General features: G+C 38.8%; 1 protein-coding gene across 4 annotated transcripts; it reads left to right on the forward strand.

Moving 5' to 3' along the window:
* Positions 1-33,359: 33,359 nt before the first annotated feature.
* On the forward strand, positions 33,360-231,366 carry LRRC4C (leucine rich repeat containing 4C). Of its 4 annotated transcripts, none has more exons than XM_070383537.1 (3): positions 33,360-35,269; positions 54,282-54,456; positions 228,097-231,366. In XM_070383537.1, the coding sequence occupies exon 3, from the start codon at positions 228,139-228,141 to the stop codon at positions 230,059-230,061; it is 1,923 nt and encodes a 640-aa protein (XP_070239638.1). In that variant the 5' UTR covers positions 33,360-35,269; positions 54,282-54,456; positions 228,097-228,138; the 3' UTR covers positions 230,062-231,366. The 4 variants fall into 4 exon arrangements, with proteins under 4 accessions (XP_070239638.1, XP_005893985.2, XP_005893987.2 ...); XM_005893923.3 differs by lacking the exon at positions 54,282-54,456 and adding an exon at positions 203,236-203,287; XM_070383536.1 differs by lacking the exons at positions 33,360-35,269; positions 54,282-54,456 and adding exons at positions 157,046-157,114; positions 203,236-203,287.
* The last annotated feature ends 56,992 nt before the right edge of the window (positions 231,367-288,358 follow it).

The raw sequence follows: 288,358 nt of genomic DNA on the forward strand, positions 1-288,358 counted from the left end.
AGCTCCATGAGATACACTGTTGATTTACTCAATAGACAAACCTGAAAATAATTGATTACAGTCAACTTTGTATCATTCACTTACAAGAAACTAATTGTCCAGCAGAGATAGAAGCCAGTAATTGAATACCTGGAATAAATTTTTGAAAAATTCAGGCTTTATCTAAACATGAGGGGTTTGCAACCATAAATTCTTTCTGACCATTCTACCTACATCACAACACATCCTCAGAAGGAAAATTATCACAGGATTTGAAAGATGGGAGAGGACTTGGAGGCAATTCTGCACAAAGCTCTTAATTTCATACATGGAGAGATAAAGACTCAGAGAAGTTTGGATACTTGCCCAAAATTTCCTAGCTAATTATAGTAGGGTTATGAATTGAATCTAGTTCTGATTATTACTCCAATGCCCATATTTACTTATTTTCTTTTATATATCAAACAGAAATCTGTAAATTACAGTGTGTATTTTCTAGACTTTTTTTAATGTCCATTTGGCTATTAGGGTTAAAATAAACAGATAATCATCTCTGTTGCTCTGAGCTCATGACAAAGGATAAGGGAAGAGTAAGAAGTCTCTTGGGACATCCCTGGTGGTCCAGTGGCTAAGACTCTGCACCCCCAAAACACGAGGCCTGGATTTGATCACTGGTCAGGGAACTAGATCCCACATGCTACAACTAAGGGTTTGCATGCCACAGCCAAAGATTTCATATGCAGCAACAGAGATCAAAGAACTTGCATACTACAGCTAAGACCCAGCAAAGGCAAATAAATAAATAAATTTTTTTAAGTAAGAAGTTTCTCAAGATTTATGTACAAAAATTTATTCATAGATAAAAAACTTCTTCAATGAAATACATATGATACATGACATACTTCAATATTACAACACAAGGACCCTTCTCTGGTGGCTTAGGTGGTAAAGCATCTGCCCGCAATGTAGGAGTACTGGGTTCAATCCCAGGGTTGGAAAGATACCCTGGAGAAGGAAATGGCAACCCATTCCAGTACTCTTGCCTGGAAAATCCCATGGACGGAGGAGCCTGGTGCGCTACAGAACATGGGGTTGCAGAGAGTTGGACATGACTGAGCAACTTCACTTTCTTTTTTCTAAGCTAAGGCAAATATCTACATCTGTATCTGCATCTATATGTTGATGTTTATATCAATGTCTATCTATATTAAAAAGATGAATGACGAAATAAATTCTATTGGGGGTGTATGACAAGCTGGCATATCTAACCCTCAGTTTGTTCTGAATTTCACAGTATGATTTAAACATATGATATTTATGTTATCTTCCTCCAGGTATAAAAGAAACATTATCTACAGAAATCCAGAACACTTCTTTAACCTCTTTGGATTTTCTCAGGAAGATCAGGACCTGTGGAGAAATTTTGATAAGGTAAGTTCCAGGTACCACTAACTGCTTTCTTGCAACTTTCATTTTAACTTACAAAGTTGAGGGGGAAAAGTGATGTTCTAGAAGTCAAAAGAGTAAAGAAATGGAGAGCCAGATTCCACTTTCTATAAATGATACAGTTAATATCTGAGAATATTGTTTCAGTTCAGTTCAGTCACTCAGTCGTGTCCAACTCTTTGTGACCCCATGGACTGAAGCATGCCAGGCTTCCCTGTCCATCACCAACTCCCAGAGTTCACTCAAACTCATGGCCATCAAGTCAGTGGTGCCATCCAAACATCTCATCCTCTGTTGTCTTCTTCTCCTCCTTCCTTCAATCTTTGCTAGCATCAGGGTCTTTTCCAAAGAGTCAGTTCTTTGCATCAGGTGGCCAAAGTATTGGAGCTTCAGCTTCAGCATCAGTCCTTCCAATGAACACCCAGGACTGATCTCCTTTAGGATTGACTGGTTGGATTTCCTTGAAGTCCAAGGGACTCTCAAGAGTCTTGTCCAACACCACAGTTCAAAAGCATAAATTCTTCAGTGCTCATCTTTCTTTATGGTCCAGCTCTAACATCCGTACATGATCACTGGAAAAACCATAGCTTTGGCTAGATAGACCTTGGTTGGCAAATTAATGTCTCTGCTTTTTAATATGCTGTCTAGATTGGTCATAGCTTTTCTTCCAAGGAGCAAATGTCTTTTAATTTCATGGCTGCAATCACCATCTGCAGTCATTTTGGAGCCCCAAAAAACAAAGTCTGACACTGTTTCCACTGTTTCCCCATCTATTTGCTGTGAAGTGATGGAACCAGATGCCATGATCTTAGTTTTCTGAATGTTGAGTTTTAAGACAGAATTTTCACTTTCCTCTTTCACTTTCATCAAGAAGCTCTTTAGTTCTTCTTCACTTTCTGCCATATGGCTGCTGTTATCTGCATATCTGAGGTTATTGATATTTCTCCTGGCAATCTTGATTCCAGCTTGTGCTTCAGCCAAGTCATCATTTCATATGATGTACCCTGCATATAAGTTAAATATGCAGGGTGACAATATATAGCCTTGAAGTACTCCTGTCCCAAATTGGAACCAGTCTGTTTTTCCATGTCCAGTTCTAACTGTTGCTTCTTGACTTGCATACAGACTTCTCAGGAGACAAGTAAAATGATCTGGTATTTCCATCTCTTTATGAATTTTCCACAGTTTGTTGTGATACACACAGTCAATGGCTTTGGCGTAGTCAGTAACACAGAAGTAAATGTTTATCTGGAACTCTCTTACTTTTTCGATGATCCAATGGATGTTGGCAATTTGATCTCTGGTTCCTCTGCCTTTTCTAAATCCAGCTTGAACATCTGGAAGTTCATGGTTTACATACTGTTGAAGCCTGGCTTGGAGAATTTTGAGCATTATTTTGCTACCTTGTGAGATGAGTGCCACTGTGTGGTAATTTGAGCATTCTTTGGCATTGCCTTTCTTTGGGATCGAAATGAAACCTGAAATTTGCTGGCATATTGAGTGCAGCACTTTCACAACATCATCTTTTAGGATTTGAAATTACTCAACTGGAATTCCATCACCTCCACTCGCTTTGTTCATAGTGCCATTTCCTAAGGCCCACTTGACTTCACATTCCAGGATGTTTGGCTCTAGGTAAGTGATCACACCATCTTGATTATTTGGGTCATTAAGACCTTTTTTGTACTTCCTGGTGGCTCAGATGGTAAAGCATCTGCCTACAGTGTGGGAGACCCAGGTTCAATCCCTGGGTCAGGAAGATCTCCTGGAGAAGGGAATGGCAACCCACTCTAGTATTCTTGCCTGAAAAATCCCATGGATGGAGGAGCCTGGTAGGCTACAGTCCATGGGGTCACAAAGAGTGGGACACGACTTCACTTTCACTTTCACTTTCTGTGTATTCTTGCCACCTCTTCTTAATATCTTCTACGAGGTCCATACCGTTTCTGTCTTTTATTGTGCCCATCTTTGCATGACATGTTCCCTTGGTACCCCTAATTTTCTTTAAGAGATTTCTAGTCTTTCCCATTCTATTGTTTTCCTCTATTTCTTTGCATTGATGTTTGCACTGATTGCTTTGCACTGAGGATCAATGTTGTTTCATTGTCCAACAAACATTCCTAACCTTTAACCCGACAATTGAATAGATTTACCCATCCATTCCAGGAAGTCTGGGGCAACTGCAGGCTCCCCTGACATGGCAGCCTGCCCTATAAAATTTCCAGTGTGGAGTAGCAGGCATGAGTGCATCTATGTGTAAATATCCCGTCCTAAAGAGGAAAGTGAAAAAATGTGTTAAAGTACAACTGATAAAATCTGGCTCCCCAACTCACCAATCACATAAGCAATTCTAATGACCAAAAAAGGAGAGAGTAAGATGAGTAAAGAGAAGTAAGAATAGCTAAGATAATGGAGTTGTTTTTTTTTTTCACATGGAGAAATAAAGTAGAAATACAGAATAAGTATCCTTCCCTAATATTATTGAAAAATAGCAGACTCCTGCTAAGAAAAGGAAGGGCTCTTTAAAGTTTGCATGAGGATTTTTTTAACCTAGTGGCACACTAAGAGAATCCCTCCTGAGTGATGGAGGTAGCCACAGCATTGCGATGGAGAAGCTTGCTCTAACAATCAAGCCAGATTCTAAACAGAAGTTTTGCCAATTGCCTATTAGACATCAGAAGTACAATGGACACGTGGTCTGTATTGTCATAGAGCAAATATGATAGACTGCCGGCATTTGTGGTTTTAGCTATTTTTAAAAAGCCCATTACATGCATATAATAATTTAAAAAATTTTAGGCATACTCTCTAATCATTCTGTGAAGATGGTATGAGGGAAATAGTTTATCCAGGTAGTAAGTAAGCTTTTAACTACTTTTCAGTGGACTTGTATCAATGGGAAATGTAATTATAATTTAATATATTATCTGTCCATTGCATGTATTTGTTGGTAAAAATAAAACCAAGGAAAGGGAATTTCTTGAAAGTAAAGGGAAAAAATCATAAGCTTGAAGAAAAGTAAAATAATATACTTAGTACAGGGCCATAAACCAAGATAAGTATCTGTGGAAGGTCTTAGCAGCAGTACCCACTTAATATTTTCAACTGGATGGTGCTTCTGGAATGAACAAATCCTGTTCTTTTCATATTGATATTCATTCATCTGAGATTCAAGATCATTCAAGACAATTTTGATTTATTTTCGTCATGCAATTTGGTAAGATTTTAGTGATTTGTCCTCCCCTGGGTTATATAGGAATAGCAAAAGAACCCACATGGACTGGACAATTTTATCTTCAATGATGGAACAGTGGTCTTCTGGATTTGCCACTCCACCCAAAATACATATCATGGAGAATAATTAATCATGATTAATTAACAATAATCAAATATGAGATAGGGCTATCCTCCAGATGAAGGAGTCTATATTTAGTAATATTTATTACACACCACCTTATGGCACAAAGGGTGTATCACCTATTAACATGGATAATTACAAAAATGTATGTGCTATAGTGAAATTTAGAAGGTTGATAATTAGCAAATGTCTCTTGGGTATACCCTTAAAAATATCAAGGGACTACCGGATTGATCAACCTTTTAACCTGACACTCAAAAGTTGTATTTCTGCAAGTTTTATGTAAGCTTAAATGTATGACATCAAGTAGTTCCCCCAGAATTAAAAATCTTATGCTTAAAGAGAGAACAGAACAAGTAAGGACATATAAAAATGAAATTTACTGGGGTACCCAAACCTAAGAATCTTTCACAAACAAAAAAACCTTTAAAGAGGGATAAAGAAGTCCTAGGTCAGTTAGGCTTCCTATTCCAAGAAGAAACAAATGCAAATCTTAATTTAGAATCCTAATTTAACACCTCAAGATTCTTCCAGATTAAGTTCAACCAAAGATGTACTCACTCTTGATATTTAGTAAATGTTAGTTGAAAAAAAGAGATTGAATGAATAATTAATTTTCAATGTATTAGACAATTTTTCAAAATATACATGTTTAACCATCTGTTTTTAAATGAATCAATACCAATTTTCTCCCCTTTCTCCATATCTTCAAAGCCTATATACATTATTCTTTTAGCATAGTATTAGGAAACCAAAATTAAAAAACATAAAACAAAAAGATACAGTTAATTTAAGAGGAAACTACTATCCATCGCTGATAGATTTATCTTAAAGAATTTATCTCAGAAGTTCAAGGCTACCTGATTCCTGGGCACCAATAAATCACAACAAAATAAAATGCAATTATAGTGGTAGCATTCTAATTTTAGTTGTATCTTGAGATTTGTGAAGTTTCTAATCAGATTTTGAGTCAGTTAGTAAAATTACTGGATAATGAGTTCCATAGGAATTTTGAGTATTTAGGGAAATTTTCCAAGAATCTTTTGCAAAAACTTATTAAAATCTTAGGGCAGATTAGAAAATCCAACCATTCCTTTGATTAACTACCACAGCTCTTCCCTATGTATTGTGTATAAACTCTGCCATGCAGACTTTTGTCCCATTTGGAAATGTTATTAAGAATTGGCCTACCTGTACTCATTTCTGATTTCTCCTTGCTAATAGAAGGACTGAGAATTATTGTCTTCTGAAAGGTGGTTATATGAACAGAGCAACAGATTGGAACAAGTAAATTTCCAAAGAGCCTTGTCAGGTTTGCGATTCATATACAAAAAGTAGACATCTACATGGGTTAAGTTACAGTGTCTGTTCCTTGATGATTGGCATTTTTATAGGAACAGATAGAATTACTCTTATTCCTGGAAATATATCTATAAATTACATTCCCATGTCTAAAATGAGATATGTAATTTCAAGTTAAAAAATATTATTGCCCCAATCTAAAGAGAACTAGAAGGATATTTGCTATTGTCACATCCATGGGAATTCTTGGATAAAAAGTACATAGCTTTTTGTTTTGTGTTTTTTTCCAGTTTGGGTTGTCTCTTTGGGCAGTATTGATCGTGACTGAAATAGTTATTGGATCTGACTCACAGAGTTCATGGCTATAGAAAAAGCATGCCCACATTCCCATGACTCAGGCCCTGGTTAACAAATCTTTACACCATAAATCTGATGTAGCCTTATTCAGGGAGATTTCAAGCCCTATGGGATGCCTCCTCCTAGCATCTTTAAATTAAAAATTGAGTTAAAACACCAGTAGTGGCAAGAGTGTAGAGAAATAGTGTTTTATAAAATTGTTGATAGTGTAACTTGATGTCTCTTTCTGGAGACTAACATGGCATGTTGTCAGAAGTCTTTAAAATGTGCCTGCCCCTGACCTGATATTTTCTTTTCTAAGACTTATCTTAAAGAAATCACTGAACAAATGAATATAGATATATGTACATGCATAATCATTGCAGCAATATAAATAGGTGCAATCTATCGGAAACAACCCAAATGTCTGAAAAACAAAGAATTTATTATAATATGGCCTATTGATATAATAAACCACTATTCAGTCAATAGCAATGATGCTGCTGTTTTGAATATATAGACATGAGACATATTCACAATACATTATCAATTTAAAAATCTGATTACGGGAATTTATGCCAGTGTGACATCAATAATTATATGTTATATATATGTTATATACTGTATATGTATAAAAAGAATCTGAGTGATAGGATTATGGCTTATTCTTTTTATATATTGGTTTTTAATAGAAATAAATAGACATGTAAGTATACAATTTGAGAGAATAAAATAAATGGCAGATTAAGGGAAAAGTTCTTCAAAGGGTAAGACAAGACCCTCTACCTCTATGAAAAAACCATACATACATACTACCTCTTTATAATCCATACTGCTTTTACTCCAGAAGGGAGCCTTGAAAGGATGTGACTCTGTGGATTTATCATGTTTTCCTGGAAATGGGCTGAGCTGTGATTGTCCTAGTTTCTAAGTGGTAGCATCTCTTGACTGTTGCTCTATGTCAGATTTGAGGGACTGCAGTCACTAACAATGTGATTAAAAAGCATGAGGGAGGGGAAGTTAAAACTAAACAAAACCAGTTGTCGTTTACAAATAGGACTAAACAAGACTGAGAGATATGCCTCCCAGGGCTAGGGGACTGAAAAGAGGCATTGAGGATGACTGAAAGAGGAAGGCAGCAATACATGTGCTCAGTAACAGGGAAAAGCCAAGGTGATCCTGCTGTGGAACTTACTTGATTCTCAGTGAAAGGAGTGCATGGGTGACAGTGAAGAAGACGACAAATTCACAATCCTTCAAGCTTGTGAAGTACATAGAAAGGGCACCCAACTGAGTCCTGCTTGGGAGATCTTGAGCCCTTGTAGAATCACTATCCAATATTTGGAAGCAACTAAATGCTCTAGTTAATGCCCTTTAAGCCCTCTCTCCTTTCATCCAAATTGTTGACACTGCCCCTTCTAGAATACTGAAATATCGACCAAAAAGGAAAAATGATCTAAAAGTTGACAGTGATGTTTCACTTGAGGAACTTACTGAGGACTATAGCCTAGGAATCAGCCTCTCAGGTAGCTCTGAGGAACTGTTCCAAAGAGGTAGGGGAGGAAGAGCGTTCTACAGGAGATTTTCCTGGAAAAAATAAAATAAAAACTATATTTCATCATCCAGAGATTACTGCTAATCACAAAAATCAGATATCTCAAATAAATGATTTCCATGCTTTTCTATGTATAGGAAGATGCAAGAGTCTGGGCTCATCAAAATTATCCCTTCGATATGCATTTTAACTAAGGCCAATATTCTATTTTTCTCCATTCGAATTTCCCTAAGGGTTCACCATTTGGGGGTGACTGCAGTGGCTGATGGCTTGATGCAGGGCAACATTTGTTGTGTACTAAAAGAGCAGGCAAACTTTTTTGTCCACAAGAACCACTGTCATACTGCCTTAATGGAGTAGTTAGTGATCCTGAGGTAAAGAAGGCATCCTTTGCAGTTAAGGCTAAGGCAGGAGGAACCTTGTAAATCTAAGTTCCCTGGAAATCACTTTCCACTTAGCATTCTTGGATGAAGCTCTTTTGGTGCCATGAAAGATTAGGAATTTCTCTGCTAAGAGGTTTTGAATGGGAACCTCTTATCTTATCATTACTATTATCATAAAATAATGGCTGGTAACAGTAATGGAGGAATGACTTTCTGGAACTAAGCTCCTTCATAGGAATTATCTCAATGAATCCTCAAGCACTCTTTCTACCTTTATTGCAAAGATAAAGACATTGAGAGGGAGAGAAGTTCAGTAAATGTTCAAGGCCATTCAGATAGAAAGGAGGTGAAGGTGGGACTAAAATCTAGGTTGTATGATTCAAATATTCTTAAACTTTGGCAGCTCTCCTGACTCTGTGTAGAACTGAACACATTACAGTGTCTATTTATGGTGACTGTTGTCTGAAGCAACAGTGATAATTAACATTATTACTGTTAATTAATAAATCAGACTGACATCAGATTTAACCAAGCCAGAGGCCCATAGGGCTCAGACTTGGGATGTTTCAAATATTCTTCTTCTTCTTTGAATAACAAAAGAGGGTGTCAACTACAAATTGGCACTTGCCAAAGGCACTTGCTGGGGGCTTCCCAGCAAGTAGTAAAGAATGGTAAAGAATTCAGTGGGAAAGAATCCTCCTGGCAATGCAGGAGATGCAGGAGATTCCTGTTGGATCCCCGGATTGGGAAAATCCCCTAGAGAAGGAAATGACAACTCACTCCAATTTTCTTGCCTGGGAAATCCCATGGACAGAGGAGCCTTATGAGCTACAATCCATGGGGTCACAAACAGTCAGACACGACTGATAGACTGAGCATACACACAACACACACACACACACAAATATTAATAACATTGTATGAAAGATCTCCATAGCTTTAAAACGGAAAGGTGTCCAAAGCATATAGCATTGTGTGGTAGTATCGTACCTGAAGGGGGAAAAGCGCACTCTAATTGCTAAGTGGTAACTATTTGGAAAACAGAGGTGAAATGAAAATTACCTGCGAAGTCTCAGCTGTTCCACAGCACATTTCAGCTAAGAATGCTTAAAAATAAAACACCCGAGAAGACAGGCTATTTGCAGTTAATTTATACATGATCTTATTTTCTCTGTGTGCCAGGTAAGATTTCCCTTCAAGGTTGTCAGTGCCATGTGGAGCACTCACCCACTCAGTCACTCATCCAGTAAATGTTTATTGAACATGTATATCAGGCCAGGGAGCTAGACACCGTGGTGACCGAGGTGAATTCAAGTTCTCCTCTGTGGAGGGAAGCAGGGACAGACCTGAGGAGCTTAATATCTTAATAGTATATGGTAAAGATGAGAGGAACAGATGTACATTAACATAAAGATATATATGCTTGCCCACATATACGCATATGCTTTCTTGCCACGCTGCAGGAGAGAAATATCAATCACACTGAAGATATTAACAGAATGTCTGGGTGGCTTCCGCTTTGATCACGGATTTCATGGATGAATTGAGTTTTGAAAAGTTTGGGGGAAAAGTGACAGAATAAAGTATGGTGGCACAGAATATGGAGACATTTTCGATTTGGGCAGAGAGGATGACACAAAGAATTCGAAGAGTCCTCAGTGTCTTCAAGGAGTGTAATTTGAATTAGGCGATGGCTCAGGTGAACCAGTTAGGGAGGTTCAGATTGCAGCGTTGATGTGTGTGTTTTTCAGAATATTTTTAAGTGGAGTCTAAACAAAAGGCAAAACAAGACACCTTCTCCAGATCCTTTCTTTAGACTCTAAAACCCTTTGTACATGAGATAATATGTAATGATTACACTTAACTCTAGCGGGAAAAAAAAAAAGTAAACTGAAATCCTTTTCAAGGATGAATGTGTGCTAAGTCCGTTCAGTTGTGTCCAACTCTTTGTGACCCTATGGACTGTAACTCACCAGGTTCCTCTGTCCATGGGATTCTCCAGGCAAGAACACTGGAGTGGGTTGCCATTTCTATCTCTGGGGGATCTTCCTGACCCAAGGATCAAATCTATCTCTCTTGTGTCTTCTGCCTTGGCAGATGGATTCTTTATCACTAGCTCCACCTGGGGAACCCTCCTATTCAAGGATTTTGGCTTTAAATCAAACTGAGATGAAGCCCCAGCTTTGCAAATTACTTTTAAAACTTGAAACAGTTACTTATTTCTCTTGTCTTCGGATCCTCTATACAGCAGGGTTTTGCATGTAAGGAACTTAGCATGCTCTTAGACACACAGTACATGTTCATTAAACATAAGCTAGGTTACTATCAATAATACCTCTTTACTGTCTCATTAAAAATAAAGCACACATTAATTGATGCACAGTAATATGCAATTTGGTTTTTTCTTTAAAAATAAGTATATTGAGATGTCACCATATCCTGGAAATTGTGGCAAACAATGTGGTACAAAATAAACATTAGGAGAATAGAGTCCTACCTGCCAGGGCGTCGGCATCTATCAGAACATTTTTAGCTAACTGCAATGATTAGCTGGGTCATGATTTGTCTTCTGATTTCTTCTTTACTAATCTATCAATTCCTAAGAAATTCAGGGCTCTATAGAGCATTTTTTGGTTATCAGAAAACATTTCAAAATGCCTCTAGCACACTGTACTATGGAAGCAGGTATTTACTTTAAAAAATATGTTCTGGTCAACAAAATACTTTTACCTTCATAAGATATGATGCTCACAAGGGGGCTGGCAGGAAGCCCACGGTTGGAGGGGATGAATGGAGGGGCGGGAAGCTGACTGGGGGAAACTGACATTTCAAGGAGTGAAGTGACTTGCCCACGCTAACAGAACTAGGGAGTAAGAAAGCAGGAATTTCTTCTTTAGGTTGCCTCTATATAGAATAAATGAGTCACCTGTTATTCCTTGGACTTCTGGGGGTGCCAGCCCTAAGGAAATGTGTGAGTCTCTGACATGTGTTTGTGAAATGTTCAATGTTCTTTTTCCACCAGTCTTTCTTTTCTCTAGTCAAATATAATTGTTGTTCCTGGGCTTCTGGGCAGTACTAAGATCACACCTCTGCTCCTTCCTTCTCCCTTTCCCTTTGGTCAAAAACACTTTATTCTGCAATAATAATAACTGGAATAAAGGATGCTACATCTACACAATGGAAAAGTATTTAGCCACGAAATGAATGAAGTTCTGCTATATTCTATGACATAGATGAAACTTGAAAACATTATATTGAGTGGAAAAAAACAGACATAAAAGATGACATATGGTATGATTCCATTTATATGAAATGTTGAATATGAATATGATATGGATGTATTTCGATATCAATTTGAATACAAATTAAGCAAATCTATAGAAACAGAAAGCTGATTAGTGGTTGCCAGAGGCAAGGGAGGAAGATGGGAATGACCTGACCACTAATGGGTAAGGAGGTTCTTGAGGAGACAAAATGTTACAAATGAATCGTCTGTTTAAATGAGTGAATTGCATGGTATGTGGCTTATATCTCAATACAACTGTTAAAAAACAATAACAGGAATGGCCCAAATTATTATAACCATGTCATGTTGCATGGGATATTTTATATGTTTCAACTTGGCATATATTAAGTTTGCATATGTATTTAACCCTCAAAATAACCCTCTGAGGCTGGTACCATTTTTATTTCCATTTTTTCTCTCTCTCTCTCTCTCTCTTTATGCTTATTTGCTTTTGGCTGCACCCGACCTGCGTTGCAGCATGCAGATCTTTAGGTGTGACACACAAACTCTTAGTTGTGGGCTGTGGGATCTAGTTCCCCTGACCAGGGGTCAAACCTGGACCCCCTGCATTGGGAGCATGGAATCTTGGCCACTGGACCACCAGGGAAGCCCCTCTGTTTTTTAGTATGAACAAACTAAGAAAAATGAATCATCCAAGGTCACACAGCTAGCAAGTGGCAAAGTCAGGGTTTGAACTTAGGGAGTCTAACTTCAGAATTCTGCTCTTAACTACCTTGCTCTTCACACACTACAGCCAAACTTCCTCTCTTGTTGTATCCTCTGTGATCTGAACGCATGGCAGTGGTTGCTGTGCCCAGATTGCGATTGTGCCCTTCCTTGCATTATTCATTTGATTTCTCCCTTCCCATTTATTTTCTCTCCACAATTTTGAGGTAAAATTGGTAGACAATAAACTGGACATATTTGAAAAAATGCAATGTCATAAGCCTGGGCTTATGTAAACACTGTCAAATGATCACCACAATCATGATAATCAAGATAATAAGCTTATCCATCACCCCTAAATTTTCCTGATGTTCTCTTTTGTCCTCCTTGTATTCTGACTTTCCTCCTCCAACTCACTCCCAAGCCATTCTTGATCTTTTTCTGTCATTACAGATTCACTTTTATTTGCTGGAGTTTTATGTAAAAGGAATCATACAGTATGCAATTTTTAAATCCACATTCTTTTCATAATTATTCTCATGTTTATTCACATCATTTTGTCTCAAAAGTGCAGTGCTTTTTATTGCTGAGTAATATTCCATTATATATTTATACTGCAGTTTGCTTATTCATTCAGGTTTTGATGTGCATTTGGATTATTTCCAGTTTTTAGCTATTGCAACTAAAGATACTATGAACATTGGCTAACAAATCTTTGTATGGACACATACTTTCTTTCTTTTGCATAAATACTTGGTAGAGCGGTTGGATCATATGGTACCAAACTCTCCTACCATTTTACAGTCCTACCAGCAATGATTGATAGTTCTAGACCCCTTTCTTTGTTGCCAACACTTACTGATCTTAGCCATTCTAATAGGTGTGTAGTATCTCATGTTGGTTTTTAACTTGCATTTCCCTAATCACTAATGATGTTGAACATCTTTTAACATGCTTACTTGCCATCTATATGGCTTATGGTTTATTTGCCTTTATTCTTGTTAGAGTTGTCTGTTTCCTTATTCAGTTTTGTGTGTTCTTTATGTATCCTTGTTATATCTTTTGTGAGATTTGTAAATATTTTCTTCCATTCTGTAGCTTATCTTTCCCTTATCTTTAAAAAAAAAAGTGTCTTTTTAAGAGTCGAAGCTTTTAACTCTGGTGAAGTCCTATTTACTAATTTTTTTTTTCTCTTATGGCTCATGCATATTTTATCTAGCACATTTTCACCAAAGCCAACATCGTGTAGTTTTAGGCATGGGTAGATCTAGGTACTCCATAGCTAGTATATGAAATCCATCACTGTTAATCTCATAACTCTGTTCTCATCACTGCTAGCATTTTTCTCAGGCAGTCTCTCCTATGTGGTGGCCAAGAAATCCCCAAACAACTATAGCTTTACATTATTTTGGCAACCTCAATGGATCAAGTTCCTTCCTTATTGTCCTTATAAAACATTTTGTGGTTGGCATGCCTTGAGAGACCTGCCTTCTCACAACCAATTCTTTTGATGGATTGGTCAAGTTATTTGCTGCATGGTCAGTGGCTAAGTCATGTCCGACTCTCTACAACCCTGTGAACTGCAGCCCATCAGGCTACTCTACTGCATAACTGTATGAGGTGGTCAACCCTATCTGAGTGTCTGAGCCTTAAGACCTGGAAAAACAAAAACTGAGAAGCAGTATCAAAAGAATAATTAAAACATGGTAAAATGTCTAAAGTAACAGTGTCTACTACTTTAAATTTTTATGTCATCCAAATAATCTCGTTACATAGATATTGCCCAAATTTTAGAAATTTAGGAATTGAGGCTTAAAGAAATAGAAGAGTGAATCAAGTTCACTGTTATAAATTCTTATGGCTGCTGTACCAAAGAACCACAAACTTAGTGGCTTAAAACAATACAAATATCTTATGTACAGATGTGAGACTCGGACCACAAAGAAGGCTGAGCATCACAGAATTGATGCTTTTGAACTGTGGTGCTGGAGAAAACTCTCGAGAGTCCCTTGGACAGCAAGGAGACCAAAGCAGTCAATCCTAAAGGAAATCAACCCTGGATATTGGAAGGACTGATGCTGAAGCTAAAACACCAATTGTTTGGCCACCTGATGCCATCAATGCCGACTCATTGGAAAAGACCTTGATGCTGGGAAAGATTGAGGGCAGGAGGAGAAAGGGGGGTGACAGAGGACTAGATGGTTGTATGGCATCACGAAGTCAATGGACATAAGTTTGAGCAAACTCTGGGAGACAGTGAAGGACAGGGAAGCCTGGCGTGCTGTATTCCATGGGGTCGAAGGGAGTCAGACACGACTGAGCAATTGAATGACAACAAATGTTTCTAGAGCTCAGAAATCTAAACCCAGGCCCCAGGGAATAAAATCTGGGTGTCAGCAAGGTGTCTTTTCTTTTGGAGGCTCCAGGCAAGAGTGCATTTCCTGACTTTTTTTTTAGCTTCCAGTGGTCTTGACTTATGGCCCCTGTTCTGTCTTCAGAGACAGCAGTATAATGTCTTCACATCCCCTTCTCTGTTATTCTGACCTGCCTTACTCTTACCTAGGCCCTCCTGGATAATCCAATATCATCTCCTTGACTCATCCCCTCAGTGAGGAGCCATTTACCTCATGAGGCAACATATCCACAGGTTCTGGGGATTAGGATGCAGAACTCCTGTGGGGGGAGGGGCAGGTGGGCATCGTTCAACCTAACACAGTCACAGTGCTGTTAAGTGGTCCTGTGGAATGGTAACCTTGAATTCATGTTTCCCACAGTGAAGATCAGTGGGATCTTTATCACAAGTGAATCACATACCAGTGGCTGTGTATAAGTTTGTGTAGGTTTCAAATTCCTACAGAGCAAAGAATTTCACCTACCATTTCATCTACCAAGCTCTGTGCACACGTGTGTGTGTGTGTGTGTGTGTACGTGTGCTTGTCTGTGATGGGCATGGGGAGGGGGTGCTTTGTTTTAAGACAACAGGAAGAGGCAGAAAAACAGCCCCATTTCGCTTTGCACCTTGCATCATTCCACAGAGGCTGTTGACTCCTTGACCCTCCCCCTTGATTAACAAAACAGTAATGTAAATTTGTTTGTACCTCCTTTATTTGATAAATTCTGTTTCTAGCAGAAGAATATGGATTCCATCAGTAGGCAAATCACTTAATAGTTTTCAAATGACAACTATAATTCTTTGTCAGCTGTTCCTACACGTGCAAAGAGAAACAGAGAGCCAAGGCGGCTGCATGAATCATTTAAACAATAAACCTCTATTGGTTTAATTATCCGATTATTTGAACAAGCATCTGGATACAATTTTAAGTTTTTCTCTAACATTTTTTAGTTTGCTTGAACATTTGGAGGCGTTGCCTTGTAATCAATCATTTATTTCTTCTGTGCTCTAAATTCAATTTAACAAACATTTAACGAGCAAATAATATATGCCGGAAATTATGTTCACTTCTACTGTGGATAAAAAAAAAAAAAAAAAAAAACAACAAAGAATCTCATTTTCGTGGAGTTTTCAGTTCCAACAGGAGACTATTACAATTACACCAACGACTATGTAATATGGCAGAATGATTGAGGAACAAAGAGAGTAAAAGTCTTTAGGGAGAAAACTATAATTCAGTTAGGAAAATTTAGGTGAAATTTCTGCAGAAGTATCCTGGATGGGTTAGAGTTTGCAAGGTAAAGACAGCGTTAGGAGAGTATCATCAGTGGAAAGAGCCACAAAGCAAGGAGGCGGAAAAATGGAGGACTCATGTAGGGGGAACAAGTCCTCTGGTTAAGCTGAGAAGTAGGGAACATACAAGGAGTTCCCAAGATCTAAGGGACTGAAAGGAACTGTTTATCTCCAGCATCTAAAGAATATCTAATTTATTCACTCCAATACCCTAGTTTTCAATATGTTTGTACTGAGAAGATCAGGAGACACATTGATTTCTAAAATGGGGGTGGGAGGGATTAGGGGGGCGGAGACAGGAGGGTGATACTGACATCTAGTGGAGAGAGGCCAGGGATGCTGCTAAACATCCGGGAATGCATAGATCATCCCCCCACCAAAGAATCATCTGACCCCAAATGCCAAACTGTGCCACAGATAATAAACCTTACAATAACCTTATGAAGCTGTATTGCTTTTTCCTTATTTGGCCAGATGAGGAAATGGAACCATTTGAGAGTACACATCTTGCATGAGATCATTAAATGAAAAATGGCAGACCAACTTTAGGGTCCCAATCTAGAGAATGAAGAATGTATATATAATCAAGAAGCTGATGAGAGTCTCTGAATGTGGTCATGTCAGTCACTGGAGCTGTAATTACATGACAATGCAGGTCAGATGCTTAGCCCAGGGCCTGACACACAGTAAGCACTCAGTAAACATTCCCTGCTCTTTTCAATGAGCAGTGGGGCTTTCAGAGCAGCATCAGCTGTGAGGGGGCTCCACTGAAGGACAGGGAGGCCAGGTACTGAAAAATAGTCTGGGACCAGGGTAGGGTGTTCGGAGTCTGAATGGAGTGAAAGCAGGTGGTCTGTGCAGGAAGAGACACGTGCCAAAAGATGGTTACCCACAGGGAACTGGAGATCCTGACAAATGAAGGAAAGTGTGGGTGTGTGTCGGGGGGAGTTTTGAAGGTGACTCTGATTTTGAACCTGAGAAACTAATTTTCACCTCACCACCATGAAGGGAACAGCTGCCGTGTTAGGAATGATGATACTTACTTCAAACAGACAAACTGAGACACAGAAAGGTAAAGCAATTAGTTCAAGGTCAACAGCATTTGAAGTTTTCTTTAGAAATATAGGGAGAAGAAAAGCTTGACCTTTTTCAAGATACAATAACTAAGTCTTTATTGGAGAGATAAGGACAAAATGACATTTCCTTTAATATGCTTCCAAAAAAAAATTTTTAACGTTTGTTTTGCTATGTACATATATATAGATGAAAGTAACTTTAACGTCTAGTCAGGCATTCTGGCTGAATGAGATACATAGAGATACCAAGAAAGAGCTCCCCAGAGAGCATGGAGTGAGTTTCTGTATTTTTTTGTTGTTGCTGTCACATGTGCTGCATTATTATGGGAGAACCAATAAAACTGAAACACGTGGCCGGCCAGGTAGCAATATGTGGGAGAGATAAGGGGACCCAGGGTTACTCAAAGCTGGGTAAAATATGTTTATTAACAATAGCAAATATCACTAATACTTAATGAATGCTCATGAGATGCCAGTAACTGTGCTGACTATTCCTTATACATTATTTCATTTTAATCCTCGTAACTCTCTGAAATAGATGTGACTAGTTATCAAAGAGGTCTCTGAGGCTCAAGAGGTTACTGACTTAGCCAAGGTCACACAGCTAGGAAGTAGTGAAGCCAGTATTCAAACCTCAGCTTTCAGACTCAAGTGTCCAAGCTTTGACACACTATTATACATGTATGGCTGGAATTCCCTGGTGGTTCAGAGGGTAAAGAATCTGCCTGCAATGCAAGACAGACCCAGGTTTGATCCCTGGGGTAAGGAGGATACCCTGGAGAAGGGAATGGCAAACTCAGTATTCTTGCCTGGAGAATTCCATGGAAAGAATTCCACGTCACAGAGTCGGACACAACAGAGCAACTAACACACACACACACACAAACACACATATGTGTGCTAGGCATTAGGAACATAAATGCTTCCTTGTTTCATAATTTGACAGAATAAATATATCAGACTGACTGCAGAGTGGTCATTCAGTTAAGCCCAACCTAAGGGAATCAGCGAACTAAAATGGGCTGGAATGGGTGAATTTAACTCAGATGACCATTATATCTACTGCTGTGGGCAGGAATCCCTTAGAAGAATTGGAGTAGCCATCATGGTCAACTATAGAGTCTGGAATGCAGTATTTGGATGCAATCTCAAAAATGACAGAATGATCTCTGTTCATTTCCAAGGCAAACCATTCAATATTACGGTAATCCAAGTCTATGCCCCAACCAGTAATGCTGAAGAAGCTGAAGTTGAATGATTCTATGAAGACCTACAAGACCTTCTAGAACTAACACCCCCAAAACTGTCCTTTTCATTATAGGGAACTGGAATGCAAAAGTAGGAAGTCAAGATATACCTAGAGTAATAGGCAAATATGGCCTTGGAGTACAAAATGAAGCAGGTCAAAGGCTAACAGAGTTTTGCCAAGAGAACACACTGGTCATAGCAAACACCTTCTTCCAACAACACAAGAGACAACCCTACAACAACACCAGATGGTCAATAATGAAATTGGATTGATTATATTGTTTGCAGCCAAAAATGGAGAAGCTCTATACAGTCAGCAGGAATAAGACCAGGAGCTGACTGTGGCTCAGATCGTGAACTCCTTATTGCCAAATTCAGACTTAAATTGAAGAAAGTGGGGAAAACCACTAGACCATTCAGGTATGACCTAAATCAAACCCCTTACAATTGTACAGTGGAAGTGAGAAACAGATCTGATAGACACAGTGCCTGAAGAACTATGGATGGAGGTTCATGACATTGTACAGGAGGCTGTGATCAAGACCATCCCAAAGAAAAAGAAAGGGAAAAGGCAAAATCAGTATCTGAGGAGGCCTTACAAATAGCTGAGAAAAAAAGATGCAAAAGCGAAAGGAGAAAAGGAAAGATACACACATTTGAATGCAGAGTTCCAAAGAATAGCAAGGAGAGATAATAAAGCCTTCCTCAGGGATCAGTGCAAAGAAACAGAGGAAAGCAATAGAATGGGAAAGACTAGAGATCTCTTCAAGAAAATTAGAAATGCCAAGAGAACATTTCTTGCAAAGATGGGCTCAATAAACGACAGATATGGTACAGACTTAACAGAAGTAGATGTTAAGAAGAGATGGCAAGAAAACACAGAAGAACTATACAAAAAAAAGATCTTCATGACACAGATAACCACAGTGGTATGATCACTCACCTAGAGCCAGACATCCTGGAATGCGAAGTCAATTGGGCCTCAGGAAGCATCACTACAAACAAAGCTAGTGGAGGTGATGGAATTCCAGTTGAGTTATTTCAAATCCTAAAAGATGATGCTGTGAAAGTGCTGCACTCAATATGCCAGCAAATTTGGAAAACTCAGTAGTGGCCACAGGGTTGGAAAAGGTTTGTTCTCATTCCGATCCCAAAGAGAGGCATACCAAAGAATGCTCAAACTACTGCACGATTGCACTCATCTCACATGCTAGCAAAGTAATGCTCAAAATTCTCCAAGCCAGGCTTCAACAGTATGTGAACCATGAACTTCCAGATGTTCAAGCTGGATTTAGAAAAGGCAGAGGAACCAGAGATCAAATTGCCACTATCCGTTGGATCATCGAGAAAGTAAGAGAGTTTCAGAAAAGCATCTTCCTCTGCTTTATTGACTATGTCAAAGCCTTTGACTGTGTGGATCACAACAAAGTGTGGAACATTCTGAAAGAGATGGGAATACCAGACCACCTGACCTGCCTCTTGAGAAATCTGTATGTAGGTCAGGAAGCAACAGTTAGAACTGGACATGGAACAACAGACTGGTTCCAAATCAGGAAAGGAGTACATCAAGGCTGTATATTGCCACCCTGTTTATTTAATGTATATGCAGAGTACATCATGCAAAATGCTGGGCTGGATGGAGCACAAGCTGGAATCAAGATTGCCAGGAGAAATATGAATAGTCTCAGATATGCAGATGACATGACCCTTATGGCAGAAAGTAAAGAACTAAAGAGCCTCTTGATGAAAGTGAAAAAGAAGAGTGAAAAATTTGGCTTAAAGCTCAACATTCAGAAAACTAAGATCTTGGCATCCTGTACCTTCACTTCATGGCAAATAAATGGGGAAACAATGGGAACAGTGACAGACTTTAATTTTTTGGGTTCCAAAATCACTGCAGATGGTGACTGCAGCCACGAAATTAAAACATGTTGCCCCTTGGAAGAAAACTTATGACCAACCTAGACAGCATATTAAAAAGCAGAGACATTACTTTACCAACAAAGATCTATCTAGTCAAACCTATGGTTTTTCCAGTAGTCATATATGGATATGAGTTGACCTATAAAGAAAGCTGAGTGGCAAAGAACTGATGCTTTTGAACTGTGGTGTTGGAGAAGACTCTTGAGAGTCCCTTGGACTGCAGGGAAATCCAACCAGTCCATCCTAAAAGAAATCAGTCCTGAATATTCATTGGAAGGACTGATGCTGAAGCTCCAATACTTTGGCCACCTGATGCAAAGAACTGACTCCTTGGAAAAGTCCCTGATGTTGGGAAAGATTGAAGGCAGGAGGAAGAGGGGATGTCAGAGAATGAAATACTTGGATGGCATCACCAACTAGATGGACATGCATTAGAGCAAGCTCTGGGAGTTGGTGATGGACAGGGAAGCCTGGCGTGCTGCAGTCCATGGGGTCACAGAGAATCGGACAAGATTGAGCGACTGAACTGAACTGAAGGAGAGCTGTAAGAAGAATTGTTTAAGAGACAACAGACGTCTTTCTCAATCCCCACCTTTATTCCTTATCAATGTTGTACAATTGGCTTCTGAACCTCACTTTTTACATCTTAGCCCTTCTTGCAAAAATCTAAACTCATCGTCTTCCCTGTGGATTCTCTGAGTAGAGGATACAGCATGAACAAGAAAGGCAGTGCCCTTAGTCCCACGGACAACCCATTCTAGCAGATGAAGACTAACAACTCCACAAATAGAAAAAAAAAAAAAAAAGTCAGATTAAATGTTCTGCCCCAAATTAAAATAAGGGGATGTGACAGCCATTGGGCGGCTACCTCAGATGCCTGGGAGAAATGACATCTCTCGGAGGATCAAAAAGATCAGTACCTGCAAAGAACAGAAAGGAAATGTTCTAGGTGGAGGGAATAGCTAGCGTGTGCATGAGTTCTCAATTGTGTCTGACTCTTTGTGACCCTACGGACTGCAGTCCATCAGCCTCCTCTGTCCATGAGATTTCCCAGGCAAGAATACTGAGCAGGTTGCCATTTCCTACTCCAGGGAATAGCTAGTGTCAAGACTCTATGGTCTACACAGAAAGAAGACCCTTCCAGAAGGAGAAGCTAAGGTGTGAAAAGAGATGAGGAAAGATACGTTTGAAGAAAGGCAGAAGGATTTTTCACTTTATTCCTCATGCAACGAGATCCCCTTTGAGTAGACCTCATCATTTTTTACCAGGGACAGGTGTCCAAAAGTTTAGCTTTCAGGGTCAATAAAAAGTTAAAGATACCAAGAAAAACTTAATTTTACCTTGTCTTTATCAGTTAATATTTCATATGAATAAGAGAGAGTGAGTGAGCCCCAAACTCTCAGCAGTTTCATTTATATCTGAAAGGTGTGTTTTTGACACTTCAATCAATCAGTGGGTACCATTAATCTGCATATTGCGCTCCTAGAAGCTGCTTTTCTTCTTGATCTTTCCTTTTCTTTTTGCTCTCAGGAAATTAATTCATGTCATTTCCATTTGAAATCCTGTGGCATTTGACTGCACAGGCCCTGCGAGGCACCCTTCTATGGCTTGAAGCTGAGTTTAATGGTGTTGCTTGTCAGCAGCACCTCAAGTCAAAAGAGTCTGGACTGCCAGGCCCCTCAGGTCAGTGGTTACATACAGAAGATGGTTTGGCACAGGTCTGTAGGTCTGTATGCGGGAAGAACCAAAATACTCCACTTTGGTGACTGATACTGGCAATTTGGTACTTAACATTTTTCCAATGTCGTTATTTTGCTGTGAAAGGGACATTTGAGTGAGGATTTGTAAGATGTCATCAATTTCACTTTAGAATTTGGCTTTCTCTAAGGGCTGGAATCATTGGGAGCATTTTCTGCAGTTCTTGTCTGAGACAAACCGATTCGTTTTATGAAAGGTTGAATAATGTCGATCACAGCATTCCATGGATCTACATGAAAGCGCTTCTCCAGGCAGACATATTCTGATAAAAGCATACAATTTAAGAGACCAAAGGGCCCATAAAAGTCATCAGTCTAGCAAGTCTCAGTCTTTAACACCTTTCATGTCTTTAAAAGGAATAAATATACAGCGGTTTGACAAAATGTCCCCAACTTTGGATTTTGCCAGCTATTTACATTTTAAAATGTTACTAAATAAAAATAAGAAAGGAGATCATAGTTGAAAAATATAAGAAAAAATTCATCACCAGCTGAAGATTTTTGTTTGCAATTCGACTAATTTACAAGACGAACCCACTCCATTGGCCTTACTCTACTCAGTTTGCTGTGCTGGACTAGTGGAAATTTAATCAGGGATGATGTTTGGAAATTGCTTATATAATCTATACCTGCCTTAAGGACTCAGACACAACTTACAGCATAGGCTTGAACAACTCCAAGGACAGTCTTATAAGGGCTCCTTCCGCATGAAGAAAGCTATATTTTCAGGAAGTGCTTGATTACATGAAACGGGAGCTACGTACAGGCGCAAGGTCTAACGTCACACGTGTACACACACACACTTGCAAATAGTAAGCATGCAGATTGGTAACATTTTGCAGATTTTAACACCTGACTTGTTTTTAATACCCTTCTCCTCTCTCCTGCTCCAAAGCTGGTGCCCTGTTTGGATTCTCACAACCTCCTTTAGTTTCCTAATTGCTCTCCTGTGTCCAAGTTGCTCCTCTTCTGCAATTTATTTGCATAATGTCCTTTGGAATGCCTTTCGAAATTCCCAGACTTACCATGTTTCCCCCTTAAATTAACATCCCTCAGTGATAAATGATACTGATATTTGGAATGAACTTCTTAAAAAAAAAAAAAAATCCTTTATCAGCCTGCTCTACACAAGTTCATTTCTTGGCATTTCATCCCCTTCCCTGCTACACTTTCTCCTAAAGCTCCAGCCCTAAAGTATTTGCAGTTCTCCTAAAGTACAAACAATGAATGTTTGTCAAATTCAAACTCAGGTCTGTGTGATTCTAAACTTACTGCTCTGGGCACTACTCCATGCTCTTTCCTTGGATCAAGCATATCCTTTTTTGTGAATATACATGAATCCTTTCTGAAAATGTAAGCATCTTGGAAAATAGTGGAAAGGTCCTAATCCTTTGTTTGTACATACAGAACTCAATGAATTTGGTGCTTGATAAAATTTTATTAAATAAATAAATGGACTGGATTGAGTTGGGCTAAATTGTTAACTAGTACTTACATGGAAATTTATTTTTATAGTATCTTTCTTACTGGAGAAGAAAAATATATAAGATGGGGCCTTAGGCTTCTATAAAGAATAAAAAGGAAAAGACATCAAAAGGGGGGTGGAACTTGCCAAAGATAAGCTTTTTTCCAATATCATTATTTTATCACTCTCTAATCCTGAGGTAAAAGAAGCAGAAACAGGAATAGAAAAAGAAAATCCGGTTGCCTTTTAAACACAGCCACTAAAATCAATAAGAATGGCAAAAAAAAAAAAAAAGGAGGCATCATTAATAAGAATTAAAGTAAGAAATTAAATTCTAACATAGCATACTATTTTTAAGTATTCTTGAGTCATTTTTCCAGCTTTATTAAGATACAATTGACATATAACACTGTGTAATGTGATGATTTGATACATGTATGTATTGTGAAATAACTACCAAAATAAGAAGACACCTCTATCACTTCATCTGATTCCATTTTACTTGGGTGTGTGTTGTAAGAACATTTAAGTTCTACCCTCATAGAAACTTTCAAGTATATGATACATTGTTTTTTATTGTTTTTAAAAAATTCATTCATCTGTCAGTAGACACCTAGATTGTTTCCACATCTTGGCTATTATAAATAACACTACAGTGAACAGGAAGGTGCAGGTATCTCTTTAAGATCTTGATTTCATTTTTTCCATATATATACACACACACACACACACACCCAGAAATGGAATTGCTAGATCACATGATGATTCTATTTTTAATTTTTTAGGAAACTTTATACTATTTTCCACAGTAACTGCACCCATTTATATCCCTACCAACAATGCACAAGAGTTCTCTTTCCTCCATAACCTTGTCAGCACTTGTTACTCTTGCCCTTTTTGATGATGGCCATTCTAACGGGTGTGATTTGCGTTTCCCTGATGATTAGTGATACTGAACGTCTTTTTGCATCCCTGTTGGCCATCTATACGTCTTCTTCAGAAAAATATCTGTTCAAGTCCTCTGCACTGTGACATAGCTGCTATCCTCATGAAAATATAAACTTCTATTAAAATGCATCAGATCAGATCAGATAGATCAGCGGCTCAGTCGTGTCTGACTCCTTGCGACCCCATGAATCGCAGCACGCCAGGCCTCCCTGTCTATCACCAACTCCCAGAGTTCACTCAGACTCACGTCCATTGACTCAGTGATGCCATCCAGCCATCTCGTCCTCTGTCGTCCCCTTCTCCTCCTGCCCCCAATCCCTCCCAGCATCAGAGTCTTTTCCAATAAGTCAACTCTTCGCATGAGGTGGCCAAAGTACTGGAGTTTCAGCTTTAGCATCATTCCTTCCAAAGAAATCCCAGGGCTGATCTCCTTCAGAATGGACTGGTTGGATCTCCTTGCAGTCCAAGGGACTCTCAAGAGTCTTCTCCAACACCACAGTTCAAAAGCATCAATTCTTCAGTGCTCAGCCTTCTTCACAGTCCAGCTCTCACATCCATACATGACCACAGGAAAAACCATAGCCTTGACTAGACGAAACTTTGTTGGCAAAGTAATGTCTCTGCTTTCTAATATGCTATCTAGGTTGGTCATAACTTTCCTTCCAAGGAGTAAGCGTCTTTTAATTTCATGGCTGCAGTCACCATCTGCAGTGATTTTGGAGCCCCAAAAAATAAAGTCTGAGACTGTTTCTACTGTTTCCCCAACTATTTCTCATGAAGTGATGGGACCGGATGCCATGATCTTCGTTTTCTGAATGTTGAGCTTTAAGCCAACTTTTTCACTCCCACTTTCACTTTCATCAAGAGGCTTTTTAGTTCCTCTTCGCTTTCTGCCATAAGGGTGGTGTCATCTGCATATCTGAGGTTATTGATATTTCTCCCGGCAATCTTGATTCCAGCTTGTGTTTCTTCCAGTCCAGCATTTCTCATGATGTACTCTGCATATAAGTTAAATAAACAGGGTTACAATATACAGCCTTGATATTCTCCTTTTCCTATTTGGAACCAGTCTGTTGTTCCATGTCCAGTTCTAACTGTTGCTTCCTGACCTATTTCTCAAGAGGCAGATCAGGTGGTCTGGTATTCCCATCTCTTTCAGAATTTTCCACAGTTTATTGTGATCTACCCAGTCAAAGGCTTTGGTATAGTCAATAAAGCAGAAAAACATTCTTTTCAGAAAGATTGTCAGCTAGATTTAAGTAGAAGTCAAACACTCAGTCCTTTCACAGTCCTCCAGTGTTCACTCTGTTCAAAGGACCACAAGTCCATGCACATCCCAAAATCTTCACCTGTGACAGGGATATTTATTTTATAGCTCATTTCCTGTGAAACTCACATAATGTTAATGAATGTAAAGATCCTTCCCCATTTTCAAAGTCACTCTGAGCAGTATATCTTCTATATATTATGAAAGAGATATATATCTCTTACATATGCTTATTTATAGTGTTTGGAGAATTATTTCATTCCAGTGATAAAGGTGTTTCCAATTTTTGTGTAAATACAGTACATTATTTTTTTTTAAAGTCTGCAATATTTCCCAGACAGTCATTTACTTCCCTCAAAAATGCTGTGAATTTTAGAAACCTGGACATTTAAAAATGCAGATGGTTGAGCATTCTTTGAATCATGTACTACTAAATCAGCTGGAGGCCTAGAATCACAGATGTACTCATGTATCTTCAATGGGCAGAGAACTGAATTTTGAAGTCTCGGCACTTCATTTCCTGAAAACACAATAGTAGTATGGTGGAGGAAACAAGGCTATCATTTCTTGAATTTGCACTGCATGGCTAATGCAGAAATAAAGTGACATACTTTAGGAGTTGTTTAGTATCGAGTGCTGATTTAGCGAGATCAAATGCAGCTGTCTTCCCAAGTTACACAACTGGATTCCCACCATCTACTAATTCCTGGTGGAGTTTTAAAGACACCTTTACAGGCAATTTTCTTCTCAGTGCAAAGACTCCTAATTTAGACAGTACAAAGATGCCGCCATGCAGCTTCTCTGCACAAATACCAACTTTCTTAGAGACATTTGATAAAGGAGATTGTGTTCTTCAAGAGCTTGGGTCACCGTTTAAAGAGATAATGCCATTTGCAGCAACATGGGTGGAACTAGAATTTACCATACTAAGTGAAGTAATCAGACAGAGAAAGATAAATACCATGTGATATCACCTATATGTGGAATATATATATATATATATACACATATATATATATGTAACTGAAACAAATAAACTTATTTACAAAACAGAAGCAGACTCAGAGACTTAGAAAATAAACATGGTTACCAAAGGGGAAAAGTTGGGGAAATAAATTAGGAGTTTGGGATTAACGTATACACACTATTAAATACAAAATAGATATTAATAGATAATCCACAAGGACCTAAGATATAGCACAGGGAACTCTACTCAATATTCTGTAGCAACAAGTATGGGAAAAGATTCTGAAAAATAATAGATACATGCATGTGTATAACTGAATCATTTGCTGTACCTCTGAAACTAATACAACATTGTAAATCAATTATATCCTAATATAAAATTTTAAGAAAAAGAATTTCTAAAATGTAATTGGGTCGAAGCTGATGTAGAATTGGTTTCCAAATTGTTGTGCATTGTTCCTTTCTGCTTTCTTCTTGCTACGTTAAAAGTCCTAGAATGTGTCATGCTGCCTAGGGTGGTCTGAGAAAGGACACAGTCTCCCTCAGGATGATCCCCCTTCACTCATGCTCTTCCTTCCCAGATGTCCTTTGTGCTTGGTACACTTCTAGAAAAAGCATGTTACAACTACCTTCCAAATCTAAACTCTCTTGATCTCTACATTTCCTCTAGTTGACCACACCTCCTGTAACTAAGCATATCATTTAGCTAAGCTTTAGCCCTACCAATCTTTGGGCCACAAATTATGTTTTCCTTAGAATAAACTTCATTCTCTGTCCTCTGGCTGCGAGTCTGCATCCATCGATTGTAGTCTAACTTTCGTGAAGCTTTGAACGCATTTAGTTTCTTTCTATGTGAAGTCCTCTGTGACTGCCCCCATAATGAGGTGGTTACTGCCACTTCTGCTGTCCCTTTGCACTTCTTTCTGGTAAAATTTTGACCAGATATTATTATACCACCATTGCTTATAATTACCATACTTACTATCTACCTACTTTCCTCCCAAAACCAAGTAAACAGTTATTCATCCAAACTGATCAAAATGTATTTGGATGCCACAGGGCTAGGCAGTGTGCTAAATAATGCAGGTACCAATAAGTCTTCAATTCCAGTACTTCTGCAAATGGATTAGTAGTGTATTTTTCCCACTTATCTGGAAGGTTACTTGTGGTTTTCTCCTTTATTTCTAAAAGCTATTCCTAAGAACTATTTACGACTGAGAATATGGATCCTTTGTTCTCTGCATTGCAAATGGTTTTCCTTGTATTTTGGTATTTTTTTGTTATTATACATATGTTTTCTTTACTGTTTCTTTTAAACTTTCTCACCAGTCTCTTTTTCGGAAACTAACAGGTACTAGAGAGGGGATGGTATGGATAAGAAGAAAGACGAGTGCAAAAGTCAGCTGAGGAACTTGAGAATGGTCTTAGTAACATAATACAATGAGAGAACTGGGCAGATGAATGAGTCATTCCTGAATTAGCATCAACAGATGTGATGAGGAATGTGAAGGCAGTCCAGGAAGGCAGTGATAACTTCCATAGTACCTGGCACATAATGGGAGGTTAATACTCATCTGCTGCAATAAGTAAGTGACTGGCTAAATGCAGGGAATTTTCTTTCCTGCAAAACCCAGTAATCATTAGGGAAATTTGTTATTTGTAAAGAACAGACATTGTGATGATCACTCTGATTCTTGACTCATTTGTCATGTAATTCTACAGAGGCCTCCCGTTGTAGGCGGCGTGATCTGCTCAATTCCTTAATGATGGGTTCCACCAAGTAATTTGCTTTAGCCAGTGGGAATTGGGTAGATTTGATTCATACAGAAACTTGAGAAAGTAAATTCTGTTTGTTCTCTTGAACTTTTGCTTCGGCCAAGAAATTTGCTTGGGTTACGTTGATGAAGGAAGTTGAGTTATCCCGACCACTTTAGCTGAGACTATTCTAGATCAGCTCTCAGTGAACCTAGTCAAGATCAGAAGAACCATTTAACCAATCCCCTGTCTGATCTACTGAATCATGAGAAATAATAAATAATTACTGTTTTCAGCTACCAATTTTGGAATGGTTTATTATGCAGCAATAGCTAAGTGTTAAAGAAGTTATAATTCTATGATTAAATGACTTCATTTGGTGGCATGTTTTCTAAGTTTTTCTATTTAACAATTGCACTAAACATCTCCTATTACTAACACTCTGTGAACTGCAGTAAGAAGAATAGTCAGTAAGAGACAAAAAATGTAGCCCTTTCCTAATGTCAATCTTGCATGCGTGCATGCTCAGTCACTTAGATGTGTACAACTCTTTACAGCAGGATGAACAGAAGAGCTACTGTAACCCACCAGGCTCCTCTGTCCATGGGATTCTCCAGGCAAGAATACTGGAGTGGGTTGATATTTCCTACTCCAGGGGATCTTCCCAACCCAGGGATTGAACCCATGTCTCTTGCATCTTCTGCATTGGCAGGCAGATTGTTTACCACTGAGCCACCTGAGAAGCCATGTCTTAATCTTAGATATTCATCTATTCAACTAGGTGTACAGTATAAGAAACACAAGAAACACAAGATTTCTCATGAAATCAACCATGGTTTAGTGGGAAAATAGATGAGCAAATGATTTGCATCCATTGCAATAAGTAGTAATAGGAACTATTAATGATCTCTGAATCAAAATAACCTTAGTTGGACACCTTTCTTCTGTCACTTCCTAGGTGAACCTTACTTAACCTCAATTCCATTTTCTTTATAAAAGGGGATGGTAATTGTACCTACTTCATAAAGTCGTTGGGAGGATTGCCTGCACTGACATCTGTAACACACTTAGAACTGTGTTTTATACTCATAAGCAACCATTAAGTGGCTGGTTTTTTATTTAAAAAATTTAAAATCATGAAGGCACAGTGAAGTAAGACTATAGAGGGTACAGATTCAGTGGAGGGGTAGTAGAGGAGATACTTGAAAAACCGTAAATTCACAAATCTACTTGGATTTTGGTATCTTCAGTATATTTCAAGGAACAAGGAATAGACGATGATTATGATATCTTCTAATTGTGTACTACAATGTTCTTGGAATATTGTATAACCTAACACATACAGTAAGTTCCCACTAAATGTGGCATTTGATCATTAAAGTAGTTCTCAGAAGAAGCTGGTCTAATGAAGTTAATTCACATGCCATTCATTTTACCTGACGACAGAGACAAGCTTGATACTACTATCCCACAGGACATTCTGGTCCCTTTTAATCGTACTGGAAGTGAAAAGAGAGTATCTATTGCCAGAATGTGTTAACATGAAGGCTCAAATCTCATGTGTTGTGCTTGAGTAGGGTAGCGTACAGTCTGTTAAATCAAATTAATAAATACATTAATAAATGCATTTGTTTTCTCTATTTGGAAAGCAAAGTTAGCAAGTTCATTCTCTTTGCTATTTTGTATTTTCAATTACAACATGCTGTCCTCTGCTGTTTGCTAAAGATGATACCAGGTACAGTCATTGGCACATAGTGAAATAACATAATTTTATTTCCCCAACCAAATGCCTACAAATTAGGAAAGAATTAACCTAGACTTCTCAAAGTTCATAGAACAAACATGCCCAGTTAAGCATGGTGCTCCTCTTCCTTTAATTTCATCACATTTTAATGGCATCTGTCCTGCCCATGCTTTTGATAACTAAACGAACTAACTGGAAGTGTGACAACATGATCAATCCGTTACTCTTTGGGCAATTATTTCCTGTAAAAGAATTTTCATGAAGAATTTTACTTAAACACATATGCTGTCATCAATGACAGTATCTGGCTACTCCTACTTAATAAATATCTGTATTTATGTCATTAGTTAATTTAGTTTGTGTGTGCATTTGTATGACAGTTAGCATGTGGACTACTTATTTCAATTCTCTTTGAGTAAGATCATTCTGAGACAAATGTGTCAATTTCCCCCATGGAGTTACAAATGCATCTCTGGGATTCAGTGCTGATCATAACAGTGTGCACACCTATGACTGTCTTAGATATGCCCCTGAAATCTAGAAACTGTAGCAAAATTGGAAGAACTGGAATTGAGTAGATCTGAGTTCAAGACTTGCCTATGTCTTAAAAACACATATTTACCAAATATGTAGCTTTTTCATCACTTTCCTCATCTTTACAAATCTCTCAAGGGGTTGTTTTGAGTTTTAAATAAGGTGAGTGAAGTATATGAGAAGTCAGCAAAAGAAAACCATGCCATAGGGATGACCCCAAAACACTGTGTTGAGTTTGAATCAAAAAATGAAAGCCAAATGACTAATTCAAGGTCATACGGTGTGAAGGAGCAACTGAAGTAGGAAAAGAAATTGTAGCTGCTGAATGGGAAGGTAAATAGAAAAGGGAAGATCTTCCTTTTGCTTGTTGGTTAAATAACACTGATCCTTCACCACTGCTTTGTTGGATAGATTAATTCATTCTGAAAGGCTTTAAATATATCTGGTAGGTAGCTGATAATCATCTTTGAAAAACAAATCATTGGCCTTTCCCTTGCTGTCAAAATCCCTAAAAGGAAAATTTTCATTTCAAATGGCTTCTAGCTTAGTTCAGAACCAGAAGGTAGATTCCTTTGAAGCTATCTAGAGCAGCTAGTGAAAGCACTTTTTAATGGTTTATTAGTTGGTAAACTGTAATTGGCATATAAGGATAAGAGCTTCAAAAAACAAATTAAACTTACAGTCAACTGCCCACTAGAGTTTTGAATCAGTCAATACAGTTGTCTTTTAAAAATAGAAGCAATGCTGTTACCCCTGAACAAATTCACCTTTTATGCAATTCATAACTATATCAAAGTTATCCAAAAACAGAGAAATTAAGTAAATTACAATCCATGTGTAAAGAAAGGCTTTTTTTTTCTTGCAGGTGCTGACATCAGTAATACATTTTAGAATATGTGCTTAGTACCCAAAGAAATATACAGATGTAGTTCTTTTTTAACTCTAAATGAGGAAATATTGTTTAGTCACTAAGTCGTGTCTGATTATTTTGCGACCCCATGGACTGTAGCTCTCCTGGCTCCTCTGTCCATGGGATTTTACAGACAAGAATACTGGAATGGGTTGTTATTTCCTCCTCCAGAGGATCTTCCGACCTAGGGATGGAACCTGTGTCTCTTACATTGGCAGGTGAAGTCTTAACCACTGAGCCACTTGGGAAGACCTCAAAGGAGGAAATACCCATGTACTATAAAGGGAATAGGAAAAAATGTGTAACATTTGGTGTGAATTTCGATATGCCTTTAATGTTTCCGTAGTAAAATTTTTCTCCCTTTCTGTTGAATGTCCCTACTCATTATGATTTGTAACATAAAGACTCAAATGTTAAGTATATAATGTGCTTTAATAGAATGGTCTGCTGCTGCTGCTGTTAAGTCGCTTCAGTCGTGTCCGACTCTGTGCGACCCCATAGAGGGCAGCCCACCAGGCTCCCCCATCCCTGGGATTCTCCAGGCAAGAACACTGGAGTGGTTTGCCATTTCCTTCTCAGATGGATGGAAGTGAAAAGTGAAAGTGAAGTCGCTCAGTCACGTCGACTCTTAGTGACCCCATGGACTGCAGCCCACCAGGCTCCTCGGTCCATGGGAATAGAGTGGTCTGCTGCTGCGGCTGCTGCTAAGTCAGTGGTCTACTGCCTGTTAAAACTGTTTTCAAGCCAAGTACATATTCTGACTTTTCAAAAGTAAACCAGAACAGAAATCATTGATGATGCAACCTGAAACAAAGAAATAGTTATTTCCCTTCCTCTCCCAATGAATATAATGCTTTATTGTCTGAATTATCATTCATTTTATCTATTTCAAATCTCAAGGTCACATATGTGAATGGCATAAAATATAACTATAGCTTACAGAAAAAGCCTCTGACAATTGTATAGTGGAGAAAGAAATCCACATAAATATGTTATTAATCATATTATTATGTGGGCCCTTCCATCTTTCTAAGATGCAGTGAAGTTGAAATATGCCACCTGCCCCTGCCCCTAAAATAAGTTGATGGAAAAGCCCATAACCAGGAGAGAGGGATGTTGGAATTGAGTTGTCAAACTGTCCTGGATGTCTTGTGCAAACTGAAGAGGCCAATTTACTGCAACACTGCATAGGCTGAAGGCTCCTGTCTCGCCTTTACCGTGTTTCCTCTTGGTGTTTTATCCTGCAGGACCACACGCTCCCTCCCTGGCCGCTTTTCAGCTCCTCCTAGATTCCGACTAGTACATCCTAGGTAACAGTACTGTGTTAATCCTTACCTTGTGAGCAGCCTCCTTACCTAGGGAGGGAAGAAGCTCGTGTTCAGCTTTCAATGAAAGCAATAGCATTGTGTAATTGATATTTCAGGATGCTAATGGTGATTTGATTTTTATGTCTTCCCCTCTGTAGCTCCAACTCCTGGCTTTCAGGATGAAAACAGCCAGGCTTTGAGAGAAAAAAAAAAAAAAAAAAACTTCTCCCACACCACCACCCCTGAGTTTCTCTGCTTATTACTAACCTCCAAGCGCGGGGGTGGCTCTGAAACACGGCTGTTCCGGCTCTGCCCTCCAGGTGGCAGCGGTGCCACACCGCAGAGGCTCCAATCCCCTCGTCCCCGACTTCAAGTGTTAATGCAATTGACCAATCAGTGCTAAGATGATGGGAGGTAATTGGGTAATTGTATTTTACTGATCACAAGCAGAGAAAGGGAAAGGAAAAAGGGAAAGAAAGAGGGGCAGAGGGAAGGGGACCGCAGTCCGAAAGGAGATTTGGGGAGCGGGGACGCAAACCTTCGGGACGTGGCATTGGCTTAGAGAAAGGAGCTGCCGCCCGCCCTGGGAGCGCATTTAATATCGGAGGGAACAGAGGGGAGAGAGGATCGGGCGGGGGAGGCAGAGAGTTCCAGCCGAAGTGGATGGAAGGGGACTGGGGTTTATGCCGCGCTGGGAGCCGCGAGCCGGGGCGATGGCGCTAAGGACCGCGCGGAGCAGCTGCGCTCCTGGTAACGCATCTCTTGGCGGAGGACTAGCCGGCGTCGGGAAGGTCTGCGAGAAGAGGGACCAACTTGTGGCTCCAAAATGTACCCGACGCAGCTGGAAATGAGATCAGAGCTGCAGTTTCATTCGAGAAGGATGAGAGGAGCCAGCGACTAAGGATTTTTTTTTTTTTTTAACCGCCTTCGTTCCATTTTCTATCCTCTTTCCTTATTATTTTTTTCACTTGCCTCACACCCCCGTGGAGCCCCTCGCTTCGCCCTCCTTATTTGAAATAAAAGCCCAATCTGAACTTCTTTCGTCGCGGCGCCCCTGGATTCGCAGCCCGCTGATGGATGAGAAGGGGACCCGGTGGCTGGCAGGGGCCACCGGCGAGGGACAGCGTCACGCGTCTCCCCCGTGATCCCAGCCCTGACCGTGGAGTTCTGCTACACCTGGAGAATCTGGACCGGGTGCCGGGGGTGGGGGCGGGGACAGAGGAAGCGCAAGCCACCCTGAGCTTTTAAAAAAAGAAGAAGAAAACGAAGTAGCTGGGGGAAGGAATGGGTTTCTTCTTGACAGCTGACGGAGCCTTGAAATTTTCCTCCACTACCTCCGCCCCTACCCCCGCCCCCGCCCCCCGCACTCCATTTAACGTGAGATTATGAAATTGCAGAGGCGGTGGAGGGAAGGAGACAGGATATAACAGAGAGTTTGGAGGGAGAGGGGAAGGTGGCTGGCCGGGTGGCTGAAATCAAAAATCCAATTGCGCACTGGGTTGTGATGAGAAATCTAATCAGATCTTTGGAGAAGGGGCCGGCCGGAAGGGTGGCGAGTGGGGGGAGTTGAGCCCCAAATTCTTCTTCGAGGTGGGGGTTGGGGAGAGGAATCGGCGATGTAAAACGAGACTTTTTTTTTTTGGTGGCGGTGGCGGTTGGGTGCGTTGCAAAAATGAAGGATGCGGGACGCAGCTATCTCTTGGAACCGAACGCAGTGGATAAACTGATTGTGCAAGAGAGAAGGAAGAATGAAGCTTTTTCTTGTGAGACCTGGATCTTAACACACATGTGTATATGTGCACACAGGGAGCATTGAAAAATGAAATAAACCAGTGTCAGACCCGCGGGGGTTGATGTATTCTGACATAAATAATTAACCATAAAAACAGCGATCCCCCCTCCCCAAAAGGATGATTGGAAATGGAGAACCGTGGATTCACAAACAAAAGTATGTGCTTTTTTTTTTTTTTCTATAAAGGAGAAAGTAAGCCAAGGAGATATTTTTGGAATGAAAAGTTTGGGGCTTTTTTAGGAAAGTAAAGACTTGATATGGTGGTGTTTTCTTTTTGAATTTCCCACAAGAGGAGAGGGAATTAATAATACATCTGCAAAGAAATTTCGGAGAAGAAAAGTTGACCGCGGCAGAATGAGGCATTGATTGGGGGAGAGAAGCCAGCAGAGGACAGTTGGATTTGTGCCTATGTTGACTAAAATTGACGGATAATTGCAGTTGGATTTTTATTCATCAACCTCGTTTCTCCCCCCACCCCCGCCTTTTTTTTTTCTTTTTGGTGTCAAGATCATGCGTTTTTCCGCTTGTTCTTAACCACCTGGATATCCATCTGGATGTTGCTGTGATCAGTCTGAAATACAGTGAGTGAACCTTTTTTTTCTTATGTATTGGTGAAGAAAATGGCCATTAATTTAGCATCCCTGATTCCTTTATCCCTTCACCCCCTGAGTGTGATTTCTAAAGACCTGGCTGTGGGAGGCCAGAAAATAGGGAGAAGGTGGCCCACACAATTGCTCCATTGGGCTGCTGGGCTGCGATCACTGATAAGCTGGTTTGCTACAATGATGCAGGTTGTCTGCAACCCAGGCAAACGCCTTTGCAAATGTTCATCAGGAAAAAAAAAAAAAAAATTTCCCCAGGAAAGCCGCTGCAGTGTGGGGTGCCTTGTGCTGTGTGATTGACACTCAAGAATGCGTTTAAGTTGCCTGGCAGCTCCAGAGTTAGATTCACAGATGTTTAGCCATTGGAAATCGAAGGGACCCAATTTAAATTTCATTATCCAACCTGACATCGCAGATCAACAGAATGTATTAACACAAAAATATGATAATAAACCCAGCAGATGAAGGATGGCTTCTGTCCGGTGGTCGGTGGGTGGGTGGAGGGAGGGGGGGTAGGATGGGGGAGGAAGTGATGGAGAGCAGCGGCTGGCTGCACATCTCTCTTGCACACACAAGCTGGAAGGTACCTAGATGCTCCCCAGTGCTAGGAATGAGAGGATCACCCCCTTCAACCCCACCCCCTTCTAACCACTTCTGTGAGTAACAGAGAGGCTGTCCATGAAGGTGCCTGGGGACAGTTAGTTGCCTTCAGTTTTGCCAGAAACCTTCCCAACATGATCAGGTAAGGGCTCTTTTTAAGAAAGAGGCAGAAATCTAGTGTCCTGTGGCAACTTAGATAAAGGTCTGAGGGTTGAGCATCACTGCTTCTCCTCTGCCAGGTTTGTCTTGGGGGAAAGAGGCCACTGAAGGAAATTTTTTAAAAAGGTTGAAAATGCTTAGAGAGCCTGAGGGTCTGAAAGATCTCCCTTTTCATCTCTTCCGTCCCCCATCGCTGCCAGGGTCAGAGAGCTGGCTTTTCTTTAGTTTTATTTTATAACAGAACTCTGCCTGTCAGTCTTCTGGTATTTCTCTCCAGGGCCTTCTATTGGAATCATAGACTCACATAACTTTAGAACCAGAAGACTCCTCAGAGATTTCATGCCAATAAAAAAGGAAACTGAGGCCTGGAAAAGCCATAACTCTTTGGTGAATGGCCAGATCATAGGAAAAGGTGACTCCCACAAGAGCTGATGAAAGTCAGTTTAGGATCCAAACTGGACAGGAACCAGTCATACTTGGAAGGAATGACTTCTCTCCCCAAAGCTACCATGTTTATCTAGAAGGGTCAAGGAAGGTACTTATCCTGAGAGCTTGCAGTAAACTCCTGACATTCCAGACCTCAAAGGTAGTCCATCTCTAGTGTTCATATCTTTTCTTAAGTCTTTTTTTTTTTTTTTTTAGTTAATAGAAGAACTCAGATAACCCTCCCCTTAATACTATTTAAAAGACAAAAAAAAATGATCCACGTTGCTGGCATATCCTAAAGGAGATAAAAGGCAGCAGTCTTCTGGGTCCTTTTTGGTGTTGGGCACATTTATTCCAGTGAGTGGTGGTCCCTGGAGAGTCATTAAACAACTGTGGAGTTAGATTTATATTAGAGAATGATAATGGAAACCAGAAACTCCCTGCTAAAAGCCTCTGAGTCTGTTCTTTCACTCACATCATCTATTCTTATCCTTTTCATTACCCCTAACTAAACTAGCCTACAGCTGAGCACTTCTCTAATTTATTTTTCTGGGCACATGTTTCCAATTGGGACACAGCTCAGGCACTACATTTACTGACCCATGAAAATAATCTTACAGGACTGTGTTTGTCCCCCCACCCCCCTGAGATCCCTGTAGGCTTCTGCATATCTTATTCTTTGCAGATATTTTTTGCATGTTTATTTTGTTTTTATGTGACCACTGTTAAGTCATCAGTGGTGGTCATAGATTGACACCAGTTTTGTCAAGTTCCTACTCAGTTGCAACTTAGCACCACTGATAAAAAAGAAAAAAGGACAAGCAAAAAGTGTACTCTGAGGATTTTTGCTGCGTAGCTCAGCTCTGGGATTCACATGGGAAACCCAGCCATGCAATCAGCCAATCAGGAAAGGGGATTTTTCTATCTTCCTTTCTTTCTTTCTTCCTTTCTGTCTGTCATTTTATCTTTCTTTCTTTCCTCCCTCCCTGCCTTCTTTCTTTTTTTCTCTCCTTCTTTATTGACTTCAAAATTTCTTCATTGCTCCTCTGATTCAACGTGCATCCCTCCCCTTCACATTTTCACCCCCTCTCCACATTTACACCCACATGCAAACTTTACTGAGAAAGAGGGGGAAGGGGACGGGGGATAGAGAGAGAAAATATGAATGTGTTTAACATCGTGGGCTGGAATGTGTCCTCCCACCCACCTCCGCTTGAAGCTGTTCTTCAAATCTGGAGATGATGGAACATCTAAGGATGTCATCCTTTTTCAGGCTGGTGAATCACGTCACCAGTACAACATTTCAGGACATGCATTGCCCAGACTGGGGTTTAGTTCCTTTGGTTTGGCAATCAGAGTTGGCTCTGTATTTTAGGCAACTTGCTCGTGGACTGATGAAAGAACTGTGGCCAACTGTAGATCTGGAAACTTAGTTCATGAGCTTCTTTCAGGACTGAAGTTGGTACCCTCTGAGTGACATTTGTGAGCAGGGTAATTGTATACTGGAATTTGTTGAAGACCACAGGCCCCAAAGCTGCCAAGTTTTGCAGGGCTTCAAGTTACCTTCTCAAATGCCTTCCTCCTCTAACAGCTATGAGCTTCAGGCAATACCTTTAATTTCCCTGGCCTTCAGTGTTCTCAACTGTGGGATGGGAATAATATTAACAAATTGGACTTCAACAAATTAGAATGGTCGTGTGAATTTAAAGTAATGGTATGCAAAGCCCCAGCCTAATAGGCTCTCTAAGGAGAGCTGTTTGTTATGGTTGTTCTTGGATTAATTTGGATTAACTTCCCAGGAATGAATACAGGCTGGCCAAGCACTTTACAAGTTCTGATGGCTACACTTAAGAACCAGCAAATGTGCAACTTACCCTACAGTAGTTGCCAGATTCTTCTTTTGAGGTCTTATGAGGAGAGAGTTTTTGTGATATATCATTTTAGATATGAAATATTGCTTCAAGCTGGAAATTGAAAATCAAGATTTTCTTAGAAAAATAAGTCTCAGCCAAAGTAATACTTAAATGAGATTTTAGGGGAAAATATTGCTATTCTTGTGTTCTATGTTCTTTTGGTCTAAAAGTTGCAGAAGATAGTTATATATTAATGGTATAATTTTGGCTACATATTACATTACCTGGATATGGAATGCACAAAGTAAAGGCAGATTTCTTGGCAATCATATGATTAATTTAGATGGTTTAAAATTACATTACTAATATTAAGATACCCAAATCCACAATTTGGATTCACGGTCTTCCTAGTTGTAATGAATCCCCTATGTTAGTTATATATCTTCATTTTGTGAAAGGATAAAGACTCACTAGACTCTATGGGATCAAGATTTCATGTGGACATATGTGTCTTATTGTTTGCACATGCAAATCTTCCAACACCAACTCGCCAGTAGTTTTCTGAGACTGTCAGTCAGGGTCACAGTTTATAATTTCATTCTCTACATCAGCAGCCAAAAGTTCTGTCCATTTCCTCAATATGCTTCTGGAAACCTGTTCTCCCTCTGAGGGAAAAAGAATCCTACTGTTTTAATTATTAGTATTCTTGATGTCTCATCTGCGGATAAAACAGTCAGGCTGAGGAGCTGCCCGTTGGATGTTTGCACTGCTTCTTTTCAATTAGGAAAGCAATTTGAATTCTATGTTAGCTTTGGAAAAGCATCCCCAAGTTAACTATTTTCACTGATCTTAAAAAGAGCTGGAAATCATTTGTGAACGTTCTTACCATTTTGCTAATTTTACTTTTTGGTGTGCTTCTTAAAGGTGACTGAGAAATTGAGTAAACTCAAACTCCAGCATCTTGATTTGAATACTCAGGTTTCCACTGGGTCCCATGTGTTATGTGAGCCATTAACCTCTCTGAGCCTGTTTGCTTGTCTGTAAAAGAGAGGTAAAAACAACAACCTCTTGTGGCTGACTGATATGAAGATGGAATCAGGCTGTCATATGCCATGCACAGCGTGTTCAAAAAATGCACATTTAAATTGAGCATCACTGATTTTACTTTAGGTAGCACAGAGTTTGCAAAAAACAGATAGGATCTTGTTTGAGGGAAGCTGTTCATATAAATTCTTGTTGATATAGATTAAAAAATGAAAAATTTATAGACAAGGTTAGAGTAACACAAATAGATTTAACTGTTTTTGGTAAGGTCCTAGACTTTCAAAACATATTTGGAAATGCTTTAGTGAATGCTGTTTCTTTAAGAAAGATTACAGCATACTTTATGAATTGTGGAAAATGTACTGTCTGTCCTTGTAAACTTTAGATTGACAAGTATTTTATAATATAGGCATACAAAATAATAGCTTATAAACAGTGTGTTAGAAGATGCTTCCAAGGGATCAAGAGTCTATTGCATGTTTCTTCAAAATGATTTCTCTGGAGAAATGTAAATTTGGCAGTTGAAACTTGATTGGGCAGGTCTTGTGGCAGAAACAGTTTGCTTGTAACGCTCTCTGAGGGTAAGGATTTTACCTGTTCTTTGGTGTGTCCTTAGCACCTCAGAAGAGTGCCTGACAACTGGCGTGCCTGCAGAAGATATTCCTTGAATGTCTAATTGAACTTAATTAAGAGAATCACCTCCAAAGAACTCAAATGCAGGTGTATACACATAAGAAGCCTGGTCTTTAGGAATCTGTGGAAGCTTAATGAAAATACCAGTGAGCGTAATGGCTCTGTCTATGTGTCTTGTGATACCTGCACACACACAGAGAGATTTTAAGCGCCCTTTGAGTGGCTTCTTTCTGTTGGAAAAGCTGAGATCTGAAAGCTCTGTGATAGAGTGTACTTTTCTTAATCTTAGTGCTGTCAATAATGGACTGTTAACGGTTGATAAAATCACCTCATCTCTCTTAGGTTGGCCTTATATTCTTTCCTGTTAAGTAATGGTTAAAAACTAAGAATCTCTCAAACACTAAGACTTTAGGATTTTGAATTCATAACTGACTACCAAGAAATTCAAGACTCCTAGGAGTTGAAAACATATAAAATCTCTGATCCCAGCTTGTCAAAACGTGGAGAACAGCATTGTATTCTGTGAGAAAGGCAGAATTTGTGCCACAATGACAGATATGTAGAGTAAAAAGGTAAAGAAAGCATCTGGAGCGTGTGAAGGGGAAATAGAATAAACTTGGAGTAGGCAAACACTGGATCTTAAATAGTTTTCACTCCTTGTTAGCTGGAGGATCCTAAGTAGGAAAGTTAACCTTGCTATGTCTCAGTTTTGTTCAACCATAAAAATGGAGATCATTTTTCTGGCATTTATTTTGGGAGCACTAATTAAGATGTCTAAATGTTTGGCACATGATGAGTACACAGTAAATGCTAGTGCACTTTCTTTCTTCTCGTTGAATTCTTTGCTTATTTTCCACAGAAAAGGGAACATTTAACTGAAAGTCTGTGAGTGTTTCGCTTTACATTTACTGAGTATGTAAATAAGGATCTTTTGCAACTTTGCTCTCAAAGTGGATAATGTTATTTTTGACAATGTTTTCCAATGTCAGATTCATAGTGAAGTTTAAAAATAATGAACAACTTATGTAAGATTAACAAACTTATTTCAACTTAGGCATAAGCCGATGACAGCTTTTTATGCTTGTGGGTGCTTTCAATACTCATGAGGTTATGGGTATAATTTTATAATTATGATAGTAACTACCATTTATTGAGCATTTGATATGTACTAGGCACTATGGTGATAATATAACATATTTTTCTCCAAAGTTCTCACTTAGGGAACTGAAACATAAAGAAGATAAGTAATTGGTCTAAGGTTATCCAACAACTAAGTGATAAAGCTGGAGGTAGGAGCTCCATCTTTCAGGACTTTAGAAACAGGATCAGAATCAGTAAAAGCAAACATGTTGCCCTGGTAACAAATAAGCATGGCAGCTCACTGTCCTCTATCCTGATACTCAAACTGAATATCTTAATTGGGACTCAGATATCTGTAGTTTTCCTGTTTGCTGAAACAAAGGTTGCAATCAGATGTTAGATTATGAATACCTTGCATCTATCTTTTGGTCAGTCTGTTCTTAATATCCAAGTGTGTCCCTACCTGAGAAAGAGATAACTTTTAAGAAAGACTTGGAGAAAAATTGTCCTAACTCACTCAACACAACTACTGATCAGACTTTGTTGCAAAATGCTGTGAGATCATCTGGAAATTCATGATCGTATGGAAAATAAGGTCAATTCTAATAATAAGTTCAGAGTTTTGTTAATGGCATCCTACAAATCTGGTGGACTCCTGTTTGTGGGCAAGCCCACCTCCCCATCACCTGATCTCAGTCCTTGTGATGTTTGAGCTCTGTAGCACTTAGTACCATTGGTGCCACTGGCTTTCTGAAACTCTTCCTGTGGGGTTGATCTGCCATTTTCTATCACCTCCTTTATTCATTTCACTTTATCCTCCTCCTGTCCTCCTGCTGTCTCCTGAAACGTGGAAAGACTCTTCTATGAATCAGTTCTATTCCCAGTCTCTTTGCATCTCTGAGATGTTTGCTGGTCTTGTTTGGAGAGATGATACTCAAATCTTTGGCCTCAACCACCTTGCATAATCTGATAAGTCCTAAATCTCCAGGGCCAGCAAGATCTCACTTTCTTACCTGGTCTTCTGTAGGCCTCACAAACCTAATACACTTAACTGTACTTGATTACTTTATCTCCATACTCTAAGCCATGCAGCCCGCGCCTCCCTGCCCAGCCCCCGCTTGCTAGTGGCGGGTGCAGGCGTCTGCACTGCTTCTCCGCTTGGGGAGTTACCGCTGGGCTCCTAATCTGTGGGTTTTAATTGTTTATTTATTTTTCCTCCCTGTTATGTTGCCCTCTGTGCTTCCAAGGCTCAGCACAGATTCAGCAATGAGGGTGTTTCCTGGTGTTTGTAAACTTTTCTCTTTTTAAGACTTCCTTCCCGGGACTCCCTTTTTTGTCTCTTTTTTTGTCTTTTGTATTTTTTCCTACCTCCTTTCGAAGACAATGGGCTGCTTTTCTGGGTGCCTGATGTTGTCTGCAGGCATTCAGAAGTTATTTTATGGAATTTACTCGGCGTTTAAATGTTCTTTTGATGAATTTGTGGGGGAGAAAGTGGTCTCCCCGTCCTATTCCTCCGCCATCTTGTATACATAAATCTGCTTTATCTCCAGAAGCCTATATATTTTCAGTTTCATATCAATATCTCTTTAACCACTAATCAAATTATTCATCCATTTACTCACTGTCTCAAACTTAGCTTTTCTATCCCTCAGTCCAGTGTTTATTGTTTCTTTCCTAGATACCTTCTTAACTAATCTTTCTGATGCTAACTCTTCTTCAATATGGTCCATCATTCATATTTCCTTCAGAGGGACCTTACTAAGAAATAAAGCTGAGCATTCCTTCCTCTATATTCTGTGAATATAGAATAAGATTCAGATTCTTCTCCTAATGATACACACTCTGACCAGCCTGTTTATTCCTCTCGTCTGTCTGCCATTCCAGAGGTGCATGCATGTATGCCCAGTCATGTCCGACTCTTTATGACCCCATGGACTGTAGCCTGCTAGGCTCCTCTCCATGGAATTATCCAGGCAAGAATATTGGAGTGGGTTGCCATTTCCTACTCCAGGGAATCTTCCTGACCCAGGGATCAAACCTGCACCTTGTGTCTCCTGCATTTGCAGGTGGATTCTTTACCACCATACGACCTGGTCTCCCTGCCATACTGAATGTTTTATTTCTCTGGAGATATCCCAGGCGAGTTTTTGGCTCCAACTTTGTGAAAGCTACTCCGTTTGCCTGGGATCTACTCTTCACAGGTCAAATTTCAGTGTCAGTTACTTCCTCTGGGAAAATCTTTCCCAGCTCTCCTAGACCCTCTTGTCTCTGTTACACCAGCATTTTGTTCATAGAGCTGTGGTAGCTCTGATTACTCTTATATCAATGTCTACTTGGCTGAAACCTGCTAGATTGTGACTTCTTTTAGGAAAAGAACCTCATCTTACCTGCTTATCCTCTCCCACATCTAGTTAATTTAGTGCACAGGAGTATTCAAATGTATTTTGGTAGAGCCATCGAAGGAGTGGACTGATCTAACACATCCTTTGGGTGAAGAGCTTCCTCGAATTCAGTCTATGGTGCAGGCCATTATTTTCCCAATATTTTCCCCACTAAGATCAACTTTTTATTCTTTTTCCTCTAGGGATCCATATTTCAAAACTTAACTTTTCCCAATAAATGCATTGCAACTTGTTCCTCCACTTTCCTAATTACAGACATATGCATGCCCATCACCATTCTTGTAATGTGCTGATTGAATATTGTGACCTTGAGTTGATATAAACTGAGCCAAAAGATGTTTTGCAAAAGACTGTATGCCATTATAGGAATACATGCATGATTTCTAATTGGCTTTTTGAAATATTGATAAGAGTTGTCTTTGAGGCTTCCAGTCTTTAAAATAGTTCTGGAAATATATTTTGGTGCTAATCTTATGCTCTAATTTAGAGCTGCTAATAGGCTTAGTGCAAGTTTGGCAATGCATGCTCCTTAATGGCATTGTTTGCAAAGAATATTGTTCCTAAAAGTGAAGGCCTGACTTGGAGCTGGGCATCACAGGAGCTGCACAGTTGTATGAAGGGGACCTTCTTAGTTAGCAATGACTATTGGAAAGAACCATGACTTTTAATTTTGGGTCATGCCCAAATAAGGGCTTATGCAATGGGAGAATAAAAAAAGATATTCTCCTTACTAAAAGTGTCTGGATTAAAACTTTGGTGAGCTGCAGTCACTTTTTGCAGCTCACATGCAAATACCTGGTTTTATGGAGCCAGATATATATTCACAGGAGATGCTCTGGTTTCATGCTTTAGAAGGAGTCTTCCTCCTTTCTTTCATAAGAAACAGCAGAAGACACTGAAGTTAAGTGAAAATGCTAAATGGTAAGACCCATTTAATTACGGTTTAATTTTGTTCTTCAATCTTTGAATACAAATGTCTTGAATATGTTGAATTGGAACATATGCTTTTCTTTCAGTATATTTTCCATGTTTTTCTTCTAGTTTTAGATGTTTTCTTCCCTGTTTAGGGGCTGCTATTATTATCTCTCATAATACTAATAGTACTCACTTATAATAGCCATAGAAAATGAGAGAGCAAGTGCAGCATTGGCTCCACTAAATAATAGCAAATGCATACTTGCTTCTGCCAAAGTGCAAACCTCTAAGACAACCCTGTTTGCTTGGGAAGGGTCTATGTGTTTTATTCCATCAATTTTCACCAAGTCAGTGGAGGGAATATAAGAGAATCTAGCCAACAAATATATGTATAATTTGTTGATAAGATAGGTATCAGGGATGGTGGTTAAGTTTCATAGATTAAAAAAGAGTACTTATTTTTTTTTCTCTAAGGATGATTGCTACTGCCCTCTAATTATTAAAATCATCTGTAATTGTAGATGTGGTCCTGTCTAGAACAAATTATTTGATTTATTTGCAATGTTTTAATAAATATCCTATGGTCCATATAGTTTTTTTTTTTTTTTTGAGCCTAGGAATCATAGTATTAAGGAACTCATTCTCAAGACAATAGCTTGGTTTTCTTTAACCATTGACTTGATGATGATGTTGGAAAGTTCAGTAACTAAAAGTTTCATTTTTTAAGGTGCATGGCATTTGAAAATGTAACAATTGTGCTTCTCTAGGATAGTTTAAGATTGAATGTGAGCCGATCTCAGAATGTGCTGATTTATACAACCTTAGGGGAAGGAGGGAGAGAAAGGGAGGGAGGGAGGAAAGGAGGGAGGTACACAGAGAGAGAGAGATCGCTCTGTTCTGAGCCTGGCTGTTGTAACCTGAGCGGAGAGAAGTCTGAGTATAGTTAGTGGATCTCTAGAGAGAAGCAGGTCCCTGGACAGGGATCAGAGCCTGGGTGTGGTGAATGAATTCAAATGCATTATGGGGAGTGACTGGGGGACTGTGATTTCTTCTAACTGAAAAGGCAGAAAGTCAGGAGCCATCCTAAAAGAGTTAAGGTCTACACAGTGCTGTTCAGGAAGGCAAGAATGGAACTAGGAAGGCTTTTTCTGTATTGTTTGAACGTTGCCATGGCAATCGTTTCCAGCAGAAGTTACATGTTTTTCAGTTCCCCAAAGCAGCAAACAGGGTTTCCTTCTCCTTCTCATGCTCCCCCTCTCCTTCCCTACCTCCCTGAATGCTTAGCCCTTATCTTTCCATCCTTATTTCCCTTTTGTCTGTCTTTTCTTTCTTTTCTCACCTTCTCAACTCTTTCCTTATTAGCCACAAAAATATTCCAAGTCCAGGAGTCACTTTTAGGCAGAGAGTGAGTCAGACATAGAGCTTCCTCTCTGGCTTTCTGTATTCCCTCTTGTGTTTACCTATTAAAGACCTAATTAGATGGAAGCTGTGACTGGAAGCAGGGTTGGGGCTTTCCCTTGTTGGTAGGACACAAAACATATTATAAGGGTTGGTGTTGTGGTGATATGTTAATCGGATCGCTGCAGGCAAGTGCAGAGCAGCAGTCTCTGACAATTAGAAAGAACAATGACTTTCCTATGACAGAGCCCACTCTCTTAACTGGAGAAGGATTAGCATGCATTGCAGGTCTCAGGAAGGTTCCTATAGACCCTGAGAGAGAGCTCTGCCTTGCAAGTGCCTCCTGCCTCTTTCAAGGAAGGCTGCTGCCTCTCCTTGAGCTGATTTTTACTGCCAAAGAAAGAGACGTGAGGGAACAGTGAGAGATCTGGTTTCGTGGGTGATGGGGGACCCGTTGCAGACCTGGGCCGGAGGATATATTGTGGGGACGTTCAGAAGAAATCTTTGCCTGCTGAATGCACGTGGCCAGTGAATTGTGAAATGGGTCTCATTAGAGCCTTTCATATCCCGGCATGTGCCAAAGTGCTTTGCCGGCACCGCGCCATCACTTCAGGCCCAACCCTGCTGCTGCTGGCTGCAGCCAAGAAGGGACAGAGGCTCTGTCTGTATTAAAGCTTTCAGTCTCATTCTTCTCTGTCTACTGTTCATTGTAAGGTGGCTCCGGGCCTTTCAGTGTGGGCCGGGATGAAGCACAACACGTCTAGGTGTTTGTAGAAAGGACACATGAAGGGTTTTGAGCATCACAGATAGGTTGGAGCAGCCAGTGGGTTCTGACACCCAGAGGTCCCCTCTCTTTTCCCTACAACTGGCATCAAAGTTGTCTCTAGACTTCCCGGCACAAATGCCCAGATACTCACCTGAAAGAGATGATGGGTATTTCAGGGCTAAATGAGTCATTAGCATTGTTGTTGTTGTTTAATTGCTAAGCTGTGTCCGACTCTTAGCGACCCCATGGACTGTAGCCTACCAGTCTCCTCTGTCCATGGAATTTCCCAGGCAAGAATATTGGAGTGGGTTGCCATTTCCTTCTCCAGAGGATCTTCCCATCTTATCAACCCAGAGATGGAACCTGTTTCTCCTGCACAGCAGGCAGATTCTTTACCACTGTGCCACCAGGGAAGCCCTGAGTCATCAGAGACTTTGTATTGTTAAATAAAGAGGAACTTTTTGCTTTGGGGGGAGATTCATATACTAGAAATTTTAGAATCAAATTTTATCTCCCAAAGCATAGCCACATTTGTTCTTGTTCAGTCACTAAGTCATGTCTGACTCTTTGTGATTGGATGGACTACAGCATATCAGGCTCCTCTGTCCTTCACCATCTCCTGGAGTTTGCTCAGATTCATGTCTACTGAGTCGGTGGTGCTATCTAACCATCTCATCCTCTGTTGCCCCCTTGTCCTTTTGCCTTCAATCTTTCCCATCATCAGGGGCTTTTCTAAGGCTCGGCTCTTCTAATCAGGTGGCCAAAGTATCAGAACTTCAGCTTAAGCATCAGTCCTTCCAGTGAATATTCATATTCAATAGCCCCATTGGTAGTAGCTGCCAAATGCTAAATGCTGTATTCCAGGTACTGTGCATGTTTCTTATTTAGACTGGCCAATGATTCTGTAAGATGGAAAGTTTGACAGCATAGACACAGGAGCCAGTTTGACTGGAGACCTGTCCCCGCTTAGATCTGTGGCTTTGGTCAATTTACTCACGGCTTTGAACCTCACATTCTCATGTGCAGCATGAGAATTAATAGAGTACAAAGTTGTGGTGAATTATAATTGAAATAATGCATGTGAAGCTTTTAGCAGAATGCTTGCATGTAGAAAACACTCAAGCTATTATTTGTAAAAATGTAAGAGGTGTTTTCATACAATAATATTATGAAATAATCACTAGGTATGTGCCTCAAGGCAGAACAAAATTAAAAATAGTTAAGGGCAGATTGCTTAATGAAAAAAAGGAAAAATAATATTGGAAGATGAATTTATGAATTTGGAATGGTAAATTCCTGATATATTTGGTATAACTCTACAGTTTGAAAGAAGAATAGATAGGATAATTGAAATAGATTTTTGTTGCATTCATTCTAGATCAAAAGTTTAAATTCAACCATGTTAGAGTTTTCGTGTGAAACTGATGTCTTGTATCAGCTGTGATGTTTCACATTGGAAAAAACTAAAAGATCTAACTAGATTAAGCAAAAACAGAGAATTTACTGACATGCAATTGAAAAGGTCTGCAGTGCATGGAGTTCAGTTATGATTTGATCCAGATGTTAACAATGTCATGGGAATTCTTGCTCTATTTTCTCTGTAATTCTCTTGGCTTAGTATTCTTACATGGACTATTTTCATCCTTAGGCTATTGGGTTTGCACTCCCTCATCCCTCCACCAAAAAAAGAAAAAAAAAAAGATTCACACTCTTATCCCATTATTCCCAGAAAGCATCCTGAGATTAGACTAACTTAGGTCATATGCTCACCTGTGGACCAATCACGGCCTTGAAGGGAATGGAATTGAGGGTCAGATACATCCCTAGATGGAATTTAGAGGCTCTTGAGAGATAAGAGGAATTTGCAGCTGCAGAGATAATCACAAATAACCATAGGTCTAATGGTTCCAAAGGACTTCCCTGGTGGCTCAGATGATAAAGCATCTGCCTACAATGTGGGAGACCTGGGTTCAGTCCCTGGGTCGGGAAGATCTCCTGGAGAAGGAAATGGCAACCTACTCCAGTATTCTTGCTTGGAAAATCCCATGGACGGAGGAACCTGGTAGGCTCCTCCGTCCACGGGGTCGCAAAGAGTCGGACACGACTGAGCGACTTCACTTTGACTTTCACAATGGTTGCAAGCAGGAAGGATGGGTTATTTTGTTTCACATTGTAACTTGCTACAAGGATTAATTTTGTTTCTACTTATCTGTAATGCTATGTTGTATATAGGTATTGAAGTTTTAATAACCAACTAAGAAATTCTGTTCTTCCAGCAATCATATCACTTCATGGGAAATGGATGGGGAAACAGTGGAAACAGTGTCAGACTTTTATCTTTTGGGGCTCCAAAATCACTGCAGATGGTGACTGCAGCCATGAAATTAAAAGACGCTTACTCCTTGGAAGGAAAATTATGACCAACCTAGACAGCATATTCAAAAGCAGAGACATTACTTTACCAACAAAGATCTGTTTAGTCAAGGCTATGGTTTTTCCAGTGATCATGTATGGATGCGAGAGTTGGACTGTGAAGAAAGCTGAGCGCCAAAGAATTGATGTTTTTAAACTGTGGTGTTGGAGAAGACTCTTGAGAGTCCCTTGGACTGCGAGGAGATCCAACCAGTCCATTCTAAAGGAGATCAGCCCTGGGTGTTCTTTGGAAGGAATGATGCTAAAGCTGAAACTCCAGTACTTTGGCCACCTCATGCGAAGAGTTGACTCATTGGAAAAGACTCTGATGCTGGGAGGGATTGGGGGCAGGAAGAGAAGGGGACGACAGAGGATGAGATGGCTGGATGGCATCACTGACTCGATGGACGTGAGTTTGAGTGAACTCCGGGAGATGGTGATAGACTGGGAGGCCTGGTGTGCTGTGATTCATGGGGTCGCAAAGAGTCAGACACGACTGAGCGACTGAAGTGAAACTGAAACTGAAGGAGTTCTATTCTTCCAGCAATCATCTGGCTCTAGTTATCAATTTTTCAGAGCAACAACTTCATCTGCATTCATGCTATTTTTGCATTGCTCCTCTCATCTCTTAGGAACAAGTGCTTGCTTTTGAAAGGGAATTTACAGGCTTTTTTGGAAGTGAGGAAACAAAAGCAAAAACAAAAGAATCCTCTTCTCTTTATTGGTAGAGGTTTTAAATAATTTCAAATACCCAAACTCCTGGTCAATTGCACCAGCCATGGGTGTGCTTCTACCGAGCTTTGGTTTCACTGAATTTGCCACTGCAAAGATCTCAGCAGTCACGCCATCCTTTCCTAAATTCTCCATTCTGCCCACCCAGGGATGGTGACTCAGGTAATATGACACAGTATCCTTTGCTTCTTAATGGGTGAGTTAGAGGAAATAAGTGTCTGGGCTTCGAATACTGATATTTGTGGAGAAGTCCTGTTCAAAGCAGAGGACTGCTCAGAAGTTTCTAGGACTGGGAACAATCTCTTTTGTAGTCTTCACACTCTGAAGGGGACATATTAGTGCATAGTATAGGTACTATATTCATACTTATGCAATGACATGCTTCTGTCATGCAGTGATTTGAGACTCAAACCATGTTCATATGCTTCTCATAGAGAAAATTACTGGTGGAAGAGGCTGTGCCTAGAAAGTTAAAAGAAGATGGGCATTTTTGATTACCTGTTATATGGTAGTAGTAGTTTATTTTACATATTTTATCTCACAGTCTTACAAAATTTCAATAATAATAACAATAGTATCAGGAACCAATAATTTGTTGTTGCTGTTCAGTCACTCAGTTGTGTCCAGTTCCCCATGGACTGAAGTAAGCCAGGCTTTCCTGTCCTTCACCATCTGCTGGTGCTTGCTCAGACTCATGGCCAATCAGTCAGTGATACCATCCAACCATCTCATCCTCTGTCATCCTGTTCTCCTCCTGCCTTCAGTTTTTCTCAGCATCAGGGTCTTTTCTAATGAGTCAACACTTCCTATCAGGTGGCCAAAGTATTGGAGCGTCAGTTTCAGCTTCAGCCCTTCCAAAGGATATACAGGATTGATTTCCTTTAGGATTGACTGGTTTGATCTCCTTGAAGTCCAAGGGACTCTCAAGAGTCTTCTCCAACACCACAGTTCTAAAGCATCCAATGGTTAAAAAGAAACCAATAATAGGGAACATTTATTGAGTAATTACTATGTGTAGGTACTATTCCATATGCTTTAGCTTTGTAACAACATTGAACCCACAGGCAAATAAGTGCATTTTTTAGTATGAAGAATGGAAAGTTTGGAGAGGCTTAATGACTTCCTCAAATCACAGAACTGATAAATAGCAGTTCTCTTTTGAACTTCGGGTCAAACCTGCAGTTTTTGTGCTTTGCTATGCTGCCTCTTACAGGAGATTACTTAACTAAAAACAAAAACAAAAAAATCTTAATTTTTTTTTTTTTTAAGATTCAAGAAACTGAAATGCCAAAGTAAGTCTTTCCTTTAACTTCATTTGCTTTTTATTTGTTCTGCCTTCCCCTCCCCTTCTTTTCTTAGGTAGTCTCCATTTTGACAATCCATTATAGTATTTTTCAGCCTCTAGTTTAACCCAGGGCAGCTGCCCCACCACAACTCTAGATGTAAGAGTAAAGCTTTACCTTCCCCATTTATGTTAAATATAACCGTTCGAGATCATCACACGCAAACCTAAGAGGTGTTTTAGGAGGGCTTCTTCTTTGTCATAGGTTGGGGAAAGTGAAGAAACCTTTCATCTCTCAATGGTCTACTGGCAACTGAACTTTCAATACCTCTGCAGATATTAGTGGTTGGCAGGCCCTCTTCCTCTAGATGCAGTGATACTAATAATCACAAGCTTGGCTGCATGAGGCTGTGCCATGCATTTCTTTACTCAGCTGTAACCATCAGAAGACGTCTTCTTCTATAGATAGAAAAGGAACACTTGGCCCTTTCCTCGGTGGTTCCTAAGACTCCTTACTCTTCCCCACGAGGATGGTACGTGGGAGAGGCAGAAGGGGACATAGCTCTGAGACACTGTTTTTGCTGTCGTTCCCAAGAAGCTACCCAACAAAATTGCTATTCTCAGCTCATCTGGGCATCAGGCCAGATTGGAGGCAATGCCCCAAATCAGTTTTCTTACTCCTTCAGCATACCTCCCTTTCTTTTGCTTATGAGACAAACCCTGCAGGAACAGGGAAAGCAGGCACAACGCTCTGTCATGGCAGGAGCTGGGGACACTAATGCTTGCTCACTTAGTGCCCGTGTACACACATACAGATGCACATACATGATCCCCAGAGCCTCACCTCCATGTCCTGAATTCCTACCTGACTTCTGAAGGACCTTCTAGAGACATGTGTCATTTATTTTTCTCTAGGGCTCAAGATAAAAAGAGAAAGAACTATGTACGTGGTAATAGACTGTGGATTCTGGGCATGGTTTGACAGCTGAGAAATATTCTCCCGATTGCCTCCTATGTATTTGACCCAATATCTTCTGTTCAAAGAATATAAAGTGGTTTTAATATCAATTGTGGCTTCTTATCCCCCACTCTAAGGCCTTTTAAAAAACAAATGAAAGAGGCTTGGGCTAATCACTGTTTCATAATATCTGAACCACTGCTTCCTGTCCCTTGGGGCTGGCAAGACAGAGTAGGTTCTTATTTTACACTCTGTGTAGAATATGCCCCTTTCCTAACCTAACTCAGGCTTTTAGCACTTATCAGGCCCAGATAACTATAATCATGTCCTGATTTAGCCTTCTCAGTCCTGTCTATCTTTATCACCAGTTGCTTATCTTCCAAAGGCACTGCTTCTGTGTCATTCTCCTACTAGTAAAGCCTCTCTTATGAAATAAGTGCTGGACCCCAAAACCTGGCATTTTGCCAGAGGGACTCTATTTCTCAACTCTTTCTCCTCTCAATTTCAGTTTGTATCTTGGCTATGGTATTCAGGTCAGTTCAGTTCAGTTGCTCAGTCATGTCTGACTCTTTGCCACTCCATGGACTGCAGCGTGCTAGGCTTCCCTAACCATCACCAACTCCTGGAGCTTGCTCAAACTCATGTCCATCGAGTCATTGATACCATCCAACCATTTCATCCTCTGTTGTCCCCTTATCCTCCTACCTTCAATCTTTCCCAGCGTCAGGGTCTTTTCCAATGAGTCAGTTCTTCACATTAGGTGGCCAAAATATTCGACCTTCAACTTTAGCATCAGCCCTTCCAATGAAAATTCAGGACTGATTTTCTTTAGGATTGACCGGTTGGGTCTCCTTAAGTCCAAGGGACTCTCAAGAGTCTTCTCCAACACCACAGTCCAAAAGCATAAATTTTTTGGAGCTCAGCTTTCTTTATGATCTAACTCTCAAATCCATATATTGCTACTGGAAAAAACAGTCTTGACTAGCTGGACCTTTGTTGGAAAAGTAATGTCTCTGCTTTGTAATATGCTATCTAGGTTGGTCATAGCTTTCTTCCAAGGAGTAAGAATCTTTTAATTTCATGACTGCAGTCACCATCTGCAGTGATTTTGGAGCCCAAGAAAATAAAGTCTGTCACTGTTTCCATTGTTTCCCCATCTATTTGCTATGAAGTTATGGGACTGGATGCAATGATCTTTGTTTCTTTAATGTTGAGTTTTAAGCCAGGATTTTCACTGTCCTCTTTCATTTTCATCAAGAGGCTCTTTAGTTTCTCTTTGCTTTCTGCCATAAGGGTGGTGTCATCTGCATACCTGAGGTTATTAGTATTTCTCCCGGCAATCTTGATTCTAGCTTGAGTTTCATCCAGACTGGCATTTCACATGATGAACTCTGCATATAAGTTAAATAAGCAGGGTGACAATATACAGCCTTGATGTACTCCTTTCCCAATTTGGAACCAGTCCATTGTTCCATGTCTGGTTCTAACTTGCTTCTTGACCTGCACACAGATTTCTCAGGAGGCAGGTAAGGTGGTCTAATTTTTCCATCTGTTTAAGAATTTTCCACACTTTGTTGTGATCCACACAGTCAAAGGCTTTGGCACAGTCAATGAAGCAGAAGTAGATGTTTTTCTGGAACTCTCTTGCTTTTTCCATGATCCAGCGGATGTTGGCAGTTTGATCTCTGGTCCCTCTGGCCAGGGTGTACTGTTTTCATTCCCCATATCCTGCTCTGTATGGGTAATCATTCTGTGTTCCTACTATCTGTTTTCCCACCTAGACTGAATGCTCTCTGAGGTCAGTCCTTTGGCCGTCACTTTTGTGTCTTCACCTCAAGCCTTACCTATAAGACATGCTCAGTATATACTTTGCCATTGAAAAAAAATTTTTTTTTCTCCTTTATAAGCTTCTAATTGGTGATCTAACAACATTTTAGAGAGCAGTGCTTTGTTTTTAATAGATTTTCATTAATTTTCTTAATAAAGAGCCTCAAAGATTCTACTTGGGGACAGGCAACCTTTTCTATTAGAGGACCCCATCTGACAGTGTCTTTCTTTGACATAAGAGAAATTCTCTTTTGCCGAGCTTTCTGCAGGGTACCCTTAGAGAGCCATTGTTTGAAGAGCAGTAGATCAGAGCTTCAGGTTTTCTGTGGCTGTTTGCTTAGCAGGGATGTGAAGGTACAAAGTCAAAACAATGTGCTTCTGTGGGCAGAGATAGGCGTGTCTTCTGTGGAGGTCTACTAGCTTTCATTTTTCTGTAGTGTTCACACGATGATGGCTTTCCCAGGCTTAATCAAGGTCCACATTTATGATGTCATTTTTTCCCAGCTTCCTGTGCTATGAAAGTTACAAGGAGCATAACAAAGAAGTTTGACCATTTTACATCTCCTGGCCATATTTCCACATTATTCTTATACATGACATTGATTCCTGAGAATCCACCAAATGGGCAGGTGTGATGCTGAAGTTTGCAAGAACAAACGTGAAAGAGAAGCCGAATGCAGTGAGTTTCTCACAAAATTAAGTTGATATGATTTAAAAACTGACTTTTATTCTTTTTAAATTTCTTGTCATTTTATTAGGTTCCAAATGACATTTTCAAAGGTGAATGATTATGGTAATAAATGGTATTAAAAAAATATTCTGCTAATTTCAGTATAGTTGGCAAGATAAGTTACTGTGTCTGTGTGGGTTCATTGGTTTGTGACAAATGACTCTTGTATCTGTCATTAACTTCAGTTAACTTCAATAGTTCAATAGTCTAGAACACTGCCATAAGATATAAACATTAGAGCCCTAGAAAAAACCTGGAGCAGGTGGTTCTGGGTAAAACAGGAAAGTGAGCCTATATCTCTGCAGCTTCCCCAACAGCATCTTGGTAATGGTCATTTCCCACTGCTGAATGCTGTTTTCAAGTAGAACTTTTTCCAGGACTGATGCTGCTACTCCCTGGCCTCAGGACTCCAAGCAAGTTTCCTGTTTGTATCCTTCAGTACCTGTAAAATGAGGAGCTGGATTTAGATGCTCTGTAGTATTCCTTTGAGCACTCTCTTTCTAGAGTCTAAGGCATTTCACAAAACTATTTGCAGGTAACAAGACTGCATTTGCCAGAGAGAATGGAAATGCCTTTCCCTTGTTCCTTTTCTCAGATATTCTGGCCAGCTTATTTCCTTTCTTTACATCTTCTTGCCCTTCTCTGTTGCTTTCTTTTTTTTTTTTTTTAAATCATGCTTGTCAAATTTATTTCTTTCTTCTCCTGTCTCTTTCTTGCCAAGTTCTTCTTCGCATTAGAGTTGCCTATTTTGCGTGTGTGGCAATTCTGCAGGGTAAGCACTTCATTTTAGACTTGCTTCCACTAATTAACTACAAAATTAAGTAGGTGAATTCATTGATTCAGCACTTGGTTTGATGTTTATATTAACTCATTAAAAGGGAAGCCCTGGCTATGGCCAGAGGCTTGACGGGAATCTGTCCCTCCCCCTGAAATTTCCTTTGACTTCCCACACTAGATAGCAATCTCGCTGTTTCTCAGAAGTATTCATGCATCTGGGGAGCAGCCAAATGACCGAAGCAGCATCAGACAGGAATTCCGTTCTTTGTGACTACAGCAACAGTCCTTGCTTCTTCTTCTTCTCTGTAAGCTTCCTGCTGTGCCTTCAGTTCTACTTTTGTTATGGGTACGTGTGTGCTCAGTCCTTCAGTCTTGTCTGACTCTGTGTGACCTCCTGGACTGTAGCTCGCCAGGCTCCTCTGTCCCTGGAATTCTCTAGGCAAGAATTCTGGAATGGTTTGCCATTTTGATATCTGGAGAATTTCATTTTGATGCCTACTGAGATTTCAGGCATGTCTATTCCATGTCAGATGCCCACCCAGCCACTGTCCACCTACCCCCAACCCCAAGAAGAAAGGAGGACTGCAGACCTGGTTGAAACGCTCACTGCGTTGCCATCAAAAAGAGCTCAAGTAAGAAGCTGTTAGGGTTCCATACCCTGCATTAGAACCGTCAACTGGTTTTCAGAAAAAGGAGTCACTTAAAATCTGGTTTTGTTTCTGTTTTCAACAATCAAATCATGTGTCATTCTTTTGTGCTTTAGCCCATAATAACCACAAGTGAATAACAGTTACAGTGGTCATTTGTCACAGAATTGTATTTACCTTTTTGATTTGTGTAGGGATTCACAACTCCTTTCACATCGCAACAAATAAGGATCTAAATGAAAAAAAATATGTTTATGGTAAAATGGAATGGAACGTCGTGGTTTGTAATACAGTAGTTTCCACTGTAAAAGAAGGCTTTCTTGGAGCCCATCCAGACAGTTCAGTTACTTGTCTAAAACAAATGGACTAGAAGAATAATGTATTAAATAAGTGTTCTTTGCTTTCCTATACCTTCTTTATCTCATGTGTCTGTTAGAAGTCCTGAACTGTGCTCTTGCCTTAAAACAGTTAACTTTATTTGTTCCATTTAGTATATTGTGTGCACTGGTTGTTAACATAAATTGACCTTAACTTTCTATTATAGCACAACCTCTGTTGTACACACCTTGACCGTGGTACTTATCACATTGTTTAGTAATTACATGTTTATTATCTATCTTCCCCACATAATTTTGAGTTTTTCCTGTGTAAGAGCCAGACTTCTTCATGTACCTCTTCGGTACATAGCAGATAATCAATGTTGTAAAAAATAAATAGAATAGTGAACACTTGGAGCTTAGAATTTGTTTAGAGCAAGATTTGATCCCTCTGTTGGCAATACAATTTAAATTTGAGTAAAATTCCCATTTGTAACATTCAATATCATGATATTCTGAATTAGTCTATCTAATAGTGCTATTAAATTTGTTCTAGGCCTTTATGTTTTAGGACACTACTTTAGGTCTTTAAACATATCTACACATGGTTTTAAAAACGTGATGAATCAATATAACTCAAAGAACTAACTAGTTTTAACTAAGTTATCCAATAATGTTTATCAAGGAAAAAGAAAAGTTCCCAGTATAATCAGTAAGCTCTACTTTTTATAGTGTAACTATTTTATATTTGTAAGTTTGTTCTGAAAAACACAGAGACAGAGTGAAGAAATCAAAGGTGATAATAGCTTATCTTAGGTCAAATTAAACTGTTAATTGTTAAATCCCTTCCAAAATCCTGTGGTATAAACCAAACGTATGAGTTTTGCCTAATCTTTGCATTCAAATTCAAAAATATTTTCATTTGATAATATCTGAAATGTATATATGTGTGTGTTTATATGTATTAATTTATAAACATAGGCATATATGTACATATGCCCGTGCATATAAATATGTATGTATATGTCCACAGATATGCATACATATTCCTTAGTAGATCATAATTTAGAAGTATGGTCTTAATTTCAGTATTTTACCTACAAGATATAATGTTAATGGCATTATGCTGTCATTAAAATTATGAATAGAATGTGGGAGATAAGATTAATGGAGGGTGATTTTGCATTTGTACAGGAATGACCTCATTTTCATTATAAAAGGGATTATATATAGTTGGAATTTAGTGTAATATAGTTGTGGTTCATTCAATAAATTATACAAGAAAATATTATTTCAAAATCACACTCCTTTGAAAACCTGATACTATTGTTTTAACAGTTTTGAACAAAGATTATAGCCTGACTACAAAGTTAAAAGTAAGACAATTATTTGTATAATTTATATAATATGTTTTATATATATTATATTTGTATAATAATTGGTATAACAATATTATACAAATGTTCACATTGATTTCCATTTGAGAACTTGCTTGCTGCTAAATTTTAGCTCCTAACATGTTTTTACAGTTAAGCTATAATAACTGATTAAAATAAAAGAGTTTCACCAAGTATTGGGTACTTTGGCTAGTTTTGATACAATTACATAATTTTGGACTCCAGGGAAGTGCATGCATTCCACAAAGTAGGATCTGTGACTAAAGGTAGGAGAGCTAGTGTATATAGATTATTGATTTTGAGTGAAGAATTTGAATTTGCATGCGTTTTAAAAGATAAATTCAGGATTCTTCTTTGCCTTTTGAAGCAGTAATGCATTTGGTGTTTTTTGCAGTGGCACAAAAAGGAAAATGAATCATAGGTTTACACTGTATTCATAGAGTCTAGATAATTTAATTAATGTTTTTATAAGACTTGTTTTCCTCCAACATGATTTTTGGTTGGGACTTTAAACTAAATGAAGATGTTTTATTGAAATTATGATTTCTAACAACAACTTTTTTTTTTTTTTTTTTGGATATACTAAGTTGAATGAGTCTGAGGACCATTGTTGTTTCTCCATAGGACGTTAACCTTTCTCTGCACATACACACAATTTTTCAATTATATCAAGGGGTTCACAGAATCTCTTCCATGGATCATGGTTCTTGTTTCATAGATGAAATTCTTATTAATAGGTTTACCTGAATCATCTACCAATCTAGAACTCATAGCAATTTCCTTATGTATTTATCATTGCCTTCAATTTCTGAATCAAACATGAGTGAATCAAGAAAAGTTGAAATTCATTATAGTCCCAGATACTCATTTTATCTTGTTCTTGAGTATGCAGTATTGGATCTATTGTAGCCTGCTCTTTGTGAATGAGTTTTTTTGCGGCTTTTTGTTTGTCTTGATTTTTTTTTTTTCTGTTTGCTTTTGCTTTTTCATTTTTGAGGCTGTTGGAGGAAAATGTTAGCTCCAAGAAAGCCACCAAATAACTCTTTTCTCGTGGAAATCTCAAAATATTTTTCCATTATTGGTTCCATCTCTTCAAAAAGCTTCAACTCGATGAAAAACTTTCAGGTTTCTGGAACTCCTGAGTATATGTCTGTTCTGGCTACAGTCAATTTGGAGACTGCCCATTGCAATGTGCAGACATGGATGAATGTGTCATGCAAGATTTTTAATGATATTTTATAGCACTGAACTTCAGATAGAACCTTTTGGAATAGGACTGAATGCTTGTCTGACTGGAATTATATCAATAACTGAATGAGGTAGGAGATAAAGCAAGTGGCCTGCACTCTGTGATTTGTTTCTAGTTTGTCAAATAATAGGATGTGATAAAATAAAATGCTATCACTGATGCTCTGGGTCTGGGATGTAGTTGAGAATGAAACCACTGATGTCCACCAGACTATCCATATGTACCAGTCTTGAAAGAGTCCCTCACGTGCCCTCACCCACATAGCCAAAGGGAATCTACTTGCAAAGTTGATGAGAGTGAAGAATGAATGCTTCAAACACCTATGAGAAGTTTAAGGTTGAACAGAAATATTATTTTAGTAGTTTAAGGGGGCAAGGAATAGCCCCAACTCGTATTCATTGAGTCCATTTCAGCCAGAGCCAGGACCTGGGCATAGCTGACATAGTTCAGTGCAAAACAGATTATCAAATATCTGTTTTGTAACATGCTAGCCACTACCAATATATGCTAGTTAGGAAATCCTCTCGATTACATAGAGTTTTAAAGTTAGTAATGAAACAAATTTAACTTTCATTACCAGCCTTTGTGTTCCACCATTTCTGGAAAGTTACTTAACCCTTCTGAAGCTCTCTTTCCTGATCTGTAAAATGAAGCTGTTCTGCTGTCTTTCCAACATTTAGTGCTGCTGAAAAGATAGAGAAACAGATGGCAAAGCAGAGGAAACTACAGAATTTATATATTTTTTAAAAAAAGCCTTGGTTTTCCAGTCTACTGGAAAGGAAGGGATCCCTTGGGGACTGGTTTTTGAATGGCAGGGCTAGTTGTTTTTCTTTAGATAGGATATACATCTGGGTTGAATTGGGAGTTAAAATGTTGATGAAAATTATTTTTGGATGCATAAAATGCATCCAACCCTTTAGTGCCTGAAAACCTCTTATGAATTTTGACAGGTTACTCAAATTGAGAGTTTACATCTCCATGGCAGCACCTGGCTTACAGTAGGTGCTCCAGCGTCATTATGCTCAGCCTTTTTCCCAGTAGCCACGTTATTGAAGAAGGAAAAATAGAAAAGAGCATTAGAGCTGGCTTATCCAGATTGTTTGTGTACACTACGGTGATCAAAATCACCAGATACGCATGATAACGCTCAACTTCGTTCTGCCTATAAACAGTCAATGATCTTGTTAGTTGCAGCTGTACACCCAGTGGGAGCGGAAATCTTTGTTTATTGAATTTCCAGGTTCCAATCAACTGTGCAAGGAGCAACTGTGTTAAAATGAAAGTCAATACTCCTCCTCTTCTCCTTTCTTCACCTCTGTCTCATCAGAAGAAGGATTTGGGTTCTTAGATTGGTTGAAAATGTAGAGGTTTTTATATAAAATTGAAGAGAATCTTAAGTCTTAATATTTATCTCTGCTTTTTTTTGTTGTTGTTGTTTTTAAAGAGAACGAGTGAGCATTATGGGCTGAATCTTGTCCTCTAAAATTCGTATTTCAAAGTTCTGACCCTCCAGTGTCCCTGAATGTGACTGTATTTGGAGATAATGCTGTTAAAGAGGTAATTAAGTTAAAGTGAGGTCTTTAGGGCAACTTCTAATCCCAAACAACTGCTGTCCTTATAAAAAGGACAGGTGGACACAGACTTTCATGTACACAGAGCAAAAAAGCTGTGAGAAAACAGTGAGAAGGCAGCAAGTTAGAGATCTCAGAACTTAGAACTGCAGGTAACTTGACCTTGGACTTCTAGCCTCCAGAACTGTGAGAAAACAAATGTCCGTGGTATTTTAAGTCACTGTGGTATTTTGTGATGGCAGCCTGAGCAAATGGATACATAGCGTTTTCCTTAATTGGATTGGTAAGCCATGGCGATCCTACTAGAAAAATTGTTTTATTTATGTATCTATCAAAAGAATGGATTCTCTCATCATCACCTCCAGCAAGCATAGACCATCAGTCTGACTGTCCACCAGAATGGGAGGAAAAGTGTACAAGACTTGCTCTTTTACGAGAATCCTTGCATTAACCTAAGAAACCGCACATGGGGGGTTAGCTTTATATATATGCAGGAGACCTGAGTTCAGTCCCTGGATTGGGAAGATCCCTTGGAGAAGGGAATGGCTACCCACTCCAGTATTCTGGCCTGGAGAATTCCACGGACAGAGGAACCTGGCAGGCTAGAGTCCTTGGGGTCTCAAAGAGACAGACCTGACCGAGTGAATTTCACTTCACTGGGTGATATAACCTCCTTCCATTCAGCAGTTCTTTCAGGAGATACAGATTCTAAGAAGGAATTCCAAATTCTAAAAGAGTATTATTTAGCCAGATATACCAGGATCTGCCCCACAAATAAAGATCATCTCAGAGACTCATTAGAGTTCCTAAAACTTGCTCTGCAGGGATCTTTTCCTCCTGAAGTGGGGCAGGGATAAGAAATGTACCATTTCACACCAGTCAGAATGGCTGCGATCCAAAAGTCTACAAATAATAAATGCTGGAGAGGGTGTGGAGAAAAGGGAACCCTCTTACACTGTTGGTGGGAATGCAAACTAGTACAGCACTATGGAGAACAGTGTGGAGATTCCTTAAAAAACTGGAACTAGAACTGCCTTATGATCCAGCAATCCCACTGCTGGGCATACACACTGAGGAAACCAGAAGGGAAAGAGACACGTGTACCCCAATGTTCATTGCAGCACTGTTTATAATAGCCAGGACATGGAAGCAACCTAGATGTCCATCAGCAGATGAATGGATAAGAAAGCTGTGGTATATATACACAATGGAGTATTACTCAGCCATTAAAAAGAATACATTTGAATCAGTTCTAATGAGGTGGATGAAACTGGAGCCTATTATACAGAGTGAAGTAAGCCAGAAGGACAAACACCAATACAGTATACTAACGCATATATATGGAATTTAGAAAGATGGTAACAATAACCCTGTATACGAGACAGCAAAAGAGACACTGATGCATAGAACAGTCTTATAGACTCTGTGGGAGAGGGAGAGGGTGGGGAGATTTGGGAGAATGGCATTGAAACATGTGAAACGTCATGTATGAAACGAGATGCCAGTCCAGGTTCAATGCATGATGCTGGATGCTTGGGGCTGGTGCACTGGGACGACTCAGAGGGATGGTATGGGGAGGGAGGAGGGAGGAGGGTTCAGGATGGGGAACACATGTATACTAATTAAATAATTTTCTATTAAAGAAAATTAAAAAAAAAAAAAAGAGAAAAAAAATAAAAAAAGAATTTACAATTATGATAAAAAAAAAAAGAGCCTCTTGATGAAAGTGAAAGAGGAGAGTGAAAAAGTTGGCTTTAAATTAATTAAAAAAAAAAAAGAAATGTACATCTTATCACAAAAGAATACACAAAACCAAGGCTATTTATCAACAACCTATTCACTATTCGTATGGATTTACTATTTACTGTGTGGTACTTAGGAAGACAGAGCTCAGATTAAATAAAGGAGAAAGAAAAAGTGAAAGTTTGTTAGTTTGATTTTGTTATTGCTGTACAGCAGTGGTAATAATTGGGGGTGGTATGGTGGGATATTTATGAGCAAGTAAAATAGACTTTGAACTTTGTCACGGTTGGATGCTATCACTATAATCTCCTTTAGAACTTATGTTTCCTGAATATTGCTTTCCTTGTCATAGAAATAATAGCAAATAGGCATAGTAACAGTCACTGTAAAAAAGAATACTGGTAATATACACTATATGCTGTTGTCATTAAAGGGAAAAGAGTAGGCATCTCCTAAACTGTTTGTCACATAGAAAGAAATCAGTAAATGTTAACTACTATTATTCTTTATGGCATTTAACTTTCAACATATTCTTTCAGTGGAACAGTTTTTAAGTTAAACAGACATTTTATGTTGACTGATTGTTAGGCATCATTGTGATTATCCCTTATTATGAGAAATATATCTGTTTATTGCTAGGATGAGATGAGACTGGAAAGTCCTTGAGATAGCAACATCAGCTGTACATTTTAAATAAATTCAAAGTAATCCTATTTGAAGCCTGTAAAGCTAAGTTTCTATCTAAAACACAGAGCCTTTAAGTACTAATATTAGCTTTATCCTTCAGAAGGTGAAAGCTGAAAAGTTTAGAATTCAAACCAGGTTTCAAAGGGGCTGAAATCAACAGGGCTTGGTAAGGTAAGATACTTAAATGACTTTACCTAGAGTCTCTAAATCAGTGGTTTTCAATCCCTACTGTGCATCAGGATTTCCTGAAGAAATTTAAAGTTATCAATATGGGAGCATCACCCGCTGATTCAGACTCTCCAGGGATGAGTAAATTTCCAAAAGCTCGATTAGTGATTCTGAAGTGCATACAGCCTGTGTTGATAATCACGATTCTAAATAGACTCCCCAGATGGGTCCCAAAATGTCCTGTGTGAAATGGTGTACTTTTAACCTTTTTTATTTTCAACTGATCTCTTTGCCAGTGCCACAATTGTAAGTTATATAAATTCTAAATCAGTCGTGAAAATTTATGGCATTTTTCCAAAAGAAGGCTTATTTATGTTTTCATTTTTAAAATACATAATATTTTAATATAATTTAATGTTGATGTATGGCAAAACCAATACAATATTGTAAAGTAATTAACCTCCAATTAAAATAAATTAAAAAAAAAGAAAAGAAAAATAATATAATTTCAGGGTGAATTTTAAAGCTCTGTCATAAAATCATAAAAATATACAATCAGATGCATCTTTTCTTCTATAATATCAGAATCACAAAATGATTTGCTTTGTACTTAATTTAGGAAGCATCATGATTTTTTTTCAACTATTCTTGGGTTGAAGGACTGTGATGGAATGTGAACCCATGACTCTCCTGTATCTTATTTGCAAGTACTTTAGGCTGCAATAGTTAATGGTATTATTTTCTCATTGTAGAAAAACATGGACTAGATAGATGCTATAACAATTCACTCACCAAGTAGAAAGCACTGTTTGTGTCTGAAGGACCTCACCATCTGGTAGGATGGAACCAAGTATAAAAGACTCTCTCCCCAGAAAGGCATTCTTACCCTTTCTTGTACTGTATGGAAAATCAGTGATACAGTAAGGGGCAGGATCCTTTGCTGACCTTCATACCACTCTCTTAAAAGATTGAATTTCTCTTCTTTCAATTGACTTGCTGTCTGTATGCAATTTCATCTCCAGATGGAAGAGGAACAGAGAAAGCAATGATGGTTTGAGTAGGGAGTTTATGAAAGCAGTGATTACAGAAAGTTAAATATGTTCCAGGAGATAGCAGGGAGTCTATTACACTTTCTAGTATACAGACCTACCATTATTATTATTTATTTTTTTATTGAATTTCATTCTATATTCCCCTACCTTCTTTTCAGTTTGCAGTTGTACTCCCATTGGAAGCAAACTTAATAGATGAAAATTCAGACTTGCACATATTAAACTTTAAGGTACAATTATTAGTTTTACATAAAAAGTTCCTCACAAGGTCCCAATAGGCACTTCATTTAAACACAATGGCTTCCTAGAGATCATGTTTGTACTTGACTACATTGAAACAACTTTAATGTATGAAGTACCACTCACTAATATTGTATAATAATTGAGTTATAATAATTCTGAACAAGTTTTGATATATATTTATCAGGGGCCAAGATGATATATGTTGTTGAATTTAGATATGAAGTTGGACATATTTCTTAGGTTAAGAGAATTATCATAATCTATCTGATGATACATAACAAGTTTTGAGAAATAATTAGTTACTCAACTCCCCCCACCCCATGCCACGACGGTATGTTCCCAGGATTGGAATTGTGTAATAGAAGCTGTGCATGCCATTGGAGATCAAAAATGGGAAGGTTTTAGGATAAAGGCAAAATTTAAATTGGCGTTTGACAGAGAGGAAATTAAGAGTGATGCATATGTGTGTGTTGAATAGAGAGGAGGTAATTCATGCCCTGAAATCCAACATTTTTAAATGAATTTTATATCAACCAGTGTAAGGCAATGGGAGAAGATGGATGTTAGTGCCAAAGCAATTTTCCATTCAATTCTGTCTCAATCATATTCCATTGGGGCAAGATTCAAAGCCTTTCTTTTTTTTTTTTTTTTCATCTTTGAATGAGGTTAATAAACTTGCCTTAGAGAGTCGTAAGGATTTCATAAAATACCTAAGCATGACAGTGTAAGTCACTCAGTCATGTCTCTCACAAAGAGAAGTGACCCCATGGATTATACAGTCCATGGAATTCTCCAGGCCAGAATACTGGAGTGGGTAGCCTATCCCTTCTCCAGCAGATTTTCCTGACCCAAAAATCGAACAGGGGTCTTCTGCATTGCAGGCAGATTCTTTACCAACTGAGCTAATAGGGAAGCCCCAAACATATATACCTAAGCATAGGATTTCATAAGTGTCTGTGACTTCCTTTTCTACTCTCAGTACCTTTAGCAATATTGTAGTCACTATAATACACGATAAACTTGATGAAGTATTTAGATGGTGCCTTGGGAACTGTTGGAATAGGACTTGACCATAGCAGTTTATATTTTTAAAATTTATTTTACAAAGTCACACTGGAAAACGTGCTCCACGATTTTACTGAAATACCATATTAGCTATTCTACAAATGTAGAAATGGACTATCTCCATGTGTTCAAAACCTGTCGAATTCTTCCTTCTCATCCTGCAAACAAACAAATTATGTTTAGATTTGCCATTGCCCCTTCAGCAGCTCAAATCATCATGAATTGTTCAGACTCTTAGCAGGAGGATTATAATGGTTTATTTATGTATGCATATAATCCCTCCATCAAATGCAGACCACATACTTGTCTGCCTGAGCTAATTTTTATTGATATATATTTTTGTCTTGCTCCTAACTCTGCTGATCAGATTTTAATTCCTGACAACACATTAGTGCCAAATGGCATGATTAGTGCTGTTAGGAGTTGAGTTTTGCGGAAATATTCAATACCTGCTGTGTCTATCCTCCAGAAAAGAGAACAATCCGATCTTCTTCATTGGTTGTGAATTTAGTTGAAGTGTGGTTTTTAATTTAAGACACTTTGGGGTTGCAAAAGGAGATAACGGAGTATTTAGACTACGGAGGATTTATAAAGAAGGACAAAATTGAAGCCCTTTTAAAATGTCTAAATCTGTGAGGTTCACTTTGAAAAATAAGTTTCCCAACATTATGTATACTCTCAAAGCATATTTAAATTACTTCAACAGCTGCAATAATAAAACGGCACTGGAAAGCACGAACATGAAATACATGAGGTAAAGTAAAAGGGCAAAGTAATGAGATCAATCACGCCAAGAGGATAACGAAAGGCAGACCTACAGAGTCTACTCAGGGAAAAAAGGCATGGAAGCAGATATTTTTAGCACACTGGAAGAGATGTTGATAGAACTTTGCACAAAGTGCTATGGGAAAACGGAAGGAAGCAACATTAATTGTGCTAGAGATGGGAGGGGAATGAAGATAAGAAGAGAAAGCTTTATTTAAATCTCTGTTGCCATCAAAACAGCAGATTTCTCAGTTATTCCCAGCAGAAAAACACTTAGTCTGACCTTTTAAATGTATGGCACGAGACCCTGACCTTCAGCTATTTAATTCAGTGTTGTAAAGTGATCCTGCAACAATGGATTTCTCTGTTTCCCTGAAGGAGCCCATTTGTCATATATGTGGAAATGCCATGTATGTAGAAATGGATGGTCTATGTTTCTTTTCTTTAAAAAAAATATTTTAGATATTTATCTAGCTATTTGGCTGCCCTAGGTCTTAGTTGCAGAATGTAAACTCAGTTTTGGTATATGGGATTTAGTCCTCTTATCAGGGATGGAATCCTAGCCTCCTGCATTGGGAGTAAGGAGTCTTGGCCAGTGGATCACCAAGGAATTCCTTGTCTGTGTATGTTTCAAATTTGTGAATTTCATAGCAGGTGGGTAGACAGGCAACTGGGAGACTGGAAGATGTGGAAAGTGCTCCCCATCTTTTGTGCTGGGGAAAGAGAGCAGGTTGTGAAATAATAAGCACAGCTGATCCTGAAGATGAGATCCCTCTTTTTGGCAGTTCTACCCAGGATAAAGGTTTGGGAGGAGAGGCAGAATGATAATATTGGAATTCTCATCCAAATCAGGTTGCAGACATGGCTCTTCAAGGAGAGCCTGGATGCATTCTTCAGGTTAGAGGGAAAATAATCTTTTATGGCCCACAGAAAGCAAATCCTGTATGTCTAATGGTCAGAAAATTTGACTTGAAGAATATGCAGGTAGCTCTTTTCTGGCGCTTTTATGTCTCACCACTCTACCTATTATGGGATGACTAAGAGGAGTGAGTCCAAAGCACAAGTAGCAGATAATTTCGTTATTCACCAAACTAACTTTAAAACCAATACCTTTTTAAAAAAGCGATTTTGAACTGAGAATCGCATTAAAGCTTGGGGAATGTGGGGAAAAAAACCCTCTCCTACTGTAAGTGATTTTAAAGTGTTGCCAACTGATGTGCTTATAGCAAATAATTTTGCCTTTTCAGTCTGTGCGCTGGAGACAGTGTTCTTTCCCGGAAAGAAAAGAACATGGGTTTTGGATGTACATAGTGTTCTCCATTTTCAAATACTGGCTCTTTCACTTATTGAGATGGTAGCTAACATTTAATGAGAGTTTACTATGTGCCAAGCACAGTTCCAAGTTTTTTTTTTTTTTTATGCAGAAGTGTTTAATAAGCAATAGACCCAGCTGTTAGAGTGCAGAGACCTAGTACAATGGATCTAGATTTCATTTATCTGTCACATTAACAACAAAGAGGTGGATGGCCTAGGTAGGAGTGATGCGCTTGTCCACAACATCCTCCCAGCACCCAGGTTCCTCCTTCATGCTGTTGGGTTGGATCCTCTTCTGTGTAGTGCTGGATGTCTAAAACCAAGCCCCCATATCAGGCTGTAGGACAAGTAGCTTCATTTACAAACCTGATCCTGAAGCAGCATACATCACCTGTACTCACATTTTGTCATCCAGAACTTAGTCACATGAACAGCCTTTGTTGCAAAAGATAAAGAGGACCCTAGAATCTAATTGGGTAGCCTTCTATTCTGCCAATATGGGAAAGATTGAAGACAAAAAAAGAAGAGTGAGGCAGAGGATGAGATGGTCACATGGTATCACTGACTCAGTGAACATGAATTTGAGTAAACTCAAGGAGACATTGAAGGACAGGGAAGCCTGGTGTGCTGCTGTCCATGGGGTCATAAAGAGTTAGATATGACTGAGCAACAAGGGAATGAGTCCGCCGTATTGCATGATTCCTGGGATTGCCATTCCTATAGGTTATAACGTGAATGGTGACGCTGAAGTTGGGCTGCAGAACAGCCCTGTTTGGAAAGTAGTAAAAGGAAGCAGGGGAGAGTGGATGTGGGAAGACAATGAGCATTTTCTGTCATGATGTATTAACCTCTTTAACCCTTAAAATGACCTAGCAGGGTTATTTTCATCTTTACAGGCAACTCAATCACATTTGTTTAAAATTACTGATCCTATAGCCAGAACAGTGTGAAATCCAAGCAATCTAGCACAGAAATTGTGCTCTTAAACACTACTGTAGTTCCTCTCTGCCTTAGAAACTGATCTTGTAGCTATTTTTGTAATTTTGGTGGTGGTGTTTGGTCCTAAGTAGTGTCCAGCTCTCCTATGACCCCAAAGACTGTAGCCCACCAAGCTCCTTTGTCCATGAGGTTCTCCAGACAAGAATACTAGAGTGGGTTTCCATTTCCTTCTCCAAGGGATCTCCCGGACCTAGGAATTGAACCCATGTTACTTGTTTAGCAGGCAGATTATTTTACCACTGAGTTAGGTACAGTTAATATATCAAAATTAGTAAGATCCTACTATATTCAGGGAGTTGTGTAGTATTTTGTAGAGGTTTTGTATGTGCCTTTTTTTTTTTTTCCCATTGGGGATATGAGGTAGCTCAATTCACTGAGTGTATGTTAAAAATTTCAAATTCTGGCCAAAGAGTGTCCTTTCTTCAGCTTCATCAGTGCATGTAACTTTTATTTCTAGTGTTAAGTGGTTATGTTCTCTGTTTTAAAGATACGTGCTTTTATAATTGAACTTGGCTATTTGTGTCATACCCTTCCCATATCTCATAAATTTTGAACTCGTTTTTATTGCCCAGATTTATAACCTTGTCAGTTAGGCAAGATGAAAGTTGTTTCTATTGTCTTCCAGTAAAGACAATATTTGCTACCCCACTGAAGAATCCGTTCTCCTTAGCACTGGAAAATATATCAGCCACACCAAATGGTTCTCCTTTCTGATAAGATATAACTCTAACCTACACATTTTGGGGGAACTTTATGAAGAGAGGAGAAAATTCTTACTTGACTCAATTTTTTTTTTTCCTTTTTACTAGAACATTCACTGTTCCTTTTTTTTCTTTTTTAAAATAATTGTTTCTTCTATATATATTTGGCAATCATTTTGTGTATGCATGCACTTTACATTTTCTGTTTATCTTTTGGAAAGAGGCAGGATTAGTTTTTAAAATAGCCATATATGGAGAGATACTACACTTGATCTTCACCAAAAGGCCAAGAAGCAATATCAGTGATTGCTTGTTAGTGAATTAGTGCTTTATTCCTTTTTAGTTTTTTAAATTGGAGTAAAGTTGATTTACAGTATTGTGTTAGTTTCTGTTGTATAGTAAAGTGACTCAGTTATACAAATGTATGCTTTTTAGATATTCTTTTCCATTATGATTTATCCCTGAATATTGAATCTAGTTCCCTGTGCTATACAATAGGACCTTGTTTATCCATCCTATATATATATAATAGTTTGCATCCAATCTACTAACCCCAGTTAGTGCTTTATACCTGTATGTTATTTTCAGATGAAAATTTGGTTACAGGAATGATGGTCTTTGATGCTTGTCCTGTCATCTCTCAAGAAAGCTCCTTGGACAAGTATTTGCTTTATTTCTGTAGTTCTCTTAATTGCACGGAGAAGAGGACACTTTGGGGGTGGACCACTTTGGTGGTTTTTTAAGGTAAAACAGCCCACTTCCCTAAATTTGTCTTTGCCACTCAACTTGTAAGCTGTGAAGCCCTGGGCAAATCAGTGCTCTTTCTGTGTCTTTTTACTTCATTTGCAAAATGCGGATAACAATAGGCTGAAACTTGGAGAGTTAGTGTGAAGATTAAAGAAGTTAAATGGATGTACGAGTGCCTGGTATATGGTAAGCAGCTGATACAGTTTAGCTGTTTGTCATCATTTTCTTCATTGTTGTCTTTCTGTGGACTTGGTTAATAATCATGCTGTTATCAGTATGTTCATATTTTGATTCTAGATGTATTGGTTAGTTGACACTGAGAAGTTCAAATGCAGCAAGTGAGCTATTCCTCACTGGTTTAAGTATACTCAGATGGCCAAAAGAATTTTAAGCAAAGAACAGTTTGAAGAATCTGAATTTTTTTTTACTCTTACTATTCAGAACAGATTTAGGTTAGAGTCAAAATGTTATTATAGGCTTAATAAAAGACAGGTTTCAACACTTACGGTAGAAGGAAAAGTGTGTTGAGATTGTTATTTGCCATATCTACTCAGTAACTTAACTGGTCATAAAGTATAACTGATCATTTTTTATTGATTTATTATTTTCCTTTTTTTAAATTTTATTTTATTTTTAAACTTTACAATATTGTATTGGTTCTGCCATATATCGAAATGAATCTGCCACAGGCATACACGTGTTCCCCATCCTGAACCCTCCTCACTCCTCCCTCCCCATACCATCCCTCTGGGTCATCCCAGTGCACCAGCCCCAAGCATCCAGTATTGTGCATCGAACCTGCCCCCAAGTGATACAAAAAGAATATAGACATAAGATTGAAATAGTGCTAGACATCATATTCAGACATGATCTAGCCCTGGACCAAAGAGTATAACTCTTACTTGAGTTTTTTAAGATTAAGGAAAACTTTGAAATCCATTAAGCCTAAGTTTATGTTTCATTGGCTCAAATTGTATACCCAGACCAATGACTAACAAAGGAAATGAGGAAACCAGGAAAAAGGCTAAGACATATGAAATAAATTGTATACATATACATTTATATGTAAGTGAAGAAATTATATGTATAACTATATAAGTAAATATATTTAAGTACATGTATAATATGTATATATTTATATATCTATAGACATTGGAGAAGGCAATGGCACCCCACTCCAGTACTCTTGCCTGCAAAATTCCAGGGAGGGGGGAGCCTGGTGGGCTGCCGTCTATGGGGTCACACAGAGTCGGACACGACTGAAGCGACGCAGCAGCAGCAGCAGCAGCAGGCATTGCAATTAGATAGTTCAAATAATTACCATTCTCCAAACACATATTGAAAAAAACTGAGAACCAAAATGAGTTGAAAGAACTGAGAAGTTTAGACAGAAATTGTTTTTGAGGTGGATTTTTCCAAAGCTTCCAACTATTTGTGAAACAAGTTCATGTAAGTATCTAAACATTTTGATTGGGTCCAAGTGCAGACTTGCAGTCCAGAAAGTTGGATGCATCACTGTAAAACATCCTCCTCACTATAATTGTGGTAATGTCAGATTTATGTGCAGACCATGAGCATGATCTAAATAAATCATAATGCTCAGTTTTGCTATTTTTAAGAGACAAGCACATTGCTGTAATATTTAACTATACAGAGTAGCTCACTTCGTAATTCCAGCATTCTTGAAGGGCTAATTCGATTACAGAATCTTATACTCTGTTGATATTTCACCCATGGCCTAGTATAGTGCTTAACAATGTCTGCTGACTTTCAGAAAGTAAAGAAATGTATTTTCACATAGAACATGAAGTTCAGGGAAAGAGTGGTTCTGGTTTATCCCCCTGGATCAACAGCAGCATCAAGGACAAACATCTTTCCATCATTTTGCTCTACTGTTGTGTTCTTGTCACCTTTGTCTTTAGTTAAATGCCTCCTTTGGTCACAAGACATTGTAACAGTTCAGTTCAGTTCAGTTCAGTCACTCAGTCGTGTCCGACTCTTTGCAACCCCATGAATCACAGCACACCAGGCCTCCCTGTCCATCACCAACTCCCAGAGTTCACTCAAACTCATGTCCATCGAGTCGGTGATGCCATCCAGCCATCTCACCCTCTGTCGTCCCCTTCTTTGCTAAACATCATATCCAGACATGATATAGGCCAGGACCAAAGAGTTTAGCTCTTTCTTGAGTCTTTTAAGATTAAGGAAAACTTCCTCTGAAATCTCCATTAAGCCTGTGTTTATGTTTTATTGGCTCGAATTGTATACTCAGACCAATCACTAGCAAAGGAAATGAGGAAACCGTGATGTCTCAGATGAGTCAAGATCCATTCTTTGAATCTTCATGGAGAGTGCATGGAGGAGCTGAATAAAACAGAGGTTTATTTAGCAATGACAAAGAATGGGGATAAGGATATATGATTTTAGGCATCAACAGTGTCTCTCACACTTGGCATGTAGTAGAGTACTCTTGTGTTCTTATTTTTATGAAAAAGAGAAAGGAGGGAAAGCAGAAAGGAAGGAAAGAAGTGAGAAAGAAGAGGGGAAAGAAAGGAAGGAAGAGAAGAAAGAAAGAAGGAAAAAAGGAAGGAAGGGGAGGGAAGGAGGAAGGAAGGAAAGAAGAAAGCACTCATATAATGTGCTTTGTTTAGTCTTACTGCTCAGCCAGTAGAAATCTTCTGGCTTGTTTCTGCCAGTTCCAGGTAGAGCACAATAAATATATCATCAGGCCAAGCATAGAATCACATTGTCAGAAACTGATTAGAATTGGGTGGCCACTGCTTCTTTCTTGGCAAAGGGTCAATTCATTGCAGTAATGTATTAAATAGCCCTTCAGAATTGAAAAGCCAAGAAACAATGTCCTTTGGAACTAACACTGTTAAACAGTATCTAAATTAATGGAAAGTGCCTGCACTAATGAAATAAAACATCAGGGCTTTGGCAGGAGGTGATTGGCAGAAACACCCGATGGCTTGATACATCTGTCTCCTGAAGACATAAATGAATTCCTCCTTCTAAAAGAGAATGAATAACTGTGGCTGAAGCTAAGCAGTGGTTTAAAGAAAATGACTTCCTGCCTTCTGCCAGCGTGCCTAGGAGCACATTTCTCAGCCCGATATCTTTGTGCCTTCTAAATTAGGATCCTGGCGGTAAAGATAAGAAAGATTATCTATCAAGAATACTATACCATTTAGTATTTAGTAAGAGAAGATATGATGAAGAGGTATCTGCCTTCATGATTTGTGAGTTTTGGGAGCTATTATTATGCAGTTAATTGATAATTTTATAAATTTCTTCATTCATTTATTGGTTGATTCATTCATACATTCATGCTATTACTAAGGGGTAGCTGCTTTTTTCCAGATAATGTTCTGCTGGGAACATTAGGGTTTGCAGAGGCCAAGGTCCTAGGTTTGGGTCATGTGTAGGGTAGTGGAGGAAGTGAAGGGAATTATACTATGCACTCTACTAAGATCACCTCAACATAATTCCTTCCTAGCACTCCTTACTATTCTGTAGGACTTTAATCACTACCGCCAGTTCCTGGAACAGAATATCAAGGCTTGGATATTAAGTTCACAATTTAATATGATTCTCATTGGCGGTGGTGATCTTGGCTTTGAACCCAGAATTATGGCATTCCACAATTAGAATTTTTCCATCATGAATCAGATTGTTTTCTCCCCTAATCACAAATTTACCTTGACATCTAGATACCCAGATAGCCTTACTAATAATTCTCTATTATTAATTCATAGAACTAGCTCCCTAGAACTTGTGAGCAGATCCAAGCCAACCCAACAAAACGGAAAGAGTTACACATCTTAATGCTGAAGTCAACTAGTGGTGGTAATAGAATCCTATGTATTCAAGAATATTAAACTTATGCTTAAGGAATGAATAAATGGACTCTAAAGTGAGAGTCTTTGAGCCTTTCTAGAAGTGAAATATTTGAGTGTGGTATATCAATGATGTAATATCAATTTGTCTTCTACTGGACATTTTGGCTTCCCTATAAAGACTTAGCCATCTCTCATATGAGTAAAGTTGACAGACAAATGGCCTTGAGATTTTACCAAAATATTTTGCATGTGTGTGGCAAGTCATTTGTTATAAAGTGCCTTCCAATCCAAGACTGGAATAACACTAGTGACAAGCATGGAACAGAGTCCACTCTTTCTATTGTATGAACGAGGAGACTGAGGTTCAGAGAGACCAAATAGCCTGCACAAAGTCTACAGCTCAGGCAAGAGCAGATGCATTTCATTTTCCTTCCCTTTGCTTAAACACTCTGTGGGTTAGCCATTATTGTGCTAAACAAATTACTTTGCATAATTCTAAAAAAATAGCTCTCTCAGAGATTATAAGTAATGTTCGGGTGGTTTTCGTATATTTAGAGTATCAGGACAGATATATCAGAGAACTGAGTATTTATCACACTTGCTATGTTGACACTTCAGAGTAATAGCTAGAAATTATCATGAAAGTTTCAGGAAATTTCTTGTGTTTTTCAAATATGTCAGGCCTGCTCCCTACACATGGGTTTTGAACATGCTGTTTCTGCTCGAAATGGTCTAGAGCAGGCAGCTTTATGGCATAGCCCAGATTGCCTCAGAGTTGTGCTCAAATGTCAGTCACCTAATCAGGGGGATTTTCTTGACCATTGATATACAATCTTTGGTTATTATTTCACTGATGTACAATCATTGTGCCCCTCTAGTCTTTTGCCTTGATTGGCATGGGAGCACATGCTCAGTCCTGTCCAACTCTTTGGGACCCTATGAACCATAGGCCTCCAGGATCCTCTGTCCGTGGAATTTTCTAGGAATACTGGAAGGGGTTTCCATTTCCTTCTCCAGGAGATCTTCCACACCTAAGGATCGAATCTGATGTCTCCTGCATCTCCTGCATTGGCAGGCATATTCTTTACCACTAGTGCCACATTTTGTCCAAAGTATTTATCATATTAGATATAATAGAGTTTAGTTCTTTCTTCAGTGTGAACTTTAAGAGGCAAGGCGTTTTCTGTGAGTTTTTTTTTGTGGTATTCATCAGGCATCCCCAGGTCCTAGAAGGCATATGGTAGGCCTCCAGTGAATATTGTGGAGTAGGTAATGAAAAGCACATAAGTATAAATGTGTGTGATTTAAGAAATTTTAAGACATGTCTTTTGGACTCTGTGGGAGAGGGAGAGGGTGGGATGATTTGGGAGAATGGCATTGAAACATGTATAATATCATATATGAAACGAGTCACCAGTCCAGGTTCGATGCACAATACTGGATGCTTGGGGCTGGTGCACTGGGACGACCCAGAGGGATGGTACAGGGAGGGAGGAGGGAGGAGGGTTCAGGAAAGGGAACACGTGTATACCTGTGGCAGATTCATGTTGATATATGGCAAAACCAATACAATATTGTAAAGTTAAAAAAGAAAAATAAATTAAAAAAAGAAAAAAAATAGACATGAAATACTTAAAAATACTTACCAAACTGACTGAATACTTAAAAAGTAAGTTCAGTCTCTTAGTTACATCCGAATCTTTGTGACCCCATGGATGACAGCACACCAGGCTTCCCTGTCCATCACCAACTCCCGGAGCTTGCTCAAACTCATGTCCATTAAGTCAGTGATGCCATCCAACCATCTCATCCTCTGTCATCCCCTTCTCCTCCTGCCTTCAATTTTTCTCAGAATCAGAATCCTTTCCATGAGTCAGTTTTTCCTATCAAGTGGCCAAAGTATTGGAGCTTCAGTTTCAGTATCTATACTTTCAATGAATATTCAGGACTAATTTCCTTGAGGATGGACTGGGTGGATCTCCTTGCATCCAAGGGACTCTCAAGAGTCTTCTCCAACACCACAGTTCAAAAGCATCAATTCTTCGGCAAGCTTTCTTTATGGTCCAACTCTCAAATCCATACATGACTTCTGGAAAAACTATACCTTTGACTATATGGACCTTTGTCGGCAAAGTAATGTCTCTGCTTTTTAATATGCAGTCTAAGTTTGTAATAGCTTTTCGTCCAAGGAGCAAACAACTTTTAATTTCATGGCTGCAGTCACCATCTACGGTGATTTTGGAGCCCAAGAAAATAAAGTCTCTCACTGTTTCTACTGTTTCCCCACCTATTTGCCATGAAGTGATGGGGCCAGATGCCATGATGTTCATTTTTTGAATGTTGAGTTTTAAGCCAGCTTCTTCACTCTCCTCTTCCACTTTCATCAAGAGGCTTTTTAGTTTCTCTTCATTTTCTGCCATAAGGGTGATGTCTTCTGTGTATCTGAGGTTATTGATATTTCTCCCAGCAATCTTGATTCCAGCTTGTGCTTCATCCAGCCCCGCATTTTGCATGGTGTACTTTGCATATAGGGCTTCTCTTCTGGCTCAGTTGGTTAAAGAATCTGTGTACAGTGTGGGAGACCTGGGTTCTATCCCTGGGATATAAGTTAAGTAAGCAAGGTGACAATATACAGCCTTGACATACTCCTTTCCCAATTAGGAACCAGTCAGTTGTTCCATGTCTGGTTCTAACTGTTGCTTCTTGACCTGCACACAGATATCTCAGGAATATAAGAAGCAGCTAAGGTGGTCTGGTATTCCTGTCTCTTTAAGAATTTTCCACAGTTTGTTGTTTCCATAGTTACTCTTTTAAACCTTAAAATAAGACAATAAGATATCTTAATATTTTCCCAGGTTACAGTTGGGAAATCGCAGGCAGAAGCTTAAATGACTCATACACCGTCCCTCAGCTGTTTTGTATTAAAACCATGATTTGAACCCAAGGCAATGGGTAGCTACTAGGCTGTCATGCAGCTTCAAGGTTAAGTTAAATGATTCATAAATCAGCTTATTTCCATCAGCTTCCTTACCTAGGACAAACCCTGTCCATTCTGATCCTTTGAAGGGAAGTGGGAACCTGGTAACAAAGGAAGTAATTTTCTTTGGTAATCTAATTTATACATCATGAGTACATTTTGAGATAGTTACCATTATTCTTACTTTATAGATAACTGTGATTTATAGAGATTAATGAATAAGTTTTAGGTCTCTCAGTTACAAAGTATCATATCTGGGATTCAAAACAAGATGTAAGTGATTCTATACCAGCTTTGTGTACCGACCTGCTTCTTTGCTTGATATTTAAACAAAAATACTAAGTAAACAAGCAAACAAACAGAAGATTGTTTTTTTCATTGTGTTCTGGTATACTCTGTTTTCTAATAATAACTTCATAAAACCAAATATATTCCAGAGACTTAAAATTGTTTACAACTCTTTTTAATTTTCAGAATCCAAAAATGATAGCTAGATATTTGAACATAAAGGTATAGATTGAGAATCTATGTGAATGATAACTTTGGAGTGCAGCCTAGAATGCTTCTGCAACCATAATAATGATATTTAGAACTTGTCTGTATTTGTATAAAGGCCAAATAGCATTCTATACACTTGGGGATTAGGTGAAATTTCTTCAGATCCAAAAATCTTTTCTCTCCATGGTCATAGTCATCTCTAAAATTTTACCCAGATATCACTAAAGTGTTTGTGTAAACACTTCATTTAGTAGCAGAGAAGCACTTAAGGTCTGGGAAAATGAGTCTCGAGTCTCTATTTCTCAAAAAGAGAATATTGATGTTTTGTGCAGTGATGTGTCTATATAAAAGTGTTTCAATAAAACATTGTATATGTGGATAAACTTCATATATTTTAATATATGGATTATATAAAGCTTTGATTGTTGACATTCATTTGTCATATATTCTCTACTGCCACAATATAGGAGCTTTCCATATTGTGTATTATGGGTCATAAGAACAAGTAAAATTGATACTAAGTACACATTTAGAAGCTGGGCTACTGTATCTTTGCCATCCTGTGGATTTCAAACGGTCTCTGCATCACACAGAAACCCTGAATGAAAGCAAAATGGAGTAAAAATTTTTAGAAAGAGCCTTTTATTTTTCCTCTCCTCCTGGAAACCTAAGTCAACGCTTAACGTTTTCACCCCTACCAAGATACAGTGAAGACTGTCTGTGATGACTTGGAACCTTAAAGTGTGTGGTAAGATGTATTTGTCTTGAAAGCTATCTGTTCCCTTTGACAGTGTGTGTATGTGTGTTTTTGTGTGTGTGTGTGTGCAATTGCTTGGTTGCTAGATGTGAATAATGTTTTGCGGTTCACACAATGCTACGTAGAGCATTTCATTTTACTCTTCAGTTTCCTTGAAACGGGCTTCCCTTGTGGCTCAGCTGGTAAAGAATCCGCCTGCAATGTGGGAGACCTGGGTTCAATCCCTGGATTGGGAAGATTCTCTGGAGAAGGGAAAGGCTACCCACTCCAGTATTCTGGCCTGGAGAATCCCATGGACTACAGTCCATGGGGTCGCAAAGATTCGGACACGACTGAGCAACTTTCACTTTTCACTCACTTATTTGAAATAGGAGATTAGATAGATAGATACATATAAAGAGATAATAAGTTAAACGTAAGTATAAATGATTCACTGAAGAATATCGCAGGGAGAATATCAGAAAATAACTTGTTTGCATCCTAAGAACTGAAATCTGTTTAAGGCAGGAAGTAAATGTTTTTAAATTAAAGTTCTATAAGTTGCTGGAGCCAGGAATTTCTTTAAATTGAAATCAGAGAAAAGGATACCAGTTGATATGAAACGAGGAGGTGAAAGTTATGTTTGTTTGTTTCTTACCTCAGGTATACAGACCCTTCAATTCCTGAATGAACTCTTCCACACATGCATGTTCCCCTGAAATTCAGTAACTTTTACCTTCCTTGCTGCAGCCTTTGAGGATGGGAGTGGGGGTGTGGGGTGGGGGATGGGGTGGTGGGGGGCCCTGACTGAGGGCAGGCCAGGGGGAGAGGGAGTGAGAAGGTTTGAAAATGCCTCTGGTTATAAGTGTGAATATAAATGTGGCTGATGTTTGGAGGAAGATTGATTGCACAACCGAATGCTATGTACTGAGTTCCTTGCCTTTTGTTATCAGAGAAGAACCGTGTGGTAAATTTTGCTTCACCCACTGAATAGTTAAATGGCATCATGCACTTTTTTTTTTTTTTTTTTGCTTGCCCTGATATTTAATTACTTGCTCTTTCTAGGAGCAAGGATAATCACTGCTCCTAGTATTATAATGAAAAGTATAATGAATGTATTTAAAACCAAAAAGAGACAACCAATAAAATATGGCCACTGAGATGATGATATTCTCCAGTTTGCAGAACTTGACTGTTGGTTCTGAGTGACCTCCTTTGTAACTACTCTGGAGAGGCTGGTCTTGTGTTTGTATTTCTTTCTTATGAAGATTCCTGACCTGCCAGATGCACCATTCCTGCTTGTACTATCCCAATGAAAGTATCTGATTTTGAAACTACGTAAACCTAAAAAGACAAATCTATTAACTAAAACCTCAAGCAGAGAAATAAATGGAGATATGCAGAGCCAGTTCACTTCAGAGGTGAGAAAGTCTTTCATCATCACAACTTGATGTTAAGATCACAGTGGCTCTGTTTTTTCCATTCAGATAAATAGCTAACTAGTCTACAGAAATAAGCAAAGTCAGATGACTTTAAATTGTTCTGCACTAAATTGGGAAGAGATGAATATCTTGTCAGGAAGAAAGGCAATATCATACTGTCTGTGCTGTTTATTTAATCAAGTTGCTCTGATTTGGAAATTTCAAAATAAGCATCACTTTTTTCATGAATGGATCTTTGAGGGGGGAAAAAGCTAGAAATGCACTGCGTATTTTAGTGAACAAAGCATTTTAAATATGATGTATTTAGAGATACCAGATTGCTTTTATTTATTTTTCTGAATGCAGTTTTTCAGGGAAGGTCATTAATGTGTGTGTGTGTGTGTGTATACATATGTAAACAATGTATTAATATATATAATTTCTATATGTAGTACATATATAATTTTTTGATTTCTTAAATATGTAGAGAAAATATTTCTTTTCACTTTGACATCTAATGACTTTCAGTATCACTTTCTTTGAATCCAGAATGTAATTTGCAGTCACGTTGCCTCCTAGGTGGCTCACTGTTAAAGAATTCAACTGCCAATGCAGGAGACATGGGTTCAATCCCTGTGTCAGGAAAATCCCTTGGAGGAGGAAATTAGAACCCATCCAGCGTTTTTCTCTGGGAAACCCCGTGGAAAGAGGAGCCGAGTAGGCTGCAGTCCATGGGATAGCAAAGAGCTGGGCCCGAATAAGCAACTGAGCTCTTGTTTCACTTTTGAAAGAGCATGAACTCGGTGCATTTTCCAATAATGTATGCAGTTATTGGGAAATGAGACTAATTTGTTTCCAACCAATAGATTTAATTAACTATTTGTGATAGGTCTGATACTTCTGGGTATATGAGGCTAAAAACAAAAACAAAAACAAAAAACGGACAGTCACTGTTCATGTGGTCCCCGTGAGCTAAAGCAGTGGTTGTTAGTTGAGGGTGCTTGAATGCTGCTTATCATTCAGAAGACATTTGACAATATCTAGAAACAAATTTGGTTATCACAGTTCAAGGGGAGATGCTACTGGCTTTCAATAGCTAGAGTCCAGGGATGCTTCTAAACATCCCACAATTCCCAGTATAGCCCTATAAAAAATTATTTATATAGCCCCAAAGAAAGTAGTGCTGAGGTTGAAAATCCTTGTCTGTATGGTAGAGGAATATATTATGCACTATGACAAATGCTATGCTAGAGACATGAATGAAGTGCTGGGGGAACTCAGAGATGAACCGGAGGTAGGGAGGTGTTGAAAAAATCCTTGTGAAGCAAGTGACATTGGTGCTTGGCCCAGAACAGTCAAGAATGATTTCCTTGAGGGAGTGTGGAAAGGCAGAAAGTCATTCTGGGTAGAGGGGCAAAGATGGGCAAAACATAGAAAATTAATGATGCCACAAGGCTTTAGCTGTATGCAGTCACCACTGAGACAGACTTTGATTCATGATTATATGCAGACCAGGGTAATGCCATAACTCTATGTGGTAGAGATTTTGTTTGTTTCAAATGTGGCTTTTCAGCTGTATATTCAAAACCTCTTAAGAGAAGAGAAGGCATAAAAATCATCTTCTACTAGCAGGAGGAAGCTTTCTGGGCATCCTGGCTTCAGTTTTATGATAGTGCAATTGGTGTGTTTATAGACTGACTGCTAACTCTTTCTCTCTTCCAAAATGTTCTAGAACTTGAACTCTGGACAAGAGCTTTACACAGCTTAGAGCCCCTTGAGAGTTCACTTGATTCCAATATCTGGAAAATCTAGAGTATTAAGACCTTCAAAAGGCTCCCTGACAGAAAAGAAAAAGACCAGAGAATAATTCAATGTTTGCTTAGTCCAGTTGGTACTGTGCAATGGCCGAGAGTGTGGGCTCTCAGAGGCTCTCCTCAAGAACTTGGCCCTTGTGTGACTTTTGATAAGTAACAGAATCTCTTTCACTCTTACTTTCTTCTTCAAATGCGTATAATGATATCTGTAGCATAAGATTGTGTTGAAGATTAAATACAGTACCATTTATCACCTGACTTGTAGTAGGCACTCAGTATTAATTATTTTCACTCTGCCCATTGTGCTGTGAAAACATGGGGATCTGAAGCAAGATTTTAGCCTTCCTGGTTGGTAGAGGAGACATTGCAAAGGAATGGCTTTATAATAGGAAAATGTGGAGTGTTGTGGGCAGATAATGAGATTAAGAACTGTTCAGTTAACAGAATGAAGGGAATGTGGTACACGTAGTGGTTACGCTGGAGATGTATTTGAACTATTGGTGCTGATGACACTTGTGGTGATGTTAAAAGCTCCATATTTCAGTTGGTATCAAAAAGGAGGAAATTATAGAATTGGAAGGGGGGTAGGGGTGTAAAGTTGAAAGCAAGCAAGATTAGTTTACATTCAAAAAAAATTCAGTCTCTTGAGTGATTAAAAGACAACCATAAAGTCCTCCTGGGGAAATGGTTATCACTTATCTCCTGCTGAGCAGCTAGTATTTTTCCTCTTTGCTCAGATTCCTAATAAGTTATGGCAAGAATGGTAAACAAATTATTTTCTGCTGTTTGTGAGCATAGAAGATATATGTCACATACATACATTTTGTTTCTAATGTTTATATTTTAGTTTAAAATTTCATTAAATAGTGAATTTTATCATTAAAGAATGACCTGTTCTAACCTAAAAAAAGGTAGAAATCAAAATATAATACTTCTACAGATAGCTCCTTATGTAAACAGTGATTTGAGGGTGCAAACTAGGATTATTAAAATATCAGAAGATGGATTTCAGTTTCCTTTAGCTAATATCTTTCCCCCTGGTACAAATATTAGTGGTGAAGGAACCACACGCTTCTGCTCATATTTCTCCTGCTAATAGGAGATGAGATGATTTTCAACACTGTTAAGTTAGAAGAATGAATCTGTCATATATGTCACTTCACAGAAACCTATAAATGAAATGCAATGTTATCATTTTCCACATCCCTTAATCACCATGGAGATTAAGTACTAAATCAAAAGTCTGCAGAGTTAGCCAAAACCAAAGTAATATTGAGTATTCAATGTCTGGAACAAGTATGGAACAATTCTATTCATTTTTTAATTTCATTTTTTCTAACAATTGAAATTGAAATCCAAATTCCACAGTTCAGAATTTCCTAGCTTTAATCTGTGTCATATACGTGAGAACCATAACATATACTGAACATGAAAGTGTTAGTCGCTTAGTCATGTCTGACTCTTTGTGATCCCATGGACTGTAACCTGCCAGACTTCTCTGTCCATTCTCTGTCCATTCTCCAGGCAAGTTTATTGGATTGGGTTGCCATTCTCTTCTCCAGATATCTTCCTGACCCAGGATCGAACCCATGTTTCCTGCATTGCAGGCAGTTCTTCTCCAACTGAGCCACCAGGGAAGCATAACATGTTAACAGTCTCCAAATACTTAGAGTTTATAATAGTATTAGAATGTTCAAAATGGTTAAAATAATAGCTATAAAAATAATACATCAATATTGAATCCTAAACCCAAAGCACAGTGTTAGCAGCAGTATTTTATTTAGTTCTAACAATGACCCTTTAAATAGAATTTTAAAAATTATATTTAAGTATAGTTGTTTTACAGTATTCTGTTATATTCTGCTATATATTTCTTTTTTATATTATTTTCCATTATGGTTTATCACATGATACTGAATATAGTCCCCTATGCTATACAGTAGGATTCTGTGGTTTATCCATCAATGTATATGCATCTAATATAGGAGCACCCAAATACATAAATAAAATACTAATGGAGAGAAAGAGAATTATTATTCACATTCTACAAATGAAGAAAATATTCCTTAGAATAGATTAAGAATGTTATTGAATTCATGCATCCAGAGAAGGTGATGGAATCAATTTAATTGTTCAACAGATCTGCAATTTATAAAATAGAATAAAGTAAGACAGAATGGAATAGGATGGAGTAGGATAGAAATAAAATAGAACAGAATTAAAAACTTAGTTTCAGTTCAGTCACTCAGTCATATCTGACTCTTTGTGACCCCATGAACCGCAGCATGCCAGGCCTCCCTGTCCATCACCAACTCCAGGAGTCCACCCAAATCCATGTCCATTGAGTCAGTGATGCCATCCAACCATCTCATCCTCTGTTGTCTCCTTCTCCTCCTGCCCTCAATCTTTCCCAGCATCAGGGTGTTTTCAAATGAGTCAGTTCTTCGCATCAGGGGGCCAAAGTATTGGAGTTTCAGCTTCAAAATCAGTCCCACCAATGAACACCCAGGAGTGATCTCTTTAGAATGGACTGATTGGATCTCCTTGCAATCCAAGGGACTCTCAAGAGTCTTCTCTAACACCACAGTTTAAAAGCATCAATTCTTCAGCACTCAGCTTTCTTTATAGTCCAACTCTCACATCCATACATGACCACTGGAAAAACCATAGCCTTGACTAAACGGACCTTTGTTGACAAAGTAATGTCTCTGCTTTTGAATATGTATGCTATCTAGGTTGGTCATAACTTTCCTTCCAAGGAGTAAGTGTCTTTTAATTTCATGGCTGCAATCACCATCTGCAGTGATTTTGGAGCCCAGGAAAATAAAGTCTGACACTGTTTCCACTGTTTCCCCATCTATTTGCCATGAAGTGATGGGACCAGATGCCATAATCTTAGTTTTCTGAATGTTGAGCTTTAAGCCAATGTTTTCACTCTCCTCTTTCACTTTCATCAAGAGACTCTTTAGTTCTTCTTCATTTTCTGCCATAAGGGGGGTGTCATCTACATGTCTGAGCTTATTGATATTTCTCTCAGCCAGAGTACATCACTTATTATATGATGTGATTGGTGAGACTTTACTTTCAGTTTTGAGAGTGGTAGAAAGAAAAAGACATAGATAGTGATGAGCGAGAAAGAGAGGGAGAGAGAGAAAGATTTCTTACTGGGAGATATGGTATGAAACTAAAGTTTTTAGAACAACTACTGTAAAGAATACTTTGCTCATATATTTCACCCTATGTATCTATTACACAAAACAAAATAAATACAATTTTCATATTATACATGTTCCTGGTTAGCTCATTTAGTATCTAACGATCTGAAAGAATGACCCTTATACAACATTTCAGCCAACTGTGAATTCCGTAGAGTTACTATATGGAGAAGACTGAGTAGACACCCTGATCCAACATGGCACAGCTAATTAGTGGCATATTTGAGAGTAGAATATGGGTATCCTACTATTTAGGGTTGCTGCTGCTACTACTAAGTTGCTTCAGTCGTGTCCAACTCTTTGCAACCCCATAGATGGAAGCCCACCAGGCTCCGCCATCCCTGGGATTCTCCAGGCAATCCCTGGGGTTTCCTCAATGCATGAAAGTGGCAAGAACACTGGACTGCAGCCACCAGGCTTGCCATTTTTGCCTTCTCCAACTATATAGGGTTAAGTGGTGTGATTTTCTTTGTTTTTGTTTCCTCTCTTCTTTTTTTCTTCCTAGGAGTGAGGGATTAAATGAATAAAGCATCTCAAATAAGTTGTAGGCTGTGAACTACAGTGTGTCTGTAACTCATGTGGGCCTATCCACTGCAATCAAAGTACAATATTGACTATTTATTAAGAGCCTTTTTTGTAAAGCACTATGTATTCACTTGTTCAGTCATATCTGACTCTTTGCAACCTCATGGACTGTAGCCTACTAGGCTCCTCAAAACACTATACTTAGGTATAAGTTATGCTTCTGATATAGATGAGAAAAAAGTTATTTGTAAACAATATGGTGACATAAATAATTTTATTAAAAAATGTAAAGATTTTTTAAGTGAAAAATGCAGACCATTACATTGTTCAGAGGAGGGAGACAGAAATTTGACTTGGTTGAGAATTGGTAAGGGAATTTTGGAAGAGACAAGATTGTGAACACTTCTTAGGTGGTCTCACAATCCACCAAACTGATGGAGATCTAATCAATTCTGAAAAGCTTACTAGGTTAACAGTTGAAAAAAATCAGAATGGACACAACAGAAGTCACAAAGTAACTGAAGAATGAACTGTTCAACTACTAGGTGACTCTTTTTTTGTTGTTGTTTGTTTTTATTTTTTAAATTAATTAATTAATTTTAATTGGAGGCTAATTACTTTATAATATTGTGGTGGTTTTTGCCATACATTGACATGATTCACCCATGGGTATACATGTGTTCCCCATCCTGAACCCCCCTGCTACCTCCCTCCCCATCCCATACCTCTGGGTCATCCCAGTGCACCAGCCCTGAGCACCCTGCCTCATGCATCAAACCTGGACTGGTGATCTATTTCATATATGATAATATACATGTTTCAATGCTATTCTCTCAAATCATCACACCATCGCCTTCTCCCACAGAGTCCAAAAGTCTGTTCTTTACATCTGTGTCTCTTCTGCTGTCTTGCATATAGGGTCATCATTACCATCTTTCTAAATTCCATGCTGCTGCTGCTAAGTCGCTTCAGTCATGTCCGGCTCTGTGTGACCCCATAGATGGCAGCCCACCACGCTCCCCCATCCCTGGGATTCTCCAGGCAAGAACATTGGAGTGGGTTGCCATTTCCTTCTCCAATGCGTGAAAGTGAACAGTGAAAGTGAAGTTGCTCAGTCGTGTCGAGTCTTAGCGACCCCATGGACTGCAGCCCACCAGGCTCCTCCATGCATGGGATTTTCCAGGCAAGAGTACTGGAGTGGGATGCCATTGCCTTCTCCATCTAAATTCCATACATATGCATTAATATACTGTATTGGTATTTTTCTTTCTGACTGACTTCACTCTGTTTAATAGGCTCCAGTTTCATCCACCTCATTAGAACTGATTCAAATGCATTCTTTTTAATAGCTGAGTAATATTCCATTGTGTATATGTACCACAGCTTTCTTATCCATTTGTCTGCCAATGGAAATCTAGGTTGGAGAAGGCAATGGCAACCCACACCAGTACTCTTGCCTGGAAAATCCCATGCATGGAGGAGCCTGGTAGGCTGCAGTCGATGGGGTCATGAAGAGTTGGACACAACTGAAGTGACTTAGCAGCAGCAGCAGCAGCAGGACATCTAGGTTTCTTCCACATCCTGGCTATTGTAAACAGTGCTGCAATGAACATTGGGGTACATGTGTCTCTTTCAGTTCTGGTTTCCTCGGTGTGTATGCCCAGCAGTGGGATTGCTGGTTCTTATGGCAGTTCTATTTCCAGTTTTTTAAGGAATCTCCACACTGTTCTCCATAGTGGCTATACTAGTTTGCATTCCCACCAATAGTGTAAGAGGGTTCCCTTTTCTCCACACCCTTTCCAGCATTTATTGTTTGTAGACTTTTTGATAGCAGCCATTCTGACTGGCATGAGATGGTACCTCATTGTGGTTTTGATTTGCAGTTCTCTGATAATGAGTGATGTTGAGCATCTTTTCATGTGTTTGTTAGCCATCTGTATGTCTTCTTTGGAGAAATGTCTGTTTAGTTCTTTGGCCCATTTTTTGATTTGGTTGTTTATTATTCTGGAATAGAGCTGCAGGAGCTGCTTGTATATTTTTGAGATTAATTATTTGTCAGTTGCTTCATTTGCTATTATTTTCTCCCATTCTGAAGGCTGTCTTTTCACCTTGCTTATAGTGTCCTTCATTGTGCAAAAGCTTTTAAGTTTAATTAGGTCCTATTTGTTTATTTTTGCTTTTATTTCCAATATTCTGGGAGGTGGGTCATAGAGGATCCTGCTGTGATTTATGTCAGAGAGTGTTTTGCCTGTTTTCCTCTAGGAGTTTTATAGTTTCTGGTCTTACATTTATATCTTTAATCCATTTTGAGTTTATTTCTGTGTATGGTGTTAGAAAGTGTTCTAGTTTCATTCTTTTACAAGTGTTTGACCAGTTTTCCCAGCACCACTTGTTAAAGAGATTCTCTTTTCTCCATTGTATATTCTTGCCTCCGTTGTCAAAGATAAGGTGTCCATAGGTGTGTGGATTTATCTCTGGGCTTTCTATTTTGTTCCATTGATCTATATTTCTGTCTTTGTGCCAATACCATACTGTCTTGATGACTGTAGCTTTGTAGTATAGTCTGAAGTCAGGCAGGTTGATTCCTCCAGTTCCATTCTTCTTTCTCAAGGTTGCTTTGGCTATTCGAGGTTTTTTTGTATTTAGATACAAATTTTGAAATTATTTGTTCCAGTTTTCTGAAAAATACCATTGGTAGCTTGATAGGGATTGCATTGATTCTATAAATTGCTTTGGGTAGTATACTCATTTTCACTATACTGATTCTTCCAATCCATGACCATGGTATATTTCTCCATCTATTTGTGTCATCTTTGATTTCTTTCACCAGTGTTTTATAGTTTTCTATATATAGATCTTTTGTTTCCTTAGGTAGATTTATTCCCAAGTATTTTATTCTTTCTATTGCAATAGTGAATGGAATCGTTTCCTTAATTTCTCTCTGTTTTCTCATTGTTAGTGTATAGGAATGCAAGGGATTTCTATGTGTTAATTTTATATCCTGAAACTTTACTATATTAGTTGATTAGCTGTAGTAATTTTCTGGTGGAGTCTTTAAGATTTTCTATGTAGAGGATCATGTCATCTGCAAACACTGAGAGTTTTATTTCTTCTTTTCCAATCTGGATTCCTTTTATTTCTTTTTCTTCTCTTATTGCTGTGGCTAAAACTTCCAAAACTACGTTGAATAGTAGTGGTGAGAGGGGGCACCCTTGTCTTGTTCCTAACTTTAGGGGAAATGCTTTCACTTTTTCAACAACTACCAGGTGACTCTTTAGGGGTCTGTTGATATTATAATTCCATGTTTTGCTAGTTAGTCATGAGCTACTAATTAGAAAAAGTCTGGTATTTTAGTTATTCCAATGAGCATGTGTTAAGAAGTCTAGGTGCAATGGAATACATCAGTGCTTCTAATGTAATATAAATGGTGATAATAAATATTTTAAGGTCAAATTCTACCTCTTCCTTGAAGCCCTCTTTGAGTCTCAAAGTCAATTTACACTGAACTTTTATATTTTAAGAAGTTCTCTAATATGAAACTAGCTTCACTACACTTAACACTTAACTATTCTCCTAACTTTTAAAAATATTATTTTATTAGTACATCTCAGCTAATTAAGCAGATTGTAAACTCTAGTTGCTCTTGAATGTTTCTACTCACATTTCCAGTTTTTTCATATGTGATGAATACTGATTTAAAGGTTGGTTATTGGATAGAGGGTTTTAAAATGTATATAAATGGTTAGAAAAGTATTATATTAACTCCTGCCAAAATTTCTTTCTTTCTTATGATATTAGCTCAAGTGAAAGTGAAACTGTTACTCTCTCAGTTGTGTCTGAATCTTTGGGATCCTACGGACTGTAACCCTTCAGGCTGTTCTGCCCATGGAATTCTCCAGGCAAGAAATATTGATCAGATCAGATCAGATCAGATCAGTCACTCAGTCGTGTCTGACTCTTTGTGACCCCATGAATCGCAGCACACCAGGCCTCCCTGTCCATCACCAGCTCTCGGAGTTCACTCAGACTCACGTCCATCGAGTCAGTGATGCCATCCAGCCATCTCATTCTCAGTCGTCCCCTTCTCCTCAGCCCCCAATCCCTCCCAGCATCAGAGTCTTTTCCAATGAGTCAACTCTTCGCATGAGGTGGCCAAAGTACTGGAGTTTCAGCCTTAGCATCATTCCTTCCAAAGAAATCCCAGGGCTGATCTCCTTCAGAATGGACCGGTTGGATCTCCTTGCAGTCCAAGGGACTTGCAAGAGTCTTCTCCAACACCACAGTTCAAAAGCATCAGTTCTTCAGCGCTCAGCCTTCTTCACAGTCCAACTCTCACATCCATACATGACCACAGGAAAAACCATAGCCTTGACTAGACAAACCTTTGTTGGCAAAGTAATGTCTCTGCTTTCTAATATGCTATCTAGGTTGGTCATAACTTTCCTTCCAAGGAGTAAGCATCTTTTAATTTCATGGCTGCAGTCACCATGTGTAGTGATTTTGGAGCCCACCAAAATAAAGTCTGACACTGTTTCCACTGTTTCCCCATCTATTTCCCATAAAGTGGTGGGACTGGATGCCATGATCTTTGTTTTCTGAATGTTGAGCTTTAAGCCAACTTTTTCACTCTCCACTTTCACTTTCATCAAGAGGCTTTTTAGTTCCTCTTCACTTTCTGCCATAAGGGTGGTGTCATCTGCATATCTGAGGTTATTGATATTTCTCCCAGCAATCTTGATTCCAGTTTGTGTTTCTCCCAGTCCAGCGTTTCTCATTATGTACTCTGCATATAAGTTAAATAAACAGGGTGACCATATACAGCCTTGACGAACTCCTTTTCCTATTTGGAACTAGTCTGTTGTTCCATGTCCAGTTCTAACTGTTGCTTCCTGACCTGCATACCAATTTCTCAAGAGGCAGATCAGGTGGTCTGATATTCCCATCTCTTTCAGAATTTTCCACAGTTTATTGTGATCCACACAGTCCAAGGCTTTGGCATAGTCAATAAAGCAGAAATAGATGTTTTTCTGGAACTCTCCTGCCTTTTCCATGATCCAGTGGATGTTGGCAATTTGATCTCTGATTCCTCTGCCTTTTCTAAAACCATCTTGAACATCAGGAAGTTCATGGTTCACATATTGCTGAAGCCTGGCTTGGAGAATTTTGAGCATTACTTTACTAGCGTGTGAGATGAGTGCAATTGTGCGGTAGTTTGAGCATTCTTTGGCATTGCCTTTCTTTGGGATTAGAATGAAAATTGATCTTTTCCAGTCCTGTGGCCACTGCTGAGTTTTCCAAATTTGCTGGCATATTGAGTGCAGCACTTTCACAGCATCATCTTTTAGGATTTGAAACAGCTCAACTGGAATTCCATCACCTCCACTAGCTTTGTTCATAGTGATGCTTTCTAAGGCCCACTTGACTTCACATTCCAGGATATCTGGCTCTAGGTCAGTGATCACACCATTGTGATTATCTGGGTCGTGAAGATCTTTTTTTGTACAGTTCTTCTGTGTTTTCTTGCCATCTCTTCTTAATATCTTCTGCTTCTGTTAGGTCCATACCATTTCTGTCCTTTATTGAGCTCATCTTTGCATGAAATATTCCTTTGGTATCTCTGATTTTTTTAAAGAGATCCCTAGTCTCTCCCAGTCTGTTGTTTTCCTCTATTTCTTTGCATTGATCGCTGAAGAAGGCTTTCTTATCTCTTCTTGCTATTCTTTGGAACTCTGCATTCAGATGTTTATATCTTTCCTTTTCTCCTTTGCTTTTCGCTTCTCTTCTTTTCACAGCTATTTGTAAGACCTCCCCAGACAGTCATTTTGCTTTTTTGCATTTCTTTTCTATGGGGATGGTCTTGATCCCTGTTCTGCAGGGGATCTTGTCGACCCAGGTATTGAATGTGGGTCTGCAGCATTGCAGGTAGATTCTTTACCATCTGAGCCACCAGGGAAACCCTACATTCTACCAATTACTCTATTTATATACTTGGGATACTCCCAACTAGTATTTAAAATGCTCCAGGCAGATAGCAACTGTTCTTTATACTTAAGCCTCAGCACACTGTACCAAACACAGTGTCTGCACTTAGTAGATACCAAATGACCTGTTGTCAAATGAAAATTGAATGATTTTAAAAAATAGTGTGATAGATATATAGGAAGCCTAGTACAGAATGAGCACAGGGAAGGCTTTCAATAAACATGAGTTGAATGAATGTGTGAGTCCTAACTTTTGCCTTTAAGTAGCTGTGAGACATAGTCAAATCACTCCGCACCCCTTTGGGGATTCATTTTTTCTCATCAGTAATATAAGGTATTTGGATTTATGGTTGGTTTTCTACCTACTTTTCAAACTCTACTCTTCAAACTTTAGTACTTCCACAAGAATGAAGTATTTTCTTAGACAATGATAGGTATCTAAAGTGCCTTAGATTATGTTGCGACTAAAATATTCTTTAAAAGGAAGAGCTCCATGCTAAAATATTGGTGTAAATTGCAGTGTGGAAATTTGCCTTTTTAAATCAGTTTGAACACATGCAATTTAAAAGTCCATCCTGCTGTTATTATAGTAACACAGGAAATGAGGAAGAGGTCCTGCTACTCCAGAAGCCACATTCAAATGAATTTGACATTAATTTCATAGGAATGTTGGAGATAGTAATTAATTGCAAAGGCGTATAATAGTTCCTTTACTACAGAGAGAAATGTATGTTCATCTGTTGTGCATAAGACAAGCTTCAAAGAATAATAATTTTTAAGAGATTGGAATAAAATATTTTATTTCTCTCTTTTCTTTACTCCATATTCTTTATTTATTTAAGATAGCAGCATGATGAACCATGTTGTTGAATTTCTTCTTTGATAAACTCTTGGGTATATGACAAGTTAGATTGGCAGGTTGGAAGATAAAATCTTGCTGCTTTGATTGATCTATTGAAATATAAAGATGGCTATTGGTTGGTGTTTTTTAAGCTCTAAAATAAAAATATACTGAGCCTGAGATGTTTATCTGTGAGTTAGTAATAATCACAATAATAACAGTAGTAAATAATAGTAGTAATATTTATACTAATTGAAAGCTCTATTTAATTTTATTTGCTGCTTACCATGCTAGGCACTGGGCTGGCATTAAATTTTACATGTGCAATTCAATGTATTCCTTATGGCAGTGATGTAGGACATGTTCCATTATTGCAGAAGAGGAAAATGAGCACTTTTCCCAAGGTTAATATTTAGTACATGGTGAGTCAAGATTCGATAAACTTCTAATCTAATAGAAATGCAAATGAAAGGCCATGCATAGAATTCACACAAGGTAGAATGAGTACTTTAACTGAGACACATACAAGGATAAATTTCTAAGATTGTTCATCCATGTATTGATTCATATGTTTATTTGTACAGCTATGCTCTCAATGTTCACAATATTATTCTTATCCAGAATTCCCAAGCTGGCATGTCCTTAGAACCCTTCCAATACTTTCCATTGCTAGAATCCCTTTCTATAGCATCCCTGAGAGCTGTAGAACCCTGATTCTGAGTACTTTTACTGATAAACAGGCTCTCTGATGGCAAGGAATATCTGCTGTTGAGTTCCAACAGTTGGGACTTGAGACAAATTAGATTTCCCTGTAACTTTCACTCTTGGTTTTGCCTAATAAGGCCAATTAAAATTTTATGATCATATTTTTCAACAAGGTAACACTTCTTTGAGGCCACTATTTGACCCTTTCTCATCACCAAGTCTTCTGACAGGGTTAATTAACATCTCAGTGTTTCTGTGAGGTCAGAAAAGGACAATCATGTAAAGTATTTAGGAATGTGACCAACACATAATAAGTGTTCTGTAAATAACAAATGATAGCAATAGTACTAGATACTGACTTGGCCAAAAAGTTCTTTGGGTATTACCATATGATATTATGTATGTTCATTTGGGTTTTTCCATATGTTATACATGTGATGTCTCATAACATCATATTGAAAAGCCCATATGAACTTTTTGGCCAACCTGATGTTTACTGGATTAGCTTTTATTTATGGAATTCTTCTTCTCTTGGTTGACCACATTTTGTCTATAATTGGCTTCCCTGATGGCTCAGATGATAAAGAATTTGCCTGCAATGCAGGAGACACAGGTTTCATCCTTGGGTCAGGAACATCCCCTAGAGATGGAAATGGAAACCCACTGCAGTATTTTTGCCTGGAGCATTCCATAGATAGAGGAGCCTGGCAGACTACAGTCCATGGGTCAAAGAGTTGCACAAAGCTGAGCGACTAACACAGTGTTTAGTTGTAAATACTAGCTTTCCTTAAATGTGTACTGCTAATACAACACAATGCTTCAGGTTCACTGGTGTACCTCATTAAATTGAGCCAAATCAATTGAACTTTGGTTTAGTGATTGACTTCATTGATAGGGTCATTGGCAGTGCCCACTTTTGCATGCACAGTAACTGGGTTCTGGCTCGTTAAGTGATTATATGTAATGTCCTTTAAAAAGCCTAAACCATTGCCTGACTTTCTGATTGCACATTAGAAAACAGCAGTAATAAAAAGAAAAAAAAGAGAAAGATTGAAACTCATTGTAAAAAGTAAATAGAAGAAATTTCAATGATATTCCCTTATATAATAATGAGGGGTGGAAAATAAGCAAAAATAGTTAAAGCCTGACCACTCATCATAACAGGTCCTCCATTCAAAGATTGAATTTGCCCCTTTCACTGGGCATATCAATACTTTGTTTATTAGCATAATAGAATTGTAACAACAAAAAAAGATTTCACTACAGACTAGACAAAGCCAGACAGTTGACTAAAAGATGCTAAAATATGCAGCTCCCTGGAGCCTAAAGTCCCTTTTAAGGTCGATTTTGAATGACTTTTCAGTCAGGGATTCTTCCGGGAGGAAATGCATCTTTGTCTGAGGTTAGTTCAAGAGCAGGTTTCCCAGGACTCCAGAGAACCTTAACAAGAAATCTCTGAGGCAAAGCCCAGACAGAGGGAGTCACCAGATCCTCAGAAGTGGGAAGGGATAGACTTCCCATCACTCTGGACAGCTGCAACACTTTTCAAGCAAAGAATATGCCAACAATCATTCTCTCCTGATCTGTCTGTCTGTGGTGGGCACAGCAAGCTCTGAGGTTCTGAAGGTGCCAGCTAAGAAACAGTATCTACAGGCTGGCACACCAGCAGTGCCCAGTGCCACCTAGGTATCTTTCATCATCCTGTATGTTGCTTTTGGAAGGCAGGGATGTTCTAGGATTTAACTGCTCATTGTGTGGAATAATAGCATTTTCAGGCTATATGGGATCTTATGTCATTGAATCTAATCACCTCATTTTTCAGTCACAAAACTGAGAGTGAGAGAGAGGGGATTACCCAGAGTTACTCAGCTAGTGAGTGACAGACAACAGGGGAACCTGTAGCAATTTGTGTGGCCTCTTTCAGCTTCTCTTTGCAAATCTATAAAATGGAAGTAAGGGATGCTGAAGCTGAAACTCCTATACTTTTGCCACCAGATGCAAAGAGCAGACTCACTGGAAAGGATTCTGATGCTGGGAAATATTGAGGGCAGGAGGAGAAGGGGGCAACAGAGGATGAGATGTTTGGATGGTACCATCAACTCAATGGTCATGAGTTTGAGCAAACTCTGGGAAATACTGAAGGAAAGGGAAATCTGGCTTGCTCTAGTCCATGGGGTCACAAAGAGTCGGACATGACAGCAACTGAACAGCAACAAGGGGTAGATCTACACTACTTCTCTACAGTTCCTTTTTATTTTAATAGTTGACTTATGTAATTTTTAATATTAGATTCTTAACTTCCAATGTGACTTCCACTTTGCAATGATCAAGAAGTTTTTGCAAAAATGAGGCCTTTTGGTGTCTACATGATGGTGTTCAAACATTCTGATGAAGACTGAAATTCTAGTTAATATTTTGCACTGTGTACAGATACATACCTCAGTACAGCATATGGACTTGGATTAAACATTTTGAAAATGTACCCTGCTTTGGAATATGATTGATAATTCATTGCATCCTATCACTCTTTGTGACCCATGGACTGTAGCCTGCCAGGCTTCTGTGTCCATGGAACTTTCCAGGCAGTAATACTAGAGTGGGTTGCCATTTCCTCCTCCATGGGAAATTCCTAAGCCAGGGATTGATCTCACATCTCACGCTGCTTCTGCAATGGCAGACAGATATTTTATCACTCAGTCACCTGGGAAACCCCCCATCAGATTAATATGCATAGCCAAAAGTGAACTAAGTATGTTACGGGAAAATAAATCAATCTGTTCACATGTTTGTTGGGATTCACAAATCAAGGGAATACCATCTAGCCTGGATAAGGTCCCCCACCTTGCCACACAATATAGGCACTTTCCGAATTTTTCCAATTTCATTATTAAGTGTTGACAAAGGATTCTGTTTCCATCAGCTGAGGTTTCTAGCTGAAAGATAGCAGCTAGCGAGAGGTTTATGCAAGCACAATTAGGAATAAACAAGATCCAGAGAGCCAGCACATTAGCAATGTGGTTGAGTTCTTTCTGTCCCATTAGCAGGCCTTGTCTCAGCGGTCACTGAATTCCACCTTAAGAGTATCAGAGGGGAAGGCGCCAAGATGGCGGAGGAGTAGGACGGGGAAAACACTTTCTCCCCCACAAATTCATCAAAAGAGCATTTACATGAGTAAATTCCAAAACAACTTCTGAATGCCGGCAGAGGACATCAGGCACCCAGAAAAGCAACCCAACTCCTCGAAAGGAGGTAGGAAAAAATATTAAAGACAATGTTTGAGTTCCGTCCCCGGAAGGGAGTCTTAAAAAAGAGAAGTTTCCAAACACCAGGAAACCTTCTCACTGCGAATCCAGCTTTGGAAGCACAGAGGACAACATAACAGGGAGAAAAAATAAATAAACAATTAAAACTGCAGATTGCGAGCCCTACGGTAACTCCTCCAGCGGAGAAGCAGTGCAGATGCCTGAATCCGCCATTAGCAAGCGGGGGCTGGGCAGGGAGGCCGTGGCGCTGGCTGCATCACTGAGAGTAAGAATCTGGCCTGAATACCTGAGCACTATCTGAGCGAAATAATTTGGGCTAGCAAACCAGACTGTGGGATATCTACCATGCGAAAAGCCAGCCCTAACCTAAGACACCGCCAGCCCGCGCACAGAACAAAGGACTAAACAGAGATAGCGGCTGCAGACCTTCCCCCTCCAGTGACAGGCAGCCAGAGCGGAAGGGGGGGCAAGCCCCAGAGAGACATTATCTATAAAACTGGCTTCTTTGCTAACTAAAACTTATTGGGGTCTGGACGGTCAACATCTGCCTGAGAAGGTGCGCGGTTTACACCCAGATAACCAAGTGGCGGGAAGTCGCAGCATTGGTGCTCGCCAAACACCTCATCACCTGAGCTGCTCGGACCTGGGAAGAGCACAAAACACAGCCCCAACTGAGTCTGCGCCTCTGAGGACTACCTGAGTGCCTGAACCTGAGCGGCTTGGACCTGGGAGGTGCATGCAACCCAGGGCCAGCCTCGGATTGTTCGGCGGAACAACCTAGAGCCTGAGCAGTGTGGGCAGGGAGGCTACACGCGCCGTGAGCGGGGCAGACCTAGTGTGGCTGAGGCACATGAGGGACGCCAGTGTCATTTGTTTGCAGCATCCCTCCCTCCCCCCATACCGACTGAACAAAGAGAAGAAATACAGCTCCACCCACCCAGAACACCGACACAAGCTTCCCTAACCAGGAAACCTTGACAAGCCACCTCTACATACCCACACACAGCGAGGAAACGCTACAATAAAGAGAACTCCACAAACTGCCAGAATACAGAAAGGACTCCCAAACTCAGCAATTTAAACAAGATGAAGAGACAGAGGAATACCCAGCAGATAAAGGAACAGGATAAATGCCCACCAAACCAAAAACAAAAGAGGAAGAGATAGGGAATCTACCTGATAAAGAATTCCAAATAATGATAGTGAAATTGATCCAAAATCTTGAAATTAAAATGGAATCACAGATAAATAGCCTGGAGACAAGGATTGAGAAGATGCAAGAAAGGTTTAACAAGGACCTAGAAGAAATAAAAAAGAGTCAATATATAATGAATAATGCAATAAATGAAATTAAAAACACTCTGGAGCCAACAAATAGTAGAATAACAGAGGCAGAAGATAGGATTAGTGAATTAGAAGATAGAATGGTAGAAATAAATGAATCAGAGAGGATAAAAGAAAAACGAATTAAAAGAAATGAGGACAATCTCAGAGACCTCCAGGACAATATTAAACGCTACAACATTGAATCATAGGGGGTTCCAGAAGAAGAAGACAGAAAGAAAGACCATGAGAAAATACTTGAGGAGATAATAGTTGAAAACTTCTCTAAAATGGGGAAGGAAATAATCACCCAAGTCCAAGAAACCTAGAGAGTCCCAAACAGGATAAACCCAAGGAGAAACACCCCAAGACACATATTAATCAAATTAACAAAGATCAAACACAAAGAACAAATATTAAAAGCAGCAAGGGAAAAACAACAAATAACACACAAGGGAATTCCCATAAGGATAACAGCTGATCTTTCAATAGAAACTCTTCAAGCCAGGAGGGAATGGCAAGACATACTTAAAATGATGAAAGAAAATAACCTACAGCCCAGATTATTGTACCCAGCAAGGATCTCATTCAAGTATGAAGGAGAAATCAAAAGCTTTTCAGACAAGCAAAAGCTGAGAGAATTCTGCACCACCAAACCAGCTCTCCAACAAATACTAAAGGATATTCTCTAGACAGGAAACACAAAAATGGTGGAACCCAAAACAATAAAGTAAATGGCAACGGGATCATACTTATTAGTAATTACCTTAAATGTAAATGGGTTGAATGCCCAAACAAAAAGACAAAGACTTGAATGGATACAAAAACAAGACCCCTACATATGTTGTCTACAAGAGACCCACCTCAAAACAGGGACACATACAGACTGAAAGTGAAGGGCTGGAAAAAGATTTTCCATGCAAATTGGGACCAAAAGAAAGCAGGAGTCACAATTATCAGATAAATTAGACTTTAAAACAAAGGCTGTGAAAAGAGACAAAGAAGGTCACTACATAATGATCAAAGGATCAATCCAAGAAGAAGATATAACAATTATAAATATATATCCACCCAACATGGGAGCACCACAGTATGTAAGACAAATCCTAACAAGTATGAAAGGAGAAATTAACAATAACACAATAATAGTGGGAGACTTTAATACCCCACTCACACTTATGGATAGATCAACTAAACAGAAAATTAACAAGGAAAAAAAAAAAAAAACATGTATCTATAAAGCTCACTAAAGCAAAGCACAGTAAAATGAGGTATGGCAATAAAAGCGTTAAATTTATCAAAAAAAAATAATAAAGTGCTGAAAAAAAAAAAAAAAAAGAGTATCAGATATGTAATTGGTTGTCTGAACTCTCTACTTTCCCTTGGCATGTTGTATATTTACATTGATTTGAGTCACCCACTTCTTTAAATATAAATATGAAACAGAAATAAATCATGTGCGATATTCCTCTCTTTTTGATATATTCAACACAATTAAATAAACATTTACTAAAGTACTAGGTTACAAAGTAGTGGACCATGCTCTGGGAGGAGCATAAGGATCAGGAAACTTGGTCCTAGGAATCCTCAGTTTTCCTTTAGACCAACTGATTTGGAAGGGAGGCATAATAGCCAAGTATTGGGCTGGACAAAATGTTCATTTGGATTGTTCCATAGCAACTTATGAACCTGAAAAAACTTTTTGGCCAACCCAGTACAAGGCAGGCTGAGCTTAAACATCCTAGATCTGGAAATACCATATTAGAGATCTCAAAGAAATAGAAATCAGCTCTGCTGGGAAGGGAGTTACGAAGGCTTCATGAAGGGAAGAATTTGGAACAAGATCACTTGCACATGGAGGCCAGTGGACAGTTTGAGACTAACTCAATATTACATGGTAGGTCTATAAATTGGAGAGTAAAAACAAAGAAACATAGGTTAGTGTAATTTGATTAGCAGAGTCAAATTATGAGATTAAAATTTCATTCTTTGGAATTCAGGCTAGTACTTAAAATTTGAATGGGATTGTTTGAGGGAGAACACAGCAGTGCTGTGTTTTAGCTGTTGCTTCTCTCAAACTTTGATTTTTTTTTTTTTCTCCATTGGGCCGAGTTTGTTGGAAACTTCAGGAGAAATGATCACTTTTTATATAAATACCTCCCCTTAGCCTAGGGACATGGCATTTCAGAAGGTACATGAGTCAGAGAGGGGAGAGAAAGGATTTCAAACTGCCTTTAAAATGTGTTGCTATATCAAGTCATTTAGCCATTAAGTGATCCTTCTGTACAACTGTAACACTCACATGTGATAAGGAAGTTCATTTCTCTAACTTGTGTGAATTTAAATTCCTTTGTAAATGAATTTTGCCATGATAGTTACTTTAAAGTGTTTGTTGGTCATAAAGAAGAAGCTTTTTGTATCTCTTTGATATGCTGGCACTTAGCCATTTAAAATAGTAATTCTACAACCCTTGTCTGATTGCTAATTGCCCTAGCTGGTATCATTGCCTGGATAGAATGGGATCGGGGTGTTATCTCAGATTACTATAGTCAGTGCCATGTGAGGATCAAGTGCAGACAGAAGTGAGGATAATCAAAGAATAATAGCCATTATTAAATCCAAGAGCAAGTTTGGGGCCACAGGAGGTGAAATACACTGAAAATTCAAAAGTCATCAGGATCATATCAAGAAACAGTTAGTTAGAACAGAGGAATTATAGTGTGAGGTGTTTTGTTCTTACTGGCTATTGATTATGTTGGCTGAGATTGGCTTAAAGCAACAAGGAAGTATTTGAAAATGGTAGCTCAGCTGATAAAGAATCTGCCTGCCATGCAGAAGACCCCAGTTCAACTCCTGGGTCAGGAAGATCCCCTGGAGAAGGGAATGGCAACCCACTCCAGTATTCTTGGGCTTTCCTTGTGGCTCAGATGGTAAAGAATATGCTTGCAGTGCAGGAGACCTGTGTTCAATGCCTGGGTTGAAAAGGAGGAGTTTGTGGCAACACACTCCAGTATTCTTGTCTGAAGAATCCCCATGGACAGAGGAGCCTGGTAGGCTACAGACAATGGGGGTCACAGAGTCAGACACAGTTGAGCGACTGAGCACACACATTGCCCACCCATTGAAAATACTCTCTTCAGAGCACAGTTGAACATGTGAAGCTGGGGCTGTTATATCATCAGCCCACTGTGTCTGTAGGTTCCACATCAGAAGATGTAACCAACTATGGGTCAAAAATATTCAGAAAAAAAAATTCCAGACAGTTTCAAAAAGTAAAACTTGAATTTGTCACTCTAAGAACTGTTTATATAACATTTACATTGTATTTACAATTATTTTCATAGCATTTACACTGTATCAGGTATAATAAATAATCTAGAGATGATTTAAAATATACAGGAGGATGCCTGTAGGTTATATGCAAGTACTTCGCCATTTTATATAAACAACATGAGCATCTGAGGATTTTGTTATCACTGGGGGTCCTATAACCAATCTTCCCATGGATACTGAGGGTCAACTGTATAAACATCAGATCCGTTTGCATTTCACTGAGCAAAGTGATGGACTTCTCCTGTGGTTCAGTGGTAAAGAATCCATCTGTAAGGCAGGAGCCACAGGAGATGAGGGTTTGATCACTGGGTTGGAAAGACCCCCTGCAGAAGTAAATGGCAACCCACTCTTGTATTCTTGCCTGGAAAATCCCATGGACAGAGGAGTCTGGCAGCTACAGTCCATAGGGTCGCAGAATCAGACCCAACTGAAGCGATTTAGCACACATGAGCAAAGTGATATACCACCGGTGTTAAAAAGTGTTCTAAACTTATCTGAATTAAAATCCAAGAGAACAATAGACAAGGGTGACCCTAGGAAACTCTGTTTTATAAAAACTCCATTCTGCTGTGGCTGTTTACAGGTTACTTTGCATCTTTTGTCATTTGTTATGCCATTGCTTTATTCTTCAATTTTTCTTCTCTCCTTCTCACATTCTGATGCTGATGCTATGAAATATCATTGTTTCAGTTCTAGTTACAGGTAAAAACCAAATGTCAAAGGCATAGGTATTTCATACTGAGAGTTGTTTTGAGTACCATGAAGCATCCATCCCCTTTGTTTTTGAGGTTAAACAAGCACACAAACAAGACTTGAAAGGAATTATGGGAGAAGGTGAAAAGAGGGATGTGAAAATAAGGGAAAGGTAATGAGGAAATGAAACTAACATGTAGCAAACACTTTGCTAGCTCCTTTGTATACGTGGTGATGCTCAATCCTTGCCATGACCTTGCATCTTGCATTGGGGACATCACTGGGTAAAAGAGAGTAAGCCAGGTAGAGATCAAAGTCATCCAGATGGCCACCTACAGAGCTGAGCCCAGAACCTGGATCTGTAATTGCTCTCTACCACCAGGCTGAAAACAAGGGACAGTGGTGGCTGTGGGGAAAGTGCCATCCTTCTTTGTTCACAGAGTAGTTTGAACCATGCCAAGATAAGCCATTTAGATAAAAGGCAGAGAAAGGATGAGAACTGAGTCAAGCTGAAGTTCCACTCCCTTCCAACCAGATTATTCTCTTCTTTCATTTTGTTGACCATAAACAAAATGAATGGCAATTATTGAGTGCAAAGATGAATTTATTTAGGAATAGCAGAGAAATTACAATTCAGGACAAGCAAATTATGGAGAGCCATAGGTGAGTTTAAAGAAACAAAGGGGAGGCTAGCTTTTATTAGGTCTGGGAAGAAATGGAGGAGGGTTGTTTGCTGGGGAGAAGGAGCGTTCAGGGTTGTGGTGATTTCTTACTGGCAGCAACATGTACCTCTGCGAGATATCTGCCTTTATAGCTTCCCGACTCCATTTTAAATCAGATTTCCTTCATCTATTTTCAGGCTTTGAACCTAACATATATGGACTGCGTTATGGGAATGATTCTCTTTGTACATGAATATGACCTGTTTGTTCCTTACTCAGCAATTCAGAACAGTGCTAGGTCAGCCCTGAGCTGTTTAACCTATTGATAGGGAGTCTGTATATGCTTAACATGCAGAAATTGATTTTTTAAATAAATCAAGATGACTATGTTTTTTTTTTTTTATATTCCCTATCTAGATGTAGGTATTATTAGTAAAATGTTTTCTTAGTTCTGCCCATTTGCTATTTTCTTTTAGTTTAAAGTGTAATTTACAATGCTGTGTTAGTTTCAACTGTACAGCAAAGTGATTCAGGTATACAGTTATGGTGTATATATATATATATATATATATATATACACATATACGCATATATACTCTTTTTCAGGTTTTCTTCCACTACAGGTTTTTGAAGATATAGTTCTCTTTGCTATACAATATTTATTGTATTTTTACCTATTTTGTTTACCTATTTTGTGTATAATTGTGTGTATATGGTATTCCCAATCTCCTAATTTATCTCTCCTCCAGCTCTCTCCTATCCCCACCATCATCTTTGGTAAACTATAACATTTGTTTTCTATGTCTGTGAGTCTATTTCTGTTGTATAAATAAGTTCATTTGTATCATTGTTTTAGGTTCTACATTTAATTGCTATCATATGATAGTTGTTTTCCTCTGACTTACTTCTAATCATTCTTTAAAGAGATTCATGTTAAGCACTTACTAGGTACTAGAAACTGTGTTGTGAGTTGTATTAAGATGGTCTGAACTCTGCTATGATAATAGATCAACCCTGAAATCCCAGTGGATGAACACAACAAAAGTTTGGTTTGGTTATCATGGGCCTTCAGTTCAGTTCAATTCAGTCACTCAGTCATGTCCAACTCTTTGCGACCCCACGAATCGCAGCATGCCAGGCCTCCCTGTCCATCACCAACTCCCGGAGTTCACCCAGACTCACGTCCATCGAGTCAGTGATGCCATCCAGCCATCTCATCCTCTGTCGTCTCCTTCTCCTCCTGCCCCCAATCCCTCCCAGCATCAGAGTCTTTTCCAATGAGTCAACTCTTTGCATGAGGTGGCCAAAGTACTGGAGTTTCAGCTTCAGCATCATTCCTTCCAAAGAAATCCCAAGGCTGATCTCCTTCAGAATGGACTGGTTGGATCTCCTTGCAGTCCAAGGGACTCTCAAGAGTCTTCTCCAACACCACAGTTCAAAAGCACCGATTCTTCAGCGCTCAGCCTTCTTCACAGTCCAACTCTCACATCCATACATGACCACTGCAAAAACCATAGCCTTGACTAGACGGACCTTTGTTGGCAAAATAATGTCTCTGCTTTTGAATATGCTGTCTAGGTTGGTCATAACTTTCCTTCCAAGGAGTAATCTTCTTTTAATTTCATGGCTGCAGTCACCATCTGCAGTGATTTTGGAGCCCCCTCAAAAATAAAGTCTGACACTGTTTCCACTGTTTCCCCATCTATTTCCCATGAAGTAATTGGACCGGATGCCATGATCTTCGTTTCCAAGGGCCTTCCTGTTACCGTAACCTCTTGACAGGCCAGTCAAGTGCTGTGATAGGTGCCCAGTCTGCTTTTCTACCTTATGACTTCCCCTTCTCAACATGTGGCTGCCAAATTGTTATCACAGGGAAAAAAGAACCAGGTTCCTTGAGAGGATTTTCTCTGCCTCCCCTCCCCAAAGTTACATATATATATATATGTATGTATAAAATCTATACATTAGTGGACTATAGTTGCTTTACTATAGAGTTGCTATACTTTATAGCATTCTATTAGTTTCTACTGTACAGCAAAGTGAATCAGTTATGCATACATCCCCTCTGTTTCGAACTTCTTTCCCATTTTAGGTCACCACAGAGCACTGAGTTCCCTGTGCTATTACAGTAGGTTCTCATTTGTTATCTATTTTATACATAGTGCCATATCTATTTTATACATGATATCAATAAGTGTATCCATTTGTGGAGGTCATCCAGCCCTGCCTAACTGTGAGGACTGTGGCAAAGAGGCAGATCAGAGGTCTGGCCTTCTCATGTCTGAGAAAGAAAAGAATTAATAGATTCTGGTGAGTGCTGTTGATATATCACAAGTTCCGATAGAACACAGATTACATTTTTAAAGTCATCTCCAGTGAGAGCTGTGCAGTTCTATGAGGAAAACAATAATTATAGGGGAATATTTAGGGTCGTATTACAATTTGGCAGAGCCTGTGGCTCAAGCCAGCAGCTGCTGGTTCCCTTTGGAGAATTTCTTTTTCATTTGAAATAACTAACTTGGGATTTTAAAATTCCTTGTGTTCTCTTGTCTTCATGCCGTTCACTTTGTTTTCTTCAATAGAGGTCAAAACGTGTTTAAAAATTAAGCCTGGGTCTTCAAAATTCCTTTATGGAACTAGTGGGCTCATGCCAATTGTTATTTCCTTGCTACTGGAAACCAGGAAGGACAGAATGAAGACATGCACCTTAATGGCTCTTTTGGTGTTGCTGTTGGGTAGTTGCTCTTTATAAATATCCCAACGTTTATGACTCGAATCATCAAATATGGTTACAATTTTCTGGCATTAACCATATTATACAAACAACAAGGTTTAAGGAGAGATCTATACCATGAAGAGAAATAAGATTAGAAAAAATAAAAAATACAAATAAGGCCATGCAAGTATGTTTAGACGTGACAGCATGAATGGTCCATGGTGTTGGGTTGAAGATGACATGTTGCCGGGAAGTCTAGATACTTTCTTTTTGGCTTGGTGATGAGTTTCTCTTAGAACTCTTTTACATAAAAATAACTGAAAGCCAAAATATTCATGTCTTGTTGATGTATAAGGAAAGGGAGAATAAGAATCTGTACTGTTTTATGAAAGTTTTCATTAGGGTGAGAACAACGTTTACTGTTTGTAACTGCTTCATACTGTTAGGTTCCTTGTCTGTAGACTTAAATATTTGGATTTTCATTGTCAAATGTTTCCTTTCTACAATTGCTTTCTGTGCCTTGATTTTGAACTTTCACTGACTTCAAGTGATATCCATATAAGGGATTTTTGTTAGGGTCTCTAAGTAAATATTTTCAATCAATCTGGAGAGGAGCTGTGATGACTTTTGAGATTTTGAAGATAAACTAGAAAAGCAAACTGTGACAATTACACAAATAATAATGATAATAATATAATGATGAACATTAATTGGGCATTCATTTATAATCTAAGTATTAGGCTAAGTGTTTCACAAGTACCTTTTCATTTAGTCTGCATAATTATGAGAGGCAGGGTCCATTATTAGCCCCATTTTAACAGGAAGTTTTGGGTTCCCAGGTGGCTCTAGTGGTAAAAACCATGCCTGCCAATGCAGGACATGAGACGGGTTCAATCACGGGGTTGGAAAGATACCCTGGAGGAGGGCATGGCAACCCACTCCATTATTCTGCCTCACCTCAGGAATAATTGGCAAAGTCTGGAAATACCTTGTTGCCATGACTGAGTGAAAAATGTTAGTCACTTAGTTGTGTCTGACTCTTTGTGACCCCATGGACTATAGCCCACCAGACTCTTCTGTCCATGGAATTCTCCAGGTAAGAATACTAGAGTAGTTTGCCATTTCCTTCTCCAGGAATCCTTCTGACCCCAGGACTGAACCTGAGTCTCCTGCATTGCAGGCAGACTCTTTACCGACTGAGCCACCAGGGAAGACTGAGAGGAGTGGTAAAGATATGCTAACCGTCCTGCAATGCATAGGACAACACAGGTATTATCCAGACCAAAAACTTCATATCACCAAGGTTGATCTTGTACAAAAGAGTCCTCTCTTATTAAATAACTGAACTTATGTGACTAAAACCTCAATCTTTGGAGTCAGTAGATCTGGGGTTCAATTCTGGCTTAAGGCTTGACCTTGAGAGTTCAAGCTTTGTTGGGAAGATCCCCTGGAGGAGGGCGTGGCAACCCACTCCAGTATGCTTGCCTGGAGAATCCCATGGACAGAGGAGTCTGGCTGGCTATGGTCCATTGAGTCGTAAAGAGTTGGACATGCCAGAGTGACTCTGCCCAGCACAGCACATGCCTTAGTTTACTTGCTTATCAATTGGAAATAATAATACTTACCCTACAGATTGTTCTGAAGATGAAATGAGAGAACATATACAAAGTGATTAGCATCATCTCTGGCATTCATTGATGATCAAACATTTTAGCTGAAAAAATGATGAACTTTGGTTAAACAGTCCAAAGAGACTATTGAGATTTTGAGACCCTCAAAGATTGCTGTTGACCAGGTGTTAGAAAGAACTGCCTATAGATCAGGCAGATTTTTGTTTTAAGTCTTATTTGGGTGATTTGAGCAAATGCCTTAGAAAAGTCTGTGCCTCAGTTCCTGCATCTATCAGATGAGGGTATAAGGAGTATGTATCTTCTAGACTTTCTAGAGTTTAGAGGTTTAAATGATAGTATAAAGATAAAGTACTTAGAACAGTGTCTATGACTTAGAAGCAGACAGTTGTTAACACTTATTATTCATTTACTTAATATTGTTAGATAAGGCATAGCATGTATATTCATTTTCTAAGTAACTAAACCTTACCATTTAAAATACAAGCCCACTTTTTTAAAAAACAGAGTGATGAAAATTGTTTTAAAGTTATATTTTGAAGTCCCTTGCTTTAAAAAAAATAAGACTAAATACTCTTTATCATTTCATTGTTCAGTCAGGAGCTTTGTCATCAATCTTTTTTTTTCTTATACTGGATTAGGACATATGAAGCTTTTAAAACTATTGGTGTATGAGGATTTTTCTTACTGTAGGCTGCTGGACTGTTTCATTCTTTTCTCTACTTTTTCTAAATATTGTTTTTTGCTTCCTTTCTATCAAAATAGCCACTATCTTACTCTTATAGTTTCTACCTTTTCTTGACTTTTCTAAGTATTGCATTTGATTAGTTTCTCAATATTTATTGAACACAGTATGTGCTATGCTCTCTAAGATATTTTAGTGACCCAAACTAAGCAATCCTTTCTTGGGGTTTATGATTTAGCAGAGGAAAACATTAAAGAATAATGCCAGTTAAATAATTATTTAATTCAAATATGATCCATGCCGAGACTGAGCAGTATCTGTTGCTATACTTAGGGGCAAACCCTTTTAGCATGAGATATAAGATAAGCCTTCATGGGGAATTGATCATCAGGTGACAGTCTGAAACGTGAGTGGGCATTAGCAAGGCAAAGAGAAAAAGCATTACAAGCAGATGCAATAGCATGTGTAAAGTTCCTGGTTTTGGAAAAGGCATGGCACTAAATGAAGGCATTGTTTTAAAGCTCAGTATGGCTAGAGACTGAAAAAATGTCCAGGTTGTTGGAGTATTGATTAACTGATAAAGATAGTCAAGGTCTCAATCATATATGGTCTTTTAAAGCATGTAAAATTTTGACTTTATTTAATAGGCGATAATGAGCCACTAGATAGTTTAAGCTTATTGTTGATATGATAGATTTTCATCTGAGGAATGGCTAAAAAGCAGGAAAGGATGGAGGCAGAGACACCTGTTAGAATGCTACCACCGTGGTCCAGTCAAGATATGATGAAAGCCATGCAAATTGTATATCTAGTGGAAGTGAACAGTCTGAGAAATAAAACCTAAAATTTCTCTGTGACAGGAAAGAGGATGTTTAGTTTTCAGACTTGGAAAGATTTATTTTGGCCTTTTTGGCTTATTTATCTTCGACTTTGTTCTTGGCTACATTCCAGAGGATTATAATTGATGAACAGTCTATTTCCAAATGAGCAAAAATCCAAAGGTACAGAAATTAAATTTTATTTGTATAATGCTTAAAAAGTATGTTACTGCATTTAATCAGCAAATTTTCCTAACAAGTGATTTTTACACCCCCACCCCCCCTGCCGTTTCTCCAGGACTTTGGTCTAAGTTGATGCACCTTAATTTATTGGTGGAATACAAAATTTCTACCTCAATAAGCCATCATGTACAATATAAAAATTTATTTGTTTTATCTTACAGAGAAAGTTAAAATTTAGTGGCGGTGGTCTTCCATTTTGTTCTTTTTTTTTTTAAATTTTATTTTATTTTTAAACTTTACATAATTGTATTAGTTTTGCCAAATATCAAAATGAATCCGCCACAGGTATACATGTGTTCCCCATCCTGAACCCTCCTCCCTCCTCCCTCCCCATACCATCCCTCTGGGTCATCCCAGTGCACTAGCCCCAAGCATCCAGTATCGTGCATTGAACCTGGACTGGCAACTCGTTTCATACATGATATTCTACATGTTTCAATGTCATTCTCCCAAATCTTCCCACCCTCTCCCTCTCCCACAGAGTCCATAAGACTGTTCTATACATCAGTGTCTCTTTTGCTGTCTCGTACACAGGGTTATTGTTACCATCTTTCTAAATTCCATATATATGCGTTAGTATACTGTATTGATGTTTTTCCTTCTGGCTTACTTCACTCTGTATAATAGGCTCCAGTTTCATCCACCTCATTAGAACTGATTCAAATGTATTCTTTTTAATGGCTGAGTAATACTCCATTGTGTATATGTACCACTGCTTTCTTATCCATTCATCTGCTGATGGACATCTAGGTTGCTTCCATGTCCTGGCTATTATAAACAGTGCTGTGATGAACATTGGGGTACACATGTCTCTTTCCCTTCTGGTTTCCTCAGTGTGTATGCCCAGCAGTGGGATTGCTGGATCATAAGGCAGTTCTATTTCCAGTTTTTTAAGGAGTCTCCACACTGTTCTCCATAGTGGCTGTACTAGTTTGCATTCCCACCAACAGTGTAAGAGGGTTCCCTTTTCTCCACACCCTCTCCAGCATTTATTATTTGTAGACTTTTGGATCGCAGCCATTCTGACTGGTGTGAAATGGTACCTCATAGTGGTTTTGATTTGCATTTCTCTGATAATGAGTGATGTTGAGCATCTTTTCATGTGTTTGTTAGCCATCTGTATGTCTTCTTTGGAGAAATGTCTATTTAGTTCTTTGGCCCATTTTTTGATTGGGTCATTTATTTTTCTGGAGTTAAACTTTAAACAATACAATAGACCAGTTAGACCTAATTGATATCTATAGGACATTTCATCCCAAAACAATGAATTTCACCTTGTTCTCAAGTGCACGTGGAACCTTTTCCAGGATAGATCACATCCTGGGCCATAAAGCTAGCCTTGGTAAATTCAAAAAAATAGAAATCATTCCAAGCATCTTTTCTGACCACAATGCAGTAAGATTAGATCTCAATTACAGGAGAAAAACTATTAAAAATTCCATTTTGTTCTTAGCACTATAGGAAAGATATAAAAATGTTGAGTTACCAGTTCTTGTTTTTAACTATTACCATTCTGCTAAAAAATACAAATGCCCATCAAGAGATGAACGGATAAAGAAGATATGGTACATATATACAATGAAATATTACTCAGCTATAAAAAGGACCAATAACTGGGTCATTTGTAGAGACATGGATGAACCTAGAATCCATCATACAGACTGAAATCAGAAAGCCAAACATAAATATTTTAGATTAACACATATACTTGGAATCTATAAAAATGCATCTATAAAACTTATTCAGTGGTCTGTATATGTATATTTCTAATTTATGTATCTAAAACAAATATAATACTTTCTTTCTCATGGGATGTCTCGGAGAATAAAATGAACTCTTTTAGACAAAGTGCTTGATTTAACACCTAACACATAATATTTAATATATATAACAAATGAAAATAGTGAAAGTGTTAGTCTCTCAGTTTTTTTCTGACTGTTTGCAACCCAATGGACTGTAGCCCTCCTGGCTCCTCTGTCCATGGAATTCTCCAGGCAAGAATATTGGAGTGGGTAGCCATTCCCTTCTCCAGGGGAATCTTCCTTTTTTTTTTTCAGGGGATCTTCCTGACTCAGGAATCTAAGCTGGGTCTCCTGCATTTTAGGTGGATTCTTTACCATCTGAGCTACCAGGGAAGTATGTATAATTTAGATATAAGCTTATTATCACACATTAACTATTTTTACAAATGTATACATTTTGATTGATAATGTGACATGTTTATATGTACACGTGTGTGCTAAGTTGCTTTAGTTGTGTCGACTCTTTGTGATCCTATGTGCTGTGGCCCATCAGTGTCCTCTGTCCATAGGATTCTCCAGGCAAGAATACTGGAGCCCTCCTCCAGGGGATCTTCCCAACCCAGGGATCGAACCTGTGTTTTTTATGTCTCCTGCTTTGACAAGTGGGTTCTTTACCACTATTGACATCTGGGAGGACAGATACAAATATACACACAAGCACATACATACAGTATATTGTGTGTGTTAGTCGCTCAGTCATGTCCATCTCTTTGCGTCCCCATGGACTGTAGCCCACCACGCTCCTCTGTCCTTAGAATTCTACAGGCAAGACTACTGTACTGGGTAGTCTTCTCTTCTCCAGGAGATTTTCCCAACCCAGGAACAAACCTGGATCTTCTGCGTTGCAGGCAGTTTATTTACCATCTGAGCCACCAGGGAAGCCCTACATACAGTAAATTTACTATTGATTATTATGACAACTGGAGAAGGCAATGGCACCCCACTCCAGTACTCTTGCCTGGAAAATCCCATGGATGGAGGAGCCTAATGGGCTGCAGTCCATGGGGTCGCTAGGAGTCAGACAGGACTGAGTGACTTCACTTTCACTTTTCACTTTCATGCACTGGAGAAGGAAATGGCAACCCACTCCAGTGTTCTTGCCTGGAGAATCCCAGGGACGGGGGAGCCTGGTGGGCTGCCATCTATGGGGTCACACAGAGTGGGACACGACTGAAGTGACTTAGCATAGCATTATGACAACAATGGTTGTACAGTGATATTCAAAATTGCATATATCCTTATAGACATCTTTGGTAAAATTAGTTTGCTTTTGCATTTTTGGAGGGGAGGAGAGTGGGTTATTTAGTCTGGCAATCTATTTATAAATTGAAAGTTGAATGTTAGCCCTGAAGTTATGACCTCACATGTGTTGAGAATCTGGCAGTTTCTATATCCTGATCTCTCTCATTTACTCACTTATTCCTTTATTTATTATATAAACAAATATTGATTAGGTTTCTACTCTGTGCCAACAACTACAGCCTATCCTTAAGAATATTACAATCTGCTAGGAGAACAAACCAGAAAGCAAGTAATTGCAATAAAAATGATGTGAACAATGTGCAGTACATTCTTTTAAAGTAAGAATGTATTCATTCTCCTAGATAACATCTGGTTAATTATTATGTACATATTTGTGTACCATTAAACTAAACAGAGAAGGATAGAAATTAAATAGAGGAAACTTAAAGGAACATTGCTTTCTAAGTATCTATTTTTATTCACCCTCTTGTCTTCATCTACCACCTACATACTAAAGACAACCAAATGATTATCAGTAATTGCTATCGCTTTTTCTTACCCCAGAATGGAATCCTATTTTCATCTGACTTTTGGCAATCTGTTGGTAGATGTTCCATAGATCTCTCAAATTCATTCTGCTTAAAACAAATTCATTATGTTCCTTCCTCTCACAAAAATGGATTTTCCTCCTAGATATGTCTAATTCTTGTTAACTGTATGATCACCCATGAAATCACCCCAAGTGAAGTCTCAAAGCCTCAGTCAATGTTCCCTGCCTGTCTACAGGCCACAGCCTATACTTTACCAAAGACTCCTCATCATCTGCCAATATTCTTCCTTTCCCCTTTAGGTAAACACATGCACACAGAACCTTTATGTCCCAAATTAGTAGGATAAGAAAACAATCTCAAGTTGCTAGGCAGCAGTGCTTAAAGAGAAAGCTCAGAAAATTAAGTCAGTGCCTTCGTTATTAAGTGTTATCCCAAAGTTGTCCCTTTCCTTGTGAGTATAAAATGTTTCTCTTTAACACAGAATACTAATTTTAAATTCTATTGATCTATGAACTTCAAAAACATCCTCATACACATTTCCACATTGGTATACTTGCTGAATTTCTCTTCCCTTCCCATCACTGACATTTCATGCTTCTAAAGGTAGTTCTAGCAATGAATCCTAGAGTCCTTTTCAAATGTCCAAATGCTCAAGATATGGATGGGGAATTCATACTTCAGCTCATATTTATGAAGAAGTAGGCTATTCATTGTTATTAGTCATTGAAAATACAATCAATGTTACAATAATGAAAGATATCACAAGTTGGCCCTTATCATATTCCGATTGTTCCTGAAATTTCTTTCTGGTCCATGCTCCTTATTTTATTTTTTTTAAAGATATTTTTGATATGAACCATTTGTAAAGTCTTTATTGAATCTGTTATAATATTGTTTATGGTTTATATTTTGGGTTTTTTTGGCCCTGAGGCATGTGGGATCTAAGTTCCCCAATCAGGGACCAAACTTGTACTTCCAGCCTTGGAAGGCGAAGTCTGAGACACTGGATCACCAGTTAAGTCCCTGATCCATGCTCTTTGAAAAGCCATTTATTAATTCATGAGCATAAGTGTAAAAGCATCTGGAATATATAGTAGGTCCATAGTAAGCAATGAATCCTTTTCTCCCTTGTAGGCTGTATTAAAAAAAAAAAAAAATGTGAGCATTTAGAGTTTTACACCTCCCTGAACTTGGGAAAGTGTTTCTAATTTTCTAGGAAAAATCTTTGGGAAAATAACTATAATTGTTTTCTTTTTTCCTTCATTCATTTTTTTAAATGTATTTTTAAATAGTTATTTATCCTGCCAAATATGAACTATAGGTGAAAATGAAAAGTTTAACTATGTCTTTAAAATGTGTGGTTTTAAATGGAATAGTGCAGTAGATACAGAGGAAAAGACTGCTTTGAAGGGGAGGAATAGTTAAAGAAGACAGTTACACTTTGAAGGGGTAGAAAGAGAGAAGATTCCATTTGCTTTGAATATTTCTTAAGTTAATGGATTGTTATATCCTGACTTCTCTAATGACTATATTTTCCTTCTATTTGTAAAAGAATTGAAACTTTGGTGTGCCTTAATACTTCACATCCTTTTTTCACCTGTGTGTCCTGACCTGCTATGATGGCCCAGCATTGTTACCAAACAGTTGTGTCACTGCTAAATACATATTTATTGGTCTATGCAGACACCCTACAGATCACTTCCCAGTATGCCAAGGGGAAAATGGAACTTACTTCATCCTTGAGCAATGTGTTATCATATTTATAACATGGGAGAAGGAAAAACTGGACCAAAGAAGAGCTTGTAATTCACAAATGCAAACCTCTCAAGTGCAGACAAGAGTCATATATTTGAAAGGATGATTTGTGAGCATCATCACATAAGCAAAGAATCATTGTTAGGAGCTACTTATAATTCATGAAGAAGCACTTAGGAACATACTTCTGCTAATTATTGTGTTGCACATATTCTGATTTCTATAAATCAGACTAATGTAGACTTGTTTGTATACCATAGCTTTCAGTATGGAAGTAAAGGAAGCATTAACTGTTTTTTTTTTTTTCCGTCCCTGAGATGGTCTGAAGTAAGACTCTCATAAAAAGGCTGCAAGTCACAATGCATGTTGTAGATTCCTTGGAATGAAGTCCAAACTATAGTCTATTCTGCTTTGCCAATTTGTCTGGAAGCCACACACACGTGGGCAAATATGGGGATCAAAATTCAATTAGATTTGCCCCATGGAAAAATGAAATGCTTCACACGTGGAGGTTGCCCATTAAATATCATAACCTTTCTGATATTGCTGAGTTGAGATGGGTTAATAGTACTTTATTTTGAAAAGATGGTTGAAGGAGAGAAGAGAAGAATGAGCTGGGAGATATGAGTTAATGGAAAAAGGGAGAGCTTCTGGTTTGCAGCGTGGGAATTCTGGAGTCAAAAAGACTTGGGTTCACATCCTCCTTCCTCTTCTTTTGCCTACCACATCTCTCTGCCTCAATTTTCTCTTTTATAAAATAGCACCTTAATAAATCTATCATACCGGTTGCTCTCTGGATTATTGTTATTGATGTTTAGTTGCTAAGACATGTCTCTTTTGAGACGCCATAGTCTATAGCCCACTAGGTTCTTCTGTCCATGGGATGTCCCAAGCAAGAATACTGGAGTGGGTTGCCATTTCCTTCTCCAGGGATCTTCCCCTCCTAGGGATCAAATCCACAGATTCTTTACCACTGAGCCACCAGGGAAAGCCATGGGGTACCAAATGACTCATCATGCTCTTTACCTTGCAGTAGCAGGTCTACCTTGAGTGGTAGCTTTTTTTTTTTCTCCTTATTGTATGATATCTAAATTTTCTTAGGAATTAAAAATTCATGTTATATTTCAGGTCTCTTGATTTTCAGTAACCATGGTTAGAAATTTTTTATATTTTGTGGCCCTTTTTTCGCTTAGTATTCTTACACTCTATCCTTCTCTTTTTAACACCCATTGTTTCTACAGTTTATGTAACCCTGTGCTCTCAACAAGAAATAATTGACTCAAGAATGCAGGGAAATGATCCTGCATTCAAATGAGAAGTTGCAAACCCTCTGTCAATCTAAGACTTTATACCTTTATATTCCCCTGTCTCCTTCCATAAAAAAAAACAAACCCATGCTTCAGCTCTGTGGCTTTTTTTTTTTTTTTTTAAACTGGAGAATAATTGCTTTACAATACTGTGTTGGTTTCTGCCCTACAACATCTCGAATCACCCAGAATTATGTATATATCCCCTCCCTCTGGAGCATCCCTCTGCTTCCATCCCACCTCTCTAGGTCATCACAGAGCGCCAGGCTAGGCTCCTTGTGTTATATAGCAGCTTCCCACTAGCTAGCTATTTCACACATGATAGTGTATATATGTCAATGCTGCTTTCTCAATTCATGCTACCCTCTCCTTCCCCCGCTGTGTCCTTTTGAACCAGATATGTACATAAATATTTGGGAGGAGAGCACTGTTAGACATAAACTCATTGACCTAATTCTAACTTTACAGAGAAGCAGTATTTTGGGGAAAATAGAATGGAGATATAGGCAGGCTGAAAACTGTGATCATCATAATCATCACCTTGAAAAAGCATCACCTGCTTACGTGGATTAAAAGAGAAAAATATAAGGTGAGTTTTATAGGCTCTGCTAATCCATTAGGAGGAGAGAGAGAGGAGGAGATACCATTGATTTACTGTGTGTTTAAATTATACTCAATTTTAAAACCAACTTCTTCTGCCAGAGATCCCACCATAAAAATTACATAGCTCTCCCTCCCAGAATCCCCATTCAGTTCATTTGCATTGTGTGTCCTCTGTTTAGCCTTTTTTTTTTTTTTTCAGAAAGGACACTTTTTATTTGAGTTGCTTCTCAGTGCATTATGTTCCAATGTTAATTTCATGTTATGGCACCATATGGGCAATAACAGAAAAACAGTTTTTGAGGTCTCACTTTTCAAGAATGGGGGATGTGAGACTCAGTTAATAAATAAGATCCTCCAGAACCTGAGATTGTTGCTGTTGTTTAGCTGCTAGGTCACGTCTGACTCTTTTTGTGACCTCATGGATTGTGGCCCACCAGGCTCCTCTGTCCAAGGGATTTCCCAGGCGAAATACTGGAGTGGGTTGCCATTTCCCTCTCCAGGGGATCTTCCCAACCCAGGGATCGAAGCTCAGTCTCCTACATTGCAGGCTGATTCTTTATTGCCTGGGCCACCAGGGAAGCCCAGAACCTGAGATAAAAGACTGTAAACTCAGAGAACTTAGTTATAAATAAATACCTGATAAGTTAATAGGAATTTAAATAACTATTCAAATGCAATATGTATAGCTTGTGTAGTGTGTGTGTATGTGTGTTAGTTGTTAAGTTGTGTATGACTCTGTGTGACCCCATGAACTATAGCCCATCAAGTCATCTGCCCATGGGACTTCTCAGGCAAGAATACTGGAGTAGGTTGCCATTCCTTTCTCCAGGAGATCTCCCCAACCCGGGAATTGAACCTGGGTCTCCCACATTGCAGGCAGATTCTTCACTGTCTGAGCCACCAGGGAAGCCCTGTTTGTGTATGTGTGTGTGTGTGCCCGTGAAATAAACTATATTCCAGGAGGAAGGGGATTTAGGCTATTATATTATATATTTTAAAACTGGGCTCAGAAATGAATTTTCCCAAGATCATAGAGCTAATTAGGACCAGATACCAAACTGGAAACCAGACTTCTTAGATCCATTGCTCTGTGGAACGTACAAGACTGACTCCCATAAATGTTCTATGTAGACTTTATGGAATCTGACTAAGAACTAAGGAGAAATGGTTTGTGACTGGCTTTAACTATTTTCAAGCATAAGCAGGATTATTACTGTTACATGAATGATCATAAATGACTTTCCATCCCATTGGGCATCGGGGAATATATAAGCTTGGAGCTAACTCTGTACTAGGGAGATGCTACTGGCAACAATCCACATCATTTGCCAGGGCGGCAACCACCTTTCACAATCGAATGAAGTTTAATGCATTGTTGTGGTGGATTTGAGGCATTGCTGAAAACTGCTCATAGGAAATACATAAAGTTTTGCTGTGTATATCAGAACAAAAGAGGGAGTTAATTTATCGGTCTAATGTTGACCTGGCCTAAATTTTTTTGCTGGTAAGATAGGCTAGTCATCTGGGCCATAAAGGAATGAATGCTGAACCGTGAGTCAGGTGACTTGAAATTAAATACCCGAGTCAACATTTCCCTTAATAACCACATGATTTCTGGTAAATCATTGAATTTCTCTGAGCCTCAAGGTACCCTTTTTAAAAAATCAAAGAACAGCTTCTAGATCATGTATTTTGGGGGAAATTCTGTAAGTTAATTCAGGTAAAGTTGAATTGCACGGTGCTTAGTCGCTTCCTTCGTGTCCGACTCTGTGTGGCCTCATGGCTTCTCTGCCCATGAGATTCTTCCACTGGGGTGGGTTGCCGTTTCCTCCTCCAGAGGATCTTCCCTACCCAGTTATCGAACCCAAGTCTCCTGCATCTCCTGCATTACAGGCAGATTCTTTACCCTGAGCCACCACGGAAGTCTTTGTAACCATAAATCTATTTTCTATGTCAGTGAGTTTATTTCTGTTTTGTATGTAAGTTCATTTATGTCATTTGTCATTTTAGATCCCTCATACAAGGAACATCATGATATTTGTGTCCCTTTGTCTGGTTTACTTCACTGCGTAGGATAGTCTTTAGGTCCATCCATGTAGCTGCAAAAGGCATTACTTCACAGTTGTGTTTGTTTTTGAATTTTTATTTATTTTAGGGATATATTTCAAAGCAACTAATATTTTTCTTTTTAGCTTATTTTTCCAATAAAGGTATTAAGCTAAAAAAATAAAATTATTTTAATTGGAGGCTAATTATTTTACAATACCATGGTGGTTTTTGCCATACATTGACATGAGTCAGCCATGGGTGTACATGTGTCCCACCATCGTGAACCCCACCTCCAACCTCCCTCCATGCCCCACCCGCCCCACCCCCTGGGTTGTCCTAGATTATGGCTGAGTAATATTCTATGTATATATATATATGACATCTTCTTTTTGTTTTTAAGTTTTTTAAGTTATGTTGACAACAGAGTAAGTTTAATCACTTAATCCTAAAGTCATCAAGAAACAACATTCATCTCTGTCTTCCTCTCGAACCCTACAGAAGTTTAGACTAATTCATGACAAAAGTTTTAGATATTCAAATAGATTATATCTGTTTTATGTGAGCAATAGACGTAGGCCATTATTTCAGCTTCAACTGGCCAATTCATGTTTTTTTTTTTTACAGGCAAATTATAGGGATTCACTTACACATCAGATTTTGTTGGTATTTTTCTATTTTACAAGTGCTTTATGTTCTGTCAATAATCATGGTCTATACAACAGATTCTTATAGGTTACTGTGGTGATTCCATCTTATTTTAAGAGGATAGGATCAACCACCATCTTTCTGATGTTGCCCGGATGGGTTTCTGCCTGACCAGATGATGGGAGACAAATAAGATAACATCTGGAGGATATTTCAATATTACAAAGCTCTAGAAGTAGGATGAGTAAAAGTATGTGAATGGATATCATGAGTCTCATTGTGTTATTTGTGACTCCCATTCAAAATAATTTATTAATTCAGTGCCTATTTCATGTCACATTGTTCCTAAGAGGTGAAGAGACAAAATGGGTTGAAACATGTTCTCCATATGAAGTAGCTCCATCTTTGTGGGTACAGGACCTGGAGAGAGAACTGTATTTTAGTGTGGTGGATACAATGCAGTACTAATTATTCTGTTAATTTCTTCTAACTACATTTGAGGTGGAATCATGTCTCAAAAATATAGTGCTTAAACTAAAACTTAGGGAAGAAGAGATTGGCTAAGGGAGGAAGACTGAAGGAAGAGTATGCGATCTTTGCTTCTTCTCCATGCCATTTTTGTCAGTCACTCCAGTACTCATGGAGCATAAACTATTATGCTTTCAGGTGGCCCTTCAAATAACTACTAAGAGAGCATAACAAAGAACAAAGCAGACTCTAAGCACTAGAGTTGAGACAAGTTGTAGCAAAGGAAGGACTATTTGTTAATGGGAAATGAGGAAGGTGCCTTGGGATGAAATTATAGTAATTTATTGAATATTTATTCCATGCAGGCTAAGCATTTTCTACACATTAACTTGTTTAATCCCCCAAAAACCTGTAGGTAAAACTTATTTTTTTCAATTTTATAGATGAATTAATAAATAAAGGCTTATAAGAACCAGTAGGTTATTTTCTAATATGCATTAAGAAAATGAATAAAAGTATTGTACAAAAAATCAGGTTTATCTAAGTCAAAGATCATGATCTTTGGGTTATGTTGTCTTGTCTTTAAAAATTGTGGTTATCACATTGCATTTATCATGGACACTACAAGTTTTAAAAAGTGCAAGTTGCAAAAAGCTGAAAAAACAGGCAAATAATGAAAGAATAGGATTTGGCGGACCAAGACATTAAGAGATGAGTGGTTATTAAATAAATCCAAGTTATGGGGAGGGGATTAATACACACATGTTGAAAGATACAAATGCTAAATGAAACTGGAATTATATATAACCCAGATCAACATTGTGCAATAAGGATTTTAATAAATTCTGAGGCTATTGAGTATTTGGCAGCCTTCATAGAATAAAAAGCTATTGGATTTTGAAAGTCATCTCATGGGAAATTTTGGAAGCTGAATCACTTGAGGGATATAAAGCTAAATTGGATAAAATATATCTCTGATCTCCAAAATGTTCCCTCTGTGTTAAAGGCATACACAAACACACACATTCAAAACAACTTTTAAGTTTTACAAACTGCATGTCTCACTGTATTGAAATAATGAATTTAATATAAGTAAGTATAAAACTTAGAACAGAAAGCCTTTCCAAAAATCAATTTCAGGTAGAAACTAAAAAATTGTAGAATAAGTTGGAGAAACTAAAGACGCCTACAGTTGGATGGAAAACATGCAGTCATTTAAAAATAATTAGTTTTGCAAAGGGATACATGAATGGAAGGTCTTGGAAAGGAAGCAAAGAATTAATTTCCCTAAAGGCACTGCAGATAAAACTGTGGTTGGCACATTTCATTCTGCAGATACCCCTCTTATTGGTATCTTGTCTGTTCTCTTGGGTGACATTTTGGAATAGTGTGTGCTCTAATGATTGTCCAATAATGCAAATGAGCAAGGCACCTTTCAGACACATCACTCCGGACACACTGAGCCCAGTCTTGATTAGTCCCTTCTTAAGGAGGTCTAAAAATAAATGACAGAAGTAGTTACCCAGATCTCTATTAATTGGGAATTTGGGGTTCTTTGGATTTCCCAGGTGGCTCTGCCAATACAAGAGATGCAGGGGACACAGGTTGGATCTTGGGGTCAGGAAGCTCCCCTGGAAAAGGAAATGGCAATCCACTCCAGTATTCTTGCTTGGAAAATCCCATGGACCGAGGAGCCTGATGGGCTCCATAGGGTTGTAAAGAGTCAGACATGACTGAACAGTTAAATACTTATGAGGCCTTTTATCTTGTCTAATATCCCTGGATTCTCTTTATTTAACAATGAAAGAGAAGAGTATGAGATTGAAAGGAGCCATTCAACTGGCCTGATATTTTGTTTGTTTACTCTGACTCCCTGGGTCAGCCTGGCACTCACGGTCCGGTGCCCTATGCCTATGTAAATGCAGGTATTCTTTCTCCTACTTTTTAAAAAAAGATTTATTTATCTGTGTATTTCATCTCTTGCATCCTAGCTGGTCCAGGCCTCAGTGGTTTTTCTAATGACATTATATGATGCTGTTTGTGCTGTTTTAACTTGTACCCACTGTATTCAGCGAAAATCTATCATGATTTCCCTGTTGCAAACAAAATAATGGATTCGTCTTCCTGTCACTGAACCAGTCCATATTACTTACCTTTTAAAATACTTTCTAAAATTTCTTTTATCTTCGTTTTTAAATCTTTTACCCTTTTTCTCCATCGTCTTTGCTCCAGTCAGTCTGGTGATCACTCGCTATCCGTGAAACTGGGCTCATTCTTGGCCACTGTCTAGCTTTTGTTCAAAGTGCTTCCTCTGCCTTTACCATCACTTCCCATACTCCTTGTGCTCTTTCTCCTCTATTTGCATTTTCTAACTTGTTGGAACTCTTCTATCATCTCCTAAAAACAGGTCTTGGTCTTCCCTGGTAAATGAGGTCCCACCCTCTTTTCAGCCTGTTTAACACTGCCTGGAGTCTTCCCTGTGGACTCATTTTAACCCACTGTGAGCCCTCACTGTGGTACCTGAAGTTTCTGTCACAGAGTTTTTAACATGGGAGATGATGGATGAATATTTATTGAATGTACATAGATTATGTCTCTGAAATCCTTTGCTTTAGTCATTGCTTAAGTGAAAACTGAATTCAGAAGCAATATAAATGCCTAGGGGTAAAGGAAATGTTTAAATGTGTATAATACATCCATATGTGGGCTATGCTGTCGTCATTAAAATAAGGCTTACAAAGAGATTTTAATACCGTAGGAAAATGATGATTATATATAGTAAATTCTTGATGTCTACAGGGAATTCTTCCTGTTCCCTTCGAAGGTGTCTACATTTTTACTAAGAGGATAATAATAATAGCCAATACTTATGAATTATTCAAAATGTGCGAAGGCATCTTGAGTTGCCCTGCATCTTATTTAATACAGAAAAATACACTGAGGCTCAACGCAGTTAAATAAGTTTTCCAAGACCGAGTACTTCCAATGAAGCAATGATGGTCAAGAGGAGGGAAACAAGTCAGAATGCCTGAGTTAGAGCCATTGCTTCATCACTTGTAAATTATTTGCTTTCACTTTGTGTCTATTTTATTAACAATATAGCAGAGATAATACTGGTTGTGAGGATCGAATGACCACAACACCAGAAGCATAGAAAGCTCTAGTCAGAATCAGCTGTCTGTCTATCCAGATGCTGGTATCATGCCTGGTTAAGTGAATATCCACAGATTCAGTGGAAGGATGGAAGTTGTATCTGAACCCAGATGTGACTGGCTCTCTTCACTGTATTCCACCTCCCGATGACAGCTTCACCATGAATGCAAGTCGTTACATATCCAGCAATGAAGACAGAGCAATAGAGCCACATTGAGGTTCAAATTATAGGCAATCTAATAGACTCATTCATCAGCTTAAATTATTCACATTCCCTGCGTGATTCAAATTTGTATCTTAGAAAATACAAATCATTACCGGTCAGGGCAATTTGAAATAAAGTAACAACAGTTGAACACATGAATGCCAAGGGCTATTATAGTGTTAAGAGAGGAAAGCTGAAAGTCAATTAGAGATACATAGAATTAAGAATGCATTTAAAAAACAGGGATGGGAGGAGACAGCAAACAACAGAGAAACATGCCAAAATATTAACAAATATTATATTCTGGTTGTGAGATTATGTGTGAGTTTTCTTTTAAGTATTTTTATTTAACTGTTTTGTGTGCTTTTTAATATTCTGTGAAGTTCCATTTTGTTTGAAGTGAAGTGTTTGTTGTGAGGTCCTTTCTGACTCTTTGAGACCCTATGGACTGTAGCCCACCAGGCTCCTCTGTACATGGAATTCTCCAGGCAAGAAGACTGGAGTGGGTTTCCATTTCCTCCTGCAGGGGATCTTCCCAACCCAGAAATCAAACTCTGGTCTTGGGCATTGCAGGTAGATTATTTACCATCTGAGCTAAGTTTTGTTTAGAGTAAAGAAAATATGATAAACTCAGTCCTCCAAAATTTAAAAAAAAATTGATACCTACAGATCAAGAGCTGTTTAAGTTTAGATCCAACTTTAAAGATGTTGCTTTGACTAGTATAAGGATTGTCAAATGATCCTGTACAGTACTGGCAGTAATGAATTAGAGTTTCAGGAGTCCTTTTTGTTCTTTGCAAGGTCACCCAAGGAAGAACGTGATCACTCACACTTAGGCTTTCATTAATAAGTAGAAACAGGAATTAAAAAATGAATTTTACAGGGCAAATGCGTACTTAAAATATGAAATGAAATAGACTGACTAATGGTCTCCATCCATCAGTAATCTACATGTACGTTCCATGGTGTGGTATGGATATGATAAACCTATTCAAATGAAATGCTCAATTCCTAAAATTTTTATGATGCTTAACAGTCTTTGGCAGGCTTAGGAGTTGAAAGACTTTTCTGTCATAAATCCAGACACATTTCAGTGATTCTCACTCCAGCAGAAATGACAAGTGATTACAGGAAACCATAGTCTTAAAAGATTTAACATTCAGTGGTGTTTGGACAATTATAAACAGTATATAAAGTGGTCCTGGTGAAATGCAGCCAAGGGATATTTGACATGCTAAAATTCCCTCCAAGGAGGAGTGATGCAATTACTCTATAATTTCTGACTTTTTTAACGGGAATAATGAATGATTGGGCTTCTGGGTGGCACTAGTGATAAAGAATCTGCCTGTCAAAGTAGGAGACACAAGAGACATGGGTTCGATCCCTGGATCAGGAAGATCCCCTGAGGTAAGAAGTGGCAACCTACTCCAGTATTCTTGCCTGAAAAATTCCAGACAGAAGAGCCTGACAGGCTACAGTCTTCAGTTCAGTCGTTCAGTCGTGTCTGACTCTTTGTGACCCCAAGAATCGCAGCACGCCAGGCCTCCCTGTCCATCACCAACTCCCAGAGTTCACTCAGACTCACATCCATTGAGTCAGTGATGCCATCCAGCCATCTCATCCTCTGTCGTCCCCTTCTCCTCCTGCCCCCAATCCCTCCCAGCATCAGAGACTTTTCCAATGAGTCAACTCTTCACATGAGGTGGCCAAAGTACTGGAGTTTCAACTTCAGCATCATTCCCTCCAAAGAAATCCCAGGGCTGATCTCCTTCAGAATGGACTGGTTGGATCTCCTTGCAGTCCAAGGGACTCTCAAGAGTCTTCTCCAATACCACAGTTCAAAAGCATCAATTCTTCGGTGCTCAGCCTTCTTCACAGTCCAACTCTCACATCCATACATGTCCACAGGAAAAACCATAGCCTTGACTACACGGACCTTTGTTGGCAGAGTAATGTCCGCAAAGAGTCAGACATGACTACTGACCACAATGAGTGGTTATGATTTAATCCATTTATTCACTCAACAAATATTAATTGAATATCTGCTCTGGACCAAGTACTATCCTAGGTATTGAGAATAAGGCAATCAACAAAACAGACAATAGGTACTGACTTTTTCAGAGCTTACAATTTAGGATGTTTATGGGTAGGTTGGTAGACAGGAGTATGAAAGTAATCTTTATAAAGTGTGTGTGTGTGTGTGTGTGTGTGTGTGTATATATATACATTTAGAGCAACATTGTCTTATAGAAATTTCTTCATTATCAGATATGCTATAGCTTTGCTGTCCAGTATGATAGTTACTGGCCACAAGTGGCTATTAAACCCTTGAAAGAAGGGCTAAATTATAAATACTATTTCACTTTAGCTCATTCAAATGTAAGCTTAAACACATAGGATACTAGCTACCATATTGGAGAGCAAAGGTCTAGGTAGTTTGAGGATTCAGAGCCTATATGAAGAGGTGGACAGGGTGTAGAGGTGTAATGGAAATTATAAATAGAGTGGTAAGAAAACACATCTTGAAGAGACAGTTGGTGAAAAAAGAGGTGAAAGAATAGGTCATGCAGATATTTAGAAGAAAATTTTCCTGGACATAGCAAGTGGGAACTGCTAAGACCTTCAAGTGGTTGCTATGTGTCTTGAAAGAAGAATGTAGACCACTGTAGGTGCAAGAGAGTGAGTATGTGGGCAGAAAGTGGTGATGTGATAAGGTATCAGGAACTCTACACTACTTTTAATTACGTGTGTGTGAATATGTGGGACTTCCCAGGTGAAGTTAGTGGTAAAGAACCCACCTGCCAATGCAGGAGACATAAAAGATGCAGGTTTGATCCCTGGGTCAGGAAGATCCCCTGGAGGAGGACATGGCAACCCACTCCAGTATTCTTGCTTGGAGAATCCCATGGACAGAGGATCTCAGTGGGCTACAGTCCATAGGGTCGCAAAGAGTTGGACACGACTGAAGTGACTTAGCACGCAAGCATGCATGGATGAATATGTGTAAATTCTTAGTCTGAAGACTTAAGATTGAAAACTCACAAGAGCCTCTTGGTTACTCCAAAGTCCTTTGTGGACCTGTAGGTCAGCTAGAATATTTTACTGGGTCACATTTTTATTTCATAATTGAGTCTAGAACTTTAAATATTCAGCAATTCTCTAAGTAACCCTTGGACATGCATTTCCCCTCCATGCTGAGTAATACTGATGACCACAACCCTCTTTAGGCCTCTCCTTACCCCAGCAAATTTGTTTTCCCCCTTGGGATTGACTGAGTTTATCTTTAAAATTTAAATCTAATGGAAACGTGTTGTGGATGAAAACATGCCAGTTTTTATAGGCAGACAATTCTGTAAAATTAATGAGAGTTATAGGTTGTGGCACAGAAGGAGATCTGAGTGCAAAACATTTTAGAATTTAGAGGTTTTATCACATAAGACTATACAGGATGGTAGAAATTTGTCTTGAATTTCATCTCATTGTAATATCTGTCACATTTTTAACCTTCTTGGCATTTAGCTGCCATATAGCAAACTTTTATCTTAGATTTTGGCTTTATCTATGAGTTTATTTTTAAAAGGATCCTAGTTGCTTTGTAAGGGTAGTTATCCAAAGTTCATCTTAATTAAAAATAGTGTCCATCAGTCAGTCAATCACTCAGTCACATTCAACTCTGAGACGCCATGGACTGTAGCCCACCAGGTTCCTCTGTCCATGGAATTTTCCAAACAAGAATACTAGAGTAGGTTGCCATTTCTTACTCTAGGGGATCTTCTTCACCCAGGGACTGAACCCAGGTCTCTTGCATTTCCTGCATTGGCAGGTGGATTCTTTACCACTGAGCCACCTGGGAAACCCTTTAAAATGTATATTCAGGGTCATATTTTTATTCAATTAATCTTTGGTATTTTAAAATTGCTGCTTTTTAAATTTGTTTTCTTATTTAATCTGTTTGGCTCAATAGTTATGTCAGGAGCGTGTAGTTGTTGCATAAAGAGAGATGAGAAAGAATGAGAAAAGACATTAATATTGTTTGAGTGCCCACTATGTGCCAGGGTCTGAAAATATAGTAATGCTATCTGTTATTTTTGAGTGATACTCAGTAAATTTATCATATGGACAAAATAATGAAGAAAGTCTGTTATTATTTCCTTATAGATATATACTACTCACTATCCATGCATTATATCATTTCATTTGCGTACCAAACTTGCAAAGTATCTAAAATTGCTTGTATTTTGAAAATAAGAAAATTAAGGAGATGTAAAGTATGTCTTAATGCACACTAGTACACAATAGAACCAGTACTCAATCCAGATCATTTTTAACTGTAAAATATATGTTCTTGCCATCATATTCTGTCTCCAGTTATTGATATATGAAAAATATATAAAATAATATCTTTACATTCTAGTTTTGCTATTTACTATCTGTATTCAGTTTTTTTTAAGGGCTTCCCTGGTGGCTCAATGGTAAAGAATGCACCAGAAAATGCAGGAGACAAGGGTTCGACCCCTGGGTTGGGAAGATCTCCTGGAGAAGGAAATGGCAACTCACTCCAGTATTCTTGCCTGGAAAATCTCATGGACAGATGGGCCTGGGGGCCTATAGTCTATGATGTCACAAAAGAGTTGTACATGACTTAGTGACTGAAAAACAATAACAAAAAAAAATTAACTATTTCTTACAAAAGTTATTCTTGCTAGCCCTTCATTTCCTTGGCTATAAAATCGAGATTTTTGTTTTTAGCATTCACTTAAGATTTATTTAGGACCTGGATCTAGACAATTAGTATATAGTACACTGATTATTTTATTAATTATTTTAAAATATTTAACCTCCATTTTAAAAATGAAAAACTTTAAACGTTAATCAAAATGGGGATATAAATATTAAATATGCTCCACAGTTGCTGTATTATACGAAATGTTCCATGTAAGCGTGCAACAAAGTGCTTAGAACAGAGGAATTATTCATAAATTCTAGCTATCATTAATCATTTTATCAATGTTTCTGCATGTGTAAGCAGGAAATGGAAGATGTTATTTGGCATATTAATTCCATGTGGTATAATAAAATAGATTTTCTAAACCTTATGCTCCTTCAGTCTTTCCAACCACACCACTCCTAAATTTTGAACTTCCATAATTTACAGATTATATGCAACCAGATACTGTTATTAATGAGCTAACAGGAAAATTGATTAACCTCCTAATGACTTCCTTCCCCAGAACTGAAAATGATTCTGGATTTCCTCAGATGCTTGTAAAGACTGCTGTCTGCCTGTAATCAGTGTTTTTAAAAAGATTGACTTTGGCATCTTGTTGTCTATCCACATATCCTCTCACTACTAAAGAACCTGAGGTCTTCCCATTACTTGAACGACTTGTAACCAAGGACAACTTAGTGCAGAACATCGACAGGCATGTTGATGATGCAGTTTGTTTTCACTTCCACTTTTTATTTCATAACTGAGGATATTCACAGAAAGATATTATCTTTGTTCTAGTTTCTGGGAATTTGCTGGCTCCTTTTCTCAAAGTTTCATGTTCATTTTGTGTTTCCCTGCTCCTTTGTCTACCATCGTCCACTTATGGGTCTCATTTTAGAAGAGAGGTGGTCTGTTCTAATTCATTGATCCATCTGGTATCATATAAACCTTGCCTTCCTTCTGGAAAAGAAACCCAGTGGGACAGAAAGTAAAATCCTGGAAGGTGCTACTTTGTACCTCCTAGGTAAATGCTGATTCACAGAAAATAGGAAAAATCAGGGAGAGAATAAGGGACATCAGTGTTCTGTTGGTGTCCTGGTCTTTTTGGCTGGCTAACTTTGGAAAGTATTGCGGGTATTTTAGCCCTGAGGACATAAGGGCTTGTGATGGCTATAAGAACACCCATCCATCCTCCACCACAAATAAAATGGCCAGGGTTGTCTTCATTATGTAAGTTTTAGCAGCAAATATAAAAGTCACAGTGGATCTGGGGTTCTAGTCATAGTATAAATCTGTAGTTTTAGCAGTTATACCATTCATTTGAAACTAAATGAAATGCAAGGGAAAGAGAAAGAGATAAAGCCTGTACTTTCATACTTAAGTAAAAACTTTACCCAAAACAATGGATAATGAGAATGGCACCCCAAGATAATATATTAAAGGGACCAGCGACTGAATAGTAACTTTTTAAAACTGAAGTATAAATGATTTATAATTCCATGTGAGTTTCAGGTCTACAGCAAAGTGATTCAGTTATTTTTTTCAGATTTTATTTCAAGTTATTCCAAGATATGAAATATAAATGCCTGAGCTATATAGTAAGTCCCTGTTGCTTGTCTATTTTATGTATTGTAATTTGTGTCTGTTATCTTCTATTCTAAATTTGTCTTTCCCTCCCCGCTCCCCTTTGGGGACCTTGTGTGTTTTCTATGTCTGTGAGGCTGTCTCTCTTTTGTATAAAGATTCAGCTGTATTTTTAGATTCCATGTATAAGTGATACAATTAGCAGCTGTCTTCTCTGACTTCAATAAGTTTAGTGCTCTCTATATCCATCCATGTTGCTGCAAATGGCAATATTTCATTCTTACGGCTGATTAACAATTTTGTGATGGTTTTGGGTACACAGCAAAGTGACTCAGCCATACATAAAAACATCTATTAGTTCTAAAAGAATACGTACTTTTAACAAGAGGACTTCCCCTTCTTATTTTTCTTATTTGGTCCATTTGCTCACAAAAAAAAGATTAATTCCATTACCAGCTTTGAACAAAGAAGGCCATGCTTCTCAACTCATAGACCTTTTCCCTCTTGGTTTTCTTGAATGCTTGAAAACTAAGAACTTCTGTCTTAGTTCTTTGATCTTTGGGCTTGCCAAAAAGTTCCTGTCCTTTGAGGTCTCTCCTTAGTCTTTTTGCCTTCCTAGCAGTTTCTTAATTCTTTCATTTATTTATTTATTTATTCTTGAACCAGTCCTGAGCTTGGTCTTTTCCCAGACTGTCTTAGTGTTTTTTTTTTTACTTTATGGGTAAATTTCCATGGGCCCCACATGCAGTCAAGATCTGGGGTGTGTCTATTATTTATTTCTTGGACACAGCAGGGGTTTCCTGCTTGTTTTAATACATTGGTTTCTGAGTTAATTGAACTAATCAATCTAATGAATTTTCCTAAAATTGTTCAACAACTATGGTAACTCCAAGAGCTATCTGGATAGCAATTAATGGAATCTGTGTCTAATCAGTGACTCCCAGGGCTGAATTTAGTTTGACTGTGTATGGATTTTTGGGGGCTTTTGGGTGGAGTATGTTTTGAAATTTCCTGGCATGAACTGGAAATAATTCCTGCCATCCTGAAATGTATTAGGCATCTGGAAAATACATTTAAAACATGAAAAAATAGTGGATGTGAAAGTGCTCAGTAAGAAAGGTGGCTATATGGGCACCTTTAGAGGATATAGGTCAGGAACACTGAATAGGGACCTGACATTGTTTTAAGTTTGCCACTGATTGGTAACTCGGCAGCTCTCTCAACTTCCCACCTAAGAGGATATAATACTTATATCATGGGGGTAGTGTGGAAATTTTAGTTGTAGATGGATTGTTAAAGCCTTTGTAAAGATTGACTCAATGTGGAGATGCGGGTGGAGGACAGAGAATAGAAACAGCAGAACGAGTATTAATAGCACGAATGGTGGTAGTCCTGGAGGGTGATAGTTCAAGCATTTGTTACCCATTGGCATGTTTATTAGTTCATGTGAATTAGTATTATTATTATTTTGTTTTTGGTTGTGTTAAGTCTTTGAGCAGTGTAGGTTTCTCTGGCTGCAGTGCTCAGACTTAGTTGCCTCAGGGCACGTGGGATCATAATTCCCTGACCAGGGATGAAACCCATGTCCTGTCCCCTTCCCTGAAAGGTGAATTCTTTACCACTGGACGACCAAGCAAGTCCCAAGTTAGTGTTAACTATGCAGATGGTAGCAAGGGTTTTGGGGTAAGGCCATGCAGGCTATGCCAGCACAACTCCAAGAAGCATCAATAACAGCCATCTAATATAAAATATCAGCTCACCAACTCCTCAGCTATTCCTCTGCTTATTTTGCAGACAGTTTTTAATATACTGACTATGCATTGCTTAATTAAAATGGCAAAGAAAAATTTTAGTGTATATGGTGTTGGTGGACTGGGTGGCTTATACAATAGAAATGTATTTTCTCATAGTTGTGGAGGCTGAAGGTTTGCGATCAGGCTACCAGCATGTTGGGTTTTGATGAGAGCGGTCTTCTTGCCTTGCGAACGGCCATCTTCCTGCATGTGTTCTTACCTGGTAGAGGGAGAGAATGTGTATGATTCTTCTTATAAGGACACTGTTCCTATAGGATCAGGACCCCACCCTTATGAATTTGCTGCTGCTGCTGCTTAGTAGCTTCAGTCAGGTCCAACTCTGTATCGACCCTATGGACTGTAGCCTGCTAGGCTCCTCTCTCCATGGGATTCCCTAGGCAAGAACACTGGAGAGGGTTGCCATGCCCTCCTCCAAAGGATCTTCCCGACCCAGGGATCGAACCAGGGTCTCCTAAGTTGCAGGCAGATTCTTTACCACTCAGCTACCAGGGAAGACCCCTTATGACCTTACTTAACCTTAATTATATCTACAAAGGCCTCACATTCAAAAACAGTCACATTGGGAATTAGGGCGTCAACATATCAATTTTTATGGTCATGGACTCAATTCAGTCCATAACATGGAGTTTAGTCCAAGTTTAAATACCCTTTACTCCAACTAATGAACTGTGGGCTTTTCACTATTTTCTAGCTGTTTGAGCCTGAGTGAGGATTTAAATTCTCCTGAGATCCGTTTTTTTCTCCTTTGAGATTATGTCATCTACCACATAAGCTGTAATAAATATTACTGAATGTGTAAAACATGGGACTCTCATGTGGTGCAGTGGTAAAACATCTGCCTGTCAATGCAGGGGACACAGGTTTGACCGCTGGGTCGGAAAGAGCCCCTGGAACAGGAAATGACAACCTGCTCCAGTTTTCTTCCCTGGAAAATTCCATGGAGAGAGGAGCCTGGCAGGCTACAGTTCACAGGGTCACAAAGAGTCTGACACGACTACGGCACACAGCACAAAGCATATAAATCACATATAAAGCACAGTGCAGAAAACTTGGCATATATTAGACGCTTGGTCAGTGCAACAGTTGGTAGAAAAGAAGTAAGAGAGTGAAAGTCACTCAGTTGTGTCTGACTCTTTGTGACCCTATGGGCTATAGTCCACCAGGCTCCGCTGTCCATGGAATTCTCCAGGCTAGAATACTGATGTGGGTAGCTATTCCCTTCTCCAGGGGATCTTCCCAACCCAGGGATTGAACCCATGTCTGATGCATTGCAAGTGATACTTTATCATCTAAGCCACCAGGGAAGCCAAGAATACTAAAGTATGTAGTCCATCCCTTCTCCAGCAGATCCTCCTGACCCAGAAATCGAACTGGGGTCTCCTGTTTTGCAGGCAGATTCTTTACCAGCTGAGCTCAATTACCAGGGAAACTCAATTATTTATTTATTGAATGCTGCAACCGTCACGTGGGGTGAGATCTGCCTTTGCTCACAGCTTTCTGAGTGGGAGTTTTAGATATCAGAACATCATGATTTTAGGAGAGGAAGCAGACCTTGGGGATCAAGGTGTACTAGCTTGATCTAGTTCCAGTTTTTTTTTTTTTTTCTTGCCTATCAGCAAAGAGAGGTCATCATAGTTCAAGAGAATCTGCTTATTGTCATTCAGCTATTAAATAGCAGAGCCAAGATTCCTGACCTCTTGACTCAGTCTGGTGTTCTTTCCACTACACCAGTTCTTCCAACTTTTTGTGCATACATGATCCTCATGGACATATCCCCATAGGCTCTGGCAGTGCCCAGTTTCATCACATTAGCCAGAATGCCATTCCTTTTGCTCTTACTCAGTGAAGAAATTTTTTTAAAAAGTTAACGAGAATAGCAGTGACTGGGCACAATCTTGAATAGCCTCCATTTGTAACACTGTATTTTATAATGCACATCAATTCAGTTCAGTCACTCAGCCGTGTCTGACACTTTGCAACCCCATGAATCACTGCACGCCAGGCCTCCCTGTCCATCACCAACTCCCGGAGTTCACCCAAACTCATGTCCATCGAGTCGGTGATGCCATCCAGCCATCTCATCCTCTGTCGTCCCCTTCTCCTCCTGTCCCCAATCCCTCCAAGCATCAGGGTCTTTTCCAATGAGTCAACTCTTCGCATGAGGTGGCCAAAGTATTGGAGTTTCAGCTTCAGCATCAGTCCTTCCAAAGAACACCCAGGACTGATCTCCTTTAGAATGGACTGGTTGGATGTCCTTGTAGTCCAAGGGACTCGCAAGAGTCTTCTCCAACACCACAGTTCAAAAGCATCAATTCTTCAGCGCTCAGCGTTCTTCATAGTCCAACTCTCACATACATGGAGTCTAAAAGATTGGTACTGGTGCATCTGTTTGTAGAGGAGGAAGAGAGAAGCAGGCATAGAGAACGGACTTGTGGACACAGGTTGGGGGAAGGGGAGGTTGGGATAAATTGAGAAAATAGCTGTGACCTATGTAGACTACCAAGTGTAAATAGGGAGCTAGTGGGAACCTGCGGTATAGCACAGCGAGCTCAGTTCTGTGCTTTGTGGGGACCTTGATGGATGGGATGGCGGGGGGAGGGGTTGAAGAAAGGCTTGAAAGGGAGGGGATATATGGATCCATACAGCCAATCCACTTTACTGTACAGCAGAAACTAACACAACATTGTAAAGCAATTATACTGCTCTAAAACTTCCTATCAAAAATTAAGAAAAAAAGAATGAAGACATTTTTTCCAAACTTTGCTACTCAGATACATATGATAACAAGTTACTTGAGACACTACTCAACATAGGAGTCCAGTGGTATTTTGGGAAATGGGTTGAGAATGGTTGGTCTAAGTTGAGTTTAGCTTTTAAGTGTTGTGGGACATTCAGCTTTTATCAACAGAACAGGGCAGGTGTTGTGGGCATCCTGATTCCAAGATGCAGAGCCTAAACCTCTAGATTTAAATCTCATTCTCTATGGTGCGGGTGTCATCGTCTAGTTTCCTTTAGTTGGTGCTATCGCCAGCTCAGCCACCTCACTAGAATTTCTCAGTGGCTGCTCCCTGAGCTGTGGTCTCTTCACAGCCATCCTGCAGTGGTAGCACAGCATGATGGCTAAGCACACTGAATCTGTGGCTTCCTTGCTTGGAATCCAATCCTGGTTTCAGTGTTTACTAGATGTGGGACCTTGAGCAAGTTATGACATCTCTGCACCTCCACTTGCTCATCAGAAAAACAAGGATAATGATAGTATCTACCTCATAGGGCTGCTATGACATTTATTCATCATTGGCCATTTGTAAAGAGCCTACATGTAATCTACATTTAAAACATTAAAGAGCTTGTTAGAATGTCACACACAGTGGCTATTGTTAGAAGTATTGGCTATTATTATTATTACCTTTTCATTGCAAGCAAATCCTCAATGTAACTCTTTGCACATACTGGAATAGATATGACAAATCATTTTAATTCCCAAATGTTTAGCTTCCTAGTAGATTAAGAGATTTTTTTTGTAATGCTCTTATAATTCTTTTATTTTCCTTATGTTTATCTTGCTTAGGCCATGTAAGAATTGTGTGTTTTCACAAACTACAAGAAGTTTCCAATCTAAGCATGTAATTACCCTGAGCACTTTGTTCCTAAATCCACAATAAGAAGCATTTAGTTTGTTTTTCAGAGCTATTGTGCTTAATTAATATTTATTCAGGACTTAGTGAAGTCATGAAAATTGACAGGTGTCCTTACCTAAACAGGTGGTGAATATATCAACAGTTGCAGTCAGAACAATAATGCAACAACAGTACTTTCTTAGATCACTCAGACTCACTACTGAGTCTGGTAAGCATCTTTTCTACATTTACTGCCCAACCTGGTAAGTGCACCCCTGGCCAATAAACATACTATTAAGGATATTTTAAGATATTTACATAAAATATGAACTTAATTTCATGAACATTGAAAAAAACTAAAAATTGCAGTGACCTCAGCATACAAAGCTTATTCTGTTTCATAGAAAAGTCAGAAAATAATGCAAAGTTGGTATGAGGGCTATACAGAGGCATAAGGGATTCAGGTTTCTTCTCTGGCTCTGCTCCAATATTTTAGCACAAGGCTTTCAGCCTAAGATCAAAGTATAGTCCTTGAGGTTTGCTGAAGCTCCAGCCATTATATCCACATTCTGGGAAGCAGAAAGGAAGATAAGAGGAAGAAAATTTTGAGGTCATCTCTAATCTGAATTTACTCCTTTAAAACATAATTCTTGGTATTCTTATAGGACACTTTGATGTATATATCATTTAGTTCAAATTTAATCATATAACTATACCTAGGTAGAGAACACTCTGGAAAGTGCAATCTTGTGTTTGGAACTCAGTGTAGCCTCCAAACCAGAACTAAAATTTTAAGGAAGAAGAGGAAGATGGCCTTTTGTGTACAGCTAGCACATTTAAAATGAACCTTTTATTTTGTCTCTTGGTAGTTTGTTGATTTTCCTTAGTACTTAAATGTTTAAAATATATTTACTTCCTATAATATGAAGCATTTTTTCATATCCTTTAAAGTCTCTTTACAATTCAATTGTGATTTTTTTTCTATTTGATTTGATTAACGTTTATTAATATAAAGCGTTAGTTTTCAAAAGATACAAGGAAACTTCTCATAAAAGCATCATCAAAGAGGGCAAATTTTCCCTTTATTCTTCTCACTTAATAATCTGCTATGGAACCTCACGTGCCAGGTACTGATTTAGGTGCTGAGAATTTAGGAGAGAGCAATACACAGTGTCAGCCACTAGGGGGCGTGCGTATGAATGGGGGAAATAAACCTGCAATGTAATGTCAAGTCGTGGTGAGTAAAACATAGTAAGGATTTAGAGAGGGTTGGGAGATAAGAGCGCTATTTTTGAGCGGGTGATCACGATAGCCACTCCAGCAGGAAGAACGGAAATACAAACGTCCTCAGGGGAAAGATCATGAAGGGGCTTTCCCTGCCGTGCTCAGGAAGAACAAGGAGGGCTCCAAGGATGGACAGGGAGACTGGTAGGAGATGCATTCAACAGGAAGAGCGATCAGAACCAAGTAGACCAAGAGGGGAGAGAATTCCATCACTTTGGAGAATGCAGATAGCATACTGCAGCAGGCAAAGAAAAATAGAACATGAATGACCATGATTTTGTGTTGATTTTTCCCTTCTTCAGTTCACCAGTTATTTAATGATTGTCTGCCATGTGTGAGATGTTTCGGTTACATCCAGAAGTTAAAGTATGAATAATATGGAATGTTTCCTCTCCTCGAAGTGCTTACTCCCTAGAGACTTCAGGTCAGCTCAGGAAGCTTATAACCTCTGCATTCTCTACCTGTATAGCCAGGAAATTTTATTTTTTCCTATTCTCCTCTGCTTAATAGAATCTTTACGTACAAGATAAGCCTTGTATCTTATAGCTTAAAAGTAAGGTCATTTGTCTCCTTTCTTGAAGATATTCAGAAATCTTAACCCCCATCCTGTTATTGAACCCATCTATTTTTTAAGATTTTTTTTTAATATTGATCATTTTTAAAGTCTTTATTGAATGTGTTACAATAATTGCTTCTGTTTTATGTTTTGGTTTTTTGGTCATGAGGCATGTGGGATCTTAGCTTCCCGACCAGGGATCTAACCTGAACCCCTACCCTGGAAGGCTAAGTCTAACCACTGGACCACCAGAGAAGCCCCTGAACTCACTATATTTTTTCCTAAAGAACTCTATCTTGTGTGTGTTGAATTTTGTGTATATTGTTCCCTCTGACAAGAATGTCCTTCCTCATTTCTCTGACAAAATCTTCTTCTTTAATGGTACTGCCATCTCTTTGAAATGATTTCCCCAGCTCTTTCTCACAGAGACAATTGTTTCTCTCTGTATTCAGCCTAGTACTTATATCAGGCATGATAGAGTATTATCAGGATTATTTGTTTATATTATCTTTTTCCAGTAGAACAAAATTCCTAAGGGACAGAATGCAACGTTTATTTATTGTTGAAACTCTGATACCTAACAAAGTGCTGGGCACATAGTGTTTGGAAATATGTCTTATTATATGAAAGAATCTCCCATTAAAGACAAGACTAATGTTAATGTTCACAGTGTGAAGTAAATAGGAAATTCATACATTGTGTTTTAATTATGTAATTTGTTTCTCTCCAGACATCAATATTTGAAGGGAAGCTTTTAGCCCTTATCACAATTTATTACTCAGTAAAACGTGTGGTTTTACATTCCAGTTAAATCTCCTATGTGATTTACTGTGTATATCCTTTGAAGCATCTCGTGGTCTTATGCCCCTGCATATTTCTTGAATTGAGTTGATCTAGATGTAATCTAAGGCTTCCCAGATGGCACTAGTGGTAAAGAATATGCCTGTCAGTGCAGGAGACTATGAGATGTGGGTTTGATCCCTAGGTCGGGAAGATCCCCAGGAGAGGACATGGCAACCCACTCCAGTAGTCTTACCTGGAGAATCCCATGGACAGGAGAGCCTAATGGACTTCGGTCCATAGGGTTGCAGAGAGTCAGACATGACTGAAGCGACTTAGCACGCACACATGCAGGTGTAATCTATTTCTCAATGGACAGTAGGCACAAATCTGTCATGAAAGAGCCACTTTGAGAGGAGCATAAACCATGGAACAATATTACATTTATAGATATGTAAATTTATTTATGAAACCACAGTTCCTCACTGGATTGTGAACTCCTCAAGGTCAGGGACTATAGCTTATTCATTCTCACATAGACCATGCAAGTTGGGACGCAGGCATGTAATCCCCTATCTGAACCCCTTGGGGCAGTGGTATGGTGGTAACTATTTAAAACCAGTTCTCAGAACACACACACACACACACAGAATTCCTGATTTACAGCATTTGCCTATTTTCCTGTATAAATACTCCAACCTTGGCTAATTTCAAGTTATGAAGTTGGAATCACTGACATGAAGTGGGGAAGAAAAGCATATGATTGACTGAGGCAAAAGCTGACTCCAGCACACCATCACTAGGAATCTAAAGGGTTTAAGAATTCAGATTTCTGAATATGTAAATATGGCATATAGTATGTAACACCTCCAGAGGAATCTGGAAATACTTGTAATAAAAATAGTAATATATCTGCACTAAAACAAATTGGTTTTCACACAAGAGGTAGATATAAATGCCAGACATATACAAAATAGCTTTCAGTTTTCAGGGCATTTTTTTTGCAATTTAGAATTGCATAAAAATTATTAGGACAACTTTCATATTTAAAAAATGGTACTTCGGTGGGAAACTATTCATGATCTATAACACACAAATCTGGCTGTTTGATTCCAGTCCTGTTCATTGTTGTGAGCTATTTTGCACCCTATGAATTGTAAGGAGCTGATGGATGTGCAAATTGTGTCTTGTTCAGTAGAACTGACTTTGCTCTTCCAGTGGAAAAATAAGTTTGTCTTCATTTGCAATTTAGCTCAACTTTCCTTTATTCCATAAAATTTTGTATTATTTTGACTTTGAAGTCATAAAACATTTTCTTGGTCCCCTCATCACATTTTTTGGGGGGCTGCACCACACAGCATGTGGGATCTTGCTTCCTAGACTGGGATCAAACCTATGCCCTTTGCAGTGGAAGCGTGGAGTCTTAACCACTGGACTGCCAGGCAACATTTAAGCAAAATTAATTCTTGAATATGTGTACATTTTTATATGCACATGAGGGTCATGATTTTATGTTTTTGCAAAGTTCTTTGAACACAATATAGAGGAGAGATTAGACATGTGGGGTTTCTGAGGCCAGAGTATGGATTGATGTTGAACTGTAAGAGAAGCTTCCCCATGTTCCAATAGCACTGTTAGATGTTAAGAGCCAGGTAACAGTGGCATCGGCTATCCTGCAAGCTTGATTATTTGACTGGGAGAGTTCCGAGGATGCTGGGTGCCTCTGACTGCCATAGGTAAAGGGTGCTATGGGACCGGATATAATGCTACCTTTATAAAGTTTAAGTCTTTTTTTTTTCCCCCTATGGTTCTTGTTCTTCATCTGAGTGGGAATCAAGGACACAAAAATCCTCAATGAGTCATGAATTACCTAAGATGAGCAGGAGCTTGGATGAACCCGTGACTATAAACTTCACTGATAAAATCTGGCCATAATGCTATCTGGTATGACTAATGGATTAATTAACATTCTTATTTTTTAGGGAATGAAGGATATTTTAAATACCAGAAAAGCAGTTCTCACCAATCCCTTGATTCTCTAATCCTGGAAAACCATGGAATCTGGCTATATGTACCACTGTGCCAGATTCTTACTTTCCCACAGTCCAGAAAGCAACTGTGTTTATGTTCTTTATTCAAACTTCTCGTTTCTACCTCCTGATGAATCCATCAGTGAGAACATAAAATGGAAAATAAGAAACCATTTCAGCCTCACCAACAATTTTGTATAATGAACTGAGATTGATGAGGGCTTGGGTGATGGGTTCACAAACATGGGCTTTCTTTCTGGAGTTGAAGCTATTTCAGGGCTGAGAGACCAAGCTGTATAATATAGAGGATTGCCACCACTGTTTATTTCAAGGGAAGGACCTGTCTAGAGTTTTGTTTGTTTACTTGTTTATTAGTGAGTGCAGGCAGTATTGCCTTTGCCCCAGATTTATACTTCTTATTGGATATCTAAAACAGAGAAGTCATTCTGCCTAGAGCCAAAGGTGATGATTACGTGGGTTCTGTGTGTTCAGAACAGAATGAGAATTAGTGACATGCAAGTTTGGCCCTTGCCCCCACACACAACCATCCATGTGCACGCACATATTAAAACAGCACAATCATGATGTATGCTGCCTCTAGTCTGTCTCTTTAAATAGCCAGAATTGACACACATCTCCAACAGACAGGGATTCTGGAACCTCAGGTGTGATTGGACACTCAAAGTCACCATAATAGATTGTACATTCACTACTCAGGAAGGATGGTCTCCCATATTGAGCACTGAGTACTCCCTGAAGAATGGCAATAAATAATACTTCCTTCCTCTGTCTCACATCACGGTAGGGTTGATTTCCTTAATTAATTTTCTCAATTTTTGCACCTTTAAATATATTTATTGGGTTACACTATGTGGCAGGTGCTGTGTTGGTTATTATGGGCGTATAAAGATAAATAGCTTTGCCCTTGAGGAGTTCTAGGCCTAAGAGAAGCTAGCATCACTACACAGTACAATAAAATTAATTTGCAAGCATACTTGATAAGAGAGAGAGACAAAGTTCTATATAGGTTATGAAAATAAAAAGATTACATTTGAACAGAAGGGGATGATGGAGAAGCAGTAGGGATTATGAATGTCAAATCCTTCAGAAAGAAGAAGTCACTTAATGAGGCTGTGGTTTCATCCTTCCCTCAGTGTGACCCTTAAGATCAACTATTACCACACTGTGACTTACAGTATTTTCTTTGATGGTGAACCTGCTTAGTTAAATAAGAAAACTTGATTGGCTGCTTGTTTGATTGGTTGCTTAATAGTAAACCATGCCTGATACAATGGGGTATTAGATTAATAAGTTTTGAATAACGTTTTAATCTCTTATTTCCTTTATTATTGGCACAGAGTTGATTGACAATGTTTCAGGTGTAGAGCAAAGTGATTCAGTTATACATTTTTTATATATATATATATACACACACACATATCATATATATATGTATTTGCTCTTTTTCAAATTATTTTCCATTATAGGTTATTGCAAGGTATTGATGATAGTTCCCTGTGCTATACATCAGGTCTTCTATTTTACATATGGTAGTGGGTATCTGTTAATCCTCAAATCCTAATTTTATGTCTTCCCCAATTTCCTCTTTGGTAACCATAGTTTGTTTTCTGTGTCTGTGGGTCCATTTCTGTTTTGTAAATAAGTTAATTTTTCTAGATTCCTCATGTAAATAGTATCATATGATATTTGTCTAGATTAATAAATTTTGATAGAAGTGAGAATGTAGGAAAATATCCAGAATTGGGAAATTCCTAGACCTTAATGTGTGGAAGCTTCCAGTAATTAAGGAGGAAGGGTAAATATGTAATTATGTATTACAAAGTCCACAGGGGGAGAAATAGAATAAAAGAACAACAAATTTTATGAACTGTAAAGATTTTGACTATAGTCTAGCAAAGAATTTATCAGCTATTGTCTTTCTCACTCTCCAAATTGAATGTGCAATTTCTTTCTTTGACAGTTTTAGGTGACAAAAACACCAAGGAACCTTGGTATATTTACCCTGGGTTACTCAAATTTCAGCTAGATTCCTTTTATGTATGGAGTTAAGACAGCATTACTGAGCACCAGATTGGGCTCCCTGTGTTATTCAGTAGCTTCCCACTAGCTATCTATTCTATGTATGATAACGTATACATGTCAGTGCTGCTTTGTCGATCTACCCTGTGTGTGTGTGTGCGCGTGTGTGTGTGTGTGTTAGTGTACGATACTTGTTTTTTCTCTTTCTGACTTAATTCACTCTGTATAACAGGTTCTAGGTTCATCAGGGGTGAGATAGGAAAGGAGAGGAAGGCTCAAGAGAGAGGAGATTCATCTCTATGCGCATGTGTGTGTGTGTGTGTGTGTGTGTGTGTGTGTGTGTGTATGTATCCACCCACCCCTGGAGGAGGGCTTGGCAACCCATTCCAGTATTCTTGCCTGGAGAATCCCGTGGACAGAGGAGCCTAGTGGGCTACAGTCCATGGGGTTGCAAAGAGTTGGACATGACTAAATTGACTTAGCATGTATGCATATATATATATGACTGATTTGAGTTGTACAGCAGAAACCAACACAATACTGTAAAGCAATTATCCTCCAGTTAAAAAATAACTTAAAAAAGTATGCAACTTTAAGGAAAAAAGCATTACTGAAAGCTGTAAGAAAGTCATTCTGATGACTCCTGATCTGTGGGTTGTGTCCTGAATTATTGCACTGATAGCTTTCTGAGGTGAAACAAAACCCATCCATTTACCTCTTCTGGATCTGGAGGCACCTCAGACATTCCCTTAGAGAAAATCCTTTGCCAAAGCCAAACTCCAGTCCTAAGGCTCAGAGCCCTCTGTGAAGGTTCTAGGAGGGCTAAACCTAGAAAATAGACATTTTTCTTAGATCTTTGTAGGATTTGTACAACACCAGGAACTTCCACAGGGGCCCCAAGGGCAGACCCAGTGTTGTTGGATAGAATTTATAATGTAATAATGAATAATGTAAGGGAGAGCTGTCTAATGTCAGGGATGATCAAACAAGGAATGGCTGCCTAGGGAGGTTCTGGGACCCTTCCCCATCATCAGAAAGCTTCTGGTATGGGCATGATAAAGATGTCAAAGCAAAAATTGCACTCACTGGCCAAAGTCAAACAGGCAAGGAAGACTTTAAGGCTATTACAGTAAGGAACAGAGGCCACAACCAAACTGAACTCAGTTTCACTGAAGAAGAAGAGGTAGGACTTTTTTAAGGGCTGCTGTGTACTAATGAAAAAGTACTGGAGGCTATTAAAGTCATAGACCATCTGTGTTTGCTAATTGGCATAGGAAAAACAGTTCTTATACCTTTATGACAGGAGGTAATTTTGCAACTTGGAGCCAGGTGCCTGCCAAGTTAGGTCTCTACTCTTCCATTGAAATTGGAAGATTGGGGTACTGTTTCCTTTGTTGATTATATTTCAAAGAGATGGTTCCCAGGACCTTGAGAAAGACATTCCTGGGTGGTAAAAACTGGCCAGAGGCTTTAATAAATATTTATATTCCAAGGGGCAGAGAAGAGATTTAAAATTACAAGTTTTCTAACATAAATGCTCTAACAAAAGGGTCACTGAGAGTCCTTGAGTCAGGAAGAAGCCCATCTAAAGATTAATCAGGCTGATGAAAGGTGCAGCTGATCTTCGTTAAACACATAGTCAAGTGATAAAGCTGGAAATCCAGTATAGAATGTGTGATTCGAGCCTATTATTATTACAATACTTTACAAACCTGAAATTTCCTGTATCTTCAATTTGGTGACAAAGATCAGGAAGGGGGGTTTCTGTGGGGGAATTTCACTCATTTAGCTAGAAGGCATCCAGACATCACTTCCACACAGTTTGGAATCACATGAACTGCTTCCATTTTTAGTGCACGGAACTTTGGTCTAAAATCTAGCATCAGCGTTCCCATTTCCGAGTGAGATGCTGTTTCATAATAGTTCTTTTTCCTTCATGGAGTCTTCTTTATGGCTTTCTTCCAGGAGCCCCAATTATTCTCATTCTATTTGTAGAGTCCAAAGATTTAAAATTCCATGTCTCTTTGTAGTTGTTTTCATCAACATGAGGTGGTGGTGCTTCTAATAAAGAATTACTAACTTCTACTTTTAGTAACACACTACCTCATTTGGTTAGGAAAATCCAGGAATTATGGAACTAATTAAATCTATTACATCCCCTCAACTTTTTTCTTGCACCTGAATGTAAATGCCAACACAGCCTATACTCTCTTGTTTAAAAGAGTCTTGATGAGAAGAGGAGAGGAAAGAATCAGTGGAGCGTTTATTCTGCTCTTAAAGGCTTTTCAGATATCATTTGGAGCTTTTGTTTTTATTATACGGTATGGCTCTTTATTGTATACTGATATTAACGGAGGCACTGCTGCTAAACTCACGGCTTATTCATGTCATTTCAGCCTGAATGGAAATGAAGGCTAGCGAACTCTGGTTCTTTAAAGGAACCACAAATAACAATACCCAGTGGCAGATGATTGAATTTGCCAGTAGAGTTTGTGCAAGGCTTGCTAATTCAGAGGTGCATTTTCAAATATTACAGTGGCTAGGATTTCCCTGGGGAGTTCACTTGGGCACAGCAAGTGAATCAGTGTTTAAATGATATTATTTTTAGAATGATTTGTAAAGAAGGATGAAAAAGTAAATAGACGATTTCATAATTAATACTGTAAGTGCTCACATTCAAGACTCATTTGTCTCCTCGGGAGAAGTGGCTGAGCCCTCTTCTATGCCTTGCCCTGCAGACTGCTAGACCAGGAGAAATGATGCCAGGGAAAAGCAGTGAATTTGCCTAACAGCTTCCCCATTAAATGGTCAGGCTTTGATCATTACCCTTAATAGCTTTGTTCCCTCCCTTCAGGCACAGACCCCTGCAAGGCTGGTTTCAGATTGCTCCTCTTCTAGTCCCATAATTGCAATTGATAACCAACCATCATCCAGGAACTGAGGACATTCGTCAAATGTTATCATGCTTACAGTTAGGAATGGCCCCACCTCTAGCGGGGAAATAAGCCCATAAAGAGTTTTAGAATTTGGAGCCTCAGAGTTGAGTCTAGCCCAACTTATTCAATTTACACAAAGTGAGATCCAGAGAGGTTTATGAGACCTGCCCAGGGTAGTATAATTTGTTGGGCACAGAAGGAGAATTAGAACTTGGATGTCCTCTCCCTGCCTGGCTTTGCCTCCAACAGATACCCTTTCTTTGTGATTGAGTAATTGTCTCAAGGTTAGGGGTTGCGCTGGGGCTGATTTGCAAATGGGAACACAGTTGTTAATCAGTTATGCTTTTCAGAACACTGCCTCTGTTTTGGACAGCCTCCTTCTGGCTAGTCTACTGTGGAGACCCTTTCCGTTGTAATCAACCAGTACCCTCAGAGGAAGGCTGTCCAGGTACTGTATTGAATAAGCATTTCCAGCACATTGTTTACCTTAATGAGCCCAACCACTTTCTGATTGCTGAGCTCAATTAGACATGGCAGAGGTGTTAAACACCTTGCCCCAAATCACACAGCTCATAAGTATAGGAACTGGGATTGGAAGAGATCTTGGTGATTCTAGCACCTGGGTCCTTAGCCAATTGTTGTTTAGTTGCCAAGCTGTGTCTGACTCTTTTGCGATCCCATGGACTGTAGCCCGCCAGATTTCTCTGTCCATGGGATTTCCCAAGCAAGAATACTGGAGTGGGTTGCTATTTCCTCCTCCAGGGGATCTTCCTAACCCAGGGATCTAACCTGTGTCTCCTGCACTGGCAGGCAGATTCTTTACTACTGAGCCACCAGGGAAGCCCTGGGTCCTTAGCTAATATTCTATGCTAATTTGGCTTCATTATCATCTTCATCCAACAGCCCAAGGGAACTACGTGCAAGGATGATTCAAATTGTTTGCAATGAGGACCCTGTGAAATTACATTGGCTGCTTGGTAATGTCTTTCCTCTCTTTCAACCCCTCCTTATCCCTCTGGTATTTCAACCTAAGTTTGAGTCCTCCCCTCCACCCCGTCAAGTCTCTAGGGAGACACATGTGCGTGGCCCTACTAAGTCACTTCAGTCGTGTCCAACTCTTCCCAATGCTATGGACTGTAACCCGCCAGGGTCCTCTGTCCATGGGATTCTCCAGGCAAGAATACTGGAGTGGGTTGCCATGCTCGTCCCCAGGGGATCTTCCCGACCCAGGGATTGAGCCCATGACTCTTGTCTCCTGCACTGGCAGGCGGGTTCTTGACCACTAGCATCACCTGGGAAACACAGGGAGACAAACCCTTACCCTAAAATCCTCACTCCATCAGAACCAATTTTGCTCTGTTCCAAGCTATGAATCCTTGGAGCAGTTTTAGTTCGAAGTGGACATCTGTCCGTGAGGGTTGTCTGGGTCACCCTCACATCGCCTTTTCTGTGAGTTCTTCGGACCTCACCAACCCTTTGAGAAGGCAGCCACCGAGTGCGTGGGTGAAGTTGTTGAATAGAAGGCGTTCACTCCCACTGCTAAGGCGAAAAAAAGAAAGACTCTATTCTAGTCTGCTTGGGAAGATAAAAGTAAAAAAGCTTCTTTCTTTGAAGGAGGGGGAAAGACTCATTTACTTTTATTGCTGTACCCACTAAGAGTGATGTATTTCTTTTCTCTAGGAGAAAAAAGTTAAAGTCAGTTAAAAAAAATAGCAAGCAAGTCAGAGAAAGAATAGGAGATGATTAGGAGAGAAGCAAGGATTCTATAGATGGATGTTCTGAAATATGTCATTTGTTAACTGAGCTCTAAAAATGATGAGGTTGCCCTGGTATGCAATTCCCACTGCCAAGAGTGAGGTTCAAGGCTGGGGCTGGCAAGCTCAGGCTGCCTGAAGCGTGCTTTCTTCTTGTGTGCCCTTGGGGTGGGATCAGCTATGTGTGGTGTGGCTACACTTTTTCATGGCCGGAATCAAGACTCTCCTCTCTCTCTCCCTTCATCCCTTTTGTCCCTCTCCTGCACATTCATGGATCCACACATGCATTACATAAATATACCCACTATATGCCTACCCACCTTAAATCAGGCTCTGTTCCAGACATTTTCAAGAATGGCTCTAGTTTGGTGGACAAACCAAGAAATGGTCTAACTGCTTCCTAGATGACACAGGTGGTAAAGAACCCGCCTCCCAATGCAGGAGACATAAGCAACACTGGTTCAATCCCTGGGTTTGAAAGATCCCCTAGAGGAGGGCTTGGAAACCCGCTCCAGTATTCTTGCCTGGAGAATCCACATGAACAGAGGAGCCTGGCAGGCTACAGTCATGGGGTTTCAGAGTCAGACTTGACTGAAGCAATTTAGCACGCATGCACTCAGGAGTTGGAATTTGGCAATCAAGCTTCAGTGCACCGACCCGGCATCCAGTGGTATTAATTCATGCTTATCAGAATTCTGGAAGACTATTTGCAAAATTAGAATTTCTATTTTTAAAAGTTATAATAAGAATTTTAATTGTCAAACAGGGAATTTTGAATCAGCATGGAAAAATCAAAATCCACAAAGTGAGTGAGTTCGAATTTTATCACCTGCATTTCCAGCTGTATGGCTTTGGGCCGATTACTCTCTCCAAACTGCTTTCTCATTTCTAGAAAAATAGCACCTACTCTGCAGGGTTCCTCTGAAGGTTAAACCAGAGAACATCCTGGGGTCTCTAGCAGGACATCAGAGGCTCTTTCTCATGTTGTTCATTTCCTTGCACTTCCTGCAAGAAAATTTCCCATTCTGGAAACTTTTTGGAAGCAAAATTAACAACAGATTAGAAAAACAAAACAAAACAAAACAAAACAAAAACCCTAGAATCAAACAGATTTCTTGCTTTCTTAAAGGGATAAGGTAAGGGTTAGTTGCTCTGCTGCTGCTGCTGCTGCTAAGTCGCTTCAGTCGTGTCCGACTCTGTGCGACCCCATAGACGGCAGCCCACCAGGCTCCCCCATCCCTGAGATTCTCCAGGCAAGAACACTGGAGTGGGTTGCCATTTCCTTCTCCAATGCATGAAAGTGAAAAGTGAAAGGGAAGTCGCTCAGTCGTGTCCGACGCTCAGCGACCCCATGGACTGCAGCCTTCCAGGCTCCTCCATCCATGGGATTCTCCAGGTAAGAGTACTGCAGTAGGGTGCAATTGCCTTCTCCGTTAGTCGCTCAGTTTTGTCCAACTCTTTGCAATCCCATGGGCTGTATAGCCTGCCAGGCTCCTCTGTCCATGGGATTTTCCAGGCAAGAATACTGGAGTGGGTTGCCATTCCCTTCTCCCAGGGATCTTCCTGATCCAGGGCTTGAACCCCAGTCTCTTGCATTGCAGGTGGCTTCTTGACCATCTGAGGCACCAGGGAAGCCCTTAAAGGGATAGTGTATTATTGTACTCTACAAACTTAATACCTCATAAAATGACCAGTCATTTCTAAGATGTTTTCTTATCTGGTCTTTCTGGTAAAGTCTGATCACTTCTTCAAGGAAGAAAAGGAATCCTTTTAAAATAAAAGTGTATTGAATTACTTTGCAGCTCAAAACCCAACAGCTCACTTCAATCAGGGTGAAAACTTTATTCTTGAAATGGCTCTTTGCAGTGGGACCCCTCCTCCTCCATCAGCCAAAACAATAGTAATTCTTTGTTCTCAAGGCCCTGTCCCCAATCCTGTTCTTTCAGCAGAGCAGATCAGACATATTTCTGCCTTAAAACTTTTGAATTTGCCTTTCAGCTGCCTGATTATCTCCAGGATATCCACCCAGTATACTCCCTCACTTCCTTCTGGGGCGATTTCTGCAAAAACAAACCTATCCACAGTGTGGATTTCTGACATTATCACTATGTGATGGTGTCCGTTGCTAACCTTGTGCCCTGATTCCGAGGTCCCCTTTAGCTCCCTTTATTACCCTTGCACAAACCAGCATCCGTTTAGAAAGCTTGCTGAATAAGCACGCTGAAAGGATGTAAATGCATGGAGAATTATTCCATATTTCAGAAACCAGAAAGGCCTATGGACACGGGTGGGTGCCTATGCTTAATAAGAGCTGGCATAAATCTCAACCTAGAATTGGAATTTAAAACTGAACTTTATTTGAGCTTCAAAATGGACTTCCTTGAACTCCCTCAAAGGGATAAATAAATATAAAAATTGATTACATGCCATGGTGCATCTTGACGTGTGGATCAGGGGCATTTGCATTGATATTATAAGAAAGAATATTTGTGGAGGATCTGTGTATCTCAAAATAATTGTTCATCGAGTCAGGAAAGTAATTGAATCGTTGAGCTTAGATTTCCACTAATTCAAGTGTGTAATGGAATTGTTGTGGTGGATCTCTACTGAAAATAGTTGGCTATAGATTTGAGTTGGAGTCAGACTTTATTCTTCTCCCAGTAAGTAAGTAGAGAGACAGTGGTATATATGGTATGTATATGATATATGTACCGTGTGTCTCTCTCTGTGTCTGTCTATTTATGTAAATGCAGTAAAGAATCTGCCTGCCACATAGGAGATGTGGATTTGATCCCTGGATCGGGAAGATCCCCTGGAGAAGGGCATGGCAACCCACTCCAGTATTGCTTCAGTATTCTTGCCTGGAGAATCCCATGGACAGAGGAGCTTGGTGGGCTATAGTCCATGGGGTCACAAAAGAGTTGGACATGACTTAGTGACTGAACAACAGACCATTGTGCAGGGACATGTAATTATAAATTCTCAAGGCCTGCCTCATCCTCTCCTCCTTTCCTTCCTTCCTTCTCTCCCTGATCCAATTATTCATTCAAGGAGTAAATAGTATCTTACAAAAAGCCCTTCCTGACCCTCACCCTATTTCCACTGCTGCTGCTTGCCTGTTTACAACATGAACTTTACCCCAATTGTCCCATATATCCCATTTCATTGAAAATGCTGATAAAGTAATTGTATCCATTTTGTTCAATATAAGCTCTATAAGAATGATGATTATGTATATGTTGTTTACTCTTGTATTTTGAAGTAAGAGCATAGTCTATGGAATGCAATAGGTGTTTAATACTTGCTTGATGAATGTATGGATTCATCTAGCACTGAGATATGAAGCACTGTTCTAGGCCCTTTGTCTCCTAGGACCTTGCAATTTTGTTGTGGAGACAAAACATTTTCCTAGCATGTGCTATGTGCTAAGTCACTTTAGTCGTGTCTGACTCTTTGTGACCCCATGGACTGTAGCCTGCCAGATTCCCTGTCCACGGGATTCTCCAGGCAAGAATACTGGAGTGAGTTGCTATGCTCTCCTCCAGAGGAGTTTTCCGAGCCAGGGATCGAGCCTGCGTTACTTATGTCTCCTGCATTGGCAGGTAGGTACTTTACCACTAGTGCCACCTGGGAAGCCCCTCTCCTGGCATGTGTGTGTGATAGGCTCTCAGTCTTGTCTAACTCTTTGCGACCCCATAGACTGTAGCCTGCCAGACTCCTTTGTCTTTTGAATTCTCCAGGTAAGAATACTGGAGTGGGTTGCCATTTCCTTCTCCATCTCCTAGCATAGTTTAATACAATAGATTATAAGAAACAAAATGATTGCGATAATCAGTATTGTTGGAATTCAGAGATGAGCCAGCATCTGTGGCCTGTTCCCTGGGGGATGTTAGAGTAGAATTTGAATGGAAAGAAAGGGAAAATGAACAGCCAGAGTCACGTGCAGAACAGACTTGCCACAATAGTGGGTTCATTCAAAGAGTGAGTGATGAAAAAATTTTGGATTAGAGGGTAGATCTCACCCATGTAAACTTGTTAATGTGTGCTGAGCTGTGGGGCTCTCACTCCAGCAGCTACAAGGAAGCCTTGGTCATTTCTGAGCAAGAAAAGGACCTGATGACATTACCCTTTTAAGATTAATATCTGGCCAAGGAGTGCAGCATGGATTATCTGTTGGCAGGTATAGTTCAGTTTCGTGGGAACCTGTGAATTGATAGGATAGGTGAGTGACAGTCTGATTAATTATAAACATCCATCGGTCAGATAAGCAGGTGAATGAAGGGGGTTAATCTTGAGGTGAGCATAATTTACGGAGGCTCAAGTTGAAGTGTTATACTTGAGAGAATTATTAGTGCAGGAAGCTTCAGTGTATACAGCATTCATTTTTTTCAAGCATAAATAAACTTCTTCATCAATCCTATAGTTTGTATTTCTGAATGAGTGCCTGGTTCTGGGTTAGGTTAGTTATGTTTTTGCTTGTTACTTTACTTAAATTTTTGGTTGGAGTGAGGTAGGGCATGTTGTTAACCCTTTTGATATCCAAATAAGGATTGTAATTAAATTGTTATATAGAGAGTCATCAGCCCTTTTAACATGATGGTAATAGTTAATATTTACCCACTGTATGTCAGACACTCTGCTCAGAGCCCAAGTTCATTATATCAATTTTTTGAATGGATACCTCAGCAAATCTCGGGTTTACTCCATACCCGTGAGAAATGTACCTCACAATGAGAATTGTATGCTGTTTCTGAGCCTTTGTGCACACACATGCAGGGGTGAATATGGATGTCTACGTATATGTATTGTGTAAGGAAGAAATATGCAAGGCGATTAAAGGCTTGGGGTAAGTTACAGGTTGTGGTTACCACCAAGGTGTATTTTGTCTGTGGTTTATCTCAGGAAATCAAGCCATGGGCTAGCTGCATGACACGGTAGGTTTTGCTTTTGTTTTTCCTCTTCATTTCTTTGTCCAGCCTGGAACCGAGCTGAGTGGTTTTCCTTTACTGTCCAAATGGTTTGGAACCGGGTGGTCTAACTGGCTTATAAATGTAGCAGTGAATCTGTTCCCCAAGGGCTTTGTCTTCATGTCACAAGTTCCTGTGCTGTTTAGTTCATCCCCTTTTCCCTCATGTGGTATCTGTGCTAAATTTTTACTAAGCTTTCCTCGTCAAAGCCTTAGTTTACCTGCCTGTTCAGTTCTTACCTGCACTGAGTAAAAAGCTCCTAAACAGTTTAGTTTGCAATACATTCCACAGTTCTTAGTTTTAAAAAAAGAATTGCCTTCTGAGAAGCTTTGGGATTCTTTAAGCTTTATGATACCCCTGGTTCAGGTAAAGTGTCTTTGGCAGCCAGAAAATAAATTCACTTTTACATAGTACACTGTATAGATTTTTACTAAAGCATATTGAGAATTCCATTTGTGGTGATTTTCAACAAATTGCCAGAACTTATAAATGCTTCATGACTCCACATACTTCCCTCGTTCTTTGTCTCTTAGAGAAGTTCTAAGAAAGTTCACATACATAGATATTTAAATATATATTTTTATTCATATATATATATGTATATATATTTAAACCTGTTAATCGAATGCTCCTTGTCCTCTGGAACTCAAGAAACTCTTTTGACTGTTTCACTGTTCTTGAAATGTTCTGCTTATTGATATGCTTATAATAAGCTTATTGCTTATTAACATCCTTCAGACTCATTAAGTGTCCATATAGTATTATCATAAACCCACATTTAAATGTACACTGATTCACAGATTTATATAATTTTTTTTTTTTTTTAATGATGTCGACTCTTATTTTTTTTTTTTTTTTTTTATTCCTAGTTTTTTTTTTTTTTTTTTTTTTTTATGGATTTAATAAAAAGTGATTATAGGCTTTTCTATTAAATGCTAGATTCGGTGATATAGAATTCTATAATTTTTCTGTTGACCAATCATGATACAATGATATTAAGTAATAGTTACATAATCACAGTAGTAAAAGATGTTTGTCAGTTTTCACAATCAATAGCCAGACAAAAAATAAAAGGTGATTACAATTGCAAGCCATAATGGGAACATGATTAACCTAACAATATAAAATAATTACATTCAATTTGGGGGGTCAAGCAAAGTGATGTGGTCAGTGGAAGTGCATACACGCACATGTTTTCATCAGCTCAGCCAGTCTGTCTTTTGGTTGGTGCATTTAATCCATTTACACTTAAGGTACCTCAACATGTGTGATCCTATTACTGTTTCCTTAATTGTTTTTGGGTTCCTTCTCTTGTTTTCTGCCTAGAGAACTTCCTTTAGCATTTGTTATAAAGCTGGTTTGGTGGTGCTGAATTCTGACTTTTGCTTGTCTGTAAGCTTTTGATTTCTTCATCAAATCTGAAGGAGAGTCTTGCTGGGTAGAATATTCTTCATTGTAGGTTTTTCCCTTCAACACTTTAAATATGTCATGCCATTCCCTTCTGGTTTGTGGAGTTTCTGTTGAGAAATCAGCTGACAGCCTAATGGGAGTTCCCTTGTATATTATTTGCCATTTTCCCCTTGTTGCTTTTAATAGTTTATCTCTGTCTTTATTTTTATTTTATTTTTATGTTTTTTTTTTTTTTACCATGAGGTACTTTAGTTATTTTCAGTATTCATCCCACTTGCATAATATCTAAGACAGAACTATGTCATACCATATTTTTTTTTTTTTTTCTGAAAAATTTCACAATATAATGTTGATAGTTTACCATGAAGAAATTAAGAAAAGAGAATAGTTTCTAATGTTTATCCATGTATTGACTGTTCGTAGTGCTCTTTACTCCTTCCTGTATTTCCCAGTTTTGTTTTGATATTATCATCATTCATAAAGGACTTTATCATTTTTATAGCTCGTGCATGCTTCCTTAGCTTTCATTTCTCTGAAGGTGTTTTCACCCCCATTTCAAAAGATACTTTCAATGAATATCTATTACAGAATTGACAGCTTTAATTTTTCAGCACTTTATTTATTTTTTATTTTTTTGATAAATTTAATGCCTTTTATTGCCATACCTCATTTTACTGTGCTTTGCTTTAGTGAGCTTTATAGATACATGTTTTTTTTTTTTTTTCCCTTGTTAATTTTCTGTTTAGTTGATCTATCCATAAGTGTGAGTGGGGTATTAAAGTCTCCCACTATTATTGTGTTATTGTTAATTTCTCCTTTCATACTTGTTAGGATTTGTCTTACATACTGTGTGTGCTCCCATGTTGGGTGGATATATATTTATAATTGTTATATCTTCTTCTTGGATTGATCCTTTGATCATTATGTAGTGACCTTCTTTGTCTCTTTTCACAGCCTTTGTTTTAAAGTCTAATTTATCTGATCTGAGTATTGTGACTCCTGCTTTCTTTTGGTCCCAATTTGCATGGAAAATCTTTTCCAGCCCTTCACTTTCAGTCTGTATGTGTCCCCTGTTTTGAGGTGGGTCTCTTGTAGACAACATATGTAGGGGTCTTGTTTTTGTATCCATTCAGCCAGTCTTTGTCTTTTGGTTGGGGCATTCAACCCATTTACGTTTAAGGTAATTACTAATAAGTATGATCCCGTTGCCATTTACTTTATTGTTTTGGGTTCGAGTTTATACACCATTTTTGTGTTTCCTGTCTAGAGAATATCCTTTAGTATTTGTTGGAGAGCTGGTTTGGTGGTGCAGAATTCTCTCAGCTTTTGCTTGTCTGAAAAGCTTTTGATTTCTCCTTCATACTTGAATGAGATCCTTGCTGGGTACAATAATCTGGGCTGTAGGTTATTTTCTTTCATCATTTTAAGTATGTCTTGCCATTCCCTCCTGGCTTGAAGAGTTTCTATTGAAAGATCAGCTGTTATCCTTATGGGAATTCCCTTGTGTGTTATTTGTTGTTTTTCCCTTGCTGCTTTTAATATTTGTTCTTTGTGTTTGATCTTTGTTAATTTGATTAATATGTGTCTTGGGGTGTTTCTCCTTGGGTTTATCCTGTTTGGGACTCTCTGGGTTTCTTGGACTTGGGTGATTATTTCTTCCCCATTTTAGGGAAGTTTTCAACTATTATCTCCTCAAGTATTTTCTCATGGTCTTTCTTTTTGTCTTCTTCTCCTGGAACCCCTATGATTCGAATGTTGTAGCGTTTAATATTGTCCTGGAGGTCTCTGAGATTGTCCTCATTTCTTTTAATTCGTTTTTCTTTTATCCTCTCTGATTCATTTATTTCTACCATTCTATCTTCTAATTCACTAATCCTATCTTCTGCCTCTGTTATTCTACTATTTGTTGGCTCCAGAGTGTTTTTAATTTCATTTATTGCATTATTCATTATATATTGACTCTTTTTATTTCTTCTAGGTCCTTGTTAAACCTTTCTTGCATCTTCTCAATCCTTGTCTCCAGGCTATTTATCTGTGATTCCATTTTAATTTCAAGATTTTGGATCAATTTCACTATCATTATTTGGAATTCTTTATCAGGTAGATTCCTATCTCTTCCTCTTTTGTTTGGTTTGGTGGGCATTTATCCTGTTCCTTTATCTGCTGGGTATTCCTCTGTCTCTTCATCTTGTTTAAATTGCTGAGTTTGGGAGTCCTTTCTGTATTCTGGCAGTTTGTGGAGTTCTCTTTACTGTGGCGTTTCCTCGCTGTGTGTGGGTATGTAGAGGTGGCTTGTCAAGGTTTCCTGGTTAGGGAAGCTTGTGTCGGTGTTCTGTGGGTGGAGCTGTATTTCTTCTCTTTGTTCAGTCGCTATGGGGAGGGAGGGAGGGATGCTGCAAACAAATGACACTGGCGTCTTTCGCACTGCCTCAGCCACACTGGGTCTGCCCGCTCACGGCGCGTGTAGCCTCCTGCCCACACTGCTCAGGCTCTAGGTTGTTCCGCCAGGAACAATCCGAGGCTGGCCCTGGGTTGCATGCACCTCCCAGGTCCAAGCCACTCAGGTTCAGGCACTCAGGTAGTCCTCAGAGGCGCAGACTCAGTTGGGGCTGCGTTTTGTGCTCTTCCCAGGTCCGAGCAGCTCAGGTGATGAGGTGTTTGGCGAGCGCCAATGCTGCGACTTATCGCCTCCCGCCACTTGGTTATCTGGGTGTAAAAACCGCGCACCTTCTCAGGCAGATGTTGACCGTCCAGACCCCAATAAGTTTTAGTTAGCAAAGAAGCCAGTTTATAGATAATGTCTCTGGGGCTGAGATTGCCCCCTTCCGGCTCTGGCTGCCTGTCACCGGAGGGGGAAGGTTTGCAGCCGCTACCTCTGTTTAGTCCTTTGTTCCGTCTTGCGGGCTGGCGTGTGTCTTAGGTTAATGGTAGATATCCCACAGTCTGGTTTGCTAGCCCAAATTATTTCGCTCAGATAGCGCTCAGGTATTCGGGCCAGATTCTTACTCTCAGTGATGCAGCCCACGCCGCGCCTCCCTGCCCAGCCCCGCTTGCTAATGGCGGATGCAGGCGTCTGCACTGCTTCTCCGCTGGAGGAGTTACCGTAGGGCTCGCAAGAGTTTTAATTGTTTGTTTATTTTTCTCCCTGTTATGTTGTCCTCTGTGCTTCCAAAGCTCGGCACGGATTCGCAGTGAGAAGGTTTCTGGTGTTTGGAAACTTCTCTCTTTTAAAACTCCCTTCCGGGACGGAACTCCGTCCCTCCTCTTTTGTCTCTTTTATTGTCTTTAATATTTTTTCCTACCTCCTTTCGAGGAGTTGGGTTGCTTTTCTGGGTGCCTGATGTCCTCTGCCGGCATTCAAAGTTGTTTTGTGGAATTTACTCGACGTTTAAATGCTCTTTTGATGAATTTGTGGGGAGAAAGTGTTTTCCCCGTCCTACTCCTCCGCCATCTTGGCGCCTTCCCTCGACTCTTATTCTTCAGATTTATATAATTTTTATATACAGATTTGTATATTTTTATGGAATTTTAGATCAGAAAATGAAGAATAACTTTAGGGACTATGTTAACTATAAATAGCAAATAGGTTTCATCCTGAATATCAACTCAGATGGAGAAGATGCAATGATCTAAGTTGCTTTGATAAGGAGGACTTCTAACTGCATTCAGCTCACATGATCAGTTAGTGATGGATGCCTGTGATATGATTGGAGTGGGAATTCCTACAGTCATGCAAGGGATTTTATAACTGCCCCCTTTTAAAAGAAAGATAATGAGGTATAGCAAATTTATAGAACTTGGCAAAACTAATACAATTATGTAAAGTTTAAAAATAAAATAAAATTAATTAAAAAAAAAACATAAAAAAACCAGATAATCAACAAGGACCTACTATTAAAAAAATAAGAAAGAAAAAAAAAATAAAGTGAGGAATAAATTTGTGTTTTGAGTGTGGATGTGAGAAAGTGAAACATCTATTCTGAAGGTAGAATCCAGTTTAGGAAGGAGAAGACAAGTAGGAAAGCCATTCCTTGGTGAAGTCATTTAAACTCCAGTCTCTGTTCTCAATTGGTGTGTGTGCTGCTTATGGCCTTGGCATCACACTAACGTATGTTCAAATAATTCTGGCTCCCATTTCTTTGAGCCCCCTATTCCTCAGTTCTAAATATTTGGTCAATGGATGTGATATATGATATATTTTGATTGATATTTTCACCTGCTTGGCATAAAGCTAGATAAGTGGATGAGTAATATTTCATAGTAATAACAGTGGTAGCTATTGTTTTTCCTGTTGATATCAGAACTAAATGAACAAATTTTGACCAAATGGAAGACTTTGGGAATCTGCAGACATTATAAACTCCCAATGATATGTCTTCCCTTCATGGAAATGGAACAGGAGTGGCTTTTGAAAATGCTTTGGGGAAAAGGACATAAAAATGAAATGTAACCTACTACTATCATCACGTTCTTTTTCTTACTCTATGGTACCCAGATTCTCTGACTAAGGTTAGATGTAGGATGGCAACTATTAGCTTATTCAGGAATTCTTACTTTCTAGGTTACATTCCTAGGTGAAATATCTTCATGTCCTAATGACTTCATTAGAATGCACCTCCTTTTTTTCTTCTGGAATCATCACGTATTGAAATCTGTGTTCAAAGCGTATCTAAGCAAGAAGGTGACTTTTTGGGTTCATGTTCTAATTGATGATACAAACTGCTAATTAAGTGCATCTGTGTCTAATCAAAACATATCTAGAATTAAGCAGTGCAGCTGTGCACCAGGGGAGCCACAGGATAGAGCTGATTGATAACGGCATAAGGACATCATTTGTCCTTCGTCCAGTGGTTCCCAAGTCTGGCAGAACCTCAGAATCTCCTGGAGGAGCTTTTAAGAATCACTGCAGTATTCTCTCTGCTCCACTCCCCAAACTAGTACTCTAAAATTTTGATTCTTTCTACCTTCTAAAGAAATTTCTGATGATCAGCTAGGATTGGAAACCATCGGTATTGATTCTAAGTGTAGTTTGATGACCTGGAAATAAGACCTGGTTTGATCTAGAGTTCTTCATTTGCTTCTAAATTCTCTCATTTGCTTCAAAATTCCATTTTTAATTCTCCTTATTACATCTTTACTATTATCCTCTTGGGGTTTTGTAGTAGGCTGAAAACTGCAGCTGTTTTTATTTAAACAGAAAAGGCAGGAAAGCTTTTGGCTTTGTTTCAATGTTGGTGAATATGACAGTGTCACTTCCAATATTCTGTTTTTTTTTTTTTGGAAATGTCACTTATTGTCATTCTTTTCACAATCATGGAAATTTGGGACTAGATAACTAAAGGTAACTCCTCTGTGGAAAAATGGCTGCTTCTTGAAAATGATAATCCTATTAACAACATGGTACATTTTTAATAGCGCTTACATTTAAAAAGTGAACCTATATTGCACAATTTTACCCTCATGGAAAATATTTCCAGTGTTCCTCCTTAGGCCTTCCTTGTTTAGTTGCTAAATTGTGTCTGACTCTTTATGACCCCCTGGGCTGTAGCCTGCCAGGCTCCTCTGTCCATGGCATTTCCCAGGCAAGGATACTGGCGTAGGTTACCATTTCCTCTCCAGGGGATCTTCCCAACCCAGGGATAGAATCCTCTTCTACATTGCAGGCAGATTCTTTATCGTTGAGCCACCAGGGAAGCCGTAGGGTCCTTTCTACCTTTAAATATAATCCTGCTCTCAAATGCACACATATATTCAAATGACCACACAGAAGCCCTGGACAGATACAATAAAATTTAAATACAGTATTTGTTTCTCTTTTGTTTCTCTCATTTTTTTCAAGTTATGGTGTGAATATTTAGCCAACTTTTCTTCTGATTTTAGTTAACCTGCCTCCTGTCAAGTAGCTGATATGTGATACATGAAGCCCACAACTTACTGTGTTTCTCAACCATCGCGCTTCTCTTTATAGAGAGCTTTGAAGAAGGTAATATGATTCCTCTTTCTTACAGGTTCAGAAACTGAGGCCCACTGAGATAAGCAGTTTGCCCAACAGAATAGCAACTTGATATCAAGTCTTCCCAATTTCAAAACTCATGCAAGTGTATACCATCTTTTTGTCCAGTGAATTTGCATGAGGAAAGGATACTGGAATAAAATGGCATACCCTCGTAGATAAAGAATCAGGATTTTAAAACCAATTGGTCATGATTTAAGGAAAAAAAAAAAGATCAAAAATGTATTTAAAAAACCTTCCTACCAGACACTATGAAATGGAAAAGTGAGCAAGGAAGAACCGAAAAAAACAAAAAACAAAAAACCACGTCTTTTTTACTTATTGAATTGCAACAAAAAATGGAAAGAAATAAGGCCACAGGGTCAAATTCAAGTTACAGGTGGATGACCTAAATCTTAGACCCCAAGCAGATTAATATAGCCCTGGCCTAGATCCAAAAGGGAACAGCAGACAGGCTGGCTTTGTTGACACATGCTCATATTTCCCCATTACATAATAAATTTTCCTGATGCAAGAGCATTTAAGAGATTGAAAGAAAGCCTTCATGACTGTTTGTGGTAATTTAATGTTGAAATTTACTCCTTAGAGAAGTTATGAATCAATAGCATATCAAAGACTTGCACAGGTGTGCACAAAGAGAGCTTTCATGTCAAACTATTTTTGCATCCTTTTTATTTCACATCATCAAGGTCCACCTTGAAGCCTCTTTCTAGGAATCAGGACCACAATTTGTATTTAGCATCAAATGTAGATTTTCCCCCCTTATTTGTGGTTAGTGTTCCCTGTTTTGTAGGGCATGGAAAAGAACTCTTGCTGCCTTTGCACCAGTTCTGAACAGAGCAAATGCTACTATGATTTAAACCTTTTGTATTCAAATCTTTTGAAACCATAAAAGTGATAACAATAAAAATATATATGAATAGAAATGTGCACGGTGGAAGAGTTCAATAGAAGATGAAAACTCAGTACAGTAAAATGTCTTTAAGCCCATGCTAAAACATAGTTTATATTTCCTTTTTATATTTTTGGTAAAGTATAATCTCTATGGACAAACATTCTTCCTGGTTTTACTAAAAATCTCTTTACTTGATGCCAAATATATCACATTCACATGGGTTCTCTCTAGTCAAATCTATGTGTATGCTCAGTTGCTTCAGTTGTGTCTGACTCTTTACAACACTATAGACTGTAGCCCACCAGGCTCCTCTGTCCATGGGATTTCCCGGGCAAAAATACTGGGGTGGGTTGCCATACCCTCCTCCAGGGGATCTACCCAACTAAGGGAGAGAATCCATGTCTCCTGCATCTCCTGCCTTGCAGGCAGATTCTTTACCCCTGAGCCACTGGAAAAGCCTATTAGTCAAATCTATAAGGAAAAGTTATTGAAATATAAACAGAGGTATAGAATCAATCTTTTGCAAGTACCATTTAGAGTTTTAGGTCCAAAAGGAAGTCAGAATTTCAATTTGCTTTTTAGAACCAAGATGTTTACTAAATGTAAACATAAATACATTTTTAAATAAAAATGACTCAAAGCTCAATTGTAGAAACCATACCATTTGATTCTTGGTGGTAGTTCTTTACTATTTTGATAAGGACAAATTGGCTTCTTAGTGCTTCTAGCTAGACTTGTTGCTTTTCCTTCACTATTGTTCATTTTAAAAGAGTCCTCTAATTAGTTATTTTACATTGTGCCCTAAACAGTAGGTATTTAAACCTAAGCACCACATCCTAGGGTAAGATTCCTGAGAACTCCCTTCTCTCTCTCTCTCTCCACCCTTCTCCCTCCATTCTTCCCTCCATCCCCTCTCCTTCTCTCTATCTCTACAGACACACACTTTTCCCCTCCCACCCTCATGAATTTCCCTACTAAGAGCTGATTTCTGGAATGAGGCTTGGAGTGGTGCATCTGTTCCCTGCAGGGTACTGATTGGAAAACTCCTTCATCTATGAAAACCATTTGGAATCTTCTACTCAACCAAGTGATGGAAGAACTGGTTTTACACTCCAGGAGGTGGCTGAAGGCTGCAGGGAGGACAAAGCGCTCGAGGACATGATGAAATCATCTAACTTGCAAAAAGCGTCTTTACTTCTATTTCTTGTTTCTCATATGTCAAACTCCAGGAGACAGAAAAGGACAGGGAAGCTTGGCATGCTTCAGTCCATGGGGTTGCAAAGAGTCAGACACGACTTAGTGACCAAACAACAACAGACGTCACACGCATTCTCATGGACCAAATATGGCTGGGCTGCTTGATCTCCAGGGTCTTTTCCAGTGATGTCAGTATCTGTGGTGCTTGAGACTGGGTTGCTCCTTCCTTACAGAGGATCAGATGCAGCCCTGTGGGCTGAGAAGGGGAGGGGAGATGGCCTTGCCTTTGTCCCTGTCTGATACCCTGGAAGTTGAAACTGGCCTTAAGAGGACTGTCCATCCAAGCACTTACACACAGAGCTGATCCAATAGAAATGCAGGAATCTAACATTTGGAGCTGAGAACATTGATCCAACAGCTCAAAAAGAAAAGAAAAAGAACTGATTCAAATGTATTCTTTTTAATGGCTGTGTAATACTCCTTTGAAGTAATTAACCTCCAATTAAAATAAATAAATTTATATTTAAAAAAAAGAAAAGAAAAAGAAAATCTCCCCAAAGGCATTTCCCCCTGAAGTGTCCTCGTCCGCTGCAGAGCATGCCCCTGTGACTCGAGCCCTGCTAAAAGTTCAGATGTAATTTTACATTAGGCACAGAGCCAGCCGGCAAAGCCAAGAGTCAGGGTTCAGGCTTCTTAAGGTTTCCCCCACCACCTCCACTGCTGAGTGGCTGGAATTCCACCCTCCCCCACCCGCCACAGAACAGGGGAGAGATGATGTGATTTGAGCCCCAGGCAGTCACCATAGCCCCTTTGTTGGCTTCCCGACTTGGCACAGGCTTGCTCCGGCTTGACTGAAACCTGTCAGAGGTGGCCGTCCCTGAGATCCGCCTGGCACAGCCCTGCGGTGGCCTCATGCCACTCACGAGCCACTGGGAACCACCTGCACAAAATGCTTCCTGACATGGGGGCCCCAGCCACCCAGAGAGATCGAGTCAGGGTCCACTGTGGTGAGAGGATTTGCTTAAAGGAGGCAGCTAAACCCATCCATCAGTGTCCTTCCCTCACTGAGCAAAATCAGCAAAGGCGAGCTTTCAGGAAATCTACCTCTCCACGGTAGGGGGGCATTTCCAGTGCATGGACTTGAGGTGCCCTGGTGAAGGACTAGGCTGAGCCCAGCAGCCCAGGGTAGTTTTGTCAGTGGGCAGAGCCAGTGGGCGCAGCAAAGACTGCATTGTCCCTGCATTTGGAAGAGGAAAACATTAAGGTGATGGTGGCTTATAGTTCCAGCCGTCATAACCCCTGTGTGACCCTGCAGAAGGGGCATCCCAGTTTCTGAGGCTGCAAGGAGACACTGGAAGAAAAAGCTTTGTGGTTTGTTTTTCACAGACTTGGCCAATTTGTTGAGATTTGTTCTGGGAAGGAGTGGGGAGAGGGAAGGAAGGAGACCCTTGTTATGTTCTGGTCTCCATCCATCCGGTGAATCTGTGTCTTTCTTCTCCCTGACACTTTCGCCAGGAGTTAAAAAAAAAAAAAAAAAAAAATGCTTACAGACAGGAGAGTCAAGAGAAATTCCTAGACGGAACGAAACAGCATAATGCCAAACTGTAAAACAGAGTAAATCTGTCCAACGATATTCTAGACTGTATCGATGACTATTCATTCATTCATTCATTCATCCATCTCTTCAGACACCCATGAATCCATTCAACACATGGGACATCGACTATGGGCAAGAGCCTCCCTTGGTCCCCTCTGCCTCCTTCTGCTCCCAGTCAGAAGAGACAGCTTGTATAAAGGATTTTATTGACCATTAAGGAGTAACAATAAGAATGGGACACATTTAAAATCTCTGTGTTTAACATTATTCTTTCTGAAGAGCCCCTCAGTTATTTCCTTTTATAGGAGCTTCAGCTTCCTTCCTGATTCTAGGAGCCAATTTAACTTGGCCAGAAGCACATCAGCAATTCTTCCTTTGCCCTTGTAGTTAATCTTCTAAATTGGGACACTTTTGAGTGGACAACAGACCTAAGCCAGAACTGTCCAGGGCAACTGAGCCATCATATCACCCGAAGAACACATGTAGCTAAGCACCTGGCTGAGCACGTGTCCTTTGCTTCTGACTTACCTGCTTCTTCCTTCCTACTAACATGCTCTGGTTGCCATTTGGTTCCTCTCTCATTCTGAACTCTAAGCTTGGTCTTCTGTCAATGATTTCTATCACTGGCTTCTTCAGAACTGCCAGCACTCAACTCTTGACCCCTTCTCAATAACTTTAGTTTGCATGCTGATACCCAATTCCATCCATGTGTAGAGTGATTTCCAACCCCAACCATATCCATAAGGTCTAACATCTAGCCCCAGACTAGATGTGAGATGGAAGGGTAGATATTGAGAATTGAGAAGGAATACAATTGGCCTCTGCTGAGATTCACACTTCTGAAATGCAAGCATTCCAATCAATGTTTCCATTTTCCAAACATTCCAATTTTTTTTTCTCTCTTTATCTCCCAACCTTTCAGTGAACAACAACCGGAAAAAAAAAAAAAAAAGCTGCACAAGTTTCTGATTGGTTTTATAATTAGATCATTATCCTAGCTTGATCACATTGTGGAAGCCAATTTCCAGGCCATAAACTGCAATGTAGAGCTGAAGGTCTTAAAAAACACACCTGAACAGTGGTGAGCCTCTCAGTAATCCACTCCACTCTCCTACCCCCTGGGTGGCAGGTGGCACGAGGCGACTGATTATTACAGGAAGAACATTTCAATCTGCAAGCTCAGCTGTTGGGTACATTTCTGGCACTGTGAGCAAAGAAAGCAAAGCATTGAATGTCTTTTTTTTTTTTTGCCCCAAACAGGAACTCCATGGTAATTTCATTATTGATAAGTACAAAGGAAAAAAGGCACTCAAATGCAAAAATTAATGTCCAATTTGCCTTTTAATGGCCTGAAGCAAATCTGATGGCTTTTGAAATCCAGTGAAATGATGGTTTTAAAAGAGAGAGAGAAAAAAAGAAATGCCTCGATTAAATTCCTTCTGGCCTTACCCCAGTTTGTGCATCCCTGAGTTTCCCTGATTATTTCCACATATGCAGAGTGCTCTTTAAAAATAAAATAATATTTTAATATAGTTTTTCTTCTTGTTAGAAAGCTAATCTTATTACTAGGGAACAGCATGTCATGGTTAAAAGTTCTGTGAGCACACCACCTGGGTATGCTGAGGTATCTTCTCCCTTTGCAAGGGTCATAATTCTGTGCCTCATTTTGCTCATCTGTAAAATAGGAGTAATAACAGCACTTACCTTGTAACATTGTTGCATGGATTAAATGAGTTAATACATGCAAGATTCTTAGAATAGTGCATGGTGAATATTCAATAAATGTTAGCTACAAAGAAAATTAAGAACACTTTTAAAGTACAGAGACAGATTGAAAGAAACACATGAACACAAAAATCACTTATCCCTCCAGGCACACTTACAATTTGAGATGTGTTCATTTTGGTTATCATGTGTTTGTATATCTGTGTCATACTGTAAACAGGGCTGTGTATCTTTTTATTTTTAACTAAACATTGTCATTAAGCATTTTGCAGGCAATTAGCATTATTTTCATAATTTGGGGGCTGTATAAAATTACAAAATAAGAATATTAAAAGTGATTTATTCTGTGGCATTTAGTTTGTATAATTATTTTAACTATAAGCCTTACATTGAGAGGCTAAAGTGAGGCAGAAATTCAAGAGTTGCTTTTCTGTAACTTATATATACCCTGAAGAACCGGAGATGATTTTTTTTTCCCTTTTCTTTTGGATCCTTTGTTTCCTGCAGTGCTGACGGCAGGGTAGTGTGTGAGATTTATACCTAGGAGTTTAGACCAGGTTGGATGGGACCATGGGGTTAGAGAGGGACCTAGTTTGGGGAGATAGACATAATAATGTCTATCTCACAACAGAGTTATGAGGATTAAATTAAATGAGCCTGGCATGTAATGTGCTTAGCATAAGTGTTTAATAAATTATAATTAGTATTGTTATTATTAATAATTTTTACTTAGTGCTCGAGAGAGTATATTTTAAGTACCTCCCAATTAATAGGCAGAAACAGATGTAAATATTTGGGTTTGCTTCCTTCTGACTCAGTTAGCCCTTCTAATAAGAGAGAGAAGATATACTAGGGGATGAAAAATCCTCGCATTAGTGAATATTCAGTCACTTGTGTTTCTTGTCCACCACTCAGAGATATCCGAGAGGAAGGAATTGGCCTCAGGGGACCATCCAAAGGAGGAAGAAGACTCTGAATCCTGGGCCAGGCTAGGCTTGGGTACCAGCTCTGGGTGACCTCTGACTGTGATGGGGCTAAGCTCCATTTCTCTTCCTCTTCTTTCTTATTGTTCATTTAAGTGCTTCTGTGTCTTTCTCATCGTACTCCCTATTAAGCTCTCTCCTAATGGTTGGCTAAGAATGGACCAGAAATGGATTTACTAGCTATTCAATTACCCACATTATCTTGCTCTGTGGCCATCAAACGAAGCTGAACTAGCCTGGCTCTCAGATGGTCTGCAGCAAGATAACGAGTCCTGTTTCACCTGACTCTTTGTGACATCTAAGTTTGTCATCTACATGGAAAGTTCATCACAAAGCATGCTGCCTCTATTACACATGAACCCCACACTGATCTATTTTCCTGTATTGTAACTAACCCTGTAAACCTGAGGAGCAGAGGTGAGCCCAAGAGAATAATTTTCAGTATGCCTTACCATCAAGTGAAGTGTAGAGTTTTAACCTCAAACTCACTGGAGGGAGATGAGGAAAAAAAATCATAATGACTGTTTTTCTCATTTCTCTCCCCTACCTCTTCTTATTCTCAATAAATATTATATGGTGTATTATGTCTCAAATAGGGAAAAGGAGGGAGGGACAAAGCACATTTTTTTCTATTATATCCTGGAGAGAAAGAATGATGATAGTGAGATGACAATGAGCCATCTTAGTTTGAGGCACAGAGAACATAGTTTTCAGGCTTAGCATCACTACAAAGAATCTCCAAAAATATTCAAAAGGTGTTATTATCCAGATTGATATGATGGGTACTATTGTTTCAGGATATAAGTAGAGACATAACTACTTGGTCAAATATGTTTGGTACTTGTGATATGTCATGTAGACCCAATGTGGGAATTGTTTAATGTCCATTTTTAGTCGGGATTTTGTTTATTTGGCTGTACTATGTATCTTGTGGGATCTTAGTTATTCTACAAGGAATTGAACCAGTGCCTTGGCAGTGAAAGCACTGAGTCCTAACTACTGAGCAGCCAGGAAATTCCCAAAGGGGGAATATTAATTCAACACATTAATGGCCCTGGGGAAGAAATCCTGCAGTAATGAAAACAGGCTGAACTTTCTTTACTTACACAAGCAAAGTTTATTTCCCTCTCTGTCTCCCTCTCTCCTTCCTTTATTCCTTTATTCATTCCACCTTATTTTCTTTCTTCCTTCTTTCCCTTCCTCCTCCCTCCCTTCCTTCTCCCTTCCTTCCTGACTTTCTAGCAAACTTATTTCCCTGTCATCAGTTCAGTTCAGTCGCTCAGTCGTGTTCAACCCTTTGTGACCCCATGAACTGCAGCACACCAGGCTTCCCTGTCTATCACCAACTCCCTGAGCTTACTCAAACTCATGCCCATAGAATCGGTGATGCCATTCAACCATCTCATCCTCTGCCATCCCCTTCTCCTCCTGCCTTCAATCTTTCCCACCCAGTATCAGGGTCTTTTCCAGTGAGTCATCTCTTTGCATCAGGTGGCCAAAGTATTGGAGTTTCAGCTTCAGCATCAGTCCTTCCAATGAATGTTCAGGACTGATTTCCATACAAAACAGCAAATTAGGGACCCTTGCTGTAAGCCTTCTTGCTATTTCCCAGTATTAATCATCAATCCTGGGCCCTGGCAGCCTAATGCTTTGCTATTTATCTTGTGGTTGTTTACTTACACATGCATCTCCTCCTGAAGATCTGTTGTTAGACATATCATGGAAGACAGAGATGTGAATCAGAAAGAAACATACCATGGAGGAGCATATAGTCTAAGGAAAGATGATAAGACATGTACACAATTCAGAGAAAAAAAAAGAAAAGAAAAAATCTCATTTCAGAATTGTAGTTAAAGGGCTACAGATATTCAGGAAAAGAAGATATATACCTCTTTCCTTTTTTTCTCTCAGTGACTACTAAGAAATTACCAAGAAACATAATATAATTATATTTTGCAGTATGGGAAAGACTGGAATCATTAAAGAACCTGTGCTATTTGTTCAGAATAAATAGAGCACTGTGTAAAGTGGCCACTAGACCAGGAGGAAGTTCCCTTTGACAGAGTTTCTATTGAATAGCAGAAGGGTCATGACCTTTCCCTCCCGCTTTGCCTTTTGCCTCCCTGCCTCCCTCCATACATCCATCCACCCTTCTGACTCTTCTCAACTTTGGGCTGTTCTAACACTTCATTGCCTTTTTTCTCCCTTTCCTTTTCTGTCTTTTTTCTTTTTCATCATGTTCCTTTTCACACTTACTATGTGTGAAATCTATCATCGTACTATGGTAAATATATCATCTTATTTACTCTTCAGACTAACACTGTGAAGTCGTTCCTCTAATTATATGTTTTTTAAAAGGAGGGAAGTTTGGGGGAAGCCAGTGCCAGGCCCAAGACTACATAAGGAGGAGTGGCAGAAGCTTCTCAACCCTAAGTGTATCTGACTGAAGTGTGTGCTAAGCACACAACCCTTCTTCGTACCTCAGGTAGCATCCTTGGATTTTCAGCACTGCTGGGGGTCACAGTCAGAGGCAATATGCCACCTGTCTCTGACCTGAATCCACTTTTGGCTGCTGATGCTGTCAAATTAAAAATTATGGAGCCTTTATGAAAAATGCAAAGCAAAAAAGGCAGAATGCCATTTCCACTGAAAGGCAAACTCTAGTTTATGTACTTATATGCTCTAACAAATACGTGCACACAAGCGACTACTCGACAGTCATGACATTCAGCAACAGAAACCAGCACTTTTGCCTTAGCAGAAGTATAGTGACAGACACAAAAGGAAGACCTGCTCTTAGTAAGAGTCAAGCAGAGGAAATCAACAGATGAATGCGATAAAATTGGAGGCTCGCCATATTCTGAAAGGAAATAATCCCCAGAAATGTGTTCTTTATGTATTCCCTTAATCCTGCTGACTTGGTGCATGTTGCATAGACTAGACTTCTGGATATGCTGCAAGGATAATCCCTATCCAACATATGCTCCCTCTGACTTTAGGGTCTCCAGGTTGAAAGGTTGGGGTATGAGGGGATTTTTAAAAGATGCATTTCCACTCTAAGTTAACAGTGGAAATTGCCGAGCAAACTATCATATTAGGTTATTCAATGTCATATTTTTAATAAAAAATGTCTTTCAATTTTCCTATATGTATGTGCATAGGTGACTAGGTTTGTATTATAATGCATGATTTTTAGCTTTTTAATCTTTAAGAACTAAAACCTTGGCTGATTTGATAATTATATTATTTGGATCATAAATACAAAGTCAAATTTTAGCAATCAAATTTTAGAAATAAAATTCATTCTTACTTTAATTACTGCTCCAATTTTTTTTTTTTTAAGATATTAGGTAATTGAAAATGGTTTCTGTGTAATTATCTACTTAATTAGTTACAGTTCATTTTCAAGGCATCATTCTTGTTGAAAATGTGCCAAATAACAGTTGACTGAGAGACTGTGATATATCTATTATCTTTCTATCTACCTATCTATCAGCTATCTATTATGTTTATGCAAATACACACACACACACAGACACACACACAAGACAGGGGTTATCAACATTATTAAGCCAAAAAGATCAAAGTAGACTTTCCTATCTTTCGTTATAACATCTTGAACTTCAAATTCTGAGGCTTTATATTCTGGTTTTATCTGGTGAGACCTCAGAGTTCTGTCTTCTCTCTGCTGCTGGTGTACTGTATTCATTCAGTGGTCATGTAACTGACATCTTCAGGGCATCTGCTGTGTGCACAGGTCTGGATCTTCATGCCTGTGGCCCTGCCCTTAAAGAGCACTTAGTCTCCTGGGAGAAGCAGACAACATAAGCAGCTGATCATAGTACAGTGTGATAAGAGACTCATATTATTTGAATACTTTTTCCAGGTCAGCTACTTTGTTAGGAACTTTACAAGTGTTCTTTCATATAACGGTCACTATGGCTGTAAGTGGTGAATACTATTTTTACTTTATTGATGTGAAAACTAAATTCCAAAGAGTTTATGTGAATTATGGAGTCCTCAACATGAAACTCAACAGCTGGCACAATCAAATTAGCAAAATTCACATAAGGCTTAAGAAAGGGATGGCTTTTCAAAGCTGTCAGTGGTTTGTTGAACCACAAGGGTTGTGGAGGAAGTCACCTTAGGATGGTAGAAGAGCTCTAGTAGGGAGAGGTTACTGGCAACCAGAAGGAGAGAGCTTTGCAGAGAAGATCGCTTTAAGACCAATGACCTTTGTAGACAGTCACAGAGAACCCAGTTGACCCCACAGGGATGGCCTGCCTTCCTCCCTTCTGATACAGATGTGCCCTGTGGGATGAAGCCCATCCAAATCTAGAGGAAAGGTGCCCGTTGATTGTAAAGTATAAGCACTTGTCCAAGTAGGATGGAGACTGGGTCTGGAGGAGCAAACAGAAATCATGGGACATTTGGTATTTGTGGAGGACCTATGGAAGTTTGGGCTTTTCTGTGGCTCAGCTGGTAAATAATCTGCTTGCAAGGAAGGAGATGCAAGAGATGCAGGTTTGATTCCTGGGTTGGGAAGATCCCTTAGAGAAGGAAATGGCAACCTGTTCCAGTATTCTTGCTGGTAAGATTCTGTAGATAGAGGAATCTGGCGGACTACAGCCCGCTGTGCCTCAAGGAGTGGGCTTACACGCACACAGGCACAGACTCACATAGAAGTTTGAGCGTGAAACAATCAGTCAGTCCCAGATATATTCTGCAACTTGTCTAGTTTACCTTTACCTTTAGACGCTAATGGAGATGTCTGCACTTTTTGGTTCCTACCAGCTGCAGTTTTGCCACATTCACTGGCATTATGCATCATTGTTTCTTTCCAGACTCTTGTTTTTTTGTTGTTGTTGTTGTTTGTTTGTTTGTTCATTTGTTGGTTTGGGGTTTTTTAATATTTTAAAAAAGATTTTTTGATGTGGACCATTTTTTAAAGTCTTTTTAAATTTGTTACAATATTGCTTCTGTTTCACTTTATTTTGGTAGAGAGGCATGTGGAATCTTAGCTTCCTGACCAGGGATTGAACCCACACCCCTACACTGGAAGGCAAAATCTTAACCATTGAACTACCAGGGAAGTCCCTATCTTTTGAATCACCTCTATGTTGCATTCTCTCTTCTGCTAATTACTTGATGATTGTTCATTCATCTATCTTTTAAAAATATCCAGCTTTAGGTGGTCAGAATTGATATAACCTATCCATCTGGCAGTGTGTTTATCAAGTGAATGAATTAGCTTTTCCATGTTCTTTGGAAGCTCACTTATTCCTTTCTGGTCTTTGCCTGCTCTTGGGGAACTCAGCCTCCAAATAGCAGTGAGAAGTCTTGATGGTCTATTTCATTCGTGCTATTTGTGATGTAAATAATAAAATACTAATAAACATATAGATGCCTTAGAAAGAATCACTACGAACAAAGCTAGTGGAGGTGATAGAATTCCTGTTGAGCTATTTCAAATCCTAAAAGATGATGCTGTGAAAGTGCTGCACTCAATATGCCAGCAAATTTGGAAAACTCAGCAGTGGCCACAGGACTGGAAAAGGTCAGTTTTCATTTCAATCCCAAAGAAAGGCAATGCCAAAGAATGCTCAAACTATCGCACAATTGCACTCATCTCACACGCTAGTAAAGTAATGCTCAAAATTCTCCAAGCCAGGCTTCAGCAATATGTGAACTGTGAACTTCCTGATGTTCAAGCCGGTTTTAGAAAAGGCAGAGGAACCAGAGATCAAATTTCCAACATCCGCTGGATCATGGAAAAAGCAAGAGAGTTCCAGAAAAACATCTATTTCTGCTTTATTGACTATGCCAAAGCCTTTGACTGTGTGGATCACAATTAACTGTGGAAAATTCTTCAAGAGATGAGAATACCAGACCACCTGATCTGCCTCTTGAGAAATGTGTATGCAGGTCAGGAAGCAACAGTTAGAACTGGACATGGAACAACAGACTGGTTCCAAATAGGAAAAGGAGTACGTCAAGGCTGTATATTGTCACCCTGCTTATTTAACTTATATGCAGAGTACATCATGAGAAACGCTGGACTGGAAGAAACACAAGCTGGAATCAAGATTGCCGGGAAAAATATCAATAACCTCAGATATGCAGATGATACCACCCTTATGACAGAAAGTGAAGAGGAACTAAAAAGCCTCTTGATGAAAGTGAAAGTGGAGAGTGAAAATGTTGGCTCAAAGCTCAACATTCAGAAAACGAAGATCATGGCATCAAGTCCCATCACTTCATGGGAAATAGATGGGGAAACAGTGGAAACAGTGTCAGACTTTATTTTTTGAGGCTCCAAAATCACTGTAGATGGTGACTGCAGCCATGAAATTAAAAGACGCTTACTCCTTGGAAGGAAAGTTATGACCAACCTAGATAGCTTATTGAAAAGCAGAGACATTACTTTGCCAACAAAGGTTCGTCTAGTCAAGGCTATGGTTTTTCCTGTGGTCATGTATGGATGTGAGAGTTGGACTGTGAAGAAGGCTGAGTGCCGAAGAATTGATGCTTTTGAACTGTGGTGTTGGAGAAGACTCTTGAGAGTCCCTTGGACTGCAAGGAGATCCAACCAGTCCATTCTGAAGGGGATCAGCCCTGGGATTTCTTTGGAAGGAATGATGCTAAAGCTGAAACTCCAGTACTTTGGCCACTTCATGTGAAGAGTTGACTCATTGGAAAAGACTCTGATGCTGGGAGGGATTGGGGGCAAGAGGAGAAGGGGACAACAGAGGATGAGATGGCTGGATGGCATCACTGACTCAATGGAAGTGAGTCTAAGTGAACTCCGGGAGTTGTTGATGGACAGGGAGGCCTGGCGTGCTGTGATTCATGGGGTCGCAAAGAGTCGGACATGACTGAGCGACTGATCTGATCTGATCTGAAACATATAGAAGTTTATGTGCTTATCAGGATTTTAACATTTATTATATTATTAATTTCTAATAGCCACTCTGCAAACTTGGCAATGCTGTCATATGAATCTCCTACTGTGTTATACTTAACAAAACTAAATTTGTTATTCAAATATCTAAACATTCAATGCAAAAAAATAACAATTATTTATAAAGCACCTACTATGTTCCTGGCTTAATTTTAGGCATAAACACATGGGTTATATCAGTGGGGAAAAATAAAGACAGGATCTCTGTTCTTGTTAAGTGAGGGAAGATGAGTAAAAGAAATAATACATAGGAAAAAAAGGTTATTGAGTTGGTTGAGTGAGATAAATGCTATATTAAAAGAAAAAGTGGAGGCGGTAAGTGGAATAGTGATGAGGAAAGATAAGGTACAAAATTTTCAACAACTGGCTTAAGGGAGCATCTTATGAGAAAGTGACTTTTAAGCAAAGAGTGAAAAGAATTGAGGAAATGGACTCCATAGATTTGAGAGAGAGTGGTTCCAAATTGAGAGAATGGGCAGGGTTTATTCAAGGAATACCATGGAGTCAGGTGGGACTGGAAAGGAGATAGGAAGGGAGAGAGTTGTAATGAAAAGACAGTGAAGTCATGATATAGGGATGGTATAAAGCCTTTCAGGTCGTTGGAGGGACTATGTTTTTTACCTTTAGTGAGATGGACAGCCAGTGGTGGGTTTTGATTAGAGAGGACCCTGACTTGGCTTGTATTTTTAAGTAAGTATCCTTGTAGTTTCGTTAAGAATTCATAATAGCAGGACAGATATAGAAACTGGAGACATACTAAGTCATATATGTTATAAGAAGAGAAATTTTAAAAGTAGAAGGAAAGAATCCAGGTAAGAGCTAAAGTTGTCTTTGAAAACCAGTTTAGAAACTTCCCTGGTACAGTGCTTAAGACTTTGCCTTCAAATGCAGGGGTTGTGGGTTTGGTCCTGGGTTGGGGAGCTAACATCCCACATGCCACACAGGCAAAAAACCAGAACGTAAAACAGGAGCGATATTGTAACAAATTCAATAAAGACTTTAAAAATGGTCCACATCAAAAAAAAAAAATCTAATTTAAAAACTTAAAAATTTAAAAACTAAACCCCAATCTAATCATGTTATTCCACTGCTTGAATAGCATGCTCAGCTCCCTTTAACTATCAGGGAATCACTGGTTTATTCGTTCATCTTATTATATGTAAATGTTCCTAGATAGCTACTGTTTGCCAGACACTGTCCTAGGTGTAGGTGATGAGGCATTGAAGGAAACACAGTGTCTCTGCACTCAGTGAGCTTACATTATAGCAGGGAAGACAATACAAGATTCCTTCCCTGTGTAATCCCACCCAGTTGAACGTCTCCATCCTTCATGTGCAGTCTTACTATACCTTCTGATGTTCTCAAAACATGCCAGATCTCCTCTTTATAACTAGGCAAAGCGGGTCATACTATTCTTACCTGAAATACCCTTGCCTCACTCACATCCTCCTTTGCCATCAGAGAACGTCTCATTCTCCTTCAAACTACTCAATGTATTTATTCTGCTGATACAGCTTTTGCATATTATCCATGTGACCTGTAAATGTGAGGGTCCCCTTTGATACCCTGGGGGCTTCTGAAGGACAAAACATCCTGATTTATCACCTTTATGGCCCCAGAATATAGCTCAGGGCAGGGCACAGAGTAGCTGAAGTCGTATATCCTAGTGATGGGTTGAGATGCTTTGGGAGTTCAAAATAAATTAAATGACTAAGGAATGTGTTGGGGAAACAAGAGAGAAACACATAAAACAATTAGAGAGCAGAAGACAGTATGTAATCAAGTGTTGAATTGCCGCAAACTGTGAATATATAGGGAGGAGACCTTGAGTTCTGGAAGCTTTAAGCAAGGCTGTGGTGCTGTGGGATTGGTTAGATTTCTGCAGCTCATCAAGGGCAAGCTTTTGCATTTAGTATGTCTAAATGCAGCACTAAAGGATCCGGGGCTGAGTGTCCAGATGATGAGAAAATGCCATCACTTCTTCCCAGGTGGCACTAATGGTAAAGAATCCACCTACCAATGCAGGATACAAAAGAGATGTGGGTTCCATCCCTGGGTTGGGAAGATCCTCTCAAGGAGGGCATAGCAACCCATTCCAGTATTCTTACCCGGAGAATCCCAATGGACAGAGGAGCCTGGCAGACTGCAGTCCATAGGGTCACAAAGAGTTGGACACGACTTAGTGACTGAGTGACTGAGCACGCACAGAAGAGAGACTGCCTTGATGAGACAGTCTCCAACATCCCTAGAGAAGTGAGAGTCTGACTTCAAATGGTTTCCATCTGTAGGTTGTTAGTCTAGGTTTGAATCATGTTTTTTTAGGGGTAGGTGAATTTAGCTGTGAATGTGACTAGATGGAAGATTTCCCAGAAATCAGAACATGAATCTGGTTTTCCCTTCTCATTGGGGAGCCTGGATGTTAAGACAGCAGAGTGACCATTTCCTTTTTCCATTTTTTTCTGTGAGATTTGGAATTATTAAAACATCTAGGCGACTTTCTGAATTTTCATTTAATGGTAAATTTAGTTGCTGATGTTAAACTTTTGCTTTGTGGGTAAGCAGCCTCATGTGTTTGACACAATCAAATATATTATGCAATCACCGCTTGATGGGGTTAGTGCTCAAAGTGGGTAAGAGGTAATTCTTGATGATAAAGTAAGATTATGTTACCTTGAAATAGAAGAGACTAGTTACATTCATGCCATCTCTCCTTCTAACTATATTGTGCCATTAATCTACACACTTCACTTTTTACATAATTACTGCAGCAAATTATAATGAAAGGAAAGAAGGTTTGAGGTTGAAAATTACAGATTTAGTACCACCCCCATCACAGAGTGGCTCTGTGACTCTAATGAAAGCATTTGACCTCGGTTCCTTCTCTGAAATGGAAATATTATTTATAAATTCTTTGACCTGTCTCCTGGGAGAATCAAGTAAGCTAATGAGTAGGAAAATACTTTGCTATAATGCAATAAAATATCCATTGGTTATTATTATGACTCTTGCACTTTTTCCTTTGTCTCTGTGAACGGCAATGTTATATGGATAAATACTAGACTGCAATTATGATCGTAGCATAGGAAGAAGATTTTAAAAACACACATGGGAATTTTCTATGGCTACTTTATAAATATGGTTTAAGGCAGAAAAAAAAAATATATATATATATAACACACACACCCAGAGCTGCTGGCAACAGTACCTCCTTCAGATTCGTCATGAATTGTAGATGTTCTTAGCCATCTAACAGGCTCTGGTGACAGTTTTGAAAAGGGATATCTCATGTTTCTGGAGGATTCTAAACTCATCCATTTATTTGGGAATTAAGCAATAACACTGGGGATATGGCTTCTACATGTGAAAGTGATTCCTGGTCTTCAATTTTATTTAAATCGTGAAACCTAGGTTAAGTAGTCAAGGCCACAGAAGAAAGCAGGTTTACATTGTACACCTATGACATTTCATTCATGTGGGAGCTAAGAATGGATTTTATGCCATTTGGTTTGTGTGCCTCACATACTTTATTCCATATCTTGTAATAAACTATAATGGAAAAGAATATAAAAAATATATATATATATATATATATATGAAAACTGAATCACTTTGCTATAAAGCAGACTCTAGCACATTTTAAGGAGAAGGCAATGGCACCCCACTCCAGTACTCTTGCCTGGAAAATCCCATGGACAGAGGAGCCTGGTGGGCTGCTGTCCATGGGGTCGCAAAGAGTTGGACGTGACTGAGCGACTTCACTTTTCACTTTCATGCATTGGAGAAGGAAATGGCAACCCACTCCAGTGGTCTTGCCTGGAGAATCCCAGGGACGGGGAAGCCTGGTGGGCTGCCGTTTATGGGGTCGCACAGAGTCGGACATGACTGAAGCAACTTAGCAGCAGCAGCAGCACATTTTAAGCCAACTCTACTTCAATTTAAAAAAGAAATTTTCATATTTTTTAATAGCTTTTACAAATATCTTAAGATATTATTAGATATCTTAATTGAAATATGTGCTGTGCTCAGTCACTCAGTTGTGCCCATCTCTTTGAGACCCCATGTACCACCAGACTTCTCTGTCCATGGGGTTTCCCAGGCAAGAATACTGGAGTGGGTTGCCATTTCCTCCTCCAGAGGATCTTCCTTACCTGAAGATGCAGTGGAAGTCTCCTGCATTGGCAGGCAGGTGTTTTACCACTAAGCCACCTGGGAACCCCATTTTAATTTAAAAGTTTTTCCAAAAATAAGCTATGGGGAACAAATATTAATGTAAATGTTCTGGATAAAGGGAGCCCTTGGTCTACTTTCTCACTATATATTACATACTTCCTCCTTGACCTTGGAAAAAGTATATTTTTTCCAAGAGCATGTAGCAGGCTCTGAGAAGTCACATAAGAACTACCTATTCTGTTGTGAACAAAAACACCCGCATTTTATTTCTTACTCATGCTTTGGGAAGATAAAGTGAGCCTGAAAATTCCAGAGGCAGAAGTGTCAGCTCTCTGGTCAACTTGCACTTGGTAGCCAGTTAGAATGTTTCTTTTCCCATACCTTGGATTTCTAATGTCTTAACCCCAGAACACCCTTATGGTAGCCCTTGGATTTCTCATAGCATCTCTCTAACCTTGGAGACATGAAGACTAGTAGCTTTTGTTGCACCCCAGAGATAATTCTGGAATGTCCTCTTATCTCACTTTTTCCTCTATCCAGTTTGCCTTTCCTCTCCAGTTTTTTCCTATTTCTTCTCTTCTTCTCTTAGTGCAGCTTTACTTGAGGCCTGTGCCCTTTAGTTCTCTGTGCAATGAGTAGCTTACTTTCACTGAGGATATAATTTTGAGGCTTCGATTTAAAATAGACCCTGCAGATGTTTTCACTAAGTGAGCCCTTTCAAGCATCTCGTTGGGTGCATGAGGTGCTCTCCTTTGTATTTACCACTGGAACAGAGTTTCCATCCAAATTAATGTGCAGCTATGACTTCAGGGGTACAAAGCAGGGATTGTGTGATGACTCACTGGGTAAACAGTTTTTAGTTGCTTTGAACAATTCCTGTGTGTGTCTTGGGTTAGAGGAGAAGATAAACAAATATTCATAAGCAGGAGCCCACTCACCCATCCCACCCCTTTCAGGTAGGGTTTTAGCAATATTATCACGCATGGGCAGAAGGCGACTCTGTTCAGTAATACCTCCCATGCAGACTTTTCTGGCAGCGCTGTCTATATTACATTATTGTAAAGCCAGGCTAACATTATGAGCTTATCTTCTTGCACAAAAGAAATTAAATGTGTCTCATAACTAAAGTCTAACATTAGCTTGTGTCTCCAAAGAGAAGGGCAATTAGAAAGTTTCCAAATTAACATTCTAATAATATAGCAGGAATCAGTGCTAGTCAGGGGTTTGTTTGCAACAAAATGACCTGTCTTTATATATATTTAGTGCCTATAAAGAAATGGTATGAAATATGAATTTTACCAGTGATGTTGCAGTTTATATATATATATTTTTTTTTTTTTTTTTTTTAATGTGGGAGACTAGAGGTTGGTCAATGGAGAAGGCAATGGCACCCCACTCCAGTACTCTTGCCTGGAAAATCCCATGGACAGGGGAGCCTGGTAGGCTGCAGTCCACAGGGTCGCTAAGAGTCAGACATGACTGAGCAACTTCACTTTCATTTTTCACTTTGATGCACTGGAGAAGGAAATGGCAACCCACTCCAGTGTTCTTGCCTGGAGAATCCCAGGGACGGGGTGCCTGGTGGGCTGCCGTCTATGGGATCGCACAGAGTTGGACACTACTAAAGCGACTTAGCAGCAGCAGAGTTGGTCAAGAGGTAGAGGGTGTGTTTCATAGTCACTCAGTCATGTTCAATTCTTTTGCGACTCCACAGACTGTAGCCTGCCAGGCTCCTCTGTCCATGGGATCTCCCAGGCAAACATACTGGAGTGGATTGCCACTTCCTTCTCCATGGAATCTTCCTTTCCCAATAGTCAAACCTGAGTCTCCTGCATTGCAGGCAGACTGTTTACCATCTGAGTCACCAGGGAAGCCCGTGATTCATAGAGATAACAGATTATACAACAGAAAAGTAAACTTGGTGTGACTGACAAATGGGTTTTTTCCCCAAAATAAACATGCACATTAAATAGACTTTATCAAATCAAAGTATGCATTTATATGTACTATATATACACATATTTTCATATACCTACTAAAATGCAAAATGTGCACACCTCAGTGGTGAAAATGGTAATTAAATAAATTTATCTCAGGTAATTTCATACCTTAGGATTGACTCCCCACTTCTCAAATATTTATACATTAAAAGTCCATCTTGCAGGACTCCCCTGGTGGTCCAGTAGTTAAGACTCTGCCTTCTAATGCAGGTTTTGCTGACTTGATCCCTGGTTAGGAAGCGAAGATCCCATATGCCTAGAGGCAAAAAAAAAAAAAAAAAGCAAATCATAAAATTGGTCCACATCAAAAACATCTTTAAAAAAGCCCTCTATCTTGTGTAAGAATTGATCCCCTAATCAGAGTTCTAAAATAATGTATATATGTACTGATATCTATATCCTTCCCTGTGCAAGAATTTCATTTTTATATAATACTGAAACTGTATGGAAAAAATTGTCTACCAAGTGACTGGCAAGTCAGCTATTAATAGTTAACAGAATACATAAACCCTTTCAAGATTCCAGGGTCCTCCCACTTGGAGCTCACAATGCCCTTGAAACATAAAATGCAATATCATATTAGTCTTTGGACCTTATAGTCTCATATGTAAGTGTATATAAATGTATATAAATCCATGTGTATGCATACTATTTAGTTTTTATAGCTATTATGAATTAAAAGGCTCCATTGAAATGTTATTTTGTGAAAGTCAAGGGTTAGAATTGCTCATGCAAAAATTAAAGGAGAAAAACGAAAATAAATATGAGACCCAGGGTAACTCCAGCCTGTGCCCTTCTGTGAGGTGATATGAAGGTGGTGGCTTTTAATTAAAATGGAGCCGCTGTGTCACGGCAGCAGTGATTTGATTTTGCCTGCCTGTCCTGCTCAGAAATTATAGATTGAAAAGATGTAATTAACAGAAAATTAAAGATTCTCCTTCATTCTTAGTTACGTAAAGGATTCCTGTGCTTTTCCTCTTCCAGCTCCCACTTCTCAGCTGGTGTGGAGCCTTTTAAGTTGCCTTTTCACACCACATGAGTCAGTGGCATTAATTAGCAAAGCAGGACTATGATCATTAACTCTGATATGAGGTTTCTCTTCCCCATCTGACCCTGCACAGAGCAAGAAGAATTTGTCAGACTAGAAGGCCGGGAACCTTTTTGTCCTCTGTGCTTCTAGCTTTAATAAACTCCAAAGAAGCCCCCTTCATACTGTGGAAATGGTCAGGGTCCTTTCCTTCCCTGTGATGCTACCAATCCACACAGATGTGGAGTGAGTTCATTGATTTGGAGGTGTTTGGATCCGAACTAGGGCCAGTCTGAAAGAGCCCCTCTTGATCATCCCCAGATCACTCTGCTACTTTGGCCACTGTGCATCCCTACACAGAGCCCCCCTTTTTTTATTCTTTGCCATATGACTGTAAACCAAATGACTCTCCCCCAAATTTTAATCTTTCAGTGAACTTGCATATCATATCACTGTGTCTGTAAATGGTCCTTTTTCTAACACTGGCTGGTCCCCATTTGATTTTGCCAAGAACCTCGGAATAAACTCTGCCTCTCAGTGAAACAAATTTCTTCTTCAATTATGTCCCTTTTTTGTTTCCTGATTTCAAATCTCCTTTCCTCAGGAAAAAGTACTGTGCGTAAGGAAGTTGGGAGTGAAAGGGCCCACATCTTGAGAAACACATTTTCTACTCTGCTTTAATAGATATTTGAACAGGGATCCAATATTTTATTTCATTTTTATTGGGGTATGTTTGGTTTGCAATATTGTGTTAGTTTCTGCTGTACAACAAAGTGAATCAACAATATGTATACATACATCCCCTCCCTCTTGAACTTCGTCACTCCCACTCCCCATCCCACACCTCTAGTTCATAACAGAGTACTGAGCTGAGCTCCCTGTGCTATACAGCAGGTTCCATCTATTTTACACATGATCGTGTATACATGTCAATCTTACTCTCCCTCCCTCGCCGTCCCCTAGTGTGTACACATTTTCTGTGTCTGTGTCTCTATTCAATCCACACCTTATCCTATTATTCATTATTTTTTCTTTCCATGCTGCTTCCCCAGCCTTTCTCCAAAGCCCTTTGTGTATAGAATATCACCACTGGTGATTTCTGTGGGGAAACATGTCCTAAACTAGAAAATGAGGAACCACCTAGGCCCGCCTTCTGCTGTGGCTTTTTTCTTATTTCCTTAATGCCTTGTATTAGTGACTAATTTTCACGTTGACACATTTATCCAAACATAGCATCGCATGTTTACAAACATCTAAGCTGGAATTAATTAAATCAAGGGCTGTAAAAATAGCTATTAATTATTATCTTCATCCCATTATTTTGAGGGTATGCAAATGAGCAATATTTTCCATTCCACATCTTCGCTGATACACAGTGCCACCACTTTCTACATCTGCTACAGTCTTATGGAGAAAAATGGTCGAAACAGAGCCTGTGTGCTTTCAAGGAAAACCTCTGATTTGGAAGAGAGCAATTTTCCCCGTTGTGGGAGCAATTTGCAGAATTCTAGGTCATATACAGGGTGGAAAGTCTTAGGTCTTCTGACAAAGGACCGGGAGTGATAAGGTCAATAGTTGGTATTACTGAGGAATATATAGTGGGCATGCTTTAATTGCACTCCTGGGTGCCCCTGTTGAAATGCCTGTTCACTTGATTGATGTGGAATTCCCTGAAGCCTCTGGCCCAAAGGGTCATCATGCAGGGACAGGATGGGTAGGAGCATTCAATGAGCCAGGGATGCTCCTGGATGAACTTACATTAGCTCACACTACAGCAGTAACTTTGACTCTTTTTGATTGTGAGCCATAATAAAAGTACATTTTACATCTCAACCCAGTTATAAACACATATTTACAACCCTGTTATAAACACACATATATCACAAAACAATTTCCAATATACAATGCCCTCTGATATCTTCTTTCATTTTATTTGAAGCAGGTCATGAGCCATCAGTCGATTTCATGACCAACGAATGGTCATTACCCAGTTTGAAAACCATTTTCTTATAGGGCTGCAATGCTGCAGCTTGTTCCCATCACTTGCCTATGCATTATCCTGTGTGCTCATCACAGCTGCCTGATGCTATGAGAGTCTTGAAGCATTTTGAATACTAATACTTCATGTTTTAGCAAGAGAGGTACACATATCAGAAGCATTAATGTTCTTGACATTTCACAAGTTGAACACACTCAGGTAACCAGCACCTACAACAGGAAGCTGGCAAAAGTCTCCACCTCAGATGCCCCCTTGGGATGTTCCCCAAGGATGTTGACTGTCCTGACTTCTAAGGGCCTGGATGGAGTTTGCCTGTTAGGTTATATTCACATGTTTTTTTGTGCTTTATATAAATCATATGATATTCTTTTGTATCTGGCTTTTTTTGTTCACATTATATTTGTGAGATTCATTCATATTGTTGTGAGACCATTAAATTTGAGATTGTTCATCTTCATTTCTATATCTTATTCCTCTGTATGCATATACACAACTTACCCAATTATTGGATGATGCACTTTGGGACAGTTATGGTTTTGGCCTATAAGGACTAAATAGCTCTGCTGTAAACATTCTAATACATGCCTTTGACAAACCCAAGTACACATCAATATTGGCTGTAGATACCTGGGATAGGAATTATTGCATCATAGGGCATGACTGTGTTCAGCTTTATTAAAACAACCAATTTTCTAAAGTGGTTGAACTAGTTTATGTTCTTACCAGCAGTGAGATGCTTTTAATTCTTATGAAGCAGTTCATTTTCTACACAGGAAAAACAAGGCTTAGGACTGAAGCAGGTTACCAAAGTCACAGAGCTAATATATTACAGGATTAGAACTAATATTGAATTGCAGAGTCAAAGTCAATGGCTTTGTTTGTTTTTTCCTCTCTGTTCCTTATTAACACTTATGGAGGTCTTTAAAAAGGTCACTTGTCCATTTTTCATCTTCTCCAAATCCTCTCACATACATGGACACGCAGACACACACACACACTCTTTCCTCCATGTAGATATACATATAGCCTCCCACAACATACACAGACACAAGCACAAATGCATACAAACAGATATATACACCCAGATACACACAGGCATGTTTAGAAGCAGATACTTACAGACACACAGATAGACATACACATACACATATAGCTGTGAACATGGAGACACACAGATACAGGAGCTACACAAACACAGATACACATCAAGATACACACACAAGTCCTTTGGCATACTTGGTTATATGCCACATTTTTTCATATTTCATACTTTGGCCAACAAAAGAATATGTTCTTTAAGATTATATTTGTAGGATGCATGGATTCTTAGTAAACACATGTGCATAACTTAGTTTACAGTGATTTCATTTTTACAGTTTTAAGTTTTCTGGAGAAATACATTTATACTCTACTTTGGTAACATGCCCTGAGCTTAACTACTGCTGCTTAACTCCTAGATTGGTATCAAACTTGTTCATTCAGTATCTACTGGATATGCTAATGTTCACTTAATTCATAAGCTATAATATCTAATGTAGGGGTTTATTGTCCCCCTGAGGAACACTTTCTATTCATGTTCTTCTGATCTATGGAGAGGAGATGTCTTTGTCAATGACTGAAATGTAGATCCTACAATTTGAAGAGATATATATATATATATATATAAAATAGAAAACTAAATATGTATATATACATACTAATATATGTAGATATATTTATACATATATATTTAGTTTACTATTGTTGTGTAATAAATTACTACAAATGTATTAGATTAAAACAGCATATCTCATGAAAAGATGCTCAACACCACTAGTTATTAGAGAAATGCAAATCAAAACTACAATAAGATATCATCTCATACTGGTCATAATGGTCATTGTCAAAAAGTCTACAAACATTGAGTGATGGCGAGGGTACGGAGAGGAATGTAAATTGGTGCAGGTACTATGGAGAACAGTATGGAAGTTCCCTAAAAAATGAAAAATAGAGCTGTCACATGATGCAGAAAGCCAAGTCCTGGCATGTATTCTGAAAAAAGCTTAATTCAAGAAGATACATCCACTGCAGTGTTCATTGCAGCACTATTTACAATAGCTAGGATCTGGAAGCAACCTAAATGTTCATCAGCAGAGGAATGAATAAAGATATGGTACATATATCAGTAGAATATTACTCAGCCATTAAAAATAATAAAATAGTGTCACTTTTAACAACATAGATGAACCTAGAAATTGTCATAAAGTAATTCAGACAGAGAAAGGCAAATATCATATGATGTTGCTTATATTTGGAATCTAAAAAATGGTACAAATGAATTTATTGACAAAACAGAAATAGAATCACAAATGTAGAAAATAAACTTAAGGTTACCAGGAGAAGGGGGCGGGGGGGATAAATTGTGGGATTAGGACTGACATGTATGTGCTACTGTATATAAAATTGATAACTAATAAGAACATATTGGTACTCTGGGAACTCCTTTCAATACTCTGTAGTGACCTATATGGGAAAACAATTTTAAAAGAGTGAATACGTGTATATGTATAACTAGTTTACTTTCCTGTACAGCAGAAACTAACATAGTATTGTAAATCAACTAAAGTCCAATAAAATCTTTTTTTAAAAAAGCATAGAGTTATCATCCCAGTTTTGGGACAGGATTCTGGGCACGGTATTTGACTAGATTCTCAGCTCAAGGTTTCAAAAGCCTGCAGTCATGGTAGCTGACAGACTCCAGGTAGAGCTGGGGGTTCTTTTATAAGCTGAAGCAATTCGTGGTAGAATTCAGTTCCGTGGAGCTTAGGACTCAAGTGCTGGCTCTCTTGCTGGCTGTCAGCTGGGTGACATGCTTAGTTCCTAGAGGCCACGGGTAGTTCTTTGTCACATCGCCCTTTAACAACAACCAGCGGCTTAGTTCTAGGAAGCCAGGAGAGGACTCTCTTGTTAGAATCTCCCCAGGCAGATCTTATGTTGTTGTTTTTCAGTCACTCAGTCACATCTGACTCTTTGCAACCCCATGGACTGCAGCATGCCAGGCTTCCCTGTCCTTCACTATCTCCCAGAACTTGCTCAAAATCATGTCTGTTGAGTCAGTGATGCCATCCAACCAGCTCATCCTTGGTTGTCCTCTTCTCCTCCTGCCTGTTCTTTCCCAGCATCAGAGTCTCTTCCAGTGAGTCAGCTCTTCCCATCAGGTGGCAAAAATATCGGAGCTTCAGCATCAGTCCTTCTGATAAATATTAAGGTTGATTTCCTTTAGGACTTCTTTTTCATCATAGGGGACTGGAATGCAAAAGTAGGAAGTCAAGAAACACCTGGGTAACAGCCAAGTTTGGCTTTGGAATACAAAATGAAGCAGGGCAAAGGCTAACAGAGTTTTGCCAAGAGAATGCACTGGTCATAGCAGACACCCTCTTCCAACAACACGAGAAGACTCTACACATGGACATCACCAGATGGTCAATACTAAAACCAGATTGATTCCATTCTTTGCAGCCAATGATGGAGAAGCTCTTTATAGTCAGCAAAAACAAGACTGGGAGCTGATTGTGGCTCAGATCATGAATTCCTCATTGCCAAATTCAGAGTTAAATTGAAGAAAGTAGGGGAAACCACTAGACCATTTAGGTATGGCCTAAATCAAATCCCTTATGATTATACAGTGGAAGTGAAGATTTAGGGGATTAGATCTTATAGACAGAATGCCTGATGAACTATGAACAGAGTTTCATGACATTGTACAGAAGGTGGTGATCAAAACCATCCCCAAGAAAAATAAATGCAAAAAGGTGAAATGATTGTGCTAGGGGGACTTACAAAGAGCTGAAAAAAGAAGAGACGCAAAAGGCAAAGGAGAAAAGGAAAGATATACCCATCTGAATGCAGAGTTCCAAAGAATGGCCATGAGAGACAATAAAGCCTTCCTCAGGGATCAATGCAAAGAAATAGAGGAAAACAATAGAATGGGAAAGACTAGAGATATATTCAAGAAAATTAGAGATATTAAGGGAATATTTCATGTAAAGATGGGTGAAATAAATGACAAAAAAGGTATGGATCTAACAGAAGCAGAAGATATGAAGAAGTGGTGGGAAAAATATACAGAACTCTACAAAAAACATCTTCATGACCCAGATAACCACGAAGGTGTGATCACTCACTTAGAGCCAAACACCCTGGAATGTGAAGTCAAATGGGCCTTAGGAAGCATCACTACAAACAAGATTAGTGGAGCTAATGGAATTCCAGCTGAGCTATTTCAAAGTCCAAAAAGATAATGTTGTTAAAGTGTTGCACTCAATGTGCCAGCAAATTTGGAAAATTCAGGAATGGCCATAGGATTGGAAAAGGTCAGTTTTCATTTCAGTCCCAAAGAAAGTCAATACCAAAGAATGTACAAACTAACTCACAATTGTACTCAACTCACACACTAGCAAGGTAATGCTCAAAATTCTCCAAGCTAGGCTTCAACAGTTTGTGAACCAAGAAATTCTGAATGTTCAAGCTGGATTTAGAAAAGGCAGAGGAACCAGAGATCAAATTGCAAACATCTGTTTGATCATAGAAAAAAGCAAGAGAATTCTAGAAAAAAAAAATCTACTTCTGCTTCATTGACCATGAGAAAGCCTTTGTGTGGATCACAACAAATAGTGGAAAATTCTTAAGGAGATGTGAATACCAGATCACCTTACCTGCCTCCCAAGAAATCTGTATCCAGATCAAGAAACAACAGTAAGAACTGGACATGGAACAACAGATTGTTTCCAAATTGAGAAAGGAGTATGTCAAAGCTGTATGTTGTTACCCTGCTTAATTAACTTACATGCAGGGTGAAAGCGAAAATGAAGTCGCTCAGTCGTGTCGGACTCTTTTCGACCCCATGGACTGTAGTCTACCAGGCTCCTCAGTCCATGGGATTTTCCAGGCAATAGTACTGGAGTGGATTGCCATTTCCTTCTCCAAGGGATCTTCCTGACCCAGGGATCAAACTCAGGTCCCCCACATTGTAGACAGACGCTTTTACTATCTGAGCCACCAGGGAAGTCTACATCATGCTGGGCTGGACAAAGCACAAGCTGGAATCAAGATTGCCAGGAGAAAGAGCAATAACCTCAGATATGCAGATGACACCACCCTTATGGCAGAAAGTGAAGAGGAATTAAAGAGCCTCTTGATGAATGTGGAAGAGGAGAGTGAAAAAGTTGGCTTAAAACTCAACATTCAGAAAACTAAGATCATGGCATCTGGTCCCATCACTTCATGACAAATAGATGGGAAAACAAAGGAAACAGTGAGAGAGTTTATTTTTTGGGCTCCAAAATCACTACAGATGGTGATTTCAGCCATGGAATTAAAAGACACTTGCTCCTTGGAAGAATAGCTATGACAAACCTGAACAGCATGTTAAAAGGCAGAGACACTTTGCTGACAAAGGCACGTCTAATCAAAGCTATGGTTTTTCCAGTGGTCATGTATGGATGTGAGAGTTGGACCGCAAACAAGGCTGAGCACTGAAGAATTGATGCTTTTGAACTTTTATGTTGGAGAAGACTCTTGGGAATCCCTTGGACTGCAAGGAGATCAAACAAGTCTATCTTTAAGGAAATCAAGCTGAATATTCATTGGAAGGACTGATGCAAAAACTGAAACTCCAATACTTTGGCCACCTGATGCGAAGAACTGATTCATTAGAGAAAAGACCCTGATGCTGGGGAAGATTGAAGACAGGAGAAGGGGATGACAGAGGGTGAGATTGTTGGATGGCATCACTGACTTGATGGACATGAGTTTGAGTAAGCTCCAGAGAATTGATGAGGGGCAGGGAGACCTGTTGTGCTGCAGTCCATGTGGTGGCAAAGAGTTGGACATGAGTGACTGAACTGAACTTAGCATCAGTTGGCTAAAGTTGGTTCAAAAGCATCTATTCTTTGGCTCCCAGCCTTCTTTAACATTATGTAATCACTGCATCAGGGAATTCCCTGCTGGCTCAGATGGTAAAGAATCTGCCTGCAATGTAGGAGACCTGGGTTCCATTCCTGGATAGAAAAGTTCCCCTGGAAAAGGGACTGGAAACTTACTCCAGTATTCTTTCCTGGAGAATTCCATGGACAGGGCAGCCTGGTGGGTTACAGACTATGGGATTGCGAAGAGTCAGACACAACTGAGTGACTAATTCACACACACACACAATCACGGCAGTGACCTTCCATCAGCTTTGCTGTATAATGTACCCTAATCAAGATAGTAACTATCCCACCACTTTTGTCATATTCTAGTGGTTAGAAGCTGATTACTAGTGCCGCTCATACTCAAAAGAATAGAGCATACAGTGGTATGACTCAAGGTCATCTTAGAATTGTGCCTACCACAGTTGGCTTTAGAATTTTCTTTTATGTGGTACTTACCACCAAGTAACCATAACTGCTATTATGCTATTATAATCAATATCTATTCACAGGATATATTGACTGTAGAAACAATTTACTGTCCAGTTCCTACATAACAATGTATTGAATTTCAGAATATACACATATTCATGCATATATAGAGTAAAATATATGTATAATTACTTTCAATTTCACATCCTAACAGAGGACTGGGATCAGCCACAGTTAAATCTGTACACTTGATACCTGGACACCAGATGTCTTTAGAATGGAAATATTTTACTCAGTGATTTCTTTAAGAGAGAGTTTATGTTACCTTACTCTCACCTTCAATATGAATAAGAAGAGATTGAGAACATCAAAGGAGGTGATAACTCCTTTTGAAATGCAGCACACTTTGTTCTAAACTCTCTGACAGACAGCCAATCCTTATTAAAATCAAGCCTTCAAGATACTGTGAAGCTGTTCTTCTCTCTAGGCTGTTTTATCAAATTTGGTTCAAAATAGTTCTGAAACTTTTCATGGATATAGATGTACCTGTATGTGGTACAATGGTTTGGGTATGGATAAGATGCACCTGGCTTTCTGGGAAATAGGCAAAGCACTGGCTTAAGGGGACCACTCTAAGGACTTTTCTTGCTTGGCTCCTTGACAAATAGGATGCCTGCTTGATCAAGACATGGTGCAATATTGTTGCTGCCCTTTAACAAAATGACCATAGAAGACACAAGACAAAAGAGACAGGTAGTGGACGTGATTAGAGGGATAATGGAGCCTGCAGATGAGGTGAGATGGCAAATGAGAACCTCTTAGCCAGAAAGGCTAAGGGTAAGTTGGGAATTAAATTAAATCCTATTTCATGAAAATGACCACAGTAAAGGCCACCATATCCTTTCCTTCTGAGTACTTGGTGCTTAGAACTATAAGTTAAAGTGCCTTATCTTTGATTTTGGACAGCCTGGGCTTCTGGAAACCTGGCTCTGCTGATCACCAGCTTTGACTAAATAACCTGGTGTGTGTGTGTGTTGGTTTCTCAATTGTGTCTGACTCTTTGCAACCCCATGGACTGTAGCCTGCCAGACTCCTCTGTCCATGGGATTCTGCAAACAAGAATACTGGAGTGAGTTGCCATTTTCTTTTTTCTGCAGGAGACCTTCCCAACCCAGGGATTGAACCCAGGCCTCTTGCATTACAGGCAGATTCTTTACCATGTAAGCCATCAGGGAAGCCCCTAAATAACCTTATCATGTCACTATTTCCTTACCATTGAAGTGGATGTAAATGACATACCTTACATATAGCACTTATTTTAGTACTTGATCCTAATAGATACAACGAGAAACCAAGGAAAGAAGCTGAAGAACTTGTAGCTACAAAGATGACAAAACCCTTGTGGATTTCTTTAAGGAGCTCATTACAAATGGGGTGAGGGGTTTTGCTACTTGGGCAGAAGAATAATTACAGAGCAATGTCCTAACTCATTCAAGAGAAGAGATGCAAGGAAGTCTCAGTCTGCAGTAGAGATCCCAGGTAATCAACAGGCGAGTCCTTGTTGTCCCTCTTAACCTGGACCTAAAGGAAAGAATTTCTTAAGAAAATTTCTTTTCTGATTTATTTTTGGCTGTGCTAGGTCTTCCTTGCTACGCAGGCTTTCTCTAGTTGCGGTGAGTTGGGGCTGCTCTTTGATGGGGTGTGTGGGCTTCTCACTGTGCTGGCTTCTCTTGTGGAGCATGCACTCTAGGGCACAGGGCTTGGTGGCTTGGCGCACATGTTTAGCTGCTCTGCAGCATGTGGGATTTTTCCAGACCAGGGATCAAACCCTGCATCGAAAGGTAGATTCCTAACCACTGGACCACCAAGCAAGTCCAAGAAGCATTTTCTTTTTTTTTTAAATTTTATTTTATCTTTTAACTTTACAATATTGTATTGGTTTTGCCATATATCAGCATTTTCTTTATTAATTCCATCTATATCTCTTTCTCTAACTTTCTACCCCAAACTATTAGAATTCATTTTCTTTTAACCTTTCCACCAAAGGAAAATGGCAAAAGGGAAGCAAAGGTGAAGAGAGTTTGCAAATAGGATGCTTATGAGCTAATGAAGGTCAGACAGACTGAGTCCCTGAGGAGTGGACAACAAAACTGGGACTTAGAAATGACATCTGGGATATAAAAATGGTCAAATGATCAGTCTCTCTGTTCTTTCTTTTATTCCGGAACCAGTTTTCCAGACAATAAAAAAGATGATGATGATGAGTAAGAAGTTAAATCATTGGAACTATGAATATGATCCATTGTTCACTTGCACTCATTCATGAATATTTAAAGTACTGTGTTCTTAGCTAAACTAGAGTCCTTGTAGAATTTTTCTAGTTTCAAGGGATAAAATGTTTGGGAAACAATACTACCTTTTCTGCATCTACTTTCCCTCTCTTTTCTTCCTGTCAGAAATGGTTTCTAGGATTAAGTAATGAGGAAAAGGACAAAACCTTTGTGTATGTCTCAGTCTCAATTGCTTCTATTTTCCCTATAGCTCAGAACAGAGCATTTAATATGCGATAATTGTTAAATCGGTTGATATGTGTTGAAACAAAAGACTTCTTATCAGGATAAGTTTGTCCTCATAACTTAAGTAATTAATATCTGTCTTTATTAATTAATAATGTTCCTGAATTGCACTTCTCTTGGCTTGCCAGCTTTTAAAGGTGATCAAGAGCCTTTATCTGACAAATGTTAAGTTAGGATAAACATGCAAATTGGCTGTTTTTCAACCTTTCAACCAGTCAGATCAGCTGACTACTCTTTACTCTATGGAATGGATGTTTCAAGTACTCCCATAAAAACAGTCAAGAAAGGGAAAATATGGGGCACATAGTAAAAGTGAACAACCAAATAGGCCAAAGTAGCCATATGAATCCTGTATTTGGTAAAATAATATATTTTTGTGGTCAAATATTGTATAAAACTCACGAGAACTCAGAAAGATTCATTGAGATTAACTAGTAGTACTCTACGGAAATGGAAGAAATCCCCTTCAGTACCTTATTTTTCCCCCCAAATATTTACTGTTTTGTATTTTCCTAATCTTTGTGTCTTATCATGTATCCCATCCCTTCCACACATAATTATTTTATCTCTTTCTTCCAGATTCTTTACATTGTTCAGCAAAGTTTGAATATATGACAGGATGTATTACCTCTGATTTTCAAATAATTCCTGAATGTACTGTCCTTTCATGAGTTCTTTTAGAAATACCAGATACTTGTGAAATATTTAAACATTGGAAATTGCTTGTTGCTGATTAAAAAATGATGTATATGTATCAATTTGGAAGCCCTATTCCCAAGTTAATGGTTTATTTAGCTGCCATTGTCTTCATTACCAATCATTAGCAAAATGTGAAGCATAGCCAGGGAGAAATAAGGTTAAAATTTGAAATTTGAGAGCTTTATACTCAGAATTTCAAACTCTAAATCCCATGTTGTTGTTATTAGTAAAATTATAGTAACTATTATATTGAATAGATACAAATTATAGATGGAACCATAAGATGATTTCATTTTTCTCTCCCAATTAAAATTTATCTTATTGGAACTAGACTTGCTTCTGCCCCTAGATGGAAACTTTCTGGAAATATTTATGTAATTATAAGGTCCTGTGGTAAGTAATTGACATATTCAAATTATATTAATGCTTAAAACGGTGAACTTGTTTTAACATTGAGATTCCTGCCTTCTCTAGCACAGGCCTGGTTTTGAGTAGGAAGCCTCACATCACAGTCTAGGGTCTAGACAAGACTGTTTTCTTCTCTTTATTGTCACCTAGTTCTCTTTTCCTCCTCCTCTTCCATCTGCCAACTCTGCCCACTCTTCCTGGTTGGATCATGGTGAGGCAAATCAGGTTAGAGGGGGCCAGAATGGCTTTGACTTGCTTGGTACTGTCTTGAGTTACGATGCCTTTGGGTTTGCAGACATTTGAAACTGGCTTTCTTACAGCGACATTCCGTGTGCATGTGTTCTTTGGTGACCCACCCTCCACTCTCACTCCCCCCAGGTTTGCCTTGCTGAGAGTGTGGGTCTGTTCTCTGAAACATCACTGACTCCTTCGTCAGCCTCTGGGCATCCAGAAATACTTGCAGATTCCTTCTGGTAAGCTATTTACTTCCTGCAAGCAAACCTTTTGCATAGGATCTAAAATATCTCCAAGACTCTCATCAACTCCCTCAAATGTGTGAGCAACATTTGGTCTCTTGCCTTTGAGATTTTTCGCAAGGGATTTAGACAGAGCCCCCTTGGATCTTCTCTACTCTGCCATCACAGTCCTATCTTTAGTCTTGAGATGAGGGACAGGATTCTTCTACAATCTTCTCTTTCATGTTGATGACAGTAAGTCATGGCCCACTGATAAGTTACTCAAAAAGTTTCCTCTAATAATCTTCTTAAACCTTCTCTTTACTAGATGGAGGGTTGGGATGCAAGACCTTAAAGCTAGGCTTCAGCAGTATATGTACTGAGAGCAAGCTTTGTTTAGAAATTAAACTTAATTTCTAAGAGATTAAATTGCCAACACAATTATGCTGGATCACATAGAAAGCAAGGGAAAAACATTCCAGAAAAAAACATCTACTCATGCTTCATTGACTATGAGAAAGCCTTTGATTGTGTGGATCCAAACAAACTGAAAAATTCTTAAAGAGATGGGAATACCAGGCCACCTTACCTGTGTATCGAGAAACCTGTATGCAGGTCAAGAAGCCACAATTAGAACCTTAAATGGAACTGATTCAAAATTGGGAAAGGATGATGCCAAGAGTGTATATTGGCACCCTGTTTATTTAACTTATATGCAGAATACATAACGTGAAATGCCAGGCTGAATGACTCACAAGCTGGAATCAAGATTGCCAGGAGAAATATCAGCAACCTCAGATGTGTGGATGATATCACTCTAATGCCAGAAAGTGAAGAGGAACTAAAAGAGCCTCTTGATGAGAGTGAAAGAGGAGAGTGAAAAAGCTGGCTTAAAAGTCAGCTTTCGAAAAACTAAGATCATGGCATCTGGTCCCATCACTTCATGGCAGATAGAAGGGGAAAGAGTAGGAGCAAAGACAGATTTTATTTTCTTTGGCTCCATAATCAATGCAGATGGTGATTGTGGCCATGAAATTAGAAGATGCTTGCTTCTTCGAAAGAAAGCTATGACAAACTTAGACCATGTATTTAAAAAGCAAAGGTGTCACTTTGCCCATAAAGATCCACATAGTCGAAGTTACGGTTTTTCCAGTAGTCATTTATGGATGTGAGAGCTGGACCATAAAGAAGGCTGAACACTGAAGAACTGATGCTTTTGAATTGTGGTGCTGGACAAAACTCTGGAGAGTCCTTTAGACTGCAAGGAGATCAAACCAGTCAAACCTAAAGGAAATCAGTCCTTAATATTAATTGGAAAGACTAATGCTAAAGCTCCAATACTTTGGCCACCTAATGCAAAGAACTGACTCATTGGAAGAGACCCTGATGCTGGGAAAGATTGAAGGCAGATGGAGAAGAGTGTGACAGCAGACTGAGGTGATTGGATGGCATCACTGAATCAATGGACATGAATTAGAGCAAACTCTAGGAGATGGAGATGGTGAAAGACAGGGACGCCTGACATGCTGAAGTCCATGGGGTCACAAAGAGTCAGACGTGATTTAGCGACTGAACAACAACAACAACAGGATGTAAGACTACCCACCCTTTCCCTTAGGACTGGGATGCATAGGATAGTTCTCTCCAAAGAAATCTTCTTTATGAGCTTTCTCTGGCCCATTGATATATCTGCTCTGTGTAAGAGGTTATGAGCTGTGCGGGTACTTATGACTGTCTCCATTGTCAGTCTCCATTGTCTCCTTAGAATGTATCATCTACTGTATCTTGGTTCCTTGGCTGAAACCTCCATTTCAATATTCTTTCATTTATATAGTAAGACATAAAGGTGTAGTTTAGGTAGTGATTTTACAAAGGCATAAAAAAGCATTTTTTTAAATTTAATAGTCATTTGAATGACTTATCCTGTCCAAACATTATTCTAGGCTCAGGAAATAAGGTAGTGGAAAAGCTATGTAATGTCCCTGGGTCTTCCCTATAGCGCAAATGGTAAAGAATCTGAATGCAATGCAAGAGACCAGGATTTGATTCTTGGGTCAGGAAAATCTTCTGGAGGAGAGAAGGACAATCCACTCCAGCATTCTTGCCTGGAGAATCCCATGGACAGAGAAGCCTGGTGGGCTACAGTCCGTGGGGTCGCAAAGAGTTGGACACAACTGAGTGACTAACACACACAGATACTCATGAAACATGTTCTTCTGAATAGCTTTAAAAAGGCAGAAAGAGGGGCTTCCCTGGTAGTCCAGTGGTTAGGGCTCTGCCTTCAAATGCAGGAGACAAAGGTTCAGTCGCTAACTGGGGAACTAAGTTCCCACATGCTGTGGTGCAACTAAATCTTCGTGTTACAAATGGAGGAGCCCACACATGCCACGACAAAGCCCAGCATAGCCAAACTATTTTTTTAAGAGAAAAAATAGATTAAAAAAGTGTAATTTCAGAGCAAGAATATGAGTAGCTATGTGCAGATGAGTAGGGGGTCCTTTGAGGAACATGTGTGAAGGAAAATCTGTGAGAAAGTGACATTTGTACAGCAGTTATTCAAAGTAGTTGAGAATGATAGAACCTACATTGTGGAATGGGGCTTCCCTGGTAGCTCAGATGGTAAAGAATCTATCTGCAATGCAGGAGACCTGGGATCGATCCCTGGATTGGCAAGATCCCCCTGGAGGAGGGCATGGCAAACCATTCCAGTATTCTTGCCTGGAGAATCTCCATAGACGGAGGAGCCTGGCGGGCTACAGCCCACAGACTCACAAAACGTCAGACACGACTAAAGCAACTTAGCACACATGTTGTGGAACAATAAATAAATTGTGGAATGCATTTTAGTATGAAAAAGTGAAGTGAAAGTGTTAGTTGCTCAGTCCTGTCCAACACTTTGTGACCCCATGGACTGTAGCCTGCAGGCTCCTCTGTCCATGGGATTTCCCAGGCAGAATACCGGAGTGGGTAGCCAGTCCCTTCTCCAGAGAATCTTCCTGACCCAAGAATCACTGGGGTCTCCCGCATTGCAGGCAGATTCTTTACTGTCTGAGCCACTAAGGAAGCCTAATTTAATATAGACAAGCACATCTGGAGAACTATGAATAAAATGTAATGAAAACTTGTATAAAACTTTCTGGTTCTTCCTCTCTTAGGACTTGGGAAAAAACTCATGTCATCTAGGGAAGACTTCGTGATCTGATCCAGTCAGGTTCCCTATCTTCCTCTTCAGTGGGTCCCACACAGCTGGCCTGTACTGGGATGTTTGTGACCTTGTATCAGAGTTCTTATTACATTTGTTGACTATTCTTAGTCTCCGCTAATGAGATCGCTCAGAGTTCGCTTTGAGTATCACATCTTAATCACTTGATTTCTGCAGACGTTTCTTTTCTCCAAATAAACTCTCCTAAATGCCTGCTGCTCTGTGCTCATTAACCTGGGAATGGCTTCTCTAACTCCAATTTGAACATTTTCTCTGACATCTGAGACTTCTGTCCTGATCAGGATTCTCTAAACAATAACAGTGGGAAGGGGATTTGACTCTTGAGTGTGAAGAAGAAGAAAAAAAAAAAATCAATGACCAATTTCCGTCTTTAAGGGGATTTTTCCCTTTATGTGGCAGTATGGACTTCACTCTCTTGCAGTGTAGCATAATTAAGATCCACCCCAACTCCACTGTCTGCCCAATTCCCAGTTAATCATTTCAAACTCAATAAGGTTTAGGTGACTTAAAGGTAACAAAATAATTAGTTAATGAGTAAATAAGTGAGCAAAGAGATGAATATTCATCTAGGATTTTTTTTTCTTGTACTCTTTTCCTTCTCTTAACCCACAATTATTGATACAGGTTTCATGATGAAAACAGCAGCTCTCATTTAAATAGCCCCAACATAATAGGACTGAATCTACATTTTCCCACATGCTGATAGGTATTAAATTGGTGACCTGTACTTTTTCTTTTCTTTGTTTTTGAAAGTATTTTATGTACTTTGCTGCAGTGGGTTCCAGCTGCCGCACACGGAATCTTCTGTTGCAGCATACAGGGCTCTCTAGTTTTAACACGCAGGCTCAGTAGTTGTGGCACATGGGCTCCCTAGTTGTGGAGTACGGGCCTAGTTGTTCTGCCTCAGGTGGGATCTTAGTTCCCCTACCAGGAATTGAACCTACATGCCCTGCACTGCAAGGCACATTCTTAACCCCTGGACCATGAGGGAAGTCCTTGGTGACCTGTATTTCTAAACAATTGCCACTTTGATGGATCATAGGAAAGATCTCTCAGATGCACAAATGTTCTAATTCAGAGCCAGACAGCAGCAGTTCCTTTTCATTGCTGCCAGATACCACATGCCAGAGATATATTCTCTTGGTAGGTTTAAAGCTTGGTCTGGTAAGGTTATTTCTAACAACTGTTAGTTTTGGAATACCAAATCCTAAATTTTCCTTTGCTCTTAAGAGGCAAAAGAATATCTCACAACCTGTAACCGATAAATTGAACATTTAGTTTCAGGTGCATGTAGCTTTTGATGTTGAAATATTTCTGAAAAAAAAAAATGGAACTTATTTAGAAATAAGCTTGAGAGGCACTTACCAGAAACAATATTATGCAGATGCTCTGGAATAGCTTCTAGGAACAGCTTATATTGGAACAGCTAAATATACAGAATAAGGACAAGGATTTTATGTTGCTTTGTTTCTCCCCCAGAATCCAAGAGAATATTCTAGGCTTCTATTTACATTCTATCAAATGGCTCACTCAATATGAAGATGTGGCCTTTATCCAGGGACTTAACTTTATGAACCACAGCACAATTGCTACCTCCTTTCTCTATCTGTATTGAATTACTCAGATACCCTAAATTTCAGTAGTCTAGCAGAACTTCAACCTAACCAGGGAGATGTCATAGTTGATTGAAATTATCCTTTCTTCAAAAGACATTACCATAAAAATGGGTATTATTTTGATTAAGTCAATCTCTTTGTGTATTCAGAAGAGGTCCCCAAAGTAAAAAAGATAATCTGGACACTATAGTTCTGTAGAAGTTACGTATGGAATACAGGCAGGTGACAGAGGTGGTAACTGTTGTAGTTAGGTTCTGAAACTTTGTTAGACTTGTACCCAGAGTGCCAGCTTAACCTGAAGAAAATGTGGAATCTCTGACATTCCTGGACATAAGCTGAATGGTATACTATTTTCAGGTTATAATCAAATCACCGAGGTTCTTCTTGGATGCCCAGGGTACTGAGCTGCAATGGGAAAGAACTGGAACAGTCTTGTTTTGACACAAGATGGATCTAAATAAATAAATAAAATACCTATATCAATAAACACATAAATAAATAAAGCAAGACTGGTCACTGGGCAGGACACCTGCTTGAAGTAAAATGAGATGACGCCCAACCAGCCATAAGGACTAGGACAAGGGCCAGACTAGGAAAGATGATAATATTTTCACAGGTCTAAGAATAGCTAGGGAAGTGGAAGTGCTCTCTTGACACAAATGCTCTCACAAGCATGTGGAGCATGGTGGTGGGGAGATCAGAACAGCTGCTGTTTGGACTGCTACCTTGGAAGGTGGCAGAAGGCAAATTTTTGGTTTCTTTTCCTGTCATCCCCATATCCCTAGACAAATGTTCTTGACATTACCTTCCAGGAAAAAGCCTTAATTATCTAATTCTCTATATTCTGCTGCCACTCTAGATCAAGCCGTCTCTCACATGTACTACTGACCTATTACTTGTGACTTCAGTCTGTTCTCATGCTAGAAGTGTGATAGTTTAAAAATCAAATAAGGCTGTATTATTTTCCATCGTGGAACTCTGCAAGAGCTTGACACTGCATATAGTATACAAAGAAATTGCTTTCCTGACCTACCAGGCTTACCAACTGAAGTGTTAGTCGTTCAGTCGTGTCTTACTCTTTGTGATCCCATGGACTGTAGATTACCAGGCTCCTCTGTTCATGGAATTCTCCAGGCAAGAATACTGGAGTGGGTAGCCTATCCCTTCTCCAGGGAATCTTCCCAACCCAGGAATAGAACTGGGGTCTCCTGCATTGCAGGTGGACTCTTTCCCAGGGCTAATGTTCTATAATGAACTGAATGTTGGCTCCCTAAAAGATGTGCTCACATCTTAAGATCCAGAACATGCAGATGTGACCTTATTTGAAAAAAATGACCTTTGCATATGTAATTGAGTATCTTGCAATGAGGTCATCCTGGATTATCCAGGTGGGCCTAAATACAATGACCTGTGTCTTTATAAGAGACACTCATACAAGAGACACATGGAGAAGACAAGCAGGCCCTGTGAAGACTGAGGCAGTGGTTGGAATTGTGTAGTCATAGACCAGGAATGTCTGGAGCCACCAGAGCTGGGAGAGGCAAAGTAGAATTCTCCCCTAAAGTTTTTGGAGAATCCTGCTGATTTCTTAATTTCAGACTTCTGTCTTTAATTGCTGGGAAATAATCAATTTATGTTGTTTTATGACATCATTTTTGTGATAATTATGGAAACCAAAGGAAACTATTATACTCCTCATTCACATCTCTTACTCTTCTGCTTTCTCACTTTCTTCCTACTAGACTAGCCTATATTTCCCCTTATTATGTTTTAAGTACAACATGCTTCTTGTTGGAAGCATGTTGGACTGCTATAACAAAATACCACAGATTGGATATCTTATAAACATCAGAACTTATTTCTCATACTTCTGGAGACCAGAAGTCAGAGACAGGTTTGGTTTGCCAGTGTGGTAGGGTAAAGGCCCTCCTCCTAGTTGCAGACTCCTCATTGTATCCTCGAATGAGGAAAGGGCTAGGGGTCTCTCTGGAGCCTCTTTTATAAGGGCATTCATAATCCCATTCATGAAGGCCCCATCCTTATGACCTAATCACCTTCCAAAGGTGCCATGTCCTAATATCATCACGTTGGTTATTAGCATTTAACATATGAATTTGGGTAAGTGGTGGACACAAACATTTAGACTATAGCACTTCCTCAAACTTGGAGAATTTATGTTAGCTCTTCTCTTTGCCTGGAATATTTTTCTCCTATATATATATATTTATGTCTGAGTTCTTTCTTGCCATTCTTAAAGTTTAATGTCTCTTTTTCAGAGGGGGTCTTCCTAGACCAAATCCATGTAATATTTCCTATCAGTCATTCCTTGACTCATCACTCTTAAATTTTCATCTCAGTACTCATCTCTATCTGATCTTTTCTGGTTTGTTTATATTATCTGTCTAAACCCTCAGAAGCAAGCTCTATGAAGCAAGACCTTTGTCACTTTCTGACTCACTGCAGAATCCTAAATGTCTAGAATCATCCTTGGTATTTAGGAAGCATTCAATTCATGTTGAATGAGATACCTAACAGAAAACCTATCCGTGCTGGAGGGGATTAAGTCGGTAATTTGGGGTATCTAGAAATGTAAAGAACAAGCCAGACCCTTAGTCACTGAGGGCCTCAGCTCTTGAATATTTTATAATAACAAAGACAAGAGTCCCTGTAAGAGGTTGCAAATAAATATGGAGGAATGGACTTGGGATAAAATTGGTAACATTTCCCAAAGTAATTCGAGAATAGAGTGTAATCTACTGGAGCATAGGATCAAAGATGAATTTGAAAAAATTATGTCATCAGGCCAAGTATGAGAATTAGACTGGAGAAGATGGTTGGGATCTGTTCTGCCTATTGGTGGAGGTCCACCAGCTATCATTAAATGATCCTAAAGACTAACAACATTGGAAATAAGTTAGATATGGGTAACCAGAGGTAAAACTGCAATTCCCAACTGCTTTGGAAGAGAAGAGACTTGGCCTTCTGATTAGCTGGGAATGATAATTTTCTAGTGAACTAACTCTAGGGAAGTAGATTTTTCCTAACAGGGAGAGATCCTGATTAGGTTTAAATTTCCTTTAGTACATGCTTACATTTGAATGCAAGAACTTAAAATGATCCAGTATGCTCTCAATGGTGCTACAGCATGGTTATGTAGAAAACCTCATACCCCGCAGGGCAGGGCTCACACTGAGTCCTCACATTATCTGGCTATGGGGTTAGGCACAGAGATCCTGGATGGTGCCATTATTCAGCCTTCTGTACCCTATCCATCTTACCGGCAACTAAAAAGCTCAATGAGGATATCCTAGTCCAATTCAGAAATTAAGTAATGCATATCTTCTGAGGATAATGAATGTCCTATGAGAATAAAGTAAACCAGTAGCACTTTCTGTTATACACATAGGAGGTCTTAGAAGTCACTCTGTTGAAACCACTATCTTTGTGAATTTCCTACAGGTTGGTGAGTGCCCTAGTAAAGTATTCTTGGGGGGCCTTTGTGACTTTCTCACAGCATTATCTTAATGACAGCATCCAGAGACCCATGGAAATCCTATTTTGAGGCTTATAGTCATTTTAGAGTTTCCAGAGATAGGATCTCTTGAGGTGTCCTCTCCAGCGGCATAACTTATAAAAGTGATTTTAGCATTTTTCATCCCTTATGACTTTCCCACAAGTTCTCCATTGTTCTTGTTAGCTGAATATTTGAAAATAAAGTTAAAAAAAATCAGGCTTTGAAAAGACCTTCTCTATGTGTGCATCTGTAGACATAAATGCGGGAAAATATATAGAATGCATGGGTGCTGATGTTTTGTGTCATTTATCCTCATTTGTGAGGGGAAATGGGATAAGTCACTTATGACTGTACCAATCCTGGTCCATTCTTGATTACTGCACTCATGAAGATAAATGCCACACTTACGCAGACCACAAGTATCCTGTGTCCTTTCTGACCAGGAATTTAGATCAGTTACAGCAGAAGGCTGTGATTTGAAAATCAAAGACACTTTAGTATGTACCATCTCTTACTCCCACACATCTTGATCTCCAAAGTGAAATGAGGATACCACTAGGAGCCAAAAAAACTTTTATGTAGCATATAGATTTACATCCATGTATATCCTTCAGGTACTTCATTCTAAGTAAGAGTTATTTCCTGTGCATGGCCAGAACAGTGTTTTGTAGTGGCCATGTACTAGTTAATAGAAGATGGTCTTGATTTTCCCAAGCTTACAGATGGTATAATGAAGAGAATACTGTGGGGAAAAAATGATGAGCAAATCATTAATTGTCTCCATGGGAAAGTCAAATAACAAAGGAGGAAGTCACAATAGAACTATGAGAAGTCATAGTATTTGAGCAGCGATGTTAAGAGAAAATAGCATGAATACCTTGATGTACCAATGTCTGTACCATTGGATTTAGGGTTATGGCAGAGCAAGTGGTTGACTTTTCTGCTCTATGTTTGTGGACCTGATACAGATAATCAGTAGACATGACCTCTTTATATCTCAGTACTGAATGTGCTTATTCTGGTTTTATTTTAATTACCCATTCACAAATTGAATGTTTTAAGCTAGAAGACCTTCCACCAAAATCAAAGTATTGGCTCTTTTTGGTACATAAACGTTTTTACAATGAGAAGTAAACTGAAGAGGATTTCCATACATTTCAGAAATTTGATTGGGAAACTATTTCCGAAATTATTGTTCATCTTTGGGAACTATCAATATTAGCTTGGACTATATGAAATTGTTGATGTCAACAGGTTTTGATTATGAAATAGCAACTTTTTGAGGTTTGCTCTAATTGTGCTGATTAATTAAGTGATTTAGATTCAGGATGTACTTTCACCACTGTTTTTTTCTGTTTATAACCAACTAAGCTCTTTCATCCACTTATTTAGGAAATACTTACCGAATGCACACTATGTGGCAGTTACTGGGTTGTGCATGCACATAAAATGGGATATAGTGCCTGTCGCATTAGGACACGTAGTCTAATGATGCAGAAAGACAAGTAAGTGCAATGTGGATGACTAACATGAAAGTTGATAATTGCTCAATAAATGTTCTTTTCATTTTCTTCATATGGAAGTAATAGTGAAATCTGTTCAAGGAACAAAAAAAGCAGTTTCCTATGAATTTTGAGAATGTTGGAAGAACTCACAGCATAAGTAGCTTCTTCCCTCCCTTAATATATTCATGTTAAAAACATATATTGGGCAGAGCACTAGTCTAGGGCTCCGAAGATTTAACTTCTTATATCAATAGCTACTATATGTTAGCTTTTTAAACTTGATAACATTATTTAACTTCCTTAAATGTTAACATCTCATCTGAAAAATGAAAAACAAAGTATAATCATTTCTGCGTACTTTCCATAATTATGAAGGTCTGATATGATAATGTATGTGAGAAGATGTTCTAATCTGTGATGAATAATAGAAACAAAAGTTACCATTCTCATAACCATCTTTCTTATTTCCAATCTTGTTTCCATGGTGATATGTAAAAAGTAAATGGTTTACCATCTTGATTTATATTTTCCATGTTCAGGCATGATCACATATTTAGGGATGTGTACCGCATTCAACACCAGATAATCATTTCATAAAAGTGGGTAAACTTTTAGCCACTCTCCAAGTGTTTAGAGGTAGTGCTAATGATAAAGAAGCTGTCTGCCAATGCAGGAGACATAAGAGATGTAGGTTCGATCACTGGGTCAGAAAGATCCCCTGGAGGAGGGCATGGCAACCCACTCGGGTATTCTTGCCTGGGAAACCCCATGGACAGAATAGCCAGGGAGTGGGCTACAGCCCATGGGGATCACAAAGCATGAGGCATGACCTAACAACAACGACAACAGCAAAACAAGGAAGCTGTGTGTCCAGAGTGAAATGAGTAAGGTGATAGTGGTAGCAAGATAGGATTAAAGAAGGAGAGATGCAGAATGAAACTCTAAATGGCCCCCTAGGCCACTGGAAGCCCTGTAATATTGAGTGACATCAGAAGCCACTGAGCACTGAGCAGAAGATCGAATGTGATCTGACTTTCATTTTGATAGGATCTCTCTACAATGTGGAGAAAAGACTGAAGAGGGGCAAGAACAGAAGCAAAGAAACCAAATATTGAAACAGGTTGTTGAAATCATCCAATTATAATGACTAATATGCAGCAATGGAGGTGGGAAGTGCCAAGACTCTTGATAACCAGAATTTCCATCGTGTAGGCAATAGGCTGTAAAGGTAATAAGATATAGAAATAATAGGATGCAAAATTGGGGATGAGACCAAAAAATAAGTATCAAGGGGACTTTGTCCTGAGCTCTTACGAGGATGGTCCCTGGAACCATTGTTTGGCACTCGGTAAGAGGTTAATTTTTTTTTTTTTGGAAGGCATGAGTGAATGGAGTTGCTGTTAGAAAGTCTTTGTTAGGGATAGGGGTTGAATTGGAATCAAGAGTTTTATTTTTTGACAGGTTGACTTTTGGTGCCTTCAAGTGGAAGTCTTGCATTAGCAGTTATAGACATATACTACAAGTCTACATTGCCAGCTGGAGATAAATGTTTGGCAGTGTTCAGTTTGTAGATGATTTCTAAACTCACTGTAGGATTCACTTAGAGAATCACTTAGACAAAGGAGAGGCTCACTAACAGAGCCCTGGTACACTCCAACGTTTAGAAGCCCCAGATCTACCGATGGAATTTGAGCAGAGTAAACAAAGAGGTAGGGGAGAGAGAGAGCAGTTTCCTAGGAGTCAAGTGCAGAGAGTGTTTCAGGAAGGACAGAAAAGTCACTTATGTCAAATGTTGCTAATTTTCACCTAGCTGAAAACTAAGAATCAGCCACTGGATTTAGTAATAAACACAGCTTTGACTCCCAACTCTTTGTTGCCCTCTCTACACATACTCATTCCTACCCACTGCCTTACTCTCACATTGTTTATAAATACCAGGCATGTTACCTTCTAACTCAAATTTCATATTTCCTACTGAAGTATTGTTAATGGTTCCTGAAACCATGGGATTTAGGGAAACTTCCTGTAAGTCTGAGTTACGTGTTTTGCAAAACCAATGATATAAAGTCCACATAGCATCTCTGAAATAAATGTTAATCATATTCACTTTTACTTATACAGTAATAATACTATTTGAGAAGTTTGAGAAGCTCTTTTACTTACATTATCTGTTCCAAACAAAAATCTCTAATATAGCAAAATGCCCAGCTTTGAAGCTTACACTATCAAACCAAACAGCTGCTAATGCCTCCTTGTTGGAATCAACCACAAATCCAGTCTTCCCTCCTCTTTATTCCTTGATGATTTTAACATCTGCCTCCCTGATGTTCTCTTCAGCCCTCCTCCTGATATAATTCTTGGTGATTTCAATATTCGTGTCAGTCCCTTGATCTTGATTGCTAATTTCATGGATTTCTTCCATCTGCATTTTCTAGTTGTTTCCGGTTTGTACCAACTGTATGGTGAAGTTTGGGCTAGAAAGATTTATAATTTGTTGGTATTAGAAATCATTTAGTTTACTTCACTATACTTTGCAAAATGCCAGCTCTATTCCTTTGCTCCAAGTACTGTGTGACCCTCTATCTTTGATTCTAATTTTTGATTTACCATTGTCACAGGAGTGTTGGGAAGGGAGTAGTGGTAGATGAGGGATGCACAGGAGGAAGAAATGTTAGTATCTCTCTTGCTTGGGGATGTAGAAAATATCCCTAGAAAATATCCCAGTTAGAGTTTGCAGCAGTTGCCTATGTCAAACTCTTAACAGCCCATTTGATTTTAATATTTCAGAGTATCTCTTTAACTATTTCCTATCCATCTTCAAAAGACATGATCTCATTTGATCTGAAGAGGTGGTTCTGAACAGGATGGAGGATCAGAGAGAAAATGTGACTTGTTTCAGGTTGTACATCTAATAAGTCAGAACCAAGTATAGACAACAGATCTTCCAACTCTAAATGTGTTTTTTTAATTGGCATTAAACAATGCATTGTTCAAAATGGCCAGTGGTTAAAATAGCTGCCTTGGCTTTTTGCCCAGAAGAATGTAAAAATACAGTGGCAATTTAATAAATATTGTCACCAGTGTTGTCTGTGGTGATGGGGGGAACAGCAGATCGAGAAATGTGCTGAATTATTCTAATGGATGCTTTTTCCCCCTCTTAGATTGGCAAACACACTGCCTGTTTACAGCACGGAGGCCACAATGGAGAGCTAGGTGGGTGATGATTCATGCTAAATCTTTGCCACAATATGCTGAACACTACAGCAGCAGCTAATGTGAAGTGGCTCATTATACACTGTCAAATCCAATAACAGCCAAAGACTGGCTTTGCTGCAGCACGAGCAACTTGTGGGAAGCCTAGCTACTGCAAACCACTACTGAATTGCAAAAAAAAAAAAAGAAAGAAAGAAAAACACAACAGGCTTCAAGAGAGTGGAAAAGACAGAGTCACTGAGTCATATTTGCAAATTTCTGTTTGTCACTTTAGAAATGGCCTTCATGGTCCCAGCCCAGCTTGACGCCAGAGATGGCTCTCCTTGGGATTCCTTTCTCTTGTGAGCACCTCTCCCTTCAGTTATATTTTATGGGCTAAAGATGATCTCAGGGCCACTGCGCATAGACAGAGCTGGAAATGTGGTTCTCTTCTGGAAATATTCCTGAAGCTCCCCCTCCCCTCTCCACCCTCCACCACCCAGTGATGCCATTCACATAAACACATTTACCTTCTACTGCCCCACGGCATCTGTGGATGGTATTTCTACATAATAGAGAAAGAAGATCAGGAGGCAGGAGGCAGAAATACTGCCTCCTTGCTTTAAGACTTAGGATCATGTGTATTTTTGTCTTCATTATACTGTGATGTCCTATAAAGCAGGATCCTGGATTTATTTATCTACTTAGTCTAATGTCTATGAGCCATAGCTGACCCTCTACAAATATTTATCAACAAAATTAATGTTGTTGATAAATATAAATACAATAAAATCCATAATGAAGCTTGAGTTTAGTCTTCTTGCCTCCCTTGTTCCAGCCACAGGGCCTGACACATAGTAGGTGGACATCAGGTACTTGTTTACTGAAAGAACAAAGATATGAATGAGTCCCTCACTCATATGGTTCCCTGCTGCCTAATTAAAGTCTCAGCAAACCTCTTCCAACCATCAGATACAGAAAAGTCATGGCTTCCAGTCATTCTTTGCCAGACCACCAGGAATAATGCCCTCAAAGTGGTTGTTTATTTTGGAAAGCAGAAACTAATCTGAAGCTATTTTCTTTATTTTTATATTCAAATGCCTGTAAAACAGAAAAACCCCAGAGACCTATTCATTGCTCACAAATGATCTATGGGGTAATAATGTGCTTGCTGTTCCAGCTGTGCTGCACTTTGGTGCCATCCTGGGTTTAATTGAAAATATGCTGTGACCTTGGTTTTGTTTGCTGGATATGGGGGAGGGGGTAATTGGCATGAAGCCTCCAAAGAACTCCCTCTTAACAGAATGTCATTTGGCTAATTTGGGGTTCGCCTGCAGGAAATAACGTGTGAAGTCCTAGAAAAACAAGGTGCATTTAATTTGCATGCAACTCATATGAAGCTAATGATAAAAAAAAAAACACAACTTTTTTATTTAGCCATACTTATTCATTGAATTCTAAATACTGTGAGGATGATAATGGTATTGTGTCTTACAGTGTCATGTTTCATCATAATTAAATAAACAGCTTATGAATTGCAGTCCAAAAAATGTCTGTGTTCCACTCTTAACTTAAGAGGGTTTCCATAGAAACCATGGGCCGCGAATTTAACTGACATTTATTGGACTTGAGGCTATATGTAGCATTGATAGCGCTCTGTGTTTCTCTCTGCCCCTCTGTGTATATGTCTTTCTTTTCCTTTAACCTTCACAACCATCTCTTCCCCTCTCGGTCCCCTCCCCCTCTCCACCTTCCTCCCCCTTTTCTCTTATTAGCAATGAGGAAGTAATTTGGACTCAGTTAGATTTAACAAATGCAATAATACTAAAATGAGCTCTGATACTTAAGTGTAATTGTGTTATTAGCTGGAAATGTTTTTCTTCAAAAACAAAAGAATTGAGAGTGAAGTTTACTGAAGTGGTGCATGCTTATAAGAAGAAAGCTTTAGCTGCCAGTTGAAAGTCTGCAGGCAACATATCACAGTCCACATTCATACCCCAGCGATGGTTTTTCCTTGATTTAGTTACCCCAGACTGATGTTTCTCTTCCGTCCTAATTTTCACTCTTCTAAATGGAACATATAATCATTGTGCTGATCATATTCCAATAGAAAGGAGGAGTTTACTTAGAAAGACAAAAACATTCTATATACTGTGTAACTGTGCCAGAGAATTGACTAGGTACTTTCCTTTAGGTTGTCTTAGTTAATGCCACAAAATGTATAGCCAGGCCATGGACTGAGTGGAAAATGAAACTGGAGCAGGTGGTTGAAATTCAGGCTTCATCACAGTCTGGATCTCAACCTTGCATATAGCGCTTCAATACTCTGTCTCAGAAACAGACTCACAGACTTGGAGAATGAACTCATGATTATCAGTGGGGGAAGGATGGGAAGGAGGGATTGTTAGGAAGTTTGGGATTGGTGTGTACACATGCATTTAAAATGGATAACAAATAAGAACCTACTGTATAGCACAGGGAACTCTCTTCAGTATTATGTGGCAGCCTGGATGGGAGGGGAGTTTAGAGCAGAATGGACACATGTATGTGTATGGCTGAGTCCCTTTGCTGTTCACGAGAAACTATCACAAAATTGCTAATTGTTTGTTTGTTAGTTGCTCAGTTGCCTCCAACTCTATGACCCCATAGACTGTAGCCCACCAGGCTCCTCTGGCCATGGAATTCTCCAGGAAAGAATACTCTAGTGGATAGTCATTCCCTTCTCCAGGGGATCTTTCTGACCAGGGATTGAACCCACCCAGGCCTCCTGTATAGCAGGTAGATTCTTTATGGTCTGAGCCGTCAGGGAAGCCTTACTCCAATATACAGTAAAAAGTTTAAAATAAAATAAATAAATATTCTGTCTCAGTTTCTCAAAGACAGAATGAATATGAGCATTTTTAAGAAATGGGGTTTTATTAGGATGAGACACGCTAATACAGATAGTATACCTTAGTAGCGGTCCTTGTCTTCATCGCTTTATAAATGAGGAAAATGAGCAGCCAAAAAAGTGAGTCAGGTATCCAAAAGTTGCACAGCTAATAGAAAGTGGATTCGTCCATTGCAGTGATGAAAAGGAGAGGACTTAGACCTGAAGTCAGTTACTAATTGTGCAATTTGGGGTAAGTGACAAAGCTCTAGAGTATCTGTTTCATGCAGTTTTTATAAGGATTAAATAAAACTGTGCATGTAAAGTACACAGAGAGTCAGCCATATAGAAATTTATGGGCTATGCTTTTTACTTTTTCTCTCCCTCCCAACTTTCTGATTTGTTTTATTTGTATGGACACAAAGTGAAAAAACAATCAGTCTCCTAACACTGTGTAATACATCTAGTTTTAAATTATTTCATAATTCATAAACTATCTCAAGCTATACTGATAACAATGAGAAAGGAAAGGCAGATAAGATCACATCCATTTTTATAGGTCGGGAGAAGTGAAATTTAGAGTTGTTATTGACAAGGTTTCCATATAGTAAATGAGGAAATGGAGTTTGGACTTCGTTCCCTAGGATTTCTTTTTATAATTAAAACTCTCAAAGTCTATTATTCTTAATTTGGGTCCCATGTTCATGAAGTCCCATGTTCTAACTTACCTATCTAATCAATGGGCTTCCCAGGTGGCTCAATGGTAAAAAAAGTTCACCTTCAATGCAGGAGATGCAAGAGACTCAGGTTCAATCCCAGGGTTGGGAAGATCCCCTGGAGAAGGAAATGACAACTCATTCCAGTATTCTTGACTGGAAAATTCCATGGACAGAGGAGCCTGGTAGTCTATAGTTCCTGGGATTGCAAAAGAGTAGGACATGACTGAACACACACACACACGTCTAGTCAGTGTTGAGAGAGAGAAAGTTTTAGCAGGAAAGAAGAAAGGAAGGTGAGGAGGTGGTAACTGCAAAGTCTGTCTCTTGCAGACTGTCTTTAGGTCATTCTCCCAGGATCCAAAGGGGGATGCAGAAATATAATCTTCAATTCCAGGTATAAATGAGGCATTGATTTTATAGGGCAATGAGTCTTAATATTGCTGGTTTAAAAAGGGCAGGGGGAGAAAAAATGCTAAAGAAGCCAGGTATCAATCAGAGATGTGGGTAGGTACCTAGTGAGTTCAGAAAAGAATATACAGCTAGGACAAGAGAGTGATGGGACAGGGTTTCTGGAGAGAGTGATTGTTCCTCCTCCTACCCTTCACATAGGCCCACATGCACACATGCATATTCAAGACTAAACAGAACAAATATTTCTTTGAAATATAACCATTGTATGGCTCCAGAGAGCTCCTGCTGCTGCTGCTGCTGCTAAGTCGCTTCAGTCGTGTCCGACTCTGTGCGACCCCATAGACGGCAGCCCACCAGGCTCCTCCATCCCTGGGATTCTCCAGGCAAGAACACTGGAGTGGGTTGCCATTTCCTTCTCCAATGCATGAAAGTGAAAAGTGAAAGTGAAGTCGCTCAGTCGTGTCTGACTCCTAGCGACCCCATGGACTGCAGGCTCCTCCGTCCATGGGATTTTCCAGGCAAGAGTACTGGAGTGGGTTGCCATTGCCTTCTCCTAGCAGGAGGTAAAAATGTTAGCTCTGCCATTTTTATTTGTTCTGTGCTTCTGCCTGCCTTATGACCAGAATATTCATTCTGTGTTGTCTATAGAAGCATTTCTTTAAGCTCCTTTCTCCAATTTGTGTTAGTTTAGTTAAAACTAAATAAAATAATTCCCAAAGTCACTTAGCTAGACACATGGAGATAGCAGTCCATCACGATGTACTAAAACCACAGGGACACAGAATGACACTATAGAAAACTCCTCCGAGTTGTGGAACTCCCTCTCCTGCTCAGGATTCCTCACAAAAGTTACATGACACATGGTACTATTGCCAAATTAGTGGAACTTAATCTCTTTCTTCTTTCTTATATGACAGTGAATGATAAATAGAAAGTTTAATATTTTTTCTTTTATGCCCTCATAGATCATCCTGTTAGTTTTGGGGTTGAGAAAAATGTGTAAGAAAAGGAATTCCTCCATGTGCTCTAGAGCAGGATTAACAAACTTTCTATGGCGGGTCAGAGAGTAAGTGTTTTGAAGCTGTATAGGTTTTTCTTGCAAGCCATAGTTTAGCACAACTACACAATTTGGCACATTAATAGGAAAGCAGCCATAGGAAATATAGATATGAATGGGTGTGGCAGTGTTCCAATAAAACTCTATTGACAAAAACAAGTAGTGGGCCAAATTTTATCTGTGGATAGTGTTACTGATCTTGGAGGTTTTCGTTTTTTGGTTTTTTTTTTTTTTTTTTGCCTACATATCCATCCATCTTGTGTTTCTGTTCACGTGGCAACTACAGCTTAAAAGATAAAACTGGAAAGTGTGTGGTTACAACAATATCATAATTACCCTCATTTTGTGGGTTTTACTCTTTGTTATACTTATTTTTTGGAGAAGGCGATCGCACCCCACTCCAGTACTCTTGCCTGGAAAATCCCATGGACGGAGGAGCCTGGTAGGCTGCAGTCCATGGGGTCACAAAGAGTTGGACACGACTGAGCAACTTCACTTTCACTTTTCACTTTCATGCATTGGAGAAGAAAATGGCAACCCACTCCAGTGTTCTTGCCTGGAGAATCCCAGGGACAGAGGAGCCTGGTGGGCTGCCGTCTATGGGGTTGCACAGAGTTGGACACGACTGAAGCGACTTGGCAGAAGCAGCAGCAGCATACTTATTTTTGAATAAATTTATCCTTTCAGTATTCCTGTGGCATAGGAAGACATAGATAGTCTGTAAGGTGTCACCCCACAACTATAATATCTGTATTGGGATATGCCTGTCACCATTGTGGTTTTTCAATTGGATTATTCTTTCTAAAGTGCATTCTTTAGGGAATAAAGATGATGGGAGAGATAACCAAAAAGTAATTTTCACTATCTAAATCATGAAGAAAGTAGCTAACTAATGGCTTGAATAAGGACATGCATAGACTTCTCTACTTTCTTACCCCATTAAGATACCATAGGATATCCAGTTCTTTCTTGCTTGTATATTCCTGAGTTTTTTCCATGATATAGTTTTGGAAATAAGTCATTGTAGGCAAATGAATGACAGGGAGTTATGGCTTTGCTTGGTACTGTGTTAACTGAAGCTTGTGCATCCTGGAACTGAGTCCTAATTTTGCAAAGTTCCATGGTAACTGAGAGCAAATCTGTTATAAAAGGACTGTGTAAAAAAAAAGGGGACTTGTTTTCTATAATGCATGACCTCTGGTTAACACAGCAGGCAGGGAACAAAATGAGGACTGCCTTGAGTAAATAAATAAGAATCTTATTTCCAAATGCCTGCATTTGCCATATAATTCCCTCTTTTGTGGTCATTAAGGGAAAACAAAGAAATCACAGATGACAGTCACTTCCAGTATCTGACATGTCATCACCCAGGTTTCCTCATTATGCAATGTGAACAGTGTTGAGGTTACATGAAACCAGTTCCAGGTTCAATTAGGAGGCCATCCCTGCTATCTGTATTCTGATTAAACAACACTGCCTGGAAATCACAGAAAGAGTCTACTCTGTTTCCTCCCCTTGCTCACATCTCATAACCAGACTCAATTAAAGACTTTCCTTATCATGTTTTTCTGGGTCATTTGGGTGAATTTATAAAACTCTTAAGTCATGCTGAAAATTGGAAGGGGATGGCCCTGAGATCTTCAATAGGAGCCAGGACCAAATGTATAGGACTTGTTTTAATGTTTTCAGTTCAGTTCAGTTTAGTTGATCTGTCGTGTCCGACTCTTTGTGACCCCATGAACCGAAGCAGGCCAGGCCTCCCTGTCCATCACTAACTCCCGGAGTTCACCCAAACTCATGTTATCGAGTCAGTGATGCCATCCAACCATCTCATCCTCTGTCGTCCCCTTCTCTTCCTGCCCTCAATCTTTCCCAGCATCAGGGTCTTTTCAAATGAGTCAGCTCTTTGCATCAGGTGGCAAAAGTATTAGTGCTTCAGCTTTAACATCAGTCCTTCCAATGAACACCTAGGACTGATCTCCTTCAGAATGGACTGGTTGGATCTCCTTGCAGTCCAAGGGACTCTCAAGAGTCTTCTCCAACACCACAGTTCAGAAGCATCAATTCTTCAGTGCTCAGCTTTCTTTATAGTCCAAATTTCACATCCATTCATGACTATTGGAAAAACCATAGCCTTGACTAGATGGACATTTGTTGACAAAGTAATGTCTCTGCTTTTTAATATGCTATCTAGGTTGGTCATAACTTTCCTTCCAAGGAGTAAGCATCTTTTAATTTCATGGCTATGATCACCATCTGCAGTGATTTTGGAGCCCAGAAAAAGTCAGCCACTGTTTCCACTGTTTCCCCATCTGTTTCCCATGACGTGATGGGACCGGATGCCATGATCTTAGTTTTCTGAATGTTGAGCTTTGAGCCAACTTTTTCACTCTCCTCTTTCATTTTCATCAATAAGCTTTTGAGTTCCTCTTCACTTTCTGCCATAAGGGTGGTGTCATCTGCACATCTGAGGTGATTGATATTTCTCCTGGCAATCTTGATTCCAGCTTGTGCTTCTTCCAGCCCAGCGCTTCTCATGATGTACTCTGCATATAAGTTAAATAAGCAGGGTGACAACATACAGCCCTGATGTACTCCTTTCCTGATTTGGAACCAGTTATTCCATGTCCAGTTCTAACTGTTGCTTCCTGACTTGCATACAGGTTTCTCAAGAGGCAGGTCAGGTGGTCTGGTATTCCCATCTCTTTCAGAATTTCCCACAGTTCATTGTGATACACAAAGTCAAAGGCTTTGGCATAGTCTGATCTTTTAGAGAGTCCCAAATATATATAGATGTGAAGCAGTCAATGATGGGTCAGGAATCAGGAGACCTAGTGAAGTGTAAAGGGAGTCTCACCAAGTTAAGGACTGTGCACCAGATATAGGAAAAAAGCATGCTGTCATGTCAGCCTATATTATAGGTAAAAAACAGAGCTTAGTACAGGTCCTTATTAACTCAAACCTCAATTATTGACATAATTTTGTAGTTGACCTTCAGGCCTTACAGTGTTCTCTTTCCTAGCCATATCCCATATTATTCAAATTTGCTTTTCCATACTCTTCTCATTGTTCTATTCCTTACCAACAAAAGGCAAAAAATCAAGTCCCAGCAACCCATCCCACTAATCAATATAGATTCCCATTTCTTTTGTCTATTCTTCACAATCTGGTGTTATTTTACTTACTCTACCTTATCCACCTGTTTTTCAGTGTAGATTCCTAGTAGAAATCAGGCTTTATGTCTAGAAATCAGATTGTTTTATGCTTATATTCGCTGCCATACTTTCCCCACCCACCACATGCCTATTTTCCTGCAAACTCTTTTGTGTTTCTCTCTCTCTGTCTGTGTGTGTGTTCCTTGTTTACTCCCTTATGAATCCCACGAAACTGTACTTTTTTTTTTGGATGTGGACCATTTTTAATGATCTTTGTTGAATTTGTTACAATATTGTTTCTGTTTTATGTTTTGGTTTTTTGGCCTCAAGGCATATGGGATCTTAGGTCTCTTACCAGGGATCGAACCCACACCTCCTGCATTGGAAGGCAAACTCTTAACCACTGGGCCACCAGGGAAGTCCGCAAACTAGAAGATTATTGATGGGTGGGTGACACTTAGCCCTAAGTGTCAAGACCTGAGGATGCTGCTTGACACTTGGAAAGCACTCAGCAAATATTACTGAAGGAACAAATGCCTATTTTTTTTCTCTCTTGGAATGTCAGAACTTTTGCTTATCCAAATGTACATATCCTATTAAATCTCATGTCTACATAGCTGTTACTGACTGTTTAAATCTTACTGTTTCTCTCTGAACACCAGCCTCCTTGTAATTATCCACACAGTCACATACACACTCAAGATACACAATGGCATTGGTTCATGACTATTGTTTATGTTAGAAATGTCTTAACAGAGTGTTTCAAATGATCAAATGACAGGCAATTACAGAGTAGGAGGAGTTCCCTCAGAGGTAAAATTCATACAGTGCTGGTGAACTAACTTAGAATCATATATTATTGGAGCTGAAATGACCTTTGGAGATTATCTTTCCCAGCATCCTACTATGAAATGAATCCCAGACATCTTTACATATATATCTAGGTATATATGTATATATTTACACATATGTGCTGCTGCTACTACTAAGTCGCTTCATTCATGTCCGACTCTGTGTGATCCTATGGACTGCAGCCCACTAGACTCCTCTGTCCATGGGGTTCTCCAGGAAGATTAGTGGAGTGGGTTGCCATTTCCTTCTTCAGGGATCAAACCCGGGTCTCTATGTCTTACCTGCATGGGCAGGTGGGTTCTTTACCACTAGTACCACCTGGGAAGCCCTGGTATATACGTATGTATGTATACATACATACATATAGGGCTTCCCTGGTGGCTCAGTGGTAAAGAATATGCCTGCCAATGCAAGAGACATAGGAGATGTGGGTTCAATCCCTGGGTCTGGGTCAGGAAGGTTCCCTGGAGTAGGAAATGGCTACCCACTCCAGTATTCTTGCCTGGAAAAGTCAATGGACAGAGGAGCCTGGTAGGCTATAGTCCAGGGGGTCGCAAAAATTCGGACCTGACAGATTGACTGAGCATGCCCATATGTATATATTTGTGTGTGTGTATATATGTGTGTGTGTGTGTGTGTGTGTGATAACAATCTAGGAAATTAAGGCTGTGTACAGTTTAATAATAACAGGGAAGAAAGTACTTAACAAAGTATTAGAAGGTGATTTAAACATCTGAATTTCTTTGTATATGTGGTATTTATTCTCTTCAGATTCTTTGCATGGCAATTTAAAATGTTTTAAAAATAATTACAAAAATCCATATGCTTTTTGGTTGCTATTGTTAGTTGGTTTATTTTAAACCTAAGAAGGCAATGATGACCTTGGCACAGCGCATTTCCTGAGGATTCTCGATCAGTTGGATGTTAATGGCTATCAGCTCCTCTCAGCTAAGTCCAAAGGAAGCATGGAAATCTAGGTCATTAACTGTATGACCAACTTCCAGAAATCAAATCCTTCTTTAACCACCTCACCAAGGACTTATGCTTAGGATAGGCTGGTTGGATTTTCAAAAGCTTCTTTAGTTACTTGCCCTTTCATTATCCCAGACAGAAAATGTATAAAACTATTTATGTTAATATACAAATATATGTAAAAAGACAGAAGAATAAACATTAGCTTCTGTGGACCCACAGGGGAATGTCATTATTAGAAAAATAAGTTTTCATATTTTGATTAAATGTGATTATAAATATAATTGGAAATGCTCACCCTCTTTTATTTGTTTCTTTTATAACCTTTTTCAGACTGAAAGATTAGAGAGAATCATTCTATTGTGCATCCTGAGAGGCTAAAACATGTGTCCAGTTTTTGCAATTCAACCTCATTAAACATTAGATTCTTTTCTTTTTTGGTGGAGAGGGTGGTTCTCATTAGGGTTTAGTTGTTTTTGTTTTAATGGAATATTATTTTTTGTCATCCCTGTTATACAGTTGACCTTCACTGATAGTAATAACCATTATTTTCTCCTTTGGCATTAGTCATGATTATCCAAAATATTCTAAGAGATAGATAAATATAGCAATTCAGCTAGTGAAATGAAAGAAAGTTCTAGAGCAGAGAAGTCCCTGTTTCTTTTCTGTGGAGGAAATTCTGGATCCTATTTCATTGTGCATCATTCTGATTCTTATGCTGACACAAATTTTTTAAAGAAATGACACAGAGTGACAAATTATCCCTGAATACCAATGTTTAAGGTGTATGATAGGTCTCATCATCACCAGAGAAGACGGCACTCCAAGACTTTTTCCAATGGACACTTGTCTGGAAGAATTTACTCAAGACCTCGATCAAGTCTTTAGTTTCTTCATTTCAGAAATTTGCTTCTGGTAGCTCATTGTGAGAAGGGTGTAGTCACACTTACTAAACACATAGGAAATACAGAATAGAGAACAGAATGCTAATTTGCTAAATTATAGCTAGCACTATAACAAACCCTTCAAATACTTTTTAGTCTGTCAAATCTTTTTCTGTACGATTTAAACTTTTTTGAATCACAAATCTCTTTGAAAATGTGATGACAAAGCCAATGAATAATCTTCCTATAAAAATATACAATCACATTTATATGAAAATTTACATATGATTTCAAGAGATTTATAAATAGTTTGAAAACCACTCTTGAATGTCTTAGGAATCCAGGGATTGCACTGTGAATTTTCATGGAAAACCAAATTATAATTAAATAAGGTGGTTGATAAGAAATCAAACTAAGAAAATGTGATTGTATGATTTGGATTGCTTTAGCATCAGATTATGATAGCCTGATGCATCAATCATTCTCCACAGTTGGATTTCAGCTGTCACCAGGATTAGACAAACAACAAGAAAAACAGCAACGGGCATTCATACAGTATTAACTGGGTACCAGGCACTGTTCTAAATCCTTCTTTATATGTTAACTCATGTATGCTCACAAATGGAGTATATAAATCAAAGTATCATATCCAACCTATAGGCAGTTTTATAGACAAGTAATACATACATTTCAACCTCTTATTAAAAAAAAAAAACTATATTCCATTAATATTCACTTAGTTATGTAAGTAGTTGATAATCTGCACCAACCAGTTTTTTCTTGAGCCCATTATTCTTCCTTCGTTCCTTTTCTTCCCTCCTTTCTTTCTCTCTGTTTCTCTCTCCATACACAGATATTTAGTATATACCACGTGCCAGGAACTCAGATGTGTCTTTAGGATACAGTTTATTGCTGATAAGGATAGAGTTTTATTTTTTATCCTAATAAATTGTTTTTTAATCACCCATATACATGCTGATTTTTGATAATCTACTTCATCTCAAAGTTATTGTATTTATAAGTTTTTATGGGGCGGTAGGAAGACAATAAGTTATTAATGAGACTCCTCTTTACCATTTGTACTACGTTGTGTGCCATTTTTATTTTTTTGTTTTGTTTTACATATGGGTCTTATCACTAAACCTTGAAAAAATTACTTAATAAACCTGGCTCCTGACTATGAATTTAAATGTGGACTACATTCCACAATGCAATTCAGCAGATATTTCCTGAGTGCCTAGACATCATCCAATCCCTGCCTTTAAGAAGCTTATGATTAACTAGATTGAATGCATTCCCAAACATTTGCATTCAAACACAGATTTGATAAATGTTGTAGTTTTGGCATCGCAGATCCTTAGGGAAAGGATGGATTAATGCTGTCCAGTAAAACCAAGGGAGATCTACTAGAAATGGTCACTGTAAATTATCTCTTGGCCGCAATTTTGAAAGAAAAATCCAGGTAGGACTTCCCAAGACATGGGAAAAACAGGAGCAAGACTCCAAAGAAGAGAAGTAGGGAGTATATTTTTAGAATCAGAAACAGACTGTAGCCTAGACTGTACTATGGATAACAGTGGGGGAGGAGATGGGGAAACAGTATGGCTGAGCATCGTGGTGTCTTACATGTCACATTAAGGCAGCAGTTTTCAAGAGGTCACATTCCCCGCTCCCCAGGGGGCACTGGCAATATCTGGAGGCACTGCAGATTGTCACAACTGGGGGTGCTACTGGCATCTAGTGGGTAGAGGATGTAAGAGATTTAGTTTTAATTCTGTAAGCACTGGGAGACTATTGCTGGGTTATGTTTTCTTGGACAGTTATTTGCCGAGGTCCCTGTGTGTTTTTACACAAAGTGTGCAAAGCATTACTTTGAAAATCTCCCTGAAGAACAGTATGAAAAGACTAATGTTGGAGATAAGGAATAGCATGCATGAATCAATTGGTTAACCTTGAATCTGAGTAAAAAGAAAGAATGAATAGGAAAAGAGGAGAACTGAAGTTTTCCTGTGTGGAGAAGGCTCCAGACTTAAAAACTATTAGTGTACAAACGAATGCAGGCATTGTTACAGGCAGGCAGCATTTCTGATCATTGGGATGGTCTGATTTCATTTCCTGAAGAGTGAAATATCAAGCAGTATATGACGCTTGAGGTTTTAAGCTTTTTTCCTTGGCTATGCATTTCACTAAACCAACACAGCCGACAACTATCATAAAAATGCAAACACAGACCCGAACACCTTGAATCCCACCCTTTAATTTGAGGAACAGGGAGTCATCTATATTTCATTTCTTCATAAATAATCAAGCTCAGAATGTGAATATGATTCAAAGGATTCATAAACAGTCAAAAGCTTCGTACTAGGTACACTTTAGCTCTCCTGCATCATGTGAGGCTAAAAAAACAGGGGAAAACAAATTAATTTTATTTTTAGCCTTGTGAAGTCTTTGGCTGTATTTCTAGGTCTGCTTTCCTAACATGAAATAGATTTGACTTTTTGTTGCTAAGGCAAAGTTGGAACTGTCACCGCCTACCCCGATACTTTGCCTAATCCATCTTGTTCTTTTTGATTGTGACAGAAGAATTAGATCTTTCTCACACAAGGATTTTCCAATTAATGCTTCAGATGTGTTCTAGAAGCAGGGGTGTAATGATCAAGATACTCTTCCATCTTAAAGAAGATATGTAGATGATTTGACTTTCTGCTTATAAGAATTCTTGTTTCCTGCTCTAAGTGGTCTGCCCTAATGGAGGGCCTGAAAGCTGAGTCAAACCTCCCTAGATCTGCAGTGCATCTGACTGCCATATGAAGCAAATCAAGGAAAAGACTTCATTGCATCATCTAGTTGGAATTTTCAAGGCAATCGTGCTATTTTAGGCACATACAGCAGAGGGCATTGTCTGGCCAAACTTAGAACTGCTATCGACAAGAATAGATGAAGAAATAGAGAAGGCTTTTCTTGCAAAATAAATAAACAGAGAGGGCAAGGAGACAGTGGAATGACCTTTATATTGCTTTGTTCTCTCCAGCTTTTCTTTGTAGGAAGACCTCTATGAAAATAACTAAAAACTGAACAAGAATCATTCCAGAAATTAATGAAATTTCTATTATGTGAGCGTGTTGTTGTTGTTTAGTCGTTAAGTCGTGTCTGACCCCAAGGACTGTAGCCTGCCAGGCTCCTCCAGATTTCCCAGGCGAGTATACTGGAATGGGTTGCCATTTCTTCCTCCAAGAGATCTTCCTGATATAGGGATTGAATCTGCATCTCCTGCTTGGCAGGCGGATTCTTTACCACTGAGCCACCTGGGAAGCCCCACTGAGTGAGTTGGACTCTACAAGATGCTAAGGATCAATTAGTAAATATGACATTATTTCAGTCCTCAGTGAATGGATAGCCTTAACTATCTATACACTGTTTCTGTCTGCTTGAACACCTATGCATTCTTTCCTGCATTTAACAAATGTTTGATGAGTATTTTTTGGAAAAATATCATTATGGTAGATAAGATATTTCTCCAAGGAATTTAGCATTCTATTCAGATGAGGCAAGCAGTAAGAAAATAAACATTGAAGTGTATGAGGAAAGTATCAAATTAGAAGTACTCTGATGAAAATTAAAAATGGTAATCTGGGGACTATCCCTATGGTCCAGTGATTAAGACCCTATGCTTCCAGTGCAGGAGGCATGGGTTCAATCCCTAGTCAGGGAACTAATATTTCATGTGTCACACGGAGTGGGCAACACATTTTTTAATTATACAAATAAAAATGGTAATCTGACTGATGGTGATAGAAGATCTGCTTTAGGCTGAGCGATCAAGAAAGAATTTTCTGAGAAGATAAAATTTAAAGGGAATCTTGAACGACAAGGGATATCAATCATGCAGAAACCAAAGAGCAGCTGTTGCAGGCAGAGGGAAACTTAGTGCAAAAGTCCTGAGGGAGGAAAAGGCTTGGGACACTTGAGGAATGAAGGAAATTCAATATGGTTGAAGACAGAGGGAAATGAGAGGAGTTAGAAGATAAGAGGATAGGCAAGTATCAGATAATCATATATTAGAGGCGAAAAAATTTACATTTTGCTCCAAAAGGATGTGAAGCTAATAGGAGCATTTTCAACTAAGCATGGCATGAGCATATTTATATTTTTAAACTTCAGTCTAAGTGCTGTGTGTGCATGCTCAGTCTCAGTCTTGTCAGAATCTTTGCGACCCCATGGGTTATAGCCTACCAGGCTCCTCTGTCCATGGGATATCCCAGGCAAGAATACTGGAGTGGGTTGCTATTTCCTACTCCGCTAAATGCTGTATAAAGAATTAGCTGTGGTACAGCATTTGCAAAAGTAGAGAAACTTATAAGAGGGTATTTCAGTGGTCCAAGTTGGAAATGAAGAATATTTTATCTAGGAAGGGACAATGAGGAATATACTTATATTTTAATAGTGAAGTCAATATTTTAATAAGTAGGGTTATGCTGAATGTAAATAAAGAAAAGGAACAGTCAAGGAAGATCCTTACATTTTTGCCTTGAGCATTTGGATGTATGGTAGTGGCATTTATGAAGGTATAGGGCAGGTTTGGGAATTTTCTTTCAGTAGATGCTATAGAATATAACTCATATAATCTTCTCAATGTCTATTAATATTACCATCACTCCCACTTAGGAAGGTGCGGCTCAGAGAAAGCCAGTTTACCAAAGAATGATTAGTAATACTTGGCCAACCCTCTAACCCACCGGATTTCACTCTAAATCTGATTTTTGTCCCACTGGGTTTTGCTAATATAGATTGGATGTCTTTCTATATTTCAACATAAAGTTGAAGTGCATTATATCATCAAAGAACAAAAGCTTAATGTGTATTTAGTCATTCTCTGTATATAATTTACAGTGTGGACATGAACCACATTAGAGATTTTTAAAAAGTTTATCTTTCCTTATTTGTGCATCAGAGTTTCAAAGTGATAGTCTGCTGCCTCTATGTAACCTGATAGTTTTTAATGTGACTGCATACAGAAGCTAATTTTGCCTTCACTGGTATTTCATCCTCTACAGGATTTCATGCAGGACCAATTAATTTGAGGCTATACATGTTTCATAATGTATAGATATTGGATTGATATCTATATCAACAGGTAATCGGATTGAAGATCTGTTCCATTCAGTTCTAAAGTAATGCTAAGGATGTCGATATTGAACTCATTTGACTTTTCCATCAACTACTCTTCTCTCCAGTTTCTTTTATGCATAAGGGCAGAGCCTCCCTAAAATAATGTTCTCACCCTTTCCTGCTTAAGAGCCTGGAGTTTCTTTCTAAGTTTCATCATTGAAGCAAATCCAAACTCTCCTACTAGACATGTAATGCCCCTCACTTGGGCCAACTTAACAAGCTAAATGCTATTGTATAAGTCACCTGCTTTCATTAAGTCATTTCTCTTTTATTTCATGCTCCTACTCCCCTGGTTTTGTTACAGTTGCTGTTATTTAGCTGCTTAGTCCTGTCTGAGTCTTTTGCAACTATATGGACTGTGGCCTGCCAGGCTCCTTTCCATGGGATTTTCCAGGCAAGAATTCTGAAGTGGGTTGCCATTTCCTTCTCCAGGGGATCGTCCTGATTCAGGAATTTAATCCACATCTCCTGCATTGACAGATGGATTCTTTACCACTGAGCCACGTGGTAAGACCCTCTGCTTTTACAAGTCATCCATTATCACCTCTACCACATGCCTCAATACAAAATTATATCCCCTTAAGGACCTACATAAAATCTCAAACCCTCTTAAAACTTTCTCTGGTTATCTATGACATCTGACAATGTTTTATGGAATTTGAATATTGACTACATTGATTTACATTAGTTCCTAGATACACATATGTGTGCTTTTTATTTTTGATAGGTATCTATGCTTTTGTATTATAGCTCCAGTAAGTTTGTAAAGTTCTAAAAGGTATGGTCACCTTAGACTCTTTTCTATCCTTTTTTATACTCAACAGAACATAGCAACATATTGGCCACATCATTTATTATGTTTTTTTCTTACTTAAAAAAATATATATATATATAGTTTTCTCCACTCATTGCTTCTTCTTATCTAATGTTGTTGTAATCTTGTCACCTCTAAACACATGTAGGTTTTTTAATTTTTTTATTTTTTACTGTAAATCGAGCAAGTCATCTAGAAAAGTGAAATGTAGACCCAGGTGGCTTTTCTTTCCTTAAATATCGATTTTTTTAAGTCTCAACATTTTCTAGAAACATTGCAAGGTCAGTATATATAGCCAAAGAGCCTCTTGTTGACTTGACAGGTTGAATACCTGGGTTACAGAGATTTAAACCTTGTATCATTTCCATTACATTTGCCTTGAGGGTCAGCCCTGGGCATATTAACAAAAATTTTCTTTCCCTGAAAATCTGCAGAACCATATATTCCTCCATGAGGGGTGGAAAGCTCAACAGATTTGCAAAACTGGGTTTCAGATGAGAAAAAGTTGAATTATATTAGGAAATATTTGTAAAATAAATTTGATTTGGAGGGATGAGCTACCTTTGATAATGGTGTTATTTAATTTGTTGTTTTCCCTTTTCCTGTGTATTATAGCACTCTTGAAAATTTAAAGAGCTATCTTGAGAAATGATTATAATAGAAAGCTTTCTTAGTAAGATGAGAATGAGCCTCACTTCCTTTCTTACAAGCAAATCATGTCGCCTCAGCTTACTTTGTTCTTTTTAATAGGTATCAGATATATAATGGTTTAAGCAATTAGATTTTTTTCTTTTGCCATTTCTTTGCTGTTGCTTTTGGAAGCAGGAGTAGTGAGAGATAGATAAAAGGAGAGGGAGAGAGGAGAACGAATATGAAAATATCAGGTAGGTTTGACTACATGTAACCAGAAAAATAATGAGCTGTTTATGATGTATGGAACTGATTATTACATATAATAATAAAATAGAGAGGAAAAACAGTTACAGGATTTGTTAATGTAGCTGCTTGTCACAATATCAAGAATGCAAATTCTTCCCTCTTTCCATTTTTTCCTTCCTTAGCACAATAGCTTTGTCCTCAGGCTGCTTGCTTTCTTGGCCACAAATTGTCTGTAGCAATTCTCAGTATCTTATACCCACAACAACATCCAGAAACAGAATAAAGAACTACTCCTTCCCCTGTCTTTCTTCTATTAGGGGGAGAAAAATAAAAATTCCCAGAATCCCCTCAGCTGACCTCTTTTTGCATCTTATTGGCCAAATGGTGTCACATGTTCAGAACCAATCAGTCTCTGGCAATAAGAATGGAACAATCAATGTTTGTTTAGACAAGAACTCAGCAAACAATAATCCAAAGTTTAGCCCACCACCATCTGTGTTTGTATGCTCTGTGAACTAAAACTATTTAGAAATTTTAAAATGGTTGAAAAAATATTAAGAATTAACCTTTATTAAAAAAAAAATAAAGAAAACTGTAAAAAAAAAAAAAAAAAGAATAGTTGAGACATTTGAATGTGCATAGTTTAACTGGAAGATAGCCATGCACATTCATTGACTTTTTGACCAGAGCTATTTTCAAGCTTCAGTGGCAGAGCAGAGTGGTAGCAACTAGAGACCATATGGTCTGAAAACCTAAACTATTTACTATCTGGCCCTTCACAGAAAAAGTGTGCTTAGTCCTAACTTAAGCCAGATTCTATTAATACATCAAGGCTGGATAAACTTCTCCTAAAGAAGATAATATAATTCTGTTTTTTGTTTGTTTGTTTGTTTGTTTTTTAAGAAGAGACTGAATCTTTCTGAACAAAATTTTCTAAGGAAAGAGTATGGGAGTAGGATACTGGGTATACCACAAATTCAGAGAAGACAGAGAGATTGAAGTTCATGCATATTTCAAGTGAATAACCCAACTTTAGTTTCATAAAGCAGTTGATTCTGAAAATGTTACCAGCAAGAGTGTTTGGTAAGACAGACCTGAGTCTTTTTCCTTACTAAGACCCTACAGAAGTCCAGGAGAGTCTGAATGGAATGGTGATGATTAAGCCATAATTTATTGAGAATTAGAAGTTTAATTTTTAGGATTTTTCAATATGGGAACTTGATGAGGATCAAGTAAGAACCATAATACAAAGACCCAGGATTGGAGAAAACACCAACATGAGGCAAAAGATCCAAAGAATCTTAGAGCACAGTTAATGCTTTCTATGAGAGAGTTGAAGGATCTTTGGGCAAGTTTCGCTAAGGACCATGTTTGCTTTAGCAGGAGAGTTTCAGAAGAGGATAGAGTTGCTAATAGAAACCATAGAAGAGCTAAGTCAAGTTGATGTTGATGGTAAGGTATGATCTGGAGGTCTCAGTGTCCATTCTGAGTATGGGGGTTAATGGTTTGGCTTCTCAATGCTTACAGAGGTCCATTGCATGTACATATGACAGTGAATGTGTGGTCTACTGAAATATGAGGACTGATTGGGGTTAACTAAATTTATCTTTCTCCCACCTCGCTTGAAAACTAGTTCCAATGTCTAGACAGTAGTCTATGCTGACTTAGCAATGATACTGTGCTAAATAAAGCATCCCCATTAGCTACTCTCCCTCCTGAGTCCCTTCTGTGTCTCTCAGTGCACTGAAGCATGGGTAAGCAAAGAAGAAAGGTCTCTTGACAAAGTCAGGATATCCTCTGGGACAAGGCTAAGAATATTATTAGTTTAATTCAAAACCCACACAGATCCATTTGTAAATAAATGCTGTGAGATGACATCGTAATGGATAGTGAGCACCTTTAAATTAATTTCCTTTTGATGTGATAAAAACATCTTCTGAAAGAGATGTTGAAACCTGGCTTTTGATGTAAAGTAACGTAATTTAGATTTTAAAATAGAAACCTTTTGTTGATAGTAGTTTATTCAATCCTGGGTGTGTACCAAACTTTATTTGCTACAGGTTATAAATTAGCTTTGAACCAGCTATAATTCATAAATCATTACCTATGACTGATTTACAGGCAATCTCATTAATTTCAATAGTAAAAAGGCCTTGAAGTAAGCAAGGAGTAGAAAATAAAACAACCCAGAGACTGAAAAAAGGGAGGCACATATATTCTACAATTAAGAGCAATACATCATATTTGGATATGTTTTACTGATAGTGTGTTTCTGGTCATTTCAGTTCATCCTTACCACAACTTTGAATAATAGGTATTAGTGTTATTCCTATCTTATCTAAGAGGAAGAAGCTTACATCACTTTATTTTAATATGTATTAAGTATTTATTCAGTATTACATATTACTTATTATGAGTCAGTAACTTTGTATATATTATATGACAGTACTAAAAAGAGCCTATTGATTAAGTAGCTCTGCTACTTTTACAGATGGGGAGAGTAAATTATAGACAGATGAAGTAACTTTCCCATTGATAGGGTTGTGGGTGTTCAAGCAGGCATATGAATTCATGAATTCATCATAAGCCTCTTCTCTTGCCCATTGGACATGGTTGTCTTTATTATTTCATATTTTAAAGGGATGTTGCTGCTGCTGCCAAGTCGCTACAGTTGTGTCTGACTCTCTGTGACCCCATAGACGGCAGCCCACCAGGCTCCTCCTCCCTGGGGTTCTCCAGGCAAGAATACTGGAATGGGTTGCCATTTCCTTCTCCAATGTATGAAAGTGAAAAGTGAAAGTGAAGTCGCTCAGTAGCAAATGGCAGAGTAAAGACTTACCTTTTTCACTTTGTGCTATTTCCAGTCCACCAGTTATTTTGACCTCTAGTGCCAGAGACCCTAGGATTCTAGGGAAAGTCATGGGCTTGGAGGTGGGAGGAGGGATAAAAAAGTAAGGCCCTAGGACCCCCATCCTAAAAGCATCAATCAGTTAGTATATTAGAGTTTAGGTGATATTCTTTTTCCTTTCCCTTCCTTCCTTCCCTTTCTCCCTCTCATTCTTTCTTTCAAATTCCCAATTACCTTCAGAAGTGTGTTTTGAGAAGAAGGGAACATATGAATGAAAAACTGAATCACAGGAATGACAGTTTTTCAATGGTTATGATTATTGGCAACTTAAATAGCATCCTATTTTAAATGGAAATCTACAAGGGTTTTCAAGGTTGTGTTTCAATTTACAATGAAAGGTACCTCCTAATCTAACTCAGAGTGAGAAGCCTACCAACCACACTGTTGTCATATGAGTAAATTCAGTGAGTTCTGGGACATAGGGTCTGTCTAGTTGCCTGGAATCTAACCCTGGGATGATGAAGGCAGAGGGGCAGTGGCTTGAGAGTAAACAGCACTGTAAGAACTGATAAAGGAAGTGGTTGGGGTACCTGGTTCAGAATGGTTGGTTTAAATATGGCAAGAATGCCAGTAGGTCTGCCTTTTACTATCTGTAGAATCTGGCTAGCCTTTGGATGGGCAGAACCCTGGTGGCTCAGATGGTAAAGAATCTGCCTGCAATGCAGGAGAACTTGATTCAATTCCTAGGCCCACCCCTGGAGAAGGGAATGGCTACCCACTCTACTATTCTTGCCTGGAGAATTCCACAAAGAGAGAAACCTTGTGGGCCACAGTCCATGGGTCACAAAGACTTGGGAGACGATTGAGCAACTAACACTTTTTATTGGTTAGGCTGACTCTCCAGAATCAGCAAGGCCTTGATACCAAAACATCAGAAAATTCAGAAAATATGCATATACAAAGTGTTGGAATTAGATAGTAAATGTTTTGCACTTTTGTGTGTGTGTGTGTGTGTTTTCTCATTTCAATTTTTCTTTTGCTGTCTTTGTTATTCTTTTATTTTTTTTGTAGTTTTTTTTTAATTTTATTTTATTTTTAAAACTTTACAATATTGTATTAGTTTTGCCAAATATCAAAATGAATCTTCCACAGGTATACCCGTGCTCCCCATCCTGAACCCTCCTCCCTCCTCCCTCCCCATACCCTCCCTCTTGTGTCTACAGCACACTAGGTACTCTGTTGTCCAGAGGCTAAGAAGAGACATGGCCACTGTCCCTAAGGAGCTCACAGGCTAGTGCAGGAAACAGAACCAGGGACAAATGATCATAGTACTAGATGGTGTGAGAATTCAACTTAGAGCTGCAAGAACCTGGAGGGAATAAGCAAGTCCTGAAAGAAAGAGTAACAACTCACAACCTACTGCTCAAGTTTCTTTGCTGCCATAGGGAAGGAGACCAAAACAAGCTGCTAAAGCCAGAAAGCATCTGTGACTTTAAACCTCATGTTCATAAGACTCAGGTCCCTTTCTACAGTCTGTCAATGTGGGTGTGTGTTTAAGAGTTGCTCATGACAGACATCTTTACTGAGTGAAGCATCTCCTATTTTTGGAAGAGTCTCTTCTCTGTCTTGTGTACTCTAAGTAAATGCATTTATTTACAAATGCTAATTTACACTGAGACTCTTACTACTGGTAGAAGGGTTATGTCCTAGGATACAGCCAAGTTCTCAAGACCTTGGATGGTATGCATAGAAGTGGCCAAGAAATTCCAAGTATCTCCGACATTGACTTCTCTCCAAGTTTCATTTAGAGCAAGTGGAAGATTTTACTAATCTTTCTCCTTGCTGTGGGTTTCTTATAGAGCTTTTCTGTCTCCTATATTAAGGTAGCATTGCCATTCTTGAAAGCAAAGCTGCTGACAGCATTTCTTTGTATAAACAGAATATTGAATAGTCACTTGCAGGATAAACGGGAATGCTTGCATTGAGTCTTGATCCGATCTCATCCCAACTTCTTTCCCATTCTCTTTCCTGGACCTTCCAGTTTCCTGTAGGGGATATTATGGTTGCTTGGTTGTGCTAGTACTTTCCTATTTCCTTGTCTTGGTTCAGGCTGGTCCCTCTGCTCTTCTTTCCTTTATCAACTTCTACAAAATCTAGATCAGATGACTCTCCTCTTTCAAAATCCCCTGACTTATTATACCATCACAGATTTAGTTGCTCTGACTTTAGTGCCCATGTGCCAATGTGGCTTGGTCTCATAGCAATGAACATATATTATTGTGTTTCATCTCTTTGCCTATCTGTCTTACCTTCTGAATTATAATTCCCTCAGGGTGAGGGTTATATTCTTCACTTTTGTATGCTCAGCACTTAGCAAAATGTCTAACTTTTTGCTAGTTAGACATTTTAAGGTCTAATAACAAAATGGTAGTAGTAGTAATAGAAATGTCTATTGAGTTCCTTCAGTATGCAAGGCATTATTCTAGCTCTTTATGATATTAATTTTTTTCTGACAATAACACTAAGGGTTATATAATAATATCATCCCTATTGTGCAAATGAGATTGAGCCGTGGAGAGGATAAGTCACCTGCCCAAGGTGACACATAGTAAATACTAAATTACTGTCTTAGTGCCTTTTTGAATTGGTTATGATAAGTCTCCACATTTTGTTTTTCTTCCCAAGTGATTCTTAGAAGAGGCACTGTTTATTGAGGAATTTGGGAAAAGTCATCACACAGGTACCCAATTCATGATCAGCCAGTTGAATTGGGGTGTATACTGGGTAACACAAGCTTTGGAATTCCTCTTTGTGCTGTAAGAGATGCAGAAAGTAAGTTGTTTTATTTCCCTTCTCAGAAATCAATACGAGTAGGGGCATAATACATATATAATCCGGTTATATTTAATACTATGATTTTTTTTCTGTACGTTTCATGAGATGTGATTTAATTGGTAGTACGTCTACCTATAGGTAGCAGTTGGCTCTGTTGTTGTGAGTTTTATATATGAAAATCTCTAGAAATTTACACATATTTGTGCATGTCATTATTTCAGTGTATTTTCACAGGTACCATACATTAAATTGCCAGTGTTTACAGCTGAGGTGACCCCCAAAGGAAAGGTATTTTAACAAAAATAATTGTGAAAAATATTTTGCTTTTGCTATCATTCTTGAAGAAACTTTTTTCATGGAATGTTTGAGATCGTATTCTCCTGGACCAGTGAGATGAATATCTAACCCTGATTCTCTACTTGTTAACCATGTGACTATATGCACGTTACTTCCCCTACAATTAAATGTCTTTTTCTTGAAAATGGAGGCTATAACAATTCCTTCCTCAGAGAAGTGAAGTAAGGAAAAGAAAGGATCAGGGCATGAAGCCTGTGCAGTTACAAAGGACTCCGTATTCAGAAGGGCCCATGCTTGACTTAATGTTCTATTATAACTGATTTGAAATTCTTAATAAAATTATTAAGACTTCTTTTGGATGTGGACCACTTTTAAAGTCTATTGTGTTCTGTTTTATGTTTTGTTTTTTTTGGCCAAAAGGCATGTAGGATCTTAGTTTCCCAACCACGAACTGAACCCACACCCCCAGTATCGGAAGGCAAAGTCTTAACCACTGGCCTATCAGGGAAACCCTTGAAATTCTTAGTAATTTTTGATGAGACATCCCATGTTTGCATTTTGCCTTGAGCTCTGCAAGTTATGTAGCCATTCTTGGATTGTTCATGAAGTCTATAGCCTACAGCACATAGACTACTCCTCGATAAAATGTCAGCTATGAATAATTTTGCAAGGGCGTTTTTAGTTTATTGGTATAGTCCCCCAATTTTATTTTCTGAACTTTTCCAATCTGGTCTGGACATTGAACCTAATGATGGGGTACATTTCATGTGTCCTCATGCACTCAGATTACCCTTGGTTGATAAACACTAGTCCAACCCGCTACCTCATTCTTCCATTTCTCTGTGATTGCACAAATTATGGAATATGGGCTGTGGCTGGCTGATAACTCAGAGTGTGGAAACACTTCTTAATAAATATGAGCCCCATTGCTCAATACATGGCATTAGATTTATTGTTATCTTAGTTTGAGAAATGAAGGCTTGAGTTGATACACTGTCTCACTGACAATGACTCGAGAAAGACATTTGGAGGAGATCTAATACTCTTTTTTGCTCTTATTGCATTGCAGATTATTTGAACTCCAGAAGGACCAACACCAGATAAATTATGAATGTTGAACAAGATGACCTTACATCCACAGCAGATAATGATAGGTCCTAGGTTTAACAGGGCCTTATTTGACCCCCTGCTTGTGGTGCTGCTGGCTCTTCAACTTCTTGTGGTGGCTGGTCTGGTGCGGGCTCAAACCTGCCCTTCCGTCTGCTCCTGCAGCAACCAGTTCAGCAAGGTGATTTGCGTTCGGAAAAACCTACGTGATGTTCCAGATGGCATCTCCACCAACACCCGGCTGCTGAACCTCCATGAGAACCAAATCCAGATCATCAAAGTGAACAGCTTCAAACACTTGAGGCACCTGGAAATCCTACAGTTGAGTAGGAATCATATCAGAACAATTGAAATCGGAGCCTTCAATGGTCTGGCAAACCTCAACACACTGGAACTCTTTGACAATCGTCTTACGACCATCCCGAATGGAGCTTTTGTATATTTGTCTAAACTGAAGGAGCTCTGGTTGCGAAACAACCCCATCGAAAGCATCCCTTCTTATGCTTTTAACAGAATCCCTTCTTTGCGCCGGCTAGACTTAGGGGAATTGAAAAGGCTTTCATACATCTCAGAAGGTGCCTTTGAAGGTCTGTCTAACTTGAGGTATTTGAACCTTGCCATGTGCAATCTCCGAGAAATCCCTAACCTCACACCGCTCATAAAACTAGATGAGCTGGATCTTTCTGGGAATCATCTATCTGCCATCAGGCCTGGCTCTTTCCAGGGGTTGATGCACCTTCAGAAACTGTGGATGATACAGTCCCAGATTCAAGTGATTGAACGGAATGCCTTTGATAACCTTCAGTCACTGGTGGAGATCAACCTGGCACACAACAATCTGACATTACTGCCTCATGACCTCTTCACACCCTTGCATCATCTAGAGCGGATACACTTACATCACAACCCCTGGAACTGTAACTGTGACATCCTGTGGCTCAGCTGGTGGATAAAAGACATGGCCCCCTCCAATACAGCTTGCTGTGCCCGGTGTAACACCCCTCCCAATCTGAAAGGGAGGTACATTGGGGAGCTTGACCAGAATTATTTCACATGCTATGCTCCTGTCATTGTGGAGCCCCCAGCAGACCTCAATGTCACTGAAGGCATGGCAGCTGAGCTGAAATGTCGGGCCTCCACGTCCCTAACCTCCGTATCTTGGATTACTCCAAACGGAACAGTCATGACACATGGGGCATATAAAGTGCGGATAGCCGTGCTCAGTGATGGCACGTTAAACTTCACGAATGTAACTGTGCAAGATACAGGCATGTACACATGTATGGTGAGTAATTCTGTGGGAAATACCACCGCTTCAGCCACCCTGAATGTTACTGCAGCAACCACTACTCCCTTCTCTTACTTTTCGACTGTCACGGTAGAGACTATGGAACCTTCTCAGGATGAGGCACGGACCACAGATAACAATGTGGGTCCCACTCCAGTGATCGACTGGGAGACCACTAACGTGACCACCTCCCTCACGCCACAGAGCACAAGGTCAACAGAAAAGACATTCACCATCCCTGTGACTGATATAAACAGTGGGATCCCAGGAATTGATGAGGTCATGAAGACTACCAAAATCATCATTGGCTGTTTCGTGGCCATCACACTCATGGCTGCAGTGATGCTGGTCATTTTCTACAAGATGAGGAAGCAGCATCATCGGCAAAACCATCATGCCCCCACGAGGACTGTTGAAATTATTAATGTGGATGATGAGATTACAGGAGACACGCCCATGGAAAGCCACCTGCCCATGCCTGCGATTGAGCATGAGCACCTCAATCACTATAACTCTTACAAATCTCCTTTCAACCACACAACAACAGTTAACACAATAAATTCAATACACAGTTCAGTGCATGAACCGTTATTGATCCGGATGAACTCTAAAGACAATGTCCAAGAGACTCAAATCTAAAACACTGACAGTTACGGAAAACAAACAAAAAAAAAAAAAGACAGTTTATTAAAAATGACACAAATGACTGGGCTAAATCTACTGTTTCAAAAAAGTGTCTTTACAAAAAAAAAACAAAAAAGAAAAGATTTATTTATTAAAAATTCTATTGTGATCTAAAGCAGACAAAATTATGTGTATTCCTCAGAACCTGTTTTTGCTGCACTTATTTACTATTTCCCACATCTCGTCCCTGCCTTCCCTATCGCCATATTTTTCATAGGAGATCTCAATTCCCTAAAGAACCAGTCTAGGAAATTTTGTAAGAATTCTGTTATACTTTGAGATTTTTATGGTGAATTCTAGTGGTGAGATCCAGTCTATTTTGTCTTTCTTTTATTTTTTCCTTCTCTCTCTCTCTTTCTTTTCTTTCCTCCCTCTCATGCCCTTATGAAGTAGTCCAATGGGGAATGCAGTATTAGAAATAGATTTTTAAGAGAGAACAAGGAAAAAATGCAAGATCTTATATTTTTCATGTAATGATCTGTTCTGTATTTATGAGGAGGACCATTCAATGGGAAAAAAAAAAAGGAAGCAAGCAACAGATTAATTTACATATGAGCATCTATAAAACCCATGATCTTTTAAACAAATCTAGAATCCGATTTGTAGTTCAAAAACTAAAAATAAGATTATAAATAAAATATTGTTGGTTTTTCTGTACCTGGATACAACTCATTTGTAGTTTGGCTCAAATGTGAGAAACTTGAAGGTAACTAGACTTCCTGCTTTCTGAGAAAGGTAATATTACAGTAATCTTCAGTCACAGCACCAGTCTCTACAGGGTCCTGTTTCATTAGATGACATGAGTTTCTGATCTATATTTAAGGATGCTGTGGTCTTCTTTTCATTAGTGTCACCCTTTGTAGAATGCTCAGATTTTTAGATTTTTGTGAAGTAAATTCAATTCCACTTGAAAGAAAGTTTCAGTATAATTTATTCCCTGGCTCCTAAATAAAATTATTCTGTCTAGATGAAGTACAGTCACAGAATGCTAAATTATCCAAGTTGAAAAATCATTGTTGGTGCTGAGTGTCAACAAACTCAGTTCAATTCAACACTGTTGAAGACCTACTATGTGTTAAACACTGATGTTAGTGCTGTGGACACATTATTAGAAAGACCTGGTTTCTGCACTTGAATCAATCATGACCTATATGTAATATCATTAAAGAAACATCAGTTGATTACCAGGGGCCAGCTCTAATTTTCCTGTTAGGTGGCAGGTGGCAGGATCCTAGAGTTTTGAAATAATCAGATTACTGTTACGACCAAAACCTCCTCATGATTTTTTTTCCATTCTTCTGGAAGAGCTGATTCTGTTCTTCCAAATGCAGATTGTAGAGTGGTAAAGAAGTGTAAGTATGGATTTGATTTGCTACGGCCAATGGATGTTTACCAAGAGATAGCAATGCTAACACACTAGTAATTCATTAAAGGTACTTCAAGGAACTGGAGATATTTTTGGTATGAGAATATCCACTAGCTTGCAAGTTAAAAAGGAACTTTCTAGTTACTGGTACCTTAGCACTCTCCTGATATTTTAATATAGTATATGTCTGACTTTTGTCTTTATCTATGTGAAGCATAGTGAAAACAGTAGTGAAACAGTGTGTTAGTCGCTCGGTCATGTTGAACTCTTTGCAACCCCATGGAGTGCAGCCTGCCAGGCTCCTCTGTCCATGGAATTCTCCAGGCAAGAATACTGGAGTGGGTAGCCAGTCCCTTCTCCAGGGGATCTTCCCAAATATACACCTCTCATTGCTGGCCCTTGAAATCTGCCATATCATTGGTGAGACAAGTGTTAAACTAGAGAAAACTAAGATAAGCTGGAGAAAATCTCAGCTCCTAATGAATGAGCAGCTTGGATACTCACACATAACTCTACAGGCTGGACATCACACCAGGGTTTTGTGATCTCCAGGTGTGAAAAACCAATTGTTACTAGCAAAATAGGTCAGAGAACTGGGAGGAAGAGATAGCAAACGAATGAGACCACACAAGGATCTCACCTCTATTTTTTGAGCACCAGTTCTTTAGTGGCTTTTTCTCCCTCATATCCTACCTTTCTTTGTTAGGAATACAATTCATATTAGCTTTACTGTGGAGAAGATTCAAGGGAAAACACATGTTGGCTGTCATTTGTCAAGTGATTCAGTATTGAATGTGCTTCATATTTCTAAGCTGCAGATCAGCTTGGAAACCAACCAAACAACTCACCAAGGAATATCAAGTGCTAATACAAAGAAGACTGGTATAAACCCAGAAGGAAAAGAATCTTGCCTTCTCTACTTGGTTTCTGATCTCTGTCTTTGCTGATTATAAACTTTCTTTCATTTGAGCTTTTAATTCTTAAGAAGTTAGTTCCAACATACAATTCCTCTTGAGTAAACTTTGGGAGTTGGGGATGGACAGGGAGGCCTGGCGTGCTACAGTCCATGGGGTCGCAAAGAGTTGGACATGACTGAGTGACTGGACTGAACTAAACTGTGAGGGGTGGCTAAGTAGTTAGATAAATTCTACTAGAATAAAAGGTGAATTTGCACTAAAAATTTAGGTAAGAAAGTCAAGAATACTTGAATACATATTAGAATTTAAAAAAAAAATCTACATATATTGATGAAAGATTTGTTAAGCCATATTTGACTTTTCCAGTCAATTTAGAAATACTTTTGACAAAAGTTCCTCACTGCGGGTTTTAGGGATGAAGGGCATAGTGCTATAAACGTATTATTTAAAGGACACTAAAATGAATTCTATGATTTTATGAGTTTATGATTAGCAGTGCCTGTATTTGCTCTGCATCATGTACTAGTTTGGGGAGCTTCAACAAGGTAGCTGTATTAACCAGAGTTCATCACTCAAGATGGACTTCCTTGGATCAGCAGAAAGTCCATTTCACTGTTTAAATATCTCGTCTATCCTTGTAGCAAAATGTACTTTTTATGTCTGCTACTGTTTTTATTCTACCCAAAGGTGACCAAGCAGCAGTATGCTTAAATACTCATGTGCATCAAAAATCTGTCATTCACAATTAACCAAGTTAAAATAATGTAATGATAATTTTAGTATGTATATTTATTTTTCCTACTGAAGATATGCAGTTGACTTTGGGAAAATATCAAAGAACACTTTAGAAGGAATCTTCTCTAATATTTTTTTTTTCTATTCTGGACTCTTGCTCTTTTATAACTGGCTATCACCTCAAACTCCTAAATTCTTTTGCATGTGTCCAAACACATTTATGGTGGCAAAATATGAGACAAATTTGGTATAATTCGCGTACATAGGACCCAATATAGCTTTAATCATTTTTCCTCATATTCTGAACATTCTAGAATCAAATGTCATCTTTTCCAAAGATTTAAGTTGGTAATTAGAATTTTGGACCATTGGTTAATGATTGGAACATTGATTAATTCTTTTTTTGAGGAATTGCTTAATTGCTATAATTGCTTTTAGGCTTTAAAATCAAAGAATCAAAAATCAGGACATTATTTGAGACCTGCATACTCTTAAATTCTGAATTTAGATCTGTTGATAAATAACTTGACAATGGAAGGGTTATTTGTATGGGAGAAAGAAAATGAAGAAGACATTTATAGAAAAAGATTTACTGAAACATGAGGAAAGTATTAGGTGCATGGCACCAAGCTACCCAACATTTCCAAAGTAAATATTGATCAAGGTGAAAAAAAAAAATTAAACATTTTATCCTCTTAGCATAATCTTCAAAATACTTAGGCAAGTCAAAGAGTCAGATGAGTGCTTATGGACAGTGTGGTGCTTTGAAACAATGTAATTTTTAAATAATGTTTTAAATTGTTTATTTGGTGCTTCAGCTTACTGGGATTAATAAGGATATTGAAAACAATTGTATCACTAAATATCACAGGTATAACACATGAATGCTTGATTGAGGAGTCATAGTCTTCTAGGAAGCCAGGTGTCTGTTTTTCATAAAATAAATTTTCACAGAGTCAAATCTCTTTTTTAAAAAAAAATCTCTCCCCAAAGTTTATACACATTCTTATATTTGATTAGAATATGATTTCTGTACAAAAGCAACCAGATAAAAATAAGTCAAGCTGTTGCCTTAAAACATCAAATTACCTTCTGTTTTTTTCTCTTCTGCCATAAGAAGAAATATGAATTTCTGTGCACTCTGTATTAGATAGAAGCCAGCTGTGATGCTGTTGTCTTTCCAGGATATAAAATAAGATACATCTGGTTCTAGGAGAGAAAAAAGAAATCTCCTAGAATTACTGATAGTACACTGTCAATTAAGATCCAAATGTAGAAGCTCAAAGAAGCATTCTTAAAACACATTTAAAAACCAGTTCCCATCATTTTGGGTCTTTAAGTGCTGCTAACCAAACTTTTGAGATTTCAACCTTTCTTAAATTATTTGAGAAAATATACAAATTACATATAAATTATATAATTAAATTGTATAACAAGTGCCTAACAGCAGTGAGAAAACTCCATTTTTTTTTTTTTTTTGCCTTAGTCCAGAATAAATAAAAAGAAAAAGAGAGAGAGAGAATGGAGTGTTGCTGCAAAGATAGGCGATGCATTAAGCTATGAAAGCACATGTTACTGGAAAATCCTTCTATTTTATAAACCTTATTAATGCACAGTAAATGAGGATACTCATGCATCATCTGGGCAAAATACAGAAAGCAAAGCTCTACAAGACTCCAGACCGTGAAGATTTTCTTTCAACATTTGGTCCAGTAATTTAGTTTCATTTTCCAGGTTATTAATGGTACACTGTATTATATATTTGATGCTGAATTGCTGAATTTGAATTTGTCCAAATGGTATTAATCCTGTCCTTATCTGGGTTGGCAGAAGTAGTTAATATATAGCTTTTTACTTAGATCAAAGAGAAGATTCAATGTTATTTGACAGAGAGGGGCTGGTCTCTGTGGAGGCAGCAGTGCCCATTTTGATTTATGTCCTCCAACCCTGAAACTTGGCAGAACACCCACTAGCTCAGCCCTAGGAGATCCTGACAAAAATCCATCCATTTTGGGAATCCCTACCCTTTATCATGTCTATGTATCGGTAAGGCTTCTGAATGACAATTAGTAATTCTTTCTTTTCGGTCCTTAGATCCACATTAAAAGTGGTAAATTAAAATGGAATTTAATTTCCATTTAAACACAGTTGGTAGTTTTGTAAAGTGTCTAATTCTCTGAGAGAAATAAATGAAGCTTAAATTGAACTAAATATATTAAAGCATACACAAGAGTAATTATGATGTATTTTCTGGTATATACTTTTTTATGGTAGATACTATAAAACTTTAAATCAAATAATTTGTTAACACTACGAAAATCATGGGTTTCTTTACTAATGGAATCATTATGAAAAAATTTAACTATAACAACATTTGTAAAATGCCTCAAAAGTCAAATGTTGAATTGGACTTCCTGGTCCTATGGCTAGTTCTATTTTTAAAAAATAAAGTTTTACAAAATGAAAGGGAGAAGTAATAAAGTTTCTCTTTCCAGCAGCCCTCAAGCAGAAAAACGCATACATGTAAAGATATTTCTTAACATAAATGGATGTTAACAAATGAACTTTAGTTAATGTTGACCATAAAAATGTCATGTAGCTATGCATTTCCCCCTAAATTTTTTTCAAGAGTCTTGCAAATAAGTCACTCTTAAAAAGTTAATGCTAGCCTTTATGACAGAGAAGGCGATGGCACCCCACTCCAGTACTCTTGCCTGGAAAAATCGCACGGGCGGAGGAGCCTGGTAGGCCTGCAGTCCATGGGGTCACAAAGAGTCGGACACAACTGAGCGACTTCACTTTCACTTTTCACTTTCATGCATTGGAGAAGGAAATGGCAACCCACTCCAGTGTTCTTGCTTGGAGAATCCCAGGGATGTGTGCTGCTATCTATGGGGTCGCACAGAGTTGGACACGACTGAAGTGACTTAGCAGCAGCAGCAGCCTTTATGAGATCAATTGCATTTTGTTTTTTTTAGGACAAATCTTTATGTGGAAGTATATTTTATTCCTTGCTTTCTTTCCTTAGCATGTTTTCAAATTTTCTACAAGTACTATAAAATGAGAATATGTCATTTCTATACAACATTTAGTTATTCAATCTGGAGTTCAACCCTATCAATATTGGTGACAACTTACAGAAGTGAATAGATTATTTCCTAGGCACTTCCAGAGTGATGCCTCTTTTAAATTTCTATTCTTGAGTTCCACTTTAGAGATTTGATATTTTTTATTATGATTAATATGTCTTCTACCTTCAAGAAAATGGAATAAAGCAGGAAATTCACAATACTGAAAAAAATACAGATGCAGAATATATATATATATATATAATTTTATGAACATAAACTTGTTACCATACTTCCTACTGAAGACAAATGCCAATATAGATTATCCATCAGACAATAAATGCAACTAAGATAAAAATCTCGTTTATTAGTCAACATGGTTTCATTTATTGACATCATTAAACTTTTATAAAATTCATTTTCTAATAAATCCTGAGAGTGATTTGTGATAGTTATTTAAAAGCCATATTAGTAATCAGAGAAAGCTCCAATGTTCAGAAGTGGAAATCTACAATTAGATTAATGTCAAAGATAAACTAGGCTTATGGAATTTAGTGGGATGCCATTAGGTATTCATAGGATAATTCAAAAATAAAAACTCTGTGCTTTATAGCTCAGAAAGTGCTTTCACCTGTTTTCTCATGTGTTAAGCCATGAAAGAATAGTATGTAAGTGCATTTTAATTAATGTATCAAATTTTCCCTGAATAGTATATTTGTCTCTATGTAAAAGGATTAATATTTTGAAGCCATAACCATAGAAAGAGAGTAAATTATTGGAGGAAAAAAGTAAATGGTAAAGTATAGAACATGGTTAGATTATTTTTGTATTAGAATGAATTCATGCACACAGTGAATAGGAATTGAGAAACTAATTTAATTCTAAGCCCTGTTCAAGACTCTGGTTATACAACAGTGAGCAAAACAAAGCCAAGCCCTAGGTGATTCAGTGACCAATTCAGTTTGGTTTGCCTAGACTTTCCTTGTTTTACCACTGGATGTCCTCTATCCCAGAAACCATTTAGCTCAAGGCAAACCAGGACGGCTGGTCAAACTACTTACAAACCTTGTGTGTGTGTTTGTGTGTGCTCAGTCATGTCCAGCTCTGTGACCCCATGGGCTGTAGCCCACCAAACTCTTCTGTCTGTGGAATTTTCCAGGAAGGGATACTGGAGCAGGTGATCATTTCCTACTCCTGGGGAACTTTCCGATTCAGAGATCAATCCTGCATCTCCTGCATTGGCAGATGGATTCTTTATCACTTCACCACCTTTACAAATCTTTTGTTGTTGTTCAGTCCCTCAGTTGTGTCTGATTCTTTGTGACCTTGTGGACTGTAGCATGCCAGGCTTCTCTGTCCTTCACCATCTTCCAGACGTTGCTCAAACTCATGCCCATTGAGTCGGTGATGCCATCCAACCATCTCGTCCACTGTTGTCCCCTTCTCCTCCTGCCTTCAATATTTCCCAGCATCAGGGTCTTTTCTAATGAGTTGGCTCTTTGCATCAGTTGGCTGAAGTATTGGAGCTTCCGCTTCAGCATCAGTCCTTCCATTGAATATTTAAGGTTGATTTCCTTTAGGATTGACTGGTTTGATCTTCTTGCAGTCCAAGGGACTCTCGAGTCTTTTCCAACACCATAGTTCAAAAGCATCTATTCTTTGGTGCTCAGCTTTCTTTATGGTCCAACTCTCACATCTGTACATTACTTCTGGAAAAACCATAGCTTTGACTATATGGACCTTTGTTGGCAAAGTAATGTCTCTGCTTCTTAATACACTGTCTAGGTTTGTCATAAAAACCTTATCATCAAGTTATTATCTTGACTCTATTAATTATATTAATGTTCTTATGTCATTGCTATTGACAATGCCAGATAACATTGGCCACTAGTATGCAGTGGTCAGAACATTTGCCTCTAAGTTGGTCAAGTCATAAAAGCAAATGCTTATAATGTCAAACTCTGTACAAAGTTTCTAGATTGTTCTCTTAGATGCAACAGAAGTGCAGAAGGCACCACTTGCCCTCTAGGAGGAATTATAGTCAAGGATTGACAAGGATCATATCATTATGGTACTTTATCTACACTCATTATCTCCAGTCCTTACAAAGCTCTGTAAGGTAGACATTATCTCCACTTTAGAGATGAAAAGCATTAGAGTAAACTCTTTCCAAGGCACAAAAATTATATAGAAAATTAAGACTGAAAGAAGAATATTGGTGATTTAGCAATGGCATTTATTATTCAGAATAGACGTTGTTAACAGTCTCCTCAGAATACTTTATCTCTCGCAACCTATTAGATCATGTTTTAGAAAACAGCCTTCTTCTTGGGGATGTTAGTGTGTGTGTTAGTGTCGCTCAGTCATACCCAACTCTCTGTGACCCCATGGACTGTCTATGGAATTCTCCAGGCATGAATACTGGAGTGTGTAGCCATTCCCTTCTCCAGGGAATCTTTCCAATCCAGGGATTGAACCCTGGTCTCCTGCATTACAGGCAGACTCTTTACAATCTGAACCACCAGGGAAGCCCCTCTCTTTGGGGATACAATTTGGTAATTGGGTATTAGCCTTACTTTTTCCTTCAAATGTACTGATGAAGTAGGTAGGCCAATTCCTTTGAAGCACTGGATTGGTTAATATGGCAATGTTTTGAATATTGACCAATATTGAATTTCACAGAGATGCTTCAAATGGGAAACATTATAGATCTGCTAGCATTCAAAGATAAAAATGAATCAGTCAAACTAGTTTTATCATAATTAATGAGGTTTAGGTATTTTAAAAGATTGTATTATGATTTGCTTTTACATTCTAATCAAATGCCATTGATGGATATATTTATGAATAACACAGTAACTAAAAAATTATGTTCCAATTCATTTCCACTAAAAAAAAAATCCCTTTAACGATCTTAATTGTTATGTTTACATGAACATATATAAACCACTTTCATGAAGTCAATATTTATCTTCATTAGAATACACACACTAAACTGCTTATATGAAAACATATAATCTGTTTTTATGAAGTCAATATTTATCTTTCTTAGGCTACAACATACTAAAGCTATCTAAACTACTTAAGAGGTGAACACCAGGCAGTGTTTTAGTAGCTCTAAGAGAGAAAAAACATAGAGCAAACCCCCAAAGTCTAGAGCTTAACTTTTGAAAACTAGAGAGTCAAAGGGACAATTCTGAATTTTAAAAAATTAATTAACCAACCAAGTACTCCTGAAACATTTAAGCATCTATATATCAATGTTCATTTGTTGTTTTTCATACTTAGTAAAAGCATTGCTTTTGATTTATGAGGAATGCAGCCAAAGTGAATATATAAGAAAAAAAAATAGATGGGTACCTGAGAGAACTAATGGTCAATATGGACCAGCAATGAAGTACAGTGGAAAGTTTTCTCTCCATATAAAGGCATGAGTGATAGACTTGAGAATAGGGCTCTGGTTGAAGATGTTTTAATATGACATGAGTGGTTGTTTTAAATCTTTGACACTTTTTAGCATCTTTTCATTGCTAAATACACTTATTTGTTTATTCATGAAACATTCATTGAGTGCCTACAATGAGTACATTTGTCAAAAATACAAAGAATAAGGACAGACTTTGCATTCAAGGAGTTCTGTACTACAGTATTGCAAATATAATATGATGCATTGAATGGAAGAGACAGTGCATACAATGTAAGCAGAAAGAAGGGCAATAGACCTGGGCTGTGTGATTAAGGGAGGGGAACTCAGGTTTGCCTCTTTTATGAAATGAAGCCTGCATTGAGTCCTACTGGATGTCTAGGAATTAGGTGAAAGGAGGGTATTCATCAACTTTTCCATCACAATGGACAGCAAGGTCAAGGAATAAACAATATCACATATGGTGGAATTCCAAGTGGTTTGGTGTTGGTGGAGCAAAATATGCAATTTGGAGATTGTTAAAGACAAGCTAAGACAATGATTAAAGATCTTATAGAATATGTTGACCTACTGAATTTAGCTTATAGGTGATGATGAACTATCAACATTATCTAAGCAATGTCATGGACTCCTCAGATTTGAGCTTTAGATAGGCTGCCTATATGCCAGAAGAAAATTTCAAGGACGGTGTTTCACTACAACTGTAAAGAGATGATTAATGGAAATTACAGGCAGGTGGGATGTGCTGAAGGATCCAGTTAAAAAACAAACACAAAATCAAGTTGCATTGGCTGGACTTGGTGTCTCATTGGAAGGTGGGGACAGGAGAGGGAGACACAATTTCTCAGATTTGTTTAACTAGTAGAAATACAGAGACGAGTAAGGGGTTGTTGTTGCTGTTCAGTCACTCATTTGTGTCCGACCCTGCAACTCCATAGACTGTAGCACATCACGCTTTCTTATCTTCCCTTCCTTTCACTATATCCCGGAGTTTGCTCAAACTCACGTCTCTTGAGTTGATGATGCCATCCAATCATCCCATCCTTTATCACCTCCTTTTCCTCCTGCCCTCAATATTTCTGAGCATCAAGAGTAGAACATGTTTATAACCGGCAATTCAAGTATAGTATGCTGTTCAGGGTGGTGGCTTGGGTAGCAAGGTTTTATCTAAATGGTAGACATAAAAAGTTTGAATACTGTCAAAAACCAAAATCTTCACACCGAGTGATACAAAGAAGAAAGATGAGTTTATTGCAAGGCTTTCAAGTTGCAAGCTAGGGAACTCAAGTTCTGAGTTGCTCACAGACTTGGGGATGTCTATGGGGTAAATGCAAAAGCTACCTGGCTTTTTTAGCTGATGGGTTGACTACTATTCTTGCATATTTGAGTCAGAGTCTCTGAGTTATGTAAACAAGTTTAGAGATGGGGTGAAGGCCTTAATGTTTGGAGACTGGTAATCTCTGCTCACTTCTTAGAACAGAGCCATACATTTCAGTCAGGTTAGGTTAAATTTTGTTTATGCACGTGCTTGACTGTCTCCATTTTGTCCCTGACATAAGTGACTTCCTTTTAATTTAGTTCTACAATGTTGATGGGGAATCCAAGTAGAGTGGTCCAGCAGGAAGTATTTTTGGACTAGTGACATTTATCTTGCTGTCATCAATATAAAATTTGGAGTGAAAGATGAGAGAGTGGCACCACCCAGTACTCAGTGGGTAAAGGATAGGACAGTGAGAAATAGCAACATTTGATAGGTGTGGTAAGGAAGAGAAAATTTTTATTCGAAATCCATTAAAGAAATATTCCAAGAGTCTTTATTACATGCCATAGTATAATAAGTGCCATAAAGTAAAATTTTAGCATCAGAGAATTGAGGGTGTAAAACAAGGGAATTTATTTAGCCTAGGAGCTTTCATTAATGCAGGCATGCATGCTCTGTCACTAAGTCATGTCCGACTCTTTGTGACCCCATGGACTGTAGCCTGCTAGGCATCTCTGTCCATGGGATTATTTGACTTTTAAAGGGAAAAGAGAAGAAATTAATTACTGCCAGGCAAAGAGGAGTGAAGCAAGGAAAGATAATGGGAGAGCCTTATGAAGTAGAAACTGATATGGGCTAAGTTCCTGAGATTTAAAGAAGCAGATGAACAAGGAGACAAAGAAGAAAAAAAATGAAGAGGAGAACCAAGAGATTTAGAAGAACCAGACAAATAGAGTTTTACAAAGAGCATAAATACAATCATATAAGAAATTTTAAAATAACCGCTGAATTGCCAGTCAGGAAGTTAGTGATCACTCTAGCAAGAACAGTTTTAGTAAATGATTGTATGTGTTGATGTGAGTGAGTGAGAAGGGGAAAATATTACCATGGAGAGAGGAAATTAATTGATAGGGCATAAGTGGAGTCAATGAGAGAGATTACTTTGACGGAATTTGAAATGAAAAGTAGAAGTAGATAGATTTGTGGGAGCTGATATTAACTAGAATAATAAGCAGACAAAGGTCAAGGGAAGCTAGCTGCTAGTCTAAAGAATTTAGACTTAATTCCATAAACAATAAAGGAGCCATGGAAAAGAAAAATACACGTGGACAAACACTTATATCAGAATGATTAATTTATGAGAATGCAATGGTCAATGAAGTTGTCAATCTTGGTCTAGCTAGACTTGAAAAAATGACAGAAAGATGCCCTAAATTTTTAAGCAATTAACTGTACTCTGATCTATATGACAGGGGTGAACCACTGTTAGTGAGAGAGAAAGAAAATTTCCTGAATAATCATAGACTCACGATCTCTATATCCAGACTGCTTTATAATTCAGAACATTTCTAGAGAATAAGAAACAGATACTTTTGATAAGTTTCCTGAATTACAAAGAATCTATTTTAGGAGGTTCTTTCATATTTTTGTATATAATGGAGTAATAAAATTAGCATTTAATTGAAGACTAATGGAACATGGTTTCAGTCTGTCTGCCCTCGGATGCCCTCTTGCAACACCTACCGTCTTACCTGGGTTTCTCTTACCTTGGACGTGGGGTATCTCTTCACAGCTGCTCCGCAAAGCGCAGCTGCTGCTCCTTACCTTGGATGAGGGGTATCTCCTCACCACCGCCCCTCTTGACCTTGAATGTGGAGTAGCTCCTCTAGGCCCTCCTGTGCCCGCGCAGCCACCGCTCCTTGGACGTGGGGTTTCTCCTCTCGCCACCACCCCTGACCTCAGGCGTTGGGTAGCTCCTCTTGGCTACCGCCCCTCGGGCATGGTGTCTTCCAGGCTTCCGCCCCTGACCTCGGACGTGTGGTAGCTCCTCTCAGCCGCGCTTGTGCGCCGTTGCAGCCACCCAGGCTTGTGCACCATTTGGAAAACTCGGCAGTGGCCACAGGACTGGAAAAGATAAATTTTCATTCCAATCGCAAAGAAAGGCAATGCGAAAGAATGCTCAAACTACCGCACAATTGCACTATCTCAAACGCTAGTAAAGTAATGCTCAAAATTCTCCAAGCCAGACTTCAGCAATACATGAACCCTGAACTTGCAGATGTTCAAGCTGGTTTTAGAAAAGGCAGAGGAACCAAAGTGCCAACATCCCCTGGATCATGGAAAAAGCAAAAGAGTTCCAGAAAAGCATCTATTTCTGCTTTATTGACTATGCCAAAACCTTTGACTGTGAGGCTCACAATAAACTGTAGAAAATTCTGAAAGAGATGGGAATACCAGACCACCTGACCTGCCTCTTGAGAAATCTGTATGCAGGTCAGGAAGCAACAGTTAGAACTGGACATGGAACAACAGACTGGTTCCAAATAGGAAAAGGAGTATATCAAGGCTGTATATTGTAACCCTGTTTATTTAACTTATATGCAGAGTACATCATGAGAAACGCTGGGCTGGAAGAAGCACAAGCTGGAATCAGTTTGCCAGAAGAAATATCAATAACCTCAGATATGCAGATGACACCACCTTTATGGCAGAAAGTGAAGAGGAACTCAAAAGCCTCTTGATGAAAGTGTAAGAGGAGAGTGAAAAAGTTGACTTAAAGCTCAACATTCAGAAAATGAAGATCATGGCATCTGGTCCCATCACTTCATGGGAAATAGATGGGGAAACAGTGGAAACAGTATCAGACTTTATTTTTTGAGGCTCCAAAATCACTGCAGATGGTGACTGCAGCCATGAAATTAAAAGACGCTTACTCCTTGGAAGGAAAGTTATGACCAACCTAGATAGCATATTCAAAAGCAGAGACATTACTTTACCACCAAAGGTCCATCTAGTCAAGGCTATGGTTTTTCCAGTGGTCATGTATGGATGTGTGAGTTGGACTGTGAAGAAAGTGAATGCCAAAGAAGTAATGCTTTTGAACTGTGGTGTTGGAGAAGACTCTTGAGAGTCCCTTGGACTGCAAGGAGATCCAACCAGTCCATTCTAAAGAAACTCAGTCCTGGGTGTCCATTGGAAGTACTGATGCTAAAGCTGAAACTCCAGTACTTTGGCCACCTCATGCAAAGAGTTGACTCATTGGAAAAGACTGATGCTGTGAGGGATTGGGGACAGGAGTAGAAGGGGACAACGACAGAAGATGAGATGGCTAGATGGCATCACTGACTCAATGGACATGAGTTTGAATGAACTCTGGGAGTTGGTGATGGACAGGGAGGCCTGGCGTGCTATGATTCATGGGGTCACAAAGAGTCGGACACGACTAAGCAACTGAACTGAACTGAATGGAACATGAAATTCAAAATATTAGGGAGTCCATTATGGGAATGAAATTAGATTGTGTGTGTGTGTGATAAGTAGCTTCAGTTGTGTCCGACTGTTTGCAACCCCATGGACTGTAACCCACCTTGCTCCTTTGTCCATGGGATTCACCTGGTAAGAATACTGGAGTGTACTGCTATACCTGCTTCCATCTTCCCCCATCCAGGGATCAAACCCACATCTTTTATTTCTCCTGAGTTGGCAGGCAGGTTCTTTACCACTATTGCCGCCTATTAAATAACTAATTAATTTCTGTCATGGTAGCTCAGAGCAAAAAAGCACAGTTGCCATTTTGCAATGTAGTGAGATAAGAACTGTGGTGAATGGGAAAAATGAAGGCTTTGATAGTTGTGAGTGGGCTTTCCTGGTGGCTCAGACAGTAAAGAATCCTCCAGCAATGTGGAAGACCTGGGTTTGATCTGTGGTTTGGGAAGTTCCCCTGGAGGAGGTCATGGTAACCCACTTCTATATTCTTGCCTAGAGAATCCCCACCCATGTTCAGAGGAGCCTGGTGCACTATAATCAATGGGGTCCCAAAGAGTCAGACACAACGGAGATACTAAGCACAGCACAGCACAGCATAACTGAATACAATACAGATTATGATAATGTTAAAAAAAAAAAAGTAGTGAAAACTCCAATATGAAGTGAATAAAATCGCTAGACACCAGATTGCAGGTTTCCAGAATGCAGGTAACTATGGCAAGATGTGAACACCAGGACATAGACAAGAAACATTATAATACATCTCTTCCATCTCAAGGGCCTCTCAGTTAATGTTTAATTGTATCACATGTAGGATTAACATTAGGATCTGAAAGCTTTTCAAAATTTTTCATACTTGTTCCAAGAGAAAAGTTAACTATGTAAGTAAATGACAATGATTTTTATTTTATTTTTCAATAAAACATTATCATCAAGCTATCTGTTCAAGCTGACAGCAATATACAGCAAGATATGTATTTACCACACAATAATAATTGACTTTGATTAATAAGCAACATTTAGAAAAGGAGACATGGATCATCTTTGCTGAGTCATGATGACTGGATTTGCCATGCTTGGAGTGCAGACAAGAGTGAAATATTTCTGTTCCTCTTCATCTTCCACTATCTCCCAGAATTTGCTCAGATTCAAGTCCATTAAGTCTGTGATGATATCTAACCATTTTAAACTCTACTTCCCTTTTCTCCTTTCTGTGCTATTAAATAATGAAAAAATCAAGGATGCTGAGCAGGTAACATCACCCGGATGGAGATAACAATTGTAGAATTGGGACACATTAGAGGCAAGCAGAGGTGTTTTTTTTTTTTTTTTTTTTTTTAACTTTACACTATTGTATTGGTTTTGCCATATATCAAAATGAATCTGCCACAGGTATACATGTGTTCCCCATCCTGAACCCTCCTCCCTCCTCCCTCCCCATCCCATCCCTCTGGGTCGTCCCAGTGCACCAGCCCCAAGCATCCAGTATCGTGCATCGAACCTGGACTGGCGACTCGTTTCATATATGATATTATACATATTTCAATGCCATTCTCCCAAATCATCCCACCCTCTCCCTCTCCCACAGAGTCCAAAAGACTGTTCTATACATCAGTGTCTCTTTTGCTGTCTCATATACAGGGTTATTGTTACCATCTTTCTAAATTCCATATATATGCATTAGTATACTGTATTGGTGTTTTTCTTTCTGGCTTACTTCACTCTGTATAATAGGCTCCAGTTTCATCCACCTCATTAGAACTGATTCAAATGTATTCTTTTTAATGGCTGAGTAATACTCCATTGTGTATATGTACCACTGCTTTCTTATCCATTCATCTGCTGATGGACATCTAGGTTGCTTCCATGTCCTGGCTATTATAAACAGTGCTCACGATGAACATTGGGGTACACGTGTCTCTTTCCCTTCTGGTTTCCTCAGTGTGTATGCCCAGCAGTGGGATTGCTGGGTCATAAGGCAGTTCTATTTCCAGTTTTTAAGGAATCTCACCCTGTTCTCCATAGTGGCTGTACTAGTTTGCATTCCCACCAACAGTGTAAGAGGGTTCCCTTTTCTCCACACCCTCTCCAGCATTTATTGCTTGTAGACTTTTGGATCGCAGCCATTCTGACTGGTGTGAAATGGTACCTCATCGTGGTTTTGATTTGCATTTCTCTGATAATGAGTGATGTTGAGCATCTTTTCATGTGTTTGTTAGCCATCTGTATGTCTTCTTTGGAGAAATGTCTGTTTAGTTCTTTGGCCCATTTTTTTGATTGGGTCATTTATTTTTCTGGAGTTGAGCTGTAGGAGTTGCTTGTATATTTTTGAGATTAGTTGTTTGTCAGTTGCTTCATTTGCTATTATTTTCTCCCATTCTGAAGGCTGTCTTTTCACCTTGCTTATAGTTTCCTTTGTTGTGCAGAAGCTTTTAAGTTTAATTAGATCCCATTTGTTTATTTTTGCTTTTATTTCCAATATTCTGGGAGGTGGGTCATAGAGGATCCTGCTGTGATGTATGTCGGAGAGTGTTTTGCCTATGTTCTCCTCTAGGAGTTTTATAGTTCCTGGTCTTACGTTTAGATCTTTAATCCATTTTGAGTTTATTTTTAGGATCTTTAGAGAAATTACAGTCTCAATCTGTAAACATAATACTAGTGGCTTGAATTTTCCATAAGTTTCTTTATGGTTCTCTGACTGGATGCTTAGCAGCATGCATCCATGGAAGTCCATTGTCATTTCATTTCATGCCTTCTTAGTGTGTCACAAAGTGGAAAATTTAGTGTAGATTTTAGATAGATCTTTTTTGCCTGGGGTTGATGATCTTTATTTTTATTTTTGGTTGATGATCTTTAATTTCCATATTTTAATTGATTAATGAAGGTTCACTAAACATTTAAACTCTATATCCAATGAAACAAATATATCTTTTTACCCTTTATCTTTTTATTCATTTGGTCATGAAAGCATGACCATAAACATATTTGTAAAACACATGATTTTTATCGTTCCTCATCTCATTTGACACCTGGAAATCTTTGTCTGGCTATTCCATGGCTATGGAAAATGTCCTACTTTTAAAAATATTTGCTTTATAAGCTTCCTTTCAGCTTTTGGCACAAATATTGTTATTTAGCCATACTTTCCTTGGATCAAGTTATACTCTATTAGATTTATCCACTTGTCATTGAGTTCCAATCATAAATTTTTGGAATAGAAATAGCCTAAAGGAAAAGGGCAAAATATCATCAAACCATTGCATCTCTTCCAATTCCAATTATTCAGGGTTTCGATTTCAAATATTTTTATTTTCATAGTAGTCACCCAATTGCTAGTTATTACACTTTAGCTCTTGTTTTTAGGACTCCAAAGTCCTATACATTTTTTACTTCTTTGAAATTTCAATACTGTAATATTTGTGTGCGTGAGGCAGGGGCAGGGATGCGGGGGGTGGGAGGGTGGGGAGGCTGTAAATCCATGTGGTTCTTTCCCATGCTCATATTCTTCTTTCTTTTGCTGCAAAGAGGGACACATATTTTTAGTGAATGCATAGAAGAGTAGTTTATCTCTTCTAGCAGTTTAATAGCTTAAATTCAGCAGAGGAGAAAGCTGAATAGTGTACTTTCACTTTTTATCAATTTGTACCCTGGAAGTGAAAGTTGATCAGTCATGTCTGACTCTCTGTGACACCGTGGACTGTAGCCCTCCAGGCTCCTCTGTCCATGGGATTCTCCAGGCAAGAATACTGGATTGTGTTACCATTCCCACAGATTCTTTATTATTTGAGCCACCAGGGAAGCACTGGCTTCAGACAAATTCAAAATAGTGAAAATAAAATGGTTTTTACTTTAAAGCCAGATCATTTTTACACATTTTTATTTTTCTTTTCCATCTGAGAAAAAGTTTTTCCCCAGTATGTAATTAGTGTATCTACATTATTGATAATGTTAATTAATATTATTGCACTTTTGTTAAATTTTTAATAGATAACATTTATTGAATTATTAGTTCAGACCACTCTTAGGTTCATGAAATTGTTTCTATATTCCTCAAGTTTCCCAGTTGCCCCATCATTAAGACTATGTGATATCTTTATGTGTGAGAAGAGAGAGAGAAAAATAAGGAATGAATTTAAAGAGTCTATCCCAGAGAGAGAAAACTCAGGCCAGAATTGAATATCCTTTTTATTCCTTTTCTTATAATTCCTAGTCTCAGGGAATAGGCACTCTACTATATTTGTTGCTTACATATAAAGACTGCTTTATTAAATCCTGTTTGATTAATAAGTTCCTCAAAGACAGAACTGAAGAAAGAAGTGAATAATATAATTTAATTTCACTCAGCCTCTCTTTTACAGATCCATAAAAGGGAACATGCCCCACAAAGGTTAATCATACACAAAAACCCTGGTCCTAAACCATTTCTGTGTCTTGAAAATGTGTTTCAGCATTACAGAATCCTTTCAGTGACCTGAAACCCAAGACTTTGAAATGTGGCCCTGAAGAAATCCATTAGGGATGTAAAAGAAATCATTGTGAAAAGCAGAGTTTATGATTTTGCAAAGTTGATGCCGAGTCTGTCTCTCTTCTTAATACTTCTAAGGACTAGCTTCCTCAACAGAGCTGAGTTAATGTGGGCTCTCAGGATGTCACCTCCTGGCCTCAATCATATTTCTGCCAAGCAGTGTGTTTTAAGTCTGAAGACTTTTAGAAAATGTCTACAGGATGCAGTTCTAGAATTTTGAGTTCGTTTGCTTTTCTTTAAATCCATGGGTTGGGGGAGCTTGAGAAATGGAACTCTTGGTTACGATTATACTGAAGCACAAAGGTGTTGCATAGGAAGATGCAACAAATTCTCAAGTAAAATGCTTGTGACAGCTACCAAACACCATGGAAATATGTCAGTTAATTTTAAAGGAAATCTTCACAAAACAGCTATTTGTTTTTAATTTCATGTCTTCAAACTTATATGTAGTTTTGTGGTTATTTTTGCCCAATTAGTCTCCCTACTCTTTGTTGATTAATGGGTCAGAAGGGATCTTAAAAGCCGCAGAATTATTTTAAATGTGGTTTCTTTTCTGTCATATTTCCTTTGGACTTATCCAATCCCTTGATTTTTCTAAAATATGCTAGCAAAAAGTTTCGGAAATCTCAAATCTACTGACCAGAAAGCAGCAGATACATCAAAAATCTTGCAAACTATATAGACAAGCTCCAGATTAGTGATGTGGGTCCAAGAGGCAGAGTTTCACTTTCAAAAAAGGTTATTTGAATCAGGGTCAGCAAACTACTCCCTACCTGTCAATAAGTACCATTAATAAATAAAACTTTATTGGAACACAGCAAAGCCCATCAGTTTATATACTTATTGTTTGTGATTGCTTTCACACTATAATGACAGGGTTTAGTTGCAGTTGGGACAATATGACAAAAGTCTAAAATATTTATTATTTGACATTTCATAGGTAGTCTCCAACCCCTGGTTTAGGAAGAAATTATTAGTCTCTACGATCATAAGCAGTCAAACAGTAACTTATATGGATTAAAAATTTGAAATCGTTGACTCAGTCCCATATTTGCATTCTTTAGAAGCACCTTTTCCTCATTTTCCCATTTATATACTGCCCATTAGTATTATAGATATTGAAACAGTGTGCTATTTATGCATAAGTAAAATTTTGCACTGGACACTTGCCCATGACTTAAAATAGGTCTTTGAAATGCCTTTAGTGCTTCATTGGTTGCAGAATTTATTACCACCTTCAATGTTTTTCATTGCATCAAAGCGAATTAACAAGAATTTCATTATCAAAAGAAAGCTAGCCCACAGGTTTTAATCAAGAAGGTTTTCTTTTTATGAAAAAAAGAAATAAAGTCAATGCCTCTAAAACACTAGTATTCTCTAGAAACCTTCACATTGTTTTATGCTGAGCTTATACATTGATTAGATGATTCAGTTACATGCTGTTTTCCTGAAGAAATATTTACTCTGCTGTGTTGATGACTCGTTTTCAATCAGAAATATTAGGGGAATATAGTTAAGCCTAAAAATAAAAAAAGACAGGTGTTCAGGCAACCATGATAAATTTAAATGGCTTGATTACTTCCCTGTGGTAGATGATTTGTTTTATTGTCTAATAACACAATTACATTGCGTTCTACTTCCATCTATAGTTACATCAAAGAGAAGATAAAAGAATAAATTAAGCTGGTTTCAAGTACATTTTGGATAATAATTGCAGAGCATTTGAAAGTTGGCAGGCCAGTTGAAATGTGCCCCAATTTCACTAAATCTAATATCTAATATTTTGAGGATTCTGACTTGACATATATTTCAACTTTCAATCTATCTTCCAAGTGCTTTGAAACAAGTTCCAAATCTCCATTTGGAATAATGAGCAATAAGGAAATTTTTCTTTGCCTGGTAATCCTGGAAAAGAAAAGCTCCTATACAGATTATTTTCCCATAAAGATTCTATACATAGCCTCTGCTTCCCACTTAACTGTTTCTACTCAGCCTTTCTTAATTCTGACTCTAGATTAGAAGCACATTGGAAAATTTTCAAAATTGTGATATTCACGTTCCATGTGTGTTTCAGAGATTCTGATTGAACTGGTCTATGATGGAGCTAAAGCAGCAGTTGTTTTAAAAGATCAGCTTACAGTTCTGATATAAACTAGAGGTGAAAACTGCCAATCTAAATGATTTAGTAACCATAGGCAGATCAATCTTAAGTAATGGTGGTGCTAGTGGTAAAGAATCTGACTGCTAATGCAGGAGATACAAGAGACAGGAGTTCAATTCCTGGGTTGGGAAGATACCCTGGAGTAGGAAATGGCAACCTGCTCCAGTATTCTTGCCTGGAAAACACCTTGGGCAGAGGAGTCTAGAGGGCTACCGCCTATGGGGCCACAAAGAGTTGGACATGACAGCACACAGCACACACACACACATTGGCAAACCCAACAGAGTATCAGTAGAAGCAAAGCATAAAGCTTCCAGTGGAGGTTAAAATAGACTTGGAAGGGTTGATGATGAAGCTGAAGCTGAAGCTTTAATACTTTGACCACCTGATGCAAAGAGCTGACTCATTGGAAAGGACCCTGATGCTGGGAAAGATTGAGTGCAGGAGAAGAGGATGACAGAGGATGAGACTGTTGGATGGCATCACTGATTCAGTGGACATAAGTTTGAGCAAACACCAGGAGACAGTGATGGACAGGGAAGTCTGATGTGCTACAGTCCATGGGGTTGCAAAGAGTCAGAGACAACTTAACGACTGAACAACCACAACAATACTTGTTGACAGCTGAATGATTATAAGTGTGTATCCATATAAACTGGCTACTTGTGCAAAGTATAGTCTTAGTTGCCAACTGTGTACTTTTATGATGAGTTTAAATGACCAACACATATAATTTGGCAAAACTAATACAATTATGTAAAGTTTAAAAATAAAATAAAATTTAAAAAAATAAATAAATGACCAACACAATCCCTGGGGCTCAAAGGAGTTAATATTTTTCAGATTGTGTGTATAGATGGGACCTGGGATATAGGAAAAAAGTTGTGATTTCCCACCAGAAGACATCTTTAAGGATGTGACAACCACAGGCCTTTTATGGGATAAGAAAGATAGAAGCTTCACAGAAAATAGAAAGCTGAATTTTATAGATAATTTTATAGGTAAATTTTGTGGTTGAGGAGGTTTAATCTCCTATCATGTATATCTCCTCAGACAGAGGAAGATAAATGGAAGGGGAGAAGAATGAAGAACTTTACCTCCAGATTTAGCAATATGGTGAAAGTTTGTGATTCTGCTTCTGGATATTTATACTGAAGCCTGTGCTGAAAATATCCTCTTAAGAGATCAGGTTAGAGGATGAAAATAAAGACACTTCAAAATAACTTTAGAATCTTCCCGACCCAGGGATCAAACCCAGGTCTCCTACATTGCAGGCACATTCTTTACCATCTAAGCCACCAGAGAAGCCCTTATTTCTTCACAAATGTACTTAAATGACTTCTAACACCTCAATATTTCATTGTCCTCTTTATTAGAAAAGTATTTGATTTATAGCTCTTTTTAAAACATTGTGTTTTATCTCAAATGTTTATTTCACTATCAGTGTTGATATTTCCTATGTGATTAATCATGTTACTATTCTTATTTTTTCTTTCTTCATCCTTTCTTTTTCTCATTTTTATTCATTTTAATTTTAAACTACAAATCAATGTATACTATTTTTAACTTTTTATTTTATGTTGGAGTATAGTTGATTAACAATATTGTGATAGTTTCAGATGTATGGCAAAATGATAATATATACTGTTTCAACAGAAGAACCAATAAAAAATAAAAATATGAGAATGTGACACTTACTACTCATGTGTGCTAGGGAACCAACCTAAAAGTCTAATCTTTTTTATCTTTCCTATGATTAGTCTGCCTAATCTACTGATAGGAAATATATATATATATATATATATATATAAATAAAATAAAATACTGCCTTTTGTTGTATAATATTACATATGAGTTTTCTACAGGAGAAAGTATATTTCTTATAGCAACAACCAAGTAAACAACTCTATAGTAAAGTCCTTAAAAGTTTAAGCCCCTGGATTCAGAACATCTATTTAAATCTCAACTCCACCACTCATGAGAAATAAAACAAGTTAAGCTCTGAAGCCTCAGTCTGTTCATCTATAAAATGGAATAATAGCCTAATGACACCATGAAGTAGTTATGAGGGTTTATGGGAGGTAATATATCTTAAGTATTAGCATGGTCTCTGACACTAGACAATTGCCAATAAAATAGAATTTTAAAAACAGGTCAACTATTATACTGAAGAACTTATGTATTTTAGAAAAACAGCAAATCTATAAGTTGTTTTTCTCCAATCTAGGCAACAGATATTTTCCAGTGTCCTGGGTTAGGACAGCTTACAGCAAGACCCCACTAGAAGCCAAGGGCAGATCAGAGCTGTCACAGATTAATTTCAGGGAATTGTTTGACCTAAGTTGGATGTGACTGTATTTTAAAATCATTCCATATGGAAGAAGATTCAAATCAAAGATAGATATTGGTACCGATGGAATTACTCAATGACTATTTTTCAGATGTTTTGTTTACAGGGAAGGAAGGGGCTGTCTATGGGTGGATAAGGTCAGTCTAGTAGTTTACCTGAGTAAATAAGAGATTTGGTGAGAAAGCAATAATTTTTTTTATTTTCTCAAACCCTTTCCTGAGATAAGCTTATACTTTACCCTTCAGGAGAGAGAGAGGCACTCTCTGTTAAAGCTAGTTAGTCTGTTTCATATGGCTAGGTGTATATCTTATCCTTAATAACTAAAGAGCCTCATGATGAAGGTCAAAGGGGAGAGTGAAAAGCTGGCTTAAAACACCATTCCAAAAACTAAGATCATGACATCTGGTCCCATCACTTCATGGCAAATAAATGGGGAAACAATGGAAACAGTGACAGACTTTATTTTCTTGGGCACCAAAATCACTGCAGATGGTGACTGAAGCCATGAAATTAAAAGACGCTTGCTCCTTGGAAGAAAAACTATGACAAACCTAGACAACAGATTAAATAGCAGATACACTATTTTGCCAACAAAGGTCCATATAGTCAAAGCTATGGTTTTTCCGGTAGTCAAGTATGGATGTGAGTTGGACCATAAAGAAAGTTGAGTACTGAATAATAGCTGCCTTTGAACTGTGGTATTAGAGAAGACTCTTGAGAGTCCCTTGGAGAGCAAGGAGATCAAACCATCAATCCTAAAGGAAATCAATTCTAAATATTCATTGGAAGGACTGATGCTGAAGCTGAAACTCCAATTCTTGGGCCACCTAATGCGAAGCGCCAACTCATTGGAAAAGATCCTGATACTGGATAAGATTGAAGGAAGGAGGAGAAGGGGATGGCAGAGGACAAGATGGTTTTGATGGCTTTTTTGACTCAGTGGAAGTGAGTTTGAGCAAACTCCAGGAGATGGTGAAGGACTCGGAAGTCTGGTATGACTCAGTCCACGGGGTCATAAAGAGTCGGACATGGCTGAGCCACTGAACAACAACAACAAATATAGAATAGGTTCTTAACAAACATGGAGGAATGGAGGAATGGACAGATGGATGAATGGGTGTATGAATAAAAGGCATGGCCCTCCCCCCTACACTTCTGCTTTCTACTGGAAAACACAAACAAAAAATCCAAGAAAGTGCATAGACGATTTTGTTTAAAGAAGCATATCTTTGGGGTTGGTCCGAACGTCTCTAAGAAATTCTCATTATTGGAATTCCCTGGTGGTCCAGTGGCTAAGACTGCTCTCTCTATGCAAGGGGCCCAAGTTCTATCCCTAGTCAGGGAACTAGATGCCACATGCCACAACTAAAACTTTGTGTAAGGCTCCTCAGTGCCACAAGTAAGACACAGCACAGCCAAATAAATACATAACCTAAATATTAAAAAGAAATTCTCATTCTTGTATTGGCTTCAAATTTACATTCTTATATTGGCTCTAAGTTTTCTCATTTCCTAATTGGGGCTGGCTTATATTTCCTCAATGATACGGTGCATGGAGTACTTGAAAAAAATGTGTGTGTGAAAAAATACTTTTCCAAATAATTATTATTAACTTGGTAGTTTTATTAAAAAGAAATGGAGAGGGAGGATGCACTAAGATTGACCTTTAGATCAGGCTGGCACAATGTAACAGTATAAGAGATATTTGATGAATGAGTGAATGAATCAATGGATAGTTGAAAGCATCTATATAAAATTAAGTCAAAGCTGAGCTGCTAGTCCACACTATGCCTTGAATTACTGGTGAAAGAAGATTATCTATACACTATGCAAGGAGTTATCAAACTATAGCAGTGGCTCAAATCCATCCCTTTCACCCTGGTTTTGAATTTCTCATGTCAATACCAAATTTATGGAAGTCTGTTTTCTCACTGAATATCTCAATACCTTCATGTATGCTTACATGCTCAATCATGTCTGACTCTTTGCAACCCTTTTAACTTTAGCCCATCAGGCTCTTCTGTTCATGGGATTCTTTCGGCAAAAAAAAACTGGAGTGTGTTGTCATTTTCTCCTCCAGGGGATCTTCCTGACCCAGGGATCGAACCCACGGCTCCTGTGTCTCCTGCATTGGCAGGTGGATTCTTTACCACTAGCGTCATCTGGGAAGCTAACAACCTCTGTTTTGCCTCATGGCCCACAAAGACTGAAATATTTACTATTTAGTGTGTGCAGAAATTTATTATTTAGTTTGCTGGTCCTGTGCAATATTAGAAGCTCTAAGAACAGTGGGCCAAATATCATATATAGACTATTACCTACTCAGCACCTCTCTCTGCCTGGCACAGTGATAGACACTCACTCACTGACTATTTGGTGGATGAATCGATCAATAAAGGTGTTAACATATTCTTCACTTTACTCCTAAACCTCACCTGCACCAATTTTCAATAGAGACAACATTTGTCATTAGAGTTCTTAAAAATTTATTTAAAATTTTACCAATATAGGAAAATAATTTTTTTAATGGTCAAATTTTAAAAATACAAATTGTTCAAAAATATTTCAGAAACATAGTATACGTAATAACAGGAAATTATTTTTTTAGTTGCTTCTAGAGGCAGAATGTCCTTCTATTTGGGGTCATCCAATGTGTATGTCTTCATGTGGATATTACATAAAAGATGATTTTAAAGAGCAGAAAAGCTTAAGCATGGAGTTTGCCTGAGAGCCTATGTCTTTTGCTGGTTTCTTCTTTTGTTGGAAAGTTTCAGGTGGGGAATATCACATACCCAGTTATGCTAATGAAACCACTGAGGAGACCCCCTGGCTTCACTCTGTGAGGTATTCACAGTGTGGAAAGATTTCTTAATACAGTTTTCTGGACATAAGAACCAGGTGACTTAAAGCTAGCATTTTCCAGATCCCCAGTACAAATATAGTGGAACCTATTTAATTTTATGTGCTTTTTATTGCTATTTATAAAATCTATCAGCCTCCATGTTCATATTTCTTTTCCCCTTTGATTCAGTTCAGTTCAGTTCAGTTCAGTCGCGCAGTCATGTCCAACTCTTTGGGACCCCATGAACCGCAGCACGACAAGCCTCCCTGTCCATCACCAACTCCTGGAGTCTACCCAAACCCATGTCCATCGAGTCAGTGATGCCATCCGACCATCTCATCCTCTGTTGTCCCCTTCTCCTCCTGCCCTCAATGTTTCCCAGCATCAGGGTCTTTTCAAATAAGTCAGCTCTTTGCATCAGGTGGCCAAAGTATTAGAGTTTTAGCTTCAACATCAGTCCTTCCAATGAACATCCAGGACAGATCTCCTTTAGGATAGACTGGTTGGATCTCCTTGCTGTCCAAGGGCCTCTCAAGAGTCTCCTCCAACACCACAGTTCACAAGCATCAATTCTTCAGCACTCAGCTTTCTTTATAGTCCAACTCTCACATCCATACATGACCACTGGAAAAACCATAGCCTTGACTAGACAGACCTTTGTTGGCAAAGTAATGTCTCTGCTTTTGAATATGCTGTCTAGGTTGGTCATAATTTTCCTTCCAAGGAGTAAGCATCTTTTAATTTCAAGGCTGCAATCACCATCTGCAGTGATTTTGGATTTCCGCTTTGATCATGTAGGTGAAAATATTTTTTCCTTTATTTTATTTCTTTTTGTCTTTTAATATAAATCACTTCAAATCATTTTTTTGAAGTCAGTAAGCTAACTGTAATTGCTAAATATATTTTAAAAAACATGCTTATAATCTTGCTTCTGAGACATATCAGAGTTAAATAATAACTTTCTCACCTAAACCAAACAAGTAATGTGTATTTATTTACAGGTGTTCACACAACAGCTTCTCAGGTAGCACTAGTGGTAAAGAATCTTCCTGTCAATGCAGGAGACATACGATATGAAAGTTCGATTCCTGGGTTGGGAGGATCCCCTGGAGGAGGGCATGGCAACTTACTCCAGTATTCTTGCCTGGAGAATCCCATGGACAGAAGAGCCTGGCAGGCTCTTCCATAGGATTGCAAAGAGTCGGACCCAACTGAAGCAACCTAGCACTCAGCACACCATAGCATTCATGGAGTTCTGAGTAGGGCTATGAAGGGAAGCCACATACCTATTTACATACTAAATCAATAAAAGTTATAAATTAGGCCACACAATACGTGCTCATTTGTGTCTGACTCTGTGATCCTATGGAGTCAGTCATTTGTGTCTGACTCCAACATTAAGCTAACAAACTGGAAAACAAAATACATGGACAAATCTGCCTTTATTCCAGAATGGAAGACAGGTGAGCATTTGACTTTCTTGGACCACCAGAACGTGGTGATTTTGGGGGGAGATTCATGCTGAAACCCCTTCTCCTCTTCTCCCAACCCAGTTTCATCCAGCTCTTCCAGGGACCACGAAGACAATAAATCTCCCAGATCCACCATTCTGGCCCTCCCTTGGGACCTGAAGCATGCCATAGTCTGCTTTCAGTTGGCCCAGGGATATTTGGGTAGAGAAATCTGGGGTCCTGGGCAACTGATGTATGGATTAGAACGTGGGTGCAAACATTAGTGGGTATGTTGTCTTGAACATTTTCCCTGTAATGTCTTTACTCCATAGGAAAGCAGAGTCCGACAGCCAGAGTGGGCCACCTGAATGCAGGGAACCCTGGCATACGCTCCTCTCAAGACTGGTTCTGTGTAGTGTAGGAAAGAATATTGGCATTGAAGTCATCTGTAGTTTCCAATATCAATGCTGCCTCTCATTCACATTCTGACTCTAATTAAATTACCCAGACTCTCTGAATGTGATTTTCTACCTGTCAACTTTCCTGCGATGTTGTGAGAAAATGAATACAAAGCATTAGCACAGTAAGGCATGTCCAGTAGACATTTTTAAAATATGAGTCCCTTTTACTATTGTGCAGTTTAAAATATCTAGTAAATACCTGTAAAAGGCCCAGGCTTGTTCCTGGTGCAAGAAAGTATACAAAATATTATAAAGAAGTAGTTGGTAGCTTTAAATAAAAATGCAGTGTTTGCTGTGTGCTGAGCTAAGCGTTTCACTTAAATGATGGCAAATCAACCCTATGAATTAGATGCATTTGTATTCATTTTACAGAGGAGTAGACTGTGTGGACATACGATTTAGTTAGAAAGTAATAGAGCTGGGACTAAAATCCAGGTTTAACTCCATATTCTATGATTATAACTATTCATAACCTCAAGGAGTTTGGCAGAGTAGAACTAATATAAAGCAAATCAGCAAGAGAGCATTCAACAATTAAGAATTAAATTTACTACAGCAAAACTCAGCTATCAATTATTAGCATGTGATGATAATAGAGCCTTCTCAGAAAACATTATTTTCAACTTGAAATATATATTTTCTGGAAGGGATTCTTCTTCCAGTATAATTAGTCTATAGCTATTGTGAACACTGTAAAATTAAAAGACGCTTGTTCCTTGGAGGAAAAGCTATAACAAACCTAGACAGCATATTAAAAAGCAGAGACATCATTTTGCCAGCAAAGGTCCATATAGTCAAAGCTACGGCTTTTCCAGTAGTGATGTATAAATTTTAGAGTTAGACCGTAAAGAAGGCTGAGCACCAAATAATTGATGCTTTAGGACTGTATCCTGAAGAAGACTATTGAGAGTCCCTTGGACTGTAAGGAGATCCAACCAGCCAATCCTAAAGGAAATTAACCCTGAATATTCATTGAAAGGACTGATGCTGAGGCTGAAGCTCCAATACTTTGGTCACTTGATGTAAAGAGCTGACTCATTGGAAAAGACCCTGACACTGGGAAAGATTGCGAGGAGGAGGAGAAGGAGGCAACAGAGGATGAGAAGGTTGGATGGCATTGCAGACTCAGTGGACATGAGTTTGAGCAAACTCCGGGAGATAGTGAAGGACAGGGAAGACTGGTGTGCTGCAGTCTATGGCTCAGACATGACTCAGTGTCCATTGAACAAAACAAACTGGGAACACGGCAGCAAACTCTGTTAACCTTTTAAAAGTTGAATCCAGGCTGAGCTGCACACAAAGACATTACAGAAAAGACTAAATCTAGCACTGTCATTTTAATGTGAACAAAAAAGATCACAACCTAGGGGTACTTCTTAAAAGGCAGATTCCAAGGCCCCACCCAAGTATAAGGATTCAAATTCTCTGACTTGTGGCCCAGGAATCTGAATTTTAACAAGCACGCCAAGGCAATTCTTAGATGTACTCATTTGGGACCCCTTAGTCTTTGTCTGATTTAACTGGTGTAGGGGATGAAGCAATTTGAATATTTTAAAAACTGCTTCCTGGGTGATTTTAATTTTACAGCCAAGGTTTAGAACTCTTGATAGGAAAAATGTCTCTCTTGAGAATGGTTAGATATCAGGTAGAATGAAGTTAAAGTACCAAAATTGTCCAGATATAATCATTGAGTCTTTTCATTAACACTTAGATGTTTACTAAGTGCCAGGCCTGGTGCTTGAAATTGAGCATCAAGAAAAAAAAAAAAAGCAGTGAATCTGCTTTCACATATCCTAAAGCTGATGGAAGAGCCTTGTGAACACCGAACAAATAGCAAAATGATACAGATTTGAATTAACTGCCTGTGTTCATGCAGGGAATTATTTATCTATTTATAATTTTAAATGTTTTTGATGTGGTAAAAGTCACATAATATAAAACATACTATTTTAAGCATATTTAACTGTATAGTTCAGAGGCACTAAGACCATTCACATTGTTGTGCAACTCTCATCATTGTCCAATCTCTCAGATTTTTCACTCTCCTAAACTAAGTCTCTGTCCCAATTAGACACTAATTCCCATTCCCACTCCCCAGCCTCCTACCCTCTGGCCCCTAACATCTACTGATGCAATTTCTAATTCTATGAATTCGACTATTCCGGGTAACTTGTATAAGTAAAATCAAACAGTATTTGGCGTACGGAATGTATATTGGAATGAAATATTTTAGTTAACTTAGTATATGTCCCACAAACAGACTGTACCTTCATTATTTTTCCTTTTGCCATAGAGTAGGCCCTCACCAGCTGTCTGCTTCGACATAGTCGTGGCTATACCTCAATCCCAATCTCTCAATATATCCCGCCCCTCCCCCTTGGTAGCTATACATTTATTCTCTATGTCAGAATGAGAAAAATACATATCATATATTAATGCTTATATGTGGGGCTTCCCTGAAGGCTCAGCAGAAAAGAATCTGCCTGTCAATGCAGGAGACCCAGGTTTGATCCCTGGTCAGGAAGATCCCCTGGAGGAGGAAATGGCAACCCATTTCAGTATTCTTGCTTGAAAAAGCACATGGATAGAGGAGCCTGGCAGACAACAGTACATAGGGTCATAAAGAGTTGGACACAAGACTGAGCAGCTAAGCACGAGTGCACACAATACTTATATGTGGGGTCTAGAAAAATGGTACAGATAAACTTATTTGCAAAGCAGAAATAGTAAAGTACTTATTTTTAAAGGGTGAGGACATGTTAGTTATACTGTTATAAATCCAAAGCTCTAGGGTCAAAAGTTTAGGACAAAGAAACAGGAGTGGTACTCTGATTTTCAATAGATTTGTCAATGGATTTATTAATTCTTGACATTAATGACTTTAATTTTTTGTTTGGATTTGACTGATTATAAAACTTGACTCACACTTCCCTGCATGGTTCAAAGGGGGTAACTTAAACAAAGAGGCTGCCTCCATTTTTACAAGGATGTGAATGGAACATTCTTCAAGAACCTCAGTGTTCAAGGGTGAAAGTATACAAACCCTGGCATTTTATTGGTTTCACCTTCCAGCTTCTCGCTTTTTAATCAATTGATACCTTGTGTAGATTGGTATCTGGCTGAGATGGGACATGTTTGATCTTAGCACAAGGGTCCAATCATAAATCAATATCCCATGGAGACTTTTAGGTTTTATCTAGGTGAAAAATCTCTTTTATCATCAAGGATTCTTTGATGTAAGTGACCCTCAGATCTTTTGATGTGTCAAGTGCTCAGAATGGGAGACTGTCTTAACAATCAAGAAGTCCAGCTTTGGCTTTGTGAAGGCGAAGAAGTAAATGATTTTAGGCAACTGGAAACTACATACATATACAAATCAAGGCTCCAGTTTCTTTCTATTATATTCTTAAGTTGCTATTAGCACAAATCAGCTCTTAAGAAATTGGTTCTAGATCTATTTCTTGTAGTCTTTTTTTTTTTTTTCTGTATCATACAGCTCTCTTCTATTCATTTTGTTGTGGCTAACAAAATAATCACTTTTAATTTTCACCAATACTTTATACATTTTTAACAATAATTATAAAAACTGAATATACACTATAGGCTATACAAGGCATGCAAATTTTTTTACAATTGTAAAAATTAGAGATGTGGTCTAGTTGGGGAGGCTGATGTCTATATTAGAAAAAATACAGAGGAAAGTCTCCTCATACTTAGGAGGACAGATGAAGACTAGAGAAAATAGTTAAATAATCATAGAGATAAGATGGTGTGCATTTAGAGCACTGGAGTGGGAATGTAAAGAAATGAATGGGTTCAAGATATTGTTAGGTCTTTAACAAGATATAGCTTTGGGTATGTTTCAGTCATGTGTGGATGTGAGAGTTGGAATGCAAGGCTGAACACTGAAGAATTGATGCTTTTGAATTGTGGTGCAGAAGAGTCTTGAGAGTCCCTTGGACTGCAAGGGGATCAAACCAGTCAGTTCTCAAGGAAATCAACCTTGAATAGTCACTGAAGGCACTGATGCTGAAGCTGAAGCTCCACTACTTCGATCATCTGATGAGAAGAGCTGACTCACTGGATTTCCCTGATACTGGGAAATACTGAAAGCAAGAGAGGAGGGTGGCAGAGGGTGAAATGACTGGATAGTATCACCTACTTAAAGAACATGAATTTGAGCTGACTTCAGGGGATTGTGAAAAACGGGAAGACTGGCATGCTGCAGTCTATGGAGTGACAAAGACTCAGACACAACCTAGCAACTGAACAACAGCAAATGCATGAGGTATACAAGAGAGAAAAAAAAAATGGTTAGAGATAATTTCTAACTTGAGGTCATTGCTGCAATATAGTTTCATTTCTGGATATAGAGAACAAATAGGAAGAAATAGGTTTGGGTGGTAGAGAAGGTGGTGATTCTTTAGGGTCTCTTTAAATTTGAGGAACTGAAAGACATTAAACTGAAGAAGACCAATAAACATCTGAAAATGTGGTCTGGAGTTCAGTAGGGAAAACGGGGCTACTAACATCATGGAGAAATTCTCCAACATACTGTTACTAATTGACGCCATTGGAGTGGATGAGATTTCAGGCCCGGGGATCCATCCCAGGCAGAGGCATGTCAGGGGAGAGTATTTTTGCCATGTGGTAACAAGGAGATCAGCCCTGGGATTTCTTTGGAAGGAATGATCCTAAAGCTGAAACTCCAGTACTTTGGCCACCTCATGCAAAGAGTTGACTCATTGGAAAAGACTCTGATGCTGGGAGGGATTGGGGGCAAGAGGAGAAGGGGACGACAGAGGATGAGATGGCTGGATGGCATCACTGGCTTGATGGACGTGAGTCTGAGGGAACTCCAGGAGTTGGTGATGGACAGGGAGGCCTGGCGTGCTGCGATTCATGAGGTTGCAAAGAGTCAGACATGACTGAGTGATTGAGCTGAACTGAACTGAACAAAGCAGGAGATTGGAGAGGGACCAGGTTATACAGAACTTTGAAATCAGCAATAGGAGTTTTGGACGATTTTCCTTTATGAATTGGTGGCATTTGCTTATTTGTTTGTTTGGCATGTATATAATAGATTTGCAGTTTGTGAGTGTGTGAGGTTTGGGTGATATGTAGTGTCCTGGGTCTCAGCTCATGCATATGAGGCAAAAAGGCAAATAATGACAGACTTTTAGGCAAGAGATATTAAAGACTCTAAATTTAGTGATTATGGGACATGGTGTAGAAACACTAGTTTTGAAATTTCCTACCTTTGAGTAAATGCATATATTTGTTTGTAAAGTAATAAGTAAGAGGGATGGTGACCCAGGTGGCTCAATGGTAAAGAATCCGCTTGTAATACAGGAGATGCAGGAGACACTGATTCAATCCCTGAGTCCAGAAGATCCTCTGGAGAAGGGGATGGCAACCTACTCCAGTATTCTTGCCTGGGAAATTCCATGGACAGAAGGGTTTGGTAGATTACAGTCTATGGAATCACAAAGAGCTGGACACGACTGAGAGACTAAGCATGCATGTAAGAGGGACAGAAAAATTCTATTTAGCAGCCAGGTTATGTAAGTGGAACTCAGTAGTTGCACTGAGGCATCATTTTTCTTAGAAAGATTGGATCAAATTTGCCTCCTCTTTTGATGGTTCAAGTGTCTGAGTAAGCTCACTGAACATTGGTTTTCTAATTATTGACTGTATCATCAAAAGTGGTCATTTTCAAAACAGAACTTGTCACTAGGTCTGAAGCAAACATTGTAAATGTAGTGATTAAACAGCATCATAATAATTAATAATTACCTTTTCCTTGAGTTCACAAAGGCAAAATTGCATTTTAAATTATATTGTGATGCACAAGATATGCTTTTTCTTTACATGAAATCTCTTTTTTCCTTCAAGCAAATAAATTCCAGAAGTGTACAAGTGATTTGTTCTAAATAGGAGTTTCAGAGACATGGATCAATTCTCAGGGCGACTGCTAAGAAAGAAGAGAGGTAAAGATAATCCAACAGAGCAAACCACAAAATAGGCTTAGGATCATTAGACTTGGTAATACTGGAATCAGCACTGAATATTCATTGGAAGGACTGATGCTGAAGATGAAGTTCCAATACTTTGGCCATCTCCTGCAAAGAGTAGACTCATTAGAAAAGACCCTTATGCTGGGTAAGATTGAAGGCAAGAGTAGAAGGGGATGACAGAGGATGAGATGGCTGAATGACATCACCAACTCAATGGACATGAATATGAGCAAACTCCGGGAGATGGTGAGGTTTAGGGAAGCCTGGTGTGCTGCTGCAGTCCATGGGGTTGCAAAGAGTCGGACATGACTGAGGAACTTAACATCACCACCACCAACAACAGTGTGGGAATGGTTAACACTTTGAATTAAGTGAAAATGGAGATTCCAGGGAGACAAAGATTTGGGCAAGGAAATTGGAAGTGCTTCTGCCCAGGTTTTTGCTTCTCAAAATTGTTGTGCTCTTTCTTTAAAGTTTATTCTTTCATTTTAAACTTCTGATTTTGAAATAATTTTATATAAAATATCATAAAAAATAGCCCAAGACATTCTCATCTACCTTTTCCCCAGGTGGCTCAGTGGTAAATAATCTCCCTGCCACCTGAGGAGATGCAGGTTCGATCCCTGAGTTGTGATGATCCCCTGGAGAAGGGAATGGCAATCTACTCCAGTATTTTTGCCTGGAGCATTCCATGGACAGAGGAGCCTGGCAGGCTACAGTCCATGGAATCCCAAAGAGTCAGACATGACTGAGCACACACACACCTAAATGGTAGTATTTTATGTAAACACAATAGTCAAAAACATTAAATTAGCATTTCTGCAATACTGTTCCAAATTTTGTCAAGTATCTCAGTATTTTCATTTTTATTCCTTTAAAAAGGAATTAAAGTGAATTTTATTCACTTTAAAAAGTGAATCCAATGCAGGATCCCACATTTCATTTAGTTTTCACATCTCCTTAGTCTCTCTTTTAATCTAGAAGAGTTCCTGTCTTTCTTTGTCTTCATGATCTTTATATTTTTAATTGGCCAAAAATTTTGTAAAATGCTTATATTTGAGTGATGTTTTTTCAAGAGTAAATTAAAGTTATGAATTTTTGGCAAAAATATACTGCAGGATGATGTGTGTCCTTAAATGTTGAGGTTTCTGATGAATTCCATTTACTAATAATGATTAATTATTCTCTTTACTGTCAGATATTTTTAAAGTGAAGAAATAGAATGTGGAGTTACATAGGAATTAAACCATGTGCTTTATTATTTATAAAGCTGGATTAATATAATAGACCTTAAACTTGAGTTCTCTCTTTCCTGAGTTGAGCTACTCTCTCGGGCAAAGGCTCAGTTGATAGATAAAACTACACAACTCTCCCTGTGGAAGTGGGGAACTAGATAAAGATGGCTGGGGGGGGGGTGGGTATCAGGGATCTTTATTCTATGGAGAAGGGAAAATGCTCATATTGCACTTGCCCAGTAAAATGCAAGACACACCTTGGCAGTTAGAAGGAATGTTCACTAAGCACTTTTCTTTCTTTTGCTTTTAGGCACATAGTAAAATTGCACTTTTCTGCACCCACAGAGTTAGATATAACTTTAGCCAATGACATGTGAGAAAAGGGATCATTTCTTAGAGGGAGATTCCTCACTCTCTTGCCATAGAGATGGTAGATACATGGTCAGCCTGGGCCACTGAATGGGGTAGGTATGGAACAGAGCTACCAGCTGCCCTGAAACAGGCATGTAGGATGAGTGAAACAGAAATCTTTGATGGTTTAAACCTCTGAGGGTCAGGGTGAGGATGTGGATAGCTAATGTTACATGGCTTTTGTGTGTGTGTGTGTGTGTGTGTGTGTGTGTGTGTTACCCAGTTGTGTCCAACTCTTTGTGATCAAATGGACTGTAGCCCGCCAGGCTGCTCTGTCCATGGAATTCTCCAGGCAAGAAGACTAGAGTGGGTTGCCATTACCTTCTCCAGGGAATCTTCCAGACCCAGGGATTGAACCTGGGTATCCTGCACTGCAGGCAGATTCTTTACCATCTGAGCCACAAGGCAAGCCTAAAATATTGGCTCAGTTCAGTTCAGTTGCTCAGTCATGTCTGACTCTTTGAGACCCCATGACTGCAGTGCAGCAGGCCTCCCTGTCCATCACCAACTCCTGAGGCTTATTCAATCTCATGTCCATCGAGTCAGTGATGCCATCTAACCATCTCATCCTCTGTCATCCCCTTCTCCTCCCACCTTCAATTGTTTCCAGCATCAGGGTTTTTTCCAATGAATCAGTTCTTCACATCAGGTGGCCAAAGTATTGGAGTTTCAGCTTCAATATCAGTCCTTCCAATGAATATTCAGGACTGATTTCCTTTAGGTTGGACTGGTTGGATCTCTTTGCAGTCCAAGGTCTCTCAGGAGTCTTCTCCAACACCACAGTTCAAAAGCATCAATTCTTCGGCGCTCAGATTTCTTTATAGTCCAACTCTCATATCCACACGTGACTAGTGGAAAAACCATAGCTTGGACCAGATGGACTTTCGTTGGCAAAGTAATGTCTGCTTTTTAATATGCTGTCTAGGGTGGTCAGATGCATGTTGATGTATGGCAAAACCAATACAATATTGTAAAGTAAAAAAAAAAATAATAATAAAATTTAATTAAATTTTAAAATTGCATCATTCAGAAGTTTCAGAATAGGGTAATTTAGAAAGATTAAAAATCACTAGCTTCTAGAAATCTTTAGGCATTTTCTTGTTCATATTCCTGGCTTCAGCTTACTTTTTTCCATATGCATGTGTGTTCTCAGTCATGTCTGACTTTTTGCGGCCCCATAGACTGTAGTCTACCAAGCTCCTCTGTCTGTTGGATTTTCTAGGCAATAATACTAGGGTAGTTATCATTTCCTACTCCAGGGGATCATCCTGACCCAACAGTTGAACCTGTGTCTTTTGTGTCTCCTGTGTTGGGAGGCGTATTCTTTACCTCTAGCGCCACTTGGGAAGTCCCCACATGCATGTAATCAGAGCTTATTCACTATGATACCTTTGCAAGAAGCCAAGAAAGATACAAATGTGGATGAAGCACTGTTCTTCTTGCCCTAATTGGAGTGGCTTGAGGATATTAAAAATACTAACAAATGATCACACATATTCAACACAGGTAGGATACAACATTTTAAGAAAAATAGGAATATGTTAACAAAGAGATTCACATGTGAGATTTATGGGTAGAATTGTCACAGGAAGAAGAGTTAAGGGAGGACGTTCTAGATAAAGAATATATTATGACCAAAAGCACTAATGTTGGAGGTTTTTGCCACAGTTTGGTCTCTGTGTTTGGCAGCATTTTGGAGTTGCTTCTGTAAAGTAGTTCAACAATATCTCAGAGGAACTGAATGCAAAGAGTACATCCTTAATTTGGTAGGTACTGAAGAGTGGGTGAGGATGTAAGCAGATTATTGGCAGAGTTGTAATTTAAGATTGATCGTGCTGCAGAATGTTGCCTTGAAGAGAGAGAGGCAGTAGACCAGTGAGAAGACTATTATAACGACAAAATAGAAATGTTATAAAGGCCTGGTTTAGTGTAATATAGATGAAAATGAGCACAATATGAAGGACATTGATAATATGCAATAGACCTCCTTATTTGAAAAGGATGTGTTCCAAGATCCGCAAGGGATGCCTGAAATTGTGGCCAGTTCTGAACCCTATGGGCTTCCCAGATGGTGCTACTGGTAAGGAATTTGACAGCTGATGTGGGAGACACAGGAACTGTGAGTTTGATCATTGGGTTGGGAAGATTCCCTGGAGGAGGAAATGGCAACCCACTCCAGAATTCTTGCTGGAAGAATCTTATGGACAGAGGAGCCTGATGGGCTACAGTCCATGGGTCCTCAAAGAGTTGGACTTGACTGAGTGTCTAAGCACACACAGCCTCACATTATATGTACCATATTTTTCCTATACATGCTTACCTATGATAACATTTAATTTACATGTTTGGCACAATAAGAGATGAATGACAACAATTAATGATAAAATACTGATCAGTTCAGTTCAGTTGCTCTGTTGTGCCTGACTCTTTGCAACCTCTTGTACTGCAGCACGCCAGGTTTCCCTGTCCATCACCAACTCCCAGAGCTTGCTTAAACTTATGTCTGTCTAGTCAGTGATGCCATCCAACGCTCTCATCTTCTGTCATTCCCTTCTCCTCCCACCTTCAATCTTTCCCAGCATCAGGGTCTTTTCCAATGAGTCAGTTCTTCGCATCAGGTGGCCAAAGTATAGGAGCTTCAGCTTCAGCATCAGTCCTTTCAATAAATATTCATGACTTACTTTGTTTAGGATGGACTGGTTGGATCTCCTTGCAATCCAAGGGACTCTCAAGAGCCTTCTCCAACACCACAGTTCAAAAGCAACAATTCTTTGGCACTCAGCCTTCTTTATAATCCAACTTTCACATCCATCCATGACTACTGGAAAAGCCATAGCTTTGACTATATGGACCTTTGTCAGCCAAGTAATGTCTCTGCTTTATCAACAGATAGCAATTATAGTAATTCACTGTAATAAAAGTTACGTGAATATTCTAGTCTATAAATGTAATGCTATTTCCTTCTTAACTGAATCTGTATCACACATGGTGACCATAACTTATATAGTTTGTGGTGCAAGAGCAAAGCTAGAATAAATTTGGTTTTCCTTCACAATTTCACAAATAGGCTACACAATTTCACAAATAGACAGTTCATTTTTACCGTAGATCTTAGCAACCTCAGCATACAACTCCTTTTCTGTTTATTAAGTTGAGAGCTTTCACCTTTTCACTTAAAGAAAGCATTTTACAGCTTCTCTATAGAATATCTGAGTTGCCAGCATCACTATTATTGTGCTTTGGGGTCATTATTAAGTGAAATAATGATTACTTGAATATAAGTACTGTGATACCACAGAAATTAATCTGAAAATTAAGACAGCTACTCAGTGACTAGTAGGCAGGATATGCTGGACAAAGGGATAATTCTTGTCCTGGGCAGGTTGGTTCAGGTTGGTGCCAGGTTTCATCATGCTACTTAGAACAGCACCCACCCACTTTAAAACATGAATTGCTAATCTATAGAATTCCCCATTTAACATTTTCAGACTGTAATTGATCACAGGTAACTGAAACTGCAGAAAGCAAAACTGCAGAACAGGGGTGCCACTGTAAGATTTATATGATTTTAGTAAGTGATTCGATAGTAAAAGTACAGGAGGAATCAAATCTGTGTGACTGGTGCTGTGCTGTGCTTAGTTGCTCAGTCATGTCTGACTCTTTGTGACCCCATTGATTGTAGCCCACCAGGCTCCTCCGTCCATGGGATTCTCTAGGCAAGAATACTGGAGTGGGTTACCATGCTCTCCTCCAGGGGACCTTCCCAACCCAGAGATCAAATACAGGTCTCCTGGTTTGCTGGCAGATTCTTTACTGTCTGAGTCACCAGGGAAGCCTATGAATACTGGAGCGTGTGACCTATCCCTTCTCCAGGGCATCTTTCCAACCCACAAATTGAACCAGGGTCTCCTGCATCACAGGTGGATTTTTCAACAGCTGAGCTAAAAGGGAAGCCCGACTAGTGCTATAAACAGGCATTTTAAGGGAGGGTAACAAAATCCGTGTGAGGATGATGGATTTATAGTGTCAATGGACTTAGGCAAAATTTCTAGATGGAGAAGTCAAGCAGTCAATCAGAAGTGAAGCAATGTGATAGATACATACCACTGAATATTGCTCAGCCATTACAAAGAATGATTTAATGCCCTTTGCAACAACACAGATGAACCTAGATATTCTCATACTGAGCGAAGTAAGTCAGACAGAGAATGAGAAATATTGTATGACATCCTTTGTATGTGTAATCTAAAAGGAAACGATACAAATGAACTTATTTACAAGACAGAAACAGACTCACAGATTTAGAGAACAGATTTATGGTTGCCAAGGGAAGGGTGAGAGGAATGGACAGTTAGGGACTTTGGAATTGACACGTATACATGCTATATTTAAAATGGACAATCTAACCAACAAGGTCCTACTGTATAGCACAGGGAACTCTGTTCAATGTTATGTGGCAACCTGGATGGGAGGGAAGTTTGGGAGAGAATGGATATGTGTATATGTATGACTGAGTCCCTTTGCAGTCGACTTGAAACGGTCACAGCATCATTAATTGGCTATAATCCAATATAAAATAAAAAGTATTTTTTAAAAGTAAGAATAAAAAAACAAGGCCTGAGTTTCCAAAGAAGGTCTGATATCAAGAAAGAAATGCAAAATCCCAGAGACATAGACTTTGAATTAATAAATAGTCCCCTTTCAGATGATCAGATTTCAACTTGATTAAAGTGTTGTGAAAGTTGTGTTTCTTTTTCTATTTACTGTGATTGCTAGCCTATATATTTGTGGTCTTTTCACAGCTCGAATTTGGTCTAACAAGGACCAACGTTCCATTATTTCAGTAGGACCAGGTTTAGAGAGTATATTCAGCAGGAAATCTGTTCTCAGGCAATTTTCCCATCCAATTTGCAAATCAAGAAGTTCTGATTTGCTTTCTAAACTTTAGGTGTTCATCGTAGCAAACAGAAATAGATATACTGCCTGTTAATCTTCATACTCCACTCAGCTGTTCTTTCTTCCTTAGAGCAAAATGATTTAGGGTAGTAATATGAAAGGAAATGAACTAACATGATATAAAAAATGGTGCATAACTTGGAACCTTAACTAAGTTCAGACTTGCTGCTGATTACTTTCCGATCTCATTCTTTACTTGCAAATGCCACTGCCTCATGGCCACTGAGTTCTTATTATATTATTGCACCATTAATCATGATAGGAATCCCAATACAGCTCTAGGATAAACACAAGCATGCTCGATCTTTCACTTGTGTCTTGCAATGTCTTTCCTTTCCTTCATTATCATATTGGAGCTTGCATTTAAATAACCACTTGTTTCTGAAATATTTTCAAAGTGCTTTATGACCACTGATGTGAGACTTTCTGGGGAGAAAAGCTACAAACATTCAAAACTGCATTGGAAGGTGAGTTTTGAGTTAGGAATAGAAAATTTCATCTCCGTTTGAATTGCGGGAAGATTCAGTAGGTTAGATGAAATCAAGTTTGTGTTTAACCAGGCAGTGAAGATGCAATATTCGAATGGAAAATAATATTTATTATTAAATGAAATCTTGTGGTCACTTATGCACTAAAAGTGTAGGAAATTAATAGTTTACAAATCTGGACTGATCAAAAAAAATACAAATAAGATATCACAAACAATAAGTGTCAACAAATACTTATTGAGAGTGTGCTATATGCCAGGTACTGTATTAGGTGCTTGCGATATATCAGCAAACAAATCAGGCAAAGGTCATTTTTATTAGGAGAAAGCAGGCACTAGCTTATAGATTAAGTGTATAAATATTTTATATATTAAAAGCTAAGGAATATCCTAGAAGAAAATATGTAAAACAAGGAAAATAGGATCTATCATGCCATAATGGCAAAAAAAGTTGTCATTTTAAATTGTTTGATCAAAGTAGGTATAAGAGAAGATGAGATTAGATGATGAAGTGAGAGGAGAGGAGTTAGCTGTGTAGATATGGGAGTTGAAAGGGAGGGAGGCAAATCAGGAAAGAAATAGCTTCTGGAAAAAAACTAGTTGTTCAGTCCCTAAGTCATGTCCAAATTTTTGTGACTCCAGGGACTGTGGCACACCAGGCTCCACTGTCCTCCACTATCTCCCAGAATTTGCTCAAATTCAAGCCCATTGATCTTGTGACGCTGTCTAATCATTTCTTCCTCTATTTCTCTCTTTTCTTTTTGCCTTCAATCTTCCCTAGCATCAGAGTTTTTTCCAATGAGTCAATTCCTTGTATAAGGTGGCCAATTTATTGTAGCTTCAGCCTCAGCATCAGTCCTTCCAATGAGTATTCTGGGTTAATTTCCTCTAGGATTGACTGCTTTGATATCCTTGCAATCCAAGGAACTCTCAAGAATCTTCTCCAGCACCACAATTCGAATACATCAGTTCTTCTGAAGTGATTTTGGAACCAGCCAAAATAAATCTGTCACTTTTCCCTCATCTATTTCCCATGAAGTGATGGGACTAGATGCTATGATATTAGTTTTTTCAATGTTGATGTTTAAGCCAGCTTTTTCATGCTCCTCTTTCACACTTTTCAAGAGGCTCTTTAATTCCTCTTCACTTTCTGCCATTAGCAGATGCCTCTTCACATCTGCATATATGAAGTTGTTGATATTTATCCTGGCAATCTTGATTCCAGCTTGTGATTCATCCAGCCTGGTGTTTTTCATAATATACTCTGCATAGAAGTTAAATAAGCAGGATGACAATGTACAGTCTTGTCATACTCTTTTCCCAATTTTGAATCAGTCTATTGTTCCATGTCCCATTCTAACTATTGCTTCTTGACCTGCATACAAGTTTCTCAGGACACAGGTAAGGTGGTCTGGTGTTCCCATCTCTTTAAGAATTTTCCAGTTTGCTGTGATTCACACAGTCAAAGGCTTACCACAGTCAATGAATCAGGAGTAGATTTTTTTTTTCTGGAATTCCTTTGCTTTTTCCATGGTCCAGTGGATTTGGCAATTTGATCTCTGGTTCCTCTATCTGTTCTAAACCCAGCTTGAACATCTGGAATTCTCAGTTCACCTACTGCTGAGGCCTAGCTGGGAGAATTTTGAGCATTACTTTGCTAGCATGTGAGACAAGTGCAATTGTGCAGTAGTTTGATCATTCTTTGGCATTGCCTTTCTTTGGGATCGAAATGAATACTGGCCTTTTCCAGTCTTGTGGTCACTGCTGAGTTTTCTAAATTGGCTGGCATATTGAGTGCAGCACTTTAACAGCATCATCTTTTAGGATTTGAAATAGCTCAGCTGAAATTCTATCACCTCCACTAGCTTTGTTGGTAGTGATTCTTCCTAAGGCCTGCTTGACTTTACACTCTTAGTATGTCTGGCTCTAGGTGAGTTACCACACCACTGTGGTTATCCATGTCATTAAGAACTTTCTTGTTTACTTCTTCTCTGTATTCTTACCACTTCTTCTTAAGCACTTCTGTTTCTGTTAGGTCTTTACAGTTTCTGTCATTTATTGTGCCCATACTTGGATGAAATATTCCCTTGATATCCCCAATTTTCTTGAAGAGATCTCATCTTTTCCATTCTATTGTTTTCCTCTATTTCTTTGCATCGTTCACTTAAAAAGGCCTTCCTATCTCTCCTTGCTATTCTCTGAAACTGTATTCAGTTCCTCAGACAACTGCTTTGCCTTCTTGCATTTCTTTTTCTTTGGGATGATTTTGGTCACTGCCTCCTGTACCATGTCACAAACCCTCATCCACAGTTCTTCAGCCATTCTGTTTATCAGATCTAATTCTTTAAATCTACTTTTCACTTCCCTGGTGTTATCATAAGGAATTTTATTTAGAGAAGTACTAGTATAAAGTCCAATTCATCATTAATTATACTTTCTATTAAGTTTTTACCAACACATAGTGGATAATCTCCATTCAGCAGAGTGATTTTATAGAAGATTTCCCTATATTTAAACTCTTTTATTCTAGAGCAGTAGTTGGTAAACAATATTCATGGACTAATGTTGGCCCACTGCTTATTTTTGTAAATTTGTATAAATTAAGTTGTGTTGGACATACTGTCTGTGGCTGCTCTCATGATACCGTGGTGGAACTGAAGATGAACAGAGAATATTTGACCTCCAAAGCGCAAAACATTTTTTTGTGTGTGTAGCTATTTATAGAAAAGTTTGTCAATTCCTATTCTGTGATATTCAATATAACCTAAAATGAATGCATCGGAACCCCTCTAAGATTATTAAAGACAATGTCTTAAATAATAGATCATAAACTTTAAAGCAAATTCTTTGTGATTTTGAGCAAGTTACTTAGCTTCCTTATTTACTGGGTCTCCTTTAATACCACTTCATAGAGTCAAAAGGATTAATTAAGTTGGTGTATTTAGTGTGCCAGTCCAGAGATGATTTGAATCATGTAGTAAAACTCTTGAATCTAAATATAATGTAGGAACTTCCCTGGCGGTCCAATGGTTAAGATTCCACCTTCAGAGTCAGGGATGCATAAAACAAAAGCAGTAGTGTAATACATTTGGTAAAAGATTTAAAAAATGGTCCACCTCAAAAAAAAAAAAATCTTTTAAAATAATCTTTCAAAAAATCTTTTAAAAATAAATAAATATAATTGAATATTCATCTTCTATTATTGATATAACAAATTACCACAAACATAATAATTTAAAACAATACCCTTGTGATCATATTGGAGCCACAAGGGTTATACAGTAAAATTCACTATCTCAAGGTCAGCTGATCAGCTGCCTTTATTCCACCTGCTGATTAAATTCCTGTTTGTCATATTCACAGGTTCTGAGGATTAGGATCTGGAAGTCTTTGGAGGACCATTATTTAGCCCACAGCCCTTTAAAGGTCACAATATATCTTGCCAAAGGCCACTCAGTTAGTCACCTGTAGAGTCACGAGTAGGATGAATGTTTCCTGACATTTGTTGAACGTTAAATGTCCTTTTTATTTTTTATGCTGCTTTCAGTAGCAGAAGATGTGCTTAATTTGACAGAAGGCACTGAAGCTGCATTACATTAATAGAAAATATTTTCTTTAAAAAAAATCTTAGTATTTATTGTAAAGTTCTCATCCATCAGGACTCCATTAGCACCTGGAGAGAAGGCACAGCCAAAAAAGAAATGTTTACTGATGCTGTAGGTGTCTATTCTAAGTTTTGTCTTAAATAGGCTTTCTTTATTAAATTCTAACTATGGATTAGGTGAACTAGGTCAAGAAACAGCACCAAGGTGGTAAAAATAGAACTGTACTTCTTCTAAACACTCATAAGTGTGTACCTCCTAAACAATGGGATCTGTAAGACGGTGGCAGAGGCTGCCAGTTGCCTTCTCCTCTATGTCCATTTTCCTCTTGTACAGTAATGTAAGTCCTACCTGAGTGCATGGCTGCACATCTAGCCATATTGTACAGTCTCCCAGGCATCTAGGTGTAGCTAAGCGACTCAGATCTTTGCAATGGCGTAGACAGAAGAGATGTGAGCAACTCTGGGGTCACGGAAATACAAGAAAGAGGTGCACTACTCTTCCTCTCTTTATGTTTTCACACTGGCTTTACTGCAAGTCCAGGTCAGTGCTATCCTTAAACCATGATCTGTGTATCACACATGGAGGAAGGTCAAGACCAAAAGATAAAAGAACCCTGGATGCTCAATCTCTTGTACCCTTTATAACAGCCCTGAGTGAGCATGTAAAATAAAACATGTGTGTATTATATAAGATGCTGTTTTGGGACCTCTCATTGCAGAGGTGCGGTCAGCATCCTTACTAATACAAAGTTAGCAATTCCCATTAGTAGCTATAATTGATCCTTCACATATAATTCTAAGTCCATATCATATACAGATCCATGTTCATGTCTAGAAACTAACAAGTCAATTATAATGGAAGCCAACAAATAAAGATCAAAAAGAAAAAAAAGAAAAAAGTGCTTAGAAGCATTAGATTCTTTTGTTAATGAGTAGTTTTACAAAAGAAAAGGGGTATTTGCTCTTGTTCATGTTTAGAAAGAAAAAAAAAGACAGAAAGGTTTTGTGAATATTTCATCACTTATTAAAAGTTTTCTAATTAGGTCTGAAATGTGTAGATAATTCTAAAAGCTACAGATGTGTTGACACTATAAAAAGAACAGAAGGAAGAATTGAGGGGAATCTACTCATAATTTCATATGGATTTGCAGTTGGGAACACAGTCCTACCCATTGCTCAAAACCTAATAAAAAAAAATGTGCTCAAATGGTTTCAGTTGCTGTGGAGCTACTGAACACCATATGGCCAAAAATAGAGGGGTGTTTGGGTTTTGTTTTAGAATGGGTAGATTAGGGTACTGCTGAAGATTACCAAGCTAGTTCTGGAGTTACGGAAACCTAAGTTTCCAGGAAGACCTGGGCTTCAACTCCAACTTTGCCATCATCCTACTCTGTCAACTTCAGTGAGTTACTTCACCTCTATTCCTGTTTCCTAATCGGTCAAATTAGATTAACCCATGCCTCTTCTTTTCGATGGTGGTTACAAGAATGTATCATATATCACATGCACTAAACTGCCAAGCAAACCATAATCACACAGTAAAAATGAGCTGTTAAAGCTGGTATTAATGATAGAAGTTTTTAACATGAGTTTATTCAGTAAAATTCAAATTTGACCAGTTATCAAAATTACCAGAGGAACTTTAAAATAAATTCAAATTCATCTGCAGAAATTTTGATTCAGCAGGCCTGGGGTAGGCCCTATGAATTATATTTTTCCAACATCCAAATCTGAGTAATTACTGTGATCATCTCTATGCCATCCATCTAGCATTTGGTGACCTTTTGTCTGATGACCAATCCAGATACATCTTTACATCAGTTATGATAATAACGGCATGCATTGCATTTTTGACAACACATTTTTTTCATTCATAATCACCCTGGAAGTGAGTTAATATCTTCACTGTTTTACAGATAAGAAAATTAGAAATGTTACTTGCTTATTCATATAGCTTATAAGCTATACATTTTTATACCTGTGATGTTTTTGAAGATATATTAATATATACCATTTAGATAGATATAAAGGAAGAACCCGTTTAGGGACTTTAATTTTTTCTTCTTTAATTCTTCTTTTCATTGATATAAATCTTGAAATTTTAAGAAACTTAGTTTTGCGTTTACCACTCATGAGAATCCTTTAAGTCAGTGTGAATTTCATTCTAATACCCAGGCTGAGCAGGAATAAACAAGATGAAAGTGAGCATTCCGAGTGAGCTGGGAGGATGGAGGGAACCAGAGATCTTTTTGAACTCAGACTGGGAAAATCACAGAGGGTGTGCATGTTGGCTATGCCACAGCAAGTCTGTTTTAGTGTATTCTTACCATTTCTATTTTAACAAGAAAGTCAAATTCTAAAGAGACATTTAGAAGAAACAGCATGAAAGAGAGCCTTTTCAGACTAATTTGAAACTTGATGGGTTGGGCAAAAGAAGAGCAGCATTTGTTCTTAAGATTTCAGAAGCTAAGAATGTATATTCCAAGTAGAAAACATCTCTTAAGAAATTGTCATACATTTAAAAATATATATTTATGACAACGCTACCTTCCTGAATCAAAAAGTGAAAACTGTAGTTATTCTAAAATGGTGCATCATAGTCACTGTGGTGTTATAGATCAAACCTACTCAAAACTAACCAGGCTAGTCTCAGATCTCCAGACAATTTTATAATCTATAATTGTTAATCATTGCTACCAGGAGCAGCCTGGGGCATCTAGTAATTTAAATGACTAAGACAAAGAAGTCATTCTACTTCTTTAAAAGGTCCATTGTGAGCCAAAATACTTTCAGAACGTCTTCTCTCTAGGACCCTATTAGTCAGTGTTCTCCATGGCAACAGAACTAATAAGATGTATGTATAAATATACAAAAGATGATTTATTATAATTGGCCCATGCAGTTATGGAAGCTGATATACACCATGATACGCCACTTATAACCTGAAGAACTAGGAAAGCTGGTGGTATAATTCAGTCTGAGTTCAAACCAGGAGAACCAGGAGCTTTAATGTCTGGGGGAAGAATAACACTGGATAGCCCAACTTAAGAAGAGAGAAAGAGGGGTTTCCCTGGTGGCTCAGTGGTAAAGAATTCGCTTACCAATGCAGGAGACACAGACTCATCGTTGATCCCAGAAAATCTGACAAACCACGGAGGAAATAAGCCCACACACCACAACTACTGAAGCCTGTGCCCTAGAGCCTGGGCTCCACGACAAGAGAAACCAATGCCATGAGAAGCCCGCACACTGCAAGGAGAGAGTAACCCCACCTCGCTGCAACTAGAGAAAAGACCAAGCACAGCCAGGAAGACCCAGCACAGTAAAAAATAAATAAATAAAAAACAAAATTATTAACCAGAGAGAGAAAGAGAATATATACCCTGAAGTAAGGTTTACTAGCCATCTGGGTTTCCCTTAGCCCAGTCAAGTGGACACACAAAATTAATCATTGCATCAACAGAGTTCCCCAAGTTTGGTTTTAGTCTTGGCCAAGTAATCTGTGGATGCCTCTGACTTGCCACTTGGTTCAGTAACCAAGCAGAACCCCAGAGGGACTTCCTGTGAAAGGCCTTTCCCCATATCCTCTCTTTTAGCTCCTCTCCAAAGTACCTAGATAACAGTATTTCATGCAAAAATTTCCTGAGTTGTTTTGGAGATGTGACCCATCCCCCAAAATGGAGGAACTAATTGATAATAGGGAGTACACACAGCCCCAGGCCTCCAAGAGCCTAAGGACTGAAAGCTTTAATCCCTGGGACACTGCTCCACTACCTCACCACCAGCCAATGGAGACTTGTGTGTGAGCTGATCACAGACCATGGAATCCCACCCCGACTTGCCCTTTAAAAATACTTTGCCAAAACACTTAGGGGAGTTTGGAGCTTTTTAGGGCTTGAGCCACCTATTTCCCTTGCATAGCCCTGCAAAAAATTTTTCTCTGCTCCAAACTCTGACTTTCAGTTTGTTTGATTTCACTGTGCATTGGGCACAAGAACAGTTACTCCTTCAACTACTTACAACAAACCCTATCCTACCTACCTCCCACATTTTAATGTGTACATATCTGTGTGAATTTGACCTTGAATGGAGACTTGCTCAGTCTGGATATTTCAGTATTCCAACTGTCTTGTTGCAACTTATACAACTTGAACATGGAGAAAACTTCTGCAGATCGTTTGTTTTTGCCTTATAATTGTGCTGGTCTCTATAGTCAATGTGGGCTTCCTTGGTGGCTCAGATGGTAAAGAATCCACCTGCAATGCAGGAGACCTGAGTTCGATCCCTGGGTTCGGAAGATCCCCTGGAAGAGGGCATGGCAACCCATTCTAGTATTCATGCCTGAAGAATTCCCATGGATGGAGGAGCCCGGTGGGTTACAGTCCATGGGATGGCAAAGAGTCAGACATGACTGAGAGACTAAGCACAGCACAGAAAAGTTAATGTAGTTAACTCTTCAGGTCTCATCTTTGCTTCTTCTTCCTGCCCTATTGTTCCCTTACCTTGATCACATTAAGTAACATGATCTTCTCTTCCTTCTTTGTTCCCCTCTTTTTTGATGTAACATGTAGAAATGCCAAATCTGTGAATATGTTTGACTAAAGGAAATTTCAAATCCAATTTTACCCCCTAAATGAATTCTTCCTGAACACCTGGAGTGTAGATATTTAACTGAAGGTCATGGTAAAACCTTGAAAGAATTCACTATTACTCTAGGTACTAAGCTACAAAGAAAGACCACAATTTTGTGTACGTCCTGAGTCATATTACTTTGGACCTAGCTTAACAATAAATGTAACTAGTACATTAAGTTGCATAAAATTGCAAAGTTGTTGGTTCTATATTTAGTTTTATTTTGAAAATTATATATGCTAATCTACCAAGAACCCAAAGCTTCTCTTCCTCTAATGTGTAGAACAGGTTTACTGACACTAAATTGGCCCAAGTATGAAACTAAATGAGCAGAAAAGCAGAGATAAAATGCTGTGCTTTTCTCTTACCAGCTACGATTATGTTATTAGATAATTCTCTCAGTTCCATCATCTGCACAATGAGAATATTGAAAATTTTTAATACATTACTAGTCTGAAAGCAAGACTTCAGGTAAAAATAAAAATCTGATAGGTTTCATTAGGAAAACTAGATCATGTGACAATATTGTACAAAGAAATATAATGAATAACAAACAAAACGCTTTATCTCTAGAAATATATTTTTAACATGTCTCACCCAACAGCAAAGAATATATCATTGAAACCATAGTATAAAATACAATTGAAATAACAATGACAAAGAGGAGCTTGAGGATAGTCTAAGCCTTTCTAAATCAGCAGGAATTATACTCTTACAGTCAGAATTTATGATTGGCTTTATAGTTGATGCCAAAAGTGTTGTCTTCTCAGATCATAACCCCACTGTATTTTAAGAAATCCTTCTCGTCCTCTTGTCCATATGTAGTTAGTAAAATACAAACTCATCAACTTAGCCATTTTTAATTAGGTATTAAATGGGCATGAGATATAAACTGAATAATATTCCCTTCCTACTACAAAAAGATGATTCATTCCACTGATAGTGAAGCTAAGCAGGATCCTGTGGGGCTCCTGGGCACAAAAGATTTCCTGTGTCCCAACCCAGGGATCAAACCCAGGTCTCCCACACTGCAGGAAGATTCTTTACCGCCTGACCCACCTCGGAAGCTCAAGAATACTTGAGTGGATAGCCTAGCTAGAACTTCCCGACCCAGGAATCAAACTGAGTTCTCCTGCATCACAGGGAGATTTTTCACCAGCTGAGCTACCAGGGAAGCCCTGAGTTCCAAAGGGCAGATTCAAATAATAGTTTATCAGTTGTTGCTGTTCAGTCATCCAGTCCTGTCCAATTCTTTAAGACCCCATGGGCTTTAGCACTCAGGTAGCTCTGACCCTCACTATCTCCCAGAGTTTGCCCAAGTTCATGTTTATCACATCAATGTACACCCACCCAAGATGGATAGGTCATAGTGGAGAGTTCTGACAAAATGTGATCCGCTGGAGGAGGGAATAGCAAACCACCCCAATATACTTAACAGTGAGAACCCCATGAACTGTATAAGAAGAGATAAGGGAGGAACAGTAAAAAACAATAGTGTAGCTTTGGTGGCAGGGCTCTTGTTTCCCATTCCAGGGATACACATAACAATATCTCGACTGCTTTGTTGTTGTTCTTCAGTCACTAAGTCCTGTCTGACTCTTTGCAACCCAATGGACTGCAGCACCCCAGGCTTCCCCATCCTTCACCATCTCCCAGAGTCTGCTCTAATTCATGTCCTTTGAGTCGGTGATACTCTCCAACCATCTCGCCCTCTGTCTCCCCCTTCTCCTCCTGCCTTCAATCTTTCCCAGCATCTGCCACTGTTTTCATTTTTGCCACATCTATTTGCTGTGAAGTGATGGGACTGGATGCCATGATCTTAGTCTTTTGCACGTTGAGTTTTAAGCCAACTTTTTCACTCTCCTCTGTCACACTCTTCAAGAAGCTCTTTAGTTCCTCTGCACTTTCTGCCATTAGAGTGGCATTATCTTCATATCTGAGGTTGTTGACATTTCTCTCAGCAATCTAGATTGTAGCTTGTGATTCAACCAGCCCAGCAATTTGCTTGATGTACTCAGGCTTCCCAGGTGGTGCTAGTGGTAAAGAATCTGCCTACCAATGCAGGAGACTTAAAGAGGAGTGGGTTTGATCCCTGAGTCTGGAACATCCCCTGGAGGGGAGTGTGGCAACCCACTCCAGTATTCTGGCTTGGAAAATCCCATGGACAGATGAGCCTGGTGGGTCACAGTCCACGGAGTTGCAGAGTCGGACACAACTGAAATGATTTAGCACACATGCAGTCTGCATAGAAGTTAGATAAGCATGGTGACAATATACAGCCTTGATGAACTCCTTTCCCAGTTTTGAACCAGTCTGTTGTTCCATGTCTCGTTCTAACTTTTGCTCCTTGACCTGCATACAGGTTTCTCAGGAGACAGGTACGGTGGCTTGGTAGTCCCATCTCTTTAAGAATTTTTTACAAGATTGTTGTGATTCTCACAGTAACAGGCTTTAGCATAGTCAATGAAGCAGAAGTAGATTTTTTTTTTCCTGTAATTCCCTTGCTTTTTCTATGATCCAATGGACATTGGAAATTTGATCACTGGTTCCTCTGCCTTTTCTAAATCCAGCTTATACAGCTGGAAGTTCTTGGTTCACCTACTGTTGAAGCCTAGCTTAAAGGATTTTGAGCATTACCTTGCTAGCATATGAAATAAACACAATTGTATAGTAGTTTTAACATTCTTTGGCATTGCCCTTCTTTGGGATTGGAATGAAAGTGACTTTTTCCAGTCCTGTGGTCACTGCTGAGTTTTCTAAATTTAATATTGAGTGCAGCACTTTAACAGCATCTTTTAGGATTTGATATATCTCAGTTGTAATTCCATCACCTCTACAAGCTTTGTTTGTAGTAATGCTGTTAAAGTGCTATAATCAATATGTCCTAAGGCCTGCTTTATTTCACACTAGGATGTCTGCTTTGAGTGGCCACACTATCGTGCTTATTTAGGTCATTAAGACCTTTTCTGCATAGCTCTTCTGTGCATTTCTGCCACCTCCTCTTAATCTCTTCTGCTTCTGTGTAGTTCTTGCCATTTCTGTCTTTTATTGGGCAGATCTTTGGATGAAATATTCCCTTGGTATCTCCAATTTTCTTGAAAAGATCTCGTCATTCCCATTCTATTGTTTTCCTCTATTTCTTTGGATTGTTCACTTAAGAAGGCTTTCTTATTTCTCCATGCTGTTCTCTGGAACTCTGAATTCCACTGGGCATATCTTTCCCTTTCTCCTTTGCCTTTCCTTTCTCTTCTTTTCTCAGCTATTTGTAAGGCCCACACCTTAGCCTATGAAATTACCTACGCTCATAAAACTGACAACCCCATGAGGCCTCTCCCCTTCTAAAATGGCCCATACGCTGTCTATGGAGTGTGCATCTCCCTGAATAAACCTTCCTTTGCTTCACTGTGGCTCACTCTTAAATTATTTCCTGTGCAAAACCAATAAGCCACACTTGGCTGCCATCCCAGGGACTCACCTGAGAACTGGGATATGACCATTCTCTCATATTCCACTTTCTTTCCTGCAATAATACTACTGTTTCTAGTTTATTCCACAGACCCAGATACGTTGTTCATTTGGAATGTCAAAGGACTCCTCCGCCCATATGTTAAAATTTAGAAAACAAAAGAAAATATGGAAAGTCATAAAAGTTTGCAAACTTTTCCTTTTTGATATACCCATTGAAATAATATTTTCCCCCTCTTTTAGCTTTCTGAAGCAGTTTTCAAGTTTTTTCAGAAGTTCTTTAACTTTGTATTATTGAATCTGAGTAATTGGTAGGTAAACCTGAAAGATAAGAGAAAAGAGACTTTTACTTTATGTTGGAAGGGGTATTAAAAAAAAGACAAGACTATGAGAATTTGGAAAAAAGGTGGAAGGTAGAAATGGAGAAGAATTGATTAGGAGTGAATGCTGAAGGAGTTGGAAGAGGGGCTGAAAACTGGCCTCAGTACGAGAGAACTGTTGAGAGAGGATTGAAAGTGGAAGATTTTATGAAATATTTCAATGAATTATAAATCATATCTCTTTGAATTCATTTGAGAGATTTCAGTAAAGACTGGGTTTTTTTTTTTTTTTTTTTTAAATCAATAATTAAATTAGATAGCTAGAACACATTTCTTTGAATGTGCCTGCATGGCTTTACTGGATATTCTAGATTCTGGATATTCAGGTCATCCTTATAAAAAATTCTGCCTTGTTCTTTTATGAATTTAAATAATATTTTATAACTTCCAACCAGAAGAATCATCATTGATACAGGGTCAATGTCTCAATGTCTAGGTTATATATCTGACTGGGTAAATATATAACATTTTATGTAGAGGAAGGAAAAGGAGAATGTTACATGCATTTATTGACAATATATTGTTATCATGTTAATGGTCAAGAAAGAATAGAGATCTTTCCATGATCCTCATATTACATAATATTAGAATTGGTAAAGCAGGTCAAGACAGTATAAATTATTTAGCTCAGTCCTGGAGAGGAAAAGAGACTTATTTCCAAGGTTATTTCATAGGTGAGATTAGAAACCAAGGAGACTAGTACCCAGTCTTGTTCCAACCACAATAACATCTTACACTGCCTGAAAACCTAGGCTTTTTGTGTGTGTCTTGAATTTATGCTAAGGCATTTGCTCGGGAATGTTGGAGAGATAAGCTCATCTTTTTGAGAAGTATTTCAGATGTTTCATAAGCAATGCAAGACATTGCCTACTGAAGGAAGTTTCATGTGGTACCTAGATGCAGGATGAGAGATTGTTTTAAGAGAAGACCGCAGCAAAGGCTGCTTCATGCCCTTTAAGAAGCACAGACTGTGACAAGCAAGCAAATAGGAATTGGAGTTCTAAAATTTTCCAAGAAAAACTGAATAAATATAGACATTGAAATCTTCTACACAACTAGTTAAGTATGTTCCCAGTAATTATGCTCTTAGATGAGAGCTTGAAGATGAAGGTCGAGTTCCTTTTCAGAAGAGCTTAAAAGAGTTTTTCCTGGACTTCCCTGGCAGTCCAGTGGTCAAGACTCTGAGCTTCCACTGCAGCAGGTGTGGGTTTGATCCCTGGTTAGAGAACTAAGATCCCATGTGCTACACAGCATGGGGGAAAAAAATGAGTTTTTCCACTAAATTCTCTTTGGCCAGTTTGAAATCTTGGAACCTATATAAGGGTTTGTATGTTTCCTAAGCCCAGATGAATGGGACATAAAAAGTCTGTCTTTGATGACTATTCCAGATTTTCCAACAGCCTTATTTATGACAAATATTGCCTCAACAAACCACTTCTGGATTTTTGGATTCGGTGATCATAGTCAAGGCATCCATGATCCATTGAATCCCAAAATTAATCCTCTAGTGTTGAAGGATTGAGTAAGGCCACGTTAGTTTTACAAATGTGGTTTTCTTTTTTCTCATTTCTCCTCAAACCTGAGAGAATTTTCCTCAAAGATTTTCTTTGGTAAAGTTGAATATAAAAAGCATGGACATCTTTTTTTTTTCCTCAATTTAGAAAATTTTGTAATAATTACAAAATATGGGTTTTGAATTTGGCTTGGATTCATTATACCCAGCAACCATTATAAAAATACTCAGCTCCTAAACAAATTATACATGGTTACAATACTGGCTGACTCAAATGTCCTTATGTGACAAATACGGAATCCCTGGTAAATATATTAAGCATGATGACTCAGACTTGAACTGAAATATTTAAGCCTCATTTAAATGTGCAAAAACACTGCATTCTGTCCTAGGTGGGCTGCAAAGGAAGCTTCTCCAAGTCTGTAGGATCTAGGGTCTTCCTTTGTGGTCCGGTGATTAAGACTTTGTGTTTTCATTTCAAGTAGCATAAGACAGAACCCTGGTGAGGGAACTAATATCCTGCAAGCCATGGGACGTGGCAAAAAAAAGAAAAGACTATGTAATCTAGTTGGATCCAGTTGGAGAGCATCAGCTCACATCAAGGTTTATACATGTTACTTGAGCATATGATCTGATGTTAGGAGCAGGAAAGTGATCAGTAGAGAGTTGAACAGATCTCTGAGGCTTCCTAGAGGTAGTCACTTAGGAGGTTATGTGATGGAGCTTCCACAAACGTGAGGGCTTTTACAGACTGACTGCCTTCCTCAGATAGCCTCCAGAGGCATTTCTCCAGAATGATACAGAAATGAGGGAGTTTTCTGCTTTATTTTAATCAAGGTATGAGTAGATTATATCCTCTTAGTTTATATTCTTTTCTTTCTTCTTTTTTACAGTGTGAGTAGAGAGTTGGCAGGCATAAAATGTAGGGAGACACTTACAATGCTGTTTTTAATCTTTCTCTTTCAATATGCTTATAAATAGCATAGTAAACTGTGAACCTCTTTCCTTTAAAAATGCTGATGCCCCGAGGACTTAGTCAGCTTCAAGGCTTTTGCAGGAAGCTGCATTACTTGGGTTTCTTTGAAATGAATACAGTTATTAAAATAGCAATGATTGTAGCTACTTGGTGAATTGGCACTAAAAATTGGTTCAGCCTGTGAGCTTATTTCTAAAATTCACATGCACATCAACGTGACCACGTAATAATGTCAACAGAGTGTAGTTACAGCAGATGGAAACTGACTGGTTTTCTCTCTCCTTATTAACTCTAGCTTGGTTTTACATTGTTCTAAAACAATAACAGATTTTTTTTTAGAAGACAAAACAAAACAACCTGCCTTTGGAGTGATGCTTGTTAAAATAATAAAAATTACAGAATGTGCTATTCTTTCTAAATTTTGAAAAATAAGGCAATTTTTATAATAATATGATACTTCTTGATGATTTCAATACTGTGTTCCTTCTGGATAAGCTTTTGAATTCTCCTGAGTAGAGATTGCTATCTTACACTAGATATGATACTCTCCATAGAAAGCAAGGAATGATATCTTAAGAATAACCTTATTGTTTCCAACACTTCCTACACACCAGGACAAAAATATCATTAGAAAAAAGTTCCAAACTCAATCCTCAACCTTCTAGTGTTGTCTTTAGCTACAAAGCAGGGGGGAAAACATGTGATTATGTTCACATACACCTCATTTGTGTTTTTAAGCAATTCTTAGACCCTTATGGAGGGGTTTTCATATTTATGAATTCACATATCCTCAGCTAACACCTCACAGCTTTATTAATGATGCTTTTGCTCTGTTTTTTGTTTTTTCCTGTTTCTGAGTTTGTTTCCATCTACCCCCATCTCTAAAAACCAGATGTTCAAGCTGGTTTTAGAAAAGGCAGAGGAACCAGAGATCAAGTTGCCAACATCCGTTAGATCATCAAAAAAGCAAGAGAGTTCCAGGAAAAACATCTATTTCTGCTTTATTGACTATGCCAAAGCCTTTGACTGTGTGGATCACAATAAACTGTGGACAATTCTGAAAGAGATGGGAATACCAGACCACCTGACCTGCCTCTTGAGAAATCTGTATGCAGGTCAGGAAGCAACAGTTAGAACTGGACATAGAACAACAGACTGGTTCCAAATAGGAAAAGGAGTACATCAAGGCTGTATATTGTCACCCTGCTTATTTAACTTATTTGCAGAGTACATCATGAGAAACACTGGACTGGAAGAAACACAAGCTGGAATCAAGATTGCCGGGAGAAATATCAATAACCTCAGATATGCAGATGACACCACCCTTATGGCAGAAAGTGAAGAGGAACTAAAAACCCTTTTGATGAAAGTGAAAGTGGAGAGTGAAAAAGTTGGCTTAAAGCTCAACATTCAGAAAAAAGATCATGGCATCTGGTCCCGTCACTTCATGGGAAACAGATGGGGAAACAGTGGAAACAGTGTCAGACTTTATTTTTCTGGGCTCCAAAATCACTGCGATGGTGATTGCAGCCATGAAATTGAAAGATACTTACTCCTTGGAAAGAAAGTTATGACCAACCTAGATAGTATATTCAAAAGCAGGGACATTACTTTGCCAACAAAGATCTGTCTAGTCAAGGCTATGGTTTTTCCTGTGGTCATGTATGGATATGAAAGTTGGACTGTGAAGAAAGCTGAGTGCCGAAGAATTGATGCTTTTGAACTGTGATGTTGGAGAAGATACTTGATAGTTCCTTGGACTGCAAGGAGATCCAACCAGTCCATCCTAAAGGAGATCAGTCCTGGGTGTTCTTTGGAAGGACTGATGCTAAAGCTGAAACTCCAATACTTTGGCCACCTCATGCGAAGAGTTGACTCGTTGGAAAAGACCCTGATGCTGGGAAGGATTGGGGGCAGGAAGAGAAGGGGACGACAGAGGATGAGATGACTGGATGGCATCACTGACTCGATGGACATGAGTTTGGGTTAACTCCGGGAGTTGGTGATTGACCAGGCGGCCTGGCGTGCTGCAATTCATGGGGTCGCAAAGAGTCGGACACGACTGAGCGACTGAACTGAACTGACCCGCATCTCTAGTTTATTTTATTTTATATATTTTTTCTATTCTTACTTTTCACCACATTTCAGTCTATACTTTCCCTTCTGGTCAACGTTTCTGCCCTGTGGCTTCCCAAATGTGTGTGTGTGTGTTTTTGTTTTTTGTGTTTAACTTTTACAGAGTTGTTGGCTATGTACAGAGAATGCTTCTTTTTCTTCATTATAAAGCACTTCTGTTCTACTGAAGAAAAATGCACCGCATGCCATCTTCTGAAAGGTTTTCTCAGCATTAGCAATGATCGTAAACTGTCATCATATTCCCTACCTACTCAATTTTGTTCATCAGAATAGTAATATTTTTCTTTTATGGCATACTTATCACATGTCTTGACTAACATGAGGCAAGCATTCTATCTCTTTTAGATATATGCTAAGTTTCTAACTCATTACATACTCAATTGAAACTCATTA

Source organism: Bos mutus, chromosome 15 (genome assembly GCF_027580195.1).
Source record: "Bos mutus isolate GX-2022 chromosome 15, NWIPB_WYAK_1.1, whole genome shotgun sequence".
Lineage (NCBI taxonomy): Eukaryota > Metazoa > Chordata > Mammalia > Artiodactyla > Bovidae > Bos > Bos mutus.

Excerpts from the sequence above, each read along its gene's own strand:
- LRRC4C (XM_070383537.1), top strand. The coding sequence starts at position 228,139 with ATGTTGAACAAGATGACCTTACATCCACAGCAGATAATGATAGGTCCT.